Raw genomic sequence first — 208,150 nt, forward strand, 5'->3', positions numbered from 1 at the left:
TCTTTTCGTTTATTTATAATAGAAACGGGCTCTTTCTATGTTAACCAGGCTGGTCTCGAACTTCCAGCCTCAAGAGATCCTCCCACCTGAGCCTCCCAAAGTGCTGGGATTACAGGCATGAGCCACTGTGCCTGGCCAGGGGTCTCTTTTCTTTTTTTAACTTCCAACTTTTAAGTTCAGGTGTACATGTGCAGGATGTGCAGGTTTGTTACATCGGTAAAAGTGTGCCATAGAGGTTTGCTGCACAGATTGACCTGTCACCTAGGTGGTAAGCCCAGCATCAATTAGCTATTCTTCCTGATGCTCTCCCTCCTCCCACCTCCCACCTTCTGATAGGTCCCAGTGTGTGTTGTTCCCCATCTGGCTTCCTTCTAAAAGACCAGCAATTGCAAGATCAGGACAACAATTTCCTGGAGCTAAGTCACAGCTTCCACAGTTCAGTCATCCCAGCTCCCTCGGGCCTACCTGAGTCCATGGATTACCTGATCAACCAGAGTAGGATTTGCATCTGTGCTCTACGCCCCAGAATTCTGAAAAAGAAATCTACAGCCATCTCTCCTTCCCCAGAACGAGTTAAGCTTACTTAACCTATTACTTAACTTACTTAACTCTATTAGGGATTCCTAATAGAGGTTTCTGGTGAGCGTCTGTAAAAGTGTTTGATCACCCGCAAAAATGAAGAAAACTGGGGCACCTGGCTCATTATTTAATCCTATGATACCAATGTCCTTTCTGTGAGTGAGAGAATTATAGTATCAGGCTATAAACTTTACAAATACAGCAACTAGTTAGAGAAGAATAAAGAGCAATGTAATTTTTTCCCGCACTCTTATCTACATGTTGAAAACATCAGAGCTAACAGAATTGTTCAGCAGCGAACACAGGGGAATAGATTTTCGTTCTTTAAAAGCCTTCATTCTGAAGATTTCAAAGTGCTGTGCTATCGTCAAGCTTAGCGTGGTACAATAATGCAAGCCACAAGTATGAGCTGCCTTCATAATATTAACTTTCCTGGCAGCCACATTAAAGATGTAAAGAGAAGCAGGTGAAATTTTTACTTAACCTATCTAAAATATTGTCATTTCAATGTGTTAACAATATAAAAATTATTAATAAGATACTTTACTCTTTTTTGACTAAATTCTTCAAAATCTGGTGCGTATTTTATACATAAAGCATATTTTAGTGTGGACTAGCTACTTTTTTAGTGCTCAGAAACTACATGTGGCCTGTGGCTGCCTTACTGAACAACACAGACGTAGATGAAATCATGTTTCCTTCAATTAGCAAATAAGAATAGGTGGAGGGAGAGCCGGTATGGATTTGCCCCAGAACTCACAGGGAACCAGGAGGCCAGCCAGGAAACTGACATCATTCTAATCTACAAACCATGTTCTCCAAGTTCTCTGGGGCCCCCAAATGTGCCCTCACTCTGAGCCTTCCCCTGTCTGTCTCTGTCTCCTTTCTTCACTCTCTAACTGGAGCTACCTGTTGTACGGTGAACAGAACAGGATGTGGAGAAGCAGTGGGCTGGATTCCCAGTCTGTCCCTTGCAGGCTAATGACCTTGGGCAAGTTATTTAACCTCCCTGGTGTCAGATTTCTTTTCAATAAAATAGGATTAGTTCTTTCATCACTGAGTTCTGAGGATTATATAAAATCACAAATGTAAACACTTCAGCACCAAATAAACACTATAGTTTTCAACTTTTTAATAATTATTTTTAAGTGTGTGTGTGTGTTTGATGAAAAGAGCAGTGGGGAAATAATTGGAGACATGAGAAATTTTTAAAATATGTGTTAAAAATCCCAGGCCACATTCTACTCCTTCTTTAGTGGTTGATGCTTAAAACTTCTCTCCACGCTTATAAAAAGCATGACTTCAGCCCAAAGCCCCCTAAGCCTAGGTTATGCATACATACCCGAAGCATGAGAATAAAAAAGGAGTTCTTGTTTTCACTAGAGTTTGTTCAATCACACAGCAACCCAGATAATAAGGGGGAGACATCCCATTGAGCACCATGCGGGGCTCTACAAATACTGTAAATGTCTGAGGAAACATCACAGGTTCATTGCATATGAAGATGGCAAGAATTCTATCATCCAGAGGTCGTAAGTTTCTCAGTCCCTGCAGGTTTCGCCACAATAAAATGGTGCTTTGCAGCCCTTAAGGAACCTTACCAGACTGAAACCTTTCAAGGTCTTAAAGCCTGAAGCGCAAATGCTACACTCTATCTTCTAATTTAGCTGCAGTCCCTACTCACAGCATTGGGCACTTCGAGAAGACTAGTAAAATAAAGGGAAGACTCACCAGTTCATCCTCCTCTCCCTGGTTGAGCAAAGCCCGATGGTCCTTCTTACTGTTCTCCTCCATCTAAACTCAGCCAGTGAGGATCTCTCCTGGCTAACTCCTTGGAGAAATGTCAGAATCCCTTGGGCTTCTGTGAACTTGGAATCGTCAAGACTTGTGATTGCTCTTCTCGGGCGCTTTTAAAATCTCTTAACACACCTTGCCTATTAGACTAACAAAGGAAAGAAAGAAAATCTTCTCAGGAGCAGGATTGGTCTGTTAATCTGGTTGTTGTGGGGGTTTTTCCTAGTGTTTGTTTATTGAGCTAGATAAGAGTGCGTCAAGACTTGAGGAATGAAGGGGGAAGAAGCTGGTGAACTAGAAAGACAAATAATTTTGGATGCAATCCATAAATGTCTCCGCCAAGGAATGAAAATAGTCACTTTGCTAATAACCTAAGACAAAAGGATTAGCCAGTGAGAGATGTATAAAAACCCTGCAGACTTTGAAACTAATGAACATATTGGGGGTGACAATGAGAATTGAAGGAAGGGAGATAGGCTTATGATAGAGAATGTAGGAATCATTTTGGAATTAGGAAAATCTGAGTTCTAATCCCTGCTTTACTGAGGACCCTGGACAAATCACTTAAAATCTGAAATTTTGGTTTCTAGTACTTAACAATGTCAATAATAACTATACGGTCATATAAAGATTTAAGATGATATTCATAAAAGGCCAACAATAGCACCCGCCACACTCAGTAGGAGAGAAGTAATCATCATCACAATCATTATACTAACCAAGAAGAAAGAGCCTTTAAAAAGTAAACTATATTAATAACTTCTTTTCATTTTCTCTTTAGAGTTTACAAAAGTTTCCAAATGAGCAAAGTAAGTAGAGGGAAGAGATGCTAGAAAGACCGAGGATTAAGGATATAGCCCAAATTTCAACACCACTGAATTTGACATTTTCTTTAGAAAATAGGTATACCGTGATCCATTCCAGAGTTAGTTAATTTGTTTGTGGTGAAAACTTTTGTCATTTTATTGGCTCTTATTGTATCCTTGCACTTTGACTGTGGAAGAAAATGTGCCGTGAATGAAAACTGTTAGAGGATGATACTTGGCTGTTTCTGCTGACTGAAATAGTCATTGATTGCCTTGAGCAGGCACAAGTGTCCAACTTGATGTTCAGGAGAACATCAAGTGCTTTCTAACCAGGAGAAAGTGGCCGATGAGAATAAACAGAAAGACAACTGCAGTTCTTCATGTTTGTTTGTTTGAGACAGAGTATTGCCCTGTCTCCCAGGCTGGAGTGCAATGGCACAATCTCTGCTCACTACAACCTCCACTTCCCAGGCTCAAGAGATTCTCCTGCCTTAGCCTCCCGAGTAGCTGAGATTACAGGCACCCACCAGCAGGCCCGGCTAATTTTTGTACTTTTAGTAGAGATGGGGGGTTTCATCATGCTGGCCAGGCTGGTTTCGAACTCCTGACCTCAAATGATCTGCCCATCTCAGCCTCCCAAAGTGCTGAGATTACAGGCATGAGCCACCACACCCAGCCCGTTGTTGTTTTAGGAATAATTATACCAATTTTAAAAGCATTCCCCGACCTGTCCCCACAGACCCAAACAAAATGTGGTGGTGTTGTCTTCAAAAAAGATAATTTTTGTGTCATTAACACGATGGAAGAACTTTTTAAAAAACGCAACTGTCAGGTATTCTATTTACATTTAGGAGACTGTTCATCTATGCTAGATTGTCATTGTCCCTCCTTCTCCCATAAAAGTTTGCTGGGAATCCATGTCATGGCTCGTAGCTGTCCTTCTAACCATACCATGTGAAAAGGAGCATTTGCTGGGCATCCCTGATACCATTCATGTTTTACTCATAGCTGAGTAATCAACATATCTAGAATTATTTTGCATTGCCTAAGTCATATGTATATAGTGAATGTTATATAATATACCTGGCAGGTCTGTTTTAAATTAATTGAATAAAGATACAAATACTTTGTAAAAATATTAATAATAACAAGGTGGTCAGGGGAGACACTACAAAGACGTGAGGAGCTTAGGGCACAAGGCTACCTGGGCAAAGAGGGTTCTGAGTAAAAGGAATATCAGGTGTCAAAATCCTGAAGTTGGTGGCCAGGAAGGAAGCCAGAGTGCCTAGGACAGTGTGCACAGCAAACAGAGTCAGAGGATCCCAGGAAGCAAAGCGACGTTGTGGACATATTTGGCACTCAGAGAAGATCGTTCTTTACATCCCCCTTGTCTAAGTGATAAATTTTTTACGTGTGAGATAGAATTAATAGCAATGGCCAGAAAATAAACATAGACAGTAAAATGGTCTTTTATTGAATTTTGTATATGTAATTATGCCAGTAAAAATGATTTTTAAAAACAAAAAACAAAAAAAAGATTACTGTACATAAAGTAGTAATCAATACTTTTCAACTATACTAAGACTTTTTTACTAGAGGAGAAAAATGTATACATTTTAATTAATAGTAACATTATAGCAACTAATAAATCAATTTTAATGAAATAAAACACAGGCAAAAGGTAAAATTTGGGCAATTATTAAATCATTTCACTCATGGAACATTTTATTTTCTTGACCCATACTTTTTTCAAAAAGTGAACAAAAATTTGAAAAGCAAAATAAATCTCAACTTTAAAGGTATTATTTTTGAGATGGAGTCTTGCTCTTGTTGCCCAGGCTGGAGCGCAATGTCGCGATCTCAGCTCACTGCAACCTCCGACTCCCGGGTTCAAGGGATCTCCTGCCTCAGCCTCCCAAGTAGCTGGGATTACAGGCTGCAGCACCATGCCCAGCTAATTTTGTATTTTTAGTAGAGACGGGGTTTCTCCATGTTGATCAGGCTGGTCTTGAACTCCTGACCTCAGGTGATCCACCCACATATTATTCAAATTCAGAAATATATTTCAAGTACGAACTAAAATGTACACTTACCATAAAAAATGACAACTGAGAATGTGCACTCTGTCTTCCTCTATTTGTGAAGAAGAGCCTTGGAAGAAAAACCTCTAAGACAACCGAACTAAACTGGAGCCAGAGAATGGAAGTCTGAACAGTGTGGAGAGGGAATTAGATTTTATATTATTGGCAAAAAGCAACCACTGGATGTTCAACGGTAGTTCTCCAACGTATTCAGCTCTCCATTAAATTCTGCCCATAACTGTGGAAAACTGCCATAGTCAAAACACTATTCTAGGTCCTAAAATGAGGATCCATAGACAAAGAAGGTACAACCCTTGCCCTTGAGCTCAGTCTACAGGAGTCGTGCTCTCAAGTCCAGGTCTTACGTATGCTCTACTTTTCCTCCAGCTGCTCTTGTGTCCTACTTCACAAAAGAATCTTTGGCAAGCTCGTCGCTCCTTGCCAGGTTCAGGTGTGGCTTATTACTGATCTACGTAGGTACCACCCATATAGGTATGACTGTTCTTTGCTTAGCAGGATCCTTTGAGGTGAATTCCTCTGATAGAAACTGTATGATTCAGAATCTGTTGGCAGAAGTTATGATGTTTGAAAGAGATTGATTCTTGGAATACATGCGACTTCTATTAGAAAGCAAGGCAGCCCAGGGACTTCTGATTACAGCAGGTGAAGCTAAAGAAAAAAATATTCCCTTTTACCCACTCATAGCTGACTCATCAATGAAGAAACGAGTCCCCCACTTCTGCTAGTAGTTTTCTCGGGATCTCTCATTTCTACTCTTTTTTTTTTTTTTTTTTTTTTTTTGAGATGAAGTCTTGTTCTGTCACCCAGGCTGGAGTGCAGTGGGACAATCTCGGCTCACTACAACCTCCGCCTCCTGGATTCCAGCAATTCTCCTGCCTCAGCCTCCCGAGTAGCTGGGATTACAGGTGCCGCCACCACACCTGGCTAATTTGTGTAGTTTTAGTAGAGACTAAAATTAGTTTCACCGTGTTGGCCAGGCTGGTCTCAAATTCCTGACTTCAGGTGATCCACCCACCTCGGCCTCCCAAAGTGCTGGGATTACAGGCGTAAGCCACCGCACCCAACCTCTTTTCTACTCTTATCCTAGGAATGGGTACAGCTACCCTCCACAGTGGCAGAGACACAAGCTTAGAGGGCTGAGCTAGCTCTTCCATGCCCCTCATGGGAGTCAAGAACCAGAACTTGAACTAAATTCTACGCTCTGCTTGGTTTTTATTGTAGAATGAGGCCTGATATGTTACAAATACTGTTAATATGTTGTGGATTATTGAAGCAATTTAAAAAATTTTAATGCCTTGTGTTTGGATTTTTTTAAAAACTGCCTTTTCAGTCATCAAATAAATATTGATTGATTTACTTCCTCATAGACTCAATTCTATTTTCCAAATGCTTCCTATGTCCCAGGTTGGGTGACCCTCACTGTCCTTGAGTCCGTCAACTTTGCTTTGGGGACTATTCCCATAACATTTGATATGTCAGTCAAGAATAGTTCTTAACACATTGAAGGAAAAGAACCATTCATCTTTAAATTCAAGCACTTAGCATAGGGAGAGGTATATATGATAGGTGCTCAAAAAATATTGTGTGATATATAAATGACTCTTTTCCTGCCTAGGGAATATGTTTTTCCTGCACTACTCAATGACAGATAATGTCTGCGGTCTGCTCAGATCTTCTTGGATGTCTTTGATGCCTTCACAGGCATTTGTGTGCCTTCTTCTAATGACCTATTCTTCCGATTCTCTTCAGAGGGTTGCCCTTGAGCCCCTTTGACTGTTCTACCAAAGACCCAAAGTTTGCTCCCCACCCCCACCCTGCCCAGGCAGCCCTGAGCCAGCGACTGACAAGGCAGAAGTCTGAAGCTGTTTCCTCGCCAAGAGTTGGGACACAGTGAAGAAATGTTTACATTCCAAAGCTCCCTGGCAGCATCAGATTGAAATAAAGACTCCGCCCCAAATCACATTCTTTTATTGTCTTTCACTCTCTTACCAGTTTCTCCTAGAAACACTTCCTTCATAAAATATTTATACATAAATCCAGGTCTTGGTGTCTGCTTCTGGAGAACTCAACTTCAGAAAAGAACTAAGCGTGTCTAATGTTTGTACTCATGCATCTGTAGGTGCCAACAGCCCATTCTTTCTCTGGGGAGGAAAACCACCTGTATCGTCCCATTCTCTCACCTCTTACTCAATTCTCTCACTTCGAAATCTCCAGTGTCTTCTCTCCTTAATTAAAAATTGTCCACGTAATCATGCTGAGTTTGGTATGACCCTTCTTTCTTCTTAAGGTGTTAGCTTTGTTCCAGGAAAATTCAACAGGTCACTTTCTGTTCCTGGAAATTTTTTCACTATTGTCAAGGGTTTTAAGCTTGTCAAAGCATATGCCATGTTGCCCCCGTGCTCTGTGTATTAGCTGTAGAGGAACAGAATGTCTGCTTAATTTAATATCCTGGAAGGCCTTCCACATGACTGGCCGCAAGAACAAATCCACACAAACTCCCAGTTGTATGACTTGTCTGATGAGAACAGTAAGTGCCAGTGAGAATGACTGTCGAGTGTTAACTGTGTTTGTCAGGTAAGTCACCAACCTGAGTCAGACCAGTGGCCAAAAAGGTGCCCCGGTGTAGTCGGGTCAATGCCTTGGTGAACACTAAACTCCCACCTCTTCTCCCCTCACTGCTACTAAAAACGCCACAACCATTGAGACCAGTAAATGGTGCTGGCCAGAGGACAATGGCATTTCTGAAACTGGTGTTGTGGCTACTGAAAGAACAGGGGTTCAGTTGCATTTGTGGATTCAAAAGAAGGAAGAAAACAGCTGTGATGAGGTGTGGTGGTTAGAAAGATGGAGAATGGACAGAGGCCTTCCAGAATGAGTCAGATCACAAGATCTATCTTAAGGAGAATAATCTCTAAACCGATATCCCAAGGCAAATTGATTTCTTACTAATCAATTGCAGATGATCTAAGCTAGTTGGCAAGATGAGGATTTCCTTAAAATATTCAAACCAGAGAATGGTCCAGGATCAGTTATTATTTTTCTCCCTTATCTGGAGGGTGGATTATTTTGTGTATCTCAAAAAGTGGAGTTTTTGGCTGGGGATGGTGGCTCAAGCCTGTAATCCTAGCACTTTGGGAGGCTGAGGCGGGTGGATCACGGGGTCAGGAGTTCAAGACCAGCCTGGCCAAGATGGTGAAACCCCATCTCTACTAAAAATACAAAAATTAGCTGGGCATGGTGGCATGCGCCTGTAATCCCAGCTACTTGGGAGGCTGCAGAGAATTGCTTAACCTGGGGGAGCGGAGGTTGCAGTGAGCCGAGATTGCGCCACTGCACTGCAGCCTGGGTGACAGAGTGATACTCTGTCCCCCCCACCCAAAAAAAAGTGGGATTTTTGCATAAATTTTCAACTAATTTGAAGAATAAAAGTAACTAAACTCCATTCTGTGTTTCTGCCCATGGAACATGGCAATGCTTTTCCCCATTGAACTTAGCCACCTGGTGAATATTTTGTCAATAATTCAGTACTTAGAGCTCTGACAAAGAGCAGGGATAAATGCGCTTACCTCAAGGAAGAGAAGTCTGTCTGCAGGATTTCCTTTCACCAGGGACTGCTTTTGTAATGTAAGGTAGAGAATACACAGTGACAAACAGAATTTACAAAGGAAATGTACCACATAAAGTTCTCTCAATGCAGGGTGAGCGGCAGAAAAAATTGTAGATGAGTCTCCATAGGGACAAGTGCAAGACAGCACATTTGAAAGAAAATAATCTAAGTTGTTCTTTTAGGACTATGGTTTCTAAACCTGATCCATTGTTAGAATCACCTGGAGAGCTTGATAAAGATACAGCTCCCCAAGACCCATCCTAGAGATTATGATTGAATGAATGTATGTCTCATCGGGCTCAGGAATCTATTTCTAATAAGCTCCTTGAGGATTTTCATGATGGGTCAAGTTGGAGAGTCATGTTCCAAAAAGAAGCCTATGAATTTCTGTGGACTATTCTATGGAGAAAGTAGGCTAACACATGGCGTGATAGCAAAAAAACAAACAACAACAACAAAAAACACCTAAACATAACCTACAAATATGTCCAAATCTGGACTGTTTTGCACAGGTCTTTGCATCTCAAGGGAGATCTCATAGACTTGGAAATTATCCAGAAACTGCCAATTTATAAAACCATTCTTCAGGATAGTCAGATGATGGGATAAGAAGGGCTGCAAAGGAAAGTTGACTTGTTCAAAGCATAAGTAGTTAAATCTGTAAACAAAGGCTGGAGGTAGGTTACTCTGTATGTTATTTAAAAAAAAAAAGAATAAATCATCTAAGTAAAATATAATTTAAACAAATAGTAAAACATGGATAATTACATTTGCATTAAAATAGAATTAAACGCATTCAATTCCCGGAAGTCCATAGTGTGTTCACTATTTCACTCATTCTTCACGCATTCTTCAATTTGTTCTTTTACTGACTCCCACAACACAATAAATAGCTATTATCATGTGTAAAGCCAAGACTTCAGAAGCTTCCTTAAAGTTTGAGAGACGAAGAAAAAGAAATTACGTACCACATTTAATCTCCTTTGATTTTTGCTATTATGAATGAGATCATAAATAATATTTTCATACCAGTAGCCAATTGGAGATACAGGAAAAAACAAATCGCTTTTCCTGCTCTCACACACCACTCAACAGAATAGTTTTGACACCAGATGTAAGCCAAGCAGTTCTCCAGTGGATACCAGCTGGATGTCCTATGATCCAATTTAATTCGGACCCTATCTACCTAGAGATAGTATGAAATCCCACTGATTAAGGGCTCAGTCTCAAAAGACTGCCCCCACTTCAGGCACCAATTGCAAGTTGTAGGTTGTCACCTATACTTCTGACCAACTGGGGATAAATTGGGAGTCCCATTACCCTCTCCATGGGTTGGATTAATTTGCTAGGATGACTCACAGAACTCAGGAAATGCTTTACTTGTGTTTACCAGTTTATTAAGAAATATAATAAAGGATACAGATGAACCACCAGATGAAGACACACACAGACAACGTCTGGCAGGGTCCCGAGCCCAGGAGCTTTGTCCCCATGGAGTTGGGATGCACCATCCTCCCTGTATGTGGATGTGTTTGCCAATCTGGAAGCTCTCTGAGCCCCATTGTTCAGACATTTGTATGGAGGGTTTATCACGTAAGCATGACGAATTATTAGATCCACTTCCAGCCCCTCTCTTCTCTCTGGTGAGTGGAGAGTAGGGCTGAAAGCTCCAAGCTTCTAACCATGGTTTGGTCTTTCTGGTGGCCAGTTCCTAACCAGGAGCCCACTAAGAGTTGCCTCATTAGAACAAAAGATGTTCCTATCACCAGGAAATTTCTAGGAATTTAGCAGCTCTTTATTAGGAATTGAGGTCAAAAGTCAAATACTAGAACAAAGGATTCCCCTGTCACCCATACCTGCATGGGTGTTAGGAGCTCTGTCTCAGAACCTGAACAGTGACCAAACATTAGATCAAAAGGTTCTCCTGGCATGCTTGTTGCTCAGGAAATCACAAGGGTTTTAGGAGCTCTGTGACAGAGACTGGGGTCGGGGATCAATATAATATTTCTTACTATTTCACAGGGAAGGAAACTAAGACACAGACATAGTGACTAATTTGCTCAAAAGAGCAACTCAGAGAGGTCTGGATTAGAACTCAGATCATCTGATTCCTAAACTTGTACCATTAATCTGCCATGTGCCACTGCCCCAAAGGAGTCACCTTTGAGATGAACTTTGTTTGAGAACTGTGTGACCTCTAATGATAAGGTCAGGCTTGGGGCACTTGTCAAAGCCTCAGGCCTTGGCTAGCATGGCATCCAATACCCCCAAGGCCAGTTCTGCTCTCACACAGGCCTAGGTACAGCTAGACTCCTGCTTCCTTGAGCCACCCACTGTGCCTTGGGTCACCTGTGAACCTCCCTGACTGCTGCGTGAGACTGCGATGTGGGCAGACACAAAGATTTGGATTTTCCCATGTAAACTCTTGGCATCCAGACCACCTGGATTCCAGGGTTCATCCAGGGAGGATCCAAGCCTACAAAATTATCCCCAGATCAAATTACCAATTAGCCATGTGTTGTGATTGAATTCCTGAGGCTATTTACGCCTTTATGAAATTCTCAAGGCTAACCTTAGGCTGGGTCAAGAGAAAGCTGGCTCAGCTTTCAGGAAAGAGCGTTCAGCCGGCTGGGAGTCACTCCACCTTGTATTGTGTTTAATTCCTGAGCACACCAGGGACAAATGGTGGCCCTGCGCCTCTGCAGTGCTTTTTCTGAGAGTGTCCCTGTGAGTGTCCCTGGGTGGACTTTCACCAAATGGGCGTTCACCTTGTGGGAAGATTTCTTTCCTATCTTATAACCTACGTGTCCGCGGCCAGGTAAACCCGGGACCATAGTCAAAAATGGGACCCTGGAAACCCCACTGCTCTGGAGTCGCTCCTGAGTCATTGAGAGGTTCACAGAATTCCCCCGCACGTGCTGCAGCATGCAGTGCTCCTGTGACAGCATGCTCCTCCCTCTCACAGCCTGAATGCCACAAGCCACTGCTTCAAGATTATTGTAGCTGCTTCCATGGTCAGGCTTCCTGGGGGCCTTGCCTCACCCTGAGGTTGGTGGCAGGGTACCCCAGGCCTCCATGATGTGCACAAATACCCTGTATCTCCCTTGGCCCTTCTCTATCTCTCTTAACCACTTTCTTTCTCCTTTAGCCACTTACAGCTATGCAAAGACTCTTTATGTCACCTATACTTTTGTGTGTGTTGCATCAGTCACTAGAAACACGCATCTCTAGCACGGTGGCTCACTCCTGTAATCCCAGCACTTTGGGAGGCCAAGGTGAGTGGATCACCTGAGGTCAGGAGTTCCAGACCAGCCTGACCAACATGGTGAAACCCCGTCTCTACTAAAAATACAAAATTAACCAGTCGTGGTGGCGGGCGCCTGCAATCCCAGCTACTCGGGAGACTGAGGCAGGAGAATTGCTTGAACCCGGGACACAGAGGTTGCAGTGAGCTGCGACTGCGCAGCGTCTTGCACTCCAGCCTGGGCAATAAGAATGAAACTCTGCCTCAAAAAAAAAAAAAAAAGAAAAGAAAAGAAAAGAAAGAAAGAAAAAAGAAACACGCATCTTCCACTTGTGTTCCCACAGTCACATCACCGCCAGGGGAATTTTCTCCACCTTGCTTTTATTACACTCTGACACACAGACCACAGATGACAGAGTGGATCTCTCTCACACACACTTCATATATACATATCTGTCTGTCTATCTCTCTATATCTTTTTTTTTGTCACAGCTTTCTTTTCCATTGGTCCATGCAAGAGTTCTAAAGATAGGGTGAAACCAGGCCACAGACAGAAAAATTCATACCCTGTTGTCCTCAAACTTTGCCTGTTCCCTTATATCCAATGTTTGGGTTTAAACAAGTTTGTTTGCCTCAACTCTATCTCTTTTGGGGTTTAGTATCTTCCTATGTGGGCCCTTGTGCTCTCATGCAAATAAGCCTGTAGTGTCTTCTACATATTGAGATAGTCTTTGTAGCACACACCTAACTCTTGTAATTCCACACCACACTTCTACATCCTCACTATATAAATAGCCAAACTTATTAAGCACAATATTGAAATCACTATACTTTATACTTCTAGTTGTTTTTATTCATAGCCCTATTGTTGAGTTAAGCTTCAGTATACTAGAGGAAAAACAGATGTTCACAGACAAAGGATGAGAAATCAACAAAATATCCTAATTATTACATTTTTTATGCAATCATGTGACAGCTGCTTACTGAGCCCCTAACCATAGCTCTGTACTAGGTGAAGGATGGGAAGATGAGACAACTCAGACCTGGCCCCTAGCCTCAGAGAATGTACTCTCTAGTTGAAGTGGGATTGGGTGGGAGATATGGTAAGTGAAGACACTACAGGACCATGATGCAAGGCAAAAACAAAACAAAACAAAAACTGCATGCCACACAAAGTTATGTAGAGTGTGATGGTTGTGTAGAAAAAGAGAGCTTCACCGGCCGGGCGCGGTGGCTCAAGCCTGTAATCCCAGCACTTTGGGAGGCCGAGACGGGCGGATCACGAGGTCAGGAGATCGAGACCATCCTGGCGAACACGGTGAAACCCCGTCTCTACTAAAAAATACAAAAAACTAGCCGGGCGAGGCGGCGGGCGCCTGTAGTCCCAGCTACTCGGGAGGCTGAGGCAGGAGAATGGCGTAAACCCGGGAGGCGGAGCTTGCAGTGAGCTGAGATCTGGCCACTGCACTCCAGCCCGGGCGACAGAGCCAGACTCCGTCTCAAAAAAAAAAAAAAAAAAAAAAAAAAAAAAAAAGAAAAAGAGAGCTTCTTTCCGGCTTGGCAGGTCAGGTGGTATTTTAATGGGATATTATTATTGAGAAATGGGTGGGATTTGAATGTATCAAGATGAAAGTAAGAATTACTGATGCCCCAAAAGAAAGAACATGAGCCAAGGTATTACATTAGTCCATTCTCACACTGCTATGAAGAAATACCTGACACTGGGTAATTTATAAAGGAAAGAGGTTTAATTGACCCACAGATCTGCATTGCTAAGGAGGCCTCAGGAAACTTACAATCATGGTGGAATCTTCACAGGGCAGCAGGATGGAGCAAGTGGCAGCAGGGGAAATGCCAGACATGTATAAAATCATCAGATTTTGTGAGACTCACTCATTATCATGAGAACAGCATGGGGGGATCTGCCCCCATGATCCAATTACCTCCACCTGGTTCCACTCTTGACACGTGGGGATTACAGGGATTACACTTCAAGGTGAGATTTGGGTGGGGACACAGAGCCAAACCACATCATGCTGCCCCTGGCCCCTCCCAAATCTCATGTCCTCACATTTCAAAACACAATCATACCCTCCCAATGGTCCCCCAAAGTCTTAATTCGTTCCAGCATTAACCCAAAGTTCAAGTCCAAAGTCTCACTTGAGACAAGGCAAGTCCCTTCCATGTATGAGCCTGTAAAATCAAAAACAAATTAGCTACTTCCTAGATACAATGTGGGTACAGGCACTGAGTAAATACACCCGTTCCAAATGGGAGACATTGGACCAAGACAAAAAGGCTACAGGCCCCATGCAAGTCCAAAATCCAACAGGGCAGTCATTAAACCTTAAAATTCCAAAATGATCTCCTATGGCTCCATGTCTCACATCCAGGTCATGCTGGTGCAAAAGGTGAGCTCCCACAGTCTTGGGCAGCTCTGCCCAAGCTCCCTGTGGCTTTGCAGGATACAGGCCCCCTTCTACCTGCTTTCATAGGCTAGTGTTGAGTGTCTGCAGCCTTTCCAGGTTCATGGTGCAAGTTGTCAGTGGATCTACCATTCTGGGGTCTGGAGGATGTTGACCTTCTTCTCACAGACCCACTAGACAGTGCCCCAGTGGGGACTCTTTGTGAAGGCTCCAACCTCACATTTCCCTTCCACACTGCTCTAGCAGAGGTTCTCCATGAGGGCTCTGCCCCTGCAACAAACATCTGCCTGGACATCCAGGTGTTTCTGTACATCCTCTGAAATCTAGGTGGAGGTTCCAAACCTCAGTTCTTGAATTCTGTGCACCCACAGGCCCAGTACCATGTGTAAGTCACAAGGGCTTGGGGCTTGCACCTTCTGAAGCAACAGCCTGAGCTGTACATTGGCCTCTTTTAGCCACAGCTGGGACTGAAGCAGCTGGGAATCAGGGAACCATGTCCGGGGGCTGTGCAGAGGAAGGGGGCCCTGAGCCCAGACTAGGAAATCATTTTTCCTGCCTAGGCCTCTGGGCCTGTGATGGCAGAGGTAGCCATGAAGGACATTTTCCCCATGGACATGCCATGGAGACATTTTCACCACTGTGTTCATGATTGACATTCAGCTCCTTGTTACTTATGGCAAATTGCTGTACACTCTGCTTTCTCTTGAATGCTTTGCTGCTTAGAAATTTCTTCTGCCAGATATCCTAAATCATCTCTCTCAAGTTCAAAGCTCCACAGATCTCTAGGGCAGGGGCAAAATGCCAACCAGTCTCTTTGCTAAAGCATAGCAAGAATCACCTTTGCTCCAGTTCCCCAGAAGTTCTTCATCTCCAACTGAGACCAGCCCAGACTGGACTTCATTGTCCATATTACTATCACCATTTTGGTGACAACAGGTCTCTAGAAAGTTCCAAACTTTCCCACATCTTGCTGTCTTCTTCTGAGCCCTCCAAACTGTTCCAACCTCTGCCTGTTAGTTCCAAAATTGCTTCCACATTTTCAGGTATTCTTATAGTGGTGCCCTACCATTTCGGTACTAATTTACTGTAGTAGTCTGTTCTCACACTGCTATGAAGAAATATCTGAGACTGGTTAATTTATAAAGGAAAGGGATTTAGCTGACTTACAGTTCCACATTGCTGTGGAGGCCTCAGGAAACTTACAATCATGGTGAAAGGTAAAGGAGAAGCAGGTACCTTTTTTTTTTGGTTTGTTTTTTGAGACAGAGTCTCACTCTGTTGCCCAGGCTGGAGTGCAGTGGCAGAATCTCAGCTCACTGCAACCTCTGCCTCCTGGGTTGAAGCGATTCTCCTGCCTCAGCCTCCCAAATAGTTGCGACTACAGGCATCCACCACAACGCCCAGCTAATTTTTGTGTTTTTAGTAAAGACGGGGTATCGCTATGTTGGCCAGGCTGGTTTCGAACTCCTGACCTCAGGTGATCCACCCACCTTGGCCTCCTAAAGTGCTGAGATTACAGGCGTGAGCCACTGTGCTCAGCTGCAGGCACCTTCTTCACAGGGCAGCAGGTTGCAGTGAGTGCCAGCAGGGGAAATGCCAGACACTTATAAAACCATCAGACCTCATGAGACTCACTCAATGTCAGAAGAACAGCATGGGGGAAACTGCTCCCATGATCCAGTTACCTCTACCTGGTCCCACCCTTGACACATTAGGATTACACTTCAAGGTAAGATTTGGTTGGGGACACAGAGCCAAACCATATCAGCTGTTGAGGTGGGAAAGTGAGGACTGAATGCTGAAAGTAATAGGAAATTCAGTTTCCTGAAGTAGAGAATGCAATATGGGAAAAGATCTGAGATGCAGTCAGATGTGGCCAGTGGAGAAGGACTTGAAATCCTTAGTAAGCAATGTGTACTTTATCCAGTAGACAGTTCAAACCATTAAGGGTTTCTGACCATGGACATGACATCATCGGAATTGTGCAATAGAATAGATAGAGACTTTGAGAAGAAAAAATGGAAGAAAGATCTCAGTCAGGGAGACCAGTTAAGAGGCTCTTGCAATCAGGCAGGTGGCAACCAAGGGCTTAGAGGAGAGGAAGTTCTGCATGAGAGACACTGCCAAGAGAGGGTCTGGAGACTTAGGAATGGGTTGTAGCAGGCGCAGGTGGGACTTTTCAATTACAAAGGTAAAAGCCATTATTTACCCACAAAACTTCCTTGATATGAGGCAAAACCATCACCCTGGGCTTGCAGTACACTATGAATGGTGCCTCCTAGGATTGTGCAGCATGCAATACATACGACACACGTGAGACCTCTCTGCAGTGTAACCCCCTTTATTCACAATTGTCAACTGAGAATTTCCATAGTAACTATGTGTGCAGCCTTTATCACAGGTCAGTGACTCAGCAGATTTTTCAAGGCGTTGAAACACTTCGAAGTCAAGACAGCAAGGAAAAGAGCTGGGAGAGTCTGGATGACTCTGAGTGCTTTTCATCCAACCACGGACAATGCTCTGCAGCATCCCGCATTCTTTTTCTTGACAGATTAGCTAATATAATTAGCAGATTCTGGCTAGATATGAAGAATGTAAGCAACCTTGATTTGGAAGTCAGTAGGTCTAGATTATAGACTCGGATCATTCATTTCCCCATTATGTGATCTTGCACAAGCAGTGCTCTTTCAGCCTCAGTCATCTGAAGGGTGGCACAGACATTATGCAGAAAACAAACCACGGCAGTGGAGCAAGAGCAGCCTTAGACAAAGTGGTCAGGGAAGGCTTCTTGGAAGAAGCGACAAGTGAGCTGAAATCTGAAGGAGAAGGAATCAGGAATGGAAACAGGGGGTTGGTGGCGGGCAGCATTCGAGGCACAGAGGATGGCAAATGCAATCTTCCTGAGGATGGAGCAAGCTCAGAGTGTTTGACAAAGCCAGGTGGCTCACTCCTAAGGCTCTTTCACTGACTTCGGGAGAGTTGTGTTTTGTTGTTAATTTTATCTTTGTTTAATTTTGAAGAAAATCATTTTACTAATAAAGTTTAAAGTCCATTGTTAAAAAGTCTAATGGAAACCAAAGGGCAGACAGAATATCATGGGGCGGCGGTTTTCCAAATGTTTATGCATAGAGAAGTGAGCCCAGTTCAAAGCCAAAAGAGAACCTACAGGAACCTGAAAAGCTGTGCAAAGCAGGTCTGAATAAAGATCAAGCAGGGATATAGGTTTCTGTTTCTGCGGACTGAAGTCAGAAACCAGAGCTTTATCCGATCACATGAAATGGGCTCACAGGGCTCCGGTGTTACGATTTTCCTCTCTCAGCTGTGGGAGTTGGCCTTTTCTGTGATTGATGGTCAGGTTCCAGAGAACGTCCATGAGACACGAAAATCTCTTTCTGGAAGAAAGTGTGCTCATGATGGCAATTACATTGGGCATTTGCCTTGCTGTCGTCTTGTTTCTCAATGCTACGGTTTTTTTCTTTTTTCATTCAGGAAAAACAACGTAGGAGAGTGACACAGCAGGGATCTCGCTGATAAAGGACCTGCATCTGAATCCAGCTCCTCCAGGCATGGGCCGTGTGTCCTAGTCACTGAGCCGTCTGGAGAGCCTTGTACCTCATCAAAAGAAGAAGGACAGTAATCCTTGCCTTGCTTTCCTCCTAAGGTTCTTACGAGGCTTACATGAGAGAACAAGGATGAAAGTATTTTGTAAACTCTACTGTCCTGTGTATAAAGCAGAGAATAGCATCTGTGGTGTTAGAAAATGCCTGGAACTTTGTAAAGATGTTGTCTGATTCAACATTACTGGAGTAAACCACACCGTTTTATTAGACAGAGTGAAACACTCCACCGCAGAGAGACTGATTTTTACAACAACCGAATGATAGATTTGACATGCCTCTTTTGAACAGAATAATTTATTATAGCACAAACTAAATACAAAGCTCTGAATAAATAATCACTTTTTGCAGTCATCACATCTGCAGGTGGATATGTGAACATTTCCATAAGCACATAAGGATACAGGCGTCACAGACGTATTTGCATTCTCAGATCGTTATATATTTAGTGAGGGAAGCCCAGAGTCAGGGTTCTCTGTGGGTAAGAGCTAGGTGCCTTGGGATGAGCATACAGGGCACCGTCTCAAATGATTTGGACTATGTGACTGTGTTCTTTTCTCCTTTAGACTCTGGTCAAGAAAGTGTATTGATAACAGGTTGCTCCACCCTCAAGTTTAGGGCACCCTCCCATGCTCTTTCAGGCAAAGTTTTTTAACACCTCTAAGAAAATTCACGAATCAGAAGTATTCCCCCAGCTTCAGTCTGACAGTCAGGACCCCCACTCTGCACCTCTTTCCTAGGATCTTATCTCCCCCTTTCAAGGGACAGGGCAGTTGAGTCTACACGTCCACACAATTGAATCTGACAAGGCTGGAAGCCCTCCCTCCGGAGCCCATCCTCCCATCAGTGTCGGTCTGGTATTCTGTGTGGGTAGCAGTAGAATATGGTTCACATCTGGGGGCTCGCGCCTGTAATCCCAGCACTTTGGGAGACCGAGGCAGGCAGATCACGAGATCAGGAGATCGAGACCATCCTGGCTAACACGGTGAAACCCCGTCTCTAGTAAAAATACAAAAAGTTAGCCGGGCATGGTGGCGGGTGCCTGTAGTCCCAGCTACTCGGGAGGCTGAGACAGGAGAATGGCGTGACCCTGGGAGGCAGAGCTGGCAGTGAGCCGAGATTGCACCACTGCACTCTTGCATGGGTGACACAGTGAGACTCCATCTCAAAACAAAAAAGATTCACATCACAGCATAAGACTGAGACATTGGGTGTTATCAAGCTTGAAAGAGATCTGGCAGGTAATTGAGTTTCATCTGATACCTGACTTCCTTCTCTACTTGACCTTTGAATAGTCACTCATTTCTCCAGTGTCATAGAGTACATTCCACTGCTGTCAGAGCTGGCTGTTAGGACAGTGGTTAGGGCAGATGGCCTGAAGCCATCCCCGCTGTGATCTTTACCCTCTCGTCCTGATTCTGCCTTCTCGTGCCACCTGACACAAGTCAGACCCTTCTTTCTCAGGACAACCCTTCACAGTCCCCTGACTGTTTTATTCTGGACTAGGCACTCCCTGTTCCTTCAATTACTGCTTCTAAGATGTACTTAGTCCCAGGAATACAGTCTTCAAAATGAGTCTCTTTTCCCAAAGACTTTACGGCTGCTTGGCTAGTGGAGGACTAGATTCTTTCATTCCTGTTCCCTGCCAGCCTTTCCTAGGGATAGAATCACTTAGGACCAAGGCAAGAGCAACTCAAAGTCTCAGAAAGACAATCATATTTTGGTTTTGTTTTGTTTTGTTTTGAACACACCTCTAGCCCAGGCCTGGCAGGATGCCTGGCATTCATTTGAACAGAGGGCCTGGTATTAGCAAAGAGTTGCCCATTATTTGCGTGACTGTGAGATCACACTAAGCAACCTGCCATGCTGGAGCTCCGTAATTAGGAAGTGTTTGGAAGCAATATAAGCTTTGCTCAGAAGGTCTGTATTTGAGGCCTAGATCTGCTCTTGCCATTACTGAATCTCAGCTTTCTCATCTGTATAGTGGAGATGATAAGCCCTTCCTTGTTGAGTCATGGGACAATCGTACAATTCAGGTGAGCTAGTGGAGGTGAACACACTTAGCAAAGGGCACACTGAAGTGTGAACTGTGCAGGCTCATCTTGCTCATGACTAGGTCGCAGACCATCTCTAGCTTGCCCCCGCCTATAACTCTCTACTTTTGGAAAATGAGAAACACTTTTAGAAAAGGACATTCAGAACTGCCATATCATTGCTGAGGCTGACTTTGCAAAAAGAAACATTTCTTCGTGTACCAAAAAAGACAATGATTCTGCAATCTTGAAACGCTAAAATATCTTCATGCCCTCTTTTAATATCTTCATGCCTTCTTTTACCCAGAAGTAACAGGGTACCCTCGTGGCTGGGAGATGCCACGTTCCTAGAATCAGCTTCAATCACAGAGCCATCAGCCATGCTCAAAAGCCCAATTAGGGGGAAGCAATGCTTGCAAATGCTATTGATAAGTTGCAAAGCCAGCCTGGGCCAGGACACTTATCCCCTGATCAGAACATTCACCCAGGATTTGATGCTCAGAATAAAAATTTTGCTTTTGCCTGAAAGCATTATGTGTAGATGTGCTCCTAGAGTTCAGTGTTGTCTCCTGAGCTAACAGAAACCTGAGTCTTCCTTGTTTTGAACAAATCAAATATAACCAAATTGTCACAGTGATAAAATAAGGAAAATTTTAGTTTTCTGGAAACTGAAGCCACAAACTTAAAAAAATGTACTGGTTGTGTAAGAACTTCCATCAATAGTGCCATATAATGCTGTAGCATGAGACTAATGTTTCTCAAAAATAATAAAGCAGAGGAGTGAAAATGTCTGGAGTTGGCCACGTGACATGAGAGGTTCCTAAAACGTAGGATAAGTGACTGGGGTTAGGAGAAGTGGACTGTAGTGGACAGCACTAGTGTTCTCTGATCTGTTATTTTCCTTTCCTTCCCAGGACTACATCCCAGACCAATTCTATCATTTTGTGGGGCCTGATACAAAATGAAAATACGGGGACCCTTGTTCAAAAATTAAGAATTTTAAGATGGAAACGGCAGAGTGTTAAAGCAAGTGTGGGCCCTTCTAAGCGTGGGGCCCTGTGTAGTGACAGCTCATAAGCCCATGAAGCATCCCTAAACACAGGAGACTGCACTTTCCAGCTCCCTGGCCCAATCCTTGACTAACGAGATATGCGTAGGGAAAGCGATGTGTGTCACTTTTGCGGTGAGGCAATGAAGAGTCCACATGTGATCTCCAGCCTATTCCTTCCCCCATCACAGTCAACACAAGAGTCCTTGCATCGAGTTGATGGAGCCATCAGGTTGAAGCAGTCACTGCTGTAAGAATAGCAGGTCCAGAGTGTCACCTGGATCATGGAAGAAGCGCTTGTGTGTTAAGGCACTGATATCTGAGAGGTGTTTTTTATTGCAGCATAGGCTGAGCTTATCCTTAATAACATGTAGAGTAAGGCCAGAAGCAGAAGAAAAAGCCTCAAATCTGAAAAGCACTACAGAGGAAAGGAACCAACCCAGACAGTAAAGATTGGTGTAACGTTTCCCATGCATTAGTTTTTCCATCGATGAAGTAAAAATTCAAAAATGCTCTTTAACATGTTACAACTCCATGAGTATACACAGTACTACTTCCCCTTAATTCATTTTTATAAAAAGGAAAGTATTGTCCTGTCCTAAGAAGAAAGATCACATATTTTTCCCCTTTAGCCTGCTTGTCTCTTGGCCCATAGCAATTCTCGGCCCATTCTTGCCTTCACTGAACGCCTCCAATACCTTCACAAGCCAAGAGGAAAGCACTCTTCTGGGTCAATGTTCTTCTCTGTAGAAAACATTTTATCAAACAGACTTTAGTCTGTCACCATGATTTGACAGGTATCCCCGAAACTCCAGCTGATGTTACAAGAGTCTCATTTCTTAAAATCAATGAAACTGGTCCCTTTTGTCATTGTTTCTCTGTAATATCACCTTGGATATCACATGTCCTTCAAAGTTGTTCTTCGTTGCTCTCAAACACCGGATTGCTGTAAGACACGCCCCTGCCACACTCCGGCATGTCAGAGTGGGAGGTTTGGTTTAGTGGGGGCCAACTAGGGTCACCTGCCAAATCCCTCTGCCATATCCGATACTGGCTTTTTGACTGATAGCCAAAACATCTTTTAATCATCATCCACAGGGCTCGATTTTCAATAACGGCCTCCTGCAAAATAAAAGAATTACTTTTTACAATCAGGGTTGAGTGTTTTGAGGCTACAGCCCTCCACAGGTCATCATAAGTCACTACTGCACTGGTTGCTTAGATCCAGCTTGACAAAGAGCTTGACCACTGGACGAATCTAAGGTGGTTTCACTGGACAGGTACTGGCTTCTCAAACGTTTCTATTTAAGTACCTCCTGCGGGAGAAGTAAGAGGTACAACATTTCAAGACTCTGGGAACATAACTTGAAATGGCTTGCCTCAAAAATGAAGTTTCTTTTGCATCTCACATCAAAATTAAATTTAAAATCATTCAAATTCTATGTTTCACTCCATAGCACATCTATATTTTATTGGATATAAAATGACATTTAAAATTACTTACTACTAAATACTAAATACAATTGACCCTATATAAAGATGTGGCCCATGTATGACATGCTTTTCATATACCCTGACATATCACTGCATATTCATAAACACAGGTTGATGAAATTAAAACACAGGCCAGTCTTGGAGTTGAACAGATCTGGATTTGGGTCCCAGTTCTGACACCTATTATGGGCAGAATAGTTACTCTATCCAAGTCTCAGCGATGAGAATGATCCCTTCCTTATGCTTGTTATAAGGCTTATATAACTCCCTTTACAATGCAGGGCAGGGCAGGGCATAGCTCTCTCCCTTTGCCTACCCTTCTGAACTACTCATTTAACAAATGGCTAAGCACTGTGGTCCTGTTCACACATGTCTCTAACCTTCACCTTCACTGAAATACAGTTTTAAGATTACAAAAGACATGTGTCTTTGAAAACATTTTGCAATGCCATTTTATTTCATGAGTTAGAGTGTGCCTTGAATAGAGCCTAAGTTATAACTTATAACTCATGAGAGGTTATCATATTAAGTAGTAGTTTTCCTAAAATCTACCCATTTTTGCCATTTGGGTTCCACTGCCCATGAAAGGATAGAGAACAGCTAGTCTGAATTAATCCTGTGATAACTGACCATCTGCTGGCTGCCAGGCTGTTAAAGATCCATATAGCCATCTCAGCCTCTTGGAAACTTAGCCAGATGAGTTATTCTACTTTCCTGCAGCAAGATTTTTTGTCCTCTTTAATTAACAAGAAAACAGTAGTTCTTCTTAGAGCTGGGATAAGGTAGGAGCATCAAATAAAGGTTTTAAAATCTTACTTTCTTCCAGGAAACCTTAGTAAGCCTTAAAACAAAATAGATGAAACCACACACACACACACACACACACACAGAAAGAAAGAGAGAGGAACTTCAGTGCTCTCCATCTCTACATCTCGCCTTGAGTGTTTTTTAGTTCTAGAGCTATGATGACCTCTATCACCTGCTGCTCAGGAAGAGGAAGCTACAGAGAGGTGATCTGTCCTGTTACCGCACATCATAAATACAAGGCAGAACTAGTGACATGATTTCAATTTGTGTCTCCATCCAAATCTCATGCTGAATTATAGTCCCCAATGTTGGAGGAAGGGCTGGGTGGGAGGTGACTGGATCATAGGGGTGGATTTCCTCCTTGCTGTTCTCGTGAGAGTGAGTGAGTTCTCATGAGATCTGATTGTTTAAAAGTGTGTAGCACCTTCCCCTGCTCGGGCCATGTAAGACCTGCATTCTTCCCCTTTGCTTTCCGTCATGATTGAAAGTTTCTTGAGGCCTCCCCAGCCATGCTTCCTGTACAGTCTGCAAAACCATAAGCCAATTAAACCTCTTTCTTTTATAAATTACCCAGTTTCAGGTATTTGTTCACAGCAGTGGGAGAATGGACTAGTAACAACTAGAAACAAAAGGAAAGCCTTGGTGAGACATGTCTTTAAAAAAATTTCACCACATGAGCTCTTCTGACTGGCTACTCAAATAACTCATACATACAAGCATACCTATATAAACACACAAAGAATTGTTTTAAAGGTGGGAGCAATTAAAGCTATCCACACTAGCTCTCATGCCTCTCAGCTGGAGGTTAGATCATGAGCCCTGGCAGGGTAAGAATAAGGTCCTGCTCAAACCTGTTTGTTTCAGGGCTGATCAGAAAGTGGAAGATAAGTGGAATAATTTGCACAAAGTCAGACAGAAAGAAAGTGGTGGAGCCAGGATTCGAACCCAGTAGATTACCCCTGAGCTTGTGCTCTTAACTGCAAATATGCTGAAAAAGGAAGAACTTCCTGCTAGAGGATTAGGGAAGACTTTGATACTTAATTACCATATAGCCCATTCCCTCCCAACTCTTCCCTGCCCACCTAAAAGGAAAACATAATAATAAATGGTCTAAGCTACACTGTGTAATTTTCAACATGGATCCACTTCCCAGAATCCTTTTCTACTCGTGATGACAATGAGACACAAGTCTAATCAATAAGGCATAAAAGAAAGTCTGCTAGTGAGCTTCACGAAACGTTCGTTTCCCAAGAAAAGGTCCAGACTTGATGGAAACTGGCTTGCTGTGGCCTCTCCTTCTGTTTTCTTCCTGCACTGAAAACAGATGTAAAGTCCAGCTATGTGGAAGCTATCTGGACACCATAATCACAGGCACAAACATGAAAGACCACGTCTGAGGATTCTAGAACAGAAAGGTGAGAGAGTGTGCATTCCCAGTGGCACTACTGAGTTACTGAGCCAGTCCTGAAGCCACCTACCTTCAGTCTTCTTCCTGAGTCAATAATTGTTTTTTAAGCCACTGTTGGTGAAGTTGTTACTTGCCTACCTGACCCAGAGATCAGGAAAGATACCTGAAAAGGATAGTACTACAGTTGTGCCGTAGAGGATGGAATAGCACTTTTATATGTAGAAATGGAGGGAAGATACACCACACAGAGGAAATCTTCTGATTATGAACAGGGATAAGATGTACACACTAGATTCTTCTTTAAAGGGCAAAGACCATCATTCTGCCGTTGGGTCTGAGGCCACCCGTGATAATGCTCTTTTGTTAATCCGGTTGCTTTAGAGACACACGGTTTAGCATATTGCTTCTCCAAGTGTGATCCCTGAACCAATCACATCAGAATCGCCTGACAACCTGTTAGAAATGCAAACTTCTAAGCTCCTTCTAGGCCTACGGAATCAGACCCGCTGTGGGTAGGGCTTGGCAATGTGTGTTGTTTTAACAAGCCTCCCAGGTGATTCTGATGCCCACTCAAGTTTGAGAAGTTCTTGTTTAGCACATAGAGAGAAGGTCCAGTACTGAAATTCTGTGTCCTCTTCTGCCCCCAGCCCCTGTGCAGCCTTCCCTCTGCACAGGAGTAAGTGGGGAGGGCTCGCCGAGGTCCTGCCTGCACAACAGTGCAGGGAAGTCAGGCTGCAGGTTCTCCCAGCTCACCATGACACTCCATTTGCTGCAACAATTCTAGTTCTGTAACTCAGAGCAGAAATAGAGACAGATGGGATTCAGCACCTCACCTCTCCTTTGTTCATAAATGCCTTTTCAGGGCACCCCTGCCTACCAACAGGCTTTGAAGAATGGAGATTGTGTCTGGTAGTACTGAGTGGGGAGAGCGTGAATCACGTGGAGAAACAAAGCAGGAGCACAAGCTCATTTCACTGAGGAAATGGAGCACAGGGGAGCTGGAGAATAAAAGCTAGAAAATGGAGCAAATGGGAGCTGGAGAATGAAAGCTGGAAAAGCTCACTATGAATGCCATTTCCCATCTGTAAGGCAAAAATGATATGAGTTAAGTGAAAGAAGCCGGACACAAAAGGCCACATATTGTATGGTTTCACTTACATGAGATGTCCAGAATAGTCAAAGCCACACAGTTAGAAAGAAGATGAGTGATTCCAAGGCCCAGGAGAAGGCGGAAGGGGCAATGAAGAGCAACGGCTAGTAGGTACAGGATTTCTTTAGCAATGATGAAAATGTGCTGCAATTAAGTACTGTTAATGGTTGTACAACTCAGTGAGTGTACTAAAAACCACTGAATTGTGGACTTTAAAAGGGTGAATTTTATGGTGCGTGAATCATATCTCAATTTTAAAAAGTAAATTGTGTTGGGTCTTTATTTGGAAAATGTAGAAATGAATAGGACCTTAGAGATCATCACTCCATTGTCCCCAGCCCCACCTGACAGATGGGAAAACTAATGTCCTGCTTGGGACTCATCAGAGGAAGGCAGCATTGCTTACGCTGTGAAGGAAGGGAGCCCCTGCACTGCTGAGTCCATGTCACCTAAAGTTGTTTTCAGAGTCCCAAAGAAGTCCCCTCACACACACGCATGTACACACACAAGATGAGCAGCCCAAGACCAGCACACTTACCTCGGCCACAAGGGACACAATGAAATTCAAGCTGAGCATGATGACGATGGATACCCTCCACAGGATGGGCGTGCAGAGCAGCTGGCGGGAGATGATGAAGCACGGTTAGTCTGAAGACAGGCCGACGCTGGAAACACGTTCACATGTTCACAGTGTATCTTTTCATAGGTTATAAATCTCATATGTAATATATATGTGTGTCTATTACATAAATCGTATACATGTAAAGAATTTCTATGCTTGTATGCACAGAAAAAGTATGGAAAGGTTATACTCATGATCCTAATGACCTGGAGGTTATGAGAGTTGCTTTTCTTCTTTTATCTTTTTTTTTCTTGTGATGTGCGTGTTTCTCTATAATTTCTAAATTTCCTAAAATAACTTTGGTCACTTTGCAATTAGAAAAAATACTAAAATCACTTTTTGTTTGCTTGTTTGGTTCTGTTTTCAAAAGGGAGGCAGGAATGTGGCTTTATCTCCAGGAGGCCTAAGGGTACACATGTCAAACCTTCACAACTGGGTAGCATTGCCCTCTTCTCCCTGGTGCCACATCTCTCCCCAGCCGCGCCCTGCTTTTAGCACTGGCTCAGGGCATCTCCCTCAGGACTGTGCATCCAGCTGCACAGTGTGCCCTCACAAGGGCACTTGCTAAAGGAGCAAATGGAGGTGAAATCAAGCCAGTCATGACCTGTCCCTTTGCCCATTTTTTCTGTGTCTCCCCCAACCCCTCCAGGCACATTCCTGATATATATGTATGGTGAATGAATGGTGAGTTATTCTACTTTCCTGCAGCAAGGTTTTATTGTCTTCCTTAATTAACAAGAAAACAGTAGTTCTTCTTAGAGCTGGGATAAGGTAGGAGCATCAAGTAAAGGTTTTAAAATCTTACTTACTTCCAGGAAACCTTAGTAAGCCTTAAAACAAAATAGATGAAACCACATACATACATACACACACACACACACACACACACACACAGAGAGAAAGAGACAGAAACTTCAGTGCTCTCCATCTCTACATCTCGCCTTGAGTGTTTTTTAGTTCTAGAGCTATGATGACCTCTATCACCTGCTGCTCAGGAAGAGGAAATACAGAGAGGTGATCTGTCCTGTTACCGCACATCATAAATACAAGGCAGAACTAGTGACATGATTTGAATTTGTGTCTCCATCCAAATCTCATGCTGAATTATAGTCCCCAGTGTTGGAGGAAGGGCTGGGTGGGAGGTGACTGGATCATAGGGGTGGATTTCCTCCTTGCTGTTCTTGTAATAGTGAGTGAGTAATTGAATAGTAATTCAATGGGTGAATTAATGAATGAAAAAGTGCCAAGGGCATCCCACTGTACCTGGCACCGTCTTATGCATGACCTCATGCGTTAGTGGGAGTAAAAACTGAAACGGTTCTATAGAGGACAATGTTCTCAAAGTTAAAAATTCAAATCCACTTCTAGGAATTTATCTCAGAAATATACTTTTATATGGCTAAAATGACATATGCGCAATAATATTTTTATTGCAGCTTTGTTTGTAATAATACTTGGAAATATCTTAAATGTCTATCAATATGGGACTACATATAAAGCATGGTATACATATGACATATACATAATATACATTTGTATAAAATAAAATATTATATTAGCATTAAAAAGAATGAGGAAAATGTATGTACTGATATGGAACAATTAATACTATTACATGAAAGAAGCAAGGTGCAGGACAATGTATGTGTTGTAGCAGCCATGAAAATTTTCCACTCAGATCTGCTGCTGGGAGGATAAATTGTGGATACCTCAACTGTTATGCTCAGAATCCACCACCACACATGCTGTAAAGCATATCTAAAGTCATAAGCCGCACATAGCCAAGAAATGAGGACAGCATGGATTCCAATCAGACTCATTCCTACGAGACGTAGAAACTCCTGATGGGCCATGCTGCTATAGAGACACATGCACATGTGTGTTTACTGCGGCACTATTCACAATAGCAAAGACTTGGAACCAACCCAAATGTCCATCAATGATAGACTGGATTAAGAAAATGTGCCACGGCTGGGCGCGGTGGCTCAAGCCTGTAATCCCAGCACTTTGGGAGGCCGAGACGGGCGAATCACGAGGTCAGAAGATCGAGACCATCCTGGCTAACCCGGTGAAACCCCGTCTCTACTAAAAAATACAAAAAAGTCGCCGGGCGAGGTGGCGGGTGCCTGTAGTCCCAGCTACTCGGGAGGCTGAGGCAGGAGAATGGCAAAAACCCGGGAGGCGGAGCCTGCAGTGAGCCGAGATCCGCCACTGCACTCCAGCCTGGGCGACAGAGTGAGACTCCGTCTCAAAAAAAAAAAGAAAAAAAGAAAATGTGGCACATATACACCATGGAATACTATGCAGACATAAAAAAGGATGAGATCGTGTCATTTGTAGGGACATGGGTGAAGCTGGAAACCATCATTCTCAGCAAACTATTGCAAGGACAGAAAACCAAACACTGCACGTTCTCACTCATAGGTGGGAATTGAACAATGAGATCACTTGGACACAGGAAGGGGAACATCACACACCGGGTCCTATTGTGGGGAGGGGGGAGGGGGGAGGGATAGCATTAAGATATATACCTAATGTAAATGTCAAGTTAATGGGTGCAGCACACCAACATGGCACATGTATACATATGTAACAAACCTGCACGTTGTGTACATGCACCCTAGAACTTAAAGTATAATAATAATAATAAAAAAAGAAACTCCTGATGGGCAACTTTGGCCTGACTTTCTTAGTGCACTGCAGTTTGAGATGCTACACATCCAGCCCTCCTTCTTCCCTCTCTTCTTTTTAGAGGATAAACCCACATCACAGTGTATGCCTCTCCCCACTTCCTCTGGCTTTCCATTCCCCTCCCACCACTCCGGGAATTTCCTCCAATAAATCTCTTGCATAACTAAACTGAACTTGACATCTACCTCTCAGAAGACCAGAACAAATATAATAGTTTTCTACTATCTGTGTAAAAATGTGGAAGAAGAATGTACAAAATATGTCCCAAAATATGTAAAATAAACTGGTGTCATTGGTTGCCTCTAGGGAGGGGAACTGGTGACTGGGAATCTAAGACGGAATGAGGATTTTCACTATATGGCTTTTTAAACATTCGGATTGTGAACCAAATGAATGTGTTCCCTATTAAAATAATTTATAATTTTTTAAGTAAGCAGTTTCTAGGTTGCAAAACAACATGATTCCATTCTTTTAAAAAAACTAAAAATTAGTCAACACACATTTATAATATATGAATTGTAAAAGAAGGAAGAATATAGTGAATAATATTATAATTCTCCTTGTCTGCACATTCTACATTTTCTAAAAAGAACATATATTTTATGTAATAATAAGAAAAATAATTGTTTTAAAAGTGAACAATAATTCTTTGCAGAATCCTTTGCAGTCATGCTGGCAATGATCCTGCCCACATTCTCTCCAAATTAAATACGTTCCCTATTTTGTTATACCAGAGGACCCAGCCTTTCTGTAAGAATCTTTTTCTATCAAAAAGTGACATTTAACTCATCATATCTTATCCTTAACTTCTGTAGGATTAAGAAGTTTTAGCTGACTTAGAAGACCGGTGGGCAAAGCCTACTTATTTCCATGAAAACTTAATTTAATTCAGAGGCACTTAATGACTGCTAACCACAGTAATGTAATTACAAAAATAAAAAGACACATGCTACATATATTAGTATGTCAAACTAAAGGTATTAGTATGCCAAATGTCACTGTGGGTTTGGGCAGGTGTTGCTGGTTGGAAACACACTATATGCTTTAAGTGCTTGTTTATATTCAGGAGTCTGATACGCAATGATCAGTCATTCATTCCTTTGTCATATTTTGCCATTCTTTGTGTGAGGCACTGGTAACACAAGAATGAATAAGATACACTGTTGGACCTCATGAAACTCATCTTTGAGATGGAGAGGCAACCAGATATACAAAGCACCAATTAAAAGAGCTGTTTCTTTAGTCATCTCTTCACGATTGCATTTCTTGATCTAAAGATCATGTAGCCATGATTAAATTGTAATACAAGTAGAATAGGTTAAGGGGATCAAAATATGTTTTTCCCTGGCTTGAATATATAAAATTTTGGTATCTCGTAGGTTTTTATATCTGTATCAATATTACAAAATACAAGAGAGTTTATGAGGAAAAGTATGGCTCTTGGAAAGTAAGTCTTACAGACATTAAGTATGAGCACACAGAAAACATTTTTAAAGTTGTAAAAAAATATATAAATACCTAAATAATAACCCCCCAAAAAGCTGTAGGTAAAACAGTTTTAAACAACTTCAAAAAACGGAAGCATTTAGGAAAAAATTCCCTCATATTTGAAAGAGAAAATATAGAAATACATTTTCTCCTCTTATAGGAGTTCTTTTAAAATGAAAATAGTTGGTCAGATTCAGTGGCTCAAGCCTTAAGCCTAGTGCGTTGGGAGGCCAAGGCAAGAGGCTAGTTTGAGGCCAGGAGTTTGAGACCAGCCTGAGCAACACAGCAAGCCCTCATCTCTACAAATTTTTTTCTTCAGAATTAGCTGGGCATCATGGCACACTACTGCAGTCCTAGCTACTCAGGAGGCTGAAGTAGGAGAATTGCTTGAGCTCAGAAGTTTGAGGCTGTAGTGAGCTACGATTGCACCATGGCACTCCAGACTGGGCAAAAAAGTGAGATCCTGTCTCTTAAATAATAAGAAGAAAATAAATTAAAGTATTCAAGACTTAAAGACTATCTTTAGCCTCATGAAATCAAAACTAGGTAGAATTTTATTTCTTGACCAGTTTAAATAAAAAATATAGATAAATTTAGCATTTTTTTTTAGCTCTGCCATCCCAAAAGAATAATGTGTGTCAAAAATCATGCCAATTGAAATTGTTATCTGCTTTTTAAAGTTAAGCTGTTACAGAACTGTAAAGCATCACCATATCCCAAAGATTAGACTTACATCCAAACGTCTATATAATTCCGGTATATCAGCAAATAGAATGAATAGACATACACCAAGCTGTATTATCAGCACAAGGACAAATACATCTGAGGAAATAAGAACACAAGCTATTATTTTAAGAAATCAGAGTGGAAAATGTCACATATATTGACAGATGTAATCTAGATTAACACTGATTTAATTTACTTGATTTCTACATCCAAATACTAGGTGGAAAGTATTCATTTCTAAGCAATGGGTCTCACCTCTACAATTTCTATGCATGTCCTTGAAGCAAGTGAAAATTTTCACATGCACATTTTAAGTTTCAGTTAATAAAAGTAGTAGATATATATATAGGGTAACATTGACAAAATACATGTTCAGTAAATGCCTTGAAGATATCCAAGTATCTGAGTCACTTTAATGCAAGTCATCTGCCTCAAATCATTTTCTGGTAAAGAGGAACCTGTCAATAAACCCAATTTTAAATTGCTATCATACAGAGGTCAGTATTTAGCTGCTTCCTCATCCCAGGAAGAAGAAAAGCTAAATAATTTTCTCTGAACAAATAAATTTGTATGAAAATATTCATAAAGGTACTCAATTTGGGCTTTGAATTTTTTCAATAAGAAGAGTAGTGATGATATACAAATAAATGTCTCAAATATTAAATAGGTCACTCATTTCTCATCCAAACATACCTTCCCACTCCAGAAGGTAAGGAGGTAGGAGGGAGGTACTCTGATCAAGAGCCTCCATAACCCTCTCTAGTCAGATTCCTCCAGGCTGGACCCACTAGCAGCCTGCCACCACACAATGCCACCCTGACTACTGCCTTCAAGGCAAGAGACAGGATCCACTTGAGTTCTGTTACGCTTCTCTCCATTGTTTCCAGGGTGAATTCTGACAAGTACTGACAAGTAGAGAAATAAATTGGTCTTTTCAATTTGGAGCGATCCCAAGAAAAGACACCCATAGGCAAACTTCTGGTGAAGGAAAGGGAGAAAGAAGCCCTAGTATTTAATGCAGCTTTGAAGGAAAGAGCAAAGAACCATGGAAACGAGGCTGTACAATGTGTTTTGCAGAGCCCTAGAGTGGAAGTCAAGAGATGCTAGATAAGACTCAACTCTACAGCTGTTCCCTAAGTGACCTGGACATGTCTGCTCTCTCGATTGACTTCTCACCTCTGATCCAGTACAGTTCTACTCACAGTTTGTATAGGTTGGCTGTCTAAATGGTTTTCCTTTAGAGAACACAAGAGCCACAATGATACAGTTGATTGTTCCCAAGAACCAGATCGTAGTGTTCTCAAAACTTGTGAAGGCACTATTACTTTCCATTTTTTCTGGAGCAGCTGGAGACATGGTTAAGTCTGAGATGCTTTCATTTTGCACTGTACAGGCACTAAAAGGGAAACCAAAGAAGCTAATGAAGTGAGGTGACAAGCCTTTATGGAGCATTTGTACCCAGAAGACTCCATACCAGTGTCCAGAGCAGGCACTCAATGCTTCTATAATTGCCTCTGCTTTGGAAAATACATGCACGCGCACACACACACACACACACACACACTGAAAAATAGGAAAAAAAAAAAAAAAAAAACAAGCACAGATAGACCCATATTTTGGATACACTGAGAGAGAGAGAGATTCAGCCAATTATATATTCAATAAATTATGCACATTCATTAAGGCTATATGGGAAAGAGATTGGTAAGTCATGATTCCTCCCCCAAGTGGCTTAATATCTCTGATAATTTGGCCGAGTGTGGTGGCTCACACCTGTAATCCCTAAGAGGCCAAGGTGAGTGGCTCACTTGAGGCCAGAAGTTTGAGACCAGCCTGGCAAACATGGTGAAAACCCATCTCTACTAAAGATACAAAAAATTAGCTGCCCATAGCGGCATGTGCCTATAATCTCAGCTACTGTAGAGGCTGAGGCAGGAGAATTGCTTGAACCCAGAGACAGAGGTTGCGGTGAGCCTAGAACACACCACTGCACTCCACCCTCGGCAACAGAGAGAGACTCTGTCTCTATAAAAACAGCAACAACAAATCCCTGATAATTTGTAAGTGAGGTGAATATATAACTTATCTAACAAGGATAGTTTTGAAGGTGAAAATAAAAGATGTTAATAATTTCGCTGGGACATCACTTAATTTAAACTGGGCTACTTAAACTGGGACTGCTCGGGTAAGCTATAATCCATGGTCACCCTAGATATAAAAGATGGTCATAGATCATTATCATATAACACAGGCAAAGATAAATGCTAATGAATGAATGATACATTCATTAGCATTAAATTGTGCTACAGAGAAGAAATAATCACTGAAAATTTGCCCAAGGGACTTTAGAAAGCCAAAACCTTTGGCAGAATGAAGACCCATTTGCCTCCCATCATATTGGCCAGAGGATGTTTGATAGAAATTAGAATGTGAGAAGCAGAAGTTGAGACTGTACTCATACCTGTGTATCTCCACGGAATACCAAGGCTGCCTCTGAACCAGGATGAATCCCGCAATATGCATGGCCAGGCTGAGAAGAATGTTGAAAATCACAGAGAGTAGCAGAGGTGGAGAGATCAGCCGTCCTGCAGGTCTGAAAGGCACCAGCTTGGGGTAGGCACCATTCAGATTCACTATAAAATACATTCAAATTTTATATTTATGAGAGCAGGAAAACGTATTCTTGATCAGAAGAATGACGTAAATCCATTGGCCCATACATTTGAGGAAATCGACAAATTGGAGTACATCACAAACTGAGGGAATAAAAGAATTAATGGATTCAAATTCAAGTCATGTAAAGAATTCTTAAAAGAGCAGAGAGAACCACAAGATGTCATTTTTGGCTTAATAAATAGGGAAAAAACTATTAAGTTACAGAGAAGGCAGGGATGAAATGTGAAGCTGCTTATTGGAAAATAAATTGATGCAAACCTTCTGCAGGGAAATTTGGCAATAAATATGAAGAGACTGAAAAATGTTCATAACTTTTGACATAGTTATTCTACTTTTGGAAATTTATCCTAAGCTAAAAAAGTTAATCAGAGATATGAAAAAATGTTCACTAGGGCATCGTTTTTAATAAGTTATGGTACATCTATACAATGGAACAACATGTGGTCACTACAAAGCAATGCTTTAAAACATTTAATGACAAATAATAGGTGATATCCAGCAAAATGGTGAAGTAGGCAGCTCCAAGTTCCCACATCTCCACAGAAATCTCAAAATACAAGCAGAAACTGTCAGAAATCTGAAAATCTGAACAACAGAAAAATTTACTGCAACCAAGTGAATACTGAATGAAGAAAAAGACATCTTTAGTATCACAGGAAAGTTTTGTGGCATTTCTACTTGCACTTGATCCACCCCCTGCTCAGCTCAGTGGCAATCTTGAAGATAGCCTGTATTCCCAGTGGGGAACTCTGGTCCCTGGTTACAAAAGAAACATAGCAGGCCTCATTTACAAATTATTATGTTTGTCTGTTCCAACCTGTCTGGAAACTACCTGAAGGACTGATGCAGGCACTTATCTCTGTTCCACCTGACAAAGAACCCACTCTGGACAGAAAAGCAGTGCACATTGCTTGAAAACATTATAAGGCTAACAAATGCAGTTGCCTAGGGCAAAAAATTACAGTTGATACATAAAATAATCATCTACAGCCTGGAAGAAAAGCTAAGGAAATTTTCTTGGAGGAATTAGGATAGTCTAAATCATCTGTGTATGCTGGGAAATATAGAATGCTATGTAAATGCCCAGGGCAAGAGCTATGTGCATCCCAGGGCAAGGTATATGTTCAGTAAAGACCAGAGAAGACCCAAAACTTTCAGCTTTGGATGATCTCCAGACTCAGTGTAAGCCTGGCTAAGTGTTGAATAAGTACTTCAGCACAGAAATAATCTGTAAGGACTGGAGAAGGGTTGGTTTGTTTGTTTGTTTGTTCATTTTTTCCCTCCTACAGGTCAAGTAAATCTCTATCAAAACATTAACTGAACAAAAGCTGAAGAAACAGAGACATCTGTGATCTCACATGAAAACTAGTACAGTCTTTCCAAAAAAGCTTTGGAAAGTCACTAAACAAATGGACTATTACAGCCTTCAACAAACAGTGAAACAAAAAATTCAAACCCTAAAGTAGGAGAAGAATCTAATTTTCAGAGTTACAGCATTATAATATTCAACAGAACAAAATAAATGGACAAAATTTGTCACTGAGGAAGCATAGATATTAGACTTATTAGGTAAAGACTTTAAAACAACTATCTTCAATATGCTGAAATAACTAAAGGAAACCATGGGCAAAGAACTAAAGGAAATTAGGAAAACAATGTATGATCAAAATGAGAATGTAGTAAAAAGATAAAAATTATAAAAAGTAGTCAAAAGAAATTCTGAAGCTGAAAAGTACTGTAAGTTAAGTGAAAAATTTATTAAGTGGGTTCAACAGCAAACTTGAGCAGGCAGAAGAAAGAATTAGTGAACTTGAAGGTAGGACAGTTGAAAATATCCAACCTGAGGAACAGAAAAAAAATAATAAAGAAAATGAACAGAGCCTAAGGGGAATGTATAACACAAACAAGCACACCAACATGCACATTGTGGGAGTATCAGAAGGAGAGAAGAGAAAGATACAAAAAGAATATTTGAAGAATAATGGCAGAAAACTTTCCAAATTTGATGAAAGGTATAAATCTGCATATCCAAGAAGTATGAGTAATTACAACAGGTTAAATCCAATGAGATTTACACCAAGACATCATATTTGAACTATTAAAAAAATAATAAAGAATCTTGAAAGCAATGAAGGAGAAGTGACACATCACCTATGAGGGATCTTCAGTAAGATTAGCGCCAATTTCTCATCAGAAACCATGGAAGTCAGAAGTCAAGCAATAACATTTAAGATGCTGAAAGAAAAAAAAAACCATTGACTAAGAATTGTATACCTGGCAAAACTGTCCTTCAAAAATGAGGGAGAAATTAAGACATTCCCAGATAAATAAAAGCTGAAAGAGTTTGTTATCAGTAACCCTACCCTAAAAGAAATGCTAAAGGACTCAGACTGAAATGAAAGAATACTAGATAGCTACTCAAATACTTATGTAGAAATAATGATGCCCAGTAAAGGTAACTATACAACAAATATAAATGCTAATATTTGTGTATTTTTGGTTGCAATTTCACTTTACATATCCATGTTATTTAGTACACAATGGAAAGAGATGTAATTTGTAACATCGACAATATAAAAGGGGAGATAAAGCTGCAAAGGAGCAGTTGTTTTCATGCTATAAAAGTGAAGGTGTTAATTCAAACTAGGTTGTTATAAATTTAGAATGTTTCATGTCATCTCCACAATTATATTTTATGTAATTTAAAAACCCACTGATAACATCATATTCAAGAGTAAAAGACTGAGAACCTTTGCCTTAAGATCAGAACAAGGTAAAAATACCCTTGTCAGTATGGCTATTCAACAGTATGCTGGGAGTTCTACCCAGAGACATTAGACAAAAAAGAAATTAAGGTCAACTGGATGTCAGCAAGATGGCCAGCTAAAAGCCCTTAATACTCATCTCTCCCACAAAGACAACCAAAACAACATACAACTATATATATATATTTTTTTTTTGATGAAAATCCAGATATATGAATTTCAAACATCCCCAAAAGAATTCAACCCAAAGAGATTCTCACCATGGCACATTATAATAAATTCTCAAAAATAAAAGAAAAAGAATTTTAAAAGCAGCAAGAGAAAAGTGCCAAATCACAAATAAGGAAATCCCCATTAGACTATCAACCGATTTCTCAGCAAAATCCCTGCAGGACAGGACAGAGTGAGATGATATATTCGAGGTGCTGAAAGAAAATAAAAACTGGCAGCTGAAAATACTATACAAGTAAAGCTGTCCTTCAGAAGTGAAGAAGAAATAAAGTCTTAGAGAAGCAAAAGTTGAGAGAATTCATTATCACTAGATTTTCCTTACAAGAAATGCTTGAGAGTTTTTCAAGTAGAAATGGAAGGACACTATTAATATAAAAACATATGAAAGTATAAAATTCACTAATGAAAGTAAATATATAGTGAAATCCAGAATATCCCAATGTTTTTATGGTGATCTATAAATCTTATATATCTTTAGTATGAAGTCTAAAAGTCAAAACAGTCAAATATAATAGTAACTACAATACATTGTTAAGAAGTACATAAAATAAAAAGATGTAAATTGTGACACTAAAATATAAATTGGGGGAAGGATAAAAGTCTGGAGATTTGTATTTGACTGAGGTTAGCTGTTTTCAGTGTAAAACAGTCCATTATAATTACAACACATTTTATATAGCTTCATGGTAACCACAAAGCAAAAAGCTAAAGCAAACACACAAACAATAAAGAGAAAGTAATCAAAACTCAGCACTAAAGAAAACCACCAAATCAAAGAGATTAAAAAAAAAGAGAGGAACAAAACATCTACAAAACAACCATAAAATAACAAAGTGGCAATAGTAAGTCCTTAATTATCAATAATTACTTTGAATGTAAATAGATTATTAAATTCTCCAATCAAAAGACATAGCATAGCTGAATAGATTTAAAAAAACAAGACTCAACTATACAATACCTATGAAAGACTCACTTTATTCTCAAGGACACAAAAAAGTTGAAAATAAAGAGATAGAAGAAGATATTCTATGCAAATGGTAATCAAAAGAGAGCAAGATTGGCTATACTTATGTCAGATAAAGTAAACTTCAAGTCAAAAACTGTCACAAGAGACAATGTACCCAACATTGAAGCACCTAAATATATAAAACAAATATTAATGAACACAAAAGGAGAAACAGCAAGACAATAATAGTAGGGGACTTCAATAACCCACTTTCAACAAGAGACAGATCAACTAGACAGAAAATTAACAAGAAAATATGGGAACTGAACTGTACATTAGACAAAATAGACCTAACAGATATATACAAAACTTTCTGTTCAATAACAGTAGAATACACATTATTTTCTAATGCACATGGAACATTCTCCAGTTTAAATCATATGGTAGGTCACAATACAAGTACTAAAACATTTTTAAAAAATCATTATCATATCAAGTATTGTTTGCAACCACAATAATACGAAACTATAAATCAATGACAGGAGGACCTTCAGAAACTATACAAATGTATGGTAATTAAACAAGGTGCGACTGAACAACCAATGAGTCAATGAAGAAATTAGAGAAATTTAAAAAAATTTAGAGAAACATGAAAATTGAAACAAACACAGCAAAACCTTTGGGATACAGCAAAACCAGTACTCAAAGGAAAGTTTACAGCAATAAATGCCTATATGAATAAAGAAGAAATAGCAAACAACAAGCTAATGTTGAACCACAAGGAAGCAGAACAACAACAAACTAAACCCAATTATTAGTAGAAAGAAAGAAATAATAAAGATAAAGCAGAAACAAATAAAATAGACTTAAAAGCAGCAGAAAAGATAAACAAAACGGAGTTGGTTTTCTGAGGAGATAAACAAAATCAACAAACCATAGCCAGAGTAACTAAGAAAAAAAGAGAGAAGACTCAAATAAATAAAATCAGAGGTAAAGGATACATCACAACTAATTACACAGAAATACAAAGAATCATAAGAGAGTATTATGAACAACTGTATGCCAACAAATCAGAAAATCTGGAATAAATGGATAAATTCCTGAACACATAAAACCTACCAAGAATGAATCATGAAGAAACAGAAAACATGAACAGACCAATAATTAGTAACAAGACTGATTTAGTAATAAAACTTTTCCAGTCAAAAAACGTACAGTACCAAACGGCTTCTCCACTGAATTCTACCAAACATTTAAAGAAGAACTAACATTGATTCTATTCAAACTATCCTTAAACATTGTAAAGGAGCATATGCTTCCAAACTCATTCTATGAGTCCCCCACTACAAGGACACAATAAAAAGGGCCAATATTTCTAATAAACTTAGATGTAAAAAAAAAAATCCTCAGCAAAATACTAGCAAACTGAATTTAACACCACATTAAAAAGGTAATTCACCATGATCAAGTGGGATTCACCCCAAGACGCGAGGATGGCTCAACATATTCAAATCAATAAACATGATACATCGCATCAATAGGATGAAGCATAAAAACCATATAATCATTTCAATAGATTCAGAAAAAGCATTTAACAATATTCAAAATTCCCTTCTGCTAAAAACTCTGAATAAATTAAGCATAGAAGAAATGCACCTCAACGCAATAAAGGCCATGTATGACAAATCCTCAACTAACATCATACTAAATGGGGAAAAGTTAAAAGCTTTTCCTTTAAAATCTGGAACAAGAAAAGGATGCCTACTTTTGCCACTTCTATTCAACATAGTACTGGAAGTCCTGGTCAGAGCAACCAGGTCCTAGGCAAGAGAAAAAAGGGAGACATCCAAATTGGGAAGGAGAAAGTCAAATTGTCCCTGTTTGGTGGTGGCATGCTCTTATACATAGAAAACCCTAAAGACTCCACCAGAGAACTAATAGAACTAATAAATAAATTCAGTGAATTTTTAGAACCCAAAATCAACATAGAAAAATCAGTAGCTTTTATATAGGCTAATAGTGAATTATCTGAAAAAGAAATAAAGAAGACAATGCCACTTTCAATAGCTACACCACAAAAAGTAAGATGTCTAGAAATAAATTTAACCAAATTTAACCAAAATCTCTATACTAGAAACTATAAAACACTGGTGAAAAAAACCGGCAGCTAACACAAATACATGAAAGACATCCCATGTTAATTGATTAGAAGAATTAATATTGTTGATTAATTAATTAAAGCAATCTACAGATTCAATCCAATCTCTATCAAAACAGCAAAGAAATTTTTCACAGAAATTGGAAAAAAAATCCCAAAATGTATAGGGACCACAAAAGACCTTGAATAACCAAAGCACTCTTCAGCAAAAAGAATAATGCCAGAGGCCTCACATGTCCTTGATTTTAAAATATAGTACAAAACTATGGTAACTAAAACAGCTTGGTATTGGTATAAAATAGACACATAAACCAATGGGACAGAATAGAGATTCCAGAAATAAATAAAAAATCTACAGTCAATTGATTTTGGACAAAGGTGCAAAGAACACACATTAGGGAAAGCATTGTCTCCTCAATGAATGGTGCTGAGAAAATTGGTTATCGACATGCAGAAGAATGAACTAGACCCCAATCTCTCACCAAATATGAAAATTAACTCAAAGTGGATTAAAAACTTAAATGTAAAACTTGAAACTATAAAACTACCAAAAGAAAACATACAACAAATGCTTCATGGTTTTGATTTGGGCAAGAATTTTTTCCCTAAAACCCTAAAAGCATAGGCAACAAAAGCAAAAATAGACAAATGGGAATTACATAAAACTAAAAAGATTCTGTACAACAAAGGAAACAGTTAACAGATTGAAGAGACAACCTACATAATGGAATAAAATACTTCTAAACTATACAATATAATATAATAACCCCTGACAAGGGGTTAATATCCAGATTATATCAGGAACTCGAAAAAACTCAATAGCAAAAATAATAATAAAATAATTCAATTAAAAAATGGACAAAAGACCTGACTAGACATTTCTCCAAAAAAAAAAAAAAAAAAAGAAATAGGTATGCCATATACCAATAGATATATGAAAAACGTTCAGCATCATTAATATCAGGGAAATGCAAATCAAAACCACAGTGAGATATAATCTCATTCCAGTTAGAACAGCTATTACCAAAAAGACAAAAAATAATAAATATTAGTGGGAATGTAAAGAAAAGAGAACCCTTTGGTTCTCCTTTTTTGGTTTACATTTGACTGTTGGTCAAATGTAAATTAGTACAGCCATTAAAGAAAATAGCATGGAAGTTCCCTTAAAAATTAAAAATAGAACTACCATATGATCTAGCAATCCCACTACTGGGTATATATCCAAAGAAAATAACATCAGTATGTCAAAGAAATATCTCCACTCCTGTGTTTATTGCAGCCCTATTCATAATAGCCAAAACACGGAATTGCCCTAAGGGTATATCAACAGGTGAATGAATAAAGAAAATGTGATATAGACAATGGAATACTATTCAGCCTTAAAAAAGAAGGAAATGTTGTCGATTGCAACAACATGAATGAAACTTGAGGACATTGTGCTAAGTGAAAGAAGCCAGACACAGAAGGACAAATTCCACATGACCTCACTTACTTGTAGAATCAAAAAAAGTTGATTTCATAGAAGCAGAGAGTAGAATAGTGGTTTCTTAAGGCTGGAAAGAACAGAGATAGAGAGGAGAAGGAGATGGAGAGAAGGTTGTCAGTATGTACAGTTATAGTTCAATAGAAGGAGTAAGTTCTATTGTTCTATTGCACGGTAGGATGATTATCATTAACAATAGCATACTTTATATTTCAAAATTGTTAAAAAAGAGAATTCTGAATGTTCTCACTACAAAAAATGATGAATGTGTAAAGTGATAAATATGCTAGTCATCATGATTTTATTACTACACAACATACACATGTATTGAAATATCACACAGTACCTCATAAATATGTACAAATATGTGTCAATTAAAAATAAGTTGTAACTTTTAAAAAGAAAAAGGAAATAAAGTCATCCAATTGGAAGAAAGGAGTAAAACTATCTCTATGCACTGATGACAAGAGCCTACATACTGAAAACCTTAAGAAACTCACAAGGAAGCTGATAAAATCGATAATTCAATACAGCAATGTTTCAGGGCACAAGATCAACACAAAAACAATCATTGTGTTTCTATACACCAGCAGTGAACAATTCAAAGATAAACTTCAGAAAACAATTCTATTTCCAAAAAATGAAACACCTAGAGATAAATTTAACCAAGAAAGAGAAAGACTTTTATACTGAAAACTACAAAACTTTGCTGAAAGAAGTCAAAGATGATGTAAATAAATGGAAAAGCCCATTAAAATCTCATGTTAATGGATTGGAAGGCTTAATATTATTAAGATGTCTGTATTATCCAAAGTGATCTACATATTTGATACAATCTCTATCAAAATTTAAAGTTATTTTTAGAGAAATGGATAAGCCAGTCCTCAAATTTATATGAAATTATAAGGATCCCTAAATCGTTTATAAAAATCTTGAAAAGAAGAATAGCATTGAAGGACTCACACTTCCCAAATTCAAACTCACTAACAAAACAGTAACCAAACCAGTTTGGTGCTAACATGAGGAAATACATGTAGACCAAGGGAATAGAACTGAGGGTCCAGCAATAAGCCCATATATCTATGGCCAATTGATTTCAAAATGCATATTGACACCATTTACTGAAGGAAAGAATAGTCTCTTCGACAAGCTGGGACAACCAGATTTCCACATACAAAGTAAGGAAGTTGGACCCCTACTTCATACCACATGTAAAAATTAACACAAAAAATGGATCAATGACCTAAATGTAAGAGTTAACAATGTAATATACTTAGAAGAAACTTAGGGATACATATTTAAACCTTGGATTTGGCAATAGATTCTTAGATATAACACCAAATGCATGAACAAACAGACAAACAAATAAATAAATAGGACTTCATTAAAATTAAAAACTTGGACATTATTTAAAAAGTGAAAAGACAACATATAGGAGAAAATATTTGTGATTTTATGTCTCATGAGGGTTTAATATCCACAATATATGAAGAACTGCTAGAACTCAAAACCCAGAAGACAAAAATTCAATTAGAAAACGGTCAAAGGACGTGAATAAACATTTCTCCAAAGAAGACATGTAAATGACTGATGAGCACATGCCTATATGTTCAATATTATTAGTTATTAGAGAAATGCAAGTCAAAATCATAATAAGATATCACTCCAAACCTATTAGGATGGTTAAAATAATCTTTGACCATTAAATAACAAGAGCTGATGAGGCTGTGAAGCAATTAGACCCCTTATATGTTGCTAGTGAGAATGTAAAATGATGCAGTCATTAGGAAAATAGTTTGGTGGTTCCTTGAAAAGCTAAATATATGATTAACATATGACCCAGATTCCATTTTATACCCAAAAGAATTGAAAACAGGGACTCAAAAAGATATTTCATGCAAATGTTCATTGCAGTATTATTCACAATAGCCAACAAGTGGGAGCACCCAAGTCCATCAACAAATAAATGGACAGATAAAATGTGGTATGTACATATAATGGAATATTATTCAGCTATAAAAATGAATTAAGTTCTGATGCATGTTACAAAATGGATTATGCTAAATTAAAGAAACTAGATACAATGGTACAAACTGCTTGACTTCATTTATATGAAATATATTGAATAGGCAAATTCATAGAGACAAAAAATAGATTAGAGTTAACCATGGGTCAGAGGGAGAAAAGATGGGGAGTTATTGCTTAATGGATAGAGTATCTGTTTGAGGTGATTAAAAACTTTTGAAAATATATAGTGGTGATGATTGCAAACATTGTGAATGTAATTCATGTCCCTAAATTATATACATAAAAAATAAAAATGACAAATTTTATGTTATATAATTTTACCACAAGAAAAAAATTAAGATATTTATTGATATTTAAAAATCGGTTCTATGGGTAAATGAAAAATAAGATTCACTATATAGGACATAATTCTAATTTATTAATTTATATAGAAGAAAGACTGGACAGAAATACATCAAAATGCTTTAATTGGTTAGCTCTGGATATTAAGATAAAAATAGGTTTTTCTCTGTTATATCTTGCAATGTTTTCCATCTTTCACAGTGAATATATGTTAATAACATACACTTAATATATGTTAAACAGAAAAGAATCAAGTTGTTTAACAAAAAATAGAGAAAATCCTGAAGGCACTTGTTATGGAGAAGAGAACAATCACAGAAGAAATAAGAGCTGTTTCCAAATTCTTTCAAATAGAATTTTCTGTTTGAAAGAAATTTCAAACAGAAGGACTGTTGTGGAGAAAAAATCAAACTCTTCTGTGACACCTCAAATGGCAAAACTGGGATGGATGAAAGTTACACATTTAGAGATAAATTTGACTTCCTGTGAAGGGGAAGTCTGCTAAGAAAGTTAACAAAGGCCGTATGAGGTTGTTCTTTCAATAGATTTAACAAATATTTAACAACTCCTTTAATATGTCAGAAGTATTGGGATTATAGCATGGATCAATACAGACTAAATGTTGATCTCATGAAACACACGTTCTGGATGGGGAGAAGCAGGCAAAAAGCTAACGAAAACAAAGATAAATATCGTAACTTCAGATTGTGGAAAGTACTGTGAAAACATAAAGCAGAGTTGTGTGATACAGAACTGGTTTGTTCACTATTCAAGTGATCTTTCTGAAGAAGTGACATTTGAGCTCAAATATGAATAATGAAAAAAAAAATCAAAGACATAAAGATCCAAGGGGAGAGTATTTTAAGCAAAAGGAATAGCCAGTGCAAAGGCACTGAGTTGACCACAGGTTGGTAATATATCAGAGACAGTAAGACCAGTGCAGCAGGTACATCAGTGAGTGGCAATGTGGTTAGAGGTGAAGTTGATGAAGCAGTCAGGAGCCCAATCATGTAAGGACTTGAACTGAGTCAAAATGGGAAGCCATTGGAGCATTTTAAGCAAGAGAATAAATAATAAAATTTGTATTTAAAAACAACACTCTTACTATTGTGTAAATTGGAGTGACGATAGGGCTGCAACAGTGGAAGCAAGATGAGCTATAAAGTTGTTACAGTAATGCACAAAAGAGCTAGCATTGCTTAGTGACTAGTGACGGCGGCTACATTGAAAATGGAAGTGGGGAATCAGAGTACATTTTGGAGGCAGCGCTAATAGAAATTTCGAATGTATGGGATGTGATGGGTGAAGAAAAGAGAAAAATAAAGGATGACTCTAGTTCTTTGACTTGAACAACTAGGTAGATAGTGTGATTCCAGTAGAACGTAAGCTCCATGAGGAAAGAAATCTTGTTTCGTTTCACTGATGTATTGTTCCAAGTTCCTAGATCAGTAAGTAGCACAAACTAGGGACTCAGTGAGTACATAATGATTATACTGAATATCAGATCTGGGGGAATTAAGAGTTCTGTTTGAGAATGTGAAGTTTAAGTCCTATTAAATGTCCATAGTTAGATGCAGAGTAGCTACATTTCCAGAACTTTGGATGGACATCAAGGTTGGAGATATAAATTTGGGATTCATCAGCAGGTAGACAGTATTAAAGTCATGGGGCTAGTTGAGATTACTCATGGAGATGGTATAGGCTGAAAAGACAGAGGATGCAAGAACAAGACTTGAAAGATTATAAAAGTCAGAGAACAAGTAAAGGAGCAGGGATCAGCAAAAGAGATGGGGAAGCTGTATTCATTAAGGTGGTAGGTAATCCAGGAATGTGTGTAGAATGAAAGTCAAAAGAAACCTCTGGAGGAAGGAGAGTGCTGCTGAGAAATAACAAACAGAAAAGGGGCCCCTGTTGCTGATAGCAAGCAAGTCATTGGCGGACCCGAATAGAGCAGTGTTAGGTAGGTGCAGTTGAAGTATAGAGAGGGGTTGCTCCACTTCCCAAGTTCTTTTCAGGATTTAAACAGGTTTTTAAAATAAATTGGCATGATAGCTGTTAAGATTATGATGACAAGATATAAAGATTATGATGAGAAGATATAAAGACCATGAGGCAAGTAGAAGAGGCAATTAAAGACTTGCATCTTTGTAATGCATCATTAATGTACACAGTCAAACAATGGTGGCTGTAGCTGGTTCATATTGGCTCATGAGGGCAAATTGCTGCTAAATTTCAAGGCAGTTATGCAAAACACCCATTATTAAAAATAAATTTTATAAATGTGCAATTAATAATATATGGTATAAACACAAAGATAGTGAATACTCAAAACTGATAACTCTGTCATTATTTTGCTACATTTTCATATTATCAATATCCTTGAGGTTAATAATGAAGACTAAACTTAAAAATGTGTCAAATCTCAAAGTTAAAAAGGATATCCAGGAATTGAACTCAGCTCTGCATCAAGTGGACGTAATAGACATCTACAGAACTCTCCACCCCAAATCAACAGAATATACATTCTTCTCAGCACCACATCACACTTATTCCAAAACTGACCACATAGTTGGAAGTAAAGCACTCCTCAGCAAATGTAAAAGAACAGAAATCATAACAAACTGTCTTTCAGACCACAGTGAAATCAAATTAGAACTCAGGATTAAGAAACTCACTCAAAACCACTCAACTACATGGAAACTGAACAACCTGCTCCTGAATGACTACTGGGTACATAAGGAAATGAAGGCAGAAATAAAGATGTTCTTTGAAACCAATGAGAACTAAGACACAACATACCAGAATCTCTGGGACACATTTAAAGCAGTGTGTAGAGGGAAATTTATAGCACTAAATGCCCACAAGAGAAAGCAAGAAACATCTAAAATTGACACCCTAACATCACAATTAAAAGAACTAGAGAAGCAAGGGCAAACACATTCAAAAGCTAGCAGAAGGCAAGAAATAACTAAGATCAGAGCAGAACTAAAGGAGATAGAGACATAAAAAACCCTTCAAAAAATCAATGAATCCAGGAGCTTGTTTTTTGAAAAGATCAACAAAATTGATAGACCGCTAGCAAGACTAATAAAGAAGAAAAGAGAGAAGGATCAAATAGATGCAATAAAAAACGATAAAGGGGATATCACCACCGACCCCACAGAAATACAAACTATCATCAGAGAATACTATAAACACCTCTGCGCAAACAAACTAGAAAATCTAGAAGAAATGGATAAATTCCTGGACACATACACCCTCCCAAGACTAAACCAGGAAGAAGTTGAATCCCTGAACAGACATAACAGGCTCTGAAATTGAGGCAATAATTAATAGCTTACCAACCAAAAAAAGTCCAGGACCAGACGGATTCACAGCCGAATTCTACCAGAGGTACAAGGAGGAGCTGGTACCATTCCTTCTGAAACTATTCCAATCAAAAGAAAAAGAGGGAATCCTCCCTAACTCATTTTATGAGGCCAGCATCATCCTGATACCAAAGCCTAGCAGAGACACAACAAAACAAGAGAATTTTAGACCAATATCCCTGATGAACATCGATGCAAAAATCCTCAATATAATACTGGCAAACCAAATCCAGCAGCACATCAAAAAGCTTATCCACCATGATCAAGTGGGCTTCATCCCTGGGATGCAAGGCTGGTTCAAGATATGCAAATCAATAAACATAATCCATCACATAAACAGAACCAACGAGAAAAACCACATGATTATCTCAATAGCTGCAGAAAGGGCCTTTGACAAAATTCAACAGCCCTTCATGCTAAAAACTCTCAATAAACTAGATACTGATGGAACGTATCTCAAAATAATAAAAACTATTTATGACAAACCCACAGCCAATATTATACTGAATGGGCAAAAACTGGAAGCATTTCCTTTGAAACCTGGCAAAAGACAGGGATGCCCTCTCTCTGCACTCCTATTCAACATAGTGTTGGAAGTTCTGGCCAGGGCAATCAGGCAGGAGAAAGACATAAAGGGTATACGATAGGGAAAGAGGAAGTCAAATTGTTTCTGTTTGCAGATGACATGATTGTATATTTAGAAAACCACATCGTCTCAGCCCAAAATCTCCTTGAGCTGATAAGCAACTTCAGCAAAGTCTCAGGATACAAAATCAATGTGCAAAAATCACAAGCATTCTTATACACGAATAACAGACAAACAGAGAGCCAAATCATAACTGAACTCCCATTCACAATTGCTTCAATGAGAATAAAATACCTAGGAATCCAACTTACAAGGGATGTGAAGGACCTCTTCAAGGAGAACTACAAGCCACTGCTCAACAAAATAAAAGAGGACACAAACAAATGGAAAAACATTTCATGCTCATGGATAGGAAAAATCAATATTGTGAAAATGGCCATACTGCCCAAAGTAATTTATAGATTCAATGCCATCCCCATCAAGCTACCAATGACTTTCTTCACAGAATTGGAAAAAATTACTTTAAAGTTCATATGGAACCAAAAAAGAGCCCGCATTACCAAGACAATCCTAAGCCAAAAGAACAAAGGTGGAGGCATCACGCTACCTGACTTCAAACTATACTACAAGGCTACAGTAACCAAAACAGCATGGTACTGGTACCAAAACAGAGATATAGACCAATGGAACAGAACAGAGCCCTCAGAAATAATACCACGTATCTACAACCATCTGATCTTTGACAAACCTGACAAAAACAAGAAATGGGGAAAGGATTCCATATTTAATAAGTGGTGCTGGGAAAACTGGCTAGCCATATGTAGAAAGCTGAAACTGGATCCCTTCCTTACACCTTATACAAAAATTAACTTAAGATGGATTAAAGACTTAAATGTTAGACCTAAAACCATAAAAACCGTAGAAGAAAACCTAGGCAATACCATTCAGGACATAGGCATGGGCAAGGACTTCATATCTAAAACACCAACAGCAATGACAATAAAAGCCAAAATTGACAAATGAGATCTAATTAAACTAAAGAGTTTCTGCACAGCAAAAGAAACTACCATCAGAGTGAACAGCCAACCTACAGAATGGAAGAAAATATTTGCAATCTACTCATCTGACAAAGGGCTAATATCCAGAATCTATAAATAACTCAAACAAATTTACAAGAAAAAAAAAACAACCCATCAAAAAGTGGGCAAAGGATATGAACAGACACTTCTCAAAATCAGACATTTATGCAGCCAACAGACACATGGAAAACTGCTCATCATCACTGGCCATCAGAGAAATGCAAATCAAAATGACAATGAGATACCATCTCACACCAATTAGAATGGCGATCATTAAAAAGTCAGGAAACAACAGGTGCCAGAGAGGATGTGGAGAAATAGGAACACTTTTACACTGTTGGTGGGACTGTAAACTAGTTCAACCATTGTGGAAGACAGTGTGGCGATTCCTCATGGACCTAGAACTAGAAATACCATTTGACCCAGTCATCCCATTAATGGGTATATACCCAAAGGATTATAAATCATGCTTCGTGCCTGTTGTGGGGTGGAGGGAGGGGTATATACCCAAAGGATTATAAATCATGCTTCAGGCCTGTCATGGGGTGGAGGGAGGGGGAGGGATAGCATTAGGAGACCTACCTAATGTAAATGACGAGTTAATGGGTATAGCACACATGTATACATGGCACATGTATACATATGTAATACACCTGCACGCTGTGCACATGTACCCTAGAACTTAAAGTATAATACACAAAAAAGTGTCACATCTGTAGCCATTACATTGTGAATATTTTTTAAACTGAGGAAATATTCTTCCAGCATTCAAGAACTAATATGATTCAACAGGTAAGTTTCCCACATCACTGATGAATGGTTGAAGTTTGACGTAAGTCTTTGTTCTTTTGTTTTTGTCTTACTAGTCCAGCTAAAGGAAAATCTCAACCAATATTCATGTTGGAACTAATTCAGTCATCAATTGTAACTATAGATTGATTATTGACACAAGTATTTGGCAAAACTCAATGAAAGCATTTTGTGACAATCAATTGGCTAAATGAAATTTGCAATAAAGAGTATTGTATATTTGGCTGAGCGCAGTGGCTCACACCTGTCATCTCAGCACTTTGGCAAGTGGATCACTTGAGGTTGGGAGTTCGAGACCAGCCTGCCCAACACGGTGAAACCCCGTCTCCACTAAAAATACAAAAAATAGCCAGGCGTGGTGGCATGCACCTGTAATTCCATGTACTTGGGAGGCTGAGGCATGAGAATCACTTGAACCTGGGAACCAGATATTGCAGTGGGCCAAGATCATGCCACTGCACTCCAGCCTTGGTGATGGAGTGAGACTCTGTCTCAAAAAAAAAAAAAAAAGTATTGTATATTTTTTTTATTATTTGCAAATTGCTCACTACACATTTCTTTTCAGTAAAGTTACTTGTTTCCGTGTGTGTGTGTGTGTGTGTATGTATGTTTTCTATATATAAATATGATTCCAAATATATAGGGGTGTGTGTGCATATATATATTTATATATAAAATAGATATTTTTATATATTGTATATATTTATATATACACACATACATATGTTTCCCATTTATATATATATATTTCCATTATATATGGAAACAAGTAAATATATATTATATGTATATTCAAACTTTTTTGGAGAGCAACTTGTTAAGCATTTGCAAGTGTACCACTGCCTCCCACTGAACAACTGCATAAGGCCAAAATTCAAATTCATGCCCCTGGATGTTAGAATCTGGCTAATGGAAAAGGAATGGTAATAGAATTAGGGATGAGAATGGAGGAAGTGGGTATACACAACTGTTCAGGAAGTTTAAGAATACAGGAGGCAGTCGCTAGCGGTAGATTAAGGTTGGGAGTTCGAGAGCAGCCTGTCCAACATGGCGAAACCCCGTCTCTACTAAAAATACAAAAATTAGCCAGGCGTGGTGGTGTGCACCTGTAATTCCATGTACTCGGGAGGCTGAGACATAAGAATCACTGGAACCTGGGAGCCAGATGTTGCAGTGGGCTGAGATCAAAGAAGAATTTATAAAAGAAAGAAGATAAGAGAATGTATTATATGCTATCATTAGGAATGATCTAGTAAACAAGAGAAAGGTTGATAATAATGGAGAAATACATTATTAAAGGAATAAAATCCTTGAGAAGGTTGGAGGAAATAGGAGTAAAAGCATCAATGGAACTACTACAAACCTATTAGAATAGGCAAAATCCAGAGCACTAACAAAACTAAATGCTGGTGAGTATGTGAAGCAACAAGGACTCGAAATCATTGGTAGTGGAAATGCAAACTAGTATAGCTGTTTGGAAAGACAGTTTAGCAGTTTCTTACAAAACAAAACTTATTCTTACTACATAATCCTTTACCCAGTGGAAACGAAAACTTATTTACACTCAAAAATCTGCACATGGATGTTTATAGCAGCTTTATTTACAGTTGCCCAAACTAGGAAGCAACCAAGATATCCTTCAGTAGGCAAATAAATAAATAAACTGTGGTACATCCAGACAATGGAGTATTGTTTAGCACTAAAAACGAATGAACTATCAAACTATGAGAAGACATAGTGGAACCTTAAATGCATGTTACTAAGTGAAGAAAAGCCCATCTGAAAAGCCTATATATGATTCCAACTACATAACATTCTAGAAAAGCCAAAGCTACTGAGACAGTAAAAGATCACAGTGGTTGCTAAGAGCTTTGGGGAAGATGGGAAGATGACTAGGCAGAGCAAAGAGGATTTTTAGGGCAGTGAAAATACTCTGTGTGATAATATAATGATGGATATATGTCATTGTACATATGTTCAAACCCATAAAATGTGCAAGACCAGGAATGAACTGTAATGTAAGCTATGGACTTTGGATAATAATGATGTTATTATTAATTGTTTCTCACGAAATACTTGCTTTGAGTTTTGCCAAACTCTTGTGTCCGTAATCAACCTATGATTGCAATTGATGGCTGAATTAGTTCCAACGTGAATGTTGGTTGGGATTTTCCTTTAGCTGAGCTAATAAGACCAAAGCAAAACAACAAAGACATGTCAAAAACTTCAATCATTCATCAATGGAAGTTCATCGGTTACAGCAAATATACCACTTTGTGGGGAATGTTGATAGTAGCAGAGGCTATGCATGTGTCGGGGAAGGAAGTACATGGGAAATCTCTGTACCTTCCTCTCATTTTTGTTGTGAATCTAAGTCAGCCCTAAAAAAGAATAAAGTCATAAATAAAAAAATTTTCCATTGCAGGGAAATTAGGGAGACAATCTGTATATTCATTAGAAGGTGGAGGGTAAGAGAGATACAATGGCAAGATTACCTTTAAGTTTCATTCTAAATCCTGAGGGGCTAAGATTTAGATATGAGAAATATAAAAGCCATTTGGCTTCTACAAATTGGGCACATTTTAACTATAAGTATATCTAAAAGCATTCTGAAGTTAGTGTTCCTGATTTTCAAGCTGCTTTTTTCATTTTAAGTGTTTAGTGACCATTTATAGAAGTTCCAAATTTTGCAGAAAACAGCAAAATAACGAGCAAGCTTTTCTTTTGCTAATACTTTCTTGCAATACTCAAAAATGAGGATTCTATTTCCTCTCTGTGTATATATTTGGGAATAAGTTACACATCACTGCTGCTGTTGCAGCTGCTGTTCCTCACGGTAGACAAAGTTTTCCAAGGCAGAGGGAGGCCAGCTGAGGGTAGCACCTCTGGTAAGAAAGTTTTAAAATGTCTTACTTGTTACACCAATAAGAGTTGTAATGGCCAGATCCTGGAACAGAAACTGGTAATTTGAAAGGCTGTTTGTCTCCTGAAAATGAAAAGAAAGCAGATCAAAAAAGTTGTGACCTTCGGGATGAAATTAGATGCTGATTACATTTATTTTCTCACTGCGACATAGGGTTCTTCAAGTAAATTACTGTGGAGATGCTGTGGTCAGGGCCTGGTTGAGTTGGTGAGTGATGGTGTTGGTGGAAGTAATCAAAGCCAAACCTGTGAAACCCTCTCTATCTAGGAGGCCTATCATCATGTACTTTCAGGGTGAGATTGTTTGTGCATCCGTATTACTTTGTTGAGGAGGACGTCTTCCCCTACCAGATTCATCTCTGCTCTCTTTTCTACTTGTTAACAGAAAAAATAGGATTTCATCTCACACAATAAAAGAATACATCCCCAAGTGACAAATGTGTGGTAATCTTACATAAATTTTACTGATGGAAAATAAGAATAAGTAAACCCACTATTTGCATTCTTGAATGTTTTTAGACAAAATGTTAGAAAATCCTAGCAAAGCATCTTAATACTCTTGAGGAAAAAGTGTTCAGGTCTTACTGATTTTAAGAAACTCACTTTCTTGCTCCCCACCCCTTAGTGGAAAGGAGATAATGTTCAATGTTTAATTCTACCTTTGAGAATAATTTGGGAATTCTAAAATAGAGCCCAATTTCTATAAATAGCCTATCCTTCTCTAGCCCGTTTATCAGTGAGTAGGAAAAGGTATATATATCTTTTCCTACTCACTGATATATATATTTCAGATATATATATCTGAAAGCAATAGGACTAAAACCTTTAACCCAGGAAAAAGAAGGCAGTATATAAAGATGAATCTGGGTATCTGCCACACAGATAGCCAGATGAAATTTCTTTTATTGGTGTTGGTTAATAGGATAATCTCACATGTTGAGTTCACAGATGATGGGCATGTTTTTTTCTCCTCTTATATCTTGTTAAATAACAAAAGTGATCACAAGACCTATGTATTTTTTGTGGTATGATATGCCAGTTTTCACATCCCTATATTCAGGGAACCAGTGGCATGCTGGCTTATACTAACACTTAAAAGTCAATTGCTAAATTTTCAGAGATGTTGTGAGCCGGCTGTTAAATAAAGCCGATATAAAAACTTAAATTATACAAGCGTACCATTAAATAAATTACACTAAAGCCAAAGTTAATAAATACTCAAAGCTCAGCACTTTCTAAATATTTTTCTACATTTTACTGTATTCTGTGCCCTTGAGGTTATTTACAACTTTTGTATCTATATGGGGCAAGTAGAATCATATGCTACTGTACATCTTTCCCTACTTCATGTTCAGTGACAATGGACAGACAGCTTGAAACTGGTTTTGGTAGGAGTATTGACACCACTGAAATGGGCATAAATTAATAATCAGGTATTTTTTTCATGCTAAATGAAGCATTTAGCAGCACCCTGATGCAGAGAACCATTTCTTTATTGAGTGGTAGACTAGGGTAGAGCCACATTGGAATTAAGAAGATAAAGACCTTGTCCAATCAGGTAAAAGTAGCAGCAAGAGAAAAAGCAATATATTCAGTTGTGATCCTCGGCTATTACTAGATAAAAGGTTTCTATATCAGAGAATTGACATCAGCAACCTTCCTGTGCAAAGCTGTCGATTTCTGATTTACTTAAAAAATTCTTAAGGATATTTTTGGAGGGGCTATTGTTGCTCAGATATCCTATTTGTACTCTTTCTTTGAGACGCATTGTAAATTGAGAGTGCATTGCTACTTGTTTTAGTTCACACTAACCAAGAGGCTAAGTCCCAAGTCATACCCAGTAGAGCAGCAGAACACCAACATACTGAATCATGCTGTACAAAGCCATGTACTTAAACATGCAAAAGGAGGTAACAAGAGCTGCACGTCCTTCCCTGTGTGAGAAAAGAGATGATAAAGACGTGAAAGTAATGAAAAGACATAAAGTCAGTCATTCTGTGCTGTTCAGCCAAGCTCAGGAGAAAAAAAATCCAAAGTCATTATACAACTGTTTGTCTGAAAATGGACATCCCTGAGCTCGTGGATGCAGGCTGTCAGTAAACTAAACAACCCAATTTTCAAGAAGGCCAATTCCAGGCCAAGGTCCAAGATCCTTGAACTGGTGATGGAGTCCAGATTTACAGTTGCTCTTGTCCTTTCAGCAGGCAATGTTTTAACTCCTAAACTCAGTGGAGCTAGTGCCAGATCTTCTACCTACTCACTAATGTGATGCAGAAGATCATTTCCCTTGTCTCAGTTTCTTCATCTGTGAACTAATGGATTTAAATAAAATTGCAGATTCAGGGGTTATTTTCATACAGGAGCTTCAGGAGCTTGGCAAACATTTGATTCAAATTTCATTTTGGCAGTCCCAACTTTTTCTAAAACTGGACCAAAACAATGTACACACTCAAATTAGTCATATATCAAATTGAAATGGGCTGGAAAGGATGAGCATTTTCATCTCTGTTATCGTTGATTGATTGAGTAAATAGTACACATTTAAAGCATGAAATAGATGACATATGAAATGTCACTTTTAACTTCTATTTCATTCGGGGAAAAATAGAGTTTAAGTTACACTTTTTAAATTTAAATTATACTTTTTTTTTTTTTTCCAACAGGGTCTTGCTCAGTCACCCAGGCTGGAGTGTAGTGGCATGATCTCAGCTCACTGCAACCTCCGCCTCCAAGGTTCAAGTGATTCTCCTGCCTCAGCCTCCTGAGTAGCTGGGACCACAGGCATGCGCCACCAGGTCTAACTAAATTTTTTTGTATGTTTAGTAGAGACTGGATTTCACCATGTTGGCCAGGTTGGTCTCGAACTCCTGACCTCAAGTGATGCACCCACCTCGGCCTCCCAAAGTGCTGGGATTACAGGCATCAGCCACCACACCCAGCCTAGATCATACTTCTTTAAGTTTAAACTCATGCCCATTATGGTGTCCTGGGGTGTTAAAACCTGATCCTCAAGCCAGGTTTTTTTCTGTATCAGAGTTTTGCCATGACATTTCCTCTGCCCAGAGGTAGTTTCTCCTTACCGCTTAGAGAGGTTCTCTAAGCAATAAAGAGAGGTTTTCCCGTACCACCCCATCTGAAGCAGCTGCTTCCACCTATATAGCCATCTTATTCCCTTTACCCTTTTTATTTCCTGGATAGCACCTATCAAAATCAGTAAGTATCATCTTTATCTCCCTTAGTTTCTGGCACTAAATGCCTACTCACTAAATATTTGTCAAATGCATGAATAAATAAAAAATTGGGAGGACCTAGCCAAATTATTATTTTCATGTGGTGGAAATAGTATATCTGTAGATAAAATACACTTGAATAAAATTAATTCTAAAATAATGTCTAACCTCATATGGTTGTATGAGCTTGGGCACATCAGTTAAATTTTCTGAACTTCAATTTTTTTATTTGTTAAAAAAAAAAATAGCCATTCCTGCATCTCCAGGCTGTTTTGAAGTGTGAGATGGTAGGCATTATAGCATTTTAAAACTAGAAACACATGTCAGTTACAATAATCAAGAGCAGCCACCATGCTCACCATCTCTAGCATTCAAATATAATGGAGCAGAAGTACATTTTTGGCAGGGTGGCAGGGAGAGCATCAAAGCAAATTTTAGTGAGAGCAGCAAAAGCCAATAAAGATTTTCAAAACATTATTTTTCAAATAAAAATTGAAAGGAGATAGATACATTTGAAAAATGAGGATGATTGACACTTTCAAAGCCATAACAAGTTCCAGATTCCAATCTTCTAAAATTAACCTCATCAGTGAATTCGCTGGAAATGCCACTGCTCTCCCAATGTTACTTTTAACTTCTGGAAAACCCATTTGGAAGTAGCATGCTTGGCTGCATTCTTCTACAGAGCACCCTCCCCACCCAGGGACACCAAGTTTCTCTGGTCTTTCCCAGGCAGAACAACGTGATTTGTACCAGAAGTCAAGAGAGAGAAAGCAATGTTTGAGGAAGTGCCTACTTACTTGATAAGGTGAGGTACGCACTCAATGTTTGGAGTTTTGGAAGTGAAAGGTGAGGCCACAGATGCCTCCTGCTCTGATAAAGAGATGCCCACATGAGCCATTTTCAGAGCCTGAAAGCAAAGAATCAGCTTACTTCCCACATAGACTCACATATGTCTCTACTAAAGCCTCATAAGAAAAGGCCAGTTAAGCTGGCCACAAGGTGCTTTGTGTGCCCAAACTCTAACCAAGAGACTTAACCCTGCCTGGAACATAAAAGATGGTATTAGGATACCTAGCCAAAGAAATGAGAACCCTAGAACCAAATTCTACCCCATGTAGCCTAAACTAACCATTGAATCAACGTGTGACTTTGGTCAAAAGCCTCCCAATGCAACAGTTTATCCATCAAGAGGAATGGAAATGATATATATGCCAGGAGTACTACCTCTAAAGGGCTTGAGTATAATTGAATGTGAGATTATGGCCACACACACTGGCAGCTACTTACCCCACAGTCATTGGCTCCGTCACCACACATACCTACAAAGTAACTAAGAGGGAACCACATTAATTGTAGATGAGATCAAAGCTATCTGCTAATTTCTCTAATTAAAAAAAACAAAGTAACCATCACTACTCAGGGTTCAAACTCATTATTTAAGGGAAATTTCCTAAGAGTCTAGTTTGACTGAAAACAGTGTGATTCAGCAGTTTATACAATGGATTTAGAGATTCAGAACATGATTCCTTTACTGTAAGTGTTTCATGTAGACACTGCACATCACTGCGTAGGGAGAGCTTTCTCAGCTGTCAGACAGAGGCACTCACAATCCTATGATGTAAGCATGGCATGGCAGAGAGGGCACAGGATTTGAGACCAGATCTAGATTTTGACCTGGTCATCTTACCATTTTCACTATTATTATTCCCATCATTATTATTATTTTGCCTATAAAGGGCTATGAGTATTAAATGAGGTGCTGTATGGGAAAGTACAAAGTCTAAAATGATAACAAGTCATAGTTGTTTGTGCTGTTAATGCTAGCATGAGAGGAAATCCACCCTGTCAACAGTCACTCAACTCAAGTATGTAATGTCAGGCCTAGAAGTTGAAGAAAGAAAACACATCCCTGTTTCAGAATGGCTTTCTGAGGCTGGGTGAATACTCTCTTGAATCATTGACAAGGATTAGGGATAGCCAGCTTTTTAAATTATGAGCATTCTGACAGCATTCACAGAACATGCTATACTTTTCTTCCACACTGCCATATGGAAGTAACTCATTGACTCTCTAGGTTTCAGTCATGTTGAAAAGACAGAGCTTTCTGAACTGAGGAGCTAGCCTGGTAACGGAATCAAATGAATAGGACGGCAGAGTAGAAACGAGTAGGAGTTGGAGTCATGTTGTTGTGACATGGGGACCAAAGTGGAGAAAGGCTCTGGTACTCTGTGGGGTTCTATTAACAGGAAAGAAAGGGTCCCGAATGACAGGCACTTCATTTGGACTGCCCGTTCTGTCTAGGAATGGAGACCCTTTGTGTTAGGAGAGAAGAATTTTTCTGATTTAGGATGGAAAAATGCTTTGGCACACAAATATTTTAGTCTTTTTAGTGTTACATGAATCTCATATGAATGTCCCTATATCATCATTGTGATAAGAGCATATGCAAATAAAGTCTAAATACTCATTGTCCCCCCAGGAGCTGAGCTCAAGCCACCTTTCCTTTCGTATTTCTCCCCATACTCTTTCAGGCCCCTTAGGTTCTAGTCCAGTGATTCTCAATATTGAATGCAAAATTGACTTATGTGAAAAAACAATACTGATTTTTCAACCTCCGTATAAACAACTGAATCAGGATCTCCGAATGGTGAGATCCCTCGGTATTGCTATTTTTCCAAAGCTCCTAAGTGATTATCTCATGCAGCCAGACTAAGGACCAGTGCCCTTGCCAAACCGAGTGACTCCCTGTACCTCTTCCACTCCCCCTGACTGTTATGCCTCCATGCAGTTCATGCCACCTGCACTGGCAAAGAACCTACTCCAGTTTCTGAAATTCTTCCACCAGACTGGACTTCTGCCCGGGAGACATTCTTGCAAAGATGGTCCCATTGATCAGTATCTGTAAGGAACCCAAAATGGAGATTTTTTTTTTAAAATCAAGTCAGCTGGTTGTACATGAAATAATTAATAACACTCAGAATGTTGACTGCATCATGACACTTACGATGAAGAAAAAAGAAAGTTTCCAATGAGCCTTCCTTTGGATTTTAAGACAAACATTGAGGTTCTGGTCATCAGATAAATGATCAGTGAAACACAAAAATCAGTAAAGATAATTACTTAACAAAAAATATTTTATGAAAATGATGACCTACAGGAATTTACCTCAGCTGTCATGGGGAATGTGGTCCTGAAAAATCTTGAGCTTAATGGAACCTTGAACTGCAAAACAGCAAGATACATAGTTATCTTGAGGGATAACTATGTATCTAAAACTTACCTCCCCCCACTAAAGCTTTAAGTTCAACCCTCTTGAGTACTGAGGTCATCTATCAAAAAAACGAATGGCATTCCCTTATTCTTGGTCTGCCTTCCTGTATAATTGCAGGATTTCCACTATACTTTGAGACTCCTTACCATGGCAATATAGTGACAGCCACCCAAAATCATCTTTATAATTCAAGAAATCACTGATACTTCAATCGTATAGATGGTGGAAAATTGACTAGTCAAGTTTATTTATTTCACACCTAGTAGGAAACGAGACAATAGTATCCTCTGCAAAAATATCTGTCTCTCTTAAGATACAGAGAACTCATTGAGTATATTTTTCCTGTTTCAAGATTTGAAATAATGTAGGACCATGCTCTGTAAGTGACGTCATCAGCATTTTCACAGGGAGACTGTCACCCTCTTAGAACTTACCTTTGGCAGTAGGCTGCTAAAATGTTGACTTATAACATGAAAGGATTTTCCAGTTAGGGCAAAATGGTAACTTTCTTCTCTGCCATTATCAGAGACTTCATCCCTGATGTTAATGTAATTGTCCTACGAAGCAAGACACAGTGATTTTAGACTCTTTCATTTGACAGAGTGGTTAGAACCACAAGCATATCTGAGAGAAGATAACGAAGACAGACCAGGATCTATCTGTAAAAGTCACTCTGAGTCCTCAGAGAAGCATTTTCTCTTTGCTGGATCAATCTTTGCACATCACAGACAACTAGTGAATAGGAGCATAACACTTACTCATGTCCTGTTTTCATCGTGATTTGATCTTGGTGAGTCCCAGAGAAGAGCACATTTCACACATTTCAAGTGTAAAATACAAAAGCACTGCAGCTTAACAAATTTCTCCCTGAAATGAGAACTTACTATTTTTTTTCCTTGGGGAACTAATATTGTTCTACAAGGACACAATGGAGACAGAATACTGACAAGGCTGGAGATAAATGAATGAAACTTTTTTCTGAAAACATAGTCTGATTTTCTGAGACGCACAGCAGCATCTCTCCCAAAGACTAGATCCCCTTTGAACCCAGTGGGGTGATTGACAAGCAAAGGGAAAGGGAGAAAATAGATTCAGCTCCACTCACTATCTTCGGTCTCATACAGGGCCCACCATTTTTTTTAAGTTTAAAAGATGGATTATTTCCAGCACACAAGAAAGCACTATACCTTCAAGCTCAGTATGAAAAGTATGGAAAAACCAATGTAATTGAGTTCATTCAACAGCATGAATGCTAGACATTGGGAAGCATATGTTGACTCTCAGTCAAAGCTGTTCAGTCACCAACACTGCAAGACATGTTGGTAATGTAGCAGAATGTCTGTGTTCAGGAGTACCTGATTCCCATACGTAATGTGTTTCTTCTCTTCTACTAATGTCCAAGATATAGATGCTGATGAGGACCCGTTGGTTTCATTTGCCTCAATGAGAATGACTTTCTGGTTTTCAGAAACCATTCCAGATTTTCTGGCCACTGTTATTGCAGTCTGAAGATTGTCACCTAGAGGAAAGGAGGAGTATCTCAAGATGAGATTGACGAGATTGAATTAATTCATGCAGAGCCTTGAAAATCAGAGCAGGGAGTTCAGTCCTTATTTCAGGTATGAAGAGAAATGATCTCTAATATCTTTTCCAGCCCTGACCTTCTGTGACTCCATGATCCCTTTTCCCCTTCTTACTGCTTTTCATCAGGTTACTTCATGATCCACCAGTGTATTTTTGCCAGACTGGGGGAAAAAATAAAAAAGCAAAATTCAAATCTATTTTCGTCATTTGTTAGCAGCTTTGCAAATGTTTAGGCAAATCCTCTGGTTTAGTAGAATATCTGGTGGCTCCACTTCCAGGCAAAATGGAGTAAGCCCACTACGATCTATCTCGCCCACTGATTACAATGGAAAACTCTGAACAAAAACCAAGAAGCAACTCCCCAAGGACTTTGAAAAGTAAACAAAAGCAGGCAGATGGTGGAAGGCAGTCAAATTTGCAGAAGCAACCTACAAGGGGATGAGTTTCTCGACTTTTTTTCTCTTCCCTATTCCATATTTGACTGGCGCGTGGGCCTCAGTTAAAAAGCTGTTTGGGCAGCAGAACTCTAAAAGATGCCCAGTCTTTCTGGCCAGAAGAGCCAGGAAAAGGGACTCTTGTAGGCTAAAGGGCATGGGCGGAATCCTGGAAAGGAGAGAGCCAGACATGGGGACTAATTCAGTATGTGAATTACATAAGTCCCAAGTTCAGTCTAGAGCTGTGCATGTGTGGACCAGATCCAAAGAAAGATAACAAAAATTCCAGGAATTGAACTATGATATAAATCACCCCCCATTTGTGAGAGTAACCTCTGAGTGAGGCAGACCCAAACATCACAGCAAAAGATTTTATATTTAAGCTAAGATTGAAACTGCCACCTACAACAGGAAAGACAGAACTTACAGTTGATTGTTAGCCAGACAAACAAGAAAACCCTCAACATTCTCCAGAGGATTTTAACAGGACTCAAAGTTTCACAACATAATACTCAAAATGTTTGGGATATTCAATATGAAAAATCTGGAAAATCTGGCCAATTCTCAAGAAAAGCCACAACAGTTGCCAATCTATAGATAGTCTAGATGTTGGAAGTGTCAGATAATGGTTTTTAAAGCAGCTATTGTAAGACGCCTTCATGTGGTAACTGTTAATATTCTTGAAATGAAAGCTAGAAGTTCTCAACAAGAAAATATAAACTGTGGGAAAAAACCAAATGGATACTTTAGAATTAAAAAATATAATACCTGAAATTTAAAAAAAAAAATCACTGAATGTACTCAATAGCAGAATAGATCAATGGAAATTACACAACCTGAAGAGCAGAGAGAAAAAAATCATTTTAGTGAACAGACTCAAAGATATCCAAATAATTCATACTCACGTCATTAGAGTCCAAGAAGATGAGGAAAAAAGTTGAAAAAGAAAAAAAATTGACAAAATCATAGGAGAAATTTTCCCAAGTATGATAAAAGACCTAAATATACGGATTCAAGAAGTTCAGTGAATTCCAAACAAGACAAACTTAGTGAGAATCACAACCAGACACATAGTAATCAAACTGCTAAAAATCAAAGATAAACAAAAAAAGCAGTTAGAGAAAACCACATTCCATATAAGAAAACAATAATTCAAATTATCACAGATTTCTCATAAAAAATACGCAGGGAAGAAAATAGTGGAACATCTTTGAAGTGCTGACTTCATCTTTCACTTTGAAGTGTCAATTCTGACTCCTATAATAGCTGCTGAAAATATCCTTCAGGAATAAAGGAGAGATAAAGACTTTATCAGATGAAGGAAAATGAAGATAATTTGTTGACAGTGGACATGCTCAAAAAATAAACAACAACAACAAAAGCTACAGGGTTCTTTATGTTGAAATGAAAGGAAATGATACCAGAGGTTAACTTACAACTTAAGGAATGAAAACATAGAAATGATAATGATCTGGGTAATTAAAAAAGTCTAATTTTCTTTACTCACGTTCCTTAACTCTTCACTGTTGAAAGTAACGACTATCACATTATCTGGTGGGGGTTTTCGACATATGTCATACTTATGACAATAATAACATAAAGAAGAGAAAGCAAGAGACATTCCTGGTTATAAGGCTTCTTGAAAGGAGAGGTATGTACGTTGTGATGCCTACAGCAACCATTAAAAAATTAATCATATAATATCTGGCTGGCTATCCTTAACATAGCTTCTCCCAGGTTTCTACCAAAATATGCATGAAGATCCTCAAAAGAGCTGAAGTAGTGGGAAGGAGCTGCCTGAGGCTGGAAGGATACAGGGAGCCTGGAGTGCTCACAGGTTTCCTTCATGCTCCACAGCAGGCCCCTGATAGCCTGTCTGCTTTTTGCCCTCCACCACCTGTGAGAGATCTACCACCTGTAAGAGATCCAGTTCTCGGGATAAACAGCCCAGGCCTCAACTCCAAGCATCTGACAGAAAAATCTAACAACCTTTCCAAGAAAGCCGAGACACTGGACAGGAAAAGATCAGGAAGAACAATCAGAGCACATGACTAGAGAAGTCATGTGCACTGGCCAAGCACGGTAGCTCACACCTGTAATCTCAGCACGTTGGGAGGCCGAGTTAGGCAGATCACGAGATCGAGACCATCCTGGCCAACATGGTGAAACCCTGTCTCTACTAAAAATATAAAAATTAGCCAGGTGTGGCGGTGCGTGCCTGTAATCCCAGCTACTTGGGAGACTGAGGCAGGAGAATCCCTTGAACCAGGGAGGCAGAGGTTGCAGTGAGCCAAGAACGCACCACTGCACTCCAGCCCTAGTGACAGGGTGACACTCCATCTCAAAAATATGTATATAAAAAATAAATAAATAAATAAAGCACTGGCCGGGTGCAGTGGCTCATGCCTATAATCCCAGCACTTTGGGAGGCCAAGGCAGTAGGATCACCTGAGGTCAGGAGTTTGAGACTATCCTGGCCAACATGGTGAAACCCCGTCTCTACTAAAAATACAAAAATTAGCTGGGCATGGTGGTGCACACCTGTAGTCCCAGCTGCTTAGGAGGCAGAGGCAGGAGAATCACTTGAACCCAGGAGGCAGAGGTTGCAGTGAGCCAAGATCATGTCACTGCACTCCAGCCTGGTGACAGAGCGAGACTCCATCTCAAAAAATAAATAAAAATAAAAAATAAATAAGGAGAGCACTTAAGAAAACTCAAATCCCACCCCACACATGATTAAGAACTGAACAATTCAAAAGAGGATTTGAAAAAGATAAAGAGCATTGTTGAGACCTGAGATTGTGGTTTGAACAAACTGGGTGCAAAAAAAAAAAAGTCTTAAAGTAAAATTATAAAACTATATAATCTAAAGCAAGGAACAGTGGTGCATGCCTGCAGTCCCAGTTACTGAGGAGGCTTAGGCAGGAGGATCGCTTGAGCCCAGGAGTTCAAGGCTGAAGTGAGCTATGATCCTGCCACTGCATTGTAGCCTGGGCAACAGAGCAAGACTCTGTCTCTAAAAAATAAATAAATAAATAAATAAACAAATAAATAAATACATACATACATACATAAGACAACTACAAGAAAAACGGACAGACTGAGAGGAGAGATAACAATGGAAATTCCAGAAGTAAAAATGGACAGAGACCAGAGGCAAAAATTAAATAAACAATAGGAAAATTTTTTCTCGCAGGAAGAAAGATTAAAAGGTGCTCTCCATGTTTCTCCCACTCCTATCTCTTCTTAATTCTGGGGAACTCTGGTTCTAATCACTGGTTTCCAGAGATTGATTTGAAAGCCTTGGGTCACAGAAAGAAGCAACAAGAAACTCTCATCAACTCAAAACTTTTTAAGTGAACGAATCATCATAAAATTGGTCCATTCAGAGGATAGAGTTGAGTCCATTAAGTTATTGTCACAAGGGGTTGTGTATTTGTTGATTCAGTTATATAAACCAATGCTCTTGCTATGAATATAATACTTTTCATAATCTGTTTTATCATATGTATAACATTCAAAGTGACAGATATTATGACTCAATAATAAAGATGTCAAAAATGGTAAAAAATAAAATAAATAAAAGTTTTTCTAAAAGTGCTGTCCATGTTCCAGACTAAGTTAATGAAACAAGGGAAACACAAAGGCAAACATTTCTAAATTCCAAAGTTAAAAAGTTTATGTGCAGAAAAGAATAAGTTACTTACAATGGACTCTCACTGGACTTGTCATGAGCAGTATCAGAAGCCAGAAGGCAAAGGAATAGCCTCTACATACAGATCATTAAGAAAAAAGAACAATAATTCAGGAATCTTTTATCTGAGCAAGATGTCATTCACGTGTCAGAGCAATGAAAGATATTCAAGCATGTGTAAGAAATCAAAGAGCACCCCTCCATTCCATCCAAGGGCAATATTTGAGGGAAAACAATTGTAAACAAGCAAGGAAAGAAATAGAGCAGAAATTTCAATATGAGAAAAGAGGAAGTAAAGAGAGAGGGTGGAGAAGGATGAACACTTGTACAGAAATCTAAGTTAAGGACAGATTATGAGAATGTGTCATCTAAGTGCTAAATAAAGATTTTTGAAACAGAAGGGTCACAGTGTAAGGGAAATCCTAATCAATAGTAAATGAACTCAGCAACTTCAAAAAGTTGGACTGGGTTGTTAGAAAAGGAGAAAGTAAAAACAGTCCAAGACACTCTTGGATTGTGGGGAGTAGAACAGGGGACAGAGAAGTACAAAAGAGGAAATAAAAGTATTCTAGAGTTTGCAGCTATAGAATTGGGTTCAGGGGAAGTGGGAACAGAAAGTGTGTGCTTTGATGGGGAAATAATGTATCTTCGAGACATAAATGATAGAGTTAAAAGCATCTGACTATAAGAGCAGGCAGAAGAAAGGCAACACACTGCAAAAATATGAACGTGAATTCATTAGGAAATCATTTATTCACCTCTAGTCTCTTTCCCAATTAAAAAATTATAGCATCAGCATGAAATTTCATTAATAAAGTCACACTTGATTTCATTAAGAAATTTCACACATTTCTCTTGTGTGATTTATTCTCATTGCTATCTTGTTTGTATGATCTGGAGCTGGGATTGGGAGTACAGAGGACAGCATTTTCTTTAATTTCTAGAATCGTGGATTTTATGATTGATGAGCCTTCAGCATATTTATAGACCCCATCAACTGAGGATGCTTCTTCTTCTAGCATTTGGCAATAAAAATCACCTTTGCCTGGCTCATGTCTTCTTGTCATTCAGGTCTTATTTCAAATGTCACTTCTCAGAGAGGCCTCTCTTAACCAACTCATCTCAAACAGATGGTCAAACACACTTTCCCGCATTATCCTATTTGTGTACCTCAAAACGCTGATACTATTTGACTGGTTGGTTGATTTTCTCTCATTCCACTGACATGGAAACTCTGGGAAAGCAGTAATTGTGCCTTTTTGTTGCCCATCTCCAGCACCTGGAATGGTGTCTGGCCCAGAGTAGGTCGTCAACAATATTTATTAAATGAGTGAATCGTGTCTATTTCCACATCAAATTCTTACTGTTTTCACCATATACTTTGTTTTATACCTGTGATCATTACAGTCCTTATCTGGGCTGAGATGAGCTCTTCCAAGACAGGTTTTGTCTCTTCCTTCAATCGATTCTCCAAGATCAGCAGCCCCAGAAATATCAGGTCTGATTCGACCGTCTCCCTGAAAATACATATATAGATGTATGGAACAGAAATAACACACATTGTAGCTTTTTTTTTTTTTTTTTTTTGAGACAGAGTCTCGCTCTGTCATCGAGGCTGGAGGACAGTGGTTCAAGTGATTCTCCTGCCTCAGCTTCCCAAGTAGCTGGGATTATAGGTGCCCACCACCACGCCCGGCTAATTTTTGTATTTTTAATAGAGACAGGGTTTCACCATGTTGGTCAGGCTGGTCTTGAACTCCTGAATTCAAGGCCTTGGCCTCCCAAAGTGCTGGAATTACAGGCGTGAGCCACTGCACCCAGCCACATGATAGCTTTCCTACAGGAAGTAAAACAAAAAGAAAAAGACCTCTGTCGTAGTGTTCCATTCACTCATTCAAGCACTGTTAGGTGCTGATTAGGGACCAGGAGTGATCCAGAAAGAGGACAGGAGGGGACACAAAGGCTCTGGAGACGTTTACTCTAACTGAATGAAGAGGAAGAGGAAGAGAGTGTTTGTTAAGCAAAAGCTTTGCTTTAACCTTTGCAGAAAATGAGCTGAAAGCCCGTAAGGGTCTCCTCCATCTGTTGCGGCTAGTCTGATTTTCATTGCCTCACCTGTTACCCACAAAGGGGAGCTTTAGCTCTGGCACAAAGCATGAAAAATAAGGGAGGCACAAATAAAAATAAAATAAAATGCCAGTTTCTCCAGCAGCCAAGTCTATAATCAATATTATTTTAGCCCCAGGAGATATGAGGTCATAATCTCAACAAACAGGCCTCTCTATTCAGGTCAAGCTCATCCCTTTCTTTCTCCCCTAGCTGGTAGCAATGATCTTCTGCATCAAGCGTGAATGTTTCTGCAAATAGGTGCAGTCTTCAAGGCTCCTATCCACCCCACAAATATTTTCAGGGGTATTCTACAGAACTGAGTGCAGGGGAATCCATTTGAGAACAGGAGTTCAAAGATTCTTCCATGATTTATTTATCTTAGACACAGATAGAGAACAAGACACCAGCACTGTCTAACTCTGGCTGAAACACAGATGAAAGCGGCACCCACTCAGACTCCTTGCCTGTCTCCGTAGGGGGTCTCACATCAGCTACGGTCATGGACTAGCATTAGTGGTGCTCCCAGGAAACTGCTGAAGTCTCCATGGAGAAACGGGAAGTGGACACAGTCTGAACGACTCACCTCAGAGCAGGCTTGAAAGGATGGCATTTCCCATTTTCTGACCCTGTCATTTAAATCTCTCTATGATCTGGTTCCAAACTATCTTTCCAGCTTCAGCCATCACTAAATTCCTCACCCACCCTCATTTCCAGCCAAGCTGAACCACTAGCCATGGGTTTTCTCTCAACCATCTCTAGACACTTGCTTTAGACTGCTGTAAGACATGTGTCCTTATTTCCTAGAAAAGGTTGTAATTTCCCCATGATCTGCTACTGAAACCCTCCTGACATTCGGAGCCTCATGCCACGTCCCCCACAAAAGCTTCCTCAGATAGAAATCATTGCTCCCGGCCAGGCACAGTGGCTCACGCCTGTAATCCCAGCACTTTGGGAGGCCGAGGCGGGTGGATCACCTGAGGTCAGGAGTTCGAGACCAGCCTGACCAACATAGAGAAGCCCTGTCTCTACTAAAACTACAAAATTAGCCGGGCATGGTGCCAGGTGCCTGTAATCCCAGCTACTCGGGAGGCTGAGGCAGGAGAATCGCTTGAATCCAGGAAGTGGAGGTTGCAGTGAGCCAAGATCATGCCATTGCACTTCAGCCTGGGCAATAAGAATGAAACCCTGTCTCAAAATAATAATAATAATAATAATAATAATAATAATAATAATAGCTCCCTTGGCATATTACTTGTATTTCAGTGTAACTCACATTTTATTTGCCCATGTTTTATTCTTGGCCGTCTGCTTTGTCACACTGTCTCAGCTCCTTGAGAACAATACCACGTGACTCAGTGTGTTCAACACCACCCACGTGCAAGTGCTCAGCAAATGTGTACCTAGTTGAAATGGTCTGAGGCCTGTTGGGACCATTTTTTGCCAGGTAACCTATGGAAATTCCTCATCCAGAAATTCTGCTGAGTTCAAGGAACAGCACTGAGGAAAAGTGGAACAGAATATGCAGAGACTGCAGTAGCAGAGACTATAGTAGCCTCTCACTCCAGATTTTACATCCAACTGGGAGGTAGAATTTAGACATGGCTCATCTCAGTTGAGTGGAAGGCTGGGAAAAGTATGATAACAGATGTCCAAATCAGAGTCCCATAGAGTCAGAGGAGGGTGCAATCGTTTCTGGGTGGAGTGATTGGAGAGGCTTCCTGAAGAAGATGATATTTAATCTGGTGTTTGAAAGATAACTTGGTTGATGCCTGATTGAGGTCTTACAGGGTAAATGCACGTGGTAGCAGTAACTACTTAAACATACCCTTAGAATGACCCTCTATGGCAGATGCACCTAAATGTATGTTTCAAGCTAGGAAATCTGGCCGTGGCCAACCCAGAGATTTGTTCCTTGTCTCTGAGGAACTTCTGAGCCCCCGTCCCGTCTAGTGGAACATATGTCAGGCCATACAGGGAGCTGAGGCCCTGAGATGTGAGTTGGATGAAGGTTGCTGGGTGGAGGTCATTAAGGAGTCAAGTGAGAACGCTATGCAAACTGCATGATGTTTGCAGCCAGAGGTGGCTTTCCTGCACAGCTCACCACCACTGGAGTATAGGAAGGCAGATACGTTGTCCACTTTGCTGCCACTGGACTGTTTCCATATGTAAGGTGGTTCTCCTGTCTAGCCCGCTGTTACTGGACTCTCTCCCCTGTAGGTGAGCCCCTAATAAAACTCCATGTCTCATTTGCTGGCTCTGGGTCTCTTCTTCAACCTCTTGAACCTGGTGCCTTCCCTACTGAAGTGAATGGGGGTTTGGCACAACAGGTCTTCCAATCTTTCTCATGATCCTGGTACTCAGGTCCCAGGTCTTGGTTATTTCTGCAGATGACATGACCTGAGCCTACCACGAAGTGCCAGATTAGGCCAAGAAAATGGCTGCGGGGTCAAACATCTGCCATAGCCTATGGCCTACCTTGGCACTAGTATTTCTAGCTCCTCTGGCTTATGGCCTTTGCATGGTTCAAGGCACAATAATCAGGAGACTGGAGTTCTAATGTCAGCCCTCTACCACTGCCTTGCTGTGGGAGCATGACTAAGTTACTTTCTTTGCCTGGTAATCAGGTTCATCTTTGCACCTCCAAAGTCTCTGCTAGTTCTAACATTACATGAGTTTTCCTTTCATAAGCATTTAATCTGAATAAAAAAAAAATTAAAAGGAGTAATTCCTTAAGGGGTCTTAAGCTTTGCAACTTGGAATGGCATTCTATCTCTTCCAGCTTCCTGCACAGACATTATGCCTCCTCCTGAAGTATCTAAAAATAATAAAGAATAAGTGTAACATATACAAAGCATTGTCACCCCTGCGATTACATTTCATGTTCTTAAAATCCATGTGACTTTTAGAAAATGACATTGCATAAAGTGGGCCAATAACCTTTGAAGAGATTATGACACCAATGCTGGAAGTACCCTGAGTAACCACACACACACACTCACACACACACACACACACACACACACAAAACAACAGCAAGAATCTTCCATCCTAATCAGGAATGTGCAAAGAATAATTAAATTAATTTAGCTATGTGGCTGGGCATGGTGGCTCACGCCTGTAATCCCAACACTTTGGGAGGCCAAAGCAGGTGGATTACTTGAGGTTGGGAGTTTGAGACCAGCCTGGCCAACATGGTGAAACCCCATCTCTACTAAAAAACAAAAATTAGCTAGCCATGGTAGTGGACACCTGTAATCCCAGCTACTCAGGAGGCTGGGGCAGGAGAATCGCCTGAACCCGGGAGGCAGAGGTTGCAGTGAGCCGAGATCATGCCGCTGCACTCCAGTCTAGGCAATAGAGTGAGACTCTGTCTCAAAAAAAAAAAAAAAATTAATTTGGCTATGTGTATACATGGTAGTGATGTGCTTTACGACAGGAGAGGCAAATTGATGACCTAAGATCAAATTCTATTAGAGAATTTGTGATTTGTGTTTAGACCATACAAGAATTTAAAAAGTCAGAATTTCAGTACCTTTAACTGGGACATGTACTCTCCTGTGTGCCACAGCCCTCACTATTCCCCGTTGTTCATCTGTCTCCACAATAAGTGCTTTGTTACGTGCATGCGTTTCAAAACCATGAGTTTGCAACTTGTAAATATGCAAATATTGTATCATAACAATCAGAAGCAGCAGCATGGTAGCCAGACTCTTACCATAGCCCTTGGCAACAGCCTCTCAGGAAACTAAGTTCAATTCCCAATTCTGCTCTGTCCCTTCCCTTCCCTGGACCCAAGTTTTCTCTCCTTCAAAATGTGATATCCAATCTCAAAGTTTACTTTTAGCTCCCTCACTTGAATGACCTTGAACTGAGTTGATCAAATTGCAACAAATATGCAGAGTTGTTGCAGCCAAAGTTTCAGGGGTCACATTAAACTGGCCCCGCGGGAAGAGCGGTTCGACAAGCCCAGGAAACGAACACAATGAGCCACTTCCCACTCTGGGCCTGATTTTACCCATTCACAAAGTGAGAGGGTTGGGTCACAGCAGTCATTCTCAGCAGGGACAGCACTCCCTCTAGAGGACATCGTGGATTTTTTTTTTTTTTTTTTTTTTGGCATCTACCCAAGACTCTGAAAAGATCAATGCACAATGAATAATTATCCCGCATCCCACATGCCTTTTGAATATCTTACTGGACACTCATGGACACTGAAAAATTATTGTACTTTCCTAAGTCATTTTAGGCTTATCTTGGATATATTTTACTATTATTATACTATAATATACTGTACTATTATGGCATATATAATATTACTATGTTATATTAAGCAATTACAAAATTGTTTATTAAAATTTCCCTAGCTCTTCCCCCTAGTTTATATGTGTTACATATAAACACAAAGTATTTTTCACACTTATAATATTTTGTTGAATTTTGCAGAAATGTAACTACCTGTACTATGTAAATTGGGAGGAGACTGTACTGTTTTCTTCAGAGTTTTACCAAGACTTGTTAACCACTTCACAGTCATCTCAATGGCAGCAAGACTGAGGTATCTGAGTCTGCAATACATAACACACCTGTATCAGTCTGTATTTGTAGATGTTGCAGCCTCAATTATTCTATACACAGGTACAAGCAACTTATTACTTCATTTTGTGTTAGTGGAGTCAGCTGAATATTTATTAAACTATCACCTTTGTGAAACATTATATGTTTTGCTTTTATTTTTACTGTATAATAGGTCATTATATATTTTTACAAAGAATATGTGCAGATATATGTGAACTTTATTTTAGAATATTAAGAGTTAAAAAACATAGTTACAAGAGAGTGTTGACTTTGATTAGATTGAAACAAATAGGTTAGACTTTCCAAATGTATAATCCTAAATTTAAAAATGAGCCTGGATTAGCTCCACAACAGCATAAGCAGTGGTGGCTGACATTAAGTGTTAGAAATGATATGAAAGGTGAAATAAACATGATACCTGAAAAGAGTGGAATTTAAAAAAATAAAATTGAACTTATAAATACTGCTGTTTTTGAGCTGTTAAGCATCTCTATTTTAACCTTAAAATGTAAAATTGAATCTATAGGCTAAAATCTTTCTCTAGTATGGAAATTTTCCTTGTTTTTTTGTAGATGTTACCAGGATTATATCGTCTAAGCTGTATTTATTTGTTTCATTAAGCTGTGTATTTCCTATCAAACATTTTTTCAGGTAAATGTTATGTTTCATAACTCCCAACCAATCCACCAACTATAGTTTTTTTAAATGGGGACATGACCACAATTTCAAATTCTGAAATGCTGATTATATTCCTATGTCTGTTTTCACAAAGCTGTAAAAATCACATCATATTATACATCTTATATGACTATTTCTCATAAAATCCCCCAGTGAGTGTTCACATTATCTGTGGGATTTAGGCAGGGCAGGGATTACTATATCTCTACTTACCAGTGTTCAGAGACATGTTATGCACACAAATTCAGCAAGCTATATTGCTCTGTCCACCACCCAGAACCCCTGAGTCCATCCCAGTCTAATGCACTTGCCATTCCAACCTGGCACATCTTTCCATCAAACCTTTCTGCTTTATCAAAATCATCCCCATTTACCTCGTCAAGGCGGTGGTGTGGTGGTCATTTTCCAGCTTCTTGTAGGCCAGTGCTATGACTCGAAAGCCCTGTGTCGTGTAAATCTGAAGCTCACTAACAAAACTAGTGGGTACTGTGTAGAAAGAAACACAGGGTTAGTATGCAGTATTTACTTAGGCAGTACTGTCAAGGAAATTCTTTACAAACATCCAACTTTTGCCCAAGAAAGCACACCTCTACAAAGATATGTAAACAAGTCAGTGAAAATTCTGAACACAACTACATTGTCAGGGTTGACCTCTTCAGACGTAGTGAAGCTAAAATGAGAATGAAGCATTTGAAAAAAGAAAAAAGATAGAAAAAGTGTAGAATTCTTTTTTCTTCAGTTTAACCAACAAACATTTATTGAAAATCTACTATCCGCCAGGCATTGGCTGTGCAGAGATTAAATCACAAGCTCTGCACCCAGAAATAAGACTTCACATCTACAACTATCGGATGTTTGACAAACCTGACAAAAACAAGCATGGGGAAAGTCTTCCCTATTCAATAAATGGTCCTGGAATAACTGGCTAGCCATATGCAGAAGACTGAAACTGGACCCCTTCCTTACACCATATACAAAAATTAACTCAACCTGGATTAAAGACTTTTAAAACCTAAAACTGTAAAAGCCGGGAAGACAGCCTAGGCAATACCATTCTGGATATAGGCACGGGCAAAGATTTCATGACAAAGATGCCAAAAACAATTGCAACAAAAGCAAAAATTGACAAATGGGATTGAATTAAACTAAAGAGCTTCTGCACAGCAAAAGAAACTGTCAACAGAGTAAACATACAACCTACAGAACAGGAGAAAATTTTTGCAAACTATGTATCCAACAAAGGTCTAATATCCAGCATCTGTAAGAAACTTAAAGAAAATTTATAAGACAAAAAAACCCCAAAAAATCCTTATTAAAAAGTGGACAAAGGACATTAACACTTTTCAAAAGAAGACATACATGAGACCAACAATCATGTGAAAAGAAAAAAGCTCAACATCACTGATCATTAAAGAAACGAAATCAAAACCACAATGAGATACCATCTCACACCAGTCAGAATGGTGATTATTAAAAAGTCAAAAAACAGCAGATGCTAGTGAGGTTGTGGAGAGAAAGAAGTGCTTATACACTGTTGGTGGGAGTGTAAATTAGTTGAACCACTGTGGAAGACAATACAGTGACACCTCAAAGTCCTAAAGACAGAGATACCATTTGGCCCAGCAATCCCATTACTGGGTATATAGCCAAAGGCAGGTAAATCATTCTATTAATAAAGATGCACATGCATATATATGTTTATTGCAGCACTATTCACAATACCAAAGACATGGAATCAACCTAAATGCCCATCAATGGTAAACTGGATATAGAAAATGTGGTATATATACAGATGGAATACTATGCAGCCATAAAAAAGAATGAGATCACGTCCTTTGCAGGGACCTGGATGGAGCCGGAGGCCATTATCCTTAGCAAGCTAACATAGGAACAGAAAACCAAACTTATATGTGGGAGTTAAATAATGAGAACACATGGGCATATAGGGGGGAACGACACATACTGGGGCCTATTTCGGGGGAGGGTAGGAAGAGGGAGAGGATCAGGAAAAATAACTAATGGGTACTAGGCTTAATACCTGGACAATGAATTAATCTGTACAAGAAACCCCCACGACTCAAGTTTACCTATGTAACAAACCTGCACATGTACCACTGAACTTAAAATATAGGCTAAAAAAATGAATGAAACTGAAAAAAACTCGAAAGTTCTGCTCTAAGGATTTCTGTCTGATTGAGTTACAGCCAGCAGAGTAACAATGCAATCAAATGAGATCATTGCTATCATCCAGGCCATTGCAGCATGCTGTGGAAAGCGTCTGGTGGTGTATATAGCAGCCTGGGAGGAGGTGGTTCAGTAAAGGCAGGATTCTGGGGCTGAGGGAGAATCATGAGCTTAGTCATGGAGGCATGAGAGTAAGCTGTGAAGATTAGTTCAGCTCAGGAAAAGCACAGGATGAGGAGTGGTAAGGTCCATCTGGAAAGTTCACTGGGAGTTCAAACCTGAAAGCCTTACATGTGATCCTAAAGAAATTTGAGATTATCCTGGAGCCTATGAGAGCAACTAAAAGAATTGTGAGGTAAAGAGTCTGGTCACAGTACAGAGGGCAAATCAGAGTTGGGGAGACTGGAGGCAGGCGGTCAATCCACCAACTATTGAAGTGATCAAGAATGATGAAGGCATGAGCAGATGCAGTGAAGGACCATGGATTAGCAACTGACAAGACAGAGGCACTAAGTGGGAGCAAGAAATCAGGGATGATACCTAAATGGGGTGGGGGCGGGGGATGGTGGTATCATGCACCAAATAGGAAACTGGGGAATACAGGAAATGAGAAAGACAAGCTTGGCTTTCGTATTGCATTTGGAATGCCAGTGAGCCACCCAATTGGTGATGACCCATAGGCAATTGGATTAATAGATCAAACGCTGTGGGAACATATTTATCTGGAGATACAGATTTGCCAGGTGTAATCCAAGTCCAGTTACAGACCTGTCTCAGGTTGGCAAAAGCTGGCCACCCTCTCTGGTGCACCTTTCATGAATGCCAGTCGGTCACCTCCCATCTCTTGGACAATGACTGTCATTCTTTGCAGAGCTGATGAGAATGGGAACTGATGCAGGATTGCGATTCCTTCCACTGGGACCTGGTTGAGGGATGGGGAAAGGAGAGGAACCTGCTGATATAGCTTCTGGCTACTGGGAATTAACCACTCCTTCCGTAATCTTTATTTTAATAAATAAGGCGGAAGGTCTCACCCATTTTCACACCTGAAATTCAAAGACATATCTGTGACCTTTCAAAACCTGGGGGCCCGAAGAGAGTTTCTCTTTGAGTTTGGGTGTTGTGGGGTGAAGAGCAAGCAGGGCTTACCTGGCTGGCTGTTCTGCAGGGCTTAACCACCATGGCATGTGCTGGCACTCCCTTGATGTGGAAATCGTCCCCAGAAAAAGCCATTTCCTATTTCACAAATAGGATATTTCATTGCAGAGATACATTTACTGTTTGCCCACTGATACTATGTTTGAACCCTCCCCTTGAGAAAACCCTCAGACCACCTCAATGTGTTTTCCGTGTCTCTTCCCTCAGAGGTGAACCAGATTTATTCTGCCACACACACAAAAAATAATAATAATAATGCATTGAAAATGCTGCACAACTTGAAGGGCAGACACTTTTGAATTATTCATGCAATTTGTCTTGTTTTCTCTGTTGGAATGCGCTGTGTAAAGGCTCGTTCTCCATTTCTAAAGAGCCTAGCTTGAAAGTCATGAACATGAAAGGCCAGACTTCTTTTGTGTGAAGCAAGCACCTTCTGTTGTTCTTTTCCTGCACTTCACGGCTCTTCCTGCCCTTGCATGTCTGAATAATTTGGATGGATGGTCCTCAGGGCTGGGGTAGGGCAGGGCAGAGACTGTGATATACATGGTTAATAATCAGTAATTGCTATAATAATGACCCTAAATTATAGTCAAAGGGGCCTTTTGCCCAAAGACAACGCAGTGCTTTGTAATCATCTCATTGAGTGGCTGACAAGGTCCCAGAGAGGAAACTGCAATCCCTATTTAAAGATATGGAATCGGTAACCCAGAAAAGATGGAGGCTTGGCAAAGTTACATCAGATTGCTATGAAATAATGCTCCAGGAGATTTGGAAGGGACCCTGAAGATTGTCTCTTTCAGTGGTGCTCCCAGTGTGCCACCAGAGGCGAGAGCTACATGTAGCGCAGGGAGAAAGGAAGGGATTATGGCTAAGTAGTCGGGGCTGCATGTCCCTTAATCCTCACCTTTAGACCCCACCTTTTATTTCATCTGGAGTGACTCCAGCTATTCAGTCTTTACAGTGTTTCTGGAGAATGTTTCCTTTTACGAAAAGATTCCAGATTGTTTGTCTTGTTTTCTGTTATGTGAACACCACTGGTCTAATTCATTTTATGGTCATGAGAGCCAAGGCGCCAACATGAGAGACAGCTTAACAGGATTCAGCAGTCAGTTAGAGCAGAGCCAAAACTAGAATCAGAAAAGCCAGATTCCTGAACTACATGTTGGCTCTTAAATCTAGTTTAGAGTCTAACAAAAGCTCTTTAGTGGTTTTCCTTTTTATTGTTTCTAGTCTTGGAAATAAAATCAATACTAAATTAATAGAAGTAAGACTTATAGTCACCATGAGTCTATGAGTTATCCTGAGCGCTGGAGAAAGCAATTTCTGATTCCCATATTCTGGAAAATCTTTGAAACCAGACAATGCTCAGAGAACAGTACAGAGATGAGAAATAATTACATAATAATTACAATTCTATTAATATGATTGAACCTTTAATATTTGCCAGGCACAGCACCAAGGATTTTTTTAATGCATCAACTCATTTAATCCTCACAATAGTCTCATTATGTAGATGCTATTATTAGCTTCATTGCACAGATGAAGAAACCAGGCTTAGATGAGTTTGCCCTTCACTACCAAATGTACTCCACATTGGACACCTCACCTTTTATAAGAATTACATAGCTCTGATATTGCCTATGTTGCTCTGGCATTGAAGAAGCTTCTCAGGTTCTCTGAAGAGCAGAGGCTTACCCAGGTGGTGGCTTCAAACATTTTGAGGTCCAGAGGGTCTCCCTGGATGGTCCCATCAAGAAGGATCAGAGAGTGGCAGCTGGCCATCGCCGCACACAGTGGGCCCCATGGCAAAGCCTGGCCTGAGGCAAAGCTGTGAACTTCCTGAAAGCTTAAGGAGAAAAAGAAATGGGTTTCCATTCTATCTCCTCATGCCAAAACAGAGCATCTTGGAGGTGAACAAACAACTTTATAAAACATAATTTAATATGCTTTGTTGCATTAATAGCCACTCTCCAATCCTCCTACATTAATTGCTTCATTCAGCCAAGTAAGTTCACTGAGTATGAGAAAGGTCTCTGAGGTTTTATTTTGTTCGTGGTTTTTTTTTTTTTTTTTTTTCCGGATACAGGGTCTCACTCTATCACTCCGTCACCCAGGCTGGAGGAGGGCAGTAGCGTGATCTCGATTCACTGCAACCTCTGCTTCCCAGGTTCAAGCGATTCTCCTGCCTCAGCCTCCTGAGTAGCTGGAATTACAGACAGCCACCAACATGCCAAGCTAATTTTTTGTATTTTCAGCAAAGATGGGGTTTCACCATGTTGGCCAGGCTGGTCTTGAACTCCCGACCTCAGGTAACCCACCCGCCTCGGCCTCCCAAAGTGCTGGGATTACAGGTGTGAGCCACCGTGCCTCGCTAAAAACATTTTTCAAAAGAACACTGCATCCCCCTCTTCCACCCTGGCCTCTTATGTCCCTATCCCAACCATTATCCCCACCATTTCATTTTAGATGAGAACACAGTCTCATCTAAAAAGCTATTAAAATACAACTCAAATGTTACAGGCAGGGTGCCTTCACTGATTCAGAGTGGGGGCCATTAAGTTCAGCTCTGGCATCACAAGAAGAATGTCGCCTGCAGCTTCGTTAGTCACAGCCCCTTCTCAAATGTGCAGCACAGATGTTGGTTCTCAAAGCAACTTATGCCGTTTGGAGGACGTCTGAATGGTGGAAGCTTCATCCTACGTGGGGGCAAAATCTGCTCCTGGCAGCCAGTGAGAGTTCACTTGCTCCCGCTCCTCCACATGCCAACTTCTTTCAAACTTACGGATCAACTCTGCCGTTCCCCTTCACCTCCCTCCCTCTGGTGTTGCACAGGAACTTCTAGCTGTTCCCCTAATAACAGTTTTATCAGGCCTCCCTCTCACTTTCCTTATTCTTCTTTTTTGGAAAAGTTCCTATTTGTCATTGTCTGATCCTGGAGACCACATTTCAAGACAGACAATTACTTCTGATAATATGGACCCTGCATTTATTTAAAGATAACCTTAAATTGCTCTAGCCCTTTGCTTTGAAAGCAAACATATCGCAATGTTAACTCACAATTCAGCCACATGGCTTCCTGGCTTTTGCATTCAAGTTTCCTTTTGTCACACTAAGAGTTCAAAAATGTCCTGGCTTTGTATTGACCCTGTTAGTTATATTCATTATTATGTGTTAAGAGAGCAACTCATCTTGGTGGGTTTACCGCATACCCGATGGTATTTTAGTAAATATCTAAAGGGAAGAGACCACCAGCAGTATAGTTAACACAGAAACTTAAACTCACACTGAAAAGCAAAATACAGATCGGAAAAAAAAAACCTTATTTTTACTATGAGACGTACACTGTCACTAGTCTGTAATCCTGAGTATATAATTCTGCATTCCAGAGGATTGGGCCAGACTCTGGTTAGCACAGCAAATACATAAAGCTCTCTATCAATCCTCGGTGCATTTTTATCTGAGTATTTCTGGTTATCAATCCCCGATAGCCTTTAATAGTTCTTAAAGTATCCGGCACAACAATCAGGGCTTTTTGGAAAAGAAGAAATATCAGAGATGAGCTCACATTTAACGAGAAGGCATTTAATAGCCTCTAAGTCAGGTGCTCACTTCTTACCTAGAATTAATTCTGTTTTGTTTCATTTTATTAATTAAATTTGCCATTTTTTATTTTAATTTGTTGTTTTAATCATTGGACTTCAACTTTGATCTGCAGGCAGGCAGGCAGGCAGGAAAAAAGGAAGGAAGGAAGGGAGGGAGGGAGGGAGGGAGGGAGGAAAGGGAGGGAGAGAGGAAAGGGAGGGAGGGAGGGATCATTTACCCTCCCTGATATGTTATCAATAACATATCAATTGTCATTACTTCAATGTAACAAGTCACTTTTAGAAACAGAAAGTTTCCAAAGTTTTATGAATAATATGGTGTCAATTCAATAAGTGGAACATTCAAAAGACAGAACATATTGAGTTCATTTTAGATGAGCAATTACTGTGCACCTACTATCTGTGCCTGGTACAGAGCTACAGCACTAGAGATGCAAATCTAAATAAGAACAAGACTGCTCTTAAGATGCACACATATTTGAATAAATGTACACATATTTTGTAGAAGCTGAAACAGAAAAACACTAATGAACCATGAGACGAAGTATATATCTAAATCTACCCTCTAGGAAAAATGAAAAGAACTTTAGAGTTTAACACTTTAAGAGGCTTCTTCTGCACACTAAAGTGGTTAGAAGCACAAGGATCACTTTTTTAATACAGGAATGAGACTTGTTTCTAAATGGTATTTTAATAGGACAAGTATTAAACTGTGTAATTAGCATATTTTATGGATAAATTACATGTCATCTCTATAATGCCAAAGAACCACCATGAACATTTCATGCACAAAATGCTTTGTGATTTAAGTTACAAGTGTTACAGGAGAAAACTTTCATTTTCAAAGGAAACATAAATGTCAAGTGCATCAGAGATTTCATGTTCTGATTCCCCAGGAGTTCGTAGTGAGTAGAAAAAGCAGGGAGAGATGCAAACTCAAACATGGCCACAAGAGGGCCACAGGAGAGGGCTGTGCAAATCTTTAACGCACCATGCTGAGAACTGCCAAAACTGTCTTCACTTGCTAGGAAAAAGGAGTTTCAGCCCGGCGCAGTGGCTCACGCCCGTAATCCCAACACTTCAGGATGCCAAGGTGGGCGAATCATCTGAGGTCAGGAGTTTGAGACCAGCCTGGCCAACATGGGGAAATCCCGTCCCTACTAAAAATACAAAAATTGGCCAGGCGTGGTGGCAGGCACCTGTAATCCCAGCTACTCGGGAGACAGGCAGGAGAATTACTTGAACCCAGGAGGCGGAGGTTGCAATGAGCCAAGATCATGCCACTGTACTCCAGCCTGGGTGACAAGAGCGAAACTCCCTCTCAAAAAAAGAAAGAAAAGAAAGAAAAAGAAAAAGGAGTTTCCAGCAGCCAGAAAGTAGAGTTCTTAAAACTGGAATACCAAGAAAAATGAGTACACTAGCTATGGTTCTACAAATGTTCCTCTTCCCTTCCTGAAGTTCAGGGTACAAAAGTCAGAGCAGTGTTCTTCCTCCTAGCACATCAAGAGGCTTCAGCTTGAACCAAGAATGTTACCTCCCTAAAGGACAGTGTCCTGGTAATGTCTAAATTACTTATACTGTGTCAACTTCATGCTGGAAGCAAATTATATTTTAGCAAGGATTTGGATGCAGTGTCAAAGCTTCATCTCCCGGATTTGTGACTGGCATGGGACTGCATTGGGATGGGGGGAAATGGGTATGCTTTAGTGAGGTTTTGAAGAATTCAAGATGAGAAGTTAAAAGAAGATACTTTGGCAAAAGATGAGAAGTTAAAAGAAGATACTTTGGCAATCATTGTTCACCAAAGCCAAAGTCCAAATGTCTCCATTAGTAATTTCAAGAGAAAACACGGAATTCTGGGAAAAGAGACACTAGAATGCATTTAGTCCAAGGTACTCACCCATTCCTATCACAGGACACGACTCCCCAGAGGTCCAAGCCATCCCTTGTTAAGGTGCCTGTCTAAACAGAAACAAATGCTGCATTTACTCTGAAGATCCAGGCAAGGCGCGGTGGTTCATGCCTGTAATCCCAGCACTACGGGAGGCTGAGACAGGAGAATCACTTGAACTCAGGAGTTGGAGACCAGCCCAAACAACACAACGAAATCACCTCCCTACTTTAAAAAAAAAAAAAAATCCAGGGTCCCCATAGTGAAGACTCCACAGTGCAGATAAATAAGGGATTTCTGTAATGAGAAAATGCTTCACAAACATATTAACAAGATCAAAACTTCTAGGAGGGGCACCATGAGGGGGTCTCTGGAGTGCCCGTTGGAAGCGTGATGAGCTTATGCCAGTTGTCTAACAAGCTGGAACTTAATCTTTTCCAACTTTAGTGTCCTCCATAATAACGACAAAAAAAGTATCTTCCTCACAACTTCAGAGGATTGTTTTGAGGATCTAATGGTAGCCTAAATGGATGGGAAAGTCCTCGATATAAAATGGGTGAGTCCTAGTTTCATAGCAGAAGTTTAAAATATGTCATTAAAATAAGGAATAGAGTGGAATTTTTACCTACAGGGCACTGTGTGTGAAAAGACTCGAAAGAAATGGTTTGCTATTTGGTAAAAAAAAAAAAAAAAAAGTGTTGGTATTTCTCTCAGTACAATATAATGGTTAAGAATTCAGGTTAGGTTTAAACACCAGTTGTATGACCAGAGCAAATTAATCCCTCTAAATATAAGAGCTCTTATTCGTAACATGGTCATAATCTCAGAGAGTTGTGGTGAAGATTAAATGGGATAACATAAAGTGTTTCATTTAACATCTAGCATACAGTAAAAGCTAATAATAATCATAATTACTCATAATTATTGCTCATTTTTTACACAAATTCAGGTCACAATTATCTCTCCCACTCCTGTTTCTTTTTCCAAGTCCAAGGATATAATCTCATAAATAGAATGTCATTTCTTATGTTGCTAGTTTGATCACAAAATAATATTAAAATGGTAGTAAGAGTTATGTTGACTTTCTGTTCTTGGTAGATCTTTCTGATATTCCAATAATTATAAAATACAGCCCTGATCCCATTAATTCTCAACTATCGAAACCTTCAGTATACTGCTGAATGAATATCATTTCAGTTTGGGAAAATAAAAGAAGTCCTCAAAATGAATAGTAGTGATGGCTGCAGAACAGTGAGAAGGTACTTAATGCCAGTGAACAGTACACTGAAAAACGGCTAAAATAAATTTTATGTTATGTGTATTTTACCACATTTAAAAAGTAACTTTAAAAAAGAAGTCAACAACAGCAACAAAAGCCTTCAATAACTCTCCACTGCTTAAAATATATGTAAACACTTTCTAAGCCAGACATTCAAGGTCCACAGATAGCCTCTCCCATTACCAACAGCCTGCTCTAGTCAAAACCACACTCTCTTGCTTTCCTGCCTCCATGCCTCTACCCATGCTCATCTGTTCACAATGCCCTGAAAGGCATTTCCACCTTATTCTCTCACAACTCCCACCTTCACCCCAGCATATGTGTGTACAGACTAAATAAATACAATAAAGAGACCTTAGAATAAGAGGCTGGTTGAGAATGACTGGCAAATAATCAAGGGTAGTTTTAGACAATAAACTACAGATGGGAAAATACAGCCAAAGTTTGATATGAGTCTCATAGTAAGGCACAGTTTAATAAACTCTTCCTTTTTTATTCGTTCATTAATTCAATCAATCTTTATTGCACACTAACTCTCTGCCAGGCAATATTCTTAGCATCAACGATACAGCAGTGACGAGAGTAAAGGGTTTAAATTTTGTTCTTTGTATGAAGGTTGTGACTGCAGAGAAAAGGGATGCTATTTTAATTGCTTGTCATAGGATATTGAAGTTGGAAGGACCCAAAAAGATTCTCCTATTTAGCACCCACTTCTTCTCTAAACCTTGGACTCTGTGAGCTCAAGAGACGTATCTTTGCCAGATCACGCATCTAACCAGGGATAAAATGAAGACAGCCACCCACATTCTATGTCTCCTGCCTTGCAAGAGGGTAAAAGTAGATACACACGATGACAGCAATGGTAAAAACTGACGATAACAATAAGGATGAAACACACATACCTTGTCAAAGCAGACCAGGTTTAACTGTCCACACACATTGATCCTCTGGGGGCTGATGCAGAAGATGCCGCTCTTCTTCAGCCTCCTCTGAGCATAGATAATGCCTGTGGTCAGAGCAGCAGGCAGAGCAGGAGGAACCGCAATTGTGATGACGTCAAGGGCTTTCCTCATCACCTCCTCTGGAGGTTCCTGGACGACAGTCACTCTTTAATTATTACAGACAAATCACTGATGAACAGCATATGACTCTGCCTTTTTGTTTGTTTGTTTGGTTTTTTTTGGGAGACAGAGCTTCACTCTTGTTACCCAGGCTGGAGTGCAGTGATGTGATCTCGGCTCATTGCAACCTCCACCTCCCGGGTTCAAGGGATTTTTCTGCCTCAGCCTCCCGAGTAGCTGGGATTACAGGCACCCGCCACCATGCCTGGCTAATTTTTGTAGTTTTAGTAGAGACGGGGTTTCGCCATGTTGGCCAGGCTGGTCTCAAACTCCTGACCTCAGGTGATCCACCCGCCTTGGCCTCCCAAAGTGCGGGATTACAGGCGTGAGCCACTGTGCCCAGCCTTCCTTCTTTTTGTTTACTTCTTTAGGTCAAATTTCAAGAAATGATATCAGTGGGTTAAAGGCATGACCATGTTTATAGCTCTATCTTTCGCCAAATAGCAATAAAAACAAATGTGATTTATATTGTTACCAGCAAAGAATAACGTACTAGTCTGCCATGACCTCACGAAAACTGGGTGTCTGATTTTATTTAAAATCCCTCGTTCGATAGCTATAAAAATGCTACTTTATTGAAAATATATTCTCAGATTGAAAAGGAAAAATAGTATAAAGTGTGAGGAAAAGAGAAATACATTGATATACCAATCAATAAATAGTTTTATCCCACTATCCCATGAAGTCTGTCTGTTATTATGGACTTAGTGATCAGTTGCTGATTGGGATCTGGAAGTCCACACACAGGTTTCAGGGCTTGGCTTTGTTTCCCAGGTTTGTAAACCACATCCTAGATTAAAGCCAACATGTACAGTACGAAATATATATAGATGAGTATGTACACATTTAATAAAAGAGCAAAGACAGCTTACCCCACTGAGCACATAGACACACAGAGTATAGATCATCCCAACGGTGGCTGTTCCTACAAGGCACAGGAGGAACCTGATGGCATCCCTGTACAACTTAAAATTCATTGGCTTGGGGTAGAGAATGGATCTCACAAGGTCTCCCTTTGCAGTGTTGAATCCTGGAACAACAAACGCACACCGCACACTCTCAGGAGACCGACAGTAGTGGCCTCCTGTTAGTGCTCCTCCAAACCTCAGCACTGCTTTTGTTTCTCTACTGATATTTGAACAGTGTTTAAGCTCAAAGGCAATTGAAAGATAGCTAGAAAAATCCATAAATGCTGGAACGGAAATCTCTATCTCAGAGCCCGGTACTCTCTCTGGCCTTCCTTTCCTCTACTTCCAATTTCAATGCATCCCGGAGATAGGAAAGCCCTGTACTGGGTGCACAGCACAGCTTTGCCAAATAGAATTTTATTTTAAGAAAATGACTCAAACGTGTGCATGCACGCGCATGTCACTTGAATTAAAATTAAGTGGTCCAGTAAATACTGATGGACTCACTTTTCTAATACTTTGCAATGTTACATTTGCAGTTTCTAGCCCACCCTAGAAAGAACTTGGGATTCAGGATTAGAAGACCTGGGTTCTAGGTGCAGCTTCGTCAACTGCTGGCCGTGGTATTTTTAAAAGTTCATTGAATTGTGTGGCCTCAGCCTATTCATAGGCATAGTAGAAGCAGTAAGCATCTCTGCTCTGCTTGTTTGATATGGTGGAAAGAGTTTATATACTGCAAAGCACATAAATAATAATTAGTATTATCAGTACTATCATTTTTACTAACAGGCATATGCCATAGTTCAATTGGTATTTAAAACATATGGATTTATATATATTTGGTGTGTTTTGTACCTATAGGTAAGACTTCTCCTTATCTATGGGTACAAAAAAAAATGGAAAAAATGAGTAAGGCCTGCTATTTGATAGTACAAACGGTGACTATAGTCAATAATAACTTAGTTGTATATTTTTAAATAACTTAAAAAGTGTAATTGGATTGTTTGTAACTCAAACGACAAATGCTTGAGGGAAGAGATAACCCATTCTCCATGATGTGCTTATTTCACATTGCAGGCCTGTGTCAAAACAGCTCAGGTATCCCATAAGTATATATACAGCTACTATATACCCACAAAAATTAAAAATTAAAAAAACTATGATTATAAAGAAAAAACAGCTTCTCTTCACCTAATAAATTTAAGGCACTAGACAAACTGAGCAAAAATATATCATTAAAAATAAGAAAAAGGAGGTGATGCTAACCAGTCTGCAGTACCACTGCTCTCACGGTCCCAGAGCAAGCTGCCTTGGCCTGGATAACCTCTGTTCCACAGAAGAGGACATGCCGTTTGTAATCCGCTTCACTCTGTGTTTTCCAGGGCACAGAGCTATCCATCTTGGGTAACGGAGTTTTGGTGACTGGGATACTTTCTCCTACAGAAAACAAGCATGTTGTTTTGTGAGGCAGGATGACTTCCCTCATTTAAATCATGCCTGCACCCACTCATCATACAACAGACTTTTTTTTTGTGTGCCTACCATGTGGCAGAGACAACCCTAGGTATTGGGGATATAAGCATAAACACAGTCTTTATTTCTAAGAGGTCTGTAGTTCAGAATAGGAGACAGATAAGTAAACAAATAAGTATAATACAGTATTATAAATACTATAGGTATTGTAAATCAAGCACAGATGTCAAGATAGCTGGAAATAACTATTTAGGGAACCTCAAGCTGTGCAGTCAAGAATATGGAGTGTGGAGTATAAAGGGCCATGAGAGCTATCTAGGAGTCAAAGCATGGAGAACTCTAAGTGTCCACAGATATGTCTAAAGGCACTGGTGGGCTGGGCACAGTGGCTCATGCCTATAACCCCAGTACTTTGGGAGGCCGAGGTAGGCAGATCACCTGAGGTTGGGAGTTCGAAACCAGCCTCACCAACATGGAGAAACCCCATTTTTTGTAAAAATACAAAAAATCAGTCAGGTGTGGTGGCTCATGCCTGTGATCCCAGCTACTCAGGAGGCTGAGACAGGAGAATCACTTGAACCCGGGAGGCAGAGGTTGCGGGGAGGCAAGACTGTGCCATTGCACTCCAGCCTGGGCAACAAGAGTGAAACTCCATCTCAAAAATAAATAAATAATAAATAAAAATAAAATAAAGCCACTGGTGACTGAAGGAGGATGTGGAGAGATTTAACCACTTTAATCAGGAGAGTAACATCATATTTATGTATAAGAGAGAGCACTCTGTCCGTAGCACAGGGAATGAATCAAAGTCTGGTGAGGTTGGAGGCTGGGTATCCAATTGGGAAATAATCACAGGAATCCCAGTGGCAAGGGATGAGGTCTGAACTATGACAGCCGGCAGTGGGAATAGAAAGGAAGCACTGCATTCAGGAAACAAGGAAGTGGCCGGATACAGTGGCTCACGCCTTTAATCCTAGCACTTTGGGAGGCAGTGACAGGCAGATCACTTGAGCCAGGAGTTCAAGACCAGCCTGGGCAACATGGTACAATCCTGTCTTTTCTAAAAATACAAAATTAGCTGAGTATGGTGGTGCATGCCTATAATCCCAGCTCCTCTGGAGGCTGAAGCACGAGAATCACTTGAGCCCCGCAGGCGGAGGTGGAAGTGAGCGGGCATCACACCACTGCACGGCGGCCTGGGAAACAGAGTGACACTCTGTCTCAAAAACGGAAAGAAACAAGGAAGTAAGGAGCTACAAAACCTGAGAAAATGTATTGGCAGGTCATAGAGACAGAGAAATTTGCAATGCTTTTCTAGTTCCTGACTTGGGAGAATAAGCAGAGGCTCAACATTATTCCTCAACATAGGGATTATAGGAGGAGAGAAAGAATTGTCTTTTGGCCACTGTAAGTTGAAGTTGCCTTGTAGAATGACCATGTTGAGATGCCTTGTAGGCAGTTTGAGATTTATTTGGATTTGAAGCTCAGAGGAGAGGACTGGACTAGAGATATTTCGCCAGAACTCATCAGGTTTTAGATGATAATTAAAGTCACAGAAGCAGACAAGTTTACTTAGAGACCAAGTATACAGTGAGAAGAGGAAAGGCCAAGGATGCAGCCATGAGCAGCACCAATAATCCAGGAGATGGAGGAAGAGGAGCAGCAGAAGAAACTGAATGGGTATAGTCAGTGGTAGAAGAATTTGGAGAGAGAGAATTATCTTAGAAAGTTATAGGGAAGAGAGTTTTCAGAAAGAGAGCTGGTCAGAATAGTCAAATGGAACAGAGAGGACAATAAGTTGAGAAATTTAAAGAATCAGGCTGGGCACAGTGGCTCATGCCTGTAATCCGAGCACTTTTGGAGGCAGACCACTTGAGGTCAGGAGTTCCAGACCAGCCTGGCCAACATTGTAAAACGCCGCCTCTACTAAAAATACAAAAATTAGCCAGGTATGGTGGTGCACGTCTGTAATTCCAGCTACTTGATGGAGGCTGAGATGAGAGGATCGCTTGAACCCGGGAGGCAGAGACTGCAGTGAGCCAAGATCAAGCCACTGTACTCCAATCTGGGCAACAGAGTGAGTGAGACTCTGTCTCAAAAAGAAAGAAATTTAAAGAGTCCACTGGACTTGGCAATTGGGACTTTAGCAACTTTTACCAGTGCAGTGGGAGAGGCCTATTGCAGAGGCTTGAAGTGCTAATACAAGGTAATGAATGAAGCCGTGAAATAACCGTGGGTCTGTTCTGAGGAACAAGTTTCTAAAGTCTTCTACTGGTCTCTGCAGAGTGGTCAATAGAAAGTCAGAGTTGCATTACAGTATATTAAGGCTACTTTCGTTAGGAAAATGGTAGTTGGCACTGCAGAGTCCCAGCATTACAGGATTTTTAGGAATCTATGGATTTTAGAGGGAAAAGAACCTCCCTTGCCATGATCTGTGACACATTTATTCTTTGTCAGCTAACATAGGAAGAAGGTGTGTACACTTGTCTCCATTACCTGTCTTTCTGGGCTGCCTGGGAGAAATGGATTTGATCTGAACTTGAATGGGAACCATAATACACCCATGAGAGTGCGTTCACAGCCTCCATGTATTCACAGCCTCTCATTTCATCTCCGAGAAACACTCTATGATTCTTCTTTATGTTATAGAAGTATCAGCTGAACATCTCATCATTATGCTATGTCAGTGAGAAATCAGGGCAGTGTAATCTTAAGCAAGTCACCTCTCTGGACCTCAGTGGCCGTGCCTGTGATGTGAGATAACCTCACAGGTCCCGCCCAGCTCCAGCATGCCATTTGTAAATGAACTACAGTGAGTCCGAAACACCAGTGTGTATTTTGGAAGCAGCAGGTTTTTCCAAATGCTGCCTCATGAATTTCTTAACATTTTCAAGCCAGGCCAGGAAGAATTTGAATGACCCCTGTGGGTTTCAGGATGTCGCTGATGATTTTCAAACCCTCCAAGTTTATTTAAAAACATGTTTTATTTAAAATAAACAAACATAAAAGTCACAGACAATTCTGAAAGATCTAATGATCTCTACAATCTTTTAAGGTAAATGAGAGGGTTGTAATAACCTTTTGTTTAAGAAAGAAATACTAAACACTCAAAAACTTGTTATTGTATCAAACTTAACACATAGAAAGAGCTTTAATTTGAACCCACAGATCCATTCACAGCAGGACTGAGTAAGATTTGTGGAAACAGGAAGGTCCCATAGCAGACAGTGCTTTACAGCCAGCCGTTGTCATTCAGGGAGAGAAGGAGTAGGGACCACAGTAGCGAGGAGTGTGGGCCAGGCCACGGAGGTTGCCAGCTGTGGAGATAGAACTGTACCTGTCAGCATGCCTTCATCCACCACACAGCTGCCTTCAATCAGAACGGCATCACATGGCATTAGCACTTTGTTCCCTGTCAAAATTAATAAATCTCCAGGCACCAGGACGTGTGATTCCAGCTCTTGAACTCCAGCTGAAAGTGGGAGGAGACAGAATTGAGTCAGGTTATTTTCCCACAAAAATATAATCCAACATCTGCTTAACTTGAATACCAATGAAAAAGCAACCACGGCATTTTTTTTTTTTTTTTTGAGAAAGGATAACATTCCTCGACGTTGATTCAAACTTTGAAAACAAAAAGAAAAGAATGTAACAAAATAGACTACATAAAATAAAAATCTTTGTGTGGCAAAATAATAAGAAAAAACTAATGACAAATTCAGAAACAAATTTGAAACTTACATTACAGATAAAAGGTTAATACTCCTAGCTGAGCACAGTGGCTCATGCCTGTAATCCCAGCACTTTTGGAGCCTAATGCGGCAGAATCATTCGAGCTTAGGTGTTTGAGACCAACCTGGACAACACAGCAGGAGCCCCATCTTCACCAAAAAATAAAAAATAAAACAATTAGCCAGGCATGGTGACACACACCTGTACTCCCAGCTACTTGGGAGGCTGAGGTGGGAAGACTGCTTAAATTTAAGCTCAGGAGGTTGACACTGTAGTGGGTGATGATCATGCCACTGCACTCCAGCCTGGGTGATAGGGCAAGACCCTGCCTCAAAAAAAAAAAAAAAAAAAATCCTAATAGATAATGAGTTCCTTTTAAAAAGAGATCTCCAGCAAATAACTGTATAGCAAAATTGCTAGATATTATCACTTCATACACACACACATACACGTGGTGTGTTAAGTGTCTGCAAAGCTGTTCATTCTTACCCATGATAAGAGAAATGAAAGTCCTTCCCTCCTTCCTCATTGCCTGCCTGCCTTCCTTTACTTCTTTTCTTCCTTATTCAGTCTTAAAGCTATTAGGGCTGGTGTAAGATAGGCATCCCTGCAGGGGGCTGGATGGGGTGGGCTGGCAGCCTGCTCTGGGGTATTGGAGCCTAAGCAGGATGGAAGGGTGTTTCCATGACCTGGTACAGGGTGTCAGAGCTTGAGCAGGGACAGAAGGGCCCCCATGGTGGCAGTGGCCTGCTGTGGGATGTTGGGACCCAAGCAAGGTGAAAAGGGAGTCTACATAGGAGTGGGATGAGGGGCAGTGGGAGCATCAGTGGTGATGAAAGATTGGTTGCATCCAGGCAGAAATGGTACAATAAGTACAGTAGTCTCCCTTGATCTCCAGTTGCACTTTCCATGGTTTCAGTTACCTACAGTCAACTTCAGTCAGAAAATATTAAGTGGACAATCCCAGAAATAAACAATGTATAAGTTTTCCAACTGTGCACCATTCCAAGTAGAGTAATTAAATCTAGTGCTATGCGCTCCATCCCACCCGGAACAGAATCCATGCTGTATACACTCCCTGCTTGTTAGTCACCTGACTATTACATTGCCTGTTGCAGTATCCCTGTGCTCATTTCAGGTTACCCTTATTTTACTACTTGTGCCCCAAAGCACAAGAGTAGTAATGCTCTCAATTCAGTTATGCCAAAGAGAAGCAGTAAAGTGCTTTCTTTAAGTGAAAAGGTGAATTTTCTCAACTTAAAGAAAACAAAACTGTATGCTGAGGTTGCTAAGATCTACAGTAAGAATGAATCAACTATCTGTGAAGTTGTGAAGAAGGAAAAAGAAATTTATGCTAGTTGTGCATCGCACCTCAAACTGCAAACATTACAACCACAGTGTGAAGTGCTTAGATAAAATGGTAAAGGCATTAAATGTGTGGGTGGAAGACATAAACAGAAATGTGTTCCAAATGACAGTGATCAGACTCAGTACTACCCATGGTTTTAGGCATCTACCTGGGGTCTTGGAATGTATCCCCTGCAGATAAGAGGGGACTCCTGTAGATATAATGAGGTTAACTAGCCAGGTTTGTCACTGAAGAAAGGAAGTTACAAATAGAAAAAGAGACACAACTACAAAAAACCCTGTGGTAGTAGATTCCAATGAAAAATATCAATGTACTAGATAGAGAGAAATAATATAGATGTAAATATGTGTGATTATAAGAATATATAAACATGTTTGGTAGTCTTTTTGTTTATACACCAACAGTAATGAGCACATCCAGTGCCCAGATTTTGGCTTCTAAATTCCCTTTCTCACAATAAAAAGGCTTCCTTAGAGAAACGACTGAGTACAGGCTGGGCCAAGAAAAGTATAATGTAAGCTAGAACATCTTGTTGTGCCATTAAGTAAAGAAATGCTCAAAGAATGATGGGGACATATCACAAAACTATCAAAGCCAACTTTAAAGGGGTCTCACTGCCTAAATCTGTAACAATTTGAACATCAAAGTAAATAACAATAAGAAAGAACCATAACCATCAAATAAAATAGGGATTTATGAGTTCATAATGACTTAAGTAAATGAATAAATAAATTAAGGAGAAGAGACAGATTTTCCATGCAGCAAAATGGCAATTAATTAATGTAGAAGGAGAGATAACATTAGAAAAATCATCATTTGGCAACTATCAAGGTAATAATTAATTTGGCCAAGAAACACCAATGTATACTAAAACTAGAGGGTGAAAAATTGATGAAGATGGTTTATTTATATCATCTCAAAGTATCTCTCAACAAAATAACCATTAATTACAAAAAGGAAAAGAATAAATATGCAATGGAGAAACCTGGCAGACACCATTTAATTAAGTAATATAAGTTAGCATCACCAGTAATAGGACAAATTGAAATTATGCACCATCTGAGAGGAAGCAGTGAAAACACAGCATCATGTCTGTGATATTCCAGCCAAAAATGCATACCCTGAATTTAACTATGAGGAAACATCAGCAAATGCAAACTGAAGGACATTCTATAAAATAACCAGAGTCAGAGGAGTCAAAGTCACAGAATTCAACTAAAAATTGAAGATTAAAGAGACATAGCAAACAACAGCATTGTGTAATCCTGTATCTCTTTTCTATTAGAACATTATTGAGACGATTGGCAAAACATGAACAAGGTCTGACCATTAGTTGGGAGAAATGTGTCAATATTAATTTCCTGGTTGCACTGTCCTTCATGTAGGAAAATGTCTTTGTCTTTAAGAAATACACAGTAGACCCCATCTGTCCATAAAAAAAAAAAAAAAAAAAAAAAAAAAAAATTAGCCAGGCATGGTGGCACACACTGGAAGCTGAGGCGGGAGGATTACTTGAGCCCAGGAGATCGAGGCTGTAATGAGCTATGATTGCACCATTGCACTCAAGCTGGGCAACAGAGCAAGTCCTGCCTCAAAAAAAATAAATGAATAAATAAAATAAAATAAAGAAAGAAAAAAAGAGAGAGAGAAAAGGAACACACACAAAAGGATGTGCAGGTGATGACCGCGGAGCTACATGTCAGCAACTTATTCTCAAATAGTTCTAGAAAAGAAGTTATTTAAACTATTCTACAACTTTTTTGTAAGTTTTAAATTCCTTTCTAAAAAAGAGAGTGAGACATATATATGAGATAACATTACTCACCTTATGATTAGAAAAATGTGCAAAATTTCCAGCACATTCTATTGGCAAGGCTGGTAGGAATCAGTCACTGACACATTCTGGTGCAAATGCAAACTGGCACAATCTCTACGGAGAGAAACTTTGGCAACATTTTTCTAGCAAAAGTACATATGCACTTATTTCCTAACCTAGCAATTTTACTTTCAGAATCCGTGCCGAAGATATACTGGCGAAAATATGAAAAGACATATGTACAAAGCTTTTTATTACAGCACTATTTGTAGTAGTAAAAAACTGAGAAAATTTTTTTCAATAGAGGATTGACTGAATAAACAATGGTTCCTCCACACAAGAGAGTACCATGCAGCTGAAATAATGAATGAAGAATATCTATATATACTAAATGGTCCCTGAGAAACATAGTTACGTAGGTAAAATATACACAGTAGGAAATACAGTTAAATATGTTTGATATATCTCTATTCATCTAGAAGATAGCAGTATAAACATATAACCTGTTTTGTATATGTAATACAAAACTATGAATATTATATATAATCTGTTTATATTTTTAAATGTAAGAATAAATAAAAACCAAAATGATGCTTCTAGAGAGAATGAAGACATAAGTCAGAAAGGAGAGGGATAGGAACCAGATTCCCTGGAATATCTTCTGTCCTACGGATTTGACTCTCAAACCATGTAGATATTTTCTATATCTATACAAAATAATACAAATAAAAATATGAAAAGCTAACACTAAAATCTAAAGCAAAAAGAGCGAAATAAACCTATCAAGTTGCTGGCATAACCAACAGAAAACTATTTTGAGTGACTTTAATGAACAATGTATAATTTGGCTGTACATTTCTAACAAGATGTCACAAATGGGAAAAAAAAATTCTAAAAACATCTTAAACTGTTTTTAGGAATTATATCAATGCTGAGTGCATTGGTTTGTCACTCTGAGGTTATTATATACAATGGGATAAAGCAAAAGAGTAATCTCTTCCTGTTTTTGAGAATCAGAACTTTGGGCATAGAGATAAGAGAAACACAAGTACAATGAATAAAGTAAAGTAAAAAGCCCATAGTTCTAAACTTGAATTGGAAATTATAAGGTCAGTATGACTATGAATTCTAAACTTGAATTGGAAATTATAAGGTCAGTATGACTATGAATTCTAAACTTGAATTGGAAGTTATGAGGTCAGTATGACCTCATAATGCATTTTATCTTAAAAAACTATTTCCTAAGTATGTTTTCTAAAAAGACCTAGAAACAATGACTAACACCATTAAAATGAGTACTTGTAACATTCTCATTGAGGTTTATAGTACCGTATCTGGTACTGCTATTTCACTGTCCATTTTTACGTATGGAGATGGCTTTTTTCTTTAAACCTCGTAAGCCGAACTCTGCTAGCTTCAGACTTTTCTTCTGTAGTTTTCTTACCTCTCTCAGCCTTCATAGAATTAAAGAGTTAGGGCCTGACTCTGGATTAGGCTTTGTCTTACAGAAGTGTGACTGGTTTGAGCTTCTGCTCAGACCACTACAACTTCCTCCACATCAGCAGTAAGGCTGCTTCGCTTTTGATCATTTGTGTGTTCACTTTTGGAGCAGTGCTTCTAATCTCCTTCAACAACTTTTCCTTTGCATTCACAAAGGAAACTGGTGCAAGAGTCCCAGCTTTCAGTGCATCTCGGCTTTCAACATGTCTTCTGCACAAAGCTTAATCATTTCTAACTTTATTTGAAAATCAGAAACACGTAACTCTTCCTTTTGCTAGAACACTTTTTAGAAACCAGCGTAGGGTTATTTATCGATCTAATTTTAATACTGTTGGGTCTCGGGGAGTAGGGAGGCCCGAGGAAAGACAGAGAGAGATGGGAATGGCCAGCTGGGGAACATCTAACACTGATTAAGTTTGCTATCTTACATGAGCATGGTTCATAGTGCCCCAAAGCACTTAGCATAGTAATATCAAATATCACTGACCACAGACCGCCATAACAGATATAATCACGATGAAAAAGTCTGAAGCATTTCCAGAGTTACCAACACGTGACACAGAGATATGAAGACAGCACATGCTTTTAGAAAAACGGCCGGATAGACTTGCTCAATGTAGGATTGTCAGAAATCTTCAGTTGGAAACAAAAAATGCAGTATCTTTGAAGCACAATCAAGCAAGGGGCAATAAAACAAAAGTGCTTGTATATGTATCATAAGTATATCTACACACGTACTTGACTCTATTGAGGAAATCTGAACATTGCCTGTATAACTATTTTCAAATTATGAGGTTTTAAAAGATGTGACAAAGGAATTAAAAAGACTCTTTATATTTTAGAGCTATATGCTGAAATATTTTCAAATAAAATATAGTATCTGGGATAGTTCCAAAATAATATAGGGTGGAGAGTTAATAGAACAGATGAAAAAGAGATTCAATAGGTTGATAATTATTTAATCTGTGTGACAGGTACATGAGGTTTTATTATAGTATTCTCTCTACTGTTATATATGTTCAAAGTGTTTTATCATAAAAAGTATGGACAAAAAAATAACCAATTATATTTTTAAAAGGTAAAAATTCACTTCCAGCCAAAAGAGAATAAAAAGGACAAGAATTATCTTCCCACTGGAAACAACTGTATAAAAGATATGAAAAAATGGGTTTTAGACACTGAACATCAAACAATGAAAGAGATGGGAAACAAATAAAGGTGTTCTACATTTGCCACGCTTACTGTCTTTAAAGAGGTTCCAAGCCACTAGGCAGAGAAGGAAAACCAGACCAAGTCCAGATGACTACTGAGTTCAGAACACAAAGATGAGCATCGATAGAGATCTTGGCAGCTTGAGTTCATAGCTGGGGAGGTAACTGTTCAGGGGAGAGCCAAAAAGATCTGCAGAGGGTCTCTCCTTAATGTGAAGCAAACTACTGATCAGCACATTTACATGATGGAACTACTAGCAAATGAACAACTGAACATTTACATTTTAAAATATCATTTACAATAGCATCAAAAATATGAATTACTTAAAAATAAATCTGAGAAAAAGTGTGTAAGACCCATACACTGAAAACTGCAAAACACTGCCAAAGAAATCAAAGACCTAAACAAACGAAGCAGTGTTATATTCATAGAGCAAAAGATTGAAACATGTTACTATGTCAATTTTCCATAAGTGTAGCTATAGGTTCAGCACAATCCCAATAAAAATCCCAGCATTTTTTATGCCTACATCAAAAAGTCTGATAGAGCACAAATAGACAACCTAAGGTCACACCTCAAGGAACTAGAGAAACAAGAATAAACCAAACCCAAACCCAGCAGAAGAAAATAAATAACCAAGATCAGAGCAGAACTAAATGAAACTGAAACAAAACAAAACAAAAAAAGCCCACAAAAGATAAATAAAACAAAAAGCTGGTTCTTTGAAAAGATAAATAAAATTGATGGACTATTAGTGAGATTAGCCAAGAAAAGAAGAGAGAAGATCCAAATAAGCTCAATAAGAAACAAAATGGGAGATATTACAGCTGATACCACAGAAACACAAAAGATCATTCAAGGATGCTATGAGCACCTTTATGCGAATAAACTAGAAAATCTAGAGGAGACGGATAAATTCCTGGAATTATACAACCCTCCTAGGTTAAACCAGGAAAAAATATAAACTGTGAACAGACCTATAACAAGCAGCAAGATTAAAGTGGTAATTAAAAAGTTACCAAGAAAAAAAAAGTCCAGGACCAGACAGATTCACAGGTGAATTCTATCAGACAGTCAAAGAAAAATTGGTATCAAACTTGTTGACACCATTCCACAGGAGAGAGAAAGAGGAAATCCTCCCTAAATCATTTTTTGAAGCCAGTATCACCCTAATACCAAAACCAGGGAAGAACATAACAAAAAAAGAAAACTACAGACCAATGTCCCTGATGAACATAGATGCAAAACTGCTCAAGAAAATACTAACTAACTGAATCCAGCAGCATATCAAAAAGATAATCCACCATGATCAAGTGGGTTTCATACCAAGAATGCAGGGATGATTTAACATCCACAACTCAATGAATGTGATGCACCACATAAAGAAGATTTAAAACAAAATCACATGATCATCTCAACAGCCGCAGAAAAAGCGTTTAACAAAATCCAGCATCCCTTTATTATTAAAACCCACAGCAAAATTGGCATAGAAGGGACATGCCTTAAGGTAATAAAAGCCATCTATGACAAATCCACAGCTAACATTATACTGAATGGGGAAAAGTTGAAAGCATTTCCCCTGAGAACTGGAACAAGACAAGGATGCCCACATTCACCACTTCTATCCAACATAATATTGGAAGTTCTAGCCAGAAAAATCAGACAAGAGAAGGAAATAAAGGGCATCCAAATCAGTAAAGAGGAAGTCAACCAGTCACTGTTCACCGATGATATGATAGTATACCAAGAAAACTCTAACAGCTCATCCAAAAAGCTCCTAGAACTGGTTAATGAATTCAGCAATGTTTCAGGAAACAAAATTAATGTATACAAATCGGTAGTTCTGCTATACATCAACAGTGACCAAGCTAAGAATCAAGTCAAGAATGTAACTCCTTTTATAATAGCTGCAAAATACAATAAAATACTTAGAAATATGCCTAAACAAAGAGGTGAAAGATCTCTGTAAGGAAAACTACAAAACCCTGCTGAAAGAAATTATAAATGATACAAACAAATGGAAATATGTCCCATGCTCATGGATGGGTAGAATCAATATTGTAAAAATGACCATACTGCCAAAATCAATCTACAAATTCAATGCAATTTCCATGAAAATACCACTATCATTCTTCACAGAATTAGAAAAAATAATCCTAAAATTCATATGGAACCAAAAAAGAATCTGCATAGCCAAAGCAAGATGAAACAAAAAGAACAAACCTGGAGGCATCACACTACCCAACTTCAAACTATAGTGTAAGGCCACAGTCACCAAAACAGCATGGTACTAGTATAAAAATGGGGATATAGACCAATGAAACACAATAGAGAACTTAGAAATAAAGCCAAATACTTATAGCCAACTGATCTTTGACAAACTGAACAAAAACAACAAGTGGGAAAAGGTCACCCTAGTCAACAAATCGTGCTGGGATAATTGGCAAGCCACATGTAGAGAATGAAACTGAATCCTCTTCTCTCACCTTATACAAAAACCAACTCAAGATGGATCAAAGGCTTAAATCTAAGACTTGAAACCATAAAAATCCTAGAAGATAACATTGGAAAAACTCTTCTAGACATTGGCTTAGCCAAAGGCTTCATAACAAGAACCCAAAAGCAAACACACACACACACACACACAAAGATAAATACATGGTACTTAATTACTTAATTAAACTGAAAAGCTTCTGCACAGCAAAAGAAATAACCAGCAGAATAAACAGAACATCCACAGAGTGGGAGAAAATCTTTGCAATCTATACTTCTGTTGAAGGACTAATACCCAGAATCTACAAGGAACTCAAATCAGCAAGAAAAAAACAAACAATGCCATCAAAAATTGGGCTAAGAACATGAATAGACAATTCTTGAAAGAAGATTAAAGATGACCAAGAAACATATGAAAAAGTGCTCAACATCAGTAATGATCAGGGAAATGCAAATCAAAACCACAATGCGATATCACCTTACTCCTGCAAGAATGGCCATAATCAAAAAATCAAAAATTAACAGATGTTCACAAGGATGTGGTGAAAAGGGAACACTCTTACACTGTTGGTGGCAACGTAAACTGGTAAAACCACTATGGAAAACAGTATGGAGATTCCTTCAAGAACTAAAAGTAGATCTACCCTTTGATCCAGCAATTCCACTCCTGAGTATCTACCCAGAGGAAAAGAAGTCATTACATGAAAAAGATACTTGCACGTGCATGTCTAAAGCAGCACAATTTGTAACTGCAAAAATATGGAACAAGCCCAAATGCCCATCAATCTATGAGTGGATAAAGAAAATGTGGCATGTATATAACATGGAATATCATACAGACATAAAAAACGAAATAATGGCATTTGCAGCAACCTGAATGAAATTGGAGACTGTTATTCTAAGTAAAGTAACTCAGAAATTGAAAACTAAACATCATATGCTCTCACTCACAAGTGGGAGCTAAGCTATGAGGATGCAAAGGCATAAGAATGACACAATGCACTTTGGGGGTTCAGGGCAAAGAGTGGGAGGGGAATAAAGGATAAGAGTACACACTGGGTACAGTGTACACTGCTTAGGTGATGGGTGCACTATAATCTCAGAAATCACCACTAAAGAACTTATTCATATACCAAAATAAATAAAAATAAATAAATAAATAAATTTTAACCAGGAAAAAATTATATTCCCCTTAAAAATATTTTATTTCCTTTAATTGGTTGGTTACATCACTAGAGTATATTTTGAACTTAATATTCTACATATGTATATACTATAAACAAGCCTGAAATAGATACCAAAAAGAGTTACTAACACAAAAATACATACATATTTCCACAATTTAGAATATACTTACCAGTTTCAGTAATTGCATAACCTGTATCACTGCACTTAAGGCTAAACACTGGTAATCCAGCCAGATATACAGCATTTTTGTGTTTTTCAGAATGTATTACAAATTATTTTTTTTAAAAAAGAGCTACATTTTTAGTGTGTGCAGATGTGAATTTTGGCTTACAGAACTGTTTTTAATATTCATCTATGGTATTTTCTTGGCAAAGAAAATCAACATTTGTTCCCACTGCATGACTTTAATAGACAGATCAGTAGACATCCTAGGAATACTCTAAGGAAGCAACCCCAGGTTATGGAAAATATCTCATCAAACATTGGCATCTTTGAATTTTATTTGTGACAATTGTTTATGTTATTGTACATTTCATATTAGTACTTAATAGGAATTCTAACAGATTTTTAAATGAGCTTCTAAGGATTTACAAACTGAAGTCTGTATTTCTATAAATTATTGTAATTCTAAAGAAATCCCAGCATTTTTTAAAGAAATTGACAGGTTGAGTTCAAAAGTCATATGGAAACCCAAAGGGCTCAATAGTGTCAAAATAACTCTAAAAAAGAAGAGCAAGGCTGTAGGACTAACATTACCCTATTTCAAGACTTATTAACTTATTAAGACCTATTAAAGCAACATTGTATGGTATTGATATAAAAAAGCAAATACAAAAAAAGCAAAAAAATAAAATTGGGTAGGAAATCCAGAAACACATCCACCCACATGTGAACAATTGATTTTTGACAAAAGGTGAAAAGTCAATTCAGTGGAGAAAAGATAATCTTTTCAACAAATGGTATTGGAACGTTTGGATATCTGTTTGCAAAAAAATGACCCTCAATCCAAAAAAAAACAAAAGCCAAAATCAAAATGTAACATAGAACTACATGTAAAACCTAAAACTCTGAAAGACAATACAGAAAATCATGGTGACTTTGACAAAATATCTTAAAAATTACATCAAAAGCATGATCCACAGAAGAAAACATTGATAAACTGGACTTTAACAAAAATTAAAATGTCTGCTCTTGGAAAAACACTGTAAAGAGAATGGGAAGGTAAGTCATAGACTGAGAGAAAATATTTGCATATCATTTATCTGATAAAGGACTTATATCCGTAATGTGGAATAAACTCAATTTTAATAATAAAAATAATCTAATAAACAACAAACTTGAACAAATACTTCACCAAAAAAGCTATATGATCAGCAAATAAGAATTTGAAAAGATATTCAATGCCATTAGTCATTAGGGAAATGCAAATTAAAACAAGGATGAAATACTACCACACACTAAAGTGGCCAAAATTAAAACGACTGGCCATACCAAGTGCTGTCAAGAACGTGGAGCACTTAGAACTCTCAGGCTGCTGGTGTCAAACGGTGCCACCACTTTGGACACAAGATTGGCAGTTTCTTAAAATGTTAAATATCTATCTAGTACATGACCCAGCTGTTCCATAGCTAGGTATTTTCTCATAAGAAATGAAAGAGCATGTCTATACATGGCTTGTACCTAAATGATCATAACACCATTACTGGGAATCGCCAAAGACTGGAACCCAAATATGCATTGACAGGTGAGTGGATGAACGAACTCGTGTATCTGCACAATGAGATAGCCTCAGAAATAAAAGGAATGAATGATTGATGCACTTAATAAAATGGATAAATCCCAAAATAACTATGAACTTTGATCTCCCCCTAAATTAACCAAAAATGTATTATAAAAGACCCCAAAGAATACATACTGTAAAATGCCATTTATGTATTAATATTGAGCCTGGAAATGAATCTACAGTGACAGAAAGCTGATAAATGATTGCCTGAGGGATGCGGGAGGTGGGAGGAAGCGGGAGAGAAAACAACTAGAAGCAGGAACAGGGCAACTTTTGGGAGTGATGAACCGTCATTATCTTGAGGATTATGATAGCTTCATGGGAATATACACATGCCAAACATATCAAATACTACACTATAAATATGTTAAGTTTACCAATGTCAATTCTACCCCAATAGTAGTTCTTAAGGTAAAAAAAAAAAAAAAAAAAAATCTTAAGTTCCTCATCCCTTTGAACAAATGCCTAAGGAAAAATGAATATGAAGATGAGAATACCAGGAGCAATCAGAAATACAAATTTAAATTATTTTCTGATTCCATGTGAATAGTACATAGATCTAAAATAATGGAACTTACCTTTTCTCCCACACACAGAGACTGTAATGTTATTATGTGACTCGACTAGATGGTGGAGTTTTACAGATTGCTGAAAAAGAAGGGAAAATGGAAAAGTGTTATCTATTTGAGCATAGTTTCTAGGTATTATTAAGTAAGGTGCTAGGCTTCTTTAAAGATGGAACACTGTCTTATTGCCAATTGAATGGAATGTATTGCCTACAAACAAAGGACTACGTAGCTCATTATTTAATTGAAAAAGCATCCAATTCCTAGTGATTTTCACCCAGCAGTAAGTATGTTTTCTTCAGCAGAAAGGAATTTCCAGCATGCTCTTTCCACTCAGAAGAGTTTTTGACACTGAACTCCAGCCTGGGCAACACAGCAAGACTCCATCTCAAAAAATATATAAATAAATAAATATAAAAATCAATAAATGAATAAGGAGTTTGATGGTTCCTGCTACTTCCTCATAATATTTGTTGTTGTAATACATGAAATATATGGGATGAGAGTGAATCAGTAAGAGAAATAAAAAACACAATTATATTTGATTCCACATTACTGGGAAACTATTGTGTAAAAGACCTCCTGCTTGATTCTGGGGGTTAAAAGTCCCAATCATTTAATGTGTTCATTTTGTCATCCTGATTTTGTCATTTAAGATACTTCCTAAATTCCCTAGCTTCAAATTATTTGCAAATCTGATAAATGTGTTCTAAAAATGATTAACAGAATAAGCCATTGTCAAAAAGACAGGTGTTTGGCTTTTGAGTAACTCATTCTTTTACTCATTTGTGCATTAATCAACAAACATTTATTGAGCAAACTTTAATATTTCAGGAATAGAATGAACAAAAGAGATACGGCTCTTAACAGCAAGAAATTTACAATCTACTGAGAAAAGTAGGTTTTAATCAAGTAACTACATATATAAATGTATAATGACAATCAGGAATAAGAAGAAAAAATAAAGTACTTTTGGATCTTATATAGCAAAGGGAATCAATCAGGAGAAATCTGCCCTGAAGAAGTGACATTGAACCTAAGATCTGAGTAGGAGTTATTTAGTCAAGGGGTAAGGGCAAATTATGAAGATGAAAAAAAATTGGACAATTCCAGGTGGCATATCAAACTGTTCTGAGGTTAGAAAAAAAGAGTATGTGTCAGGAAACAAAAAGATCTAGTGCATCTGGAGGGCAGAAAGCAAGGGAGATGCTGGGTGAATCAAGGCAGGAGAAAGAAGTCAAAGCAGCAGTTACACGTACACGTGCAGCAGCAGTTCGTAGAGAGGGCCCGAGGAATGTCCCACAGGGGCTGAGCAGGTATACTGTTTTCATAATAGCACTAAGACGTTAATTGCCTTTTAGAATCTTATTCTCGCACAAGTGTACAGTGGAGATGTCCAGAGGCTGAGTGGTGTTTCATATCACAATAGACTAAATGCAGAAGCAGTTACAAAAATCCAATTGTCAGAAATTAAAAAAAAAGAAGTACAATTATTAAAGTATTTAAATCAACTGATATAGAAATTTTTTTAAAGACTGCCACGGTCTGAATGTGACCCAAAATTCATGTATTGAAATCCTAACCCCCGAGATGATGATATTAGGAGGAGGGGCCTTTGAAAGGTGATTAGGTCATGAATAATTTTAGTGCCCTTATAAAAGAGGCCCAGGAGAGATGTCATGTCTCTTTGACCATGTGAGGATGCAGTAAGAAGGTGCCATCTCTGAACCAAGACGAGAGACCTCACCAGACACTGAATCTGCTGGCGTCTTGATCTTGAACTTTCCAGCCTCCATAACTAAAGAAATAAATTCTGTTGCTTAGAAGCCAAAAAAAAAAGAAAATCCAATTGTCGTCTATTAAACCAAACATAAAAGAGATTTGCAAAAATGTAAAATAATGCCGTTCTCCTTACTAAATTATTTTTATTTTGGAAAATACAGTTGTCTTTAAATATATATTTATAAACAAATATGTTGTTATTATTTTAAAATAATTAATAAATATTTTATGATTCTGAGTTTTAATTCTTAATTTGGTAAATACCAATAGATATAACCTACAAGATTTAAAACTCTTAGAGATCCTCAGTGATTTTTAAGAGTTTAAAGAGCTCTAGAAACTAAAAAGTTTGTGAGTCTGGAGGTAAAGCTTTAAAGTCTGCGATGAGATTTAGAAGTTTATTGTAAGAGCAATGGGAATATTTTGAAGCATTTTAGTGATAAAAGCTTGTAAATAATCGTGTTCTGCAAGAATGATGTATGGAGGCCAGATGGGAGGTGACTGCAAGGTAGAAAACGATACTAACTCGAACCTTAATAGTGCTAGGGTGGAAAAAAGTGAATGATGCCAAGAGATATTTAGGAAGGAAAAATCAAAGGACTTCCTGTGTAATTGAAGGGGAAGAAGAAAGTTTCAAGGTTGGCAACCAGATTTCTGGCTTGTGCAACGGAATGGTCAGTAGTATCTGCTATCAAATCAGAAAAACCTAAGTGCAGATTTGAGGAGAAGAATCCTTGAGTTTTATGTTGAGAATGTTGAATTTAAGGTAATTTTTTGATATTAAGGTGGGGATATCAAATAGGTAGTTGAAGCTATGAGTCTGGAACTGAAAAGAGATATCTGGATTTGAGCTATACATACAAATTTGAAAGTCATTAGCATATGCCTTTGAAGTCATTGGCATGTACGGCTATAAAAATAATGAAGAATCTTTTACGTACTTGCATGAAAAGATCCTCAAGATATATTAATAGTAATTTTTTAAATAGCAAGTTAGAAAATAATGTAATTATGCTACCACTTAGATAAGAAAAAAAGAAAATACATATACTTGTATTTGCTGCGTTTGCCTAAAAACTTTTTTGGAAGATTACACAAGAAACTAACGTAAGCAGTTGGCCAAGTGGAGTGGGAGAGACAAATGGAGCCTTTACATTATATGCATTTTCCTGTTGTTTTGACTTTGGAACACTCATTTTTTAAAAGTCAGATAGAGAAGGACGAGCTATCAAAAGAGAATGGAAAAGAGCAGCTGGAGAGGATGCAGAGTGTGCTGTCACTGAAGCCAAGGAAAAGAGTGCGTCAGAAAGAACGGAGCAGTTAACTGTGTCAAATCCAACTGAGAGGTTTAGCGAAATCTGTACTGCGGAAAAAAAAAAATCCACCGCAGGGGGACCATAACATTAGCAAGCAAAACACCAAGAACCCAATAAAAATTGATAAAGGACACAAAGAGTTCACAGTAAAAGAAATACAAATGGCCTAAAGTGTGAAGAAATGCTCAACTCATAACAGAAAACATGTGATTGGAGTTACCGAATTCTGTTTTCACTTATATTGGTAAAGATAAGAAAAACTTATCTACTGTTGCAAGGAATGTAAATTGGTATTACTTTTTTATGTACATAGAGAGATGAGGTCTCACTATGTTGCTCAGGCTGGTCTTGAACTCCTGGATCTAAGCTATCCTGCCACTTCAGCCTCCCAAAATTCTGGGATTACAGGTGTGAGCCTCCATACCTGGCCAGTATTACTTTTTTTAAGAGGCATTTTGACAACATGCATTAAAATAGTGTACCTAGCTTATGACTAAGTAATTTCAATCGCGAAATTTTCTATATATCAATACAGATATTTATAAGCATATATACTTGTTATATACATATGTATACATATGTAATATGTGTCATATGCATACATATATATAGATGTATGAAAAGATATATGTGCAAGGATGCTTTTGCAGCATTGTCTTAGTAGCAAAAGACTAGAAACAACCAAATGCATATCAATATTGGACTGGTTAAAAATTATGATACATCTAGAGAAAATGTATTTGTGCAGATGCAGAAAGATATTTAGGATATAATAGGTAAGAAATTCAAGTGGAGGCTGGGCACGGTGGCTTATGCCTGTAATCCCAGCACTTTGGGAGCCCGAGGCGGGTGGATCACTGGAGGTGAGGAGATCGACACCACTCAGATCATCATGGTGAAACCCTGTCTCTACTAAAAATACAAAAATTAGCCGGGCGTGGTGGCACACGGCTGTAATCCCAGCTACTTGGGAGGCTGAGGCAGGAGAATTGCTTGAACCTAGGAGGCAGAGGTTGCAGTGAGCCAAGATCGCGCCATTGCACTCCAGCCTGGGTGATGAAAGCAAAACTCCGTCTCAAAAATAAATAAATAAATAAATAAATAAATAAAATTCAAGTGCAGAACAGTGTACATAGAATATATTCGTTCTGTTAAACAAATTAATGCATATGCATTTAATATTGCTGAAAGTATACAGAAAATAGGGTCCCAGTGGATGTATCTTGAAAGAGGACCTGAATACTCGGAAGTTTTCCCAACGGGAGGGAGGCTTAATTTTTGTTCACACTCTTTTGTTCTGTTTGATTTTTATTTTTATCATAGCCACATATTGCCCTGTCTATTAAGGAAAAAAAAAAAGCTAATTTTAAAAGAACTTTTTAAATTTTAAAATGATCTATGGGCTTTGGGATCACAGTGGCGACCTTAACAAGATTTGTTTAAATGGAGTCATGAGGGAGGAAGGCATGTCGGCATGACTGAAAAGTAAGAGGAACATGAGTAACTAATGATAACAGACACAAAGACGCTAGAAGTTTTACTGTGAACAGAAAAAGAGTGATATAGTAGTAGCTGAAGGCAGAAGCATGGTCAAGAGAAGAAACTTGTTTGAGTTTTGTTTTCAAGTTAGGAGAATTTGAGAATGTTAAATGTTGATGGGAAGGCTCTTGAGGAGAAGAGAGGAGTCACTCGTGGACTGCAAAAGCACCCCAAGAAGGTGGAAGAGGAAGGTCTCGCAGGCACGGCCAAGGGCACTTCCTCCACTGGAATGAGAGGTCAGGGCAGGAGGGGGCTGCAGAGATGAGTCATTTGGCACTCGGAAAGTGGGGAGTTGGACAATTTTCTGTCTTATGGCTTCCATCTTTTTTGTGAAATAAGTGGTATCTGCCGAATTAAAGAAAGAGTGGAATATGAGAAGACGGGCATCTCAGACACCAGAAGACAGAGATGGCTTGAAACCCTCATTTCAGAGGACGGGAGAGTACCTCGATTAGAGATGAACAGAAGGCTTGCCCAGATGAGGTTGGAATTCGCAGATTTATAGTGCAACCAACCAATCTGTTCTATGTAATTTTTTTTCCAACAGTATCTAGAAACCTGGTGTAGGCATAAAGAAAGCAGGAGTTGGACTGCGGCCTTGACAAATGAGTACCAGCCAAACATAAATGGCAAAGGAGTTCATATTAAATAGACTCCTCCACCTTCCATCTCTCTTCCACCATCTTCAAGTCCCATCAGTATTCTCTACATGCATTTTTTCACATATTCACAGTTCATAAACCTTTGCATGTTGTTCTGCCTAATTAGTCTTAAGTAAATTAAAGAGAGAGGAAAAATAACTTCAAATGTCAGAGATTGGAATGGGGGGAAAGGGAAAGAACTAAATTGTTGAACACTGCTTACTGTGCGACATATTTATAAACTTGGTCTCATTTACTAAGGAGTAGGAAGTGACTATTTCCTGATACTCCTTTCTAACAAATTTTTAATAAAGTCACTATTCTTCCCTTTCTGAAACCATAGAACTAATAGAGAAACTCACCTCTCTGAGATCATATACTGTCAAAGATATGGAAATTATGGACATGATTATGATGGCGAAAGCATATTCCTTATAGTCTTCACTAAACCACAAACAGACACTGAAGAGTTGAAATATATAAAATGGATTTAGAACCTGTTGGCAGACATAAAAACAGGAAAGCAAGCGAGATTTTTAGGCTTCACACTTAGCTCTTTATTTACTTGTTTTCATAATCATCTTCATGACATACATCATCCCACACAATAGTTTTATTATATTTATTCAGCAACTGACAAGTGCCAGACACTGCTCTAAGCAACTTTACTTGAATTTTCTCATTGAATTCCCACAATTACCTTATTAACCAGAAGTTACTTATCTCCATTGTAATGATAAAGAAACTGAACCTTAGATCTTGAGAAATACATCCAAAGTCATGCGACCATGATTGCCACAGACCCAAGACTTAAACCCAGGCAATCTGACCCCAGAGCACTTACTTTTAATCACTGCCGCACTTTACAATTTACAAAGTAGTGTCTCATGTATTGACATGTTGACCATCACAATAGTTATTTAAGGAGTAGATGTTGTCATCTCCTGTTTACATTTACTGGCCTTCAGAAAGGTGAAGTATTAGTTCAGGTTTACAAAGTTAAAATACTTTCTAGTCTCTTCTTCTCTATGACATAACACCTGCCATATTTGAAGTCGTTAAGGAACTTGATTAATGGGTGAGTTGAAGACTGCATGTTCTCGTTAAGTAGAAAGCAGTATAAGCTGCAAAAGAGCATCTAGAACACTGTGCGAGAGAGTAGCTGTTAACTTCAACAGCTGGAATTCAGCTTTGGTCAAAAAACATATTGTGCCTTCACTGAAATTCCCCCTAGTTGGTTTCCTTCTGTCTAAAACAGAAATGGCAATCCTTTCTTCTGGTTAGAGAGGCAGCACACAGAAACATTCCCCTTGGTTTGTTTTACTTTCTTTCATGCTTGACAGCTTGCTGGAAATACTTTAAAAGCACCTTAACTTTAGTAAGCTTTTCTAAGGCAAGGAGGAGAGGAGAGGGAGCACAGGGAAGCCAGAGTACAGCTAGAGGGCTATGGTTTGATAATAATCATTGTAAAGTGAAAAAATGAGGATCCCAGTGATAGGGTCCAAAAGGGAAATTTCATCTTATACCTTGAGATCTGCAGTACTAATAAGGCTGAATAAATGGGGTTTTTTCTTCCTACATTTTTAGGCACCAAGGAACTTGCATCTGTTACCTAACAAAAGGATTAGCTTAAAAAAAAATTGAGTTTCACAAAGTTAAAACAAGTTAAGCAGCACAGTATTAAAAAAGAAAAGAAACATTACATTCATCCAGCCACTAAATGTTAAGTAAGTACAATGAGTTTCACACCCTGTCTTGCATATGGCAATCTGCAAAAGAACCACTTGAAGAAAAAGAGTAACCAAGAGATATGAGGATAATATGCTTGGCATACTTGCAAAATATATTCTATATTATAGTTACTTATTAACAAGTAGCACTCCTGATTGTTTCACTGGAGTCAAACTTCTTTATTTTCTATCCAACACCAAGAGAAAATGCTGGAGAAATTACCTCCTTGATGAGCAGTTTCCAAATTGGTGTAACTTCAACATCGATAGTATTAGGCCCACATATTAACCTCCTATAGAAAGAAATCACATATCACTCCATCACAAATAATAAAATTAAAACTCACTCCTCACCTATTCAGAAAAAGTCTATTCCATGTTCAATTTCTCACTCGTGGGACCAATATAAGCCTCCCTTGTTATATACTATTCCCATCCTTCTCAAAATAATGGGAGGTGAGGGTTCCCAGTTGCAAAACCAATAAATATGACCATATTACTTCCAGAACTATATTCTTCCCAAAGTCTAAATATTTTTCTAAATGGTATTTTGGGTATTTAATATTAAATATTGTCTCATTCAAGTAGTTTCAGGATTGGCATGTTCCCAACTCTGTCTCTCCTCAATTCTGGTTTTATTACTATAAGACCATGAGACAGTTAAGAGAAAATACCTTTATTGATAAGGAAATGCTGTTTCTACTTTCCTACCCCTATTTAGTAGTTCTGGAAAACTTCAGAACGTATTTTAATGTAGGTGGAAAGTTCTGTGATCTCAAAAATAACTCTACATGCATAACTATTCGGCTTTTTGATTCAGTGTCTCTAAAACTCAGAGATGTGTTTCTTTGATTATGCAGAGGAAAGACATTGTACGAGTTACGTTACTGTTGAAAACACTAACCGCTTTCTCTGTGTCTTCCACCTCGATGCTCAGATTAAATAGCTTGGTCAAATGTATGAGAGCAGTGCTTCTCAAACTTTAACATTTATATAGCTCACTTGGTGATACTGTTAAAATGAAGATTCTGATTCAACGGGATGAAAAGTGGTCTGGGATCATGCGTTTCTAACAAGCTCCCAGCTGATGCAGATTCTGCTAGGCTCTACATCTCTTCAAAGTACTAGAAATGGGGAAGGGCGAAGCATATGAATCATAGAAACTTAGAACAGCAAGGCCTTTAAAGAGTCCTTCTCCCCCTGTCTATGATTGGGAAACAAAGGTCCAGGGAGGAAAAGATATTTGTTCAAAGCCCACAGACTCTTGACATACCAGTGCCCTCCCTAAATCTCTCTCCTCTGCCTAATAATTCATTTGGAATTGTGGAGCTACACATCTTGCATGGTGTTCTACTGCTGCTCCATGGTTATTATTTAACTGCATTATCATGATCTAAGATGTATTTCTAGATTATAACCTAAACTGGCTCAACTTTATATTATAATAACCTTGAGAAACATTGTATGGAGTAGAAAGAGCACTACATCTGCAGCCAGGAGTGTGGGCCTCGAATTAGTTCTTCCGCTACTAATTCCCATCTGTGTGACCTCGTTCCGGCCATGAAACCTTTCTGAGTCTCAGATTTCTCGTTTGTTGTATGGAAATCGTGATAATGTCTGTTCTACCTGCCCCATAAGGTTGCTCTGAAGATGAAGTAATATAATGTATGTGAAAGATTTAATTTAATAATACTAAATAGAGCTTTACAATATTTTCTGATATTAATCCATTAAGATAACTATTTACTGAGCTGTCTATTTGGCTAACTGATAATAATCCTTTTGAGCTAGTATAGGCAATAACATGCATGGTACCTAATCTCTTGTTCTTCTCTTGTCAAGCCTGATCCAAATTTTTGATGTATCTTGGCAGAACTGAGCCAGTCTTCCAAAGAGCTAAAATAATAATAATGAAAAGAACATATTTAGCAATAATATTTTTGAGATAACGTTTTTCTTCTTTGGCTGTACTGGCTAAAACAACTTACCCAATTTTCTGGAACTGTCCTTCTAAGTAGTTCCAAACATATCTTATTTTCTGCACTTTTATGCATCTCACCTGCAAAAGAAAAGTACTAAGAAAACCTCTAGTTTGAGGATCAGAGAATAAACAGCAACCAGTGGCTAAAGAAGCATTTGTTTAAAAAGCAAAGATAAAACTTTAACATACTTATTTAAGATTTTATCCTTTTCTAACTTATCCTTTGCTTTTCTACTATACAAATGGTACTCTTTATTAGAAGTCATCATTTAATCAACATGTATCATGGACCTACTATATAGAAAAATATATATGAATAAAACTTAGTCTCTGCATTCTACTACTTTATAAACTAAGAAGGAAAAATTTCCAAAAAAAAAAGACATAGAGTCCAATATGTACATGTCAAAAAAATTAAAACATAATAAAATAAAAAATACGTTTTTGAAATGCTATAGACATAAAGAGAGAGAAGATGATGGAAGGCAATATGATGGAGATGATGTATGAGTTACAGTGTTGAAGGATTAGAAGACTTTTACTCAGATGAGAAAATAGAAAGTATTTTAAAGAGATTGCTCACAAGTTAGTTTGGGGGAAGAAGGCCAGTGAGCATGCCTATTTGTAGAATGAAGAACGAAGCTAGAAAGACAAACTGAAACCAAAGTATTGATACCGGAGTTGAGAAGAAATTACTTAGACAGATAATGAGGTTACAGAAGTCCTCAGTAAAGTTTTCTTTTTAATGAAAAGCAGTGCCCAATCATTTTTCTTTCTAACATAAAAAGACCCAACTATATGCAACCTATGAAGAATCATTTAACTAGTAATAACATACATAGGATGAAAATGAAAGAATGGAAGAAGACATTCCATGAAAATGGAAACCAGAAGAGATTAGAAATAGTTACACTTATGTCAGATAAGATACACTTTAAATTAAAACTATAAAAAGAGACGAAGAAGATCATTGCATAATGACAAAGGAGTCAATTCAGTAAGGGATTAACGCTCATATGTATGCACCCAACATGGGAGCACCTAAATATGTAAAGCAAGTATTAATAAAACCAAAGGGAGAAATTGACTGCAACACAATGATAGTAGAGAATTTCAACACCTCACTCACAGCAAAGAACAGATCATCCAGACAGAAAATTAACAAAGAAATATCAAATCTAAACTACACTGTAGACCAAATGGACCTAACAGACACTTACAGAACATTCCATTCAACAGTTGCAGAATATACATTCTTCTCAACTGCTCATGGAACAGTATCCAGAATAGATTATACATTAGGTCACAAACAAGTCTTTACAAATTTTAAAAACTGAAATCATATCAAGTATTTTTTTCTGACTACAATAGTATAAAAGTAGAAATCAATAAAAGCAAGAAAAACTTCAGAAACTTTGCAAATACATACAAATTAAACAACATGCTCTTGAACAACCTTTGGTCAACAAGGAAATTAAAAGAGAAATTTCAAAATTTCTTGAGACAAATGAAAATGAAAACACAGCTTATCAAAAACCTATGGGATACAGAAAAAGCTGTTCTAAGAGGAACGCATATAGCAATAAATACCTCTATACAAAAAAGAATGATCTCAAATAGACAATCTAACATTGCACCTCAGGGAAAAATGAGAACAAACTAAATCCAAAATTAACAGAAAGAAGGAAATAATAAAGATCAGAACAGAGGTAAATAAAACGAGAAAACAAAAGGTCAAAAAACCCAAAGAGCTGGATTTTTTAAAAGATAAACAAAATTAACAAACGTTTAGTCAGACTAAAGAAAAAAAGGGAAGACTCAAATAAAATCAGAAGTGAAAAAAGAGACATTACAAATGATAACAAAGGAATACAAAAAACCCAGGAGATTATTATAAACAATTATATACCAACAAGTTTGATAAATCTAGAAGAAATGGAAAAATTCCAGGACACATGTAAGCTATCAAGATTGAATCATGAGAAAATAGAAAATGTGAACAGATGAATTAGCAGAGATTGAATCAGTGATAAAAAGTCTCGCATCAAAGAAAAGCTCAGTACCTGATGGCTTCACTGCTGAATTCTACTAAACATTTAAAGAACACCAATTCTACTCAAACTATTGCAAAAAATTGAAGAGGGGAAAATATTTCCAAATTCATCTATGCTTCACCCTGATAACAAAACTAGAGAAGAGCAAAACAAAAAAGAAAACCATATGTCAATATTCCTGACAAACCTAGAAGCAAAAGTTGTCAACAAAATTAAAGTTAACAGCATATTTAAAAGATCATTTACCATGATCATGTGGAATTCATCCCGGGATACAAGGATGATTCAACATATACAAATGAATAAACATAAAATATCACATTAACAGAATGAAACACAAACACCATATGATCATTTGAACAAATACAGAAAAGCATCTGACAAAATTCAACATCCTTTCATGATAAAAACTCAACAAAACAGATATAGAAGGAATGCATCTCAACACAAGAAAAGCCATGCAAATCAACAGCTAATATTATACAAAACTAGAAAATATTGTAAGTTTTTCCTGTAAGATCTAGAACAAGACAAGAATGTCTGTTTTCATCACTTTTATTCAACATATTACAGGAAGTCCTAGCCAGAGCAATTAGGCAAGAGAAAGAAGTAAAAGACATCAAAATTGGAAAAGAACTTAAGTTGCCCCTTTTTGCAGATGACATGATATCATATATAGAACATCCTAAAGACTCCACACACAAAAAAAACTAATAAACAAATTCAGTAGAGTTACAGAATACAAAATCAATGTGTATAAAAATCAGCAGCATTTCTATAACTAATAGCAAACTATCTGAAAAAGAAATCAAGAAACTATCCCATTGGCAACGGCTACAAAAAAATAATAAAATACGTAGGAATAAATTTAACCAAGGTCTTGAAAAATCTCTACACTGAAATCTACAAAACATTATTGCAAGAAATTGAAGAAGACAAAAATAATTGAAAAGATATTCCATTCTCATGGATTGAAAGAACTAATCTTGTTAAAAATGCCCATACTGTCAAAAGCAATATACAGATTCAATTAAATTCCTATCAAAATACCAGTGATATTCTTCACAGGAATAGAAAAAACAATCCTAAAATTGGTATGAAACCACAAAAGACCCTGGATACCCAAAGCAAACAGAGCAAAAAGAGCAAAGCTAAAGGCATCACACCATCTGACTTCAAATTTCACTACAAAGCGATAGTAACTAAAACAGCACGGTGCTGGCAGAGAAATAGACATATAGACCAATGGGACCGCAGAGAGAAAACAGAAATGAATTCACACACTTGCAGCCAACTAGTTTTCAACAAAGGCGCCAAGAACACACAACGAATAAAGGATGGTCTCCTTAATAAATAATGCTGAGATAGGCCAGGCATGGTGGCTCATGCCTGTAATCCCAGTACTTTGGGAGGCTGAGACAGGTGGATCACTTGAGGTCAGGAATTTGAGACCAACCTGGCCAACATGGCAAAATCCCATCTCTACTAAAAGTACAAAAGTTAGCTGGGCATGTTGGTGGGTGCCTGTAATCCCAGCTACTCAGGAGGCTGAGGCAGGAGAATCGCTTGGACCTGGGAGGCTGAGGTTGCAGTGAGCCGAGACCCTGCCACTGTACTCCAGCCTGAGAGACAGGGCAAGACTCTGTCTCTCTCTCTCTCTCTCTCTCTCTTTCTCTCTCTCTCTCTCTCTATGTGTGTATATATATAAAAATCAAACTGAGAAACCTGGCAATCCACATGCAGAAGAATGAAGCTAGACCCCTATATCTTACCATACACAAAACTCAACTTGAAATAGATTAAAGACTTAAATGTAAGATGGGAAATGATAAAACTACTAAAAGAAAAATGTAAGGTCTGACATGGCATTGATCTGGGCAAGGATTTTTTGGATAAGACTCCAAAAGTGCAAACTACCCCAAAACAAAAATAGACAATTGAAATTACATCAAGCCAAAAGCCTCTATACAGCAAAGGAAATAACTAACCAAGTGAAAAGATAACCTACAGAATGGAAGAAAATATTTGCAAACTGTATATCTCACAAGGGGTTAATATCCAGAATATATAAGGAACTCAAAAAACTCAGTAGCAACAAAACAACTATTTGATAGAAAATGGGCAAAAGACCGAAACAGACATTTTTCAAAAGAAGACATATAAATGGCTCACAGATAAATGAAAACATGCTTAATATCACTGGTCATCAGGGAAATGAATGTGAAAACCACAATGAGCTATCACCTCACTCCAGTTAAAATGCTATTATCAAAAAGACAAAAAAAAATGACAAATGCTAGCGAGGATATAAAGAGAAGAAACTCTTTTTTTTTTTTTTAATTTATTTATTATTATTATACTTTAAGTTGTAGGGTACATGTGCATAACGTGCAGGTTTGTTACATATGTATACTTGTGCCATGTTGGTCTGCTGCACCCATCAACTCGTCATTTGCATCAGGTATAACTCCCAATGCAATCCCTCCCCCCTCCCCCCTCCCCATGATAGGCCCCGGTGTGTGATGTTCCCCTTCCTGAGTCCAAGTGATCTCATTGTTCAGTTCCCACCTATGAGTGAGAACATGCGGTGTTTGGTTTTCTGTTCTTGTGATAGTTTGCTAAGAATGATGGTTTCCAGCTGCATCCATGTCCCTACAAAGGACGCAAACTCATCCTTTTTTATGGCTGCATAGTATTCCATGGTGTATATGTGCCACATTTTCTTAATCCAATCTGTCACTGATGGACACTTGGGTTGATTCCAAGTCTTTGCTATTGTGAATAGTGCTGCAATAAACATACGTGTGCATGTGTCTTTATAGCAGCATAATTTATAATCCTTTGGGTATCTCCCCAGTAATGGGATGGCTGGGTCATATGGTACATCTAGTTCTAGATCCTTGAGGAATCGCCATACTGTTTTCCATAATGGTTGAACTAGTTTACAATCCCACCAACAGTGTAAAAGTGTTCCTATTTCTCCACATCCTCTCCAGCACCTGTTGTTTCCTGACTTTTGAATGATCGCCATTCTAACTGGTGTGAGATGGTATCTCATTGTGGTTTTGATTTGCATTTCTCTGATGGCCAGTGATGATGAGCATTTTTTCATGTGTTTGTTGGCTGTATGAATGTCTTCTTTTGAGAAATGTCTATTCATATCCTTTGCCCACTTTTTGATGGGGTTGTTTGTTTTTTTCTTGTAAATTTGTTGGAGTTCTTTGTAGGTTCTGGATATTAGCCCTTTGTCAGATGAGTAGATTGCAAAAATTTTCTCCCATTCTGTAGGTTGCCTGTTCACTCTGATGGTAGTTTCTTTTGCTGTGCAGAAGCTCTTTAGTTTAATGAGATCCCATTTGTCAATTTTGGCTTTTGCTGCCGTTGCTTTTGGTGTTTTAGACATGAAGTCTTTGCCCATGCCTATGTCCTGAATGGTACTACCTAGGTTTTCCTCTAGGATTTTTATGGTATTAGGTCTAACATTTAAGTCTCTAATCCATCTTGAATTAATTTTCGTATAAGGAGTAAGGAAAGGATCCAGTTTCAGCTTTCTACTTATGGCTAGCCAATTTTCCCAGCACCATTTATTAAATAGGGAATCCTTTCCCCATTTCTTGTTTTTCTCAGGTTTGTCAAAGATCAGATGGCTGTAGATGTGTGGTATTATTTCTGAGGACTCTGTTCTGTTCCATTGGTCTATATCTCTGTTTTGGTACCAGTACCATGCTGTTTTGGTTACTGTAGCCTTGTAGTAGAGTTTGAAGTCAGGTAGCGTGATGCCTCCAGCTTTGTTCTTTTGACTTAGGATTGTCTTGGAGATGCGGGCTCTTTTTTGGTTCCATATGAACTTTAAAGCAGTTTTTTCCAATTCTGTGAAGAAACTCATTGGTAGCTTGATGGGGATGGCATTGAATCTATAAATTACCTTGGGCAGTATGGCCATTTTCACGATATTGATTCTTCCTATCCATGAGCATGGTATGTTCTTCCATTTGTTTGTGTCCTCTTTTATTTCACTGAGCAGTGGTTTGTAGTTCTCCTTGAAGAGGTCCTTTACATCCCTTGTAAGTTGGATTCCTAGGTATTTTATTCTCTTTGTAGCAATTGTGAATGGAAGTTCATTCATGATTTGGCTCTGTGTTTGTCTGTTATTGGTGTATAAGAATGCTTGTGATTTTTGCACATTAATTTTGTATCCTGAGACTTTGCTGAAGGTGCTTATCAGCTTAAGGAGATTTTGGGCTGAGACAATGCTGACGATGAGCTGCGCTCCTTTGCCGGGGGAGACGCGCTCTTATTTTTTGAATTTCCAGCTTTTCTGCCCTGCTTTTTCCCCATCTTTGTGGTTTTATCTGCCTCTGGTCTTTGATGATGGTGATGTACTGATGGGGTTTTGGTGTAGGTGTCCTTCCTGTTGGATAGTTTTCCTTCTAACAGTCAGGACCCTCAGCTGTAGGTCTGTTGGAGATTGCTTGAGGTCCACTCCAGACCCTGTTTGCCTGGGTATCAGCAGCAGAGGCTGCAGAAGATAGAATATTTCTGAACAGCGAGTGTACCTGTCTGATTCTTGCTTTGGAAGCTTCCTCTCAGGGGTGTACTCCACCCTGTGAGGTGTGGGGTGTCAGACTGCCCCTAGTGGGGGATGTCTCCCAGTTAGGCTACTCAGGGGTCAGGGACCCGCTTGAGCAGGCAGTCTGTCCCTTCTCAGATCTCAACCTCCGTGTTGGGAGATCCACTGCTCTCTTCAAAGCTGTCAGACAGAGTCGTTTGCGTCTGCAGAGGTTTCTGCTGCTTTTTTGTTGTTGTTGTTGTTGTTGTTGTTGTGTAGCTGTGCCCTGTCCCCAGAGGTGGAGTCTACAGAGACAGGCAGGTTTCCTTGAGCTGCTGTGAGCTCCACCCAGTTGGAGCTTCCCAGCTGCTTTGTTTACCTACTTAAGCCTCAGCAATGGCAGACGCCCCTCCCCCAGCCTCGCTGCTGCCTTGCGGGTAGATCACAGACTGCTGTGCTAGCAATGAGGGAGGCTCCGTGGGCGTGGGACCCTCCCGGCCAGGTGTGGGATATGATCTCCTGGTGTGCCTGTTTGCTTAAAGCGCAATATTGGGGTGGGAGTTACCCGATTTTCCAGGTGTTGTGTGTCTGAGTTCCCCTGGCTAGGAAAAGGGATTCCCTTCCCCCTTGCGCTTCCCAGGTGAGGCGATGCCTCGCCCTGCTTCAGCTCTCGCTGGTCGGGCTGCAGCAGCTGACCAGCGCCGATCGTCCGGCACTCCCCAGTGAGATGAACCCAGTACCTCAGTTGAAAATGCAAAAATCACAGGTCTTCTGTGTCGCTCGCGCTGGGAGTTGGAGACTGGAGCTGTTCCTATAGGGTATCGAGAAGAAACTCTTGTACACTGTTAGTGGGAATATAAATTAGTACAGTCATTATGAAAAACAGTACACAGGCTCCTTATAAAATTAAAAATAAACCATCATATAATCCCTTAATCCCAATAGTAGGTATATATCTAAAGGAGAAGAAATCAGTTTGTCAGACAAATATCTGCACTCTCATGTTTATTGCAGTAATATTCACAATAGCCAAGATATGGAATTAACCTAAGGGTCTATCAATGGATGAATGGATAAAGAAACTGTACATATACATTTTCTTTGTGGAATGTTATTTGGCCTTAAAAAGAAGGAGATTCTGTCAGTTTTGACAACATGGATGAACCCTGAAGAGATGTTAAATGAAATAAGCAAGACACAATAAGGCAAATACTGCAGGATCTGACTCATTTGTGAAATCTAAAACAGCTGATGTCGTACAAGTAGAGAGCAGAATATTGGGTATCAGAGGCTGGGGGGAACAGCATAGATAATGGGATGGAGAAAGGTTGGTCAACAGTACAAAGTTACAGTTAGATAGAAGGAATAAATTTTGTTGTTCTTTTGCAGAGCAGGGTGACTATGTTTAGTAATATTGTACTGTATATTCCAAAATAGATAGAAGACAGGATTTTGAATATTATCACCACAAAGAAGTGATAAACCTATGAGGTGACAGATATGCAAATATCCTAATTTGATTTATACATAATGTATACATGTATCAAAACATCACACCGTACCCCATAAATATGTACTATTATTCTGTGTCAATTAAAAACAAAATTTTAAAAATCCTGGTAGCCACATTAAACCAGTAAAAAAAAAAAAAGAAAAAAAAAGAGTGAAAGTGAAAGATACTGAAAAAGATTAGGATGGCAGCAAATACTAAAGAACAAAGACGAGGTTATTACAAAAAAAAATAAGGAAGTGAGGGTCTGAGACTGTTGGCAGTGGGAGAAAAGGGAAGGGTTGATGCTTATGACAATTGTGTGTTCTTGCTTCTGATCCTTTAAGCAAGTTCATATGTGAATGTGAATTTCCATGAACTGGTGACCTAACTAAACACAAAGAGAAACAGTGAGACTGAGGTATTGTCACAGAGCAATGGTTATTATACTCTCAGGTCGCTCACTGGAATCATTTGGGGAGCTTTGAAAAAGGCTGCTATTGGGCCGGGCGCAGTGGCTCAAGCCTGTAATCCCAGCACTTTGGGAGGCCGAGATGGGCGGATCACGAGGTCAGGAGATCGAGACCATCCTGGCTAACACGGTGAAACCCCCATCTCTACTAAAAATACAAAAAACTAGCCGGGCATGGTGGCGGCGCCTGTAGTTCCAGCTACTCGGGAGGCTGAGGCAGGAGAATGGCGTGAACCCGGGAGGCGGAGCTTGCAGTGAGCCGAGATCGCGCCACTGCACTCCAGCCTGGGCGACCCAGCAAGGCTCCGTCTCAAAAGAAAAAAAAAAAGAAAGAAAGAAAAAGACTGCTGTCTCGGCCCCACCCTCAAGGATTCTGTTTTGTCTGCAGTGCATTCTGGGCATAAATTTTTAAATTTTCCTCAGGTAATTTTAATGTGCAGCCAAAGTTGAGGAACAGTATCTAGAGCTTCCTTTTATAGCTACTCTGCTAAACCGCTATTTGAGAACTTCAACTAAATTTTTCTGCCCTTCAGTTTCCCCATGAATATATTTAGGCAATTGGACAGATTATGTCTATATTCTACCTCAGCTTCTCTCTAGATATTCTATGCTCAAGAATATTATCGTCATTATAACCATTAGATACATTTTGAAACTGGAAGGACCATATAGCTGGCACAAAATAAGTGCTCAATACATTTTTTATTAAATAAATGAGTGAAAGCTTTGCAAAACCACATCAACCAGAAATGCAGTTTAAATCCCTTAGCTCCAACGTCTAGGTTACCAAAAATGAATGTTAACTCTATGCCATAGGTGTATGTGCATGTACACATGTGCACGTGCACGCACTCATGCACACACACACACAGAGGCGTTCAAACTTACCAAATAGCATGTAAAATGCTGTATTTTTTTTTTTCTATTTTACAGAATGGATTTATTTCAGCAAGGTTGGTTGCAACATACTGCATTTAAAAAGTATGTCTTATTTCCAATTTAGAGTGAATTGCCAGTAGGAATGACACACAATCTCTAATTTGCAGATTTCACAATCTGCAAAGGAAATATTTGTAAATGACAGGCTCTAGGGCGTGTTAGCCATCATGACACATGTTGGAATCCCAAGCGTCTTGCCTCACAATTTGCTTTTCTCTTCAGTATTCTTTGCAATTTTGCAAATACAGCAGGATTGTAATCACAGCTACTATTCTGGGGGCATGTTAGGACTTTTCACATGTTATGTTTAGTCTTTTCCATCATCCTGTGCTAGGGCAGATATTATTTTCCTCTTCACTTTGCACCTGAAGTTCATTTTGCTTAAGTAACTTGCCAGGAATTCGAACTCTAGCCCATCTGGCTCCAAAGTTCAGTCTCTCAAAGGATATCATATTCAAGTCAGTCCCAAAGGAAAATCTGAAAATCCATTGACTTCAGGATTAAAGCTGTATAAAGTGATGGCTGCCTACTTATTAATTACATAAATGCAAAAATCTGTGTTAGAAAAATTTTAAAGGACAAATTGTGGTTCCAATGTGAGGCCCCTGATCAGTTTGAGAACCTCTTATCAAGAGGCAGAAACCACACACTGAGGTTGAAAAATGTATAAAACATAATAGACATGAAACATCTGTAGATGAAGGCAGCAATAATGAGAAATAAAGAGGCTACTGGTGAGTTTTACCTTGGGCCAGAGGATAGAAAATTCCATTATCTTCCGACAGTTTCTTAAGCCATTGCTCACAGAATGAGAAGAATGGCTCCATCCTAGACCTTTTGAGCACATTTGCGATTCCCCCAGGAGAAAACGTCTCTGCCGGGAGTTTATCTGCTTCCCTATCACTCTCAGAGTCTCTGGAAGCTGGTAAGAGGATGTTAAGCACAATATTTGCAAGAGATGAGGTTGATTTGCCCATTTCCTGGAAATTCAGACCAGGAAACAGCAATTACGAAACCAAACCTCTGCTGCGGGGTGAATTTCATCTTTCTGCTCAGGCATCAGGAAGATTTCCTCTCCCCGGGCTTTCTGCTTGTGGTTTCTTGTTAGAACATGTTATAAGAGCAACTTGTTTAACAGGTTAAGCACTGGGTGTTCGCTTTGCCTGCAACCCTGCCAGATAGTCCTTAGCTTCTCCTCTTAGCCTCTGTTTCCAAACCTGACATAGTTCTTTGCTGTAATCGTCAGACTTCCTTTAAACCACTGATCTCCAACCTTTTTGGCACCAGGGACCGGTTTTGTGGAAGATAACCTTTTCGCGAATGTTAGGGATGGGGTGATGGTTTCAGATCATCAGGCAATCGTTAGATTCTCATAAGGAGCACTGTAACCTAAATCCCTCATATGAGCAGTTCACAATATTAAGGATTTCACTCCTATGAGAATCTCATGCTGCTGCTGACCTGACAGGAGGCAGAACTCAGGCGGTAATGCTCGCCAGCTTGCTGGCAGCTCACCTCCTGCTGTGCGGGCTGGTTCCTAACAGTCCATGGACAGGGCACTGATCGGTGGCCTGGGGGTTGGGGACCCCTCCTTTAAATGCCCCTAAATGTTACCCTCTTGGTAATGCTGTTATTGTCATCAAGGCTGAGCCCGTGACAGCAACTCTGACTTTAATGAAAGTTTTGTTACTAGCATAGTTCATTGAAGTTCACAAATGACCTTAATACCCATCGTCTCATTGTATGTTCATAACAGCCCTGAGAAAGGCAAAGAGAGGGTATTACTTTTATTTTATAAATAAGAAACTCAAGACCAGAGAGGCAGTAACTAACCAAACTGCCTATGCCATAGCTGGTAAATGAAGGCGGTACACCTATCACAACTTTCCATTTCAAGACCCCTGCCCCTCCTGCAATTCTGTGTGTTGACTTGGCCATTTCTTCATTGATCTGTTCACTTATTTATTTGATGCTACTAAAGATGCTAGAATTTCAGAGCAATGAAACTATGAGGACATAGGCTATCTGGGAAGCTTACTTCTCCAGGTGAATGGACATCTAACAGATTAGGGCAACTATTATTTGGAGGTACCTGACCTCCTTTGTTTTTGTTTATTTGGGCAGTTAAGACAATTGGGCAGGTGGAGCACCGTAGCTCACCCCTGTAATCCCAGCACTTTGGGAGGCTGAGGTTGGTTGATCACCTGAGGTCCGGAGTTCAAGACCAGCCTGGTCAACATGGTGAAACTCCGTCTCTACTAAAAACACAAAAATTAGCTGGGTATGGTGGCAGGTGTCTGTAATTCCAGCTACTTGGGAGGCTGAGGCAGGAGAATTGCTTGAACCCGGGAGGTAGAGGTTGCAGTGAGCCACAACAGCTCCATTGCACTCCAGCCTGGGCAACAAGAATGAAACTCCATTTCAAAAAAAAAGACAACTGGGTGATAACAATTGACAATAGGAAAATTGCTCATAATTTACTTTTATTATTTTAAATAACTGACCTTGAGCTCATAAAACTAAACAGCTAACTACCCATACATAAATGTAAGAGAAAACATTCTGTCTTACAAAATGTTTTTAATATGAATGTTAACTAGTCATACTCCAAGCAGAACTAATTTAATAGGCTGAAGAGGGAGCAACCCAAATACATTTGAATGACAAGAATTCAAATAAGGTCATATTTGCAGGCATAAGCAAACCTCCTGGGATATCCCTGGGTGATTACCTTTAATATAAGATTAACCCGTTTACATAGATTGTAATATAGGGCACAACACTATTAAAAGCTAATATGTAAGAACTGGGCTGGGCAGTACATGCCTGTAATCCCAGCTATTAGGGAGGCTGAGGCAGGAGGATCACTTGAGCCCAGGAGTTTGAGGCTGCAGTGTATTATAATCATGTGCCTGTGAATAGCCACTGCAACATAGTGAGATCCTACCTCTAAGAAAGGAAAAGAAAACAGAACAAGTATATATTGAGCATCTGCTATATACCTGGAACTACTTTAATCTTTGTATTTCTAAATTTATTGAATTTTATCAATTAATATTAGAAATAGACATTATTATCATCATCTTGTAGATGAGAAAACAGGCTCAGCAGAGTTAAGATCAATGGTTGCACTATTTAGAAGGATGAAGCTGAGATTTGAACTGTCTGGCTCCAAAGTTCACGTTTTAAATAAACACTATCAAATGAGGATTGGCACCATGGAGGAGCTGCATTTAACTTTACACTTGAGGGGAAAAGGGTGAAATCTCTCTGACATCAGCAGTAGCCATCCGTTGACTTACCTTTAGGTCTGGCTTTCTTATGGCTCTGTTTATGATATCCTCCTCATCTGTAATGACAGGGTGGTCAGGAGTGAGACCAAATGCGCTGTTTAATGCTGACAGGTAGATCCATATTACCTTTTTCCAAGAGTAAATTTGGAATTCATCCTGAGGAGATAGACATCAAAACCCGCATGAAGTTAAGAGAGGTCAGCAGGCTAAAATTCAACCTGAAAAACATCCTTTTAATATAATTCTGTAAGTGTTTGGAGTTCGTGAACATTCCAGACAGAATGGTTTGTCTCTGAAAGATGATGGATATAGAACCTTGAGGGAAAATGACCTGTCATCACTGATTGAGGAATCTGGATATGAAGATGAGGCACTGACGCGTAACAAAGCTTGAGGGTCAGGAGGCTCATTCGCAGGTAAGAACTAGTTCACTGCATCACCTTTCAGCCCATGGCCTGATGACCATCCCCATCTTTCCAGGCTTAACTCAAATTCCACCTCCTACAGAACAGCCTCATTAACACCCTTCCACCAGGGGGGGGAAAAAACAAAACCTGTCACTTCGTTAACTCCAAAAAAATGTTAAGTGTCCCTCTCTTGTGGTCTTAATCACTTTTTGCCTGTGTTCTCTTAGTTCTTCTAGACTACCTGGAAGGTAGGGACCATGTTTTATTGTTCCTTATCCCCATTCATGTGGAGCACTGAGACCTGCTCAGTAAGAGTCCGAAGAATGGATGAAAAAGACTGAATCTATGTACTGAACCTGCCCAAGGTAATTGTCAAGATGTTAGCACAGGTGGGGTTGAAGAAGGCACCTTATTGCATGACCCTAATTAAAATTGCTTCCCTTTGCAGTTCACTGATTACTTCATCACAGAGTAAAATTAGAGGGAGAAGCACAGGATTGAGAAACAGACACCACAATGGTCCCTTAGAGATTGATTTGACAGTGGTTATTATCTGAACGGGTAAATGCTAGACATAAAACCCACTCAGATGACTGATAAACCTCAGGATTTAAGAAGTATAAAAGAAGAAGTCAAATGTGGGAACAATGTGATGCTTGGGAAATGTAGGTCAGAGCTGGAAATTGTCTCCACCACCACACCCACTTTTGCTATGAAGAGTGCCCTAGCTGACTCTGCAAAAGGCAGGGAGGGGAAGATACAATCATTGTAGCTAATCTCTTATATTGGTCCTCCTAAGAGGAGACCATCTGGATGCCTTTGCTCCTGCTGCCTCCTTGCCTGTAGTACATATTCTTCTCTCTTCTCCTTAAGTCTTTACATGGCTGGATTCTACCATCCTTCAGGGTCCAGGTCAGAGTTCATGTCCTGAGAACCTCCCTAATTTCTCTGGGTGATCTCTCCTCTAAGTCATCAGTGTTCTCGAGATTCCCAACACATTTTACCCTTTGCCTATCCACCTTACCACTTCTCTTGGACTGTGGGTGGGAATTGTGTATGACACATGTCTGTACTTCAGCCAGGCTTTGCACAGATTCTGTGTGCGTGTGCATGTGTGTGTGTGTGTGTGTGTGAAAAAGAGAGAGAGAGAGAGACAGAGAGAGAGAGAGAGAGAGACGAAGAAGGGAAGGAAGCCAACAAAACCTTAATAGAAATTGGAATGTTAATTAATTAATCAACTTTAAAAGCCAGTGAAATTGGTTGTTATCCTATGGATTTAAAAAAAAAAGGTGACTAAGTCAATTCAAATCAAATTGTATGGAGTTAAGAATGATGAGCCTAAGAATGGTGGAAGGGAGCTAAATTTTCAATGACTAAGCCAGTGATCTGATAGACATGGTCTAGGTATGGTAGAGTAGGCAACCAACTCTCTTGAACAAACCTTGACACAGTTCAGCATTATATAGCTTTGCTTTTGATTTCATCAAAGCAGTTTTTAAATAAGAACTTCCCATTTCTAATAATAGTTAATATTTATTTCACAGTTACTGTGTTCTAAGCACATAATGCCACATACGTATTATTTCATTTAATGTCAAAACCCCTATGGAATTGTTGCAGTTAATTATTCTCCCATTTAGTTGGCATGGAAAGAAAGACATACTTGGTAACTATTAGAGCAGGGACTTAACAGTCACATCCCCACTCTTGCTTGCCTCCTCGAGTCCCCTCCAACCTTCCACTTTATTCTACAGTTTTGCTAAAAAATATAATTTGATTGGACTGCCATTTTTATGTCAAGCCTGAACTGGGACTTCTAAAGAACATAGTTTCAATGACAAATTTGGTAAGAAAATGTATAATTTGTAGGTAAACAGGAACACAAATCATAAAAGAGCCATCAAGATCAGAGACCTCTGGCCACCAAGTGAGGACAATTAGGAAGACAGCAACTATTAATCATCTCCAGTGAATTAAAATAATATTAACAACTAATTTTCATATGATTATATAGCAGTTTGTAGAAATTTTGTTATGTTATCTTATTTTAGGCTTACAATTCTCTAATGTTGGTATTATAATTATCTCCATTTTGCAGATGAGAAAACTGATCACCAGCAAGGCTAAGAATTACTCAAGCCAGTCTGAAATTGGTAGTAGGAATAAAACTGAGACTTGAGTCCAGATCTTTCCATTCCAAATCTTGGCCCCTTCTCTTTATTTCAACAAGTTGTCCCATGGTGTCTATGGCTGGCATGTAAAAATCACCTTGAATTCTGCACCAAGTGACAAATAGTATCCAGTTTCTCACAATGTGCTCTCCTGACAGCATAGAACCTAATTCCTGAAGTTAAGCTGTCACCCTCTGGCCCTGTGTGACAACAGACAGACCTCCAGACGGTAGTGCCTAAAAGGGGAAAAGCAAAGTGTTCAAGTTCTCAAAAGCCATATTTACCCAGTGCACCAACTGTATGCCTTAGTCTAGGTGTGTATTAAAAACTGACATTCACCTATATACCTATATCTTCTTATAGTTCATAATATTACCAAATCAAAGGTGCTTGGATATATTTGCCTTTAAGCTCATTTCCTGTCATCCCCATTTACTCCTAACCCCAATAACTCATAATTCTGTATGATACAAAGTAGAATTATATAGAAAAAATAAAAGATAGGGCAGCTAGATGACCCTTTTGCTTAGAGTAGGGGAGTGACACTGACTTCTTTCTTATATATTACCCTGTTGAGGACTCTGTCAAATCACCCAGCTTTTTAAGGGGAAAAAAGCAAAGAAATGGAAGGAAAGTACACCAATGTGAAGTGGTCACTTCAAGCAAAATCATTGACTTCTCTTTTTTCATTCTGGGATTGTTGAATATGGAAAGAGCACAGGCTTGAGGCCTGAACTCAAATCCCAGCTCTAAACTGTCTTACAGCTGTCTGAAGCTAATTTTCTTTATTTAGAAAATGGAGATAATACCAAATTTCATGGATGTTTGAAGGATTAAATGAAATAATACATAATGTGTCTGATCCAAGGTTTGGCCCATAGCAGGGAGGCAATAAATGGTATGGTTCTGTGCCTCATTTTTCATAGCATGTTGTTTCTGAGATCTTTCTGTAAGTAGGAACTTACTCTCCCTTTGAGGAAACTCTAAAAGTCTCTCAATTTTTCCTTTGTGGAAAAGCAGCATCTTTACCTGGAAATGGCTTTTTCTACTTTAGTCTGTTTCCCAGCTCTCTTCAAAGCAGGTAATGATTTGTAAAATACCTAAATGTACCAGAGGAGCTACCATTTTAAATAATTGGTTTATAATGCAAATAATCCAAAGTGCTTGCCTGGCAAATCTGGACTTTTTGCAAACCTCAGGTCTCATTGAGAAGGCTTTACTTCCTCTTTATCAAAAATATTAACCAGATCAGTCCTTGAACTCTAAAAAAAATAGGTTTTACAAGAATTCCAGAGTGCATTTCAAAAGTCAAATGCACAAAAAGGACCAGTATTTGACCTGGACTGAAAAACAGAGGAAGAAACCTGGACATTTTTTATTTCCTATGGCTTTGTACTTTCTGACCCTGGAAATGCCAGATAAACTTTTAGATTTGAATGAAGCAAGTTATCTCGTGATATGGTTTGGCTGTGTCCCCATCCAAATCTCATCTTGAATTATATTTCCCATAATCCCCACATGTCATGAGAGGGACCCAGTGGGAGGTAATTTAATCATGGGGGCAGTTACACTCATGCTGTTCTCATGATAGTGAGTGAGTTATCGCAGGATCTGATGGTTTTATAAAGGGCTTTCCCCTTTTTGCTTGGCATTTCTCCTTGCTGCCGGCATGTGAAGAAGGATGTGTTTGCTTCCTCTTCCACCATGATTGCAAGTTTCCCGAGGCCTCCCCAGCCATGCTGACCTGTGAGTCAAACCTCGTTCTTTTATAAATTACCCAGTCTCGGGTATGTCTTTATTAGCAGCGTGAGAACAGACTAACACATCTTGCTTACCTAATTCTATCCTTTTACCATAAGAACCTCATCCCTTGAAATTTAAAAGCAATATAATGGTCACTTCAAGTTCAGGCCAATGCTGTGACTTCTCTTGTGTAGTTCACTACACAAAAAAATATAGTTCTGAGCTTGCCTTAAGAAGAACCCATTTCAAAATTCCAATGAGACACTAGAAAATGAGTAATTTTCTCCTGGAGATGGATACATTGCAATGCTAAAACGCTAAACTCTAGCTAAGGTGAAATACCTAGAGGATTATGGATAATGTAATAATAAATTTCTCAGGCTATTCTAAAACACTGCACTGCCTTTATAGGCCCGTAACTTTGGTATAATTCTTTCATTTTTATATCTTTCATTTTTTTTCTTTCTCTTTCCCTCTCTCGGCCAGACTCGCTGATGCTCTTAACATCCTGACCTCATATTCCCAATGTTTTTTAGCTTGGAAAAAAGATGACATTGGCTAGGATATAGGATTTAGTTATAAGATACATAAAGTTCTAAGTTTTGGAGAAATTCTCACAATAATTATAATCTCAGTATATGTTGTCCAAAAAAAAAAGAGGAGGGAGGGACAACACAATGAGGTCATTAACAAAGCAAAGCCTATGTTTATGTTTGTATACAAAACAAGGAAATCTAGAAAACTCAGTATACATTTTTTGGAGAGACCAGGATTTGGGGCTTGCTCATTTTTGTAGTTGTTTTCTGAGGGGAAATGGAGCAGTGGATTAGCCGGTTCATTGACTGAAACTTCTGGAGATATAGTGTGTAGTAAAAAGTTGACTAATGCCCATGGAATGCCTGCATGCCAAGCAGTCTTTATTTCAGAACTTTACACATATCACATGCTTAGTCCTCACGAGGAGACAGGTATTATTACTAGCCCCAGTTAACAGGAAAAAAATGGAGGCAAAAAGAGGTTAAATAACCTGTCTGTTATGAATTGAGTTGTGTCCCCTCAAAATTCATGTGTTGAAGCCCTCACCCCCAATATATCTGGAGATAAATCCTTTAAGAAGGTAATTAATGTTGAAAGAGGCCATAAGGGTACACACTAATCCAATAGGACTAATGTCCATATGAGATGAAGAGACACCAGGAGTGCAAGAGCACAGAGAAGAGACCCCATGAAGACACAGTGAGAAGACAGCCTTCTTCAAGCCAGGAAGAGAGGCCTCACCAGAAACCAACTCTGCTGGCCCTAGATCTTGGACTTTCGGCTCCCAGAACTATGAAACAATAAATTTCCCTTGTTTCAGCAAAACCCAGTGTGTGGTATTCTGCTATAGAAGCCTAGCAGGCAAATACACTGCCCAAGGTCAAGAGCAGTGCTGGGAATCAAATCCAGGTGCTCAGAATCTAGAGTTTATTCTTAAACCACTTCACAACGCTGTCTCTGTAGAATCTGGTCACTGGACAGAGAGTAATTAGACCTCTAGTTCCAACTCTAGCTCAACTCTCATCTTACAGCTATGGGACCCAGAGAATTTTGTTTAATTTCTCTATGCCTCCATCTGTAACATGGGAGAAACATAATCTCTACTGGCAAGGACCAAATGAGACAACTATACGTAAATACCTAGAAAATTGTTAAATCATAATATAAATGGCCCTGTATTATAAAGGATAATAGCCTCAAAACGATTTATCTTAACATTGAGTCATTTCTCAGAGGTCAGCTCACAGAATCTCAGAGATTTCTGGCAAGATGTCTAATGAAAAACCAGACTGAAATGGGGCCGGGTAGGGGAGTGGGTAGGAGAGCAGGATTCGGAAGTGGGAATGTGTACCTGAAAGAAACATAATGCTATATTATTTTCCTCAACTGTGACATTCCACTTTAGTACCCTTGAGATAAAATTCTGGAAGAAACAGTGAAACTACTTATTACAGATTCGACTTAATTCAACTTATAAATTAATTAAGCCCTGCTGTGGCCATGTGCTAGGTGCCATGGGGAATGAAATGTAAACCACAATCACTGTCTTCAAAAAGCTTATAATCTAGACTGTCCAGGGGAAAAAAAAAAAAAAAAGGCTGAGAAGTTCCAGGAATAGAAAGCTTATAATTTTAAAGGCTCAAAAGCTATAAAAAAGGAAAGCAGCATAGTGAGAAAAAAAAAGACTCAGGACTTAGAGAAAGACTTAGGTTTCAGTTCTTTGCCCCCACATTCCCTCTACCTGCGTCACTCTCCATGTGCCTGCCCCCAGCAGCCACTGTCACCTTTTAACTCTTATCCTTTGGTGCTCAGAAAGCCTTCCCTGACTGTTTTGACTTAGACAAATCTCTATTATATAATCCTACCATAACCATGAACCTTTCCTAAGGAGTACTTTTAAGAGGTGGATTTTTATATTTATTTGTGTAGTGATCTGACTAACTCCATGAGGTCAAGAACCCTGGTTTTATTAATCACACGCACTCACACACTTGCCCATGAGCCAGCACTGTTGGCTGGCATGCAATGTGTGCTCCTCAAATGTAGGAAAGAGAGACAGAAGGAAGGAAAGCCTGGCTTTGATATTTACTGGGTTGTAAAGTCATTTGGTCTGTCTCTATCCTCATCTGTAAAATGGAGATGATAATGCCCATTTTCCAGGGTTGTTATGAGAATTAAATAGTCAATGACATACTGCTTTATAAACTGTAAAGTGAATAGTATTTTAATATAAGGTAAAAAGCACTACAGCGGTCACAAATGAAAACCCAGAGCTAATGCAGGACAGGCGATTCACTCCCTCCCTTCTGAACTGGGGCAAAGAATGAATCAACAAAGACTTAACAGAGAAGGTGATATAGTTGAGGAATGAGGAGATTTTAGTAAGTAGAAACAACACCTACTTTTTACATTTACTTGAGAAAGAGAAAGCATGTGTGCATGTTGACTCCTCACTAGCAAATCACTCTGTAAGGACAAGGATTTCCATCTGTGTTGCTCACAGTTATGTTCTCAGTGCCTGTGCCACTGTCTGATACGTGGTTGGTGTGTAGTAAATACTAACTCACTGAAAACAAAAGTGAATGAATGCGTGCATGAATGGAGGGGAGAAGGAATTATCAGAAGAAACTTCATGGGTAAAAGCAGGCACAAAACCGTGTCTTGTTCCAGTAGAAAGTGGTCCTGCTGTGGGAAGCATGGGCTGAGAGACCGAGTTGCAGAGGAGGAGTTGGAAGGAGAGGAGGTAAGGGAGTCTGTGAACACAGATGCTGCCACCTGACAAGAATACTGGTATGCTGGCCAACTTTAAGATGACATTTGCGTGACTGATTTGCAGAGTTTCTAAGTTTTTGAACTAACGCTCCTAGCCCTGACATCTTTAATTGAAACTGAAGTGAAAATGCTCCCCATTAAAACATCAAACGGAAGTGCCTTGAGTCAGGCCAATTTGCTAATCATCACAAAGTTCTCCTCTGCACATCATGGGTCTTTGACAACATGTAACCTACAATGACAATGAAGGGAAAAATGTGTTTGTAATGACAATAAAGATGGAAGCTATGAAAATCATCAGGAGCATCTGAATTCAACACAACGAATATAAATCATGTCATTTGCATAGACATGTGGCATTGCTACTGATATTGATTAAAATTCAGAAGTAGATGAATAATGAACACAATGCCACTTTTTAAATTATAAAATAAAAACCTAATGACTTTTATCTTTCAGAAAAAAATCTCTCGGAGTCCTTAATAAGAGAAGAAGAACTGAAAATAAACTGTGTACTGAAGACTTTCAGTCACAGTCTTTTTTTCTTTTTTTTTTAATGTCAAGAAATGACTACCTAATCAGTATCTGTGATAATGATCTGTAATCTTACCAGCGTGAGATTGATGATAAATAGCAAGTACTGATTTTTTAATAACATGAAGAACAGATACGCAACACATTTTCAGGTAGGAGTCATCCAGTCGTCCTTAATGGAAAATCGTTACAGTCCAGCTATTGTAATATAATTCAAATAAAATCTTTTTAAGGTGTCATTTTAATGCAAATAACTTAGCAGCAAACTTTTAAACTATTGGTGCCCAAAGCTTATTTTTATCTAAGTCTCAGATAGTAAGAATGTTTGAAATAATTGAGTTCTTGTCTAATTACATGAAGACTAATTTAGAACCTCATTTATTTGGAGAGTCTCTGGCATAGCAGATCCATTTAAAATGACACACAAGAGCAGGTAATTAAAAATTAAAGTTGAAATCAAGATGAAAAAGGCAAGACTGAAGCTGGCTTAGACTGCTCTGATTAGCTGTAGAGGGGCAGTGAAATTTGACAGGGGCTTGATAGACTGTCAAAGATGCAAAGAAAGAGGCAGGATGATGGAATGCAGCTCCCAAGGGCACCAAAGCTTTTTTGAGTCTTTCCAGTATATGTCCACTTACAAAGCTGGCTACATGCAACTAGGAGAGATCATCTGGCTGAGTATGGAAGAGAGCTGGAGATTACCAGTCACAGAAAACCTTCCCTCATGTCCGTTGTCCCAGAAGGGAATGCGAGGCTCCTGGGTAATGAGGAAAAGGCACATTACCCAGATAAGCAAGACCACTAGACACGGGTGCCCCTTGTGCATAGCAAGCTCTTTCGTATACAACACTTTTGGAATGGCTTGAGCAATGACACACAGACACACAATCAAAATGGTCTTTGATCATGCATTTTAGTTTGCAAATGCCTTTTACATACACAACAGCCCTTCATTCTCACACTAGCCCCATTTTACAAGTGGTGAAATTGAGGTCCTGAAAAGTTACGTAACAAACCTAAAGTACTAGGACAAGAAATCAAAACGTTTGACTCCAAATCCCAAAACACATCATCTCCTCATGTAGTGACACTCTTTTTTTATTCGCTCTTAGTGGATTTTTTTCTCTTTCCTCCCTCTTCATTTTCCTCTTACCTATTTTCCTCCCTCTTCATTTTCCTCTTACCTATTTTCCTCCCTCTTCATTTTCCTCTTACCTATTTTCCTCCCTTCCTTTTCCATTTCCTTGCCCATTTCCTTATTCTTGTCTGTGCCATAACTCTGCCAGCAACTCAGAGAGCACAGCTCAGCTGAGCAGACCATCTCAGATCTGACGAGTTTGCTGATGGACCCTGAAAGGCAGAACGCGGTTCTGTTTCTACTGCAGCAAAAGCATTACCCTCTGAGAACGAGGTGAGGGCACACAGATGTACTTGTGGAGTACAGTTAAACTATGTTCATGCCAGAAAACAATAATCTGATAGATTCTTAAGTTCCCTTGGAGGGTTTGATCTATAAAAGGGCCCAAATGGAGTCTTCCATAGATACTCATGCCCCTGCTCTGAGCCCCGGAAAGCAAATTTTACCCCTGCCCCAGAAAGGCACTCAGGCTGTGTATGGGAGGGCCACTCATAACACTTCACTAAATCTGGATTCTTCTCTTTCAGATGATAAATATATACCATCTGAGCCATCAATCAAATGTCTAGGTCTCTATTTCTCTCCCAAGGACCAAGTGAACAAGTGAGCTCCCAAATGGAAGTGAAAACTAGTTACAGCAGTTTTTCTCTAAATATGGCCCCTTACCAGAATCATTAGCATCACTTGAGAACCTGTCAAAATGCAAATTCTTGGGTCTCAATCCAAATCTAATGAACTACAGTCTCTGGGACTAGGACCCAGCAAGCTGTTCTGATAGTCTCTCTAGATTATTCGGATGCCAATTGAAGTGTGGGAACCCTGGTCTAAATACAGTTCAGTGGAAAAGCCCTTGACTAGGAGCCAGGACTCTTGGGACTTAGTCCTAGTGAGGCCCCTCACTCACACATGGGCTAGGGGAAATCGTGTCACCTCTCTAGCCCCGTTTCCTCACCCATCAAATGAAGAAGTCTTATGTGGGGTGCCACGCACTCTTCTTTTGTGCACATCCTGTGAGTCTTCAGGAAGGATGACACGAGGCATCAGCAAAGCACAGCTCCAGCTCAACATCACCAATATTACTTGCTCTTATTCCACAATAATCTCTTGCTTCCTTCAAGTCTTTTTTTTTTTTTTTTTTTTTGAGACGGAGTCTCGCTCTGTCACCCAGGCTGGAGTGCAGTGGCCGGATCTCAGCTCACTGCAAGCTCCACCTCCCAGGTTCACACCATTCTCCTGCTTCAGCCTCCCGAGTAGCTGGGACTACAGGCGCCCGCCACCTCGCCCGGCTAGTTTTTTGTATTTTTTTAGTAGAGACGGGGTTTCACCGTGTTAGCAGGATGGTCTCGATCTTCTGACCTCGTGATCCGCCCGTCTCAGCCTCCCAAAGTGCTGGGATTACAGGCTTGAGCGACTGCGCCCGGCCTCTTCCTTCAAGTCTTAAAGTTTATTCTCCAAGAATCTCTAGTGAAATTATAGTTGAACCCAAACTTGTGGGAAGATGCCTCAACTATCACCTATATCAGCTAAGCTAGAACAAAGAACAAGTATTTCTTTTCTTTTCTTTATTTTTTATTTTTATTATTATTTTTTTTTTTTTGAGGCAGAGTTTAGCTCTAGTTGACCAGGCTGGAGTGCAATGGCATGATCTCGGCTCACTGCAACCTCTGCCTCTTGGGTTCAAAAGAGTCTCCTGCCTCAGCCTCCCGAGTAGCTGGGATTACAGGTATGCGCTACCACGCCCGGCAATTTTGTACTTTTAGTAGAGACGGGGTTTCTCCATGTTGGTCAGGCTGGTCTCGAACTCCTGACCTCAGGTCATCCACCCACCTTGGCCTCCCAAAGTGCTGGGATTACAGGTGTGAGCCACCACCCCTGGCCAGAACAAGTATTTTTTGAAGGGACCAAGATCCAGAAATGAAAGGTGAGGCTGGTCCCAATGGAGCAAGTCAACCGAGACCAACTTCCTCCAGTTCTCAGTTTCATGGGAGTTTAGCCTCATCTCTGTTAGATTTCAGATTGAAATGTAGATTTTTCTGGCCAGTTATAAGGCTTATTGCTATCCTCCTCTCTCACTGCATTAAATAGAATATGGATTTAGAGACATGGTTATATATAAAAGGAAGCTAAACTCCCAATAGAGGTTGATTTATCAAGAATGTGGTTGTCATTCTGGGTCATTTGGACCGATGCATTCTTATAAACACTCAGTAAAAGTTAACCAGAAGAGAGTCCTCTAGAGACTGTCCTTTCACTGTCTTTAACAGAAACATCCACTTCAGCCCGTCAGCCACCACATAGTCACGGGATCACTACCACATGCAGGAACTGGGGGTGCAGCAATTAACAACTTAGAAATGGTCACTTCCTCTGAGAAGCCGACAGTCCCGCAGGGATGATGCACATTGTCTGAGTGCTATGAGTGCTGTGAGGAATTGGTATGGAAGGAAATACAGGGAAACCCACCCAAAGCCAGGAGCTTTTATGAACAGAGAGAGGCAATGACCTCAAGGGCAAGATGGCTGCATTTTTTACCCTAGTGTATCTGCAGAATGTGACACACTGTCATCAATCAACTGGGACACACAGCATCCTCCTCAGAGGGATGCTCCCCACGCCTTCCCTTCTTTTCTTCAGGGGTCACTCCAGTGCAGGGAGTGGGTTATATCAGGAATCGAGAGGAAGGGTCAGTGGGAACCTAGTAGCCTATACCCTGACTTGACTACTTCACACTTCCTGTTATTTTTCGCTATTAACATGGTGGTTCCCTGCTCTAGCATTCACAAAACTCACAATTTTAAAAGAAATATATTGTGAAATAGCTCTTCTTAATCAAACCTTGCCATCTACAATTTTTTATTTAACTTATATTTTAAGATCGGGGTACATGTGCAGGTTTGTTATATAGGTAAACTTGCTTCACGGGGGTTTGTTGTACAGATTATTTTATCACCCATGTATTAAGCTTAGTACCCATTAATTGTTTTTCCTGATCCTCTCCCTCCTCTCACCCTCCATCTTCTGACAGACCCCAATATGTGTCGTTCCCCTCCATGTGTCCATGTGTTATTATTTAGCTCCCTGTTATAAGTGACAACATGAGGTATTTGATTTTCTGTTTCTGCATTAGTTTGCTAAGGATAATGGCTTCAGCTCCATCCATGTCCTGAAAAGGACATGATTTCGTTCTTTATTATAGCTGCAGAGTATTCTATGGTGTACATGTACCACATTTTATTCACCCAGTCTATCATTGATGGGCATTTAGGTTTGTTCCATGTCTTTGCTATTGACCATACACAACTTATTGAATTCCTGCTAGATGCAAGGCTGTCTTGAAACGTAAGAAACCTAAGAATGGAGCCTCCATCTGCTTCCTGTCTTGTGCACATCTCCCTCCAGTCATCTCAAAACACATTGTTCAGAAACAAACGGGGGCACCAGCTACATAACCAAGTACACACTTACTGTTGTCCTCAGCAACACAGTGTCTGCTTCTTGCAAGGAACATGGGACACAATGTGCCCATACACGCCACGCTGGTCTCCAGTAAAACACCAAGGGGAGGATTCCAAATGAGAAGATGGATCCGGCAAGGCAGAGACTTTTTCGGCAGCCTTGAGTCCGATAGCCAAATATCTCCTGGGACAGAATCAAAAAGATCCCCATTGGTTAAGCACAATAAGCAATAAATGAACAAATACTGATTTTAGTGATGGAAATGGAGGCAGAAGTGAAGGAGTTGAGGAGGGTGAGGAGAGGGCAGGGTGAGGGATGGACAGAGTGGAGAGGGAACCTCGACAAAGAAGTATAAGACATGATTCCAGGAAGCAAGGAAGTCCCAGTCTAACTAGAACACCAGTTTCAATCCTTTGAGCACCTTGCTACCCTGTGTCAAGCACCGTGCCAGGTGTTTAGATGTGTCGTCTTATTTAAGTCTCCCAAGCATCCCTGTGTTTTCCACGAAGTGAGATAATTATCCTCATTTCATACATGGTGAGACTCAGCTTAGAGTGGAGGAATGGGATGACCTGCCCAAGGCCACACAGCTAGAACGTTCCACTGCTAAGATTCCAACCCAGGTCTGTCAGCCGGCTAGCCAACGGCAGTACCAAGAGATTCCCTTGGGTGGCATCAGCAGACACAGGAGAGGGAGAGAAAAGAACCAGGCCTTGAGATCTGAGTCAGGACTGGGTGAAAGTATTTGACCATAAGAGGATTAACAAGCAAAGGCTAAGTTACCCTTGGGAGTTTGGGGTAGAGTTGTGCCTTCCCACGTTCCTTCCTCATTAAGTAACAAACAATTTTATGTCAAGGGGAAAAACACCAGAGGGACTATTTGGTTTACTTCAACTCATTCTACTGAGCACTGATGCATCATGAGAGGATATTAGACCCCAGAGGATATATACGAGACAAGAGTCTCACCTCTAATAAATGTATACTCTAGACAGACGTCTTCCTTCCAAGGAAATTCTGAGATAGAATAGAAAACGGCTCCTGAAGTTTATGATCTTAGTCCCACAGCTTTATCCCACAAAGTCATGGGTATACTTTATACTGGTTATGATGGCTAAAATTGAGAGGTAGTAGAGTGTCCTGGTTAAAAGCACATTCTCTGGACCAAGACTCTTTGGGTTCAGAGACTAGCTCTGCCACTTACTGGGCGTGTGATTTTTCAGTACATTGTCTAACCTCTTTATCCCTGTTTGTCTTCCATAAAATGGGATAGTAATACTACCCACGTGACAGGGTTGTTGTCCTATGTAAGCGTTTACTACGGCTGTTGCTGCTATTGCTTGATCACGTGTCCCTGAAATAGACCTGAAATTCTATCCCTCAGTTTATTGGCAGTTAGGTACAAGAATTCCTAGTGTCAATAGTTATGCTCTTGCTAGAATTGTCTCTTAGGATAACAAGGGAACTGGAACATAAAACTTCTATCAACTTCTCTATCTCACCTGATAAAGATTACATTGCCAGGAAAGGTTCTGTGATGCTTGGCTGAAGGTTGCTTCTGTGTGTAAACATGAGGTTCCTTTCTATTATTAGCAACACATACAGGTGCTGAATGGCTTTCTTAGGCATTGTCCAAATTTGGCATAACCGATAAAATGTTCTCATTAACTCAGAAATGATCTCTTAACTAATTTTGCAAAGTAGAATGTAGATTCCGACATGAACACTCTTCTGCTCCAAGCTCAAGCTATTGCTGTCCAGATGCCAAGCCTGGAATGGCTCTGTCCCCTCATCACACTGGCAGCAATGTTCTCTTAGTCCCACGCAGAGCAGTGTCCCAGTCTTAATTTCCTTACTTGCCCTGGGTCCAGCTACTGTTCTTTCCCGTATGCTTTTTCTGTTTCAACACTTTGGCATAGATCAACTTCTACCTTCCGACCCAGCCATTTTTTCATCTTTTTAAAATATTATATTTAAAAGTTTCCTTATATTGCCAGTCAGTTGAGCCCCCATGTAATATGCCTGAGTTACTCTGTTCTACAGCAAGAACCTCTGTTACCATGCTTTCTTTTATGGGCTATGCAGTGAGGGCTCTGTAGTTTCCAGAGTGTCTTTGTGATTACTGTCAAGATAACGTAAACAGAAATTGTCATCTTAATTCTCCATCAAGAAAACCAAAGTTCAAAGTTACTATAATATCCTTAATAGCAATAATAGTGATTATTAACAACTAATTATTGATAACAGTGCTAGCAGCTAACATTTATTGGGCACTTAATAGCCTTTCACTAAGCATATGATACATACTCTCCCATTTAGTTGAAAAATATTAAATTAGTTTCCCAAGCCACAAAGCTCATAACTAACTCAAAACTGGGCCTCCAGTCTAGACCTCTGCAGCACGTGGAAGATGATGTGGGCTGGCCATTTCTACTCCTATGCTCTTCTTTATTCTTTTATTTCAGTTCAATTTAACAAATGTTTGTTACATGTCCACCAAATGGCAGGCATGTGCCACTGAATTGTACTAAGTTGAAGTGAATTGCATTGAAGGGACTATTAACAGATATTGGGTTTAAAATTGCAAAAATCAGCACAGTGCTGTTATTATCATCCCATAGCAATTCCCTTCCTACATTTATGGAGTACCTTCTATGTCCCTGGGTATGCTGGAGGGAACTGTCCTTGCTACCCTGCACTCCATCCACTCTTACCTCCCACAGAAAGGGATCAGTTAGAAAAAAAAAAAAAAAAAAAAGACTATTGGGAAAATGTCAAAAGAATATCACACAAATAGTCAAGTTTATGGCAGGCTATGTGCATTATGGATTGGCACACTGTCCCTTTCTTTATCCCTTCCTTACCCACACATTCTTCTTCCTCTGCCCATGGGCATCCAGGTCCTTTGCATCTCTAAGGGCTTAAACTTTGGTCCAGGTGTCCAGGCCTTGTCTCCTGCAGAGCTTCTATGCTCAAGGAGCCAAATTCTGCTCTTCGGAGCAATGTTTTAAACCATCTCAACTAATAGAACCTTCTCAGTATCTGTAGACCCTCTCCTCAAAGAAATACACACTTACACACACACATCTTCATGGATATTTAGGGAGGATCCCACGGCCTAGAAAAGGTCCTGCTCTAGAGGTTTCATGAGATTGAATCAAGGCTTGTCTTCCAGAGTTTACCCTCAGTACTTGAACTTAGGGCCTGACACCAAGTCAGCACTTAACGAATGTAGAAGTATGAAGACACAAGTGGGTGGAAATGCAGGTGAGGTGTCCGCTGGAACAGAACACTCCTGTCCCCAAAGAAGCGCCAGAGGGCAATGTCACCACCTACGGTCCTATTAGTCCTGAGAGTGGTTCTCAGCCTTCCAGTCCCAGAAACTACCAGCAGAACCGTCTCTCACAGGGAATATTCCATTTAAGCAGATCTCAGAGACTGGGATTAACGAGAGAGAGAGATGTATGCTGCGGTCATACTAACCAGACAAATACATGGGTTGGTATGAAGAGTGCATTCTCTCCCCAGTGACACCATCTCCACCGTCATGACTGACCTGCTAACAGAGCCATGTGCAAGCACAGTACTTAAAACAGGCTCTGGAGTCTTCTTTGACCATCTCCCACCCTGGCTGGCACATGTCTTTTTTAAACACATTAATTCTTTTAATCGAAGTACAGTCCAATCTTTTTGGCCTAGAAGTCAGTTTGTCTCTTTAAGAAAATGTTGCATTTCTCTACAGGCTTCGTTAAATATTTGAAAAGTTTTAGAGTTTCCATTTTTAAAAGTTTACTTCCCTGAAGATAATCTCTTTTCCCTTATTTCTGAATTTGGGGTGTTAAGAGAATCCTTCACTGTTATTTCCAGGCCCTACACCCAATTGTTTTAAAGGAACGCATTTAAATGGATTTACCTCACTGCTTGCCCAACCCCAACATCTATTAAAATTCCTGCCTCTGTACAGTTTCTTCTGTGCCACTCTTCAATACTAAAGGAAGTTTTTCTAAGTTTCTTCGAAGTTAATTTGACTACTAGATTCAGGTGAAAAATTCTAGAAAATCTTAAACTGGAGGCTCAAAAGCAGTGACCTGCAGACTCGTTTCTTGTTTACTTGTTAAGAATTTCTAAAAATTTTAAATTGGTCTCCCAGTTATTTTTACACAAAAATTATGATTTCTACTTTTTTCTTAAAATAAATTAAAATGGTGACACTATTGTTCCCACATTCTTGCACTGCAATAATCAGTTGGAAAGCAAAAAAAAAGAAAAAAGAAAAAAAACCACGTGTATAATATAACCCAGGAAATAACCGAGATGCCATCCAGTGAGTGAGACGTACTGTGGTGTGTCCACACAATGAGATTTAATACAGCACTTCAAACAGTTGAGCTCCAGCAACACACATCAATATGGATGACTCTTAGTAATGGAATAGGAAGTGAAGAAAGTCAGTGCAAAGAATTGTAATAGCATTATAACCTTTTTATAAAGTTGAAAACAACTCGCATTTCAATTATTTGGGGGATATATCTAGTTAAAAGAAAACCATATAGGAAGGGAAGCAAGGGAATGATGAACACATGATTTAGTACAGTGGCTGCCTCTGTTGGGGAAAGGCAGAGGAATGAGAGGCCACACTGTTACATGCAGACGATTGTCCAATCCTAGATTTTGCTTGTGGTGATGGGTTCAGCACATTATTGTAAAGAACTCATTAAGTAGCTAACCAAATTAATGCAGCACAACACGGGCAAATAACATGAGTACATCATGAACCAAAGATTATGGACAATCTAACTGTGAGCACCTCAAGTCTTAGGGGGAAAAAAAGAAAAAAGAACCGGCCAGAGCAAGTACCAGATGCCCCCTCTAAATGAGCAGGTGCCCTCTTATTGTCTGTGGTTCCTGCCTTGCTTTCTTTTATCCCCAACACTGAGGCTATATGTTAGGTTCCATCGCACATCTCATGCCAGACCTGCTCATTGGAGCTGCAGCCTCACCCTGAAAGCTAGTGGTTCTCAGCCAAGGGAGAGTTTGTCTCCCAGGGAACGTTTGGCAATGACTGGAGATATTTTTTGGTCACTCAATTCTCAATTGGGTGAGTTACTTCTGGCATCTGGTGGGCAGAGGCAGGAATGCTGCTACGCACCCTACAATGCAGAGGACATTCCCCTACCTCCAAAAAGTTATCTGGCCCAAAGTAGTGCCAAGACTGATAAAAACCTGCTTTAGGCATTATTGTTTCCTCCCAACTAAACTAGGCAGATCTCTAGGTCCTGGTGCCTAGGATGACATCTTCAGCACCCAAAAAACTACAAAATTTTGATTTTGAAACCCATGGTAAAAGAGGATTGACAATACTAAATGACCAACAAAGTAGGTAGTGGTTGCAATGTAGCCCAACAAATCATTTCACAGATAAGGAAACTGGGGTACTAAGAGAGAAAGCAGATTGCGCATGTGATCTACCACCTGCCTTCCTCTCCTACTTCATCTTGGACGACTCTCCCTCTGCATCACACTGTACCAGCCATGAGGACTCCTTCCATTTTGTTGAATTCACCAAGCCCTTTCCTACCCCCATGGTCTTCCCATGGCTTGCTATTTCTCATTCTTTCAGTCTCCTTTAAATATTTGCTTTTCAGAGAGGTCTCAGCCAACCACCCTATGTAATTTAGCCCCTAATCTCATGTGCCTTTTATAATACTTTCGTAGAATTTTCACAATTTGAAATTTTTTTTTTTTTTTTTTTTTTTTGGAGATGGAGTCTTGTTCTGACTCTGTTACCCAGGCTGGAGTGCAGTGGTGCAATCTCAGCTCACTGCAGCCTCTACCTCCTGGGTTCCAGTGATTCACCTGCCCCAGCCTCCTGAGTAGCTGGGATTACAGGTTCTCGCCACTGTGCCTGGCTAATTTTTGTGTTTTTAGCAGAGACAGGGTTTCATCATGTTGGCCAGGCTGGTCTCGAACTCCCGACCTCAGGTGATCCGCCCCCTCACCCTCCCAAAGTGCTGGGATTACAGGCGTGAACCACTACGCCTGGCCTGCAATTTCTATTTTTTGCTTGCTTTTCTGTTTCCTCCTTTCTGCTCCCCTACAACTAGGCTTTAATTTATGTCATAGTAGGATCAATTCAAGTTTTTTCTTCCAATGTTGTTTACCCAGCATCACATACATTATCCGCATGTAGTGGGCACTCAATAAATATTTGCTGAATCAATCAATATATAAATGAGTGGCTATATTAAAGGAAAGAAGAAAGGAAGGAGGCAAAGGTAGGAAAGGGAGGGAAGAAGGGATGAAGGGCAAGAGAGAAGCAGTGAAGGGAAATTAATAAACCCATACTCTGCTTGTTCCTAGCCCAAGAAATTTAACTGTATTCTCTCCTTGGACACTAAAAATAAAATCAGTCCACTGAGGGGAGGAAGGAGAAAACACAGCAACTCTCAGATGCTACTCTGTGCCTTTGGTCATTAGGAAATGTTAAACTAGTCACACCATTTGCATTACATCAAGTTAACCTCTAAGTCTATGTTTCTTGAATGAGTGCTAGGATTTTTGCTTTTTCTTTCTCTTTTTAGTCTGCCTCCAAGAGTTCAAAAGATGCTAAAGGTAAGACTGAGTTTTACATCTCTCTGTCTTCAACAGAGCCAAACCAAGAGCCTGCCCTGGAAGGGACAAACTGGTTAGATACCTGCTCTCCAGGCTCCTGCTCTAGACCAAAAAGTGTGTTCACAATCACTTGAGTGTGAATTGTGCTGACTCCCCAGTCTTGTACATTACTTTGCCAAAAAAAAAAATTATTATTATTATTAAAAATAAAAAATAATAATATCCAACAATGACTACTGGCATGCAGCCGAGGCCCATTTTCCATTAACAATGTTTACATCCATTCAGTGGTTACTGGAGGGGCCCTTGAGGGGATCCTGAGGGATGAAGTGAACTGGCCATAGCTGGCAGATAGTTGGGATGATACTTAATCAAATTCTCTTCCCAGCTTTGGAATGTCACTTCTCTCTCATTCCCAGCTTTGGAATATCACCTCTCTGGTCATTGACTCCCAGTTTCTCTTGCCACACTTTCTTTCTCATGATTGCTATGGGAAACAATAGAATGACACCTGGCCCAGGTGTCAGGCTCAAGAACCAAGGCAATGTTCGTTAACATGCTTCTGTGCTGCACCTCCAGCATGAAGTCTTTAAAGTATCTTTGCATCAGTTTTCACTACTATGTCTAAGACAATGGGTAAGGTATGTCTGCGAGAGATAAATCTTTCCCCCCAAGGAGCTGACAGAAGAGATGATGAATTTTAAAATAATTCAGGGCAAAAAATATTAAATGCCATATGAAAAGCACAAGGGAAAAATCAGTTTCAAATGATGAAGATCTCCCACTGAGACATTAATAGGAAAAACTTTCCAAAAGAATAATAAAATTTGTAATTGACTTGGAGAGAATTGGTAGAATTTTGATAGCTAGGAAAGGAGAGTAGGAAAGGCACTCCAAGTGGAGGAATTAGCCTTGAGCAAAGGTAGACTATACAAGGAATATATTTAAGGACAAAATGTCAGGGTAATGCCTTATAGGAGTTCAATGTACTCTAATGTTACAATTAACCGAATCGTGTATGGTTAGATAATACAACTTTGGTTGGGACTTTGGGATTCTAAGATGTGTATGCTACTCTAGCTATGGCTTTTGGAAACCAAGTTTGCTGAACCTTTAAAAACTGCACCTCCAGCCAAGCGCGGTGGCTCATGCCTGTAATCCCAGCATTTTGGGAGGCCGAGGAGGGCAGATCACCTGAGGTCAGGAGTTTGAGACCAGCCTGGCCAACATGGTGAAACCCCATCTCTACTAAAAATACAAAAGTTAGCTGAGTGTGTTGGCTCACACCTGTAATCCCAGCCACTTGGGAGGCTGAGGCAGGAGAATGGCGTGAACACAGGAGCAGGGGTTGCAGTGAGCCGAGATGGTGCCACTGCACTCCAGCCTGGGCCACAGAGCGAGACTCCATGTAAAAAATAATAATAATAAAATAGAAAAATAGAAAAAAAAAACTGCACCTCCATCTTTCCCCCTCCACAATCAGCAGGCGGACCCCTCATAATTACCGTAAAGTCAGCATTCCCAGAGAACGTTGGCAACAGAGGCCACTGCCTATGGCCATTGCAGCTGAGCAGCAGTCTAATTATGGAGTAGGCTCAACAGATGTGTTTGGAGCTTTAGTTTCCTTTGACTAATCAAGGTTCCTTTTCTCAGCCCAGTATGCTGTCAGCTACTGCCTATGGAAACTCCTCCTTGTCACACAGATTGGCTGACAGAAAAGCAACTTATCCCACCGTCAGCTGCAGGCAGGAAGGTAAGATCCTGCCCTGTGGATAATTGCCCATACAAACTCGGGTTGAAGTTCATGAAAACTTACATTTTATGTAAATAATAACTTTGTATTATGTTCCAGTCACCCTAAATATATATTTTGTCATATGCTGCTTTAATTCTCACAATCTTTAAGGAAGGTAGTATCAGCCATGGATCAGAATAAGGAAGGTAAGGTTTGGGGAGGTTAAGAAATGTACCCACAGTCACCCAGCCGGTTGGGAAGAGAGCCAGGTCCTTCTTATTTAAAATTCTTTTCACCCAACAAGGCTGCCTGTCATGAAGACACTCCCTCCTCCTCCTCCTTAGCTCTCTGATATTCTCATCTGGCGGGTGTCACAAGTGACACTGCATGAACACTTGATTGTCCACATTTGAGCTAATGGATGTGCTGCCCAGACAGGTTCGTAGGTTCCCCTTAAACAGGTTTTCACAAGCTTCAAACCATAGAGTAGGAGGAAATAGGCAAGAGGGACTCCACCCAATAGCCAGACAGTGGTTTCTACAGGCATCATCCTAATCTTTTGGTCCGGTAATCTTGGGCAAGAGGGATTTTCTAGGCTCTCATGTGATGAGGAAATTAAAACTTCTCTTTCTGATGATGTCTTTAGTATAATAATAAATAAATATTTTGTCTTTGTCTCCAGTTTCTGGCATAAAGCAACTGAAACCCTTGGAATGTTCTGAATAACAAGAGTGTATTTTGTCATTCAAAATGAGCCCCTTTCAGCCAGGTGGGGTGGCTCACGCCTGTAATCCCAGCACTTTGGGAGGCAGGGGCAGGTGGATCCCCTGAGGTCAGGAGTTTGAGATCAGCCTGGCCAACATGGAGAAACCCCATCTCTACTAAAAATTCCAAAAATTAGCCAGGTATAGTGGCAGGTGCCTGTAATCCCAGCTACTGAGGCAGCTGAGACAGGAGAATCACTTGAACCTGGGAAGTGGAGGTTGCAGTGAGCTGAGATCGCGCCATTGTACTCCAGCCTGGGCAACAAGGGTGAAACTCCGTCTCAAAAAAAAAAAAAAAAAAAATCAAAATGATCCCCTTTCAACCATATTCAAGTTCATGCTAATGAGGTGACCTTCAGGATGGGGGCTGGTGGTCAGAGGAATCAACCATATCTTTAGATCATTGGAACTTTCAGTTTCACCCCCTGACCTCTAGGGAAAGGAAAAGGGCTAGAGACTGAGTTCCATTGCCAATGGCCAATGATTTAATCAATTATGCCTGGGGAAAGCTCCATAAAATCCCCTAAATGATGGTATTCACAGAGCTTCAGAGTTGACAAACACAACCATTTACCAGGAGGGTAGTGTGTACTCTCCCTCCATGGGGACAAAAGCGCCTATGCTAGAGAGTCTTCCAGACCTCACCCTATGTAGTGCTTCATCTGGTTATTCATTTGTGTCCTTCATAATAAGCCAATAATAGTAAGTGCTGTGGTTTGGATGTGGTTTGTCCCCACCAAAACTCACCTTGAAATTTGACCTCCAATACAGCTGTGTTGGGAGGTAGAACCTAGCGGTGGAGGTCTGGTGCAAGGGTGCAGATCCATTACGAATAGATTAATGCCCTCTCAGAGGGATGAGTTCTCTCTCTCATCAATTCCCACAAGAGTGGATTGTTAAAAAAGAAACTAGCTTCCTCAGTTTCTCTTTCTTGCTTCCTCTCTTGCCATGATCTTTTTTTCCCACACACACTTCCCTTCTGCATTCCATCACCAGTCAAAGCAGCATGAAGCACTCCCCAAATGTGGCTGCCAACTATGAACTTTCCAGTCACTAGAATCATGAGCCAAATAAACCTCTTTTCTTTATAAAGTACTCAGCTTCAGATATCCTATTATAGCAATATGAAATGAACTAAGACAATGAGTAAAGTGTTTTCCAAAGTTCTAACAAATCATTGAACCTGAAACGGTGGGGGCATGGGAACCTCCCAACTTAATAGCCAAATCAGACAGAAGTGTGGGTAACCTGGGAACCCATATTTGCAACTGGCATCTGAATGAGGACAGTCTTGTGGGACTGAGCCCTTAAACCTGTGGAGACTGACACTAACTCTGAGTAGTTAATGTCAGATTGAATTAAATTGTAGGATACCCATTTGGTGTCCAGAGAGCTGGAGAACTGGTTGGTGTCAGGAAGAGAAAAACTTCACGTATTTAGTGTCAGAAGTATTGTGAATTAAAAACAGCTCAGAATCTGAGAGGTGTAAGACAATAAGAGCACACAGAGGTCAGTATCTGGGAATACCACCTTGTCTAGGCAGCCTATTTACTGCACAGTGTAAAGACTCAAGCCAGGGTAGCACAGGAGAAAGTCAACATATTTAAAGACAAAGCACTTGAGTTCAAATCCTGGTTCTGCCACTTATTAATTTTATTATCTACAAGTCACTGCCACATCTAAAAAATAAGAATACTAATGCCTACCTCACAAAACTGTTACGAGAATGAAATGGGATAACAGTTGTAAAAGAGTTATTCAAATATAAGTTGTTATTATTATGTGGGAAATTAGACTTCAGGCTGATTAATAACCTCTCAGTGATAGCCAGACGTGTTTGGCCCCTCCATATAAGTCAGATCTCAGCCCAGCCTCCTTGACCACACAGTCTAAAATAGCTACCCAGTCACTCTCTAGCACATCACCCTATTTTAGATCTGTCTGAGCCCTTATCTCTATCTGATTTTTTCTTATTTGTTTGTGTTTTTGCAATCTGTTAGAATGTAAGCTTCAAAAGAGCAGAACAGCTTCAGTTTGTCTTGTTGATTGCTGAATCCCTGGCACATAGTAGGCCAACAAATATTTTCTGAGTGAATGAATGGCTCAGATTTTATGGTAAGGATTCCATCTAAGGAAGAATATAAGAATAAGATTATATTGTTATTATTTTAAAATTCTTTGTTATTTTACTTTAAAGAGATGGGTTTTAGTTACAGAGGGCTCCAGGGAAACCTCTGGAATGATAGCAATGTCCTGTCTTCTGACTTAGACAATGACCATACAGGTTTCACTTTTATTAAATTGGATGAGTATAATTTTTGCACATTTGTGTGGCACTTCAAAAAAAATGCTATGTACTCTCAAATGATTGAGATCCACTTTTACTTATAGAGATCACATCAATGCTAGTTGGTCATATGAGTCGTTGGACCCGTAGCAATAACTCTTAAGACATCAAGAGTGGCACCCCACAGCTTTGCAACCACTGGTACAGGAAAAAGCAAAAAGCAATGGCTGGGATTTCATCTAAACTCTGCTGCTGTTAAATAATCCCTTTCCCCTGTGATATGGTTTGGCTTTGTGTCTCCGCCCAAATCTCATCTAGAATTGTAATCACCACAGGTGGCGGGAGGGACCTGGTGGGAGGTGATTGGATCATGAGGACAGTTTCCCTTATGCTATCTTGTGATAGCGAGTGAGTTCTCACGAGATCTGATGGTTTAAAAGTGTGGCACTTCATTGTTCAATTCCCACCTATGAGTGAGAACATGCAGTATTTGGTTTTCTGTTCTTGCGATAGTTTGCTGAGAATGATGGTTTCCTAGAACTTAATGTATAATAATAAAAAAAAAAAGTGTGGCACTTCCTGACTGGGTGCAGTGGCTCATGCCTGTAATCCCAGCACTTTAGGGGGCCAACGAGGGCAGATCAACTGAGGTCAGGAGTTCAAGACTAGTCTGGGCAATGTGGTGAAACCCCATCTCTACTAAAAATACAAAAATTAGCTAGGCACAGTGGCACATGCCTGTAATCCCAGCTACTTGGGAAGCTGAGGCATGAGAATCACTTGAGCCTAGGAGGCAGAGGTTGCAGTGAGCTGAGATCATGACACTGCACTCCAGCCTGGGCAACAGAGTGAGGCTCCATATCAAAAAAAAGGCACTTCCCCTCCCCCCCACCCCGCCTTCCTGCTGCCATGTAAGACATGCCTTGCTTCCCCTTCACCTTCCATCACAATTGTGTTTCCCAAGGCCTCCCCGACCATGTGGAGCTGTGAGTCAATTAAACCTCTTTTCTTTATAAATTATCCAGTCTCAGGAAGTTGTGTATAGCAGCATGAAATTGGACTAATACACCCTGTCTGGGCCTGTTTGTCCATCTGTAAGAGAGAGGGTTGAATTATATGATCTCTTGAGTCACTCTCTACAGGTATTTCTCTAAAGAACTACCTGCAGTTCTTGTAGCAATAGGAACCTTCTGAACATCACACATGTCACAGCTTGCAACCCCCTTACAGATGCACATCTAAGGTCATAACTCTCGTCCATTGAGATGCCTGCCTTCACTTCAAAGCTGTCCATGTAGTTCTCACTCAGGATTCAATATTTCTTTAAAGAAAAATAAAAAATGGAGTGAGTCATAGCTTCTTCTATGTTCTCACAGCACCTTGCATATACTGGTGTCAAAGCACTAGCCCATTGAACCCTGTCCCCACCAGATACTGAGACATAGAACTGTTCTTTATGTACTAATACCTAGCACAGGGACTTGAACACAATAAGGGCTCAATAAGTGAGGGAGGGAGGCAAGGAGGGATGGAGGAAGGAAGGAAGGAAGGAAGGAAGGAAGGAAGGAAGGAAGGAAAGAAGGATTGTTGATAGAATTCACCTAGATCACTTTGTCTTCTGTGTAACATTTGTGGTTGAGTTAGCTGAATTAAATGTATGCTTCTCCCACTAGAATGTGAGCTCCTTGAGGCAGAAACAGAGTTGTATCTACTTTGTATCTCAACAGCATCCAGGCTGCAGGGACTCATTATATTTGTTCAATTGACATGGTTTGGCTATTGTCTAAGGCTGAGAAAAGATGGATGACATGAAGGTCTTTGCTGGGGGATATGTCAAGAGGGGTTGCATGGATGTACAAATGTGCATGGTCCAAATGTGTTCAGAGCTACTCCTTACTGGGTGTGACTGCCATGTATTTACCTTTACAGCAGTTACTGTTTCTCTTGGGGGAACCTCCTTATTGGTAACTGAAAAGTCAAAAGTGTAAAAAGCTGGAGTCTCCCACATAAACTAAGCCCTGGAAACAGTTGAAACAGCTTTACCCACTAGGTAATGAGTTATCTGGCCATTACGAGAAAATAATTCCTTGCTCAATGATCATATAGCCCCTATTTCCAATCCATAATAAATATTTATACTGATGTGCCTAAAGGTGAGACTGCCAACCATATGCATCAGAATCACAGGGGCACTTGTTAACAGCAGATTCCTGAGTCATCACCCCAAATTTCTGAGGGTCAGGCCAGAGGACCAGGGCACTGCCAGCTTACAGTGTTGGCTGATTCTTATCACAATGGCATTTAGGAACTGCCGACTGATACAGAAAAGGAGACTACTATTCATACAGGTAACGCTTCTTTCAAATAATTAATGTAAAAATTAAAAAATGTTTTATGTAAAGTGCTTACATAATGCCTGACAAATGGCACCTGTTCGGTACTTATTAGGCAATGCTATTCCTATCTTTGAGTTCCCTGGTGACAACATGTCTTTTTCCTCTTTCTATTCACTGTGGCATTTTAGCATCTAGTATGCAAACTTACAGATAATAGGCCCCCAACAAACTGAATTACACCAAACTTTGATTGATGTTGAATAAGGTTGAAGGGAAAGCTAAAAACAAGATGCCATTTTTATGTACTAAATTGGTCAAGATCTTTGGCAAGTGCTGAAAGCTGACCAGAGGGCAGTTACAAGGGCATTCTTGTACAAAATTGACAGAATCATTCATAAAGTGGCACAGACTTTCTGGAAAGCAGTTCAGCACATTTACCATCAAGAGCCTTAAAAGTGTTCATTCTTTTTGATGCAGTCATGCAATTATTATTTCCAGGAATCTATCTTAAGAAAATAATCTGAAATGAAAATTCTGTAGATATTTTTATATAAAAGAGTAAATCATGAACATGCCTCAGAACAAACTCAACTATCTGACACCAGGGGAGTAGTTAAGTAAATCATGACAGCTTCTCAAAATTGAATAGTATTCAACCAACAAATTAATGTTAATAAATTTTAATGGCATAAGGAAATACTGTGTCAAGGTGAACAAAGGCATTTATAGTTTGAGTCCAATCATGTAGAAAAAAAAGTGTGTAAGAAAAAACTTGAAGAAAATATTCCAAATATTAACAATGATAGAACCATGAGTAATGTTTATTTCCTGATACTTTTCTGTGCTTTCAAAACTTTACAAATAAAAATAAAGAAATATTTTTAAATAAGGTAAAAAAGAAAAACGTTTTTGGTATCTCTCAGCACTTTGAGAGGCCAAGAGGGAAGATTGCTTGAGGCCAAGAGTTCAAGAGCAGCCTGGGCTAAATAGCAAGATCTCATCTCTCAAATATATACACTTTTTAAGTAAATAAATAAATAAATAAGATTTCTCCTCTGGAAACAAGTAGTAGACTTACTTTTTCCAATTTCCTTCAATGACTTCAACTGAAATCCATGGAATTTATATAGAAAACAAACATAAGAAGGCTTAGAACAGTAGAGAGAAGGCAGACAGGCCAGAGATTCTAGGAATTAAGAAATGAATGACATATTTTGCCAGCATATGTTGCTCTAAAAAATTAAAAATTAAAAAAGCAATGAATGACACAGTGGAAAGTTTCCTGAATTTTTGCTCTGTTTCATACATCCCAGGCTTGGAGCAGAAGAAGGTGGCAATCCAGAAACAGAAGCAGACCAAAAAAAAGAAAGAAACCAAACAACACCAAAAAAGCCTACTCCCTCTAGCCAAAAGTCCCGAAAAGGGATGGCTGAATAAGACAGAAAACTGTAAGACAATAACCACTCTCCTGTCGGTAAACACCACAGAAAAAGCATGACCTGGTCCCGCCCAACCCGCAAAGACCAAATGGGGAGCCTAAACTTCCATCCTCACCAGACTGTGATGAGGTCCTTCAACCTCCCTGCAGGGATAGTGTTAGCGAAGGTCAAGTAGAAAGCTGGGACTTTCATCCCTACCAAATGGTAATGAACACCCCACTCTCTGTGGTATCAGTGGAGACCATGTGGAGTCTGGGCCTCTACCCCAACCAGCACTAACAAGACTCCTCTCCATCTCCATGCTGGAAGGGATGTTGTCAGAGGAAGCCCAGTAGAGAGTCAGAACTTTCCTAACTACTCTTTTTCATTTAATCAGTGGAAACCAGCTGGGGAACATTAGTGAGGCATTCCTAATTCTTAAAGCTAGAGAGGTATTGGTGGAAAACCAATGGAAAGTCTGAACTCCTACCTTTATCCACCAGTAATAAGGACCCCTTGCCATCTTCAAGTATCAATGGAGGTTGAGTAGGCCACCTAGACTTCTACCAACTGGGAGTAATGAGGCAGTGCCATATTCTTCCCTGATTGAAGTGATGTCAACAGAAGCTAACGATGACATTAAGTTTTAAATAAGATTCAGTCTCATAACACAAAACCCAAAAGTTTCAAGTTTTAATGTTTAAAATTACTCATATGTCAATAACCAGGAAGATCTCAAACTGAAAGAAAAAAGGCAATCAATAGATGCCAACACCAAGGTAACAGAGAGATGTAGAAGTATCTGATAAGGATTTTAAAGCAGCCATTATAAAACTACTATAGCAATCACATGCACACTTAAATGAAAAAAAAAAAAAAAGAATATCTCAGAAAAGTAATAGAAGATATGTAAAACCAAAAGAACATGTTAGAACTACATAATACACTACTTGAAATTTTAAAACTCAGTGAATGGACTCAATAGCAAAATAGAGGGAAAGAGAAAACAATCAGTAAAATGAAAAATAGAACAAAAATAGTTCTCCAATATGAACTGCAGAGATAAAGCAGCCTTTAAAAATTTAAACAGCACCTCAGAGATCTGTGAGACTATGACAAGAGATCTGATTATCATGTCATTGGAATCCTAGAAGGAGAGGGGAGAGAGGAAATGACTAAAAACCTTAAAGAAATAATGGCTGAAAACATCTCAAGACATAAACCTACAAATTTGAGGAGATAAGTCAACCCCAAACAGAACAAACCTAAAGAAATCTATAAAAAGAAGCATAATAGTCAAACCTGTAAAAAATAAAGACAAAAAAAAATGTTAAAAGCAGCCAAAGAGTGATGATACCTACCTATATAGAGAAAAACAGTTTGAATGACTGCAGATTTCTCACTGAAAATCATGAAGGCTAGAAGGAAGTGGCATGACACATTCAGAGTGCTGAAAGAAAACGGTCAATGTGGAATCCCATATCCGGTGAAAATATCCTTCAGAAATGAAGGGAAATGAAGACATTCTCAGATGAAGGAAAACTTAAAAAATTTGTTGCCAGCACACCAACCAAATAAGAGAAGAAACCTTGGAATATCAAGAAGAAACAGAGAACATAATAAACAAAATGCAAATAAATACAATAGGCTTTTCTTTTCTTCTTATGTTTCCTAAATTATGTTTGAAGCAAAAATTATAACACTATTGGGTATGGTTCTAAATATATGCAGAACATTGAAGGCAATTATATAATAAAGGAGAGTAAAATGATAAAAAAGGTTGTTAAGTTTTCTAAACTTCCTCAATCTTGTAAAGAGATAACATTAGTAAACTGTGAGAAGTTATGTGTATGTAAAATTTAATACTTGGAGTAACCACCAAAATAGCAATACAAAAAGATTCACTCAAAAACACTATACAAGTATCAAAATGGAATTCTAAAAACTGTTCAAGTAACTCATAGGAAGAAAAGAAAAAGAAAACACAGGGAAAAAGTCAGAGCAAACACTAAACAAAAAATAAAATTGCAGACATAATGCCTAACATATCACATTCAGTGTAAGTGGCATAAGTATATCCATTAAAAGACAGTGATCATCACTGTGGATTTAAATATATGACTCAACTGTATGCTGTCTGTAAGAAATTTACTTCAAATATAACAATTTAGGCAGGTTGAAATTAAAAGCTGTAAAAAGGTGTATCAGCTAAACATTAGTCGAGAGAAAAATGGAGTGGCTATATTATCAGATAAATGGACTTCAGAGTAAAGAAATTTACCAGAAACAGAGAGGGGCATTACATAACAATAAAAGTTTTAATCCAACAAGAAAATACGGAAATCCTAAGTGTGTATGCACCAAACAAGTCCATGAGCAAATATGTTTATATATAGATATAGATATACATAATATATAGATATAGATACACATATGTATATATCTATCTATGAATACATAGCTATGTATGTATATATATATATGTGTGTGTATATATATATACCAAAAACTGCTAGAACTGAAAAGAGAAATTGGCAAATCCATTTATTATTATTATTATTTTTTTGAGACAGAGTCTCACTCTGTCTTACACCCGGGCTGGAGTGCAATGGCGCAATCTCAGCTCACTGCAACCTCTGCCTCCCAGGTTCAAGCGATTGTCCTGCCTCAGCCTCCTGAATAGCTGGGACTACAAGTGCCTGCCACCGTGCCTGGCCAATTTTTGTATTTTTAGTAGAGATGGGGTTTCCCCATGTTAGCCAGGATGATTTCGAACTCCTGACCACAAGTGATCCACCTGCCTCAGCCTCTCAAAGTGCTGGAATTACAGGCATGAGCCACCACACCCAGCTGAAAGCCAAAGACCTCAACATCCCTCTCTCAATAATTCATAGAACAACTAAGCAGAAAATTAACAAGGATATACAAGATGTAAAGAACATCATCAACCAACAGAACTTAATTGATATTTATTGAACAATCTAGCCAACAATAACAGACATACAATCTTTTCAAGTTTTCATGGAACATACATTAAGATGGACCACATCCTGGGCCACAAAGCAGACCTCAACTAATTTAAAAGAATTAATTAAGGTCATATAACATCTTCTCCAACCAGAATAAAACTGGAAATCAACAACAGAAATTTAACAAGAAACTCTCCAAACCATTGGAAACTAAACAACACACTTTTGAATAATTCATGGGTCAAATGGGAGGTCTCAAGAAAAAAAATACATTAAACTGAATGAAAACAAAGGCACAGTATGTCAAAATTTGTATAACACACCCAAAGCAGTGCTGAAACTGAAATTTATAGCACTAACTGCATATATTAGAAAAAATGAAGTTTCCAATACAATAATCTAAGTTCCCCTCTCAAGAACCTAGAAGAAGAGCAAAATAGCCCAAGGTGAGCAGAACAAAGAAAATAATAAAGATAAAAACAGAAATCAATGCAATTGTGAATAGAAAATCAAACCGATATTTAAAAAGATCAGTAATATTGACAAACTACTGGCAAGACTGAGAAAAAAAAGAGAAGAGACAAATCACCAATATTATAAAATTTAAAAACAAGAAAAGAATAAGCAAAGATCATGAACAACTCTACACATACAAATTTGACAACTTAGATAAAATAAACCAGTTGCTTGAAAAACACAAACTATTACAACTCCCACTGAACGTGAAATAGATAATCTGATTAATCCTATTACTATTAAGAAAATTGAATTTGTACTTCCTAAATTTTCAAAGAAGAAATCTCTGGGCCTAGATAGTTCCACTGAAAAAGTCTACCAAGTATTGAAAGAAAAAATAATATTATTACTATGCAATCTCCTCCAGAAAGTAGAAGAGGATGGACTATTTTCCAATTCTGCTTATGAAGCTAGCATTATTCTGATAACAAAATAAGACAAAGACAGTAAAAAAACAAAAAGTATAGACCAACATCCATCAGGAATATAGAAGCAAATTTCCTTAACAAAATACTTAGCAAATATAATACAGCAACATGTGAAAACGCTTATATGCCATTACTAAGTAGGGTTTAATTCAGGGATGCAAAGCTGCTTCAACCACACACACAGAAAAATTAATCATCATTGATTTAGCAGACCACCATGTTAACAGACTAAAGAAGAAAAAATCACATGATCATACCAAAGTAGAAAAAACATTTGACAAAAATTCATACCCATTCATGATTTTAAAACTCTTAAAAATATAAATAAGAGATTTCTGTCAACTTAATAAGGAGCATTTTAAAAAACTTACAGTAACATATGTAACGGTGAAAAACTGAATTTATTCCCCGTAATATCAGGAACAAGACAAGAATGTCCACTCTCACTACTCTTACTCAACATTGTTCTAGAATTTAAGGCTAGACAAGAAAAGGAAATAAAAGGCATACAGAAATAAAACTTACTCTGTTTACATATAATATCATTTCTCTGTAGAAAATACCCCAAAATCTACCAAAAGGAATCTCCTAGAATTAATGAGTGATTTTAGCAGTCACAGGATATGACATGGACATACAAAAATTAATAGTATTTCTATATCCTGGTAGTAAACATATGGGTACTGAAATTTAAAATATGACTACAATCACTCAAAAGAAATGAACAATACATGTAAATTTAACAAAACACCTACAGAACTTATATGCCAAAAACTATAAAAAGCTTATGAAAAAAATGAAGGAAGATCTAAACAAACAGAGAGAGATACCATGTTTATGGTTTGGAAAGCTCAACATAGTAAAGATTTTAATTTTTGTCAAATTGATATCCACATTCAATGCAATACCTATCAAAATCCCAGTAAGATTTTTCTGTATATAAACAGGATAATCCTAAAATTTATATTAAAAAGTCAGTAAACTATAATAGCTCAGACAATTTTGAAAAATAACGAAGTGAAAACAATCAGTCCACCCGATTTCAATACTTACCATATAACTGTACCATAATCCAGACTATATGGCATTGGCACATAGACTAATGGAGTAGAAGAGAAAACTGAGAAACAGACATACACAGATATACCCAACTGATTTTTGACACATGTGAGGAAAAGAAAGAGAGATCAGCCTGTTACTGTGTCTATATAGAAAGAAGTAGACACAAGAGACTCCATTTTGTTCTGTATTTGAGATGCTGTTAATCTGTGACCCTACCCCCAACCTTGTCCTTGCAAGAGACATGTGCTGTGGTGGCTCAAGGTTTAATGGATTTTGGGCTGTGCAGGATGTGTCTTTGTTAAACAAGTGCCTGAAGGCAGCTTGCTGGTTAAAAGTCATCACCATTCTCTTAATTTCAACTACCCAGGGACATGTACACGGCCAAAGGTCGCAGGGACCTCTGCCTAGGAAAGCTAGGTATTGTCCAAGGTTTCTCCCCATGTGATAGGCTGAAACAATGCTGCTAAAAGGTTTATGGAGATGTTTGCATATGCATCTCAAGGCATAGCATTTTCCTTTAAACTTATTCATGTCACAGAGATTTTTGTTCATATGTCTTACTGCTGATTTCCTCCCTACAATGATCTTATTGTCCAGCCACTCCCTTATCTTTAAGATGGTAAAGATAATTATCAATAAATACTAAGGGAACTCAGAGACCGGTGCCGGCGTGGGTCCTCTGTAAGCTGAGCGCTGGTCCCCTGGGCCCACTTTTTCTTTCTCTATACTTTGTCTCTGTGTCTCATTTCTTTTCTCAAGTCTCTCGTTCCACCTAACGAGAAACGCTCACAGGTGTGGAGGGGCAGGCCACCCCTTCAGACACATATGCAAAAGCAAGAAAAAATAGACTTTTCAACAAATAGTGATCAAGCAACTGGATATCCATAGGCAAAAATACCCTCAACCCAAGTCTTATATCTTACAGAAATATTAACTCATAATGGATCACACATTTAAATATAAAACATAAAACTTTAAGAAGAAATGTTGGAGAAAATCTCAGGATGTATGGCTAGGCAAAGAGTTCCTAGACTTGAAAACATCTTAGGGGCAAAAGACATGAAAAGTGTTATCCATAAAAGGAAAAATTGACAAATTGGACTTTGTCAAAATTAAAACTTTGCTTTGTGGAAGAGCCTACTGAGAAGAGGAAAAGAGAAACTACTGAATGAGAGAAAACATCTGTAAACCACACCTGGAAACAGCCGAGAAGATGTCCTGCAATGAGTGAATGGTTAAATCAACCACAGCACCATGGAATACTACTCAGGAATGAAAAGGAACAAACTATCCATACACAAAACAACCCAGATCAATTTCCAAAGGATTATGCTGGGAAAAAAAAAAAAAAAAGCCAACGTTAAAGGTTACGTACTGTACAATTACATTTATGCAACATTCTTGAAACAACAAAATTATAGAAATAGAAAGTAGATGGTTATTGGGACTTAAGGAGGAGATACAGGTGGGAAGGAAAGAGATGTAGCTATAAAAAAACAAAACAAAGTTTCCTCGTGATGATGGAAGCATTCTGTGTCTTGACTGTATCAAAGTCACTGTCCTGATTGTGATATTGTATGTAGTTTTGCAAGACATTGCCAATGGGGGAAACTGGATAAAGGGTACTCCGAATCTCCCTGTATTATTTCTTACAACTGCATGTGGATCTCCAAATATCTTTTTTAAGAAATAAATGAGCTGGAGTAGGTATCTCCAAGTGATTTTTTATATCTGAAATTCAACACTTTTGAAAGCCTAAGGATCCACTGGCTCTTGGTTATAAATGGCTGCACTATTTCCAGCAAGTGAAACTTCTTACAGGTCTGGACAAAAATGTTTATACTGGTTAGGTAAGGGTCCACATGACCTCAAAATGACGACAGGTGAGTAACCAAATCACACAGATCCTACAGCTCTACATCTACTTGGAGATGGAAAAAACAGAGGGCAGGCAAGGGAAAGCTCATCACACAAAATTAATTGTTAATGGAAGAATCCACACATTAAAAAAAAACAAAAACAAACCTAGGCTTTAAACAGGGCCATAGCAGCTTGTAAATATCTATTGACTTCACTGACAGCCTGTGCAAATCCTTAAATGCCACTCAGCCCAGGCCCTTTCAGCGCTTGTGGATGAAAGCTCTTGGACAATTCTAATAAGTAACATTTTACTAGGGGCAATAAAGGAAAGGTTGATAATAATAATAACAATATTAACAATATGAGATCAAGAAGGAAATGGAGCAGGAATCAACATTTTCTGTAATGTGCCAGATAGAAAATATTTTAAGCTTTGCGGGCCGTATTGTCTCTCACAACTACTCTGATCTGCTGCAAAAGCAGGCAGAAGCAATATGCAAACAAATGTAGGTGGCTGTTTTTCTTTCTTTTTCTTTTTCTTTCTTTTTCTTTCTTTCTTTTTTTTTTTTTGAGATGGAGTTTCGGTCTTGTGCCCCAGGCTGGAGCACCGCCTCCTCCGCCTGCCAGGTTCAAATGATTCTCCTGCCTCAGCCTCCCAAGTAGCTGTGATTACAGGCATGCACCACCACGCCCAGCTAATTTTGTATTTTTAGTAGAGACAGGGTTTCTCCATGTTGGTCAGGCTAGTCTGGAACTCCCAGCCTCAGGTGATCCGCCTCCCAAAGTGCTGGGATTACAGCCGTGAGCCATGGTGCCCAGCCATAGGTGGCTAGTTTTCAACGAAATTTTACAAAAAGTCAGTGGGCCCTATTTCCCCATGAACCACAGTTTGCAGACCCCTGCCATCAAGAAACGACATGCAGGAACACAACCTGTTCATGGCAAGAGTAACACCATCTTGAAGCGAAACCACCACAGTGGCCAGTTTGACTCCTATCTACCAATGCGTTCCTGCAGCAAGGTCAAGAAACTATGCCTGTGGCATGGACAATTTCTCATAAAGATGCTTATCTAACTTCCCTAGTGGCCATGAGTTTCACAAAAGGGTCTGAGACAAGATACATGCTCTACCCTAAAAGCTGGCTGGATAAAGAGTACTTTCTGGAGGGCTCAAGAATCCACCATCTCACAGCTGCCTAAGACATCGCTTCTGTGCCTAAGTCCCTATTAAACATTTCTTTCTCAGAAACTGTGTTTGTCAGCTTCTTTCTTCAGCCTCTCAGCACCCTGAGCCTTTGGAGATGGGTTTGCATATCCCTGCTCACATGGAACACAACAGAAACATTTAGTCTTTGCACCTGTAGTGATAGTGCCACTTAATGGGGTTATTGTGAATTGAAAATAAAGTATCACACGAAAACACTTAGCCATGGGTATAGGACTTAGTAATTAGTCAATAAATGTTAACTAGTATTATTATTATTAGGCATATTTGCTATTTTTTTGCTATTTTCAGTTGGCCACTTACTTTACACATGGATACTCTGTGGGCAATATTTCAATGTTGTTAAAGCTCAAAATTAATTTTTTTCCTGCACTGAGACCTTGTATAAAAGTTCAGAAGGAAGATAATTGGATTTATCTCCCCATAAGGTTGAAAGCCTCCACAATCAAGCCTTTATTAAAGAACAAGTACTACAATTGTGGCCATAGAAGATAGAATCTGACACCAAGGTAACAGGAATTTTCACTTTTATTTATTCCTCATAGAGTAGGAACAGCAGGGTGAAGGTACATGAGAAATTTCTGAAATGAAATATGAAGCCCCGCAGTTTGTTGCTGGAGCCTATTCACCCTGTACCATGTTCCACTTGGTCAGAATTGATCCTTTAAATAACATACTGCCTTTCTTGGAGATTCCTTGAACAAAGAGAAGCTTCATGACTTGTCTGTCACATAGTTCTTCCTCATACTTCTCTGTGATGGTGAACGGCAAATGTGGCAATTCTACGCATCAAAACCACATCCCTCATGACAACTGAGCCACTAATGAAGAGATGAGCTCCACCTTAGATCTCTATTCCTAGAGGAGTATTGAAAGCCGAACTGGCCTCACAAATGTGTAGACCTCCAAAGGGTAGGATTTTAGGTCACTAAGGCTCTCTGCCAAAAACAAACAAACAAAACACAAAAACAACAACAACAAAAAACCTTCTAGCTTATACAAAACACAAGACAAGATTTATACACAGAAATGTTCACTGCAATATTACTAGTAATGCTAATAGAAGGCAATCAATGTATATCAGCAGGGCAATTATTAAATACTATTATATAGCCTTTAAAAGAATGTTTATTAAGATTTTAATAACATGAGGGAAATATACGTAATTATATATGAAGAGAAACAACACAGAATCATGCAGTATGATGTTAAATTTAATTGAAAAAAAAGGTGGAACGCAAACAAAATAAGAGTGGAAGGTAAATATATCAAGCAAAATACTAATGGTATTTGCCGTGGGTGACGGCATCATTGTGGTTCTTCTTTTACATTATAATTTTCTATATTTTATACATTTTATTCATTGAACATGTTTCACTTTTAAAATCAGAAAAATAAATAATATGTTTTTTGAAAAGCCTTTTTCTACCTGCTCACAGATTATTTTACAAAGATATTATCTGCTCACAGATTACTTACGTGTGATTATTTCTCACAGATTATTAACCTGCTTGCAGACCATTTATCTGTGATTATTTCTTACAGATTATTAACCCGCCCACAGACCATTTCACAGAGATATTATCTCTGACAAAAAAAAATCACCTTCAGGGACCTGAAAACTTTAAACACTGTTTTTTCCGTTAGTTCACTGATTATATATTGACCATCAGATTGGAAATTCTGTTTGTTTGTTTGTTTGTTTGGCCCACCCCACCCCATTTTTCTCAATCCAAGTAACAGTATCCAATACCCCAATATTATTCTGGCAAACCACACCCTTTGCTATTTGTAGCCGTGGTGCTTCATGCAGAGTTGACTCTGACCCCAACTCCAGGAGAGAGCTTGTGATGACAAGTTTGGTATTCTGATGGCCACACAAATAAATTTAAAAAGCAAAAATGATCCAGTCCGAGCCAGTGAGAAGAAAGAGTATTTGGCTAAGACTACTGAAAGAAAGGCAAGTTCTTTTTTCCACTGAAGTGGTACCTACGGATGTGTAATCCTAGAGTTATCAGAGGGCTCCCTGTGAAGTATAACAATAAAACCCAGCTTGGAAGTTCTGTCCATGGCAATCAGGCAAAAGAAAGAAATAAAGGGTATTCAAATAGGAAAAGAGGAAGTCAAACTGTGTCTGCTTGCAGATGGCATGATCCTATATCTAGAAAACCCTATCATCTCAGCCCAAAAGCTTCTCAACCTAATAAGCAACTTCAGCAAAGTCTCAGGATGCAAAATCAATGTGCAAAAATCAAAAGCATTCCTATACACCAACAACAGACAAGCAGAAAGCCAAATCATGAACTCCCATTCACAACTGCTACTAAGACAATAAAATATTTAAGAATACAGCATCCTGGCTGACACGGTGAAACCCCGTCTCTACTAAAAAAATACAAAAAACTAGCCGGGCGAGGTGGCGGGCGCCTGTAGTCCCAGCTACTCGGGAGGCTGAGGCAGGAGAATGGCGTGAACCCGGGAGGCAGAGCTTGCAGTGAGCTGAGATCCGGCCACTGCACTCCAGCCTGGGCGACAGAGCGAGACTCCGTCTCAAAAAAAAAAAAAAAAAAAAAAAAAAGAATACAGCTAACAAGGGAAGTGAAGAATGTCTTCAAGGAGAATTACAAAACTCTGCTCAAGGAAATAAGAGAGGACACAAGCAAATGGAAAAACATTCCATGCTCGCTCGTGGATAGGAAGAATCAGTATCGTGAAAATGCCCATACTGCCCAAAGTAATTTATAGATTCAATGCTATTCCCATTAAATTGCCATTGACATTCTTCATAGAATTAGAAAAAACTACTTTGATATTCATATGGTACCAAAAAAAAAAAAAGAGTCCACATAGCCAAGACAATCCTAAGCAAAAAGAACAAAGCTGGAGGCATCAGGTTACCTGACTTCAAACTATACCACAAGTTTACAGTAACCAAAACAGCATGGTACTGGTACAAAAACAGACACATAGACCAATGAAACAGAATAGAGATCTCAGGAAGTACACCACACATCTATGTCCAACTGATCTTTGACAAACCTGACAAAAACAAGCAATGGGGAAGGGATTCCCTATTTAATAAATGGTGCTGGGAAAACTGGCTAGCCATATGCAGAAAATTGAAACTGGATCCTGTCCTTACACCTTATACAAAAATTAACTCAGTGTAGATTAAAGACTTAAATGTAAAACCCAAAACTATAAAAATCCTAGAAGAAAATCTAGGCAATACCATTCAAAATATAGGTACAGGCAAAGATTTCATGACAAAAACTTCAAAAGTAATTGCAACAAAAGCAAAAATTCATAAATGGGAACTAATTAAGCTAAAGAGCTTCTGCACAACAAAAGAAACTATCATCAGAGTGAACAGACAATTTACAGATTGAGTGAAAATTTCTGCACTCTATCTGACAAAGGTCTAATATCCAGAAACTATAAGGAACTTGAACTTTTACAAGAAACAAACAACCCCATTGGCAAATGGGCACATGGAAAAGAATGCAGAAATCACTAAGAGTAAGTAAGCAACACTAAACAAATCTTGCCAAACCAGCATCATATACTCTTAACCAACTGGTTAGGACAATCATTAACACATAGTTTATCTGATTTTAAAAGGTCTTTCTTGAGGATTTTTGCTTCTGAATGTAGAATGCTACAAAGAACATCACACTCACCCTAACAACCAGGAAAAAATTGAGATAACCCACAAAGTCATAAATTTTCTTGAACCCATCAGATAGCTAAGGTTTCAAGGCAATCAAGTAAACCAAATTCCAAAGAACAAGTTCTTTCAAAAAGAAACAGGTTAAAACAATGTTTTTACCTTTTGCAGCTCATGAGAGAAAGTGATGTTGGCCATACAAGTGATAAGAAGAAATCAGCCAAAATTTTAACAAATTTATAAACGCCAAGTTTGGACTACAGCATCAGTTTAGCTTGAATATCTAAAAGTCTGAGACTCAGAAAGGGGCTGGCATCCACTCAGAAACTCTTCTTCCCAAGCATCAGTTGGTGCTCATCAGACAGACTGGGGGCAGAGGAGGACATCAGAGAGAGCTCCCTTTGGCAACACAGGTCTGAAAGAGGCGACTAATGGCTCCAGGAGACAGGCTCAAATCCCCTCTTACTTCTCTGGACTCTTCTCTCCTACTATTTAAACTTCTGGAATGAGACAGTAATTGGCAAAGGACAATTACTTCTATGTAAGAAACCATCTGCCAGGACACAAGCAAAAATCAACTGAGGCTGGATGAAGGTTAAAGGCAAAAACTTTTACCACTGACTATTCTGAAACCAGGATTCTACATTAAAATCAAATGCAATTAATAGCTAGTGGAGGAGAAGAAAGTCTTACCTAAGAAAACTACAAGTATAAGACAGATTTGGCTGCCACAGAGAGGGAGAATACGAATATTGAGAAAGCACTACTTCCCGAAGCTAAGATACAAAGGGATTGGCGAAGACTAAGTCTGGACAAGTGCAACAGATAACCCTATCTACCTCTACTACAAGCCTAGCAGAGTCATACGCCCAGGAGGATACCACTGGGAGAGGAACAGGAGCACAAAGAGAAACCACTTCTGCAATACAGGCATGCATAGATGACTAAAAACTGAAGGTGTATCCAGATGTTTTGATTTCAACACCTGTGATCCTAATCACGTCTATGCCCAAAAGATCAGAGATTTAAGACTTGTACAAAAACAGACCTGGAGGTTTTGTTTCTCACAAGTTCAAAATAAGCCCAAAGTATAAAATAACTGCTAAACTAATGAGTACTGTGTGGGGCTTGTACAGCAGTACTAGTACTTGTATTAGTAATAACAGGCTACATCAAAAGCATAAAGTACACTGAGTTATGAGCAGAAGGTTTGAAGTCAATCTGCCTACGCTTAAGTTCTGTTTTTGCTGCTTCTTAGATGCCAGATTTGGGTAAATTATATGGTTTCTCAGTGCCTCCTTTTGTAAGATTGAGGTTAACAACCCACTTGAGTCAGGAGAGAAGAGAGAAACTCTTGTAATACATGCACACATTTTAATTCATCTCATCAGAAATATATCAAATAAAGTCAATGTAACATGTTAAATATAAACATGAAATAAGATACAGTCTCAGATCTCTCCATCTACCCAAACTTAATTCTTGGATAGTATTGTCTTAGAACTGGCTTCAAAACATTAATCATTTTTCACAATATTATCTTCTAAGTACTGATTCTGAAACTAGAGTACCAGAGTTTCAAAATCCTTCAGCCATAGTTCCCCAAAGAAGGCAACAGATTCTGGAAATGCTGAAGTGATTACAGTTTCAGCCAGGGCTCTGCGTGTGTACCCACTGAAATCAGAGTGTCCTGGCCTGGGAACATTATATTTCTCTGGAAAGCATTCAGGACATTTGGGCCTCCTCTCTATTCTTTCTCTGAGGGGTCATTTCAGGTACAGCTGTACTCATTGTCCATAAGAATAGCCTTAGGCTGAGGGAAAAGTTGAGGAGATGGTGTTCTGAGCTGCCTTTCAACTCTACCCAGCCTGTGGTTTCAGGCAGCCTACCAAGGTTTATATGAAGGGCACTCAGAAGTAGCTATGGGCCAATTAGTTGAGTCAACCTAATCTGTCTAGTCTTTACACAGCCTTGAAATGGGCACCCAAAATGAATCTCTTCTGGATCCATCAGCAAATGACCAATTCCCTCACCAAAGTGCCAACTCAAGTTCCTGTGCTCTGTCTTCCATGGGCCTGAAGACCCTATACGGTTCAGCATTGGTTAATCATTGGCCAATAGATTTACTCCTTATTTCTTTATTTATGAGTAATTGACACAACTGCCATAAATTTCCAGTTCCCATTGATATAATGTTTCCAGATACGTTTTTCTTTCATTGACCAAAAAACTCACAGCACTTTGAAAACAAATTGAGTATTACTTAAATTTCTTAAGATGTTTCACAGTGGTTTTATCTGTTTTAAAAAGGTTTGAATTGTGTGTGTGTGTGTGTGTGTGTGTGTGTGTGTGTGTGTTTGTTTTGGAAAGGACCCCAAGAAATCATCTGTATCGAGCCCTGGTTCAATCCACTATGGAATTATTATTGAAACTGGCCCAATTGTCCCATAGAAGTGATCTTTACAGTCTTTTAAAATAAAAATACTAAAATTGACCCAGGTCTTGAAGATTAAAATTTACATTTGGCCCTCCCTCCACCCTAGGACTCCTGAATAGTATCAAGGAACTGAAACTCACCAGATCATCACATTCAGACAGTGAGAAACCAGGTCCCTCATCCCTCATGATTTCCTTACTCCTCCCTAATTCCTGTTTACCCAATATAGTTACATTCCTTTCCTGCTACATAAACCCAAATTGTTGTCAGTCAGGAGATGGATTTGAGACTGAAGTGCCATCTCCTCAGCGGCAGCACCCAAATAAAAGTCATCTTCCCTGGCAATACTTGCTGTCTCAGTGATTGGCTTTCTATGCAGCCAGCAGCAGGACCTAGACTGAAACCCTGGTGTTTGAGTAACATTATCTCCACCTTGTAAATAGGCCAATGTTAAAGAGAGGTGAAGTGCTCTAGGGTTGTAAGAATAAATCATGTTAGAACCAACACAACATGCTGGTCTAACCAACACAACATGCTGGTCATGCTGGTAATCTTGTGTTTCTTTCGATCACACCCTGATGTTTTTTCTACCATCAACAACTAAAGTAGCACATCCAAAATTTAACAAAAACAATAGGCAACAAACCATTATTTAAGGCAAGGACTTAAGCCATAGCCTGCCATTTACTTTGCCAAATGAACCTGGTAATGTCACTTAATCTCCCTATGCCTAAATTTTCGTCTTCATAAAAGAGAGATGATAATTCCTTAGTGGGTTGCTGAGAGGATTAAATACATTACTATGTGTAAAGTTCTTAGTCCAGAACTTGGCTCAGATCAATCGCCATTTAAGTATTTGCTCTTACTATTGCCATCCCTACTCTCAACTTGTTCCTACTTTTCTTTTGGGGATTAAATGGCATTATCATCTTTCCTCATTGGACAAACTAAGAACCTTAGAGATATCCTTAATAACTACTCATCCTGTTACCTCTTCTTTCTTACCTCCCAGTCTTTGGATTATGAAGTCTTCTTCATTCTACCATCTAAATATCTATTAAATCTACTTTTTACTCAGCATCCTCTCTGACAAGGCTATATAGTTTAGTCCTATTCCTCTCACCTGGACTACTTCAAATACCTCCTCACTGGTCTCTCTTTCAACCAACTTTGCTCACTCCATGATGTAACATCCTTTAAAGTATCCTACCATATTACTCCCTGCTTCAAAACTTCCAGTGGCTTCCACATTGTGTCAGCCAGGCTGGCATCACAATCATTCTGACCAAGTCCAGCTCCACCATCAAAGATTCAAATTTAGTAGGTCTAGAATGGGACCTAGGAATCTATTTTGTGTGTTTCTACAGATCAATATTTGAGAATCATTGGAAAGGATATTCATTAGAATGTCTTACGAAGTTCTTCAAAATCTTACTCCCACCTCCAGGGAAATGAAATGTCATCTTTCCCCTTGAAGTTTTCTTTGACTGAATTTTTCCTTCTTCTGTGTTCCCACAGCTCTGTATGCATAGCTTTCAAAATGATACCTGTTATATCACACTTTCATTATATTTGTACCCCCGGGTCCCCAACTTGCAGGGACAACCTCATGGGCACACAACCTGTGTGGTCACACAGGGCCCTACACTCAGAAGGGCCCTACACTCAGAAGGTCCCTACCCTTGGCTTAATGCTCTGCTATTACCATCCCGAAATTCTTAATTGTTGAACAAGGGACACCTCATTTTCACTTTGCACTGGGTCCTGCAAATTATGTACTCAGCACTGCCACTCGATTGTGAGCTCCTTGAAAACAGAAGCTATTTGCTATTCTTTCAAATTCCTCCTTAGTTAGCACAGAGGACTCCTGGCAAAAAGTAGAGGTTTCTTAAATATTTGTTGAGTTTATACATGAATGAATGAAAAGATAAAGTATCTCATAGAAAAATAGTATAGTATGGCTAATTAACTCGGAAGAATAAGCTTTTTTTATTCTTGGGGGAGAGAGGAACTAACTGATAAAATCCTGAGACTATTAACCATTGACCACTCCAAATAAATAACATAACATTTTCTAGGTTTATTTTTAAATTACTCAAACCACTCCTACTTTTGAGCCCTGCTGCCTCCCTGTTCTCAGAATGCAAAATTGCAGTTAATGGAGCTTGCAATTATGCTATCATGCCCTGAGTTTTTGTGCCAGGCACTGTGTTAAATTCTGAGTGTAATGGGAAGGGGAAAGGAGAAGCCAAGAAAATGTGAAATGAGCAGGGTCACTGTCTTCAAGAAGCAATTAAATTTCACTCCTCTAAAATTTATATCGAAGATGAGTTGACTTCATGGGAGTTCTGCAGCAATGAATCGAGAATAAAGACATTAGACTTGGCCAGTGGCCCAGCTTCCTGAACATTTCAAATGACAAAATGTCTCAGCCTGAACACAATTCCCCCACTATGAGATCTGTGGGGTCACTAGTTAACATGGACAACTGCCTCAGAGGTGCTCATGGAGCATAATAAACAAGTGGCTATTGAGGTGGGGGAGGTGCTTTTGCTCCCGGGTGTTAGAGAAGAAAAGACGAACATCGGCTATCAAAGTGAGCCAAATAATTGGTGGAAAAAAATGTTCCTAGCTCCTGCTGGAGGCATGACAGGACTCCCAATGTGGCAACGACCACACACCACCCGCTGCCACGTTACGTGTCCGTTGCTAGGTTCTCCAACATGACACGGAAGTCCAAAAAGAGTTTATCGCGCTTTTCCACTACTAGTTTTTAGTTACCCACTGCTGGTTGGTATAATATCCGTTACAAAATCAAGAGATTCTAGTTGAAAACATATAAATGCCAATAAACATATAAAGATGTGTTCAGCTTCAAATCAAGGAAATGTAAAAATAATACAACCACAGAATATCGATTTTGTATACTGAATGAGCCAAAGTTAAAAAGACTGATAATTTTCACTGTTGGCATGAATGGAGGAGAAAGCAAGTATTCTCAAAAAAGATTGCTGGTCTGATTATAAATTGGTACAACTACAACTTCTGAAGGGTAATTTGGCATGATGTGTTAATCCAAATTTAAAATGCATGCCCCCTTTAAGGCAGTAATAATAATTCTAGGCCTTTATCTTAAGGAAATAATCTGAAAAATAAATAAAAACCTAAGCACAAAGTTGCTCATCACAACCAAAAAAAAAAAAAAATTAGACATAATACACGTGCAACATGGGAAACCTGCTGATACAGTACAATTCATCCAAACACAACTTGAACATTGACATAGTTATGTGACACTCTAATTATCAAATATATATATATATATCCATAAGGCATTTGTAGGTATAATGGAAAGGTTAGTTCTTCTTTTTAAAGTAGAGATAAAATCATTCCATTTTTGTTAAAAAATACATATTGACCAGGTGTGGAGGCTGACTCTTATAATTCCAGCACTCTGGGAGGACAAGGCAGGTGGATCTCTTGGGTCCAGGAGTTTGAGACCAGCCTGGGCAACATGGTGAAACCCCATCTCTACATAAAATACTAGAAAATTAACCAGGCATTGTGGCATGCGCCCGTGGTCCTAGCTTCTCAGGAGGCTGATGTGGGAGGATCACCTGTGCCTGGGAGACTGAGGCTGTGGTGAGCTACGATTACACCATAGCACTCCAACCCAGACAGAGACCCTTTCTCCGAAAAAAACTAACATTAAAAAATACATATTTATGAGTATGTGTATGTATTTTTTAAGAATACGAATTTTAAATCAATACAATAATTTTGTTTTGCCACGATGCAAACAAATGGATGATATCCAAAAACAATATTCATATTGTTTTTTAACATGTAGGGGGACAAAGGGAGATTATGAGGCAATAATATGTTCAGTGATGTCCTGGTAAATATTTAACAGCTGGCCTTCCGGTGGGCCAGGGTGGAAGTCCCGTTGTAGTATTTACAGATTTCTGTGGCATAAATGTCACCAACATTATTTATTTCAAGCTACTAATGTGATGTCACTGAGTTAGGAGTTGGGAAGAAATGGAAAGAAATACAGTTGCACCATGCTGTGTAATACCACTACCTCGTATTTCCATGACACAGATAAATTAGATGCAAATAATCTCAAAAGTATAGATAAGTATGAAGATAGAGCAAAATAGAAAGTGAATTTTAGGTTTTTGTTTGTTTGTTTGTTTGTTTTGAGACAGAGTCTCACTCTATCCCCCCAGCTTGACTGCAGTGATACGATCTCAGCTCACTGCAGCCTCAACCTCCTGGACCAAAGCAAGCCTCCCCGCTGAGCCTCTCAAGTAGCTGGGACTACAGGTGCATATCACCACGCCCAGACACTTTTTTTGTATTTTTGTAGACAGGGTTTCACTATGTTGCCCAGGCTGGTCTGAAACTCCTGGGCTCAAGCAATCTGCACACCTCAGCCTCCCAAAGTGCTGGGATTACAGGCATGAGCCACGGCGCCCAGCCTGCATTTCTTACTGACATGTCTGGTGGTAAACTCATGAAGCATATTTACTTCATTATTTAGATCCTTATTTGTCATTGCAATATTTTATAATAAACATATGTTACCTTTATAATCAGAAAAGAATTCAAAGGGGTTTTTTTTTTTTTTTGGTCTTATTTGTTAAGGCCTAGGGAAAAATATCAGGGGATATTAATTTTTAAGTCTCACTGGAACAAAACACTTCCCCAAAAGATTGATTGTGTTAAGGTGTAACTAAAGAGCAATGTTAGAATCAATTAAGCCATATGATACCTTTGCTCAGTCATGGTATAAGGGAAATGGTTGTAAACTCCTTCAAAATAGAAATTCAAAACGTCACGACTCAAAGAGATTTGTGCTCCCAGGCATTCTCACACTCACACTTCACAAACAAGGAAGCTGAAAGGTTGGCGTTTTCCCAAAGTATGCGCAAGGTAAGTAGAAAATAACCCAGCTCCTCTCCATTTATAAGTAGTCTCTACGGCCTATGAATAAAAGTACACATTCTTGTCCAGGTGCAGCGGCTCATGCCCATAATCCCAGTACTTTGGGAGGCCAAGGCAGGTGGATCACAAGGTCAAGAGATCGAGACCATCCTGGCCAACACGGTGAAACCCGTCTCTACTAAAAAATACAAAAAAACTAGCCGGGCGAGGTGGCAGGCGCCTGTAGTCCCAGCTACTCGGGAGGCTGAGGCAGGAGAATGGCATAAACCCGGGAGGCGGAGCTTGCAGTGAGCTGAGATCTCGCCACCGCACTCCAGCCTGGGCGACAGACCGAGACTCTGTCTCCAAAAAAAAAAAAAAAAATACAAAAATTAGCTGGGCGTGGTGGCATGCACTGGCAGCCCCAGCTACTCGGGAGACTGAGGCAGGAGAATCACTTGAACCCGGGAGGCAGAGGTTGCAGTGAGCTGAGATCACGCCACTGCACTCCAGCCTGACAACAGGGCAAGACTCTGTCTAAAAAAAAGAAAATAAAAAAAAAAGTACATATTCCTTTTGGTATAACTGAATGGCAAGAGATGACCTCATTTTTACGGGGTAGTATTTATTCAATCGGTTAACTGCTAAGGCCCTGGCTCTTCCTACCTTTATTTAGATAATAGCAGCTCACACTTTGCCAGAACTGTATCTTCTCAAAACATGTTCATATGGATTATCCCCACTGATCTTCATGAGAGCTCTGTGAGTCTGGTAGGGGTAAGAAAGACCAGTCCTATTTCACAGGTATAAAAACCGAGGCTAGAGCAGGTAAGCAGCTAGCCCAAGGCCGGTGAGAGCCAGGCCTCCTGTCCTGTCCCAGTGCTCTCCAGGAGTTTCCTCCTCAAAGCCTTTCTGAGGCAGTCATTTAGGTGAACATTCCCTGAAGGGCACTTTCTCACCTTTCCTTCCTTCTCCCTCCAAAAGCCTCTTTCTTCCTTTGGCTCCTGTCTCATTTTGCACTTAAAGATACTACTTTCAGGTCACCTAGGGTTGCTTTTTAGCTCCTGTTTGCTTTTGTTTATTATTATTATTTATTTATTTATTTATTTTTATCTACTTATTTTTGAGACAGCGTCTCTCTCTGTCGCCAGGCTGGAGTGCAGTGGCGCAATCTTGGCTCACTGCAACCTCTGTCTCCCGGGTTCGCGCCATTCTCCTGCCTCAGCCTCCCAAGTAGCTGGGACTACAGGTGCACACCAGCCTGCCCAGCTAATTCTTGTATTTTTAGTAGAGATGGGGTTTCACCATGTCGGCCAGGAAGATCTCGATCTCTTGACCTCGTGATCCACCTGCCTTGGTCTCCCCAAGTGCTGGGATTACAGGCATTAGCCACCGCGCCCAGACTGTTTTTGGTTTTTTAACTCTAAAATGAAAGATAATCCTAGGCATCTTTAGCCCTCAGAATATTCTTCTTCTTTATTTGACATGAAGTCTAAACCCTAGAATGTTTTCTCTTGAAATTTGAAGTAATTTCCACCACAAGAGAAATTACATTTGCAAAGTTTCAAGTAAAGTATATTATAAAGCACAAGCCTAAACACTTTGGTGTGACACATTTCTAGACCTGGAAGTCAGAGGAAACAGGCTTATTTAAGATACTCAAATTATCTTGAAGAAAATAGAAACTCAAATTATCTATAACAGAACAGATCCTGAGGAATATAAGAAGACTGGATGTTGATGTTCTCCTTAGCTTTGTTTTATGAAGGAAGGAAACGTGTTTTCTTATGGGTGCAATGTTCTCTGGAAGAACTGGAAGAGGTATCAGTGGGCTATGCTCAGGTCCAGAGACAAAAGACTATCAACTTAAACACCACTGTGTGGTGCCTCAGCGCCTGGACTTACTGGTTGATGGAACCTTCGGAAAATTCTGTGTGCATCAATTTCCTCATCTTTAAAGTAAGAATCACAGCATCTACCTCATAGGGTTGTGATGAAAACTAAATTAGCTAGTGGCCAAGAAAATGCGGTGTATACTAAAAATCACTACAAAATATGTAGAATATATGTATATATATAGTTTGATAATTTTTAAAGTTTACTGCTCTGGGCAAGGGATGGAGGAGTGAGTTAAAAAGGAACAGAACGTCAGACACAGCAACAGGCAGGTGGCCAGGTTTCTGTAGGCACAAGAGGATGGAGAGCTCAGGAGTGCATACTAATTGCTGCACCTCTCCTGAGAGTACTGGCCAAATGACTGCCCACCAGAAAACACAGTGTCCCTTTCCATATTAAAAGCCCTCTGCTAACTGGGCTTCCAGCTGCATACAAAACTAGGTGGACTTCCTCATGCATCTGATGGTGCCGTTATGAAGATGAACTGTTAATGAATTGCTTTGGTGGAATATGTACGCTAGGGAAGAGGTAACAGTTTCCCTACAACCATGAACGTCTTCTGGAAAATAAATGATTCTTATTGACACTTGAAAGACAAATTGTCCAAGAGCAGAAAGGGGTGTACTGAAAAAGAGTGAGTGTATTTCTAAATGAGAGAGAGAGAAAAAAAAAATGTTTCAGAGGAAGGAGCCTCTGTCTTCTGGTGAAGAGTATTCAAGATGAAGATAAACTTTTCAACTTAATATCGACAGTAATGAAATATTCACTTCCTAAAGAAAACTCTTTAAAGAAACAAAGACGATATCCAGTGTGGGCTAGCAAGTCATTTCTGGTGACATTTGTGGAGGGGCTAAAGGCAATTCATTGGGCAGTCAAATCTGAATGAAGTAAAGGATATGGTTAAGAAAGGCACCTGAATTAATGTGCCTTTTACTTCTTTATAATTCTTTCAGCTTTGATAGCAGAAGGGATCTACTCTTGAAAGTCCAAAAAATGTTGTTGCTATAGGAACAGGTAAGCAGATTAGACTTGAAAGACCAGTTTAGAACAAAGAATTTAATAGTCAGGGCTAAAGCAATTAACCAAGAAAAACATTTTAAGTAAATATCTTTCAGGTTTGTTATTTACATATTAATTCCAGGAAGACGAAATGTTATTATTGAATGAGAGCATCACATTTTAACATTTTAATTACATCATTACTGGCATAAAAGACTATGCTTACACAATTAGCAGAAAGACCTTATTAAACAGAAGTGCACATTTCTGACTCTCTCTTGATTACATTGTAATTGAGAAATACAGTTTTAAATTCATCCTGAGCATGAGTCATCTTGGATTTTCCTATAGTTCTCGAGATAGGAGTGCATCTAAAACAAAGGAGATAACAAACTCCCGAAAGTTTTCTGTAACCAATCTCTATAATGAGGAAGCCACAAAAGTAAAATTCTAGAAGAAAATAGAAATGTGTATAGGCTGATAATTGTTAATATTGCATGTCTTCCTTGTCCAACAGACTCAGTGAACAAGGTATGTGAGAAGAGAAGGTTGAAGACCTAGCGGCACTTCTGCTTCTTCCTATCAGGGAATGCACTGCTTCTCACATTAGGGATTTCCTAAAATTGTTAGGTGTTTTGAACAGAACTGGCTATACCACTGAGGCTCAAACAAGAATCATAAAGTGGCACGGTGCTTCTCTCCTCTCTGTTTTCTTTCAAAAGAAAACATTATTGACAAGATAAATACAATATTTTCATTCTGGCAAATTTCTGCTGTCAGAGGTTATATTTACAGGACAGAGAGATTTCTTAAATATGACCTTTTCTCATGTAATGCCAGAGTGAAATTGCAGAGAAGTCTGTGTGTGTGGTGTGTGGTGTGTGTGTGGGGGGTGTGTGTGTGTGTGTGTGTCTCGCAGGCTGAGGAGTGGGATGGGAAGAAGGGAATGTGGCTAGAATCTTACCATCTCATTCTCTTCTCCTTCATTGAGCAGAGCGTGCTGGCCCTTCTCAAAGTGTCCCATGAAAAAGTGATTCCACACCTCCTTCCTGACCTTGCCGGGCAGATGCTTCCAGGACGAACTCCAACTCGCTGAGCCACTGAGCCACCGCACCTCCTCAGCTGACTAAAAGAGTTAATGATCCTCCAGGTTAAAACTCCTCCTTGAGCACACACCTTCTCTCAACAAACGACAATACTTGGCAAACTGAACTCCTCCCACAAGTCACCCTCTGCTAGGAGGAATTTCTGGCTGCTCCCTGCTTATTGCGTCCTCTCAAAGCAGCTGTCTCAAAGGAGGCTGCTCCCATGCCGATCTTTTTGTGCCCAACTTACAGGGAAAGAACTCATTGCCTGCCCAGTGCCTGCCAGCCTCAGACTTCTGACTGCAAATCCAACAGGACAATACAGAGTTGGCAGGACCCTTCTCAGGAGCCAGGAGCAGATGCAAGAACTCCCAGGTCACTGCTGTATTCAGAGGACCTAAGGAATTGGGTTGAGAGGAAGGGCACAGAGCCGCAGATTTTCTCTGATGAATGAAGGCTTCAATCCATAGGTTTCTAATAGTACTCTCATTCAGTTTGCTTACAAAAGGTACAAATTATCACTCATCCTCTTCAAAAGGTATTTGTAATCACATTTCCTGGTATATGCAAAAAACATTCTATTTAAAGTGTATGTGAAATTAAGTTTACTTTTTTGAAACACATGTAGAAAAAGAACAAAGGTAACATCAAACATCACTAAAATACTGATATTTCAACACTTAAGGAAGTCTAGAACTAAAATATTCAAATGACTACATGGTCAAACTCTTTTTTAAAATTTTCTTACACATTTATTCAATAAACATTGCCTGAGCATAGGGACTACCTAAAAAAGTTAAGTCATATTTGCTATCCTCGTGTTGATGTAGGGATTCACACTTCCAAACAAACATGATACAAAGTGGATTGTTATTATAAGAACCGGAATAGAAGCCTAAGATAACTGTTAGAGGTCCCAGTGTGGTGTAGAGAAACACACCGCTACCCTAGCTCCGGCAAAATACCTGTATTCCAGCTGCTTGTCTGCACTGGCCTTGCTATGTGACCATTTAACTATAGGAACTGGCTCTTCTTCTCTGGCACCACCCAACAGGACTGTTGAGAGAATGGAGTGAGATCTTTGTGAAAGTACATGGTACGGCACCGATCAAGTGCTGTTAGGATTGTTAAACTAACAGTAGGTGGTAGCACACAGTGGTTAAGGTCATATGCACTAAAGTCGGAAGGCCTGAGTTCAAATTTGGACAGTACTACATGGTCGTTGTGCTACCTTGGGATATAATGAGTTATACAAACTCCATTAGCCTCTATTTGCTCACATGTAACATAAAGATGATGATAATCGAGCATATGTCCTCAAACAGATTTTTAAGAAAGAGTGCCTGGGGAATAATAGGTATTCAACAAAAGATAGTTATTTTTACCTTCACCATGCCCACTGTCTCTCCCTCAAGCTACAATGGCAATGATATCTCCAACCTGACCCAAACAGCCCTAATGTGACCAAGATCAATGTGTGCATGTGTATGTATGTGTGAGTATGTTGTATGTTAAAACCTTGAGCAAATAGTAAAGTATAAGATAAACATAAAAAGTAAGCTAAGTAAACCCATTGTAATAGTAATTACAAAATATATATGTATGTATGTGTATATGTGTGTGTGTGTGTATACATACATACAGTTCTCTTGGTTTCAAAAATTTGCTACCACAATTTAACCAAATAAATGAAAATAAAATTAACATTTTATCACAAGGTCAAAATATAAGGAGTGCAGGGTTTCTTTTCGGGGGGGGGGCAATAAAAATGTTCTAGAACTACTGATGGCTTCACAAATTTGTGAATATACTAAACCTCATTGAAATGTATACTTTAAAAGGGTGAATTTTATGAAATGTGAATTATATCTCAATGAAAAGATATAATAAATTTTAAAATTATACCTCAATAAAAAATTATAACTCAAAAAACCTAACTGAACATTTAACAGCCTTACTAGGCAGTAATTATATATTCAGTACAGAAAAAAACATAAAACATGCATATTCCAAATTTCATCTCAACTGATGGAGGTTGAGGAGTGTTAGTATGTGACGTGGCGAAACTATATCAGTGCTCCTGGGCACGTGAGAGAGAAGGAATTCATTCTTCTGTTTATCACTGGCAATATTTGCACTGTTTTCTTTTGGCTGGGCTCCTGAATACCCTTGGTAACTCATGCACCATTGTGAGACTGAGATGAGTGTGTAACTGATTAAGAGCTAGAGAAACTGTACACAAACTTACCCCATCAAATAAATCAGGTCATGCTGTTACAATATTTAAGCCAAACTTGAAAAGGAAAATATGTAAGTCCCTATGAACATTAAAAGATTTTATAAAAATCAGGTGTCCGTGGAAAATTATTATCCACAACCCGGTTCAGTAGAGCTGAGGACTCCAGTAGTGACAGAGTTTCCTCAGGCTCCTTGGGAGTTCTATTGGTAAAACATCTAGATTTGATCTATGGCAACACTACTTATGGACAGCACTCACCCTCATTTAGTGCTTTTGGTCTACAAACACAAGCACATCCAGAAACAGGGGTAGGTTGTGTGGGAAAGCAAGGAAAATGTTTACCGAACACTTCCAGATATGAGGCACAATTCTAAACAGTTTACACTCACTGTTGCGTGCAATCCTGACAAAAGCCTCTGTGGTTGATACTCTTCTGATCATTCTTATTTGACAGACAAGGAAACACAGATGCAGATATTAAGTAATTCGCCTACATTCAAACCATTAGTAAGTGACAGAATGAGTATTCGGACCTAGGCAATGCAGCTCTCCCAATCCATGATCCTAGTTACGGGACTAATACCTCTTCTCCACATTTATTTGGCACAACCAAAGTGCTCTGCAAAGAGGCTTGCATGTATATGACCAGAAAAGCCTCTTTGTGAAGGAAGCATTTTGAGAAAGGCCTTGGAAAGAGTCAAAAAAGGCTTCAACAGGTGGAGATGCTGAGGCTCGAACAAAGAGTGAGGCCGCAGGAAACAGCATTTGAAGCAAGGGAGTCATCAGAGGGAGAAACACATGGTCATGCTGAGAGCAAGTCCATTAGCCCCACTGCAGCACGGGATGCACGAAGGAAGAAGAGGGGAGTGACATGTGGCAGGGACATACGGACCAACGCCATGCATGGAGGTCCTGAATGCCAGGCTGAGTCTGAGCTTAGTGCACAGAGTGACAATAACATGGAAGGCAAACTGAACTCCATAAATATCCCTATGGTTCCTGATCAGCCTGTGCGCTCATATTGTAGGAATCAGGTGCCAAAGCAACTCGGTCCTTCTACGCAATACTGTATTTATGTAGACAGTTTTCTTGAACCTTCTAAGTTAGTCTTCTATTTCTCTTTGGAACATTGTTTGAAAAGGTATTCTTGAATTCAGCCTCTCTTTCCTTAATTGTGCCTGTTCGATATTTCTATTCTATACTCTGTGTGCCTCACAGGTTGTGATGTGGCTTAGTAAGAACGGCAGATGAGGCTTTGGTGTGGTCTACATTCTAATCTTGACGTTTTCCTGAAGGATTCCATTCACTAATTCATTTAACACGAGTTTAATTAACTTCAGTATACCCAGATCTGTAACAGATGAAGGATAGACATTTAATAAATTATGCCCCCAAAAAGTTAAGTCCATTAAGAAACAAGACCAACACCAAAATATAAATTCCATATAATATGCTAATTACACAAGAGTGACAGAGGAAGTTCAAGTAGAGAGTTAGGCCAGGAAACCCTCACAAAGATAGGAGTTTTATGCTGGCCTAGATAAATACAGCATTATTAACAAAGGAGACAGAACAATGGCATAGACGAGGGCTCTCACACAGCCCATTCTGGGGGCTATAAATTACACACATATAGTGATACCTTAGAATTGAGAGGAATATTCAAGAGGAAAAGTTTCTTCATTCGTTCTCTGATTCTCTCCCTGAACTGATTTTTTCTCAAACACTCTCTCCCAAATAAGAATGGGAACGGAAAATAAAAAGGATCAATACTTAGCTACCTCTGCTGACGCGGCATCTTGGTTTGCTTTTGATTATCTTAGGAGCATGCCTGTTGCTCTGTGCAGTTCTCAACCTCTGTGAGCGTCTAGAATAGATGTTCAATGGAAATAATGGCAGGACCGGTTTCTCTGCCAGGACCGTGGGGATGCTGATGCTTACTTGTCTGGCCCATTTAGATTGTGTGATGATAAATGGTAATAATGTTTCATTGTATGTTAACTTCTGTCTTTCATCTGAGAACTCACAGCATATTACAAATATTATTTTTTGCAACATCTCTGTGAACTGGGGAGGTGAGTAACATTATTGCCCCTGTTTGAAAGCTGTAGGAACTGAGTCATAAAGAGGTCACAAAGAGCTGTTCAAGGTCATGTGTCTTTAGCACGGAGAGAAACCCGAAACAAGTGCAATATCTCTGCTTTGTCATCATTGGCAATAAACTGGCTCAATCTTCCTCCTCAGTCCTCATTACACAAATCTTGTATTTGTAAAGTACTTGAAACCTTTTGTTATAGAACTTTATCTGAACTCAAGGCTTTACGGTTATTAATAATTATCCTAATCTGCTCTAAAATAGTCTGCGGTAGCAAGCAAAGATGCGATATCCCAAAGAGGAATTACCTGCCTCAAGGTGGTGGTGCAAAGTCTAACTGAATTAATTAATGTTTGTAAAACATTTAGCAACCCTTAAATTAAAGGGTCTAACACAAAGCTCCAGGGACTCCCCATTAATTACAGAAGAAAAGAGCAGGCTGACGCCGTCTCTGCTTCTCAGAGGACTTCCTCTCAAATATCCCCGTTCAGCACCGGGTCTGTTCTCCTCCCAGGGCCTTGGGGCGGCCTGTTGTTTCACTTTCAGAAGAGCCCTCTTGGCTTTCGGTTATTTCCAAAAATGAGAAATTAAAAGCTCCTCTCTGGAGGTAAGGCAGCTCCCCCTCTGTGAGGCTTACCTCAGTTGACAGCTGTTATAACAATTCCAGGTCATTAAGGACAACCTATACAAACAAACTCCAAAAGAGACAGTCCCCAGGCAGAAGCTTCATGTCAGTGTACCTAATTTTGAGAACTTTTAACTCCAAAATTTGAATAGACAAAACAATACAAGTTAGGGTGCGATTATTAACAATCAGAGACTATTAGAATTAGACTGGGCCTTAGAAATTACTAAGTTACCCTCATTGTTTCTCAAGTGAGAAAAAAGTTACCAGATGACTGTGTAATGATTTGTCCAAGATCACAATATGTGAAAGCTAAAATTCTCAAGTCTTATATATGATATACTTCACACAACATCATATTACTACTCACTTTTTTTTTTTTTAAAGACAGGGTCTCACTCTGTCACCCAGGCTGGAGAGCAGAGGTGCAATCATGGCTCACTACAGCCTCAACCTTGTAGGCCCAAGGGATCCTGCCAGCTCAGCCTCTCAAGTAGTTGGGACTATAGACAGGAGCCACCATGCCAAACTAATTTTTGTTTTTGTTTTCTGTAAAGACAAAAAACATGTTGCCCAGGTTGGTCTTGAACCCTGAGCAAAAGCCATCCACCCACCTCTGTCTCCCAAAGTGCTGGGATGACAGGTGTCAGCCACCATGCCCGGCTGCTACTCACTTTTTGTAAAGGGATTAGAATAGGATACTTTGAAACAGTATCTCTAGAATATTTAAGAGGAACTTTTTTGCTAAGTATAGATTTAAATAGAACTTTTCCAGAACCCACCAATTGTGTAAAGCCATGGCCATATCACTGAATTGTAGAGCATATCCCATTACTGAGGTACGATCCAGAGGGCTTAGGACATAGCATTGGGCCCACCCACCGGGGTGAAAATCTGTGCTTGGGGAGATGATGATATTATATTGCAGGTACTTCCAAAGGAAATTTAATCTACCAGGCAATTGAAGCTCATAGCAATTTTTGCTCACAGCTCAGGGGAACAGTTGGCCAAGAGGGAAGGAGAGAAAGGCCGTAAGACAGAAGCAGAAATGTTCCCAACAAGCAGTTAGAGTCCAGCAATGGGGCAGGTGATACTTGGAAATCCGGACAGGAAGCTGGCTCCATGGGGTCTGTCCTCTAGTGGCTAAGCTCCAGTCAGAAACCTCGGGCCTGCGGCGGTGTTCCAATTCCGGGTGGGAGCCTGGCCTGGGAAAGGCTTCTTTACTCCTAGAAAATATCTGGGGCTCAAGGCAGGCTGCCAGGCAGGAACTTGGGAACAGTAGTACCCACAGGGGACCTCAGGCTTAGGAATGAGGCAAGAGCCCAATGAACAGAATCAGGGCACTGTCTCTGGGCAGACTAACCAAGAGTGTGGCTGGGTGCTGAGCTGCAGAGAGCAAGGCTGGGCTGGATTCAGTGCCCCTGCCATGGGCCTGGGATGACCCAGGAACTGGGCTGAGGCCCCTGGGGAAAATCAAGAACAGGTTCCTGCTGGGGATGAAGGAAGTGGCAAGGCTGGGGCTCCACTGGGCCTCTCTGTTTGCCATTCTTCCAAAAGTCCACATTAGGATTATTTACGCTGGTTACCTCTTTCATCAGCAAGTAAGATGCTCCACAAAAGGGGGGAGACTCTCAAGTGGATAAATCAGTGATATTTTGAGAGGGGGCAAAACTGAAATTATTGACAAAAGAAGTTCAGAGCTCTTATTTGTGTATTGTACATGTCGTTCAATGTGCTAAGCAAATTGGTAATGGGAAATGTTATTTACTAATGGAAAAAAGAAAGTAATAAGATAAAACTAATGCACCTCCTAGTACTCAGACCCTCTTCCAATTCGTGTGGCATCAGAAGGGATCTCTGAGGTTTTTTAGCTCTCCCGCAATCCATCAACCCTGCCAAAGCACTTCAAATAAGCAATCTAAATAAAACTGTGCTTACCATGCAAATGTAAGCTTAAGCTCCCCAGCTTCCAATCTAATCTCTGTCCCGATGGAGGTCTTTAGGGGCTGTCATTGTCTTTTCACATCCCTCTTTTTTGCATACCCCTATGAAACACGCAACCGGACTACCTATGTCTACCATGGGAACATCACTGTACTTCTCCCTTCGCTGGAAATGGAGTCCAATCCTCTCCTCCTTTCATCCAGCCTTTCTCTGGCACCAGGGTACTTTGCTGTTGGCTAGCTGCATGCTTTGTTGGTTGCTCTGTTTTTTGACATCTCATTGACCCTAGAGTATGTGGCAGAGAATAGCAGTAGTTCCTCACCAGTGGTGTGTATCAGTCACCCTGGAAGCTCTCCTGGACCCCACATACTGTGGTCCCGACCCAGACCTACCAAACCTGAATCCCTGGGGTGGAAACAAACAAACAAACAAACAAACAAACAAAAACCCTGCATTTTGATAAGTATTGGTTATGTTGTACTTATACTACTTTAAAATAAAAAGGAAAATAAAAGAATAAAGTAGATCTACTGTTATAGGAAGATGTCCGTGATATATTAACTGCAAGTTGTTATAGAATGCTATCATTACATGATTAAATGTATTATATTATTAAATGCATTCATCAGGCATTTTTGTAAAAATGGGAAATATCTGTGTGTGTGATGTAATATACAGGTGGATATTTAAACAAAAGAGTCTATAGACTAGGGATTTTAGCCACTGTTTCCTGTTCTCCTTGCCATTTACCTCGCAAGCCCTAGATACAGTGAAACCAATTTCAAATATAGAATCACACCATTTGGCCGGGCGCAGTGGCTCACACCTGTAATTCCAGCACTCTGGGAGGCCGAGGTGGCAGATCACGAGGTCAGGAGTTCGAGACCATCCTGGCTAACACGGTGAAACCCCATCTCTCCTAAAAATACAAAAAATTAGCCGGGTGTGGTGGTGGGCACCCATAGTCCCAGCTACTCGGGAGGCTGAGGCAGGAGAATCACTTGAACCTGCAAGGCAGAGGTAGCAGTGAGCCAAGATGGTGCCACTGCACTCCAGCCTGGTGACAGAGTGAGACTCCATCTCAAACAAAAATAATAATGAAAATTTAAAAATCATAGTGGTTATATTATGGCTCTATCACTGGATAGCCATGAAAAATTTGGCAAGTTGCTAAATTACCCTAAGCTTCAATGTTTTCATCTTTGAAATGAGATACAATCCCATTACTCCATGACACGGTATTATTGGAAGAACAAATAAGGTTGTATACATGCCCAGTCTCGTGTCAGACAAATTATAAGACATTTTTTAGGGAAAAAATAGTATTGGAAGTTGAACGGTACTTGAGAATTTTTTTCTTCCCAAAAAAATATGAAATGGGGAAAAACACAGTCGAGCAGTTTTATATTAATCTTTCTTATTTGAGAACAGGAAAGATTATACCTGGTTTCCCAGAGGATTGCTTGAGGAGTGTCAGCCCATCAGGACAAGGGAATGCAGAGAAGGCCTGGCTAACCCACAGACCTCACCAGCATGGTCTACCTGCCAAAATGAGAGAAAATGAAAGCCAGAAACGCAGGGACCCAATTCTCCCCTCCTAGACCTAGTATCCTTATATTAAACTGCTACTTGCAGTGTTAAGAATTCCACAGAAACCAAAGTACCCACAAATAATAAGAACTGTTTGCCTAAGAGTAAATGATCACCACACATTGATTTCATCCACTTTAGCCAGGTGAGGTGGCACACGACTGTAATCCTGGCTACTCACAAAGCTGAACTGAAAGAATTGCTTGAGCTTGGAAGGTCGAGGCTGCAGTGAGCTGCGATTGTGTAATTGCGCCACTGCACTCGAGCCTGGGCGATAGACCGAGACTATCTCAAAAAAAAAGTTTGCTTTGTAAACCACAGAATATATGCCTAAAATGTTGTTTTCTTATTTTATTTTATTTATTTATTTTTTTGACACGGAGTCTCACTCTGTCGCCCAGGCTGGAGTGCAGTGGCACGATCTCGGCTCACTGCAAGCTCCGCTTCCTGGGTTCATGCCATTCTCCTGCCTCTGCCTCCCGAGTAGCTGGGACTACAGGAACCCGCCACCGTGCCCGGCTAATTTTTTTGTATTTTTAGTAGAGACGAGGTTTCACCGTGTTCGCCAGGATAGTCTCGATCTCCTGACCTCGTGATCTGCCCTCCTCAGCCTCCCAAACTGCTGGGATTACAGGAAGTGAGCCACTGTGCCTGGCCCTTATTTTATTTTTTTAAGATCATTTATAAACTATTTCTTGTTAGGAAAAATATTTATTTCTTAATTATTTATTATAATTATTATTATATCTATTTCTTAATTATTTATCATCTGAACAATGTATGACATGCTAATATCAAAGAGCACTGGAAGGAGAGAGATTTACAACCAACCTCTGGCAACCTTACTGTCTAACTTGGGGTAACCTCTGCTGTTCAAATGAGAGAAAATGAGAGCCAGAAAAGTTACCTTCTACTACTTCTAAGTTAGCATTAGAAGTTGAACAGTACTTGAGAAACTTTTTCTTCCCTAAAAAATATAAAATGGAGAAAAATACAATTAAACAGCATTATATTCATCTTTCTTATTTTTAGAATAAGAAAGATTATGCCTGGTTTACTGAAGGATTGCTTGAAGAGTATCAGTCTATCAGAACAATAGCATTCAGAAAAGGCCTGGCTAACCCAGAGGCCTTGCCACCCTGGTCTACCTGCCTAGTTGGGCCTTGCTGGAAGCACTTGTGGCTGCCACCTACAGGCCTGCTTCCAGCCTATACGCCTTGTGGCAAAAGCTGCATGGCATTTGGCAGACTGGAAAATCATGCAAATATTCATGATCTGGCCAAAATCCCTAAATGAGGGTGAGCAAGCTGTTAAGAGAAATTCAACTGTATCCTATTAAATGCATTTGCAGGAACTTATGAAGATGTTTATCTCAAGGAACAGGAGATTTGGGAAGTACAGGTTGGTCATCATGAAATATCCGACAGTTTATAGTGTAAGGTGGGATTGACACTAATCTAGTGATTCCAGGGTAAGAACTAGGATTAACAAGTGGAAACTGCTGCCTAGTAATTAAGAGTAAAGGCTGCAGTCATCTTGCCTGTGGTGATGGTTTCACAGATACACCATGACGTATTTTATACTTTGGATATGTGCAGTGTATTTTATTTCAACTTCAGTAAAGTAGAAAAGAGTATAAGCTATAATGTCAGATAGTTTGGGCTCTATTGCTTAGCCACTTACTATCAGTGTGATCTAGAACAGAGATCCCCAACCCTTGGGCTGTGGACAGGTATTGCAGGAGGTGAGTGCAAGTGAGCCAGCAAAGCTTCATCTGTATTTATAAGCCACTCCCCATCACTCACATTACCCCCTGAGCTCCACCACCTGTCAGAGCAGCGGCAGCATTAGATTCTCATAGGAGTGTGAGCCCTATTGTGAACTACACATGAGAAGGATCTAGTTGCATGTTCCTTATGAGACTCTAATGCCTGATGATCTGTCGCTGTTTTCCATCACTTCCAGATGGCACCGTCTGGTTACAGGTAAACAAGCTCAGGGCTCCCACTGATTCTACATTCTGTTGAGTTGTAGAATTATTTCCTTATATATTACAATGTAATCATAAGAGAAATAAAGTGCACAATAAATGTAATGAGTTTGAATCATCCTGAAACCACCACCTCCCTCCCCAACAGTCCATAAAAAATGTGTCTTCCATGAAACTAGTTCCTTGTACCAAAAGGGTTGACGACTGCTGATCTAGAACACATTCTTCAACCTCTAATACATCTCCTGGAGTCAATATGAAGTTAGGTGAGATAATGCATATAAAGTGCTTAGCATGGAATCAACATGTGGCAATCATTTACTGTTAGGCAAACAATTACTGTTATTTTGAGGTACTTTTTCGTTGGCATTCTTAAAATCGGAAGGAGTGGTTTAATATACGGCTACTGGGCATAGAAGGGGAGAATTGGGGCCCTGAATTTCTGGACCCTTTGAAAGGACATCAAAGAGCACTGGAAGGAGAGAGATTCACAGCCAACCTCTGGCAACCTCACTCTCTAACTTGGGGCAACCCCTGCTGCTCAATTAAGAGAAAATGAGAGCCAGGTAATCTTGGCATTAGAAGGAGCTTTTTGAGACTGGCTGGTCTTACTTCCACCCAGTGGTCCCAGTCTAGCCATGAGATGTCCCTGCTTTCCTCATGTCCCTGCTCTCAGTCCCTCTGCAGAGAGCTCCTTCCCCAGCCAGCACTCTGCTGGCATCTGACAGCCAGGGGGCTTGCATACCAAACACTATTAAGTAGTTAAGTATTTAAAAACAGGTTGTGAGAAACACATTCATTTCCTGTTTCTTGCTGCCTTACTATGTGATGTTGAACAAGTCGTTCCACTGCTCTCAGCCTCAGCTGACTAATCTGTATAATGGGACTGATATTATTGTCCTACTCTTGTGATATTGTAAAGTGCTTGTTTCTGCTCAGCACAGAGTTAATGCTCCATTAATGCCAGGTCATGAGATTACCATGCACATCATGAGAGGTAGTAGGTAAAATCGGTAGATATAGAATGCAGCGCCCAAGTCCTCAACTCACGAACCTGTGCAGCTACTGACAGGAGAAGGCCAAAGGGCTTTCTTTCTCCCTAGATAATTCAGGTACATTTTAGACAATGGTTCTCCAGTGCTAATTGCCTTTGTTCTCCTAACCTACTGGGTTTGCTACCTCCCGAAATTCCACTTTCCCTTATTGAATTTAATACCTCAGTAATTATCCTTAAATTTGGATCTCCAGGTTTTTCTTTGCTTTGATCTTTTTAGCCCCATGATAGAACGGATGGTCTCCAGCTTATACCTTCCTCAGATGCGAGCATTTCATATGTCCAAGCAGCAGTTGGCCTGCCTCCTACTCAGTGTACCAGTGACCTATTGGCCCTATATTCTGCCTTCAAGAATCTGTGACTGCTCCTGGGTACGCAGCCTGGAACCTTCTTTGCTGGGGCCTCTCAACCCCTGGAACATGTTAGGCATCACAAGAGCCTGGCACCCCTTTCCCTCTCTCCCTAAAACATCACACACATACGCAAACACAAACTCACACACACATTATTGGAGCATGAGCCCTGGTCCCACTTCCATTAGATCCAATGGTAACAGTTGCCTCACCATTCCTTTCCACTACATTCTTCACCCCTTTCACTTACTTTGGAAGGTCTGTTGCTAATATCTTCAGTCCTTTTGGTCAAGGCCCTGTCTCTGACCCCAAATGTCACTCACAAAGCCTAATGTTGTGGTTAACAATATTTGCAATTACTACTAAAATATTTGATGGCACACATATGTTAAAAATGAAAAGAAGTTTTCTGGAAGATTATTTGTTAATATTTATCAAAGAGGTTATCTGTATAATAATCATACCTAACATGAATGTTTGCCATGTACCAAACACTGTTGTTAACTCTTATTTTCCTATCTTCAACTCTATAAAACAGAGACTTGCGTTACTACCACTTTATCCCACTTTTAGAATTCTCATAAGTGAATCATCTCAGATTCATTCAAATTGTATGTATACAAAAATGTATCACAGCATTGTTCAAATTGAGTTATATCCATATAATGGAATATTATGCAACCATTAAATATCAGAACATTCAGGAATGTTTAATATTTTGAAAATGATAATTAAATATTAAATAAAAACAATATATGCATATTTTTATACAACATGAGCCCGATATTATCCATGGGCACATAAACCAAAAAAGAAAACAAACAGAGAGAGATGTGACAAAATCCTGACAGTGAATATCTCTGAGGGAGAATTCCTTGCTTTATTCCCTTGTCTCTGTCATTCAATTTTCCACAATAAACATGCTTTAGTGTTATAATCAGAAAAGGTAAATGTATTAAAAATATATTTTGCTATAGCACAATGTAGTTAAGTTTCGCTTAGTTTCTGCTGGAGCCCAAGTGTCCTGCTCGTCCTCGGGAGCTTCACAGTCTCTCCGATGCAGTCCACGGATGCGAATTAACATTATTTCCAAAGAAGAGGACCCAGAAATGTAAGGAAGTTTAAATTTACTCCAATGTACAGAAAATATCCAAATAAAGCAACCTACGGTCACTTAGTGCCAAGAAATGAATCCTCATTAAGGACCCACCAAACTTCCTGCACTGCCCTTAGAAATGGAAATTTAGCTACCACGTGTTAGGTTTTCTCTTTTCCACCAGGATGTTTTCTTCTTCCAGGATTTTTTATCTCAGCGATATCCTTGGTTTCTTTCCTCCCCACCAGCCCTTGTCTCTCTCAAATCTAGTCGGTCCTGGTTCTGTTTAAAGCCTGCCTGGAGGTGCCTCCAAACAGACTCCCCTTCTGACCTGTGAGCCAGAACAGAACTGCATGTTTGTGCCTTTGGTAAAACGGGGCCACCTGAAGCACCACCACTTTCTTTCTTTTCTTTCTTTTTTTTTTTAGATGGAGTTTCACTCTTGTTGCCCAGACTGGAGTGTAATGGCGCAACTCAGCTCACTGCAACCTCCGTCTCCCATGTTCAAGCAATTCTCCTGCCTCAGCCTCCCAAGAAGCTGGGATTACAGGTATGAGCCACCACACCCGGCTAATTTTTTGTATTTTTAGTAGAGACAGGGTTTCACCATGTTGGCCAGGCTGGTCTTGAACTCCTGACCTCAGGTGATCTGCCTGCCTCAGACTCCCAAAGTGCTGGGATTACAGGCTTGAGCCACCACGCCCAACCCAAGCACCACCACTTTCTTTTAACTACCAAAGAACTTTGGCAAACAGTTGATTCCAGGAAAAAAGCTGTTTCTTTCTCTAGAGGGAAAATGTAACAAATGCAAAATCTTTCATCTAACTGCAGTAAAAAATAGACACTTCTCTTCCATTTTAGTCATTATTTCTAGACATATTGAAAGGAGCATGGATGTGTAGTCTCCCATAATCTGGACTTAAAGCCAGGCTCTAGAATGGGTTAGGAGAGCATGTGCAAGACTCTGAAGGTTGTTCATGTACAAAATAGGGCTAATAACTTTAAGGACTGTTAAAAGAATAAAAATTGTACATAAATGATAACATAAGTATACATAAACCTGGCACCCAGATCTTTGTTTCTAGTGCCATTCTCCAATAAAAGGAACCAAAGCTCCTTGGAAAAATGGCTGAATCTAGGACTGAGGACACAAATATACAAGATGAGCCTCTTGTAGTGCCGGAACATAAAAAAGTGCTTAAAAAATTAATGAGGATGGGTCAAATGGGTACAGGAGAAATGAAGGAGCTCCCAATGGCCAAAGTTGGAACTATTTGAACAACAACAAAAAAATCAGTATTGTTTTATAACCCAAAGTATAAATAAATATTTGTGAACCCACACTGATATAAATAAGTTATAGAATAAACAAATGAGTGAGAAGAGAGAAATCTCTCATGCAGAAGAATTCAAACAATTTATGTAGATACTACACACTTGCTAATTATAGGCTATTCATAGTGATTGCCTTCCAAAGAGTACAGTATAGAAAAGAAGGAAGAGAGAAGCTTTGCAGTGGAGAGATTTGACTGACACTACGCCAACCAGCCAGGTGATCAAGGTCAACATCCACAGTGGCAAGTCATGCTGAGAGTATGTTATCCTTAATATAACGGGATAGGAATGGCACTTTGCCTCTGTGCACTTCCTTCCGAAAGCCCAGAATTCTAGTCTAATAGTGAGAAAAATGTTAGACAAATCCCAATAAAGGGACATGCTACAAAATACCGGTCTAGTAGTCCTTAAAATTGACAAGGTCATCAAAAACAAAAGTAGTTTGAAAAACTGTCACAGCCAAGATGAGCCTAAGGAGAAATGACAACTAAATGCAACCTGGGGTCCTGGGTGAGATCATGGACAGGATAAAAAGCATCAGATAAAAACTAAGGAATTTTGAATAAATTATGAACTCTAGTTAATAACAACATAGCAGTATTGGGTTTTTGTTTTGGTTTTTGTTGTTGTTATTGTTGTTTTTGGTATTTTTTTGTTTTTTGTTTTGAGAGAGGATCTCGCTCTGTCACCCAGGCAACCATAGCTCACTGCATCTTCAACCTCCCGGGCTCAAGCAGTTCTCCCATATCAGCCCCCAAGTAACTGGAATGACAGATGCACACCACCGTGCTCGGCTAATTAAAAAAAAAAAAAAATTGTGTGTGTGTGCAGACAGGGTCTTGCTACGCTTCCAGGCTGGTCTTGAACTCCTAAGCTCAAGCAATCCTCCCACCTCAGGCTCCCAAAGTGCTGGGATTACAGGTATGATCCACTTCACCCAGCCTGTATTGGTTACTTAATTGTGATAAATAAACCATACTAATGTAAGATATTAACAATGAGGAAAATTGGGTGTGGGGTATGTGAGAACTCTCTGTGCTATCATCACAGTCTTTCAATAAACCTAACACTATTCAAAAATGAGAGTTTATTTTTTAAAAATTACACATACAAATATGCTTTACCAGCAGGGCATGGTGGTTCATGCCTGTAATCCCAGCACTTTGGGAGACCTGAGCCCAGGAGTTCGAGACCAGCCTGGGCAACAAAGCAAGACCTATCTAAAAAATAAAAAAATTAAAATTAGCCAGGCGTGGTGGCACACACCTGTAATCCTGGCTACTCGGGAGGCTGAACTGGGAGGATTGCTTGAGCCTAGGAGGTCGAGGCTGCAGTGAGCTGCGATTGTGTAATTGCACCACTGCACTCGAGCCTGGGCAATAGATCAAGACTCTGTCTCAAAAAAACAAAGTTTGCTTAGTAAACCACATAACATATGCCTAAATTGTTTTCTTATGTTTTAAGATTATTTATAGGTTATTTCTTATTAGGAAGAGTATTTTATTTCTTAATTATTTATCATTAGAACAATGTATGACATGCTAATTATAAATTATATACTAGCAAAATCTCAATGCATTTTTATTGATTTTTTTTTTTTATCCTTGACAAATGGGAAGGGGAAACTATCGGGTGACGTGAACAGAATGGAAGGATAAAGGACTGGAATAAAAGGCCTCATACCACCACGGCCTTTACCTTTATTTTCTCCTCATACGATTAAACTCAGCCTCTTAGCATATCCTATTCTTGAGTAAAGCAGGGAGGCAGGGTCACAGCAGTGAAATCCACAGGCTGAGTTCTCACAGACCAGAGCTTGCATCCTGGTTCTCTAACACGTACCAGTTGTGTGGTCAGGGGAAATAATTTCTCTCTACAAACTTCAGGCTCTTCATATGGGACCAAAGGGTAATAATATCTCCCCTTAGGACGGTTGCTAATATTAAATGAGATGACGTATATACAATGCTTAGCACAGTGTATATATAAACTCAACAATTGGTAGCTATTATTATTATTAAAGGGGTGTAAAATTTGGCCAGACATGGCTGTAAAAGCAAAGTAGAAAATCAGTATCTGGCCAGGTGCGGTGGCTCACGCCTGTGATCTCAGCACTTTGGGAAGTCAAGGCGGGTGGGTCACCTGAGGTCAGGAGTTCAAGACCAGCCTGGCCAACATGGCAAAACCCCGTCTCTACTAAAAATACAAAAATCAGCCGGGCTTGGTGGTGCAGGCCTGTGATCCCACCTATTCAAGAGGCTGAGGCAGGAGAATCGCTTGAACCTGGAAGGTGGAGGTTGCAGTTGCAGTTGCAGTGAGCCGAGATTGCCCTCTGCGCTCCAGCCTGGGAGACAAAGCAAGACCTTGTCTCAAGAAAAAGAAACAGAAGAGAAGAGAAGAGAAGAGAAGAGAAGAGAAGAGAAGAGAAGAGAAAGGAGGGAGGGAGAGAGGGAGAGAGGGAAGGAAGGAAGATCCATGAGTTCAGAGAGAGATATAAATAAACAATTGAATAAATAAATGGGGAGAATAAATCTTCTGTACAGAATTCCAGATAATTTATGCACATAGGGCTCCTCAGACAGGGCTACAAAACTCTGCACTCCTTAACACTGGCTGCTGGTAGTGACTTCCTTCCACAATGCACGGTATCGGGGGTGAGGAGGAAGTAACCTCGCGGTGGAGAAACCCACCAAACACTGCTCAGTCAGATGAAGAAGGTTAATTTCAAAATTGATACGTCATGCTGCTAGCATGGTGTGATGAGCATGGCACGTTACCTCTTACGTTCTTCCTCCCTAAAACCTACAACTCCTGTCTATCCATGAGAAAAACATCAGACAAACCCCAATTGAAGGGCATTTTATAAAACACCTAATACCCCTCAAAGCTGTCAAGGTCAGCACAAACAAGCAAAATCTGAGGAAATGTCATGGTCTAGGCGAGCGCAAGGAGACATAACGCTTCAATCTAATGTGGTATCTTGAATGGAATCCTGGTACATGAAAAAGATATTAGGTCTGTGAAATAAAAAAATTTTAATAATAAAAGGACGTTAGGCAAAAGTAAGGAAGACTGAGTTACGGACTTTAGACTTCAGTTAATACTAACACATCAATATTGGTTTACTTGTTGTAATAAACGCACCATATCAATGTAAGATGTTGACCAAAGAGGAAGCTGCCCAAGCAGTCAGACGGCTTGGGCCAGGAGTTCAAGACCAGTCTCAACAACATGGTAAAACCCGCCTCTACAAAAAATACAAAATAACAATAATAGCCAGGCAACACGTGCCTGTAGTCCCAGCTACTCAGGAGGCTAAAGTGGGAGGATTGCTTGAGCCCCAGAGGCAGAGGTTGCAGTGAGTCGATATCATGCCACTGCACTCCAATCTGGGGGACAGAGTAAGACCCCATCTAAAAATATAGGGGAAACTGACTTTGTTTGGGATATATGGGAACTCTCTATCCTATCTTCATAATTTTTCTGTAACTCTAAAACTATTGTAAAATAAAAAGTTCATGTTTTAAAAAAGCAGTGGGAATAGAATGCTTGTTACAGTAATTGGGAACTACCTGTTTTAAAGCAGTCTTGTCTTTGTTTATTAATTTGTTAAAGTAATTGAAGTCTCCATGATAGCAATGTCAGAATTTAGATCTAGATGGATGGTATGAACTAGTTTAGGTTTAAAAAACAAACAGAACATCCTCAGTTTAGTGGGATGCCTCTGCCCCCTAGTGTCTTAACAATCAATCTGCGTTTAGTGGCAGAGGACAGCCTGCAAGCTTCAGTCACCTGATGTTTCAAGGTCTGGACAAGAGTGGAGACATTCTCAGAGCACCTGATCTACTAGAATCATATTCCAGTTTGTTTGTACACCCAGAACCTTTGCACCGCTGAGTGGTCCTTGAAGACACTGGTACACGCACGTGAGGGAACCAGCTGGTGGGAATGTAAAAGGCAGGAGAGCAGTTTGACATGTGACTAGGAAGCCTTACAAATGTGTATAGACCAGGTGCAGTGTGACTCACACCCATAATTCTAGCACTTTGGGAGGCTGAACTGGGCAGATCGCTTGAGCTCAGGAGTTTGAGTCCAGCCTGGGCAATATGGCGAAACACCGTTTACAAAAAAAAATTTACAAAAATTAACTGGGCATGGTGTGCACGCCTGTGGTCCCAGTTACTCGGGGCAGGGGATGGGGGTGGTGGGGAAGGGAATAAGGGCTGAGGAGGGAGGATGGTTTGAGTCTGGGAGGTGGAGCTTGCAGTGAGCCGAGATCACTGACATGGTTTAAATGTTCATGATATAATGTTTAGCAAAACTTTAAACAGTGCGGTCAAAACTTTAAGGAATACCACAGATGAACTTTAAGGAATACCACAGAGAGAGAGATATATATATCTATATATATAAAATTATATAAAATATGTATAAATATATAAATATAAACATATATTTATATATAAATATAAATATATAAATATATATAAAATATATATAAATATATAAAATATATATAAAATATATATAAATATATAAATATATATAAAATATATATAATATATATAAATATATAAAAATATATAAAATATATAAATATAAATATTATATATTTATAAATATATAAATATATAAAATGTATTTATAAATATATAAAAATATATAAATATAAATAAAATATATAAATATAAAATATATATATATAATTATATATATATATATAATTTGTATCTACTATGCTAGCAGCATCTGAGACATACATCTGTGGTCCCACCAGGACTTTGATCTCAGCTTTATCTCAGCCCTTCACCATCTGGTGGCAAATGACTCTCTGAAGCACCTTCCCAAGGCTCCTGGACCACAGGCAATTGGGAATGTGGCCTTGCCCAGTTCTCACTGCCACTGCAACAGGCTGGCATGAGGGGCTCCTCTGTGAACCTCCTTCCCTGACTTCTCAGGTTTCCCCAGGAATCACAGTATAGTTTTTCTCCACTCGAGGTTCCCATCCCTACCACTGTAGGATTCTAGCATTCCACAAGGTGTGGGGTCATCTCTGAGATTTACACCAGCACCCAAACCCAATCATACTTACCAAATCTCTCCTCCCTCAGTTGTGGAATTTTATCGAATCCCAGCTCTTATATCATTCATTCTTCCAAAATCAATTATTTATAAAATAAAATTTAGCTTTTGTACACAAAAGTCAGACTTTGAAATTCAAAATCATTTTTCTCCAGGTAAGGTCTCTTCTAGGACTTCAAAAATCTATTTAGAAAACTTAAGTGCTAATAATTGTTTTATTTATTTCTCTTTGCATTCCTGCTATAACCTTACCCTGAATGCACATAGAAAGGCCTTGTGGGTGGTTGAATGATGAGGGGAGGGAGGAGAGTAAACGGGAACTAATCTACATACACACACACGTATATATGTGCATATATGCATACATGTTTATATAAAGAATAGGGAAATTCATTCTACAAAAGTTTTAATGATTGTCTACGCATTATTTCTTCTTTTTAAATATGTTTCCATATTTTCCAAATTTCACAAACAAGTTTTATATAATCAGAAAAAGAAAATTATATATGAAAAAGAAACAGATAAGATGTCTGCCTCCGGCATCACCATCCATAGTGAAGGAAAGCAGGGAACACAAGCTTTCTGTTGGCCACATCTCATCTGCAGTTCCTGGTACTTGATCTTTGACCTTATTGATCACTCTCTCCTTGAAACACTTTTTTCTTAAATATTGGAACACCAAGCTGTCTTAAGGTCTTTTTGTAGTTCTCTATCCATCAAAAACCTAGATCTCAGCTAGGCACAGTGGCTTACTCCTGTAATCCCAGCACTTTGGGAGGACAAGGTGGGCAGATCACTTGAGGTCAGGAGTTCAAGTCCAGCCTGGCCAACATGGTGAAACCTTGTCTGTAATTAAAACACAAAAATCAGGCAGGTGTGGTGGTGTGCACCTGTAATCCTAGCTACTTGGGAGGCTGAGGCAGGAGAATCACTTGAACCCTGGAATGGGGGGAGGTTGCAGTGAGCCAAGATTGCGCCACTGCACTCCAGCCTGGGCGACAGAGTGAGATTCCATCAAAAAACAAACAAAACAAAAAAACCTAGATCTCAAGCTTGAGTCTGATTCTGTAATGGGACAAAACATGTGTGTGTTGAAGGGGGTGAGTGGGGAGAGGGGGGCAGTTGGTGAGTATGAAGCAAGAGGGTAATTTACACGTAGGAGTAATGTGACTCATTTGTAGCCAGTGGGCAGACTGTGGTAAAATAAAGATGACCACATATCCCCTTGAATCTGGAAGCCTCTATGACTATTTTGACCAGTAGAATATGGCACCAGTGACATTTAAGGCTCAGATCTTAAGACACTGGCAGCTTCCACTTTCTGTCACTTGGAATACCTTCTCTAGGAGTCCACTTTGTCAAAAGTGAACTAGTCTGAGAATACTCTGCTGTGAGGAAGCCCAAGCTAACCACGTGGATGTGCCATTTGAAGACAGACATAATAAAATGGTTGTCGTTCTAAGCCACTAAGTTTTGGGTTGTTAGTCACACAGCAATAGATAATTGGAAGTTTCCCTCCTATAAAAGGGGTTAATACTATCCTTGTGGCTATATAAGAGGAGCTATAGTGAGAACTGCAGCCATATTAAACTTTAACTATCATCATGGAAGTTTCTAGAATTACTATGGAGGAAGAGGCTTTTCTGTATAGGAAAATACTTTGAAAAGCCCATTAGGAGTAGAAGGTGAGATCCTAGGGGATGAGTTGACAAAGAGAAATAAAAGATATAATCAAACCACTTTGAATTTGAATTGCACAGGAATTTGGAGGTAGGAAAGAGCAGAGAATAGAGAAGCAAGTAGAAATAAGGGAACAGAAATGAAGGAGAGGCGAGAAATGTGGCCAGGGAACAGAGATCAAGTTTCAAAAATAACTGAAAGGCTTTTTAAAACCACAGGCATCTAACAAATTTGATGTTGATTGTATATCCATGGGGAAAATCTCTATTAGATTAGCAGCCCCTGGCGCAGTTTTTCTAATTAATTACTAAAATACCTGAAAATCCCTATGTCTCCAAAATGTCCATAAAGTTTGCTACTAGTATAGATAACTTTTGTGACATTTCTGTTTTGTTTTTAAATTTAGGTGGAAATTTTTTTAAGTATCTGAGTGCCACTCATAGGCTGACTTGGTACAGAAGAAGGATAACAGATGCCATTTCCTAAACTGAATTAATTTAGACATAGTGATTTTCAACCAGAGGTGATTTTGCCCCCCAAGGAATACCTGATAATTTCCTAAGGCACTTTTGATTGTCTTGACTGGGACAAGGACTGGGATGGGGCAGGGAAGAAGGACAGCAACTGGCACCAAGTGGGCAGAAGCCAGGGATGCTGTCAAGAATCCTGCAGTGCACAGCCTAGCCAGCCACCAGGAAGAATCTTCCAGCCTAAAATGTCAATAGTGCCAAGATTGAGGAGTCCTGATTTAGAGGAAGTCAAAGATCCAAATCAAAGGTGTCCATGAGAGCCTAAGCCCCCTGCAGGAAGTACAGGAATCCTGAAGAAGACATTAGACTTTCCACGATCCATGGAATGTGGCTTGAATCCATCTTACGTAAATTATTGGGCACAGGGTGATTCTAATTAACCTCTAGGTTACGGCATCAAATAAGAAAAACTAATCAGTTAAAGTTCTTAATTGCAAGTAACAGAAACGAACTCTGGAGAAATTGGACAGAAAAGGAAGGTATTAGGTAGTAGTGGGCAGCTCACAGAATCTCTGGAACAGTTGAAGGACCTGAGCTGGAGGCTAAGTAGAAAAAAACAACTCATCAAAGCATCCTACAGAATGGTCCATGAAGATATCGGTGCCTCCACCACTGGCACAGACACTGCTGGAATAAAGGAAGGATGAATGTTCTGGCAATCAAGATAGAATGGATGCTTCCAAATAAAGAAAGGAAAAAGAAGCAGGACCTCAATGTTTCATTTTGAAAACATTTAATATCTTTCGGCCTTAACATGAGAAAGTGAAAACTCAGCCACGTAAGCTCAAAACCTCAGCGTCATTGTTGGCTCCATAATAGTAATCCAAGTCAAAATACACTTGGATAAATACACTGCCCTCCTAACAGGCCTTCTGGTTTCAGTCTTCCACCTATAACCAACACTACATCCACTGGTAGAGCAACCTCCTATTTGGATTACGGTGCTTCCCCGCAAAGAAATTATGCGTACATTACCTTTCAAAACAAATCCAAACATAATTTGACATCATTCACAGCACTCTGTGATCTGTTCTGGACCTACACTCCAGTCTTCTCTCCCACTACTCATCTGGTCAAATGATTTGCTTACTGAGCCCTAAGCATACTTGGCAAATGGTTTTCTTTCTTCTGCACCTTTATTCTCACCATTCTCTCTTCTGAGATGCCTTTTCACCTTTTATCTATCTAAATCTCACATTCGTCCTTTAAAATCCAGCTCAAAACTCACAGAACACCTAACAATACCACCAACCTACTTTGTGGTCTTGAGAAAATGATTACATTTCTCTGAACTTAAAAAAGTACAAAGCGGAACATTGTATTTTGTATTCGTATTACACAACGTATACAATTAACATCGCATTTTTATTACATTTTGCTGAAAACTTTGTATTAGGAAACCACATTGTCTACACTGTGCTCTAGTGGAACTGGAAGCTCTAAACCTGTAGTCCTGAGGCACCGGGAGGGTGAGTGCAAGAGCACGGTAATTCTGGTGACTTCTTTGCTAATGAAGTAGGACTCATTTTCAAGTCCACCCTTTATCAAACAGATCTCTATGTTGCAATCTAACATACAGAAGACTGTATCTCATGATAACCTTTTCTTCCAGTGCTTTCAAACAGTGAGGCTTTATTAACACTTACATGAAACAGTTCTGAAAATTAAAAACACTTCCATCTCTTTTATTCTCTCTGAACAGACAATATGTTTTAATGGAGCAAATTCTCAACTTTCAGACTACAAATTCAAGTGCATAATAAATATTGCATTTCTTGGGCTGGGCGGGGTGGCTCACTCCTATAATCCCACCACTTTGGGAAGCCGAGGCAGGTGGATCACTTGAGGTCAGGAGTTCGAGACCATCCTGGCCAACATGGTGAAACCCTGTCTCTACTAAAAATACAAAAAGTAGCCGGGTGTGATGGTGTGTGCTTGTAATTCCAGCTACTCAGGAGGCTGAGGCAGGAGCATTACTTGAACTCAGCAGGCGGAGGTTGCAGTGGGACGAGAGCAAATCATTGTACTCTAGCCTGGGCAACAGAGCGAGACTCCATCTCAAAAACATCTACATCTATATCTATATCTATCTATGTATCTATCTATCTATTGCATTTATTTAAATAGACTTAATTTTAACTGTATACCTTCATTTAGTTGGTTTCTGGGAAGCAATTGCTGCCATTTTGGTAGTTCTCTCAGTATGAAAAATAAAATTAAGTCATTCTCCCATTATAGAGAGTGTGGTGGTTAATTTTATGTGTCACCTTGACTGGATTAAGAGATAACATGACAGCTGGTAAAGCATTACTTCTGGGTGTATCCATGAGGATGTTTCTGAAAGAGACTGATTTTTGAAGCAGGGACTGAGTAAGGGAGATCTTCCCTCACTCAATGTGGGCAGGCACCATTCAGTCACCAAGTTCCTGGATAGAAAAAAAAGGCAGAGGAAAGGAAAATACCCTCTGTCTCTCTCTTCCCCTCCCCCTTTCTCCCCCTGGGAGCTGGGACACCCATCTTCTCCTATGCTTGGACATTCGAAGTCCACATTCTCCCCATTCCAACCAGAAACTGACACAAATACTATCCTGGCTGGGTTGTAGCCAGTTTTCTTAATGTATGTGCTGATTTCTTTAATTATTTCCTCCTATCTCTTCTGGCTATAGGATGGCTCAGTGGAATCCATTTTATTAACACCAACAATTAGTTGTTTCACACCCTGTGTGTAAGGCAGAAGGGCACAGTCTGTCCGTTCTTGGAGATACCAGCTTCAAATCTGCCAACACCAGCAGCAATAATCAGGACAACACAGACAACCTGATATGTCCCTGTAATCATGTTTTTGATAAAGTCTCCCTGGCCTGAGGCATCAGCGATAGTCACTTGCTGGTCTCCAATTTCCACAGGGAGGTATCAATGGTAAGTAATATCACATTCCCACTCAGCCTTCAGTTTATCCAACACCCAGGAATAGTGGAAGAAGCCCTTTCCCATCTCAGCAGCCTCCTTCTCAAATTTTTCAGTGCTTCTTTTTGATGCCACCACATGTGTAGATTGGATGGCTAGTAGTGGTGGACCTGCTCGAATCTACGTGTCCAATGGTGACAATGTTGATATGGGTCTTTTTCTTTCCCATTTTGGCTTTTAGGGGGTGGTTTTCATGACACCTGTGTTCTGGAAGCAAAACTGCGGCAATAGGAATCTATATGTATTGATATACATATACATATATTTCTATTCTTACTATAAGTAGTGCTTTTGGTGGCGGAGTTAGGCAGTCTAAACAACACTCTGTGTTTTCTGCTATTGCTCCCAGTTTTACCTGTGGTTAAGTTGGCCATACGACTAGGTTTTGGCCCACAGGATATGGGGAGAAATGAAATAAGTCATTTCTATGCCAGCCCTTACAAATCATCTCAGACAATCCTCCGTGCTCTCCAAAGTGACCTTGGAAGCCACATGTTTCAGATGGAGTAGCTGGGAACAACCTGGGTCTTCAGTCTCCTGCCTTTGCAAGAGCTCCCAGTGCACATCAGACTACCATGTGAGAAGGAAATGACCCCATATTGTGATTAAGTCCCTGAGATTTGGGGGTTTGCTTGCTCAAGCAGCGTATCCCATTCTGTCTCAACTGATACAATCACTGAATGCACACTATGTGTCAAGCACTACTCTGAGTGCCCATACATTAACTAATTTTATAATGAGATACACATATTAGCAAATATCATAACATCATGGTAACAGAATGATACAGAAGGACATGCCTAAAATGGCCATTGAACCCCAAATTTACCACACATGTCCTTCCAGTATTTCTTCTCCATTCTTTCTGCTTGTCTAAATCTCACCCTAAATTTCATTTCAGTTAAGGAACAAAGCGGCAAACTAGATACGTTAAAGTAAAAAGGAAGAAGTTCTAGTGTGTGTGTTTATTTTATATAAACATGTGAATCCAATCTATTTGCTAAGAGCTTCTTGAGAGCTGTGGAGTCCTACAACCTCTCCTGCTGATAGAGCCTGGTAAATTGACTGCAGAAAGTGGATTAATTTTGCCTTCTCTAAACACAAGCACCACTGCTGTTTAGGTGGGCCTCCAAACGGGGAGAGAGTAGGCCCCGTTGTTCTGGTGGTGTTTGTGAGTTGGACCAGGATTAGAGCAGTTGTCGTAGGATATAGCCTCAACTTGGTTTATCTTGGCCCTTCCTACCACCAAGGATTCTTAGGACCATACAAAGTATGAGAGAAAAAGGAGACTGTCAACAGCTTGTGACAATGAGCATCAAAGATACGGGAGCTGGTTCCTTTGCAAGGCACACAATTTGACTCACTCTTACAGAGGAGGATGCTAGCAAGCTAGAAACTAGTTCGGTGTAGGTACTACTAAGAAGAATCACCATGCAGAATTTCTCAAAGCCTAGTATATATATTTTTTATTGTACAGGCCAAGTTACAGAGTAGGATGAAGGTAGGGATTATGTTTTTAGTCAAAAACAGAAGCAAAATGGAAATGAACCAGAGTATGGAGCAAAAAATACCTCCAAGTAGGGGGAGAAAAACCTCAGACCTCGGGGGTGGGGAGGAAAGAAAGGGAAGGTACAATTGTGAACATGACATTGGCTTAAAAGATTATAAATTGTAAGAGGCAGAGAAACTTCAAAAAAGAAAGAAAAAACTCAATTGCAAAAGCTTTTAATGATGGGAAGGTTGAAACAGAGTGAAGAAAAGCAGTGGTGTGCTGCTCAAACAATGGTGTATGGGTAAGTGTTTAACAACGGGCTCTTCCAAAATCAGTGTGTTCATATGCATGTTTCTTATAAATTTTACTGTGAATAAATGCTTCATTACTATCAATCCTATCTATTTAAACAAAGAAGCTGCTCACATCACTAACCTATGAGTTTAGCTCTGACATGAATATGGGTTGTATTTTCCTGCACATTAGTGAATAAGAGAAAAGTAAAACAATGAAAATGTACATTAGGAAAATTTAAATTAATGAAGATGTGCAAGACTTCTTTACTGAATTAGATAATAGTTTTCAAATACTGAGAGAATATTTTCTCAATTCTCTATGTTATTCACAATGTAAAACCACAGACAGAATACACTTTAAAATTTAATCTGTAGTAGTATTTTTTCCCATCACTTCCTTAAGATTAGATAATCAACAAAAAACAAATCAAGCCCTGATTTGTAGTGTGTGCTGATTTCTACGGTGGAAATACTGCCACCATAACTAGTTTCAAGCTATACCAGCAACATGTCACTGAACACAGAGTTAGAAAGACAGGCGCAGTAGTACCTCATTATATGTATAGTGTTTCCACCATACAAACGTAATGGACGAAAGAACCAAGTGCATAGAAAATAGTTCTTTATGCTTAGTAGTCACAGGTAATCTCTGAAGTCCCCCAAATTTCTAGCACTCCTAATCCCTTCAAATCTGATGAATCTGATTATGTTTAGGTGGCATGAATTATTTAGGAGCCTGAAACCTCTCAAGAGAGTGTTAGGAAGGGACACTGAAGGGAAAACACTTACCTCTTCCTGATCTCTAGGCATGTCTCTCCTCCCATTTTTGCTTCTCCGAGGCCCTCTCTTCTACTCCAGGCCTCCCAGCAAAACCTGGTTTTCTTATAAAACCAGAAGAGCCTTGAATTGCCAACATTTCTCCTGCTAACATCCCCAAGGCAAGGTTACAAAAGCTGGCTGTCTTTTCAATGAGGACAGAAGAGAGAAGTCTGGAAAACATAACATAAATCGAGAATGCATCTCACTTCAGGAGTTGGTACAGCTGAAGCAAGGCTTCAGTGTGAACACTGACAATGGGGCCACATGTTCGCAGCCAGTAACGTATTAGATTAGCAATCCCTGGCACAGTTTTTCTAATTGATACTAAAATACCCGAAAAGAGTTTATCATATATATATAATATATACATATATACTTATATATTTATACTTTTCTTTTCTTTTTCCTTTTTTTTTTTTTTTTGACAGAGTTTTGCTCTTGTGGCCCAGGCTGGAGTGCACTGGCATGATCTCGGCTCACTGCAACCTCCCCTTCCAGGGTTCAAATGATTCTCCTGCCTCAGCCTCCAGAGTAGCTGGGATTACAGGCGCACACCACTATGCCCAGTTAATTTTTGTATTTTTAGTAGAGATGAGGTTTCACCATGTTGGCCAAGATGTTCTCCATCTCCTGACCTTGTGATCTGCCCGCCTCAGCCTCCCAAAGTATTGGGATTACAGGTGTGAGCCACCGCGCCCGGCCATATGTATACTTTTATATACATATACACATATATAATATACACATGTATATACTTACAATATATACATATCTACTATATATATAATAGATATACTATATTATATATACACATATACCATACTGTATATACATATACACACTGTATGTATATACATGTATATACTTATTATATATACATATAAGTATATACACATATATGTGTACATGTATATAGGTATATACTTATAATATATACCTATATACATCTATATACTTACAATATATGTATATATTAATAATATATGTATATATTTTATATATAATATATATGTGTATAACAATGAAAACCCTCTAGCCAGAATCATAAAGGAATAATCACTCTGGAGTAGAATTAAAGGGCATAGTTATGGTCAATACATACTTTACTACATCAAAATAAAGGAGGGGCTGGGTGCAGTGGCTCAAGTGTGTAATCCCAGCACTTTGGGAGGCCAACGCAGGCAGATCACCTGAGGTCAGGAGTTCGAGACCAGTCTGGCCAACATGGCGAAACCCTATCTCTACTAAAAATACAAAAATTAGCCAGGAGTGGTGGCGGGCGCCTGTAGTCCCAGCTACTTGGGAGGCTGAGGTAAGAGAATCGCTTGAACCCGGGAGGCGGAGGTTGCAGTGAGTCGAGATCGCACCACTGCACTCCAGCCTGGGTGACAGAGTGAGACTCCATCTCAAAAAACAAAAATAAAATAAAATAAATAAATAAATAGCAGGATGACAAGAAAAAACAAGATGATAGCTATAAAAAATATTGTATCAAATAATAGAAGGAGATCTCATATGTAGAGGAGTAGCCTAGTACCCGGCACACTAAATCAGTATTTACTATGCATATAATCATAATAGTTGTTACAATAGAAAGATCCGAAGGAAGATTGTATCTCTGAATTTATTACAGGGACAAGAAAAAAAAACAGACAATAAGTTGGCATCTTCAGTATAATGAAAGAAGCTTGACCTCTAAGATACAAGCACAGTAAGCAATACAAATAAGTAACGGAAATATTTCAAGTTTTGTAATTCAAGAGTAAATCCTTAAAACTACTTAAAAAGCAGGAAAAGGTAAAAGTGTCACTGCAAAACAAAATGAAATTTCTGACATGCAGTAGATTCCAGAAAAGGTATAAAAATCGTTTTTTTAAAGAATGTTAAACACAGAGGATTTCTAAACAACGATTAGAAGTACAATTTTAAAACTACAGCTAGTTCCAGGTGTGGCTGTATAAACTGATTCTTTCCTCCCCTTTCCCCACCCCATCACACTCACACATTCCATATCAGAGATAAATCATGACACAGAATCTCCCCACAAAGAAGTCTGAATCCTCACCAGAAGCTGTGCATATGGCAAAGGGTAAATAAGTTTGCTAACCAGTTGACCTGAGAATAGGAAGATTATCCTTGATTATCTAGGTAGGCTGATCAAATCACACGGATGCTTACATGTGGAAAGCAGAGGTGGAAGGGTTAGCATTAGAGTGATGTGGTGTTAGAAAGATTTGACCAGTCACTGCTGGCTTTGAAGACAGAAATGACGCACAAGCAAAGAAATGTGGGCAGCCTCTCAAAAATGGAAAAGGAAAAACAAAAAAGGATTCTTCCCTAGAGACCCATTTCTTATTTCTGACCTTCAGAACTATAAGATCATAAATTTGTTCTGTTAATACACTAATTTGGGGTAATTTGTTATAGCAGCAATAGGAAATGAACACAAGCCGGAATAAATTCCACACAGCACACAAGGCTCTTTGCCTTTTATGCTCACCTTCTGCTCCTCATCTCTATACTAAAGAGGCTGTCTTCTGTTGGGTCCATTTCATTTTTCTTCTGTATGCTTCTTTGTATCTTTTTTTTTAACTAAAAAAGATATTTTAAAATGTTTATAATGTAAACTTTCAATACATGCAAAGTGAACAGAAAAGTATAATGAACTCTCATATACCCACTGCCCACCTTCCATGGTTATTAACCTTTTGTGATTCTTGCTTCATCTAACCCCTACCCACTTCCCATCCTCCTCATGTAATCATTCTTCATAGTTTTTTTAAAATGTAAAATGTACATATACAAATCTAAAATTTTAAATGAACAAATCTTCACTATCCATTCTGACAAATGGATGTGTTCATGTAACCAAGACTGCTATCATGATATGGAATGTTTCCATGTTTCTAGAAAGTTCCCCAATGTTCCTCCCCGCTCTCCATATCTATTTTTCCTGGTCTAGAGTATCATATAAATGGATGCTCTAAATCAAGCTTGTCCATCCTGCAGCCTGCGGGCTGCATGTGGCCCAGGATGGCTTTGAATGCAGCTGAACACAAATTCACAAATTTTGTTACTGTTTCTTAAAACATGATCAGTTTTGACCAGGCACAGTGGCTTATGCCTGTAATCCCATCACTTTGGGAGGTCAAGGCAGGTGGCTCACTTGAGGTCAGGAATTTAAGACCAGACTGACCAACATGGTGAAACCCCATCTCTACTAAGAATACAAAAAAATTAGCTGGGTGTGGTGGCAGGCACCTGTAATCCCAGCTACTCAGGAGACCAAAGAAGGAGAATCACTTGAACCCAGCGGGCAGATGTTGCAGTGAGCTGAGATCACGTCATTGCACTCCAGCCTGGAGTGTTTGTAGGGTACAAAAAATTAGCCAGGCGAGGTGGCATGCACCTGTAATCCCAGCTACTCAGGAGACTGAGGCAGGAGAATCACTTGAACCCGGGAGGTGGAGGTTGCAGTGAGCCGAGATTGCACCACTGCACTCCAGCCTGGGCGACAAAGCGAGACTCTGTCTCAAAAAAAAAAAAAAATTTATATATATATATCCTCAGACTAGGGTTCATAGGAAGCGACCGTAAATGTTTGTTAATGAGAATTATAACATGCTTTTCTGAGGGATGGGGAGAGTTTGATAACGATGATGGTGCAAATATGTGTAACTGCAGCTAATTGTTGGCTTCTCCAGGAAACCACAGAGGAAGAGTACAGTGTTAAGGAACTTGGAGATCTCCCAGGAAGAACTTTGCAAAAGCTTTTCTGTAAAAATGTAAATATAAAACGTATGAAATCAATTTTAAACATTTCCATTTCCATTCACATCTCTCATTACCTTCCTTTCTGAAAATTTCTGATTTGTTGGATAATTCTGAAAGGGTCCCTTTTCCTGCTAAGGTAAATATTTTGAGTTTTACCTGGCGAATTGCTCAATTCCTAGCTGAACATAAAATTTTAGTCTAAAGTAGTAAAATTATTTCACGACTTCTGGATCAGAAAAATATTTTAACATGTTTTTACAAGTAATTAATATACAAGTTCAGAGTACGAAAGGGTTTACAATATATGTAAGTCTCCCTCCCACTCATGAACCACTATCTTCAAGACCTTCCTTGACTCTGCCCTTCACTAGCGCTTATCAGCTCCAATGTTTCCGTGGGTTAGGCATGTAACATAAATGAGTAATGCAAGTGTGTCTGTTGTATAATGTCATATTAAATTGTATTCTTTCAACATCATATGATTTACTTGCATGCTTGTGTTCTTTTGCCAAAAAAACACGAAAAACCCACTCTTTCTCCTTATTTTGGAAATGGCTGACCCTCTCAGTCCTTCATTTTCTCTCACTTTTGATATTGTAACCATCCAACAGGTTCTTCCTGCTCACTGCACAGACAAAATCCATTCACTGAGACCATGGCATTGCAATAGAAAAAGAGTTTAATTGATTCAAGGCCAGCCTACGCAGGAGAACTGGAGTTATCACTCAAATCACTCTCCCTGAGGGCTCTGAGGTTAGGGGTTTTTATGGACAATGTAGTGGGCAAGGGGGTAGGGAATGGGTGCTGCTGACTGGCTAGGGATGAAATAATAGGAGAACATTCCTTGTGTACTGAGTCCACCTCTGGGTGGGGCCACAGGATCACCTGAGTCATGAGTCATAAGTCTCTATGGGGTGAGTCTGAAAGATACTGCAAAAAAAAACAGTCCTAGATTCTATAGTAATGATGTTATCTATAGGAGCAATTGGGGAAGTCACAAATCTTGTGACCTCTGGCCACATTGATTCCTGAGCAGTAAGGGACTATAGAAACTATACCTACATCTTAGCACAGTTCGGGCCCCTCTCATGATCCTATTCTCTTGACCTTTCTTACAAAGGTGGTTTTTGGTCCCTGAGCAAGGAGGTAGTTAGCTTTAGGAAGCGGCTATTATAATCCTTTCTTTCAAGTTAAACTATAAACTACATTCCTCCCCAAAGTTCAATTGGCTTAAGTCCAGGAATGACCAAGGACAGCTTGGAGGTCAGAAGGAAGATGAAGTCAACTATGTCAGATTCCTCTTGTCATAATTTTGCCAAGGCAGTTTCAATACAAGTAGTAGTTCCCTTTCCTCTTGATTTTTACTAAGAAAAGTAGAAGCACAAGCTTCATGATAAATAGCAATTGATGTGTTCAATTTCAGAAAGATGAGGGAGTTTGACCTACTGGAGAGGACATGAGTGCCTGAAGGATAAAACTACTACTTGGCTCCTGGTTCCAAGACATTTTTTGTATATAAGAATTGAAGGTTGATGTTGTTAGGCGTCCTGATATTTTTATGATTTTTTTAAAATGTGAAATTTCTTGATTTTTATTTTGGCAACAAATGTAGTTTTTGTTTTGTTTTGTTTTGAGATGGAGTCTCACTCTGTCACCCAGGCTGGTGATCTCACTCTGTCACCCAGACTGGTGATTTTTCTGCCTCAGCCTCCTGAATAGCTGGCTAATTTTTTTATTTTTAGTAGAAACATGGTTTCACCATATTGGCGAAGCTGGTCTCAAATACCTGACCTTGCAATCTGCCTGCCTCGGCCTCCTAAAATGCTGGGATTACAGGCATGAGCCACTGTGCCCGGCCCAAACGTAGTACTATTTTTAAAACACCGGATAGGCCAACACCGTTCAAACAAAACAGGTCTGTGGGCTGAATTTGGTCCAATGGTGGCAGTTTTGTTATACAACAGTTTGCCCTCTTCTCATGGCAATACTATGTATATATGGGAGATTATTCGTTATCAGGACATACAGACCTAAAGCATAGGTTTTCATGGCTAGTATGGATGTAATTTATTGTCTAGTTTCTATACATGGACATTTATATTGATTCCAATCTTTTGCCATTTCATACAGTGGAGAAATAAACATCATCATGCATACATCTTTGCATATGTGGAAATGATTCCACAGGATAAATGCCTAGAAGTAGAATTGCAAAACAAGGGCTTCATAAAACATAATGATAACCACATATAAATGGTGATGGAGGTAAGTTTCTCCTTTTTTTGTGGTTAAAGTCTTTTATCCTTAATTTTTCTTTTTTGTTGTTGTTGTTCAAGTCTTTTGGTTTCTCTTATTTTCTAAAATAACACGGAAGTAATGATTACAAAGACACTATTTGTACAACCCTACAATCCCAGGAAGATCTACAGTTTGCATAGGTGGGTACAGCAAGTTGCTAACTGGACCTGCCATTGAAATAGTCACCACAATAAACAAAGAAAATTCCAAGAGTCCTGCATTAGGGAATTGCAC

The 208,150-nt window shown here is 39.4% G+C and overlaps 2 protein-coding genes and 1 long non-coding RNA gene across 3 annotated transcripts in view; 1 reads left to right on the plus strand and 2 right to left on the minus strand.

The window, feature by feature from the left end:
- Positions 1–2,491, minus strand: part of ATP13A5 (ATPase 13A5) — a 116,513-nt gene extending 114,022 nt beyond the window's left edge. Inside the window, exon 1 of the mRNA XM_025377760.1 lies at positions 2,311–2,491. Coding sequence (XP_025233545.1) covers positions 2,311–2,373 — 63 coding nt within the window. The 5' untranslated portion in view covers positions 2,374–2,491. The remainder of the gene's footprint in view (positions 1–2,310) is intronic.
- Positions 2,492–18,523: 16,032 nt separating this feature from the next.
- On the minus strand, positions 18,524–175,365 carry ATP13A4 (ATPase 13A4). Its single transcript, XM_025376149.1, has 30 exons — positions 174,537–175,365; positions 136,442–136,615; positions 123,684–123,830; positions 110,886–110,956; positions 110,713–110,793; positions 109,121–109,190; positions 107,530–107,664; positions 101,902–101,971; positions 89,568–89,702; positions 86,024–86,194; positions 84,722–84,879; positions 83,631–83,819; positions 81,459–81,520; positions 77,652–77,802; positions 75,948–76,034; positions 75,567–75,720; positions 72,989–73,100; positions 66,645–66,769; positions 60,896–61,059; positions 59,975–60,097; positions 59,089–59,168; positions 57,557–57,599; positions 57,067–57,176; positions 54,874–54,970; positions 53,028–53,100; positions 34,104–34,275; positions 32,845–33,038; positions 31,650–31,738; positions 26,654–26,734; positions 18,524–22,378 (listed from the first exon to the last, which is right to left on the minus strand). The coding sequence occupies exons 1-30, from the start codon at positions 174,594–174,596 to the stop codon at positions 22,166–22,168; spliced, it is 3,591 nt and encodes a 1,196-aa protein (XP_025231934.1). The 5' UTR covers positions 174,597–175,365; the 3' UTR covers positions 18,524–22,165.
- On the plus strand, positions 173,232–175,373 carry LOC112618733. The gene is made up of 3 exons (XR_003118118.1): positions 173,232–173,324; positions 173,527–173,587; positions 174,090–175,373. It is a non-coding gene; the product is annotated as an uncharacterized LOC112618733 (long non-coding RNA).
- Positions 175,374–208,150: the final 32,777 nt, after the last annotated feature.

The sequence above is a fragment of the Theropithecus gelada genome, chromosome 2 (assembly GCF_003255815.1).
Source record: "Theropithecus gelada isolate Dixy chromosome 2, Tgel_1.0, whole genome shotgun sequence".
Taxonomy (NCBI): domain Eukaryota; kingdom Metazoa; phylum Chordata; class Mammalia; order Primates; family Cercopithecidae; genus Theropithecus; species Theropithecus gelada.

What these genes read in the sequence shown, in the direction of transcription:
- ATP13A4 (XM_025376149.1), bottom strand. Translation starts at nt 174,596, where the DNA reads ATGGGACACTTTGAGAAGGGCCAGCACGCTCTGCTCAATGAAGGAGAA. An exon ending in AAGGAGAAGAGAATGAGATG is followed by an intron (nt 136,616 to 174,536) that starts GTAAGATTCTAG and finishes ATTCTGTCCCAG; the next exon opens with GAGATATTTGGCTATCGGAC. An exon ending in AGCAGTGGTACTGCAGACTG is followed by an intron (nt 84,880 to 86,023) that starts GTTAGCATCACC and finishes TTGTTGTTCCAG; the next exon opens with GATTCAACACTGCAAAGGGA.